Source organism: Protomyctophum bolini, assembly GCF_963924005.1.
Source record: "Protomyctophum bolini genome assembly, chromosome: 3".
In the NCBI taxonomy this organism is placed as follows: domain Eukaryota; kingdom Metazoa; phylum Chordata; class Actinopteri; order Myctophiformes; family Myctophidae; genus Protomyctophum; species Protomyctophum bolini.
The window spans coordinates 37,854,223-38,142,580 of NC_137864.1; the positions used below are offsets into that span (position 1 = coordinate 37,854,223).

Consider the following 288,358-nt stretch of genomic DNA (forward strand, 5'->3'; position numbering starts at 1 on the left):
TGTGTGTGTGTGTGTGTGTGTGTGTGTGTGTGTGCGTGTGTGCGTGTGCGCGTGTGCGCGCGTGTGTGTGTGTGTGTGTGTGTGTGTGTGTGTGTGTGTGTGTGTGTGTGTGCGTGTATGTACTGCGTAAGAATTGTGATGTGACTATAGTATTGATTGATTGATTGAAATCTTTATTAACAGTTTGCAGAATTACAGTACATTTCAAGCACAAACTCAATACAAAGACTGTTAACTGTGAGTGGACGACCCAATTAAGCCTTACACTTGTTTACAACAGGGTCCACATTGTTCAATTCATCAAAACATTTAGAGACAAACAAATAGACACTTCTATGTAGTTAAAGAACAGAACAGGAATTCATCATATAGGAAGCGAAAAGGGAAAAAAAAGTATATATACAGTGAGGGGAACAGGGGGATAAAAGAAAAGAAAACGAAAGACAGAGTGTAGGGCGCCTGCACACAACACCATGCGTTGATGCCATGTGTGCATATGTGCAGGCACCCAACACCACGTCCATACAAAAACATAGTACAATCCAGATACAAATTCAGCTTTTACAGAGGCCAGTTTCGAATTGCAGCCATCCGTAGGTGCCCTTTGAGAGCAGTTTTGAAGGAGCCAAGGGATTCACATGTCTTAATGACTGTTGGTAGGGCGTTCCACATTTTGGTCGCATAGGAGCGAAAAGAATTTAGTCCCTTGTTTGTGCCGAATCTGGGTTGTACATGGTTTGTTGCACTCCCTCTGGTGTTGTGGGTGTGGACTTCGTTTACATTAAGGAAGTATTTAGACAGGTACATGGGTATCTTGGTGGTGTATCTAATCTTGTGGACCAGACCCATTGCAAGATGCTGTACTCTGTCGTCGACCCTAAGCCATCCCAGCCTGTCAAAGTGGGCAGGGGTGAGGTGGGTTCGGGGGGTGAGGCCAAGTAGGAGCCTGACCAGTTTGTTTTGGGAGGTCTGGAGCCTTGTTTTAAGGGCCTTTGAGGTGCTGTGGTACCAGGAGGTGGATGCATAGTCAAAGAAACCTTGTACAAGGGCTCCTGTTAAGGTCTTCAAGGTGTTTTTGTCGACCAGTGAGGAGATCCTGTAGAGGAATCTTGTTCTTTGATTGACTTTTTTGATTACGTTGGTGGCCATCTTATCACCGGAAAGATTGGCCTCCAGGATGGAACCTAGGTAGGTAATTTGATCCTTCCGTGTGATAATATCATCACCAACTCTAACCAAGAAGCCATCTGCCTTTTTGAGATTACTATTTGATCCGAAGAGAATGGATTCAGTTTTTCCCAGGTGTAAGGATAGTTTGTTATCAGCGAGCCAGGTGCAGATTCTACCGAGTTCAGAGCTGAGGGTCTTTTCAACCTGCAGTTTGTTCCTGTCCGAGACCAGCAGTGCTGAGTCGTCTGCGAACAGGAACAAGTTGCAGTCACAAGCTGAAGTCATGTCGTTTACATATATTAGGAACAGTAAAGGCCCTAGTATGCTTCCTTGTGGGACGCCACAGCTCACTGGGAGGGGGGGGGACAGTGTTCCGTTCACTTCCACCATCTGTTCTCTCCCCTCCAGGTAGGATTGCATCCAGCTCACTGATGTGCTATCAAAACCAATAGCTTTAAGCTTGTTAACCAGTATGGAGTGGTTCACGGTGTCAAAAGCCTTTTGGAGGTCCAGCATGACCATGCCGCAGTATTTTCCAGCATCCACCTCGTGTTTGATGTGGTCGCTCAAATAGAGAAGGCATGTGTCAGTGGAGTGGGATGTTCTGAAACCAGATTGGAACTCGTACAACAATTTATTAGTGGCAAGATACTTTTCAACCTGTTCATAGACTATTTTTTCCATCACTTTCGAGATGGAGCTTAGAATAGAAATAGGGCGGTAGTTGCCGGGTTCTAATTTGCTCCCTTTTTTGTACAGGGGGGTTACTTTGGCCAGTTTAAAATCTCTGGGGACCTGTCCTTGTTTGATGGAGAGGTTAACTATGTGGGTGATGACTGGAGCTATGGAAATGGCTGAGTCTCTGAGAAATTTGGAGGGAATATTGTCATGGCCAGTGGCCTTGTGGGGTTGGAGGGCACTCAGTTTCTTAAGTACCTCCTCAGTTGTTACCATTGTCATTTTAAAATCATCTTTACAAACACCTAGGTTTTTGTAGAAGCCTTTGATGTGCTCTACACCAAAACGCCCAGAGTGGGAGGGCAGTTTGTTAACCAGCATTGTTGCAATGTTTGTAAAGAAGATGTTCAAGTGATTGGCTACATCAACCTTGTCAGTGATGAGGGTGTTATTTGATTTGATGTTTACGTTAGTAAACCTGGTTTTAAGTTTCTGACCACAGCCTAGTTGGTTGTTTAGTAGCTTCCAGAGCTCCCGAGGATTGTTTTTGATTTCCTCGGCTTTATCATTGATAAAGTTACGAGTAAGAGTTGAGTGAGCTTAAATTGAGTGAATTGTATTTTTCTCATTCTCGTATCAGTTGTAACCCTCTGCAGCCCTTGATCTATGCCATTGGAAATATGGCCCTATAGGCTATACTTGACCCAAGGCATAGCCTATAGCCCACCTTGAGATAAATACGGACTAGTCAAAATCACCCATGGCCAAGGATGCTACGACAGCTATGTGACTTCTCCCCAAAACAATCTGGAGACAGGCTGTCAGCTTTATGACAGCCCATTATGACACTTTAACCTATAGTCACCTGACTACCATGGAACGGCATCTGGAACAATTCCTCAGTAAGTAGGCTATATAATGTTTGTGCACTGTATTGTCTGTCTACTTCAAATTATTACTAAATAGAATTATATTCAAATCAAATCTAAAGTGTCCACATCTCACTTATTTCAGGTTTAAAGGCTTCCTACAACTGGAGTTTTTTTTAAAGGTTTTAAACGAAATTAAAAGGTCTTATATTTGGGCACTTTTTATTAGGCCTAGGCCTACCGGTACACTGGTGATAGTTAATATTCATCAACATTTAATGTTGATTATGTCTCACTGATTAAGAAAATGAAAACTTGGCATGTGTCAAAAAGGCTGCCGACCCCATGGTATATAAACTATACGTTTTTCTGTCAGCAATCAGTGTATGAGAGCCCCCATACTGTCTAACTCGTTGAGGTTTGCTGTTTCATAACCAAACAGTGTCTGTGTTTGGATGAAAACACGCATCTGTTGTTTGGAATAATAACCTTTTTAGAATTCGTGGAACAGAAGCTAATCTGGCATTTAGATTGTATGCATGAGGCCATTTCAGAGAAGCACCGGAAGAGATGTCTCACAGAACAACGTGCTTTATACTGAGACGGAGAGACATGATATTTATTATTTAATCAATGATGAACTCACACATGCACATGCATACGCACGCACTCGCACCCACACACACCCACACACACACACACACACACACACACACACACACACACACACACACACACACACACACACACACACACACACACACACACACACACACACACACACACACACACACACACACACACACACACACACACACACACACACACACACACACACACACACACAGAGAGAAAATAAATAAAACATATACATAGGCCTTACATATTAACCATTTATTTATGTCCACACAAAGGAGATGCATACAGCATCAGCAGAAAGGTTACATGTGCAAAACCATGGCACATAATTTCATATCATGGTACAATAGGCATGTCACTCAGTACTCTATTATATGTACAGCACACACACACGCGCACACACGCACGCACGCGCACACACACACACACACACACACACACACACACACACACACACACACACACACACACACACAGAACACACACACACACACACACACACACACACACACACAGAACACACACACACAGTACACATTGTCTGTACATATTCATCCGTACAGTACCTGCTGACCCTATTATGTTTTTTCTTGTTCCCCCATGCGCTATTGTCCCCCCCCCCTGCCTTATCTGCAATTCTGCATACATATTTTGTATACATTTCTACTACTGTGTATTTGACTATGTAAAGAGAGTACTGTAAATACCTCAGCACTCAGCACCATTCGTTTTAAGCACATTCTTAACTCTCATATGTATGTGTATATATATATATATATATATATATATATAATATATTATATATATATATATATATATATATATATATATATATATATATATATATATATATATATATATATATTATATAATCTAGACTCTGGACTAATAAGAGTTGAGTGAGCTTGAGTGACTTGGAGATATACAGGTATACCATATTAACAGAAGCAGACATAACGTCGCCACAGTAGGTGACAGGACAATAAGTGGAATTTTCCACTCGCAGCAGATAAAAAACACCACACAAACATTCAGTACCACCATATTCTTCACTCACATGACCTGCACGTCACACACACACACACACACACACACACACGTCTCATACTGTATAAACCCCTCCTATGGCATGTATGGCATGTAAACACAGCACCGCCTATAGGGGCTTGCTATATAATGTGTTCCTTCTCGTTTCCTCAAGAACACAAAGCTACCATGATTCAAATTGCAAGAATTCCAGAGTTTGCCAACTGTGGGACCACGGATCTAGACACAATGGACATAGCCACTCGCTCGGACGTGAGCTCTGTGACCGGAGGAGGAGGTAGAAGCAGGCAAAGATCTCATTCCTATTACAGCCCGGAGGATGTCAAGAAGACCACGACAGAGGAGACCTTCCTCAGGCCTCGCTCCAGGTGCGTGTTCACTCCCCACATGTTTCGTCTAAAAACCTTCAAGAACTGATTTAAGCTGATGATAATTTTATGTATCCATCGAATCTGACAAACATGTATTCTGGATAGTGCGAGAATAAGTAAAACAATAACTACAAGGTTCAAGGTACAAGGTTGTCTATTTTTGTCTTGGAGATAGAGACGAGTTACACATGCATACATATACACATTCACAAAAAAGAAAAACACCATGAAACACACCAACATAACAAACAGAGATATTGCACACATGCCCTTGATAAAGTGCAACTATAGTCAATAAAGTGCAAATGCAGTTATTGTTGCTGCCATTTAGCAATCTCTGATTCAAACTGTATAGAACCACACATTTTTCTTTTTTCAACACAACATAGGACTACTAATTGACAGAGAAACAAATTAACAAATACATATTAATCATTGACATTTTCTGCCTCCTTTTACTTCTATAATTTATGACTTAAAAATTGTTTATTTGTATTTAAATGTTTTTTATGCCTTCTGTAAAGCACTTTTGTGTATGACAAGATTCAAGATTCAAGACTTTATTGCCATGTCAACAGAGTTGATTGGAATTTGTTTCAGTGCACTAAAAACATACATACGATACATACACATATTCACATCATATAATCAGACAGAACACAATACAAAAGTACAGGCATCATATGAGGGGGACCAATAAATAAGAAGAATGCAAAACGTTACAATTCATGTTGAATAAATAAATAGCAAATTGATCACAGTTCATCGATTTACAAAGCAGCTTCACGCTGTAAAGTGCGAGTGAAAAGAGGGTCAGCATTCAGGAGGCGAATAGCCTCGGGATAAGTGCTGTTCTTGAAGCGGGAGGTATTGCACTTTAGAGACCGGAGTCTCTTACCTGAGGGCAGGGGTGCAAAAAGAGAGCAGGCAGGGTGGGAGGGGTCGGCGATCACCTTCTGCATTCTGCGCTTAGTGCGTGTGGTGTAGATAGAGGAGACGGATGGGAGGTCGAGGCCAATGATTTTTGACGCTGTGCGTACCACCCTTTCAAGCCGTTTCCTCTCTAAGTCAGTGGTGTTTCCATACCACACTGTGACTGAGAAGACGAGGACACTCTCCACAGTGGCTCTGTAGAAGTGAGCCAACGCCTCCCCAGTCACACCGAACTTCTTCAAGAGGCGAAGGAAGTGAAGCCTCTGGTGGGCTTTACTCAAGATGTTACTTGTGTTAACTTCCCATTTTAGGGAGCAGCAAATAGTGGTGCCAAGGAATTTAAAACTGTCGACCCTTTCGACAGGCTGGTCATTGATAACCAGGGATGGGGGCATAATCCCCTTTTTCCGGAAATCAAATATGATTTCTTTGGTCTTAGCCAGGTTTAGGATAAGGTTATTATCAGTGCACCAGTCTACGAGGGCTGCCACCTCGGCCCTGTAGGCTGATTCGTCACCATTTTTAATATAACCAACGACAGTTGTGTCATCTGCATATTTAAAAAAAGAAACAAATTGAGAATGTGAAATAAAGTCGTTAGTATAAAGTGCAAAGAGGAGGGCTGAGAGAACACAGCCCTGGGGGGCCCCAGTGTTAAGAGTCATAGATTGAGAGAACATGTTGCCAATCTTAACCACTTGTTTCCGATTTGACAGAAAGTCTAAAATCCAGAGACAGAGAGAGTGATTAATACCCATGGCCAAGAGCTTATCAAATAATTTGATGGGCAGGATCGTGTTAAATGCAGAACTGAAATCAATAAATAAAACTCTAACATATGTGGCAGCTAGTCACATAGTCACGTGCTATACAAATAAACTTGCAATGCATTGCCTTACCTTGCCTTATAGGTATAGGCTATAAACGAACCTTCGTAACAAGAATCATAACAAACATCTTTAGATATTGCTTGGGCTTTTCTGCCTTTATTTGGATAGTACAGTGAGAAATGCATCAGGCTCGGGAATTGAACCTGCGACTAGCTGTCAAGCTGCATTCAAGCCTGTTTGTGATATGCGCCTTAACCACTAGGCTGACTATAGGTCATCATCACCTCAGGAATCATACAGTAATAGCCTAATAGGTATACAGACTTTGATTTTGATTAGATTTATTTGAAAAGCATTAAAACCTGCATGGCAGCATGGCTACAGCATTTCGAGGTTTACACAAGAAAGTCCAGGGAGTTATTTTCAGATGCGCAGAGTTAGTCCGACTACCCAATATTCCGACCATAGAGCCCTCCAAACCCTATAACCTTAACCGCACACAGCTTAACCGGCCACGTAGCTGGACTAATGGGATGTCGGACTAACGCCTATATTCCATTGAGGTCGCCTCACATTTTTCAGATTAATACATTAATAATAGGCCTACATTACAATACAAAACACATGACAGTAACTACAGTACATACCGGTGCATAACACAAGTGCTCCCTTATCTATCCTAGACCCATGAATAATCCTCTAGGAAGCATTTTATAATAGACAAGCCTTTGTCTGTCGTTTTAAAAGACCTCAGATTGGTTGCCAGTTTGACTGGTTTCGGGCTCATGCCACGTGTGCCTCCTATGTAAGTAAAAGATCCCCTGCCTGCTTTACTTTTAAAAGCAGGATGGGCGGCTCACATTTGCTAGTTGCTACACTGGCTCTGCATGTTGAAAACGTTGTGTACCTCGTTTACCTGTCTTTACCTTGTTTACCGTCTTTAAAGATATCTACATCTACAAGCTCGGAATCCATACATTACCCACTTTAGCCCTATATATTTCATTAACTTTTTATACCAATACTTTGTTATTTTTGCTCAAGTACATTTTTAATTCCAGACTTTGACTTGTGACAGAGACACTTAAAAATCTGAGTACTTTTTCTACCACTGATAAATGACTGCTGCTCCACACACAGGTCCTTCTACAGTTATGAGACGTCAGAGGGATACTCCAGCTCTGCCTCGGAAACAGTGAGCACAGAAGACACCTATAGAGACAGGGGAGCGCTGAAGTCTTCTATGAAGTCCAAATCTAAAGGCAACAAGCACTCCAGAGATCTCAACGGTATTAACAACAATACAATGTGACATAACATCTGCTGGTTAAAATTGTGTGGGAGGAGCATATTTTCCATGCAAAAGAAAAATACATATATGTTTCTTTCTTTATATTTTTTTGCAATGGTTGAAACACACACATACACACACACACACACACACACACACACACACACACACACACACACACTCACACACACACACACACACACACACACACACACACACTACTAAGCACGTACTCTTACACAATGTTGGAAAAAATTGAGTGAAATAAGTCTTTCATTGTGTGTTGAACCACGCAGGCAGCAAAAGCAGCCTAAAGTCGGTCTCCATGATGACCATCTCTGAGTCAGACAACTGGGAGATAAGTTCCCACTGCGGGATGAAATATGGGCAGTTCGTGGACTGGGAGAAGATCGACCCGGAGGCTGCAGAGAGATACCAGCAGCTCCTGGAGAGTGACTACAAGACGTTGAAGACCATGGGCCGCGAAGGCTTCTGGGCCATGCCCCACACGCTGAGGGCTAAGGCCTACTACCACATTATCCATGGCATCCACTCCAGGTTAGGCACGGAGGTCAAGCAAAACAAAAGTAACCTATTCAACAGGAGCACTCATACAAGGTTTCTTTGACTATGCATGCACCTCATGGTACAACAGCATCCACATTTTTCACCGATTTTGCCCCCCCTGTGATAGGGCCCCCAATGCCCCCCACGATATCTGTTTTTTTATAAGTGTATGGGATAAGGTTAAGAAAAAAGTGTTATCGGGTTAAATGTTTTGATGAATTGAAAATGGAGGACTCTTATGCAAGTCTTAGTGATTTTTCTGGTTTTATACTCTTTATATGTACTACTCAAGTACTGTACTTGTAATCTTGAAGTATTTTCTTTTACTTTACTGAAGTATTTCCAATTTTCAATACTACTCCAACTCCAATACATCTCAAAGGCATATTGTACTTTTACTCCACTTCGATTATTATTACAAAGCATTAGACTTTTACTTGTAGCAGAGTATCTCTACATTGCAGAATTGATACTTTTACTTAAGTAACACATGTGAGTACTTCTTCCACCACTGCTTGTGCGGTAGTTTGATTATTTCTCCTAAAACCTTTTTTCAGTGTTGGAAATACTGACGTAAATCCAGTTGTTACTGTGCTGAATCTGGCTTTTATAGGTCTGTCTCTCCAGAAAAGGATGTGTACTATGATGTGGCCAAAAAGCTGTTTGGGGAACAGAAGATTAGCTCTCACCCTGTCCCTGAATACATGGAGGTGGGAGACATACCCAGGTACCAGATACACTATGTGACTGACTGTGTTAGCCTGAGATTTTAGACCCTCATAGATGCATTTTATTGAGTTTGACATTTTCAATCTACGAGAGTCTAAAGGCCTATTCATAATCCAGTTTTAGGTTATAACCACCGTTAGTAAAAACAGAGAGATGTGTTTGGTGAGCGGTGAAGCGCTTACCACCCCGGCGTGACGTCATGTTGTAGTTTTTGATGATCACCTTATCACCTAAAACTGGAGTATGAATAGGCCTTTAGTCCCCTTCCCCCAGTGGACACTCAGAGACACCAGGTGAGGTCCTTAGTCGTTACCCTCTTGCCCCAAATGTTAGAGAGACTGTGCTTGTGCAATGTATTAGTCTGTATAGTTTTAGTCTGTATAGTGTTTTAGTCCCGTAAGTGGCCGAATGCCATTCCAATTGAGAATATAGATCTTATATGTCACTTTGTCCACAATGACTCAATACACTGTGTGGTTGAATCACTACAAAACTTCATCTATACATTTCTAATATCATATTATGACACGCAAACTCATAGCCACGATGCAGGATAATGTATTAAAGGAATACCAACGATTCGACCTGGAAAGGTCCAAGTGTTGGTGGTCAAATATAACCGCCTTAAGTTTGCACCCTTCTACTATAGTTGTCCTTGCTACAGTGGAAAGGTTTTGTGGAGGACTCGAAGTAAGATTTCATTCAGTTTACATTGTTTTCTCTACTCGTATGTATTCAGGTACTGCCTCAACAAAGCGGGCCTAAATTCTGTCAAAAGGATCCTCCTTTGCCTCGGAAACTACTTCCCGGACATGAACTTCTGCCCCATCCTCCCCGCCCTGGTCGCACTCATCCTGCACTTCAGCGAGGACGAGGCCGAGTGCTTCTATGGTGTCAGCAGACTCATCTCCTACAAAGACCCCAACAAGCGCTACATCGACCAGACCTTCCTCACCTACCGGGCGTCCTGCATGACGTTTGGAGACGTGGCCAACAAGTACTGCCGTGGCATCCGCAAGCTGATCGCCAGCTCCCACCAGAACCTGTTTGAGTTCTACTCCGACTGGATCATGTGGATCTTCGCCGGCCTGCCGTTCACATATGCCATCCGAGTGCTCGACGTCTACCTCTTGGAAGGATACAAGGTCCTCTATAGGTGGGTGAATGACAGTGTGTGTGTGTGTGTGTGTGTGTGTGTGTGTGTGTGTGTGTGTGTGTGTGTGTGTGTGTGTGTGTGTGTGTGTGTGTGTGTGTGTGTGTGTGTGTGTGTGTGTGTGTGTGTGTGTGTGTGTGTGTGTGTGTGTGTGTGTGTGTGTGTGTGTGTGTGTGTGTGTGTGTGTGTGTGTGTGTGTGTGTGCGTGCGTGTGTGTGTGTGTGTGTGTGTGTGTGTGCGCGTGTGCGTGTACGTGTACGTGTGCGTGTACGGGTGCGTGTGTGCGTGTGTGTGAGAGAGAGAGATTCAGAAGAGAAAAGAGTCAGAAGAGGAAGAGAGAGAAAGTGACAAGTCAGAGACTTGTCATTGGTCTCTTTCTGTCCCAATTGGATTATGGTGATACCATTTATAGGTTTGCCTGCTCCTCATCCTTGACCAAATTGGATCCCCTATACCATGCTGCATTAAGATTCATAACAAATGCACCTTTCAGAACACATCACTGCACGTTGTATGCTGCAGTCGGTTGGTTCTCATTGGCAGCTCGCAGGCTTCAACATTGGCATATTTTCATTTATAAAGCCATTCTGGGTGACTTGCCGTCTTATATTACATCCATCCAAATTCGATCTGGTCCAAACGGCCTAAACCTCAGGTCAAATGCTTGGCTGCGGTGTGTAGTACCAGCATTCAAATCTGAGGGGGGCAAAAAATGTCTGGCCTTCTTTGGCCCTTGGTCGTGGAATGATCTACAGTCCAGACTAAAACTGGCTTTGAAAGTTCCCTTGAGAACTTTCAAAAGGATCATCTTTGATGTACAATCCAACACTTGCACATGTCTGGATATGTACTAGCCCATGTTTATGCCTATATATCTATTATATCGGCTAAAATCGTGGATATTCTGTATATTTGTGTATATGGTGTATTTTGCCCTGCTACTAAAAAGAAAAAAGTAGGACAGGTGACTTGTTGTATTTATGCATAGGTATTTTAAGGTGTATTATGGATGTTGTACTTGCTGGTTCAAAATGTAACATTGTTGATGTGGTATTGAAGTGTAATTTTTATTTCTGCCTCTTGGCCAGTTCCCACTTGTAAAAGAGACGCAGTCTCAATATGATTTCACTGGTTACATAAGAGAGAGAGTCAGAGTGAGATTCAGAGATACAGTAAATTAAGAGGGGGAGAGAGAGAGAGAGAGAGAGAGAGAGTCAGAGAGAGTTAAAGAGGGAGATAGTATTTGGCATGGAAACAATACCCCAAATCAGGTTTGCGTGGCTTCTTATATCATCATCATATTTAAACGGGATTCTACCAAACGTACTAAACAGCGACAATCCTCAGGGTGGCCCTGGCATTGCTTAGCCTCTACAAAGTGTCGGTGTCATCGCGGGTGGCAGACGTGGAGGACTTCAGGAGAGACATGGAGAGCTTCGTGCAGAACATAGCACGCCACTGCACTGTCGACAAGCTCCTCGAAAGGGCCTTCACCACCAAGATGGCCACCCGGAAAGAGCTCAATTGGCTTTTCAAAGCCAATAAGAACTCACTGATGCAGAAGGGAGTCAGCAGCCACCAGAGGAGGTGAGTGAGAAAAGTGGGGCTTTCTACCGCAGGTGAATATAAATGCTGGAAACATTCAGATGTCAGGCTATTATATTCTTCATTGTAGCTTTTGTTTAATGTTTCATCTGATTTTTGGCTATGTGTACTGTATAATTTGCACTCACTCAAACTACCTGTTGTGGTATATGTTCCCATAGGCAGTCGGTCCAGTTGGTGGACTTCAGCACCTTCAGCTCCAGTGTTGTGACGGGGACAGAGATGAGGGTGGTCTGGGCCTGGATACCAGAGCGTTTCGCCCTCTTCAGTCCCGTCAGACTGTTTAGTACCACTGAACACGAGAGAAGCCTGGCCTCGTAAGTGACTCACTCTAACGCCTTGAAAATAATTCATATCAACACTAACTCTGGGGGCAGGAGTGACTCGAGGGGTAGAGTAGCCGGTATAGATAAAAAGGTAGGCGCCTCCTTCGGCTCTGGGGTGTGTGTCTCTCTTGAAGGCAACATGGAGGCAAGCTTTCCCGAGATTCCTTGCGAAGCATAGCGGAAGCAAAGCGGAAGCTTGCCAAGCGTGCCTTCCGCATGGCCTTCTGCACTTCCTGCTTGACTTCCACGGCGCCTTCGTTGGAGACACAGCACTCCAATGAACTGCAGAGGCCTGGCCAATGAGGCATCTATTTTTTTTATATCTATGGGTAGAGCAGCCAGATGGGAACCATGAGGTTCCCAGTTCAATCCCAGGCTCCCCCAGGGTTAGTGTCGAAGTGATCCTTAGCAAGACCCTGAACCCCTAATTGCTTCTGATGTGTAGATTGGTGCCTTGCATGGTTTTCCCCCACCATCGGTGTACCATTTAATTTACCATTTATATCTACTTTCTTGTTATTTTTACATATTCCCATTCAATGGTTCAGTAACTTCTGAAAACCAATAAGTCAGCATAATCCAAGCAATGGAAAACTCACTCAGTTTCTGTTACATAACAAAAAGAGACTGTTTTCACTGTCAACATGTTGTTTTAGGTCTCACAGCCAAGTGACCTCCACAGGTCATCATGAAAAGTGGTGTTTTTGGGACAATGATGTCCTATATAGACATAGCATAATGTGTGCTTATAGTTTAATTGTACCAATATTCTAATTTTAGACAGATGTTATAGATTCTTAGTTATGGTCATAGATCATGCATGAGCAACTGGTGGCCGGGGCCGGGGGCCACATTCATGAATACTGAGATATTATTTCAGCTAATTACTAGTATTATTAAGTGTTATTGTCTTTTTTAATATCCAATGTATTTAGTTCATAAAGTTAACATAACTATAACTAAATGCATTTGAAAATAAATAAAAAAGGTTACTTTTCAGGATTCCAATTCAATAATATTAAAATATTATTCAGGATTTCAATTCAAATATAGCTGATCTACAAGTTCAAAACACGTCTTACTGCGATGCGTTTTGACCTTGTAGATCTTCTATTTTTGCTATGACAGCAATATGCAATGTGGCCCTCTGGAGGAAATGTGTGGAAATATAGTGGCCCTCTCCATCATCAAAGTTTCCCACCCCTGTCATAAATGACTATTTCTATGTATTTGATGTATTACCTTGTGTTGTTCTTGTTTACTGTAAAGTCGCCTCTGAATTAAGAGCATCTGCTAAATGCCTAAATTGTAATTGAAAATGATAGAAGTCCCAGGTAAGGGCGTTTGGCATGTGCAGAGGCATCAAATGAAAAACATTTCTTCTTCAAACAGAAAATACTGAGAATTCTGACCATTATTGCCAACATAATTGTTTTTTCTCAAGGATGATCAACATACAATGCAAGATTTTAATCAAATTATATGATACATACATTTCTTAAAATGTAAAATGTTTTTCATTAAGTTATTTATTAAATTGAATTTGGTTGCTTTTATTAGTATGACAATTTGATCTTTTTTCTCTCCCATATAGATTCTACTCTCATATGGAAGGACATGAACCAGTTGTCTTGATTCTCAAAACTGTGGATGAAGAGGTAAGTGGGACTGTTGACATTCAATTCAATTAAATAACTTTCTACAATATACAGTATAAGTTCTTATCAATGATGTATTATACATGCTTACAGATAATAATTGTCCTGAACTGTGAATACAACTTGTTACCATCAAACTACAGATATAGGGTTCTACGATTTAACAGGGTTACACTTACAGTAAGCTACTTTTGTGCGCGCCAGTCAATTCTAAAATAAATCATGGAGCTTAATCCCCTGATCACGGTGAAGGGATTTGAATAATGTTAAATGTACAGAATCTTTGTTTCTTGCACTATTTATGTTTTTTTATGACTAGAAAGTATTATCAATCATATGATACTGAAATGCTCCTGTTGGCATCCCACAGGTCTGCGGGGCATTCTTGTCAACAGATTTGATAGAAAGAAAAAAGGAAGAGTCTGAAGGACTCATGTATTTTGGAACTGGAGAGAGTTTTGTTTTCATGGTGAGCAATGTGTTACATTTTACATTAGCTGAAATGGTTTTAGTTATGTTAACTTTGTACTGTATACATTGTCATTATCATTAATAATTGTGCACTGATGAAAAACTGAGATGTGTTTTAATATTATTTTCCACATTTGGAACCAATTTTATCATTGCAAAGGCAGCTTAGATGACTAGTATTTAAATGACTTATTAAATGTAAACCGAGATGTCTGATTTGTTCTTCAGCTTCGTCCTAGCATGGAACGCTATCAGCGAACGATGGTCAACATCATGGCCAGGAGACATTACCCTCAACAGGTACTAGCGAGGTCCCAATCATCCAGTATTAGCCACTCTACCGATGACAGCGCTGCAGTGAGCACCACTGCCCTGACCTGTCCAGCTGGGACCCCTCAGGACCCCAGCTACCTGACCTGTCCAGCAGGGACCCCTCAGGACCCCAGCTACCTGACCATACCTTTCACTTCTCCCTCAGAGGAACCCCTGACCGCCAAAGACCCCAAGAGACCCAAAGCACAACAAGCATCCATGTTTATAGCAGGAGATGACAATAGCGTTGTTATTGGTAAGTTGAGTGAATATTGCAGTGCGTGATAACGGAAGACTTTGATTGATTGATTGATTGATTGATTGATTGATTGATTGATTGATTGATTGATTTCAATATTTATTAACAGTTTGCAGAATTACAGTACATTTCAAGCACAACACAATACAAAGACTGTTAACTGTGAGTGGACGACCCAATAAAGCATTTGTTTACAAGAGGGTCCACCTTGTTCAATTCATCAAAACATTTAGAGACGCACAAATAGACACTTCTATATAGCCAAAGAACAGAACAGGAATTCATCATAAAGGAGGTAAAAAGGGAAAAGAAACATATACAGTGAGGGGAAAAAGGGGTGGGTGGGCGGGCGGATTCAGACTTTTGAAAGAGTCATGGGATTTGCATGTCTTAATGACTGTAGGTAGGGCGTTCCACATTTTGGTGGCATAGGAGCGAATAGAATTGAGTCCCTTGTTTGTGCTGAATCTGGGTTGCACATGGTTTGTTGCACTCCCTCTGGTGTTGTGGGTGTGGACGTTAACATTAAGGAAGATTTAGACGGTACATGGGTATCTTGGTGGTGTATCGAATCTTGTGGACCAGACCCATTGCAAGATGCTGTCGTCGACCCTAAGCCATTCCAGCCTGTCAAAGTGGGCAGGGGTGAGGTGGGTTCGGGGGGTTCAAGTATAGGAGCCTGACCAGTTTGTTTTGGGAAGTCTGGAGCCTTGTTTTAAGGGCCTTTAAGGTGCTATGGTACCAAGAGGTGCATGCATAGTCGAAGAAACCTTGTACGAGGGCTCCTGTTAGGGTCTTCAAGGTGTTGACGTGATTCATTGTTCCAATAGACAGTGATGGAAAAAAGTACTCACATTTGTTACTTAAGTAAAAGACCAGTAAGACGCCCTGAGGGCGAGAAGCGACCTCGTCCTAAAGGGTTCTGTGCACGCATCCGCCTGGGTGACGGCAGATGGCAGACTGCTGAGTGAGCGCTGGCACTTTGGCATGGGGAGGTCAAATCAACACATGGAATGAATTCTGTACTGTCCATATGGCGCGTGCGTGTCTTGAGTGTACAGGGTTTGATGAGGTCAGTACAACATATGGAATGTCAGAACAGGAAGGACGGGTGGATCTCCATATGGAGATCTAAGAGTCTGAGGTTTGAGGTCAGATGTAGAGTTGCATGGTTGGCTCCATATATGCAGATCTAGGTGATGATCCAGTCTTCTCCATGTATGGTTATCCAGGGTTATATGAGGTCAGTGTTGTGATCTTCATATATGGACACCAGGAAATAATTCCCATTTTCCCATAGATGTTTCCAAAAGTATTTATTTAAAGACATTTAAGCCTCAGACAAAGCCAACAGCCGAGTTGACAAATCATGACAATAAACACATTGTTTTGGGTTGAACAAATAATTAGAAAAGAGAAAATAAGGGCAGGGTACAATACTTTTTTTTTAGTTTTTCTTCTTTCTAATTATTTGTTCATCCCCCCAAAATATGTTTAATATCATGAATTGTCAACTCGGCTGTTGGCTTTGTTCGAGGCTTAAATCCCTTTAAATGTCCTGGTGCCCTCATCGCTCTGAAAGGGGGCGTGGCTGCGACGCATGGTGGCGTGATGTGTCATGAATTTAGTCCCATGTTTGTGCTGAATCTGGGTTGCACATGGTTTGTTGAACTCCCTCTGGTGTTGTGGGTGTGAACTTCGTTGACATTGAGGAAGTATTTAGACAGGTAGGCTACATGTGTATCCTGGTGGTGTAGTGAATCTTGTGGACCAGACCTATTGCAAGATGCTGACCTTAGGCTCTGTACTTGGTCTGCTATTTTCCCGTCTACACCAAACCTCTTTGCTGAAAATAGCCAATCTACAAGCTCACAACACAGCAAACGGCAAGTTTTGGCTAATGTTCCCCTCAGAATTTATAGGATGCTAGTCTTCAAACGGTTAATTTAAATAAATTCACACAAAAGTATGGCTTGACGTGTGTATGGCTTTCCTCAGGTGGTGATGGGGGTCATGCTCTCTGTCTACAAGCAGATCTCCAGGCAGGATTCACTGAGCGATGTGACACGTTTGAGAGCATCCCACTCTGCCGGGGACATTTCAAGATCCACTCCCTGGAAGTATGGGGGATCCAGAACTGCATTTCCTTCTCTCGTTATTTCACAAATCGATGAGAGAGAAGAAGGACTTCCTTTGAACTCAGTGTTGAACCAGTTTTTTCCATATTATTTGTTTTTCCATATGGCTTTGATTTTTGTGTGTGTCATTTTCAAATATTTATTGTACAATTTGTATTTTATGCACAATTATGGATGGAGTGTGAGCTTGAGTATGGCCTTTCTTGAAATGTAAGGCAAACCCATTTTGTCTCGTATGAGGAAAGATTTTAACATAACATAAACATTTTCTATGCAGTAGCCTATTGTGCTTGTCATATTTTGTAACTCATTTGCAATTATTTTGCAACTATAGATATTAAAATGCATGCAGCAAATTTGTCAGCTATGCGGTTGCACACACACACACACACACACGCACGCACGCACGCACGCACGCACGCACGCACGCACACACACACACACACACACACACACACACACACACACACACACACACACACACACACACTATACACGTGGCCACACACACACACACACACACAAAATATCATGTCTTGTCATGAAGTGGATGATGTGCAGTGCAACACGCTTTGACCCAAATGAGACAATTTTGTCTTGCCCGGCTGTAACACAGTCCAACCAGAAATAGGTTTGACACAGTCTGGAATTTCTGGATTCTGACCCAATACTTCTGGGACTTTGCTCTCTGTTAGGTGGCAATACGTGCGCGCGTGTGTGTGTGTGTGTGTGTGTGTGTGTGTGTGTGTGTGTGTGTGTGTGTGTGTGTGTGCGCGTGTGCGTGTGTGTGTGTGTGTGTGTGTGTGTGTGTGTGTGTGTGTGTGTGTGTGTGATATAGTGTTTGTGTGTGTGTGTGTGTGTGTGTGTGTGTGTGTGTGTGTGTGTGTGTGTGTGTGTGTGTGATTGATTGATTGATTGAAATATTTATTAACAGTTTGTAGAATTACAGTACATTTCAAGCACAAACTCAATACAAAGACTGTTAACTGTGAGTGGACGACCCAATTAAGCGTTACACTTGTTTACAACAGGGTCCACATTGTTCAATTCATCAAAGTGTGTGTGTGTGTGTGTGTGTGTGTGTGTGTGTGTGTGTGTGTGTGTGTGTGTGTGTGTGTGTGTGTCGTGCCGGCTGCGTGCATGGGGGAGGCATTCGTGCTTGCGCGCGCGCACTGTTCACACTTCACACAGATACTGTCTGCACCAGTCCACCACACACAAAGCAAGGGGAAGGAGAGAGAGCTGAGCTGGCCATCGTCGTGACGCAGAGACCATTTGTCTTATTTCCAGGGCTAGCGTTACTTCTCTGACTTGACTTCTTGTGTGGCACTGCTGGCACATAAGGTAAGGTAACGTTCAACAACATGACGATATGATGCGATGGAATGACAACTTTACAGCGACGGATTAGCACGTAGCAGCAAAATGCAACTCCCATTACTTCCCTTGGTGGATGCATACTAGCATTGGAGCTAAACTAGCTAACGCTGCGTTAGCTTTGTTAGCTGGGTGTTATTACGTGTGTGAGTGTGATCGTACTATGTTCTTTTTTGTTTTGATCTCTCTGTGTTTGTGTGTGCATGCGCCCGTGGTATGAAACCAAATGTCTCCAGCTTTTGCTTTGACAAATGTTATTTTGTTGCGCATCGGACTGAAATGAATAGGCCGCATCATCAACTCGCTTGCTAGCCTCAACTTTACGTTAGCTTGGCAGTATTGCATGAAATAACGCGAGAAAGAAAATGTGGTTTATTAATATTAACGATGATATGACAATCTATGTCCTATCATATCAATTATGCAGCATTAGACAATTATTCGCGTGTGGCAGGCAGCATGGCATGTTGGCTACTCGTGGTTATTCTTTTACAGAATATTATGTAACTAACATTGCTTCAGAATAAACTTAAAAGCCCTGCTTGCTTCTCATCGGTAGCCCCCTTGAGGCGTAGGGACTGAGGGAACATATTGGCTATTGGGGCTAGTGGCCCCCATGTACTGTCTGGGCCACAGGTCACTTTTTCTCCACTCCAATCTGCATGTTTTGTTTAGTTTTTTGAGTGACAGACCCCTAAAAGCCCACTTGGTTCCTAACTATCAATCATTTAGCTGGAATCCCTTTGTTGTTTTACAATTCCTCTGACCTCCAGCCACACAGTTTATTGACATTATTTGGGTCTATGGTGGCTGGTGAGAATGTTGACATTATTTTGTGCAAGCTCCATTCAGTTTTCAGAAGATGGGTGGGGCACTGGGCAGAGAGAGGGAACCAGGTCCAAATTTAGGCATTTAGCAAATGCACTTTTCCACAGTGACATGATGTGAGATCGGTAATAGTTGGTGGGCACTAGGGACATCTGCTGCAAAATGTTTTTAAATGAAGTAAATTATACATGATTAAAATACTTAAACATTCGACAATTCTGACGAAGTCAGGTACATGCTGTATGCATGTACCGTGTATGTTCACATCACAGCCATCTTTCAAATATTAGATTTTGGACAGATAGCCAATTTTACATTGAGGTGCCCAGATGTCCCTAGCTAGCGCCCACCTATCCTGTATCCGTGAGATCAGAGCATGAACCCTAGCTAACAGACGGCAGGACAAATGGTCGTAGACTAGAGTGCAAAGAAAATCAACCCAGTGCTTCAAAGAATTTTGCCAGGTAAACATCAAACCCACCATGGCTGGCATGATCTGTCTAGGCACACAAATAGGCAAGCAAATTGTCTTGTCATGTCTCTGGCTATGGATGCCAGTATTCTGAATGACCAGAAATCTGATATTTCTTTCATTGATGGGACCTTCAGTGGCGCTACTAATTAGAAATCTCACTACACTAAAGCCTTCTTGACACATAAGACCATCATGGTATTTCTAATGTATTTATCTCTCTCTCTTTCTCTGTGTGTGTGTGTGTGTGTGTGCAAAACTAGGCTACAGCTGAACCATGGGTCCAGACACTGAACCAGCCCTTAAAATAGAAGCTTCGGATGAAAGTAGGTGTTGATGCTATGTTCTGTTTTCATAACTGGGTTAACACTGGTGGAACAAATAATTGATTTTACTTGACTCTTGTTGAACATAGGTAATGCAATGTTACCTATGTAAATCTTCAATGGTATATTAAGTAGTATTCTGGTGTTCCATTTTTGACTGTTTTTTGCGCTCTTGGTTTTCCTTAGGCAATGCTGAAGGTCCCTTGGACACTGTTGAAGGTTCATCTGGCACTGTTGAAGGTTCCTTAGCTGCTGATAAAGATTCCTTGGCTGCTGATAAAGGTTCCTTGGCTGCTGATAAGGATTCCTTAGTTGCTGATAAAGATTCCTTAGTTGCCGATAAAGGTTCCTTAAACACTAGTGGAATTCTGGTGAAAATTAAATCCGACTCGGACTCAGACTGCAGTCCCTCTGCGTCCAAGACCCCAGAGCCCGCCGTGGCCATTAGAAGCTACCCCTGCTCCGACTGTGGCAAGATATTTGACAGACCATCGAAGCTGGAGAGGCACAAATCGGTGCACGCGAGGAAGCCCAAGACTCTACATCAGTGTCAACACTGTGAAAAGAGTTTCACGCAGGAATTGAAACTTCTTCGGCACGAGAATAGCCATAACCGGTCAAACCAACACCCCTGTCCAGACTGCGGAAAGATTTTCAACAGGCCATCAAAGCTGGAGAGACACGTACGCACGCACGCCAAGAAACCCAAAGTCCCTCACACATGTTCATATTGCATGAAGACATTCAGTAAACACAACAAACTCGTTCGACACGAGCGGATGCACACAGGAGAGAAGCCGTTCCCCTGCTCGGTCTGCGGAAAATGCTTTTCCGACCCGGGACACTGCAAAGCCCACGAGAAGACGCACGAGGAGCAGCCGGAGAAACCCCATCAATGCTCAGACTGCGGCATGTGTTTCTTCAAAGCCTCAGAGCTTCGGCGACACTTCCGCTCGCACACCGGAGAGAAGCCTTTCAGTTGCACGCAGTGCACCAGCTGTTTCTCCCGCTCAGAGACGCTCAAGAGGCACATGCGTAGCCACACCGGCGACAGGCCATACCAATGCATCATCTGTGAGAAGAGCTTTTATTCTCGGCAGGACTTGAACATTCACGGTCTGACGCACTCGGGTGAGAAACCTCACCTTTGCCCCGTGTGCGGTAAGGGCTTCTCGCAACTGGGAAACATGAAGGAACACGAACAGAACGTGCACATCAAGTCTGAGAAGTTCATCTGCAATGAGTGCGGAGCAACCTTCACGCGCTACAAGTCCCTGTCCAAACATCAGCGAACCCATACCGGAGAGAAGCCCTACCTGTGCCTCACCTGTGGCCGTAGGTTTTCGTGGAGTCATTCTCTCAGCAGACACCGGCGGACGCACGCGCACAAACAAATGGTTCTCGAGTCCGCCAAAGAGCAGCTGAGTTTTGATGGCCCCTCTGCACTTCCCTCTGTACTTCGCCAATCAAAGGATCAGCTTAGTTTTGATGGCCCCTCTTTACTTCGCCAATCAAAGGATCAGCTGAGTTTTGATGGCCCCTCTGCACTTCCCTCTGTACTTCGCCAATCAAAGGATCAGCTTAGTTTTGATGGCCCCTCTTTACTCCGTCAATCAAAGGATCAGCTGAGTTTTGATGGCCCCTCTTTACTCCGTCAATCAAAGGATCAGCTTAGTTTTGATGGGCCCTCTGTACTTCCCTCTGTACTTCGTCAATCAAAGGATCAGCTGAGTTTTGATGGGCCCTCTCTAATTCGTCAGTCGAAGGATCAGCTTAGTTTTGATGGCCCCTCTGTACTTCCCAATATACTTCCTAATTTACTTCCCAATGTACTTCCCGCTGTACTTCGGCAATCCAAAGATCAGCTGAGCTTCGACGGCCCCTCTGTACTTCGGCAAAACTGTGCGACATCAAATAATAATCCAGTGTAAATATCAAGATAAGATTTTTATGTTGAATCCAAAACGTGAGTGTCACCTCTCGCCTCAGAGTCAGCTTTGCTTTGTTTATTTCTGAACAGGAAAATCTGTATAGAATTACTGCCATCGTGCTGTATAAATACCACCATTCCAAATTGTACGTATGTTATAAGTGAGCATATTTTTTTTTAATGAAATGCCTCTGTATGTGTGGTGTCCTTAAATAGTTCTTATCTTAATCTGCTGATACTGTCGGTCAAAAAAAACTTGAGGTACCAAGCTTTATGACTGTTTTTTGTGTTCCAGTTTAATAATGAAAATTGAAAGTTGTTGTTTTTATAGGTACTGAGAAATGTGTGTAACACAAAGATGTGACAAAAACAAAAGACAATTTTGCACGCCTGAAGTGTCTTGGTATATGAGCAGAATCCTGCACACTGTCTGTACTTGTACTGTAGGCCACTGGTTCCCAAACAGTGGGTCAGGACGCATTTGTGGGTCGCAGACAAATGTTTATGGGTCCCTTCATTTTTTTGTTAAATCATTACCCCCAAAAAGCAAAAAAGTTATAATAATGAAATAGTTTGTGAACCACTGATGTAGGCTAAGTTAATAGATCCTCATTTGATGGTTTGACTTGCAGCCAATACGCTTATCACAGTAGGCTAGAGATGGGATGATAATCGTTCATTACAGTGACTTAAATTTATCGTGAAATTGTCCTCTGTCATACGAGGATACAAGGATGAACTGGCTTTTGTTGAGCTGCAAATTCAGTCTCACTTAAACCCTCAAGGTTTGGACCTGTAAAGAGCACATTTAGTACACTCTTATTTCACTACACGAACTGATGTGAGTTTGTAGATCGAGTATTTTTTGACAAACGGTCCCTTTGAATAGGGATGCTGGGGGTTTAAGTCGTTAAACAAAAGTGCCATTTCAAGTTTTAAGCGTATTTTGATTATCGCTGTAATGTCGTTAATCACAATAATTTTTGCCACAATAATCTATACATGAAATGTTCTTATCGTCCCAGTAGCCTATAATACAAGTGAAGACTATATCTGGGATTTTGTTTTGTTTCATTCTTCTCTTTTTTTAATACAAAGATAGGCCTATCATGTGTAAATCCATTGCTTTTCCTTGTGATTAATATACACCAAATAGCCTGCTGTCAGTAAATAGCCATACAGTGTATTCTGCTTAATTTCAATTATATTTTGACATTTGCTCAAATTTGTTTGGTTAATGTATTGATTTCTACATGATAGAATAAATACTAGTGAGCACGCTATGAAGGTCTCATTGGATTAATATTTTGTAGAACATAAATTATGAATTACAGTTACTCAATGTTAAGTCACGAATAAATTGAGATTTAAGAAAGTTTGTCATTAGAGCTGTTTCTCAACTTGCATGGCTTGAATCTACCTGTATTTATTAATTGTGTCTTAAGACGGGGATCATCGCCATGCTGACTTAAAATGAGTGGACATATATATATCTCACCAGACCCCGTATGGGTCCATTTCGTTCCATTTGAGTGAAGGGGGTATTGAAAATAAAACATTTGAGAACTACCAGTGGACTCCTAATGTGCCATACAGTGTCGTAGTAAATAAGTGTATACATATTCTGAAGAAAACCTGGAGACTTGACATTCAGTAATTGGATCTTAAGAACACAAGTCTTTGCCATGGACACATTTGTCCATGTAGGGACCCCTGCTAAGAAAGTCGTGTACATTTCTTGGGGCTTATTATAAACGATTGCAGCTGACTTGCTTTTTATGCCTTTATTGATAGGTTGACTACATGAAATGGGGAGTGACATGCAGTATAGTCCGTCGGGATCGGGACTCGAACCCACACCGTGCTGTCGGGCTACACTGAGCTTAGCGGTCCCACCCAGCCACTAGTTTGCCCATTGATACGCAGCAACCACAAGTTCTACCAAACCGTGAGCATGACTACCTGGGAAAAGCCTTCCTGCCCTCAGTCTGAATATCTGATGCAAGTGCAGGGATTATATTACCGGTATGCAGTAAGAACAGCACTGTTCTACCTTACCGTGTCTTTGCTCATCAAATATATACGAGCTTACAATGTGTTGCGTAGATTTGTAGATATTCTGTTTTTGAAAGATTTGGAAATCGACGAAATTGTGCCTGTGAGTATGACATGCCAGAAAAAGGGACCACAGGTTCAAAGTGGTTAGAAAAATAACTCTAACCCTCAAACCCCTTCTGGTGAGAGGTGTGAACTTAAATATTTTCGACCATATATATAAATATATCAGGAATTACATGCCATACTGTTTGTTTAGATACAGTATGGTGTAACCAGTGTTACTAGTAATATATTACTGTAATATTACTTTACCCAGTAACGAGTAGTGTAAGGTATTACTCTGCCAAAACAGTATAGTATAGGCTACCTATTTACTTTGTAAAAATAGCACATATTACATATTACTCAGGATTTGTTGGCTACCGTTTTAAAACATTTTTATTTAAAAGGTCAAGAGAGATTGCCGCTTCATTTTATCACCAGGCTGATTGGCGGCAACTTATTCAAAACAATTGGATTCTGTTCTAAAAGAAGCTGACTAAACAGATTGTGTGTTGTTGTACACACCTTTTTATGCGGGTGGCCGGGGTGGTGGGCAAAAGTAATATGCAATATGTAGTATATACTCTTGATTCCAAGTAATACGTAATATATTATTATCTTTTTAAGGAGTCATATGTAATAAGTAGCATATTGCTCTCTTGAGTAATTTTGCAGACTGAATTTTACGGAATGCTAAATATTCTCCTTTTCAGTGACAATAATACTGTGTGACATTGCAAGCTATTAATGTTCCTCTATAAACTACTCTGTTTAATTCACTAGGGGGCAATGTATGCATGCTCAACATATCCCAGGTTTCAAATGGCTGTTGAGCAACAGATTATGAACTTGGCATGCACAACCATACATAAGACAATTCCACCTTATTTCAATTTGTATACTGTTGTAACATTACAGCTCCTTCTAAAAAAAATAGAATATTATGTAATAGAATATAATATAATTAAAAAGGTTGGATTCATTGTGCATGAAGTGAAATATTTATGGCATACAGCTTATGAAAATCAAAAGATCCTATCTCAAAATATTAGAATAGTTTACTAGACCACTAAAAAAATATTTTGTTAAATCAATGAGAACTGTTGACCATCTGAAAAGTATATGCAGTCAGTACTTGGTCTGGGCTATACATTTGAACAAAATATTTGAGGTGTATGGAAGCCCAAGTTTTCTTTGATAGCAGCTTTAAGGCATTTGTATTGTTGAATCTGGTGTCTCACACCTTCCTCTTGACAATAAAACCTAGATTCCCTGTGGTGTTCAGGTCAGGCAGGTTGACTGGTCAGGTTTAAAGCTGACTTTAGCCGATGATGATGAGGATGACATTAATATTCTTTTCAGATGGTCAGTTCTCGATTAAAATTATCTTTATTTAGTGGTCTCGTAAAATATTCTAATATTTTAGATTTTTAAGAGCTGTATGCCATAATCACCAAGATTCAAACACAAAAGGTTTTTTATGCACAATGAATCTAGAATATATGAAAGTTTAACTTTTAAAATTATATTACAAGGGAAAATTAACTTCAATTTTTAACTCAGATGATCAGAAAGTGTACAAATGTATGCCATGGTCCATGCATGACCGTGCAGTGATACTTATGGCATCTGCTTGGATGGGAAAAGGTAACAGCTAAAATGATTCAGAAAGGCACGGGAGTATATAGTCTCTACTGGTGGAATTACTTTTGCTTCACCCAGCAGTTGGCTCTGATGAGTTGCACAAAGGGGTGTCTTGAGCACACAGGCACTCTGTCTGGGAGAACAAACACCAACACCACACCGCCTCTCTATCTCTTCATCCCATCATTTACACGAGGGAATACTGTTAGACAGAGGGAGAGAGAGATCATTTGTCAGAATTTTATTGAGAGGATGGCCCCTTGAGATGCCATGCTCTTCATGCCATTATCAGAAACATCTTCATCACAAGTTACAGGTTCAACCACATAGTCCACTCCACATGGCTGGATGTAATTTAATTAATTAATTTCACGATGGCACAAACCATGGCTATCGGGCCGGGGAGGGTACAAAGATAATGCTTAAAACACCAAAAGGGGTTCCCGTCCTGAATAGGTTAAGCTGGCGATTAATTGTCATGCAAACTGTCATTAACGTTTTTGTAATTTGTATTTCTGTTTGCCTTTTAGGCTTCGTAACCACACATTGCACATGGCTGATATGACAAAATAACATGTATACAAAGAAATAATCACTGTATAGGTTTTATTTTATTCAGGCTTTTCTGCCTTTATTGATAGTATCAATTGAAGATAGACAGGAAAGAGGGAGAGAGTGAAGGGGAGAGACATGCAGCAAAGGTCGTCATGAACAGGACTCGAACACGCGACACACTGTCAGGCCAAAGCCTATATGTGGCATGTGCCTGGACCACTTGGCCAGTGGGCGACTGGGCGCCCCATCACTGTATACGTTTAATAATTTTTAATAATATTTCCTTTCCCAAAAATGAATAAAATAGCGGAAATAGTTGATCACGTTTTTGTCACGGCTTGTAGATCTGCTATTTCTTTTTTTTTTCAACTTTTGAGTTTCTTTGAAACATCCACAGTAAACTGCAACCAGCTCTCCAGTTTGTTCATGGAAGTTTGGGACAGGACGACTGTCCTCAAAATGGAATAGCGTGTGTCACATGTGCGTGCATGCGTGAGTGCGTGTGTGCGTGAGAGAGTGACATGTTCCATCCAAAGATATCTGCTTCATCTGCCATATACCAAGATTGATGTATAGGGGCCCCTATACATACACTTCAGCCCTATAATAGGGCAGAGACATAGTGCTGACATCATGCTAAAGTAAAACCCCACATATGGATAAAGCTGATTTATTGTGACATCAGTGAGATGTCACCATCCATCCAGCCAAGCACCTAAAGGGCGGCCATCACACTTTGAGAGGAGATCTCGCCCTTCTCCCAGGTGTGACTTTTTAAGACTATATTCACATTCAACCTTCAAGTACCGTGACCAGCTCTCACCAAAAGAGACTCCATCGCCATCCCTACAGGTCAGGATATCTGTAGACATCTCTGTTAAGTTCTTACCGGACACCACTGTGGCGGGCTCTACACTTGGACAACCAGTGTCCATTGAGTAGTATTCTATAATAATCATGACTGACGATTTGGAATTGGAGAGAGCCAAGCGGTGGGAGGAAGGCTATGAGAGGACCTGGGAAGTGCTGAAAGAAGATGAATCCGGTTCACTCAGAGCCACAGTGGAGGAAATCCTGTTCCAATCTAAACGCAAAACAGTATTAGAGCGCCATGGACGTGTGCAGCTCGGGATGATGCGTAACCTCTATGTTGTGATTGATTCTTCGAGAAGCATGGAAGACCGGTATTTGAAGCCAAACTGCTTCACAGCCACCATCAAGATGATGGAGTTTTTTGTGGAGGAGTATTTTGACCAAAACCCCATCAGTCAGGTGGGCATTATCACCACAAAGAACAAAAGGGCGGAGAAGCTCACCGAGCTGGCGGGGACCCCAAAGAAGCACATTGCTGCCTTAAAGAAAGCTGTGGGCTCTACGTGCATTGGGGAACCCTCGCTGTACAACTCTCTCAACCTGGCCATGCAGACCCTCAAACACATGCCTGGGCACACCAGCCGCGAGATCCTCATCATCCTCAATAGCCTCACTACATGTGACCCCGGTAGCATCTATGAGATCATCAAAACCCTGAAGACACTGAAGATCCGGGTGTCGGTGATCGGGCTGTCGGCGGAGGTGCACGTGTGCACCGTGCTGACCCGAGAGACGGGAGGCACCTACCACATCATCCTGGATGAGAGTCATTTCAAAGAGCTGCTCATGTTCCACATCAGGCCACCTCCGGTCAGCACGGCCTCTGAATCTTCTCTGATACGCATGGGTTTCCCCCGGCACACCGTCGCGTCTGAGCAGGACGCCAAGCCGTCCTTCAGCATGACTCACTTGGACGGCAGCAACAGTAAGCCCGCGCTGACTCTCGGAGGATACTTCTGTCCACAGTGCCGTGGCAAGTATACAGAACTGCCGGTGGAATGTAAAATCTGTGGGCTGACCCTCGTGTCGGCGCCACACCTCGCCCGCTCCTCCCACCACCTCTTCCCCCTAGAGGCCTTTTTGGAGAGTCTCCTGGAGCAACACCAAGGAGACGGGTTTTGTCAAGCTTGTCAAGGAGAACTAAAAGACAAAAGTGTGTTCACCTGCCCGTCATGCAGCAGCGTTGTCTGCATGGAGTGTGACCTCTTCCTACACGAAACACTTCACTGCTGCCCTTCCTGTATCCACGTCTTGAGATGAAGGCCTGGAAGAAAGAATTACAATTTAGCAGACCCTCTTAATCCAGAGCGATTTACAGTAAGCAAGAACAACACAAGGTAATGCATCAAATGCATAGATACAGCTTACTTAACCTAAGAACCTAACATCTGTCTAACAGTAGAATATCTGTACAATGGAACGAGAGGGAGGAGAGGCAGTGTCCCAGTGTGGTCCCTATTACTACACAACCGATCGACTATGTATGGTGGTATTGAGGATCCCTGATGTCGTCAACAACCGCTGACATCTTGTTACAATTTACAATTTAGGCATTGATTGAAGACCAATCGCACTGCCTGCGGCATTCTGGATCATTTGTGTGTGGTGCAACTCCCCTCTCCCCCTGCCCTTGCAAGCGTGGCGAGAACCGAGAGGTACTGCCCAGATAGACATGGTAACTTATAATTATGCCTATTATGCCAAAACGTAACCTTAACCCTAACCTCACAAACACTATGCCTAACCCTAACCTTAAACTCACAAAATCTATGCCTAACCTTAACCTCAAAACCACGCACACCTGGGCACAAGCTCTGCGAAAAGGATAGTCCTGTGGTTTTCATAAACCTGGTCATCTTGCCCTTGATAGCCTCCTTGCCTGGCTGATTTGTTTTTCAAAATGTAAATGTAAACAAAGTCATTATGTGAAGATCAATGATATCAGTAATCCATCTAAATGAGCCATTACGGGCAATAAACATATTTAAACTGTTACAGCTCCCACATAAATGTTTCTGTGGTCATTGGGAGGACTTACTGCTTTGAGTCATTATATAATCTTGAATCTATAAATGCTATGCATTTTTGCTGAGGCCGGATGTTTCTCTTCCATTCCCTCAAAATGAACTGCATTTGATATCTCTGTGAGATTACATTTCGCCTCCTATGATAGTCATTATAGTCTTGGTCTTGCTCTGAGAAATTAAATCAATTTTTAAAGGCCATTCTCATAAATGTTAAACCTATTTTGAGCAGCTCTCTCCATGTAATGGGAAACCTGTTTCTTTCTCGTCCATTCTCAAAAAGTCTATACTTAAATTAAATACAAATTGTTTTCTTTTCTTCAGTCAAATATAATATCCACAAAAGCCATATGACATACATGCTATGCCATGCTACATGTATGTTAGAGGAGAATGCATGTCTTAGAGTGAAAATATGCCCCTCATAATAGACAGACAGACAGACAGACAGGCAGACCACCAACAGACAGACTTGATTCATGGAATCTGATGACTTTGAAGCACAGCTGTTTTGGTATTTCGGTTCGGTGGCATTGAGAGGTCTGCGAGCTCCTTCATGCAGGACATCTCAGAAGCCAGAGTTTAATGGTGAATTCCTGACCGGACTGATAGATGTTATTCATTTTAGTCACATGAATAACAAGAAATGACCTACTCGATGCACATTAGGGTATTGTGGTGTTGCTGCTGCCTACACTATAAATAACTTCAACCAACAATTTGCCTTTTGAAAAGCTTTATACAGCTGCAAAGCCCCCGGGGACGATTAACTCTCACTCAGAGCTGTAAACAGACTTTTAAAAGTGGCGTATGGCAAGATGATATAGACCAAATAGATGCCTGTTCATTTCCATATGGAGAAATCATAATTATGGATAAAAAGGAGGCAGTGGTATTGGTTTGGGTCCATGAATGAACAACAACAACAACAACACAGCATAATTGTATCCAAATAGAAACAGCTCTAGACTGTCTGCTGTTATAGGCCTACATTATTTAACGCTGATATTGTGCTGTGTCTATTGAGGTACAGAGAACAGGGAGATGAAGAGGAGGAAAAAGAAGAGGAGGCCCAGATTCCTTTCCACTTTAGCACTTGGCTTCTGTCAGCTAATCTATCACCAGCAGTTCCCCCGAGGGACCCTGGCAAAGAAAGACTAGGAAATGATTCGATAGACGGAATCTCTGAATGCCTCTTCCTCAAACATGCCCCCCTCTACCACTCAGAAAGGCTAACGTCAAATATTAATAGCTCACCCCTGCTATCCCACCATGTAAAATAGCAAACTGACAGTAAGCTACAAACCAAAGTCAGCTAAAACATCCCTGGCTGGCTGGATAAATTAGGACAGCCCTCTTTCTGCCCCCTGCTGGGCTGTTTATGACCATTGGACTAGTTTTTTCCATCATAAGTAAAACCAGGCAGTTCACAGTTACTACAGTTAGTGATGTTTCAGAAATGTGTTTGTGTGATTGTGTATTTAAATGCATTACTTGTGATACAGTGCCCATTGCCATACAGCAGAGAGTGACTTTTCCCACAATGCTGGAATAATGACAGGGGATTTGTAAGTAGGGGAACTTGTTTTGTAATCTCTATAGCTCAATAAATCAGCCGATATGACCTACTATATCCAATCTATGGTCTTGGTGAGCTGTGAAATTAAACTTGAGCTGGTGATGATGAGTAGTATAATATAGAACCTGGTAAGCCCCACCTGCTTTTACTCAACTTGAAATGCTTGCATGTTATTGCAGTACTGCAGTAGTATAGTGGCAATATTCAATAATACAGTAGGTATATCTGAGTTATGCTAGAAGGAGACCAATTTGTATTTCCTAAGCTAAGTTTTAAGAATAATGTATTGCAGAGTAACGATGCCATAGAGTGAAAATATAATGAAGGCAGACCAGGAGACGGAATAAATCATCCAGTGACACGTTCTAGCATCCCTGTGCATAATATAACTCTTGCTGTGTCAAGAGACAACTACCTCATAATGAGTGTTATAATCATGAGTTGCCCATGTACATCTAAGGCTATGTACTTGAACTTGAGATACAGTGTACTTGATATGTATTGTGTACTGCCTGTACTAGTCTGTAGCCTACTTTATGGATTGGCTACGAGAGACATCTCAGAGCCAGCAAGGTCAGCCCTGTTGCATTAGTCATTATCATGTCACGTATCATATCTTATTGTCACGTCATTATGATCCAGCACTGTATGTTCCCTGTTTGTTGTGTAATAAACGTTGTGAACCTTTAGCGTGATACTGTCTCGTGTCACGTTATTGTTCTCCCGGGCCCGCCGCCGCAGTCACCGTACCGAAGGAATACTTCAACCGGATCATCACACACCACCCAGCCTGCACACACTACCTGTCTGTCTGAACCAGACGAGGGTCCAGTAATTAGAGTTTACAACAATGAGTATGGTGTTTTCTTTCTTTCTTTCTTTCTTTCTTTCTTTCTTTCTTTCTTTCTTTCCTGCAGCAACAAATGACCATGGTCAGGAACTGAGCATAATGACTTGTCAATTTGGTTACATTTGTAGCCACTTTAATTTAACTTGCCACACTGTCCAAATTCCATAGGGGTAAGAGGAAAGGTGGGCACCAAAACATTCTGGAAACTAGGGGAAACTGGACACTACGAGAACTGGGCACTATAGGGAATGTGGGCACCAACACAGAGCACACAGGGCACTAGGGGAAATCCAGGCACCAAAACTGGAAGTCGTATGTCTACAAAATGCACTTTGCACCTGTCTGGCATGTGTATTCCTGGAATGCAACTAGGCTACATTCAGATGATCCCCCCTTACCCTACCTGGGCCCCCATCAAACCCTGTACACTCAAGACCTTGCCCCCGCTGCCACCCTTAGATCTCCATGGAGCTGACCTGTTCTGACATTCCATGTTGATCTGACCTCATCAAAACCTGTACACTCAAGACACGCTCCATATATGGCCAGCCCAGTACAGAATTCATATGTAAAGAAGGAAAATATATATGCACATCCCAGTTTCAGAACACGGTGCTGGACCCAAAACCACGTAGGAGACTGGGAGTCTCTCCTGCTGAAAAATAAGCATTTTGGATATATGAATTGAGAACCCTTAAACCTTTGGTATATAAATTAGATATCAGACCATTCATTTAATATTCCTTTAATATTTATTATTATCTCTGTGTATTCCTGTTGTATTGTATATGTTTTGATGTATTTATTGTATTTTAAACCATATTGTTCGTGAGTGTATGGCCCCTTAATTGATGTATTTGTATTGCTCTGGAGTGGATCTTCACATACAGCCTATTGGCTTATCAATTGATTGAATGACGACACCCAGTCAGGCCATACCCATGTAAATTGAGAAAGTCCGGAGGGGCGAAAAGTTGTTATATTTAGGTTGAAATAAAAAAGACGGGGAGCAGAACTATATCGTGTGCGGACATTCCACACACGGGGGAGGGGAGGAGGAGGGGGGGGGGGGGGGGGGGGGGGGGGGGGAGACCGGGAGCGCTCAGCGCTGAGAGCGAGAGAGGAGGAAGTAGGCTGACTATCCCACTATTCCAACCAGTTTCACACACGATGCAACTCAGTCATCATCACCCAGTGTCACTGTCGTTACAGGTGAGTATCGAGCGACCCAGTGACCACTGCTCACCGACAGAATGACCGGAATGTCCATGGAATGAATGTCAGTCATGACGTGCCTTGGTGGCACCCCGGTGTCACATCATAATCAGCGGTGAAACAGAACGGAGTCCGACAAAAAGAAGACAGGACAGGTGCCACTTTTCGTCAGCGCGGCGCACGTTCTGTTTAATTTGTGTAGACAACTTTAACGAGCCACCATGGATACGACGAGCCACGGCGACAGTCACAAGACGAACAAGGTGCGAAAGCAACCGATGAAGCCCAAGCAGCGCAAGAAGGAAAAGAAATACAAAACCACGAGGCTTTTCCGGAGGAAATCGCTGCGGTCCGTAGGGAATTTCATGAGCAGAATCCTGAAAACTTTGGGAACTTTAGCGCGCTTCGGGGACGTTGGCGGCGAGCCACCTGACGCCGAGGACGACGATGGCGGCTTCAGGGAGAGCTCCACCACCTCAGGGAATAACCTCAAAGATGAACAGCACACGTCTTCTTCTTCTTCTCCGAGGGAGAAGAACGGCACCGCCGCGGTGCTGAAGAAAAGCTCCGCCGCCGCCGCCACCCTGTCGCGGTCGTCGTCGTCGACGTGCGGGTCCGTGAAAGACAGGCTGTCGTGGTGCTCCGGCGACAAGACCCCCGGCGTGCTGGGCTTGAAGAACCACGGCAACACCTGCTTCATGAACGCCGTGGTCCAGTGCCTCAGCAACACGGACCTGCTGGCCGAACACCTCGGCCTGGAGCAGTACAGGACGGATCTGTTGGGCCACGGGAAGCCGACGGGTAGGGTCAACGGGCTCGTTCAACATCATGGCGAGGCGGGGGACACCCACCAGCACGGCACCCGGGGCGAGGTGACCGAGCAGCTGGCATCACTGGTGCGAGCGCTCTGGACCCTCGAATACACGCCACCACTGTCTGTGGAATTCAAGGTACGGTCGTTCACACACATTAGTAGTAGTAAAAGATAACTTTTTGATTGATTGAATACTCTATAACAGTTTGCAAATAGTTTCTGAAACAGTGTTTCCCGACCCACTCTATCCCAAACATTGGGCCGGGACCCATTTATGGGCCACAGACAGACCAATTTTTATGGGTCATGACTCATGAGTCATGACTCATGACTCTATACTAAAAAATCAAATTTATTTTCCTCCATCGATACAAATAATACATAGGCTATATTTCATTTTTTTTAATAATTAAAAAAGGAAAATTTCAAACAAATCTAAGAAATTCCACAAATAAAAACATCAACATAGGCCTAGTGTCCTACCCAACTCTACGTTTCTTTCTATTAGGCTTTACGTTCCGGATTGCAGCTTTAATTGAGTGTAAGCCTACAATGGTCCATTTTGTATTAGTTGTAAATGAGTAAATTAAACTTAATTAAGATACTTTTACTGTGTAGCTACAAAGAGGGATAGTATAGAGAGATTATGAGGAAATGTGTAATTATATAGTTACAACCTCAATGACACAAGTAGACTATTATTAGTCACAAAAAACACAAACAATGACTGTATTGTATTGTAGCCTGTCAGTGAATTCCAGCGCAGGACTCACTCACTCACATAATGCGAGAGATTTGGGTTTATTCAAGCAAACTAGTGAGTCTGAAACAAGCTCAAACAACCATGAACAGTCTGAGTGTATTCTGATCTGTGTGGGACACACAATACCATAAATAGGATAGCAGGTTACAGAACAAAGCTTTGCTTTTGTCCCACTTCCGTGAACAAATGTAGACGACAGGCTATGTAGGTAGAATTTCAGGGGAGGAGTCGACCAATGGTCAAGGTGTGTAAATCAAGGTGTGCAAACGTTTTGACTATTACTATTGTAGGCAGTCCTGTCTCAGAGGGTTTCTATATGAATATTCTGGATATAAAACAGAATATTCGTATAGAAACACTCTGAGACAGGACTGCCTTTTACTGTCTTTACTGGTCAGCTTTCAGCCATCAAGTAAAATTGTTGCAATTTTATCACTTACACCTGTGTCTTACATCCTGGTACAATACAATGAATGGCACTGGACACCACAACTATTATAGGCTTTGGAGTTACATTTGGTTGTCTTTTAATTAGAACAACAACTTATTGGCTTACAAATCAGGTATTTCTTAGCAACGAATGAATACAATTGTTGGTTTACATCTAAATGCAGTTGCTGTTATACCTTCTTGGCGCACCTGCTCTGCCCTAAACAAGCAGAGTGACAATGTGGTTGGTCTGCATTCTCCCAATGCCTGCTGGTGTTATTTCACATGCAAGAGGGATGCACTCATTCATTCTCTCTGTGCCTGGGGCTTGAAGCATGCTGATGAGAGTCAGCAGCAGCCGGCAAACTGGTATGAGATGATTGCAAACGAGTCCTGGAATCATATATTCATGATCATTATAAAATCAATGACCAGGGGTGGAAATTAACTAGACATTTGAAATGAGACATTCTGTATAATGACTGAGTACTTTTAGTTTTGGTATTATAAGTACATTTTGTTGCCAATACTTTTGTACTTTTACTCAGGTAGCTAGTAGCTACATTATGAATTTGGGACTTTTACACGTAACATAGTATTTCTATATTGCAGTATTGATACTTTTATTAAAATGTGAGAGTACCTTTTTCACCACTGTCAATGACCCAATTGAATCAAGGACTCAAACCCTTGAATATATATTATTTGAGAATGATGATGCTTGCTCATAGGATTTCATTTCCACTCCTTTTGATACTTTTGTCTTGTATGGGGATGGCACACACATTTGGATACATGAGTTTGCACAGCCATGTAATATGCACAGTGCAGAGTGCAGACACACAAAACTAGTATTTTAAATTGTAGGTTGAGGAGAGTGTCAGGCAAGCCTCTCGATGAAACACATCTCTTCTCTGTTGTGAAGTTTGGTCACAGGGATACAATAATGCAACCGTCTTCCCTCATTCGGCTTATTGAACTGTTGGATGTTATTAAATCTAGTACAGATAGATGTACCCATAGGAGCTAAAGCTATTCAATAGCATTGTCATGTGGTGTCACACACAGTAACTCTTACTTAGAGCAAACTTAGTTCAAAGCCATGCCAGCCCTTGTGGGGACTGCATAAGTGGTTATGAATATGCAATGAACAAGGGAGATATTCCATATTTTATTTCTCTCTTTCTCATTGACAGCAAAGAGTTATTAAAGGTGCTGCACTATATTGTGATAGTGATCATCTTTACTATGTGTTTGTTCAGTATTCAGCTGGTTCTCTGCGTCTCTCCAGCAGCTCTAAAGTAAACAATATATTGGGATGCCAGTTTAATCCAAACAGATGAGAGAGCCCATTTATCAGCTTCAAATGTAAGTGTTCCAGTAACAAATTGTTCTGCTCATTTTTCTCCCATCACTTATTCAGTTTCAGTCATTTATTCAGTTCTCTCACAGGTAGGGATAAAATTGATGTCCCGGCTATACCTGATTTCTTTTCTGTGTGTTTTTGAGGGGCACCAACCCCTCCAATGCATAAAGATTACGTCATGTGGCAGCCAAGTCTATAGGATTTGTAATGTTTGTTTAGAGCACGTATGGCGTAAATTGGTTGCCTGTCAAGTCTATGGACTTTAATGTTTGTTTACGTTCCTGTTTGTTTACGTTCCTGTTTCGGAAGGCTTTTTCGTGTTGAACTGTTTGCACAGTTTTTTTAACCCTGTTTTTAACCTTCTATGATTGATTATATGTTTTTAACCATGTAGCACTCTGGGATTCCCTGTGAATGAAAAGTGCAATACAAATAACATTCATTATTATTATTATTATTATTAAGGCACTAAATGACAACATACTGGAAGATATCATCTGGCCGATATAAATACTTGGGTGCCATTCACTTCACACAAGTGTGATTTTTGAGGGGCGCTAGCCCTCCTATAAACAGCTATAGTGTAGATTCTGTCTTAACACAAGCATTAAATGCCATTGACAATGAATGGATAATTTACGTCATATGTGTCTGAGCAAATCAGCTGTCGGTATGTCTGTCGGTATGTCGGTGAAAACCCTTGGCCAATAAGGGAACACCATTCTTGGTGACGTAACTTAGGTATGTTTCAAGGTTGGTATAAGGTCAATAATTGATTAGAGCGCCCCCACTTCACACAGGTGTGATTTTTCTTTACTAAAGAGCTGTAGAGACAGGGGGACCCCTGTTACTGAACGAAACACTATAGCAATGACTATTACGAGAATATACACCTAACAAAAAGTATCACTTACGTTTACAGCAGAGATGAGAGAGAGAGAGAGGTCAGTCTCTCTCACTACTTGCAAACCTATTACAGGAAGTAAAGGAAGGCATTTTCCTTGCATGTGATATGTTACAGTACAATTGAGAAGGCAGTACAAGTGAGAAAAACGGAACGGGGGACGTCTGTTTTTCCGGTGCGGCTGTCTCCCGTTCGCCGTCATTTAAATATATTCACTTGGCCCGACCTCGTCTCTTCCCGTTCGGCAAGGCCAAGCGGACCCCATTTACTGATGAGTATGACAAGGATATGATTAATATGCTATGGCTTTCACAGTCAATAGACCTCAACCCAGCTAATTGAACTTCGAGAGATTTTGACAGACATGGTAGACAAGCAGCACTATCGTTAAAGCATCAATGGGAGAATATCTTCTATTCACTGTGTTCAGTGCCATGCCTCCAGTAGAGCTCCAGAGACACTTGTAGAATCTATGCCAAGGGAGATGGACGCATGGAACTGTTGTGGCAGCATGCTAGTTCAACACATTACTTGATTTTATTTTATCCTTTCATTTGTCACCTGTCTCTATACAGTATAACACAGTTACATTGTACCTGCACAGTAATGGCAGTAATGTGAACAGTGCACTCTTTTGAGTGTTTTGGACAAGGAAAGTATGGCTGCGTTATTAGACGATTGATTCATGTCTCTCTAAGGTGCATTGCATAACATGATTATCATATATATTCATACATACTGTAAGACCTCATATTTAAGAACAGAAAACAGCTATCATGCCTTCTGCTTCTAAACCACCCTCTGAAATAGTTTGTGCTATAGCCTACCCTTTTTAGTAGAATGCTATTTCTTACACTGAAGCAACAAAATCAGTGTTGCTTGAATGTAATTACTACGGTACTACAGTTAGAGTGTAATCCAATCAGTTTGTCTAGCCAAGGCCAAGTAAAACAGAAATGACATTCATATCGTGGTTGGGCTACAGATAAAAGCCAATTCAACTGCCCGACTTAGAACATAATGTCAGTTGAGCCCTTCAGGTTTTGTGTCTGAATGCTAATATTTGGCTTTACTAGACATAAACCATTATTGATTATCATTATTGTTCTCTTGTGATACCTGGCTCTCATCATAAATATTGTAGATTGTATTTAAAGACATTTTTTGAATTATTTATTTATTTGATCCCTTTTCACACTAGATTAAATCTTTGAGTAAAATAATTTCACTTCCTGCAATGTTGCGGCAGCTGTATTGAATGCGAGTGCAAACATGCCAGTAAAGCACCCTGAACCCTTGATAAGTATAGTAATTCCCCCAACTACCTCCTTTCATTCAGGCCATGTGTCCTCCAAAGAGCTTTAGTCCCAGCTGAAAACACAAGGCCAGAGTTGAAACTATTTCTATACTCTATGTGACCAGGTACAATGGCAGACGTGAACATGCAGCATAGAATAGATGCTCAGCGTCACACAGCCTGGTGAGTGAGTGAGTGCATGAGTGAGTGAGTGAGTGAGTGAGTGAGTGAGTGAGTGAGTGAGTGACAGATCAACTTCAAAGTCAGCATACTGCCGAGGACCTGAGGGAGTGATGGGTTGAGCGGGAGTGTCTGTCTGTCTGCTTTGGCCATGTTTGGCGACCCCCAGGTTGGTTCAGAACCCCTGTCATAGACAGGTTGGTTCAGAACCCCTGTCATAGACAGGTTGGTTCAGAACCCCTGTCATAGACTGCAGGTTGGTTCAGAACCCCTGTCATAGACAGGTTGGTTCAGAACCCCTGTCATAGACAGACCTCCAAGTACTATGTAAAGCACTTGAGTACGTTGCCAATTTGTCCCTAAATGATTTAATATAAAAATTAGACTAATTCTAAGAAGTTAAGTCCCAGTGCTTGAATTCCACTTTTGCTGGTCTTAGAAACCAGACTGAAGAAATTAGTCCCATCTCCCATGCGACCAGGAAGGAGAAGCCTGATGTTTTAACCCATTCAAGCTGGTAAAGCATCTCTGTCATTTTAGAGCAGTGGTTTTCAACCCTTTTCAAGTCTAGGTACATTATTTATTCCGAATTTGTCACAAAATGTTTTGAATGATTCCAAAATCTTCCCTTCCGTTCCGGACAAAAAGAAAATAAAATCAGACGAGGGCCGTGTCTGTGGTCAAATACAATGGAATCGATTTGGTGGTCCTTGGCACAAAAAAGTGTAAGAACTACTGATTTTCAAGGCATTTGTGGAATCAGCCTCAGGCCTCAGGGCAATTCCGGAATTACGGTCATTTTACGGTAAGAAATCGGCTAATCCGGAATTTGCCTCTAATGGGTTAAAATGTCTGGTTTGACTGAGGCGTGCAGGAAGTGTGTGACAGACAGCAGTGCAAGGCAGGGCAGTGAGACAGATGCTTTGTTTGTGTTCTTCCATCTCTGCTCTCTTTCAAGGACCATTCTCATTCACACTCAGTGGTGTAGATGTTCACACGCACGCACGCACTCACGCACGCACGCACGCGCACACGCCGTGATGGGAGACATGTACCACCTGGTCTGTGCAACACTTTGCTTGGCACATTTGTGCATCTAAATTTCATTTCAACCGGTCCTTAGTTTGGCATGACGTTTCTCAGAGAAACAGATGCAAGGATGAGACGTTCCGTCGCTTAACACTAAACAGTACTGTGTCTCTGACGCAAGCGAGGGTTTTAGATTAGATAAGCTTGTTGTGTGGCTATTTTTAATCGTAATCATACTCTGTATTGAATTAGCCTAAAAATGTTAATTTAATTCAGTGTAATACTTTCCTTGTCTCGTATCTGTTTTGGAAGCAGTGTCAAAACAGGAAACGGGAAGAAAAAAAAAAACCATTCAATCTGCACAGTTGCGTTTAACAGCAATAAAATAAAATGTAGGAGCAAGCATGTCTGTAATATGTCTATGTAAGCACAGCAATTTAAGTGTACTTCCCCACACGTTTATTATTCAGCCACATGATTTATGTCCTGAATGTGACATACTGTATGCAGGTATGGGAATAAATCAATCTTCACTCCTGGGCTGCAAGACAGACAACAAGATCTCCCAATCATGTATGGCAATGGGTCTGGGGAGGAATTCTGTACTTTGTCTTAGTGAAGGGAAGAGTATGTTATTTATTCGCTTGCCACGCACGCACGCTTCTCAGCTCTGCACACAACAGCATATTTACAGTCCTGTGTGTGAGTCCTCAAGAGTATCAACTGGCAGTTAACAATGTGTTGCACCTGCTGATCTGAACCTCGCTCTTGGAATATACCATTTGTTGAGATAGGGGCAATAATGTTGTGGGCAATATAATAATACCTTGTGAAAACGATAGTTTTGTTCAAATTTGCATTTGTAGCTATTTTACTGTAATTTAATACAGAATAATCAACACAGATAGGCAAAGAAACATTCATGGATGTATTTAAGTACATTACATTTTTCACCTGGAGCCAAGGTATGGCAGCTGCCATACGCCACTGCGACCAGGTCCCAACCCGACCCGTCGATAGTGTCGTGCCGACAATGAGTTGTCGGCAGAGTTGGATAGAGTTCAAATTCTTTCTGCGGTCGACGTCGGTGCCATGTGGAGCTACCTTTAATTGTGCTGCTTCTCAGGGAAACCACAACAGAGTGTGATTCCTATAGACACGGCAACCCGTCTGTCAGCCCATTACTCATGCTCCTGGAGGTGATTCCAGCATGGCCAGCCAGGGCTGGGATGCCGTGGAAAGAGTCGGCCTGAGGATTATTTTTTACATTAAATGGCGTAGTGTATTTGCCATCAAGTCAGGGTATATGAGGAGTTCAGGAGACAGGGAAGTGGAAGTAAGCAGTGTTGCATTCATTGGTGAATCTATCACTGGTGCGATGCTATACTTTAACGACGTCACACGCACATCGCATAACACCCACAAATCTGTGTTGCATTGTGATCTGACACACGCACCCACGCACGCACTCGCGCATGCACGCACGCACGCACTCGCGCATGCATGCACGCACCTTGCTTTTGGTTCGTTGCTATTGCATCACTAAAGAATCTTACCTGTAGTGGTCGGGCCACCGGGGTGACTGGAGTGTTGATTTTGACAGCAATTATTTTGTTTAGTTTTTGTCATAGTCTCTTGAATAGGTTTAATTAAGTTTTAGTTACATTTTAGTCACCTGGAATCTGGAATGTTTTTGTGTTAGTCTATTTTTAGTCGACTAAACATAAGATTTTAGTCGACTAAATCTACAGTTGACTTAGTCAACTAAAATGTATTTTGGCGGGCCTTGATGCCGCCCGTCATAATGACTGATTGTACACTTGAAATTAGCCGATCTACAAGCTCACAAGGCGATGCAGCGTGACGCGTTGTGAGTAGAATGTGAGTACTTTTTCTACCACTGAACATAAAGTATATGTGATAAGTGATCCATGTCTGCTTCATGTGGTCAGACCAGACGGCTGAAGGCATGCCAACGACACCAGACAGTTGAATAATGAAACGGCAAATGGGAACAGCCAGCGATGATAGATTCCATCCGGCCACACCTGTGGGAGGAATTGAGTGTCTGTGTGTGTGTGTGTGTGTGTGTGTGTGTGTGGGTGTGTGTGCACACACAGCATGTGCTTACACACTTGCATGTATCCACACTGTGTGTTATACTTTACCTCTAAAGGCTGTGCCCTCCCTATTAGTGCTGCACAATTTATCGAAAAAAGATTGAGATCTAGATTCAGACACCTATGCAATCTCATTTAAAAAGATTGAGCAAGAATCGTGCAGCACTTTGGCTGTCCAATTCATTTTGTTTTTACCACAAGAGAGAGACTTTAAGAGAGGTTTAAGTCAAGCACTTTGATGTTGTCTGTTTAAAGCCAGAGTAGTTTGCTCCAGGTGCAACATTTTGAATGTAGTAATATCAGCAACTAGAGACAGACAATATTTTCATGGAAAAAGATTTAATCGTGTGAAAATCGTGATCTCAATTCTCAAAATCGAGATTCACATTTGAGCAAGAATCGTGCAGCACTACTCCCTAATCTGTCCGTATTACCCTCCGGTCTGTCGTAGGTCCAAAAGCTGGCCCTTTTTCTTTAGGCAGGCTGGAGCGGCAGCGAGGTGAGGTGGTACAAATGGGATTTGGAGGAGGAAGCTGGAGGGTATTACGGTCATGGGGCTGATTTATGGTTTGTGGTGAATTCTTGCCCTGCCAGCTCCTTCTACACTGCTGTTATTTACAGAGGAGGATGGGGAGATGGTGGCAGAGGTGAAGCAAGGTTAGCATATCTGGGACACTAAAAGCAGACATGGGACGGTCACTGCTAGAGCGCAGCCCTTATACTACTGACAGGGGACGGGGGAGGTTCATGAACCCTCATGGCTGCCACGGAGGCTGAACAGGCTACGCCTTCTTTTTAATTTATGTCATTCTTGCCGTTTGCCTTTTGGTCGACCCTTACACTCCTCCTCCTTAATACTCATCCTCAGTGGTGGAAAAAAAGTACTCAGATATTTTACTTACTCTGTTACAAGTAAAAGTCCGTAATTCAGTCCGTAAGTACAAAAGTAAAAGTACTCATTATGCAGAATGTCCCATTTCACAATTTTATCAAAATCTTTTGACTAGCTGATTTACATGATCACAATGTGATAGGGCTGAAGTGGTTATCTGCAAAGTAACTAGTGACTATAAGTAAAGTAGGCTACAACATTGTACTTGCTTACTTTACTTAAGTAAATGTACTTAGTTACTTTCACCACTGCTTATCTTAACTAACTCTAGATGTTAAACAAAACCCCACCCAGGACCTTGGTCAGGTCAACCATGAACACATCAAGTGTTTGCAAGACAGCGTTTCACTTGACCTGTTAGTGCTCCCCCGTCGAGAAGGGTCTACTCCGGATGCTATTCTCTCTCTCTCTCTCTCTCTCTCTCTCTCTCTCTCTCTTCATTCTTCATTTCACAGATTGTTTTCTCTCTCCCCTTCTGTTGTTCTACCCCCCCCCCCTCCCCCATTGAGGCTGATGCTGAAGCTCTTCCATGCTGATTTGCTCCCATCACTTGAATCTGTCACTGAGACAATCTGGTGTATTTCACCATGGATACAGTCCCAAACACACAGCATACAGGAAGCGCAAACAAGATACGACGAAAGGATGAGCAAATATAGTCTTCTGTCTTAAGCTGTGGTGCACATACTACACACACATGACATGCGTGCCACACACACACACACACACACACACACACACACACACACACACACACACACACACACACACACACACACACACACACACACACACACACACACACACACGCGCACGCACACACACACACACAAGTACATACATCGCTGAATTGCAAAGAGAAGGAAAGTGCAGTGAGGGAGATAATATATGAGAAAGAGAGACAGAGAGAGAGAGAGAGAGGCAGAGAGAGAGACAGACAGACAGACAGAGAGACAGAGAGAGACAGAGAGAGAGAGTCAGAGAGAGACAGAGACAGAGAGACAGAGAGAGAGAGAGAGAACAGAGACAGAGGAGAGATGAGGACAGCAGGGTTAGGGCTAATTGTTAATTGTCACACAAATAATTGCGATTAATTGTGGTTTTTTTTGCATTGAACATCAGAACATTATAATTTGTATTTCTGTTTGCCTTTAAGGCTTCGTAATCACAAATTTCACAGGGCGGATTTGACAAATAACTTATATATAGGCCTACAAACAAATCACTGACATATTTATTAATAATTTGTTCTTAACAAAAATACAACATAGCGGGAATAGTTGAACTTTTAGATCTGCTATTTCTGCTATTTTTGAAAAATGTTTGAAATTTTCATTTTTTAACATGGAAACGATTGACGATTACGCAAAAATAATTGCGATTATCTCAAATTATTGCAATTAGGCGATTATGTAATTATTGCGACAGACAGGCCTATAAGCAGGGCATCTCTCTCTCTCTCTCTCTCTCTCTCTCATGCTAATGAAGTCGTAACCTCTTTGGCCTGTCAGTGATGTCATCAGGTTTCCTTTCCCACACAGCCGTGTCCATCGCAACCTTGGCAACTCTCTCTCTGTCTATCTCCACCTCTGTGTGTGTGTGTGTGTGCGTGTGCGTGTGCGTGTGTGTGCTTGTGTGTGTGTGTGTGTGTGTGCGTGCGTGCGTGCGTGTGTGCGTGCATGCCTGCATGTTTCTCTTACTCTGCTCGGTGGCTCCAAAAAAGCCCCGCTGCCTGGCTCGGTTTTCTCTCCTTTCCTTTCTGCCACCGCGTCCTTTGATAGGAAGACAGAGGAGTGTTTGAGGGTCAGTTGAAACTCAGCCAACATCTCTCTGTCTCGCTCCCTCCTCCCTCCCTGCATCCAATGCTCTTCCTCAGTACCCTGTGCAACCATCCTTCCTCTCTGTCGACTACCCTTTTTCACTGACAAAAACTAAACGAAAACTAAGCTATGAAGCATTGTCAATTTCGTAGACAAATAAAAACTAGACTAAAATGTTTGGGAGGGACTAGTGGGGAAGAGATCCAGTAGAACTAAAAGACAAGTCATTTTATTTTTGGTTGCGCTCAGGTGTATAGCTCTCTGAAAATAGAAGATCTACAATCTCTATTTTAAGCATGCAACCAAGGCATTACAAATCAAGGAACCGTTTAGGTGACTAAAATATCATGATATTTAGCCGCCTGAAATGAGACTGACACTGATACATTTCAGATGAGTAAAATATGACCTAAAAAGATTATGACTATTGGGGGCACGGTGGCACAGTCGGTAGTGCTATCACCTCACAGCTAGAAGGTCCTGGGTTCGATTCCCGCTGGGGACGTGGGGGGCGTGTTCCCTCCTCCGCCCATCAGTGCCCATACCCGAGGCGGGGTTGACGAAAGGGCCTTTCTGTGTGGAGTTTGCATGTTCTCCCCGTGTTCCCTAGGGTAGGTACCCTCACAAAACATGCAGTAATCCTGGTCTCTAAACGACCTCCCCCTGGCTGGAGGGGAAAGGAACTGGTCGGAAAAACGTGTTCCTTCCACGCGCTACGTCCTGCCGGGGAAACTCTCCTGTCAGGTGAAAAGAAGCAGCTTGGACTCCTCATGCATAGAAGGAAGCATGAGGTCAGTCCGCTGCCCCCCCCAGGTTGGCGTGTAGGTTGAACTGTCCAAATCAACACTGTGTCCATGTCTCTGTCCCTCCTCCATCACTAGTCTCTACTGTCCATGTCTCTGTCCCTCCTCCATCACTAGTCTCTACTGTCCATGTCTCTGTCCCTCCTCCATCACTAGTCTATACTGTCCATGTCTCTGTCCCTCCTCCATCACTAGTCTCTACTGTCCATGTCTCTGTCCCTCCTCCATCACTAGTCTCTACTGTCCATGTCTCTGTCCCTCCTCCATCACTAGTCTCTACTGTCCATGTCTCTGTCCCTCCTCCATCACTAGTCTCTACTGTCCATGTCTCTGTCCCTCCTCCATCACTAGTCTCTACTGTCCATGTCTCTCTCCCTCCTCCATCACTACTCTCCAAGTCCTTCACTCTCTCGCTCTCATTGTGATGGAGCTCATTAGTGGCTCAGTCAGGTGCAGGGAGGCCTCCCACCTGTGTTTATATTTAGATACGGGCGGTATGATGTGGTTGGGTGGCTGTCAGTCACAGCAGTACCCAGAGGAAGAGGGAGACCGAGGGAGATGATGACTATAGAGATTGACAAATTATTCATCCGTAGTGTAACGTGCATTGTTTATTTTGTGAACATTCTTTTTGTCATTGTCTCTACTCTGAGACACCGAAGTCCAGTTTTAAACTTTAAAGTGTTAGTTCCGACTTTTGGACTTAAAGCTGTAGGAAATACTTGCCATAAATATAGTGGTATTAATTGATTGCCTGAGTGGTGGGAGTCCTGGTCTGGTTTTGGTATATATTTTGTAATATTAAGTAGTTCCTGTCATTTGTTGTGCTGCTGCTACGTATTGACACTGGACACAAAAAAGATTGTTCCATATGACAGAGGGGTCAAAGTTGAACAAAAGTTCATGCGCTATCATATAAATTAGGTCAATATTACAAAACATGTTTTTGTTAAAAAGTTAAATCTCTGTCCATGTTCAGATAGTAATCATTGCAGAGTGTTTGTTCAGTAACAGGGGTCTCCCCGACTCAGCAGCTCTTTAATAAACAGAAAGTCCATTTTCAGGTCAAGCTGAGGACACAACGAGGAGACCCATGGATCAGCAGTGTTCCAGTTCCAATTTTGTCTGCTCATTGTTTTGTTTCATAACTTCCAATTTCCTCTATATATATATAACTTCCAATATCCTCTATCAGTTCTCTCTCTTGATTGGTTCATTTTAGTTTTTACTAAAGAGCTCAGAATATAGAATTATTTAACAAATAAAATATCACCACCAATGAGAGGTAATTACCTCTCATTAACCAATAATAATTGGCTTATATCAGATATATCAGCCTCCATGCTGTTGAAACATACGCTCCTAGTCTGATAGTGTCAAATTCCTTCTCATTTTCGGCTGACAAGATGAAAATACATTTTACATGATAAAAAAAACTAAAACAAATGTTCTCTAAACAAACATGAGGACATGTGATAAACCTGGATGCCCTGTACTTACTACTTAGATAAAAGGGTCCTCACCTCATAAAGGCCTTTTCACACGGGAGGCGATTGATGCACCTTGATTATTTTGGACACTTGGAGAAGTTGTGGCTTTTCAGTTTTCAGTCAGGTTTTTTTCACGCTACGTGGCTAGCGCCCCTCATGTGCAGACGCGTAGCTGATTCAAGCAATAACGCCCGCGTCACTCACTTCCAGTCTGAATCGGCCTTAACCCCTTATTTTCAAATAGGCGTTGAATCATCATTCTATAATCCTTCTATAACATATCTCTCTAACTATGATATTCCTAAAATTCAGATACCTTTTTATTAGCCATTGTGTGTACACACAGGATTTATTTTGGCATTGTCGTGTGTGCATTCAATTATTTTTTCAAGAATCGTATTCGTAATCATTCACATCCTGCATCCTATAGAGCAGTCTCCAAGTCAAGTGCACCAATTCAATTGAAAGTGTAAATAACTTTTCACATCAGTGATTCTCAGGCAGAGCTCCAGTCTTTGGCAGCCATGGGGCTCTCCTGCTTTTCCATCCATGTTGATTACATTAGTCCGGTGTCCTTGTAATTTTAACTGTCTAATACAAAACTAGTTAGAGTGGAATACCAGCAGTACTCAAGGTCCCATGTAGGCCTGTCACAACATAATAGATTAATCACAGTTATTTATTATTTCCATTTGCCATTTAGTGTTTGCAATTTGCAAAAGTGGAAATAGCCGATCTCTACGAGCTCAAAACGATCGACCACGTTTTCACTTTTCAGCTTGTAGACTATGTAAGTTATTTGTCATATCTGTTCACCTTTTGTTTACGAAGCACTAAAAGCCAAACAGAAATGTAATTATTAATATTCATAATGTTCCAATGTTCATCATGTACATCATGTATCACAACCCAATTTATATCCTAAATGATTTAATTCTTTTTTTTTTTCACTCCTCAGAGTATAGTTTCCAAGTATGGCTCTCAGTTCCGGGGCAATTCTCAGCATGATGCTCTGGAGTTTCTTCTTTGGCTCTTGGACAAGGTTCACGAAGACGCCAACCTCACTCCTAACGACAACAACAGCAGCAGCATCAAGACCAAAGCCACTGTCAAGGTTGGTCCTCCACAAATATTACATAATCTGACATTTAATTCACATCAAACTGGGTACAGTTTAATGGCAGCTATAAAGAGCAAACAAAAACAACCTTATACATGCTTAAGATTTTAACCCCAGCGTCCCTATTCTGGGTATTGCAGATCGACAAGCTCACAACACATTGCACGTTGTGAGCTTTAAGGTCAACTATTTTCAGCTAATAGATTTGTAGAATGAGGAAAGGGGAATGATGAGTCAATCAATACACTCACTGTCACTGACTGTTCCAACTGCTGTTCTCACAAGCCTCTGATGGGCATACTGCCCTTCCTGTACGGTTCATAGACCAGAAGAAAGGTACAAATGGAGACAAAGCTGAATCCACAGACTTTGCTGCTACTAAATGGCACACACAGTTTGTTTTACTTTACTACCAAATGGTACCCTCGCAGCCAGCAAGTTAGTGGGCTCATTTATACTTGGCACTGACTTTACTAGAGAATTATTTATCCCATTTCAACAACATGGATGAGAGCATGTTCTGGTGTAGCTATGCATAGGCGGGTGTTTCACCGTCTGACGTATGGTGGAGGGAGCATGTGGGGTGTGTACATTTTGTACAGGACTGTAGCGGCAGCAACGTGTGGCTAAGGCTGATGATGTAGAGTGTTGTACTGGCAGTGTCCTGGTCAACTCCAATTATTTCAAGGGCCTTCCTCTGAATATTGTCAAGTAGTGGAGCACTCATCTAGCTGAGTGAGGCGTACTCCATGACACTACAGACCTGTAGCTTGTAAACAGTTGCTCGGCTCTCTGTGGTGAGTTTACTGGCCACTCCTAGATTTTGGACAGGTGTTTTGACCAAGACAGCTTGTGGTCTATTTTGACGCCCAGGATGTCCAGCTCATTTGTGGTGGTCAGCCGGTGTCCATTGAATTGCAGGCCCAGCTGGGACTGAATCATCTTTATTCAGAGTGTCATGATCATGAACTTGCACGTTGATAGTTCAAAGGTGGTCTTCCATTGGTCTCCCCGGATGGTTATTTGTTGGAGATCCTGGTTCAGGCTGGGTACAGGCTTTAGTTTCGACATACTATTAGTCCGACTGTCATTAGAACGACAACCTACCTCAAACCCTAATCTAAACATAACCGCAAGCACAGAGCAGTGCATGTTCGGTTCGCCAACCTTAAAGCATGTTCGCCAACCTTAATCGTTGATCGTTGATCGTTGTTTCCACATGTCAGTCCTATGGTGGGTCGGATAAGCGTGAGCAACCCTCCAGGCTAGCCTCCACTTCAGCCCTATGTGTTGGAGATCTCATGCACGCATAGAGGGTTGAGTCGTCGGTGTACATGTACAGCTCGCACACTTCGAGCAGGTCATCGTCATTGATGAAGATGGACAATAGGAGGGGACAGAGGATTGAGCCTTGTAAGGCATTGATGGAACAACCAATGCCATTGATTGTATGTTGCTGTCATAGTCAGTTTATGACAAAACTAAACTAAAGAAAACAAGACAACCCAGAGAAGTGAAGTGGAATTATTCAGATATGCTAAATGGTTTCTTACAAAAGCTTCTCAAAGCTCTTGTGTTTTTATCACTTAAGGCTAATTAGGTATATGGGCTTTGCGGTGCTCACGTTGTGGGGCTCTGTGCCGCGAGTGTGGAGCTCCTCAGAGTCTATCTCTCCAATAACGACTCATACAGGTTGGCCTGTTGAGCACTGAGCGGAATTGTAGCTCCCAGTGAAAACCTTATTATAAGAAGGATTTCTTTTGCATCTTAAGTCAAGTTCAAGTATAGAAATATTTTTCTCTGTATCAACAAAGAGCCCTGATACTGTCTTGTTTGGATTCATTAACTGCCCAGCAGGCTTATAGCGATTCAAGGTCAGCCATCAATGTAACAGTCTTAATGAGCAGACCTCATTATCAGAGGATTCTGCTAACAGCTCAGGAATGCAGACCTAATACTAATGCTCCCTGTCTGGCCTTATTTAACCTGAATTGAATAAATAGCTTTGCACTCTATAGCCTATTTTGCTTCAGTCAAACAAACAGTGAATGTCTTCCCTTTCTCCATTATCTAAAAGTAGGTTCCATTAGGGTTTCAGAGTGGACTGAGCCACGAGTCACTGTTATGGCACGTGCCCAGTCACTGTAGGCCAGATATGAAGTAAAACCGTTTGTGCTTTGGAAGAGGTGGGCAGTCTGTCTGTTACTTGTCTCTCCCTCTCACTTTTGTCTGTCTTTCTGTCTTTTTCTACTGTTATCTTTCAAGTTAGCCAGTGATGCAGACAGACAGACAGACAGACAGACAGACAGACAGACAGACAGACAGACAGACAGACAGACAGACAGACAGACAGACAGACAGACAGACAGACAGACAGACAGACTGCAGTAAAAAACACATGACAGATACAGGTAAGAGAGATACAGATACATCTGCTTCAAAAGTGAGTGCACATAAAGAAAATAGGAGCAACCAATTAGTATCATACAATAGCAGAAATAAGATACCTGTGTATGACAACAATACTAATGGAGGTAGCCTTTAGCCACAGAAACAGCTTATGGTTGGGGCACTTTCATACTATAAGGATGCTGTTAAATCACAGCATCACCAAGGAGCCACACTGGCACTATTGCACACAAGCATAGAAGAAGAAGACAGATTTAAGCCTATACTAGCCTTTTGCCACCACGAACGAACAACTTTTCATTTCCTCTCCTGAAAATTGAATTCATCCCTGAAAGCACTCATGCATAAACATGTATATACCGGTAGGTGAATTCACAAACAGACACGCACGCCGTGTCACAGCGGTTTAGCTAAGAAAGGATCGGAAGTGCAGCCTAGTGATCGCCGGCGGGTTAAAAATTATGTAGCTTTCAGTCTCACAGAGGGAGGTCGTCGCCTAGGTTTCAGTCAAAGATCAGAGAGGAAAGATTCACTGAGGGATAGTTGGAGAGGCAGGAAGGGGAGCGCTTAAAGGACTTTTTTTCCTTTTTAAACCAAGGTTCATGTTTTGGGTTGTTATTACAGAGAAAGTAAAAGATGTGCTGCTTTCTTTCGTTATAGCGATTTTAGCGATTTCTTTTAAGGGGGCAGGGGGCATTCGGGCATGTGGCTAAATGTCTTTTTTAATGATTGTAATGATGGTAATTAGATGGTGAATGGCATGTTGCCTCACTGGAAAACCCTCTGCTACACCAGTGGGTCTCAAAGTGTCCTTGAGTGGGTTCCAAATGGCCCTGTAAGGGTGTGTAACTCTGAGAGTTTGTACACTCTCAGAGGTATAGGGGTCATTGAAATTAAAAAAGTTTGAGAACTACTGTCCACTAAATGGAACAGGGCCTGCCCTTAATTAGTATAATCAGTAAGGGAGTAGGGAAGGGGCCCGGAAGTAGGAAGAGTTGTGTGTGCATAGAGCCTATTGAAACTGAACTGTCTGCCCTGAATATTAATGTTTATTATTATTATTATCCTTAATTACAAAAAGTAAAAGTAATAGAAAGACTGCTACCAGATTTAATTACATTAAACTGTTGAGACAGTTTTATTGCTAAATTCCCTAGCAAATTCCCTTCCATCAACACAGCCTATAAGCGAAATACCAATAATTATCACTCCACCAAAGTGTCCTTGAGTGTGTTTGAAATGGCTCTGTATGTGTGTATGTGTAACTAGTGGTACTGTTCCTTTCCTTTGTTCCATTCTGGCTCCTTTCTTTCCTCTATGAATTATCCGGTCCTGTTTAACTTTTTGTTTCTTGTGAATCTTTTTCCACAGTTGTACTGTTTATTCTTTCTTTATTCTTGTTTTTGTATTTATATCAGCCACATGATGTCTTATGTCGTCATTTAGTGCTCTAAACAAACATTAAAGTCCATAGACTTGGCTGGCAAACGAATTGCATCACAAGTAACTAAACAAACAAATTTAAACCCATAGAGGTGGCTGCCATATGACGTAATCTTCAAATCGGATAATCAATTATCAGCCAGAAACACAGATCATTTTAAGGTGGGTTTACCAAAGGTGGGTTTACTAAAATATAGCTAAATCTGCTTTTCCAAAACATAACAAATGGCAGAACATGTTCAACAGTAATGCCAAGGAGACTGTGAGTTCCGTTGTAGTCAATGCTGGTCCTTATCCTTAAACAATAAATAAAATGCAAAGCTATTTAAGTGATAATTTTAATCATTTCTTTTAAAAAAAGAAAAAAGGATATGGGTGTGTTAAATATAGTTTCTCCTGGGCGCATGGTGGCACAGTCGGTAGCGCTGTCGTCCTGGGTTTGATTCCCGCTGGGGGCGCTAAGGGCATGTTCTCTCCTCCGCGTCATCACCGCCCATATAAGTGGGGTTGACAAAAGGACCTTTCTGTGTGGACTTTGCATGTTCTCCCCGTGTCCCTTAGGGGGAAAAAATCACACCCGTGTGAAGTGAGGGGCGCTATATATTCATCTTTTATGACATAATTATCAGACAAAACAAACATGGACAAAACAAATATTAAACTCTGTTTTCATTGTTAATGGTGATTTAATGTTTGTTGAGTTATAGACCCATAAGGGTCCATTTGGTTCCTAACTATCATTTAGCTGGGGACCCCCTGGAACTCCCTCAAGGACCCCTAGGGGTCCCTGGACCCCACTTTGGGAACCACTGCACTAGACAATTGACACTGGGTGACAAAAATCGTGTAATTTGGCTCCGGTTCATGTGCAATATAACTGTTCAGGAGGGAACCTGAGGCCATCAGGCAGGGTAGAGTCCACCTAAACACACCAGGAAACCCACCAAAACAACTCCACAGAACCCATGTTTGAACCTTGCACTGTTGTAAACTTGGTAGCTTAATGGGAATGAAAGGTAACAGCCTCTCTTCTACTTAGCACAAAAATGTGAGCTGCATGCCTTTATGTCGTCTATGTTTACACAAGATACCGTAAAGTTGTATTCTTAACTGACTGGGCAGTATTCATCTAGATAAACTATGTGTCTGAGCAGCATACCTTTGGTCAAAATCAGTGCAACCAGCCAAAGAACTTTAACCAAGGTATCGTATTATGTAACAGGAGCCTGTGAACACACACACCGGGGCAGTCCAGAAGCAAAGGAATTATCCTCTTCTAATGGGACCTTTGTCCACTTGCTTTATTCACCTCTTACTTAAGCCGTTAAGACCCGAGGCCGATTCTATAAATGTCTTCTGAATCCCAACAGTTTACTGAAAGACCTATGCTGAGCATCAGTGGTGCTCAAACTTTTTTGTCGACCCCCATCTCGCAATATTTTGTTCGAGTGGCCCCTTATATATATATATATATATATATATATATATATATATAAATATTCAAAGATTTGCACAAATGGCCATGTTCAAAAATAGCAAAGATATACAAGCTAAAGACATCTAAAAGGAGACAGATGCTTTTGTGATTTTTAAGGGTTAATTCATTAGCTGTGTTCCTGCTTGGATAACTGGAGAAAAACAGAAATGTCAGCGTAAACTATGGGTACCTCACGATACGATATATATCGCGATATTAGGCCCTCGATAACGATAATATCACGATATTTGATATATTGCGATATTTGCGATATATCGATATATTGTATGAAATTTCATCAACGATATATCACAATATCTGCAACTAAATACTTGGAACTGGGAAAAAACACTATTTTCGTGCTCCGACACAGGGAGGGACACACACATAGCTGTCTATAGGAGTGGTTGCAGCACTCAAACACTAAATATATACTCAATAAACTCCCCCTTTGACTCATACTCTCATCATAATACCACAAACACCACCAACTGACCATTATCACTGGTTTCATTATAATACCTCACAAACACCACCAACTGACCATTATCACTGGTATCATCATAATACCTCACAAACACCACCAACTGACCATTATCACTGGTGTCAGTGGACTGCATTTTGTATTCCCACAAAGCTGTTTGGACAAATCACCATCCAGTAATTCTTCCAGTAGTCTTTTTTCCCCTCCTTTTCTAAACATGTTGTTCATCACTTAAATTTTTTTTGCGGGAGGACGTATCAATATATATCGCAATATCTATATTTCAGCACATCCCTAGCGTAAACGTTTTATACAATTTTTTTATTTTTTTTGCTGGGGGAATCAAATAAGATACAAAAATATAGTAGCTGCAAGTACGAGAAAGTTTCTTTTGACCCAGTAATGTCAACCATAACCACATATACCAACAGGCCATGATACATTATACTGTACATAAAATATCAAAGACTGGATTTAAATAGTCAAATTGTAACATTTCATTGCTCCCTCAGGCTTCAGCAGTTCCACCCACAGTATTAGCTAAACTATTTTATATCTGTTATATCTGTTATGCACAAGCTGAAATAACACACCAAACCTTCCCTGCCTATTATCAAAGAACGGCATTCATTTCCCAGGTGGACGCATGGATTGAGTACACGGGGGGGCAGTTACATTTAGACGGCCTCCCACGGTTGAGCTTATGAGCCAAATGGTTCTAAAAGCCTCACCCCATGGACAGTAGTAAGTCTGCCAATGCAAAAACCAGTACGAGAGCATTATATATGCATTATTCTGTTTTAAATGTCGATAATGGTCGGCCTTTCTGCCCTGGGAGAGTTGGACAGAGAGAGGGAGAGAAAAAAAAAACATGGCCCTGAAGCAAACTGCTTAGACTAGGAAATTCGGTCTGTGGATGTGGTGAAGACGTGAGCGAGTCGTCTTATCGACGGGGGCAGAAATAGCGCAATTGATAGCTCCACGCGTGAGCTCGCCTGACACTCTCTGGGGGTGCGGGTGAATGAATGGGTGGGGGTGGATGGGGGCAGCGAGTAAATGTCAGTGAAGATGAATCCTGCTTTCAGGTGGCGTGGCAGGTGAAATGTGAGGGGTCCTTGATCTAAGATACTCCCCTGCCTTTGTCAGTCATCAGAGTGCTAATGCGTTGCTGCCACAGTCGGCCTCCCCAGTGGTATTATGCTAAAGAGATCATTGGCAGCACTCGTACGACGCGTGGTGTGTTTTTATGCGGCCTGAATGAAAGGAAATGGATGGGCTGTGGCATTCTGCTTTGTGGCCGCAACCGTTGGCTGTTTTCTTTGTGATTATTCTATCATTACGGTTGTTTATCCCCCAAAATCACAAAGGCTAATTTGACCTTTGGGATTCAGAAATTAGTCGGTGTGTCCAAAAACGTAGTTACTGCCCTTTGGCTTTAAGTATTCGTAATAGCTATACTGTACAACGATGAAACAATGAATGGATTGTACTGTGGATGAACCCTAAAAAGCCAATCATTGTGATCGTCACAACAATAAGGAATGAGTGTGAGCTATGTCGGGATGGACAAGTGCCATTTATCTGCCTCCCCTGCTCTCGCCCTCACACAGGTTACATCAAAGGACTCTTGTCACTGTCTGCACCACCAAACACTAGGCCATAAATCTGATTAAGTCACATTTCTAAGATGCCACAAATTCCGAGAGAGAGAGAGAGAGAGAGAGAGAGAGAGAGTGAGAAAGAGAGAGAGAGAGAGAGAGAGAGAGGGGCTTTTTAAAAAGCATTTAGAAAATGAAGTGAAATCTTTGATGCTGGGGGAGGGTGAAATAATGTCATTTTTGAGTTGGCTTGCATTGGAGTGGTCAATCCACAGTTCACATACGTGACACGTCCATGTACCCACATTCATAACCATTTTATACACATAATATTTGATAATGGTCCATGGAATAGAAGGTGTCTCTTAGAGTGGTGTTTCTGAAAATGAACATTTTAGATAAAACCCACAATCTGGGCAATGTAGACCAAGGCCAACTCATCCCCCTCTTTTACTACACTATCTGCTTTTTTTATTCAAGCTTTTGATATTCAGTGCCTTTTCCAAGCAAATAGAATACTCATTCTAAATTAATTAGCCAATAACTAAATTCAAGGCTCTTTGCGGTGAGATTATTATGGTAATTTGCGTCTCTAGAGTTAAAACCAGGGCATGCCAACTCGTTTAAGTTTCATTGTGGTACATGTCTAAAAATATATTTTTTTCTGCACATCTCTCTCTTAGTTAAGGAGGTAAGGTAGTTTTGCTCTAGTTAGTGAAGATTATAAAGACTAGAAGCACGACCTTCGGCCGGTCTCGCTCCACGCCAAAAAAAGAAAAGAAAAAGGCAGTGATTGTTTTGCATCACTATACTTCCGATTGAAATGTTGCACAATAACATAGTGTCATGGAGTTTTATATTAACTGTAGATCGTGCAAGTGCATTAACAAGGTGGGTTTCAGACCCATAGGAGCCGCCCTGCGTCCGAAACGGTTGAGAAATGACAGAGTTACCGTGTGGGGGTCCCTCTACTGTACCCTCTACTGTACTACTGTCACTGTACTGTACTGGCACACCTGAAATCATCATATATACAGTTAATATGTGCGTGTGTGTTTGTGTGTGTGTTAGGTTGCGCACAGGTGGTGAAAAACAACCATACTGTTTTCGTGCTCAGATGCATGCACCCAGCCAGTCAGCCAGCCAGCCACCCAGCCAGCCAGCCACCCACCCACACACATAGCTCCGTAAGGGAATAAGTGTAAAATATGTACAGTACATGTGCATGTTTTCCCTGTAGTAGCAAAGTTAGGTAAACTTTTTGTGAACAGCTTCACAAAAAGTTCCACAACACTATTTCGTTTTAAGAAGGTGCAATTGAGGCTATGCTCCATATATACAGCAAATTTAGATTAGAAAGGTGCAAAAATGTAACATGATAGTGCAAGAGGAGGGCGAGGGGTGGGCGGTGGGGCTAGCGTTTTCCTTTGCCTGGTTTTGCTTTGGTTCTTATCAGTTCGTTCAGGTATCTGATTGTTCGGGGGAAGAAGTCTGTTTGTCAGTCTGATAACAGCAGCTATCATCCTTTGCATAACACTTGGAGTCATTTGAGCTTGCGTGTGCCGTGGGACATGAGAACGAAGCTGTCTCGAACTCGATGGCCATCGTCTTGGATTAGTGTAGCTTGATGTTGTCTGTTTAGACCCAAGCCTACTGTAAATTGTCCATTGCCTTACGTTGTCCAAAAGAAAAATAATGCAATTAAAATGACACGCATAATTAGCAACTATACACATTGCACAGCATTGTGGTCTTGTCTCTATACAAGGAAATGAAAGCGAAAGCCATTACTGTAAGAGACTATGGTTGATGATTTAACAACGACATGTTCTGGGAGGAGAGGATGCCTGCCAGTAATGTGTAAGAGTTTGTGTATTTATATCGGCCACATGACGTCTTATGTAATCCTTTACTGTCCTAAACAAACATTAGTTTGTCCATAGACTTGGAGGCGTGATCAATGCTCTTTGGCCACTCAGAATAGCCAAATGGCATTGATCACGCCTCCAGGTCTTTAGTTTACTCAAGTTAGGGAATAAGACCTGGTACTTAAGACACGCAAAATACAGCCAAATGTCTCCATGTATATGTAGTCCGCTTGAGTACGGCAATACCGCTGGGTGACCTAAGGGGACACTGTTGAGCAACACACACACACACACACACACACCACACACACACACACACACACACACACACACACACACACATCTGTTGGAAAGATCTCTTACTTGACAAGCAAGTACCTATAGGTGCAATGCTCATTTACCTCGTTTACCTGCCCCAGATTTTATGCCCCAGAAAAACATGTTGACTCGACTACAGTCCACCTCCACTTCTGTTTTAACATCCATGTAGTATCCCTGTACGGAATTTACATGGTTTTATGATCATGAGATGATAGAATTAGGCCTCAAGTGAAATGGGGTTGTAAGCCTACCCCCCCCCCCCCCCTCTCTCTCTTTGCATCGTCTGTTTCCAACTGGTAATTGTTTGGTTTTATGTAATTAGTGTTCACCAGTGGTGGAAAGTAACTTTTGGTACTTTAAGTACATTTTGATGCCGATACTTTTGTACTTTAACTCAAGTCAATTTTTAATTCCTGACTTTTACAGAATAGTTCCATATTGCAGTACTGATACTTTTACTTAAGTAAAAAGAAATGTGAGTACTTTTTTCAGCACTGGTCTTTGTTTACTATTGAGAACCTAGCCTGTTCAACCGGTATGCAGGAGTGAAAATGTTCTCAAAACGGGCTCAATGTGTGACGCTTCCGTTCCACTAATTCTGGTAAAAAGAAAGAAAGAAAGAAAGAAAGGGCAGGCCTCTAGGGCCATTGTTCCGTATCTCCCCCTCAAAAGTGTACTTACTGTAAGTACAGTACTTGATAAATAAATACTTAGTTGCTTTCCACCACTGGTATATGCCTAAGGTCATGTGTTCCTGGTGTTGTAGACATGAGGGAGCGGCTTGATGACTGTCATGTGGTCTTACCTGTTCCACTCACCTGTTTGTCACTGTACCGTCATCCATTGTCACTTTCAACCGGGGCTGTTGTTATTGAGGCACAGAGATAGTTTGAACCCATTTAGGCCTGAGACCAGATTCTACAATTTACAATTTAGGCATTTAGCAGACGCTCTTAATCCAGAGCGACTTACATTAAGCAAGAACAAAAGCATGGGAATACATCACATAAAAGCATTTATCATGAAACATGCGTAAGCTAAGAAAGTAACAGTGGAATATCTATATAATGAAACTATACATATGAACTATACATATATACTATACTATGCTATACATATGTACTATGGCGTGCTATGACTATATACAATGTAATTATAGCGCTGTCTACATAACATGCTATAAGTCTGTATCAAATGCTATCTAAGTCTACAGAAATGCTATCTAAGGGGTAGGGTAAGTGCTATGGGCCATGATGGAGTCTGAAAAGGTGGGTTTTCAGACTACGGCGGAAGATTGTCTTCCAAATGTCTTCCAAATCATGACAGTTTTCTGAAAATACTATGTTTCTATATCAGTGGTTCTCAAACTCAAGGAACCCAAAACATGTAATTGGCCGCGGACCCCATCTGAAAATATGTTAAAGAATATACATTCAAAGATTTGCACCACGTTTTCTCGATCTTCTATTGCATTTTATTCCTTCATGCTCCTCACATGAGTGGGCCTCGTTTATTCTAAGAAGGGTTTTCAAATATATAGTATATTCTTTAAGTCTTTGAGTCAGGGTAGTTTATTTTCATGTACAATATGAGTTATTTGTCCGGGAACAAACATTGCCAGTTTGTGGATGAGAGAGAGAGCGAGATATAATTAATCTGTGTGTGTGTGTGTGTGTGTGTGTGTGTGTGTGTGTGTGAGAGAGAGAGAGAGAGAGAGAGAGAGAGAGAGAGAGAAAGAGAGAAAAGTCTAGAGGGTCCAGATCTATGCTGTCCAGACAGATTTGGTGGCCAGAGCCTCGCCAGGAACTCTGCTGCTTATTTTCCTCCTCCGTCTTTGTTTTGGCCCTGCTACCATCGCCATAGCAATTGCCAGATTGTGGCGGGTTTGGCTGAATCCTGAGATAGAGCGAGAGAGAGAGAGAGTACATTGGACAGTCCTAACTTCTAAGATGACTGATTTAGAGAGAGAGAGAGAGAGAGAGAGAGAGAGAGTGTCAGAAAGTGCATGTATAGCCTATGGCTATGCGTTCACAAGTCACGGATAAATGATATTGTATCATGGAGGGTGTCACGGGACAGCCCGTACCCCTAGACAATATAAAGGACTGTTCCCTGGAACAATATATTTTCTGATGGGGGTCGGCGGCCAATTACATAAAGTCTTGGGGTCTTTGACATGAAAAGGTTTCACTACCCTTGGCCACAGCATGCATGGTGATCGGGGAGGGGGATCGCTGCCAGGGTTTAAAATGCCTGTGGGCTTCCACCCTTATCTCCCAGACTGCCTTGTTACTGTAAGCCTGAGTTGAATAGGGCCGAATTAGAGGCGGTCGTCCACTGCTGAAAGAATAGGGGTGAGTCAGCCACTTTATACTGCACGCACAGCATTTACCCTTCTGACCTGGACCACTCCTCACGCACGCACGCATGCACGCACCTCTTTTGGCTCGCATTGAGGGGTCAATGCACTGTTGACGTCCATGTAGCCACGTCTCATCATAAGTAACTATCATTGCACTTACAATATCATGTTTTATAATGGTCCGAAAATAGTGGCCAGTCTGGGCAATGTAGACCACCATTATCCGTTATTAATAAATGTGCACATGAGACAGACGGATGCCAGGACGCACTTAGCCTCGGAAACCCAGACGTTTTTATTTCCAGGGAGAAATAAAAAGTCTGGGGTCAAGTCCACTTCAATTCGGCATAGAGTAGCGCAAACGTCGATCACTCTCTGCTGATTTCTGATCGTCTGCACCTTTGTTAAATTGACGCACACATGCACATCCGTACACACACACACACACACACACACACACACACACACACACACACACACACACACACACACACACACACACACACACACACACACACACACTCCTCTCTCTCTCTGTCGCTCTAATGAATTAGTCTCATGTCGCGCAGCTGCGTCTAGATTCTCCCGGCAGGATGGAGCTGCCTATGCCATAGAAAGCATAGGTGGACCCCAGGCTAGGACACACTAAACGTAGCCTGGCTCAGCCAGTGTGCTCAGTGAGCGCTCATAGAGCAAGCGCTGGAGAATATTGGTTCACCGATCAGAGTGTGTGCAGGTTCCTACTGCTGAATTGAATATCTAGAAGACACCCACACACTTGGAAGGTTCAGGCAGATTCAATGTTCACATTGTATGGAGCTTCCATAAAGTTAGGGTACCTTTTAGAAGTTGTGGTGTCAAAAACACAAATATCCGCACGCACACACGCACACACATACAGACACACACACTTTTAACCGCAAACCAAACCAAATCAGTCCTCTCCTCCGTAGTGCCTGCTGAGGAAAGGAATGCCTGCGTGTGCTCTCGCATGAAAGCACACTCCATTGTAACCTGCAGGGAATCAGCAGCGTTTGGATAACAACATATGTTTTCTTGTAGGGCTTATGAAGTGCAAAGCTCTCTGGAGGGAGCTGTGTCTCTGCTTTGTAGGACCATCGTGTCTTATAAATGGCGGCATTGAAGAGACGTTTCTTTCAAGGAATTAAATCTCAAACTAAAGTTACAGGTCTTCTAGTATACATCCAAATGTCCCTGTGGAAATCTACTAGGCTGGATGACAGGATGTTCCGTGGTAGTTGTTTGTTTAGAGCCTATAATTATAAATTCCCTGTGGCCAGCCAAGCCTATGGACTTTAATGTTTTGGGCAGTAAATGATGACGTAAGACATCAGCTCACTGATAATAATGCATCTTGTAATTTATATATAATGTACCGCCATGAGAAATCAACGTGCCCCCAAAAATCTGGGCGCCCCTCACTTCACATGAGTGTGACTTTTATTGTATTCACAAATGGAACATAAAGGCGTGTTTTCAGGTTGAGAAGGTGTATCAAAGCCATACAGCTCGTACAGTATGTCCTTTACTGTAGGGGGAAAGTTACTGTACTAATAGGCTGGCAAAGGCACGCACTCTTTCTTTCTTTCTTTCGCCCTGGTTGATGTGTCTGGTTTCCAGGCTACAGAGGTCCCGGGGCAACAAGAGAAACATCCTGTTCAAATAATGTTGGTTGGGTGTAAGGATAGCGTGAGCCTATTATAGCTCTGAGCGCACCACAAAGTGTGCATGCACTCCAACACACTTCCAGGCTTCACTAGGTACACAGGCTACACATACTGCACCTTTTGTATCGTTTTATAGGTTGTTGGTTGTGATTTTGGTTCTGGTGATGTCAGTGGTTTGCAGTGGTGTAATGTAACTACATTACATTAGTACATTTACTCTAGTACTGTGCTTACTGTAAGTAAAATTGTAGCGGTCCCCGCCGAAAGAAGGTCAAGACTTGTACTGATGGTAGTGAATTTATTAAGTCCATAAACCACCGTAAGAACTGACAAGAAATTTAAGAACACAAAACAAAATACTCTGTTAGTATTACACATACAAATTGCCGTAGCTCACATTAGCTTCAAATGTAACTATAGCATTTTCAAAACAGTACAATTCCATTTTAAATGGTTTTGAGCATCATTCAGAAATTAGAAATACTGTAAACACATTACAATTAATAGACTTTAACCTCACCAAGCACTTATTATAAAGAACTCGTCTTTCCTTTTTAACAGCTGTTTTTAACTCCAAAAGTAATGAAATGCCTCCTTTTAACCCTTTAAGTATAATATAATGACATGAAATAAAGACCCTTTTTATCCAAAATGTATGAAATGCAGTGATAGCAATCCTTCCTTTGCATGTACAATTATAACCTTTCATTTACAACACACTTTTACAGAAAGAGTAGCATTATTTATTATTAGCATTAGTGCATTATCCTTGTGTGCCTTTTCTGCAGAAATACGTTTCATTCCATATACCGGTAGCCTACCAGAACTGAACAGAATGTAAACAAATCAACAATGCATTTTTAGCAACAGTCCTTTAGCTCCAAAAACGTGTTGTATTGTAAGTTGCAAATACAGTCCATGTGTACCAACCTTATGCCTCTTCGGGGGGTGCTAAAACAATCATTGAATGTATCAATGGCAAACAGTAAAAAGGGCGCGATTTCCTTTGTAGCAGCAGCAAAAAGACGCGTCTCCTCTCTCTCTCATGTCTGGTTATAATGCAATATACTTCCTCTTTCCGGTGCTCAGGAAGCTATGTCCCACAAAACTCCCTTCAAAATAAAAGCATTTGGCTCAAAACTCAAAATCTAAGGAAAACGACTTGTTTCACAATAAGATCATAGTAACAATGTCTGTTCACCCAGAATATAGAAAAGTTCAGTAGAAAACGTGTTTGGGTTCTTTACAAAAATGTTGAGGTATTTGTACTTTACTTGAGTAAACTCCACTACAATTATTTAAAAACTTGAGTTACTAGTTATTTTGTAGATTTTGATTATTATTACAGAACATAGATTAAGCACTTCAGCTGTAGGCCTTATTACATTTCGGCCCTTTGAAAATAGCCGATCTACAACTTCGTGAAATTGTACTGTAGATGGGCTATTTTCAAATGATTTTTATACATTTGAAAACTTGAAATGGGACATTCTGCATAATGAGTACTTTTTGAATTCTGGACTTTTACTTGTAACAGAGTATTGATGCTTTTACATAAAACATTTGAGTACTTTTCCTACCACTGTTTAAAGCTACACTATGTATTTATGGCGGGAGCTTATCTTTGCATTTTACATACATATTCACATTATACTTTACATAACATTTGCTTTGATGTGTTGATGATACATGCACACTGCAGTAGAATCAAGCTCAAAACGCTAACCACCACTTCTTCTTATATTCCGGGGTATTATCATTGCACTGTCAGCACATTGTGGCTTACTGAAAGAACTGGTGTCACTGACTGGTCTGCAATATGCCAACACACAGTGGTTGCGGTGGTCCTTGAGGAGTACTTATACTCTACTTACTTGTTACTTTCTTCACCTCCTGCGATGGCTCACTACTGCTGATGGTAGTAATATGTAAATGTTTGACCTCATCTCTCATAGCAGGAGTAAACAGAATGTAAAGTTATATACAGGGTTCCTACGCAAGTATGAAAAAGTATGGCATTTCATTTCATACTTTTTTCAGGGCATAACGTGCTCCTCACGCAGGGTGATGATAGTGTTTTATAGTTGTTGATGACATGTATTATTGCTATGCTGAATAATTGAATACATACATACATCATTGGAAACAAGTCCCCGGGACTTTTTAATGTTTTTAGTATAAAGTATTTGTTTTTGGGACTGTTTCATCTCTGTTGTTTTAATCAATTTTCAATCAATCAATCAATCAATCAATCAATCAAATCAAAAGAATGGTTGCCCATTTCTTCAAGTTACATTGAGTATAGATTGCTCTCGCCATGTGGTTCTGCAACACCTGGCTATTCGGATTGACTTGGAATTTGGTTCCTAAAACCAAATAGCACAGACACATTCCATCAAACTCTGACTGCATAGACATCGTGGACAAGACCCATTCATCCATGCCCTTGGATTTAAGTTCAGTCTCCTCACCATTGTCTGCAGATGTCCGTTTATATAATCTCACTGTGACTTTACTCTGCTACGTTTGGGAAAGGGACCCTATAAGCCTTTCTCTGTGACACTGGAGTCACAGAACAATTAAGGTTGCTAAATCTTATTATTACACTACCTAAGCAACAGGAGCTGACTGAATACAAATTATATTTAATACAGATTATTTTCAAAATAACTTATTGCTTATAGAAATACAGTTTTTCTGTTATTGGTACAATAATGATTTTGGCTTTGTCACTGTATCCCATTACAGTGACAAAGCCAAAATCATTATTGTTTCTTTCTTTGGGTTAAGTACACTCATATCTTTCCCTCTCTTTTCCTTGGGCCACTTATCTGCCTTTCTATCTCAGTGCATTTCAGGCATCTTTGTTCTAAGGTCCAGCTGAGCCCAATGACCTACTTATGGTAGAATAAGGTGCTTTTTCAAGTGTGCAGTAATGTGCTGTCTGTCGCTTGGAATTGTTTTGTGATGCATATTGAATTGGGTAGCGCCATAAGGAGGAATTAGTGTGGCTCACAACCTCAGCCTGATGGCCTAAAAGTCTAATATATCCCCTGAGTCATGGGGATATAGTGGTTAAGATGTTGGCTTTCCATGTGGGAGACCCAGGTTTGATTCCTGGGTGTTACACAAGGATTGCACATGTACCCTCATCCTACTATAAATGTGCCACGTCTGTCTGCGTGCGTGCGTGTGTGAGTGTGTGTAATGCACGTAACTCGAGAACCGTTAGACCCACCGACTTCACATTCGACACACCTGATCCACACCCCCGCAGGGAGTGCAGTGCCCGGTATAGAGTCGGTCGGACCCACAGTTCTCCAGAACCACCACAAAAGGCTCTGGTCAGGCTCTGCCAATGGGCCTAATGAGGACAACTCCTTTCACCTGGGCCAGGCTCTGCCAGTGGGCCTAATGAGGCCAAATCCTTTCACCTGGGCCAGGCTCTGCCAGTGGGCCTATTTTATTACTTTTTCCCCCAGTAACTATTACTATTTTATTACTATTTTCCAAAAGTAACTTGTTTAATATTTTCACGAGCCTTGGTGGTACTATGGGCTTGCGTGTTTATGACTGGGTTGGGATGGAGTTGCTTTGCAGGCTGCTGATCCGGTCTACATGTAGGCCTACTTTCTAGAGTGAATACGGAAACGATACGCACTAATCTGTACGTGGGAATTATTGGATGCGGAATGGCGGGCCTTAAACAGTCCGGAACAAACTAGTGTGAGACTTTTGGGGACAAAAGATGCAATTACTGAGGGTGGGGAAAAAAGGTACTCCCATGCCACCACATTAACCCATTAAGACCTGAGGCCGATTCTACAAATGTCTTCTAAATCCTAACAGTTTGGCATTAATATATCAGATTTGCACAATGTTCACGATTCTTAAAAAAATAGCAGATCTCTGAGCTTTTATATCTGCTGTTTTTGAATAGCCAAACAATACTTTTCTAGCTAAAAATCGAAAATGGCACGGATGCTTTCCCCGGGTTTTAATAGGTTAATGTTATCACTCTGAAAAGAAATCCTCATTTCTTCCTTCACCTTGTCTCTTGCAGAACGTCGTAAACATCCTTACTCCCCAGACTGTGCCCTGCGAGCCTGTGTTTAAACAGTAATTGTGTTCACAGACGGAAATTGCTTTGGTGATTTCATGGCTTTAAAATAACATATAGTTAATTTGGCTCATCATCTTCTGTTGGCAAATATACAGTAGGCTCCCGCTGGTTGAGGAAGTTGCACAATAAATACGAAACAGAGCTGGCAGTTTGAGGTGGGATGGATTTTATATTGGGCCGCTTTGACTTAGAACCACCCTAAGGACATTCCCCAATCAAGCATTCTCACGGTTGTCGGGCGGTCTTAGTCGTGTTTCCAATTGCGCGTACGCCGTATTGCGTCTTGGCACACATGCCAAACTTTAGCTCTAATTTAAAACTTTAAAGCTAAACATGGAGAAGAAAGGAAAAACATCACTGAGGGACACTATAAAGCAGTTTTAGTCCCCGTTCACAATTTCTTTTAACTAACTTAATGAAAGCATGAGCAGCTGAAATGTGTTTAGTAAACTAATGCCCAGATTGTTTTATCACCTACATCTGATCATTAGACTTTCTCCCATGAGACTCACTCCCAGTCCCCAGTCAGAGTTAGGAGTTTGAATGAACATAGAATTATGTGCAGGATGTCATTTGTGTAATTATAGATGTGAGGGCAAGGACTTCATTTAACTGACTAAACCTTTTTTTGAATACTTCATAAAAAAATAAAAAATAAACTCTCTCTCACACTTATGCCAGTGTGCCTTTCTGATGGTTGACATTGGTAGTATCTTGACAATACTTCCTTCACATTGGTGTGGTTTAACCACAATAAACGCAGCCTCTGGGTATGCAGCAGACTCATGTTTATTGATAGGCCCCAGACAACTAAACAACGAAATAGGCCTATTCTCAAGAGACGCACAAAGAAAATTATCACATGCACTAATACTGGTACTGGTATGGTCTTCGTCTACAAAATTTAAAATAAATAAAAAAACTCAAACTCAATATATGCAGCAGCAGCAACTTAAACTTGAGGACATGACAAACCAAAGTTTGAGTTTCTGCATTATACCTTCTCTACTACATGATGCAACCCTCTGAAAGCCTTGCATTCGTTTGGACCTGGGAGAAGGGTTTTGCTCTGAACGTCAAAACAACGATGGTACATTGAACCCTGTTCACACACATATGTAATCGTGACTGGTTTTCGAGTGCCAAGACAGCTCTCCTTTTATTCATTTATTGTTTATTTTATTAGCTGACGTTCTTCTGTGTGTTACTCTGCACTACAAGTAGAATTGTCTAGAAGAGTATTATGAAACAGAATATACTGTAGTTACAGCACTGGGGAAAGTTCTACAATGGCTCCTTCTAAATCTAGAGTCACTTTCTTTCCATCCCTCTGTTTATTAGCTCATATGGCACACGTCACGTTGTGTCACCGTCCCCACAGGTAAACAACGTTGTTTATTAGCTCATATGGCACACGTCACGTTGTGTCACCGTCCCCACAGGTAAACAACGTTGTTTATTAGCTCATATGGCACACGTCACGTTGTGTCACCGTCCCCACAGGTAAACAACGTAACACCATGAAATTATGCCCCCACGTTGAGCTCAAGGACCAATTGCAGCACTTGCAGCTGCAGTCCTGCTGTGTGTGCCTGTGTGTGTGTGTGTGTGTGTGTGTGCCTGTATGTGTGTGTGTGTGTGTGTGCGTGTGTGTGTGTGTGTGTGTGTGTGTGTGTGTGTGTGTGTGTGTATGCTCCCAAACTGCAGCCTCCTGGAATGAATGACAGAATCAGTCACTCCCACTGGCATCAGTTGCCACCTGTCACACGAGAAGAAGCGGCATAATAAAACAGGAGATCAAATTACTTAAGTAATATAGTAATATATGGTTAAGATACATTTTTTGATGTTGTCAATGTTATATTATCGATGTGGAACATCGTTTACTGGAGCAAGGATGGTCCTCGCCTTAGCACGCTAACATTGGCACTATTGCTTTAGCATCCAAGATGGCGACAAAACCACATAGTGGAATTGCTTCTCATCACGTGGCAACCAAGCGCCACCACTTTTGTTAAGCAAGCATTTTGCTACTTATACCTTTTAAAACCACATTTTTACAAGCAGAATTTTCTGTGCTTATGCAATTAAAGACAGTATTGGGAATTGGGTCGCCTGTTTAAAAATAAATAAATTGGGGTTTTAAATTGATTTGAAAAGTCTAGCTGAAAATAGTCTGTGAACAAAAGATTGATTTACTTGGTTTACATTACTTTTTTATTAGTGTTAATATATACAATGGACGCATGAGGACAAGAGTATAGTATGGTCCTTTAAATCGCTGATTCCCAACCAGTGGGTTGGGACTAACAAAGTCTTATGCACATCTGTTGGGCTCAGAGACGGGTGCGTAAGTGACCCACACACCATCTGCACTTGCACAATAGGAACACTTTTATTCAAGCAACGTTTCGGTCAAAACTATAGACCTTCATGCATCTGGCATCATTTAAAAAGAAAATACATTTTTTCAAAAGATAACAAAATTAAAGTTTTAAAACAACAAAAATCTCAACTTTTCATCAATTAAAAGCAATTGACCCATTGTCAGCCTTCTGATTACAAAATTAAAGTTTTAAAACAACAAAAATCTCAACTTTTCATCAATTAAAAGCAATTGACCCATTGTCAGCCTTCTGATTGGTCCCTGACTAGTCTCTCGAGACAGACAGAATGCTCTTTCTCCTTTATTTGCCGATGGGTTCTCAGATTGGTCCCTGGCTGACTAACCAGCAGGCTCTGCTCCTTGTTCTGCCCTGGTTCCGCCTCATGGTTGTTTAACCAGCAGGCTCTGCTCCTTGTTCTGCCCTGGTTCCGCCTCATGGTTGTTTAACCAGCAGGCTCTGCTCCTTGTTCTGCCCTGGTTCCGCCTCATGGTTGTTTATGTGGAATTTGCTAAAACATTTAATAAAAACATAATTTATGCCCAGTCACTATACTGCACCTGATATGTTCCTTTTTGCTGAAACCAAGTTTAAAATAAGAATTGAATACGCATGCATATCAATACAGCAACCAATGGGTGCGAAGAGGGGCACAACCACGGGTGGGTTATTGAAAAGTATTTAATAAATACTTTTCAAAAATCGAATAATTGAAAAAGTCGAATTTCTCTTCTGGGTCTCCACTGTCTTGAGCTAAAAAGTTTTTGGAGCCATTGCTTTAAATGATTAAAAAAGAATGCACCCTTTGATTCACTCTCACCTGCCATACCTCAAAGAGCAAGCGATCTATGAGGGATTAAAGTAGGGGTGGAAAACAGATTCTTAAAAAACTTTAATAATGTGATATCTGTGTCTGAGTTTCTCTCTCCAACTCTCTGATCTGGCTCTGGCTCTCCAGGAGTCCTTTGATCACCTAGCAGCCTATTAAAAGCACAGAATTAAGATGCTGACAGAGAATTGGGCACACCTACGATAGAGACCACATACAGTATCTAGCGTATTTTAAGCATCCACTTTGCCCCGTGTTTTCAAATGTATACAAATGTTTTGAAAATATATATAGCAGGGCTATTTTCAAATGGCAGAAATGTATGGGCTGAAGTGGTTAATGTATGTTTTTTGATAATAATCCAAATCTACAAAACTAGTAACTAAAGCTGTCAAATCAATGTAGTGGCGTAAAAGTAAATTATTTAGATTTTTGTACTACTCAAGTAAAGTACAAATAATACATTAAAATTGTACATAAGTACCACTGTGTGTCAGTTCTCTTAGGTTAATCCTCCCCTCTCCTCTCCTCTCCTCTCCTCTCCTCTCCTCTCCTCTCCTCTCCTCTCCTCTCCTCTCCTCTCCTCTCCTCTCCTCTCCAGAGCCCATGCAGCTCAGTGGAGGAGCCCTCCAGCATCACGCAGGCAGGAGACTGCCACAGCTTTGTCCAGGAACACTTCCAGGCACAGTACAGGTGAGGGACACACACTCACAACCAGTGTCGGGCTAATCTCTGCAGTTATGTCCAACTATGTAACGCCCGGCAATCGTACCAGGGTGGAAAGGGATATATCCATGATCCGGGGAGAGATATTAGACTTTTAGGCCATCAGGCTGAAGTTGTGAGCCACTCTGCTACATTTTCAAGGCACACGGGATAAGTTTCTAGCTGGCTGTGTCAGTTGTTTGCATGTGCAGATCGTTCAGCTACTGTGTGACAGAGATTCAGAGAAGACAGAGAGCTCAGCCTGTACGTACATTTGTTTGGTGAAAGGGGGGTAAGGACATCAAATGTATATGATGCCTGGGTGACAATGTGTCAGGTTTTGAGATTGCACATACCGTAACTCCAGGCCTGCTGTAGATTAGGCTACAGTAGGCTACCCACGTTGGGACTCTCCACAACTGCAGCACTGCACTATACTCTCCAACGTCCCGTCATGGAAATATTTCAGCATAGACAGCCCAAATCCTCGCATGTATGCGCTCATGCAAAACACTGTTTAAATGGCTTAAGCATCTAACTTGCAACATTGTTTTTAATTGACACATCGATGATGTATTCCTTTACTTTTTATTTTTTACATGTAGCCCATATACATACCTATATACAGTTTTATATAAACATTTTAGGAGTGAATACATATATGTTTAGATGCCTGTGACAGCCTCTCAGCTGGTCAAACAATGCTGCTCCGCTGTTCTACGACAGAAAAACTGGTGAGGACAAAGCGCACGACAGCTCCCGACCAGACGTGACTTTTTGTCCTACTCAAGTTCAATTTCAAGCTTTGCCGGAAATGGTAAATGCCGAAAATGTCGGTAATTTCGGCGTGCACCCATATTTTGGCGTACGCACGGTTGATAAATGAGGGCCTAACTGTTGGTAAAAAAAAGATAAGAAAAGTAGAGCAAGAATAAAACTTCAGGACCATAAGCACCGGTATCCTATCAATTATGCAGTGTGAAACCTGAAAGGTACCGGCGCCAGAACTCGTGTCCTGAGGAGGTGTTCACAGGAATACAGTATATCACATAAGATACTGAGAATAGTTAAACAACAGCACAGGACGGGGAATAAGAGAGACCCTATGGCTGTGCCATTTGTAAATGAGCTACTGTAAGAGAGACCCCTACGAGTGTACTGTGTGTATGCGTGCGTGCCTGGTGCGTACGTGCCTGTGTGCGTGCGTGCGTGCGTGAGCGAGCTTAAAATGTTCTTGTTTATTTCTTGCCATGATCTCCTTCCCCCCCTCCCTCTCTTCTTCCCTTTCTTTGTTTCTTGGAAAAGAATAACACGATGGGAACTATGCACAACATTGAATTTCACCCACCTTTTTACTTGTAAAACGGTGATGTGACAAGAAAGATGATTCTGATTGTCTTGTTGTTGTTTGTCCTGCGGATAGGGATCAGTATAGCTGGAGAAAGTAGGCCAGATAGACCTGTGCAGTGCTAGCAGGGGATGGATCTTTAGGATGACCTCGCTTTGTTTCATGCACTCCAGAAAGATGGTGGGAGATGGAGCCTTTCACCAAACAGCAGCAGTACTCACAATTGTGGCTTTAATGTACTGTAGATATACTCTGTAGTAAAAGTCCCGTATTCAAAATGTAGTGAGTAAAAAAGTACAAAAGTATGGGCATCAAAATATACTTAAAGTACCAAAAGTAAAAAGTACTCATTGTACAGAATGTGTTGCATCGCGACGCATAGTGAGCTGTAGTAGAGTAAAAGTACAATATTTTCCTCTGAGATGTAGTGGGGCATTTCAAATTGTAAATACTGACAAAAGAAAAAAAGAAAAAAGAAACTCAAAATTGTACAGTACTTGAGTACTGTATATCTTTTCTCTCTTCTCGCCTTCAGCCATTCTTGTCTCACAACTGATTGACTCCAGATAGACATGAACTGGATATACGTTAAAAGATTATATGTTATATTCAGATATACCTTGGCAGTTGTCATGCATAATTCATTTTTAAAATCATTCTCGCTTTTTTCCCTTAATGCTGAAGACACACAATTATGCGTAGAGATTCCAGCCAATGCCTTAGTCAGTGCACCCATTCTGCTGCCTCAGAATTTCCGAGATGCTAATAGGAATAGTTAGAGGCAGTGGTGTAATGGGGAATATTTCTTTTCTCGGTGGTACAGCATTTTATAATGACGTTACATGCACCTAAATGTGCGCATGCGCACAGAACAGCTGATAGCCTATAGTGTATGAGAGTCAACTTGTGAGGAGACCATAGGACGAGACCAGCATATATCGATGATCGGGACCCATTTGTGGGTCACGGACACATATTTATGGGTCCCTTTATTTTTCTGTTTCCTACATTTTGTTTTTAATTATTTTTATCATTATTTCAAAACATTTCCCAAAAAGCAGGGGAAATATTTTCATCAATAAATGTTTTTTCCAGTGAATCGGTTTTCAGGAATTTCATGAAGAAATCAAAGAAAAATCTATGAAATTCCATAATAGGAAAAGAAAAAAATCTTTAAATAGTAGTGGAAAATAACCGATCTACAAGCTCACAACACGGCGGGAAGTGACGTGTTGCACGCTTGTAGATTGGCTATTTTTACTAGTTTGAGTCCCGGGAAAACGAATCTAATCTAGTCTAATTTCTTTTGTGGGTCTCGACTTTAGGAACCACTGGTCTAGTGTTGAGCTCCATGTTGTACTCAGCCTGGTAAGAAACACGACTCTTCTTCACTCAGTACACCGATAAAGCATGTGTGTCAATTTAGATTTTGGCGTGTGTTTTTGTCACAATTTAAAAAAAGCAGATCTACAAGCTCATGGCACAAAAGTGATATCTGCTCTGTGTGCATACCGGTATACGTATACATTTTTAACTAAAATCTTTACTTCTGCGGGTCCCTGGTAGATGGGGTCGACGGGCAAATACATGTCATTTTGGGGGTCCTTGACATGAAAGCTGTTTGAGTACCACTGATATAGGAACATACGTTCTTTTCAGAAAACTGTTCGGATTTAGAAGGCATTTTGTAGAACCGACCTCAGGTCTTAATGCGCTAATCCAAAATCTATCTTCCTGCACATGCACACATGCACACTCATGCACGCACGAATGTGCACACACGCACGCACGTATACACACATCCCATCTACTCTGTCCCTTTTTCCACCCTTTTTGAAATGACTGGCTATTTTTAGCGTTGTGTTCCTCCGTGGGTTTATTATGTGGCTTTGAATGCAGGCCAATGCTTTGTACTGGCATAAGAGGCCTATTTAACGGATGCAATTAGCCGTACGTACTATGCTGTACATTAGACACATGCACAAACTTGCACACCACTGAGTTTGTATAATTAGCTTATGTGTGCTATTACTCATGCACTGTGTAAATGTGACACGCAATTTAAATACAGTATGTACCGGTATCTTAATATACACTATGGTAGATAGATAGATAGATAGATAGATAGATAGATAGATAGATAGATAGATAGATAGATAGATAGATAGATAGATAGATAGATAATAATGTTGTTCATAATGAAGTGATGAACAACATGGAGGGGAAAAAAGACAGCTAAAATAAGGCAAATCCCACTCTCACATTCCACAGCAACCAGAAGTACTGAATTACTGGATGGTGATTTGTCCAAACAGCTTCATGGGAATACAAAATGCAGAATGCATTTCCCCAGCATTGGACAAGTCCACTGACACCAGTGATAATGGTCAGTTGGTGGTGTTTGTGAGGTATTATGATGATACCAGTGATTATGGTCAGTTGGTGGTGTTTGTGGTATTTTGATGAGAGTATGAGTCAAAGGGGGAGTTTATTGAGTATTCATTTAGTGTTTGAGTGGTGCAACCACTCCTATAGACAGCTATGTGTGTGTCCCTCCCTGTGTCCGAGCACGAAAATAGCGTTTTTTCCCCAGTTCCAAGTAGTTGCAGAAATTTCATACAATATATCGCAATATATCGAATATCGTGATATTATCATTATCGAGGGCCTAATATCGCGATATATATCGTATCGTGCGGTACCCATATCGTCCCATGCCTAGTAGGTAGGTAGACATTTACTGTGCACACAAACTATGTTATTACATTTGCTGAATATGCTACAGTACTGTGGGTAAGGAGTTTGTATTACTTGTGAGGGTGATAATCAGTAAGCAAGTTTGTAGAGGTAAGTTATACCTCTATAAATCCTAATTAGGGGTTTGTACGTGACAGCCTGCTGATGGAAGGTTGTGTTTATAGTGCACTGCAATTCCAGGATTGTGGCTGAATGGCAGACAAGTGTTTGAAGAACTCAGGTTTGTTCAATGAGAAAGAATGGAAGAAGAATGTTGTGAGGGTGTCATGTCATGTGACGTTTAGAGTTTAGAGTTTTATTAGGATCCCCATTAGCTAGTGCATAGCAGCAGCTAATCTTCCTGGGGTCCACACAGAACATAAAAACATGACATTCGACGAATGAATGACATTACAGGACATACTTTACAGGACATACTGTATACAACGTGGCATAGCAGGGTGCCTACTACTGGATCTCCTGAATTACAATTTAGGCATTTAGCAGACGCTCTTAATCCAGAGGGATTTTCAGAGCTGGTTTGTGTATAAAATAAAAAATATTTTGAAAATAGCAGATGTACAAGCTCACAATGCATTGTGAACGTGAGAAATTCTCAAGTAAAGTATATCTCAAAAAGAACACTTGAGTAATGATGTACTTGCTTTACACCAGCGGTAATTTTGCTACAGAACACACCTTCCACAGTAACACCATGCACACACCAAGAGCTCCTGAGGTCTTGTTTTCTTTCAAAACTCTCGAGGTAATACCTTGTTTCCCCACCTGTTAAATAAATGATGATGTAAGCTCCATGTTTGAAACACCAAGGGCTCTTCTACTACAGCATTGGAGATCCATTTCAGCAAATGTGTCCGTGGCCAAGACTTGGTCTTGTCCGAGGCAAGTCTCCAGCATCAAGAGCTTTAAGATTCAAGAGCATCATCAAATCAAATGTGCATGTGCAAATAGTTCTTCGTATATGTAAGCTATATATCAGCAGCATTATTCTTTCATTTTCTTCTTTTTCTTTCATTTTCTTCTCTCTCTCTCTCTGTCTCTTATTCTCGGTCTACCTCACTTTTCTCTCCGGTTCTTTTCACAACAACTCTGAGATGCCTTGGGGGCATTTTGTGGAGCTGTCTGATTTGAATAAATGTTTGATTAGAGCTCATGCTGTCTCGCGGTTTTGGGCTGTCGATCGGGGAGACATAGCGCTCTGGAGATGCTCTGATGTGGCCTAAATTGAGTCTTTGTCAACCCCCAGTGACTGTCTGTCACTCAAAGTTTCTTACTCAGATTTTATTTTTATTTTTTTGCGGCCTGGAGGATGTGCAGAGATCTACGCCCTGAAACTCCACCCAGAGTTCCAGACAAAAAAACGTGGCTCAGAAGATGTTTGTATTAAGATTAAGATTTTGTGTGCATTTGTATAATACCGATGCAAGTACTGTATAATACAGATGCAAATAACCGGCTTTTGTAGAAACGAGGGCCCTAGGCGGTCGACCCGTCATGAGCTCTTGGCAATGCCTTCGGTGGGTCAGTGCAGAGGACAGCACAAGACTACAGTACTTCCAGGACATCCGGTTCACAGAACAGATGTACTGTACCACTGCCTGGTTGTACCACCATCTCTCTGAGAGAAATATCTGCAAAGCAGATGGCCTGCAACACTCCAGACTAGATGAAAGTCTTTAAGGTGCACGGCTCAATAATATAATGGAAATGAGGAAATAGTCAGCACACAATGAATGTCCTTTTCACATGGTTTATTTCACCTCTAATAGGCAGTAGCAACAGATGCGTTTCGACCTGATAGGAAAAGGACTTTCATACCACCATGTCTCCCCTGGCATTCACCGTGGCAATGGAACTCATTATTAGAGCATGCCAGGGCGACATGATGGTGATTACAACATACTGTAAGCATGCACCAAACACCCGCTGACTAAACTGCAGGCGAAACGTAAAAAAAATGGAGATCAAACCCAGCAAATCCCACAGGGTTTCTTTAAGGTTTTCAATGATAAGCCAATGCCAACAGTCCTAGAGAAGCCCAGGGGTCGCGCATTAGTCCAATATCTTCTCGTTAGTCCGACTGCGTGGCCGGTTAAGACTCACCGTGGCTTCCGCGTGCGGTTAGGGTTAGGGTTTGGGGATATGGTTAGTATGGGGGCTCTATGGTCGGAATATTGGGTAGTCAGATTTATGGGTGTCGGATTATTGGGACGTCGGACTAACCCAAGAAGCCCATCAAGAGCCTTGGTTGCTGGTACACAGTGGTACAGGGCACACCTCAGATTCTGAGCAGGTGGAACAACTGACAGGATACAATCGGTGGCATCAAGCAAATTAACCAAACGCTTTCCCCAGGAAGCTGAAGTTGTTGGCGCTTTCAATTTGGACAGCTGTCCCATCTCACGTGGCCAATTACCGTCTACGAGGTCACTCAAATCCCATGCCAATCGGCTTGAGAGATTTTTGAATGTGCTTGTGAGGGAAGTGGCTTGATACAAGCTAAAGCTGTGATGGTTTCAATTTTGGACTGCTGCCTGGTCCCCCATGGCCAATTACCATCTACGAGGTCACTCTATCCCGTGCCAATCGACTGGAGAGAATGGTGAACATGCTTGTGAGGAAGTGGCTAGGAATACTGAGAGCAGCATATAGGCCTGTACAGGAGAGGAGTTCTCTCTCTTTCAATTTCTCTGCCAATCTCAAGCTCCTGGTGCAGGAGTACAACTGTGCCAAAGCATGGCTGGAGGTGCGGTTCTATAATTAAGCCTTTTTCGAAAATAGCTAAGCGAACCTTCAGAAATTCAAAAAAAGAAAAGCGCATTTTCCCCATTACCTATTACCTAATACCTATACTCTCTTTTGGGTCTCGACCTGAAAAGTTTGGTAACCACTGCCCTGGAAAAACCATGGATGGACCGGAGAGGATAATGACCCAAAGCTATTGTATCTATTCTAGAACCTGGAAGCGTGTTTGCATGCGAGTGAGTCCACATGCCCAATTGTGTATGCACTGGTTTCTGCAGAGATATGGGATAGGAATACTGAGTATTGTGTTCACACAGGCTGTGTTGCATGCATTGACCCGAGCAAAACGATTTCCCCTTGGATAATAAAGGACATCTATCCATCTTCCCGCAAGAAGATGTGCAGAAACTCTTCATTCTTGGAGACTTGATGAATCTGCAAGCTAACGCAACTGGCTGCTTTTGACAGCTTATCGCTTACATTGTCACAAATAAAGGCATGACAAAGGTGGAAAGAACAGCATTCTAAATGGACTATTATTGCCACATGGATGTTCCTCTGCGTGTGAATTTGCAGTTTTCAAACAATAGACACAGGTGGGTCATGACTTTTACTGTAGATGTCCACAACAAGCACGACAAGTCTATATCTATCACAGCACTGCCATCACTAGGCCACTTTTCTACCAAAATAACTTTGGTTCTAGAACAAGTAAAATACTTAAATGACATTCATGCCTTTCCTCCATGCCTTTCTCTATAAACTCCAGACACTAACTGGTCCAATTTCAGGTGATTCACAGACTGCATAATTCCGGTACTAAACTGCACTCATTTTATCCTTCTGTATCTCCATTTATGCCTGAAATGTAACCCAGCAAAGGGCACTTTGTGACATCTCCTTTGAAAGTATCCCAAACTATAACTTCATTCTGAAGTGATACTTTATGTTAAAAAGTATACTTTATGACTGTATCCAGACCCTTATTGTGCCATTCTGGGTTGGTCTCAATGTACAGAATGATCTGAGACAAAGTTAGCGGGCCTAGTCTTCACATAAGTTGCAAACTCTTGGAGTTTGAAATGAAGAATTTATTTCTGTCACTTTGAAATTTATGCTAATATCTACTGACAACTTTAGATTCCAAAATAGGACTATATGTAGATGTAATGCAAGAACTTGAGAAGAAATGTCTCTAGAACTGCTATAGGTTTGAGCTTTGAGTAGTTCAGATCTAACATTTTTGAATTGTTAAAATAGCCAATCTACACGATATGTTGTGAGCTTGTAGATTGGCTATTTTAACTCTTCAAAAATGTTTTTCAAAATAGTAAAAAAGTTAAAGTAGTTTAGGGATAAGGGATTTAGCATGTGTTTGAGATACAGTATGAGGGCAATGCCAAGTAAACCCTTGACCTACTGTTGACTGAATTGACGGATTGAATCAATAAATCCAAACCTTCTGTTGACGGAATTGACGGGTTTGTTTTATTCCCTATAATCGGGGGTTTAATGTAGCATAATGTAGCAACTTTTGGCTAGTTAAAACTGTCCGAAATCCTCCAGTGCACGGTCGATCACGCACGCGTGCGGCCTTTATGTGCATCGTTGCGTAAAATGCGATATTTGAGGCTTGATTAGAGCTTAATTTGACTTAGATATAAAAATATATGATGATCACTTAGCATCCCGGACATCTGACTGTGTGCAAAAAACTAGCGCATGTTATAACCAGAAGTGCTATCGCCAGATTCGCTCTATTTGGTCAAAATCGGCATAATGGTGAAGTTACCGCCACCATCAGGACTGGGTATAATACTATAGGATTGCCGTGTCAGAATGAGATGTAGTGTGTATATCACGGATTTTTCTATTGGCATTAAAATTATGAATTAAAAATATGAATAGAGCTGGCAGAAGGCACTGAAAAGCTGCTATTGGGCTGGCAGTCTGAGGGTTTTAATGTGAAAGTCCACCAGTGAGACAGTAGCACTTTGAGGGATCAATTTCCAGATCAAATCTGTGGACCTGGAGGATCATAAATTCATAACAAGTCATTGTTTATTCCAGGGAGAGTGTAGGCCGTACCAGATTGCATCGGGTTGTTTTAAACCATACATTTATATTCATCCTCACAGATGCTACCCTTTTCTAAGGCCTGTTTCAAGTTCATCGTGATTTCATCACCAAACTTTAAAGTGGCTTCTGAGAGTAAAGGAATAATACGTCTCTGTCACTTAGTTGTCTTTTATACAATGTTATCCTCAATGGTGTCACGTTCATCTGCACGGCATACGACAGTGTCTTCATTATTCATCAACTCAACTAGTGTGTTTCTTTACCAGTCTTAATCCATTAAGATCTGAGGCCGAAAAACCCTGTTTCTATGTCAGTGGTTCTCAAACATGTTCCTGTCAAAATGATATGTATTGGGGGCACGGTGGCATAGTCGGTAGTGCTGTCGCCTCACAGCTAGAAGGTCCTGGGTTCAATTCCCGCTCGGGACGCTGTGGGTGCTAGCGGTGTGTTTCCTCCTCCGCGTCATCAGTGCCCATACCCGAGGCGGGGTTGGCGAAAGGGCCTTTCTGTGTGGAGTTTGCATGTTCTCCCCGTGTCCCCTAGGGTAGGTACCCTCACAAAAAACATGCAGTAATCCTGGTCTCTAAACTGCCTCCCCAATCCCATGGCCAGCCGGGGCGCCTGATGGAGGGGAAAGGAACTGGTTGGAATAACGTGTTCCTTCCACGCGCTACGTCCAACCAGGGAAACAAGGAGGAGCAACTTGGACACTCATGCATGAAGGAAGCATGAGTTCAAGTCTGTTGCTCTCCCCAGGTTGGCGGAGGGTGTGTAGAGCCCAGGATCACATTAGATCATCGACACAGGGGTTAAAAATGGGTTACAAAATCGTGGGATAAAAATTATTAAAAAAAACTAAAATGACACAGATGCTTCCCCGGTTTTAACGGGTTAAGATAGAAGCCAAGGCAAAGTTGTTTTGTTTACAGTCTGAGCACACAAGTCCACCAGTTCTTTCCCTGTGGTGTAAACATACTTTAAGGTTTGAAAACTTTAGCTTAACTTTAGCCATAGAGTCTTTGACAGAATTCCTCATATTGAAAACCTTTAATCTCGTAACTCTAAGATTCTTTATTTGATTTTTTATAATTCCGCTCTCATAGTTAAACCATCTATCACTAGCTACCATTTTATAGTCTGATGTTGTATTGAATACAAATATCACCAGAGGCAATCAAGCTAGTTTGACTGAGGTTAGGTTTAGGAATAAGGTTAGGTTTAGGCATCGTTTTACTGAGGTTAGGTTTAGGAATAAGGTTTGGTTTAGGCATAGTTTTACTGAGGATAAGGTTAGTGGGTTTATTAGATGAAACAGTCAATGAATGTTGCCATTTTATTTAACTCCTGATTTGAATGCTTTTAAAAAAACGAATAAACAAAGTAATTTCTTTTAGAAGAAATATGTTCATTGTTATGCATAGTTTTACTGAGGTTACGTTTTAGAATGAGGTTCGTTTTAGGCACAGTTTTACTGAGGTTACGTTTAGGAATAAGGTTAGGTTTAGGCATTGCTGAGGTTACGTTTAGGAATAAGGTTAGGTTTAGGCATTACTGAGGTTACGTTTAGGAATAAGGTTAGGTTTAGGCATTACTGAGGTTACGTTTAGGAATAAGGTTAGGTTTAGACTTTTATGTTTTCTCCGAAGTAGAGTTCAGCGAGTCACAACATCTGGGAGTGCAGCTTTCAGAACAAAAATTCGGAGGAATGCGTTTCAGAAGTTGCGAGTGACGTCATGTTGTAGTTGTACCGGAGCTTTCCGACGAAAAGTTTGATGGTCGTAGACAGTATGGACTGCCCTTAACCGCAAGCACCGAGCATGCAACGCATGTCGGACCAAACGCACTGCCGCGGAAGCGAATTCCAGTTAAGTGTCATAATCCATCCACCTACTCCGGCAGCATGCCGCCCCTTCCCCTGGCAGGGAAGAGCCAGCGACACATTTGAAATTGTACCCTTTGCCAAAGAGTTTGTAGTTTGGATGGGTACTGTAGTTACACCCCTACTCTACATTTAATGCAATTACTTTCTCATATTTTCATTTCTATAAACAGAGATTTTTCCTAATCAGATGCATGCTATTTATCTTCATAATTAGTTCTGCACAGTTACTTTTGCCCTTACATTGTAAAAATGGATGCTGCTCAGCATTTTCTATTTCTGATTTTAGATCCCCAATGTCCTCAAATGGCTTGTTTTGTTTGCAGACTTCCTTACACTATTATTTTCTGCAACTCTGCACGCACTAAATCACATAATTCCTCGTCTAATTCATTATTTTCACTTTCACATTTTATATCCATCATCCATTGCTCCATCATAAACAGCAATTTGGGCAACAGTCAATAGGTGAAAGTCTAAACAAACCGTCAAAAGAAGTAACTAAATACTATTTTAACTTTATAATGAACTAGAGAGGTTCATGTACACAATGTGTGCATTGATCTCCACTGGGGCACGTCTGTGACAGGACTCCATGACTCCATATCTGAACACAGTTTCAGGCCAATCCGACAATTTATGTAAAAATTCAAGTACAACCCAGGTGTCACTCCGCAAGTTTAACTAAAGTTTACCACCTGTCTGAAAAATACATAGACCTAACCTTTTTAATCATACTGTCCATTTGATGAACTGACAGCTGGTCCGTGGTAATAGAAAGGTTGGGAACCCCTGGTTTAATAATCTCTGGACAAACAAACAAATTGAAAACTTAATCTCCGCCTTTGCATTAAGCCAGTCAGAGAGAACTACAGCCATTCTCTTAGATTACACAGGAGTTATCAATTATTAATGCCATCGGGGGTACATTCCATATGATGGCATGTTTGTTGTCGTCATATGTTCACCTAATTTTTATATTTATTATTGATCTCACAAAATTTGATTTAGGTTGAAAATCATAAAGTTCCTACATAATATGTAGGAACTTTAGGATGTTCAACCTTTTAAGATATATTATATCTTAAAAGCTCAAGCTACTTGCTTAGTTATTAATATAATCATCAATTGTGCTAAGTAATATTATTAATGTAAGGGTCCTGCAATCTTACATCTTCCCAAGTTGGGAATATAATTAGATCTGCTTCTGAAAATAAAAATATACGTCCGCCTTTAGCAACAAACGAAAGCGGATGTGTGTCTTCCCGAAGGAGACTGTTCAGGGGCAGGTAACAAGACAATAACAACAGCCTGATCTCTTATGCTCAAAGGAAAGTCCAACACATCAATTGCCTTTTGGTGTGCGCACGTGTGTGTGTGTGTGTGTGTGTGTGTGTGTGTGTGTGTGTGTGTGTGTGTGTGTGTGTGTGTGTGTTGTATGAAGGAATGACAGCAAAAGATGGAGACCAACAGTAGCCTGCCAGTCACTTTAGTGAGTAACAAATACACATCATTTGCAACCCTGTGACTGTACGAAGACATGTAAGTGTGAACATGCATGCATGCAAGCACACACAACTGTTTCTAGCTATCCCTATGAATATGAATAATGAAAAACCTGATCATACTACAAGCAATTCAATGCAATACCAGGCAGGAACACCCCAAGCACATGCATGCGTCCAAGCTGTTGGAATATGTAATGTACACCTATATATTTTTTTTGCTCATACACTTACGTTACATGTATAGGAGGAATATTACCTATTTTTTGTTTTCCATTTGACCACTGGGAAGTCTTGAAGCACACTGATATCTCTTCTGTTCTTGCTTAGATGTTTTATGGATGTAGCCTATGAATCTAGTCATATTTCACTTGGTTTGGTTTCCTCCATCCATTTCTCCTAAGACAGAAAATCTGTCTTTTTTTCATTTTCTTGTTTGTCGGTGACAAATAAAACTTCCTAAATCTTGAATGTTTGATGAAATAATAATAAGTCTTAGTCTCAGCTTTTCTGCTCTCAATCCACTCTCCCCCTCCATTTCTTTCATTTGTCTTCACCCATCTGCATCCCACAGCATCGCTCTTACTGTATTTATGCTTTGAACTCATTGCTTTTCTCTCGCTCCCTCGACCCGCTCCAAGTCCCGCTGGCCATACTGCCCTCATTTTGATCTGCACCCTGTATTCCTTTGCTTGCCTGTTTCTCGCTACCCTTTACCTGTTTCCTTACCTCCCTATGCCTTCTTCTTTCCTTCTCTCCCTCCCACTGTCCCTACTGTACTACTGTGACCCTCTGCCAGTTGTGAGCAATGTCACACTAATCATTTTAAATCACTGACGTTTTGTTTTGCAAACTTTATTATTATTATTATTTATTTATTTTTGCTTCCGTCTGTAGGAATGAATAAGTCCCATTAGCCTCCATCTCCACTTAATGCACTCCTTTCTGCCAACGTGGAAGTATTATTCGTATTATTCTTTGTTCAGCGTGAACCTGTACATTTCAGCCACTATTTTTTATTCCACCCCAAGAGGAATTGGGACCTTTTTTTCAATCTCTTTCGATCCATAATATCCTTTATTACAAATGAGAAGTGGTACCCATATTCAGAAGAAAAACCCAAAGCCACAACAGCTACGTCGCTATTGCAACACCCACAACACCATCTTACACACTACACCCACACACACTCACACGGCAGTGACGTCACACACTTACCCTTCGTAGGCCTTCGCAGTGTTGCTGACCTATCTCCTCAAAACGCGTCGTTCACCAACACTCAGCACCAGCCCACAAAGAATAGTCTTGGCATTGCCACTAATAATGCCTCACTTCCACACTCACGCCGCCAATGCATTTGTTTAATACACACATTCTCGGGCCAAACACCCAAACACCCACATCCCCGAGGCTTTCCTACACGGAACACGGAATCACTGCTGCCCCAACAGGGCCAGAAACAAGCCCAACAAGCCCACAAACAAGCCCTGTAAACCACGCTACTTACATACACTACAACTCGCTTACAATTCGCAAACCTGGCAACACTGCCCTGCCTCATACGTCACCAGCTCTGTTCTCTCCGTCCTTCTCCGTCGAGCTCACAATCTGTCGCAGCCATCTTGCTTTTCATTTTGATGGGCGAGTGGACATTTAATGCAAATTAATTAATTATAGGTCCAGCAAGCAAATCATGATGGTCTGTTTGTGCTCAATAGGTCACAATAACATTCCGAAATTAGGTGTTGTGTTTTGTATGACATTTTCCCCAGTAGTAGTTTCATATATATCTCAGCTTTTGCCTGATAGCACACATGCTAACGTTAGCAGCATTTGATGACAGGTTGCCATAGCAACGTACAGTGTGCGCAGACCTAACATGAGTTGTTTACAACAGAAACACACGGCCTTTTAACCACGCTACTTACACACAACAGCTCGGGAGTTATTAAACCGAACGTGGACGCTGTTTCAGTGTTACATTTGCTGCGCATATCGGATTAATTGTAACGGCATGCATGATAAATGTAACAACGCTAAAAAACACCATTAAACATATCGTTTTCAGCTTAAAGCAATTATATTTCATTGAAGCAACTCCTTAGCATTGTTTTCATACCATGGATGTGATAAGAAAATGTATCAAACATAAGGGAAATATTAAATAGTATCAGGTGTACCAGTTTGGGCATTTCTTTTTTTTCAATGGGGCAATACATTGATTAAACAAACGTTTGATTGATTGAGTTGTACAATGTTATACAACCCTAAACTAATTTTAGAATACACTACACAATACAATACAATTTTAGAACATATTTTGCACGTTTAATTTTTTTACTCAGAGATCCGTTTAGCTACACATGTAATATTTTCAGGCAACGGACCTACACATGTCAGCTACCATAAACCACTTCAAGTTATTAGGACGAAATAACTGACAGGAGTGACGGTGCTGTGCTGTGAGTAAACTAATAGGGGAGAGCCGCCAAGGATGTAACATTTTGCACGTTTCATTTTTTTACTCAGAGATCCGTTTAGCTACACATGTAATATTTTCAGGCAACGGACCTACACATGTCAGCTACCATAAACCACTTCAAGTTATTTTTTTGATAAAACAGGTCGGGAGTTATTAAACCGAACGTGGACGCTGTTTCAGTGTTACATTTGCTGCGCATATCGGATTAATTGTAACGGCATGCATGATAAATGTAACAACGCTAAAAAACACCATTAAACATATCGTTTTCAACTTCAAGCAATTATATTTCATTGAAGCAACTCCTTAGCATTGTTTTCACACCATGGATGTGATAAGAAAATGTATCAAACATAAGGGAAATATTAAATAGTATCGGGTGTACCAGTTTGGGCTTTTCTTTTTTTTCAATGGGGCAATACATTGATTAAACAAACGTTTGATTGATTGAGTTGTACAATGTTATACAACCCTAAACTAATTTTAGAATACACTACACAATACAATACAATTTTAGAACATATAATATTGGCCAATATGTCAAATATGTAAATATTACATATAATGGCATTGAATGGAAGCGGACCATTTGTAACACATGTTACAAATGACCTGCTTTTGCAAGTTTTCTTTGCCGTTGCTTACAGACCAGAATGAACGTGAATTCCGTCTAAACACGATGCAAACTAATGAAGAACATAAGCATGAAGACATCTATGTGGATTTTTATTCACCAACACCAAAGAAAAAAAATGTAGCACACATTATACTCCAGGTGTAAAATTATACGCATTTTGAAAAAAGTCAGATTTTCGCCAATAACTCCCCGTAGGACAAAGGTAAACACTTCAAACTTCCTGGGCACGTAGAGTACGTTGCTGTACACATACTGACGCGATGGCGTCATGGTGGCGTTGACCAATCAAGAGATAACGTCCATGTTACAACCGTGAAGCGTTACAACCTTGGCGGCTCTCCCCTACATTTGTTACTAACATTAGGTTGTGGCGAAGTAGAAACGTGGCGAGCAGATAGTGTGTTTTGGACAAACAGGCTAGGTATTGGTGTTGATTTGGGTCAACTGGACAAACAGCGTGGTGTTGTTTTGTGTCTGTGTTTGTGTTGGAGCGCCTCAGTGTGGCCGTACAGGTCATGTGCAACCTCTTCCACAGAGAGATGGAGACACTAAATCTCAGCTGGACAAACATGTTTGCATGCATGCATCGCTGCCTTGCATGCTGTGTGCTACTGTTGAGTCTGTCACTTACTTTGACTGATTTATGGCATTGTCTTTCTGTTAAAATCCAACTATGTTAATTTAAGAACTCTGGGCATATAGGTCATTGTTTATTCACTGTGCACACGTGTAGCCTATTGTATGTCAGACTGTATGTCTGTCCCACAGTCACAATCCTTTAGTAATTAGGCTGTGGAAATATTCAGGACAAAACAATGGTACATTTCCAATAACCCATCCGTTACTACATGTGGAGTCAACTCCCGGCATTTATTTCTTCCCATAGTGCGTGGCGAAGTAGCTCTGGGATGAGTGCGCGCGAAGCGCGCACGAAATTCTAGTATCTATATAAGCGACATGGTGACCAGTCGACTGAAAGGTAAAAGTACTTGTTGCAACAATAATGTATTGCATACCCCATGCCTTTACATGCCCTGGGTTTATTGTCGTTAATAGTTTATCAAGGATCCCCATTAAGCCCAAACCACACCAGTTGCAACTCCTTGCAACTCCTTGCATCTACTCTCAACTATTCGCAACTCCTTGCAACAAAACAGTTTTAAGGTCAACCGCACCAATGCAACTCCAACACATCAACCAGTACTGGACCTAGATATGATCTATATTCTATATTATTTAGCACTTGTTGTGCCGCTTGGCTTCAGCGGTGGCTGTCATGTTGCAGATTCATGTTCCAGAGAACGGGGACTTGGGGAGGCGGTGGGCGGGGGCGCGGGGGAGAGCACGGTAACTGGAAACAGTGCAACACTCTCTCTCTCTCTGTGTTTGTGTTTGTAGGCAACAGCGCCACTTTAGCACCTGTTGGTACCCTAAACATAGGGACAGACATAGGGATGGACATAGGGACAGACATTGCTGTTCCTTGGAGTGGCTGCACCACTCAAAAAATGAATATGCTCAATCGAAACACATTGATTAATTGATTTATTCATTATTTCTTCCACCACTGCCAATGTTTTTTCAGTGTGTTTACCTTATCTTGTCGATCCGCAGTGACCCACGATGTGTCCAGGATGTAAACAAAAGGCTGTCTGGAGTCTTTCTTTTCTTTCACCCGGAAAATAAATATTGTAAAGGCGATCATGGGTTCTTTAGTTATGGGCTGTTGAATACAACTTGTTTTGACCAGAAATGCAATTTGGGAAAAGAATCCGACATACATTTTTCTAAATCTGATTTCATGGAGGCGGATGGCAGACATCCAGTTCATTTCATGTATCTGTCTCCTAGCAACCTAGTATCATTCATGCATTGGCGAAGAGCGCCATCTATCGTAAACCATTGAAAATACCGTTGGACGTGATGTGCTTGGCAATGTGTTAAAAGCAAAGAATTTAAAAGCAATTCAGTTTCACTGCCATTGCCATGAGTTTGTGTGTGAGTAGCAACATTTCCGATGCCAACTACCTTGACCACTGGAGGTTTGTGTGTGTGTGCGTGCTTGAGTGTGTGCATGCATGCGAGGCAATACTATTTATGTTTGGGGATTATTTGAAGAATTTGTAAGATTTTGGACACCACTGTGTGACCTTACTTTGAACCAGAAATGGATTACTGCGGCAGAGTTGGACAAGCACGATGGAGATGATGTGAATTTCTCACTCTAGTGGTTTTTAATGGTACTTTCTCTTAATGATATCAAATGTCAACGTTTGAGTGCATACAGTAGATGGGATCACTATGGATGGATTGAACAGATTATTATTGCTTATAAGTAAAATGTATCTCCACGCTCTGTCTCATCTTCCTCTACCTCGCCCCTTAATTGTCCTCTCTCTCTCTCTCTCTCTCTCTCTCTCTCTCTCTCTCTCTCTCTCTCTCTCTCTCTCTCTCTCTCTCTAGGTCGTCCCTGACGTGCCCTCATTGCCTTAAGCAGAGCAACACCTTTGACCCCTTCTCGTGCATCTCTCTGCCCATCCCGCTGCGACAAACCAGGTAACAAACACAGCTTAAGCATTTCTCTGTTGCCGACTTGCCTTCAATACAATGTGTTGCTCACACGTATGCAAGCCAAATAGATTTTGTTCAGAAACCTTGCAAGATTATACCTTTTTGAGTTCATATTTGCTTACTCCAGCGGGACTGATTGTTTGAGGCTGGTTGTCAAAAAAAGCTAGTAGAGGTGTGTGTGTGTGTACATTGAATTGTTATTTGTTACAGTATATCACTAAACTGCTGCTCCTTTATATTTGCTAGGGTAGATTATCAAACCATGCCCCAGACCCCTGCAACAGTGGCTTTTAGGAACATATCACCTTCTTCAGCCCTAATGACTTTGCAGATATGTCTTCATTCCACAAAGAATGATTCTAATTAAGCAATATTACACAGTAATATCACAATATTACCTGAATAGAGATACTGGGGTTGAAGTGATTCAATGTGAAGTATGATGTTATTTTCAACCTGTCATGGAAATGTATGTAATGGAAACTACTACTTACTCTCAAGTTTTCTTCATGACATACTGTATCTAGGGGGAAATAAATGGTACATTTATGTAGCGCTTTTATCCAAAGCGCTTTACCTAGATTGACACATTGCATTCACCCATTCATACACACATTCACACACCATGCGAGACACCAACCTGCACGTCGGGAACAATTAGGGGTTCAGCGTCTTCACCGTCTTGCTCAATGACACTTCGACACTAACTCTGGGGGAGCCCGGGATCGATCTGAGGACCTCACAGTTCCTCTCCGGCAGCTCTACCAGCCACTCTACCCCTGATCCACTCCCGCCCCAATGATTTACATAGTTACGTACTGTAATATGACATAAATGTAAGGTTATATAAAGTTCTATACATGTAATAATTATTTACAGGGCTAATCTGAGAGACAAAATAGTTTCTAGGCTGAGACACAAACTTTTAGTAAGAAAGCTTTCAGACACGTTTTACGGATGGTGTGAATGTTACTCGGCTAAAAATAAGAAGTGCTTCATTGATTGAAGAGATACAGATGGTACACAGGTAACACCTCTGCTCACCTCCAAGCACCATGCAGAGGTCGTATGCCAGAAACATACAGTACGACAGTAAGACGATACAACCTTGTCTACCATGACACGTTAAATATAGCAGGGGTTGGCAACTTTGACGATGGAGAGGGCCACTATATTTCCACACTCACTCCAGAGGGCCACATTGCATATTACATGTCGTAGCAAAAATAGCCGATCTTCAGGCTCAAAACGCATTGCAATGCGGCACGTTTTGAACTTGTATATCAGCTATTTTGGATATATTTGAATTCAAATCCTGAATTTATGTTTTGCAATTTTTTAAATGGAAGCCGAAAAGTTAAAATTTGATTTAATTTCAAATGCATTTAGTTATAGTTATGTTAATTTTATGAGCAACAAAGTGGTGAGCTTGTAAAGAGTTTATAGTGTCTTTATCCAAGGCGCTTTACATAGATTGTGCATTACATTCACCCATTCACACACACATTCATACACCGATGGTGGCGGAAACCATGCAAGGCACCAACCAATCAGGAGCAATTAGGTGTCTTGCTCAAGGACACTTCGACACTAACTCTGTGGGAGCCCGGGTTCAAACTGGTAACCTTACGGTTACCATTCAGCCACTCTACCCCTGAGCCACCTCCGCCACCTTTAAGGATGGTTTTAAATGGTTAAACGCCAAGTATAAAAGTTATCTTCCTCCTGACATACTGTATCTTTGAGAAGATAGGGAAAGATTTACATATTTTACGTACCGTTAACACCCCGAGCGGCATAAACAAAGTTCTCCGTCCTATCAAATAGTAACCCCCAGCGCTCAGGACTGAGATTAATAAAAGGACGGAGATTTATTGATATCAAAACCGATCACATCGGTCCACAGGCTGGGAGTGCATGTTGCGCAACATTTGATGTCATTTCGGTTGGGACGTCATCGTAAACTTTAGCGGATGAGACCGAAAATCTTAAAACGTGAATAAATCTTGATCTAAATCATTCCGTCCAATTCTAAGCAAAGATTATGTTTTAGACGGCCCGTCGCGCTCCCGTCGCTAGTGGCGTTAGAATGAATCATACCTCCCGTTGTTGTCGTTTTGGCTACATCAAGCTACTTCAGCTACATCCGGGATAGCGCCTGGTGCGTCGCTAAATGTGCTCTGTTGCTGTAAATTGCTGGGTGCTCTGATTTAAGGGTCCTAAATACCCAGGCGTTCGTGGTGTTAATATGTCGTTGTAGGCGTATAAACAGTTTGTGGCTGGGGTGGGCCCTGCCTGCAGTCCCACGTTACATCTGCTTCACCGTAATGCCTACATTATTATACATTATTATAATAATGCCTACATTATTCCACTTCAATTTCCTGTAGATCGTAAAATAAAGTATAAATTAGGCTCCAGTGTGTGGTCTGTCCCTGAGTCCCAGCTTAGTGGGAGATATAATTAAGGCCTGACTTAAGAAACTGCCTCCCCCTGGCACCTGACGGAGGGGAAAGGAACTGGTTGGAATAATGTACACAAGCTACGTCCAACCAGGGAAACTTCCCCCTGTCAGGTGAAAAGAAACAGCTTGGACTAGTCCATATGCATTGAAGGAAGCATGAGTTTAGTCCGTTGCTCTGCCCAGGTTGGCAGAGTGAGTGTATAGAGCCCAGGATTACATTTGATAATTGAAAGATGTGTTACAAAATTGTGTGAAATGTAAAATAAAATAAAATACTGTACACACAAACATTTGTTTAGTTACACAAACACGCATACGCACACACACACACACACACACACACACACACACACACACACACACACACACACACACACACACACACACACACACACACACACACACACACACACACACACACACACACATGCACGCTTCCGTTGTTGGAGTGTCTTGCTGCATTGGCATCCCATCTGAATACCTGAAGCCCTGAGAGGCAGCCTGGATGCAGGTCATAAATACAACCAGAGGGAATCTGCATCTCTGAATATACTCAATTCTTCTACATTTACTTGAGTAAATGTGCAAAAGTATAGGAACAAAATAAATATACCAAAAGTAAAAGTAGTCATTATGCAGAATGTCCCAAATAATTGCAGTGGATTAAAAGTACAATGTTTGGATCTGAGATGTGGTGGAGTAGCCTGAATGTTAATGCCAGGCTGAGATGGAAATGTGTTGTTTCTTGTTTGCCTATCCAGCGTCAGTCAGTCAGTCAGTCAGTCAGTCAGTCAGTCAGTCAGTCAGTCAGTCAGTCAGTCAGTCAGTCGTGTCTATCCTATCTCCATGCAACTGTATACTTTCCCCATTTGTTTTTATTATATTTTATAGAAAAGGGCTGATGCACACAAACCTCAACAGGTTGGTGACAGGTGCGTAGGACAAGGACAAGTGAATATATAAAAAAGGACAAAGTCCGTCCTGATGAAGGTCTAACGACCGAACTTAATAAACAGCAACATTTTGGCAAATTTCCGACAGTGTGCGGGTTTTCTAAAGATAGCCTTTTTATAATATTTCGACATGACTTGATTTGGCAATGTAAATGTATGTTTTAATTCTCATGCCAATACATTTGAATTGAAAGAAAGCTGTACTTGCATTAAATATTAATTATTTACAGCAGAAAGTCTAGTAAGAACATAAGAAATTAAAAAGTGTTTACAGGGAATGTAGTCAATTACAGCAGACGAACGTGGGCTTCACAACAACAGATCAGATGCAATGTAGGCCACGGTTCATGATTTATACTTTGATATGTCAACCGGTCCCTTCGAGGGATGTAGGTTGCTGGCTCAAGATGGCTCTCAATGAACCTCTTATGTAACTTTGACAGTTGAAATCACCAAGAGAGTACGCTCTGCTTCCTCACAGGAACATACGGGGAGTTCTTCTTCCACTAGCAGTACAGATGCTGTAATATGGCTGAGGCAGTATCAGCATCTAGATCACTTGATGGCTTGGCAGACTACACAGAACCTGTCAGCGAAGATGGCAGGCAGCTCCCGCTTGCATCTCGCTCGTATGACGTCATCTCGCCCGCTCTCGTTCCTGGGTTCCATTCCACTACTCCTTGTCTCATCTCGCCACATCTAATAACACAAACCAAAGTGGAGCTCAGATCCCCTCGTGTCTGCCCTGTCAGACTCCACCACGCTACCCACACATTACTCGCCTGAATAATGCAACACGGGAAATCTCTCCTCTCCTCTCCTCTCCTCTCCTCTCCTCTCCTCTCCTCTCCTCTCCTCTCCTCTCCTCTCCTCTCCTCTCCTCTCCTCTAAAGGACCACTTGAGGGGGTTATAGTATAATAGTAATAATTATATAGTATAATTTAATAGTAATAATTATTAGCATACCGGTATTACCGGTCATCAAAATCAGATCCAATACATTAACTTGTGAAACTAAAGTAGATGTAATCCTTCTAATATCCAGTCAGAAACTTCATTTGCCTCCTTTGTTACTGTAAACACATTACCGTCTGTCTCTAGTAGCACCATAGGGTCCCCCTTTACTGAGAAGGCAGGCTGTTTGCTTCATCGCCATCCTTTTCCCCCCTTTGTCTCTCTCTCTCTCTCTCTCTCTCTCTCTCTCTCTCTCTCTCTCTATCTGTGGTAGGCCTCTGTGTGTGACCCTGGTATTCAGTGCTAAGGGTCTGAGGTATCTGCGGGTGGGCCTGGCCGTGCCTCTCTTTGGTTCCTTGTCCTGCCTGCGAGCTATGGTAGCACAGGAGGGCAACATCTCTCCAGAGCAGGTAAACACACACACACGCACGCTATAGGCCTGTCACAATTATTACATAATCGCCTAATTGCAATTGCAATTATGTGAGATAATCACAATTATTTTTGCATAATCGTCAATCGTTTCCATGTTCCATTTTTCAAAAATAGCATAAATAGTTGAGCTACAAGCTTACAACACGTCACAAAATGATGCTATTTTGTATTTTTTTTGTTGTTGGAAAGAAACAATTACAAAAGGACGGGAACCCCTTTGGTGTTTTTGAGTGGTGCAACTACTCCAAGGAAAAGCAATGTCCGTGTTCACCTACCTTTGTGTCCGCCTATGTGACGTTAACCCACCTATGTGACGTTAACCTACCTATGTGACGTTAACTTACCTATGTGGCCATGAGCACCAGTGGTATGACTATGAGTACCAGTAGGGGCGCTGTTTTGCCAGAAACAGAGAGAGATAGTATTAGTGCTGCACTGTTGCCTGCTAATGAGAGAGAGAGAGAGAGAGGGGAGAGGAGGGGGGCGGGGGGGGGGGGGGGGGGGGGGGGGAGGTGAGTTGCACCACTCAGTTCACACGGGTGTGATTTTTACCCTTCAAGACAGGAACCCCTTTTGGGGTTCTTGTTGCTATGTACGGTATTTTGCAGCATAACATTTTTGTAAAGAAGTTTTTCTGAGAACGTAGGTCAGGATTTAGAAGGCGTTTCTAGAATCGGCCTCCCTCATACTCCCTCCTTCTCTCTCTCTCTGTCTCTCTCTCTCTCTCTCCCCCTCCAGGTCGTTCTGTCAGAACTCTACACCACAGGCTTCCAGCGCTCCTTCTCGGACGAGGACGACCTCACGGCCATCGCCGATAGTGATGTGGTCTACGCCTTCCAGGCCCCGCCTCTCCCCGGCCGCGGAGGCTCGTCTACGCTCTCAGGTAACCACGGTCGCCGTGGCATGAAGTTGAACCTTGACCCCTGAACTCATAAACCGCCAATGACGTGTAACACGTCAAAACAGTGTTATCAGTCATGGCACTCTTCGCTAACATACAAGTCACCGTTTCACTCTCAGTGAAACAGCCTAACAGGAAATCACGTGATCGCAAAAAACAGCCACCATGGCATGAGAAAACAATGTTCACAATATAAGTGACAAAATATAATAAAAACTGTTGAAAATGGGCAAAGTATAGTTGGGAGGGGGTACAGCATTGTGTAAACAGAACTATGTCACATTGCGTTATATATGTACATGACACACAGACACACACACACACACACACACACACACACACACACCAATTATTAAAATTCACCAGCTGCTTGACACATCAGTGTCACCCACATACTGTATTAGTGTGTGCGTACATGTAAATCTTTGGAGTGTGCCTGAACTAGCTTGCAATCTGTGCATCATCAGTAGTTTATCCATTCAGATGACAACTATCAAGACAATTAGACAGCTTATTAAATAATTTTAACAATTAATTCATTCATTCATCAACGCTAGTGTTTTTCAGTGAAAACCCTTATTTTGAAGCCCCACGGTACCAAAGGTGTGGACAGGAAGTGTACAAACACTTGTGTTTGAGTGGCCGACAATCAAGATGATCTTTCACTCGGAAAATACATTTTGTAACCGCGATCATCGGTTCTTTAGTTATGGGCCAATCTGGGGAAAGAGTCAGAGATAAATGTATTTTTGTAAATCTGTTTACACTGAGGCGGATGGAGAGTTCATTTCCGGTTTCATTTATCCTGAGTTTGTGTCGAAGTGTCTTTGAGCAAGACTCTGAACCCCTAATTGCTCCCGATGAGCAGGTTTGTGCCTCCTCCACCTTCGGTGTATGAATGCGTGTGTGAATGGGTGAATGAAATCTAAGTAAAGCGCCTTGGATAAAAGCGCTATATATAAATGCACCATCTATCGTAAACCACTGACAACACCATTGATCGTCAGTGCCGGATTTATAGGAGTTGATGCCCCTGCGCTGGAGTAATGTTTAAGGCCCCGCCCTGGCCGAGAAATACTGGGGGAGTGGTCAAATCACCCTCATAAAACTAAATATACAAATAACTAAACACAAATCTCACTTTAATTGAATTGCAATACTTTTCATTTCATCATTATTATTATTATAATTTTTCGTATTTTTCGACTACCTTTTTTCACAGACAAAAACTAAATACAAACTAAGCTATGATGACTAAAACTATGACAAAATATAAACATTTTAAATGACTAAAATATGAATTATAACTAAATGGAGGAAGACAACGACTAATAGTAAATCAAGATTTGCTGTTAAAATACTTTTTCCGGGACATGGCTAACCACAGCTGGCCTACAGTATGTCGTGATCAAAAAGCTATGTCCTACTGAATTAAATGGCAACGCTTTGCAACGTTTGGTTCCCCCGTCAAAAGAAGACGCCTAAATAATTCAGTAATGTGTTCAAAGTGGTCATGAAAATTTAAAGCACCCTCAGTTCCTCAATAGACGCACTGTCTTTGTCACTTCAGACAAGTACACGTGAAAGCACCTGTGACACTGACGCACGCATGCACACACGCACGCACACACGCACGCACACGCACACACACACACACACACACACACACACACACACACACACACACACACACACACTTTACATAGTGTGATTCAAGCAGGCATTAAAATCCATCTGGTGATGTAGGTATTGAATCAGATTACCAAGGAAAACGTGGGAAACGCATAGTCCCGAGGGAAGGCCTATCTTATCTCACACAGCAACATGCACACACACACACGCACATCTTCACGCCTCCCCGAGTCTGGTCTACAAGGCAACCGAAGGCACGCTACACTGTTGTACCTTCGAGCCACGATCCAACCCTACAACTCTTCCTGCTCGCAATCTACTTATGTGACTATTTACCTTGCTGTTTGTTGACTAGGCCTCATGCTTACTCTGATTTTGCCCCTGTGATTAACTCTGGACAAGTGTCTGTTAAATGCCTAAATTTAAATTGTAATAATACTCAAGAGCCCATTTTTATTTAGTGTAGTCGTGGATGTCCGTAGAATAATTCTTCAGATAGTTAATGTCTCCGATCAGCAGCAATAGTCCCATGTATTGTGACGCACCATCAAACACGTTTATTAATTAATTTTTCCGCCACTGCCACAGTATTTTTAGTGAAGACCCTTATTTTGATATGTGAATGGGAAGTAAACAAAGAGCCATTCATGTGTTGGTGAAGAGCGCCACCTAACTTTACCCATTGAGACATGAGACCAGATTCTTCTAAATGTCTTCTAAATCCTAAAAGTTTTCTGAAAGTCCTATGTTTCTATGTCAGCGGTTCTCAAACTATTTCATGTCAAGGACCCCAGAAATTATCTGTAATTGGCCGCCAACCCCGTTCTGAAAATATGTTTTTCCAGGGACCCCCCAGAAGCAAAGATACTGTATGAGTTAAAACAGATTTGTTGTGAAAGAATATATATTCAAAGATTTGCACTCATTTTCACGATTTTTCAAAAATAGTAGATCTACAAGCTCGTTGTAGATCTGCTATTTTTCAACAGTTAAAGTTTAAAGTTATGGTTGGTTAAAAAAAGGTGACACAGATGCGTCCTCAGGTCTAAATGGGTTGGTTAATCAATAAAAACTTTTAAATTACGAGATTTCCCGTCAATGGCAGTCGATGTGTCAAATGCACTGCAGATAAACAGAAGCGCTCTCCTCCAACTAGAGGCCATTGTGTGTCTTATGTAACCTCGGCTCATCTTCAGAATAGTCACGATTCACATCTCAACTGATCTTGGCTTTCCCTTGTTTGTTTTTGCACGTCTGTCTCTTTGATTTGTACACACATGCACAAGAGACACATACAGTACACCCCTGACTCACCAGCATATGAATATTCACATCTGATATTATCCTCAACCTATGTATAGCTGGGCCTACACTTACAGTCATGCACACGCACGCACGCACACACACACGCACGCAGCTAATGAAAGTGGAAATTGAAAACTGAAAAGGCAAATTTGTTTCTGGAGAAAAGAATGCAATCTCTCCTGTGGGGCTTAGAGAGGTTAGCCTGGTATTATATGGGGCAGAGAATTACATGCCTCAATGCCTTTTCCTCATTGTCGGACTAAAACACAACACAAAGCAGTACAGCTTGGATTTTACTTTTTTCTTTAAAGCACTTGGCCTGGGCCGTGGCTCAGCGGTCCAGGCACCTTGGCTGGTAATCCAGTCTGGCAGTGTGCCGCGGGCTCGACTCCCGATCCAGACGGCCTTTACTGCATGTCATCCCGCCATCTCTCTCCCCATTTCCTGTCAGCCTACTGTCAGTCCATCCATAAAAACTATAAAATAAAGGCGAAAGCCACAAAAAAAAAGCACTTAAAAGCCAAAGACAAAGGTATGCTTTTTTAACAGAAGGTATGAAGATAGTGGAGCGATGTCATGAACAATTAATGTACCACACCCGAGTTTTCATGTCATTGTCTATTCACAGCTTCTGCCAGAATATCGTATATGGACATACAGTAGACTATTTATTTTCCCATTTCCCATCCCAAAAAAGTAAAAATAAAATATACCTGAATAATTGAGTCAATGTTGGCTCAACATCATTGCATCGTTTAGCAAATCACAGACATTTGAGTTTGTTTTTTGTAGTTTTTGTATTCAAATAAATCTGCCTTTTAAATTGCATTAAATTGCAACAATATATTTTTTTAAACATTGATCCATAAAATGCTGTGTCTAGGAATCCTCCACTGTGGTGATTTCTGTGAGCAAATGTGGGACGTGGATATCTTGTGCAATGGGTAAACATTGCAAGCTGTATTGAATGAATCAACACTTTACTCCCACATCCAATAACGAGGTTTAAAATGCAGAGAAAATTGTGTTTCTGTGAGAGCAGGCTCATGATAGCAAATGCTACAAAATCAATTAAAGCCCTAGCGACACGACTGTGTCCTATTTCACCCTCAATAAACCAACCAATTTGCACATAAATAGAGTAACAAAACTCGAAGATGCAGCACGACTTCCAACGGGTGCCTTACCCCTTATCCCTAAACTTCTTTGCCTTTTTCATTATTTTGAAAAACATTTGTTAAATGGTTCAAATAGCCGATCTACAAGCTCACAACGTGTTGATGTAGATGTAGCTATTTGAATATGTGGATAAGCTATTTGAAACTAGAGCATTGCTAGAGCGGCACGGTATGAACCACAACATGCTAACACCATGGAGCGGCACGGTGTGAACCACAACATGCTAACACCATGGAGCAGCACGGTGTGAACCACAACATGCTAACACCATGGAGCGGCACGGTATGAACCACAACATGCTCACACCATGGAGCAGCACGGTGTGAACCACAACATGCTCACACCATGGAGCGGCACGGTGTGAACCACAACATGCTAACACCATGGAGCGGCACGGTATGAACCACAACATGCTCACACCATGGAGCAGCACGGTGTGAACCACAACATGCTAACACCATGGAGCGGCACGGTATGAACCACAACATGCTCACACCATGGAGCAGCACGGTGTGAACCACAACATGCTAACACCATGGAGCGGCACGGTATGAACCACAACATGCTCACACCATGGAGCAGCACGGTGTGAACCACAACATGCTAACACCATGGAGCAGCACGGTGTGAACCACAACATGCTCACACCATGGAGCAGCACGGTGTGAACCACAACATGCTAACACCATGGAGCGGCACAGTGTGAACCACAACATGCTCACACCATGGAGCAGCACGGTGTGAACCACAACATGCTAACACCATGGAGCAGCACGGTGTGAACCACAACATGCTCACACCATGCAGCAGCACGGTATGAACCACAACATGCTCACACCATGGAGCAGCACGGTGTGAACCACAACATGCTCACACCATGGAGCAGCACGGTGTGAACCACAACATGCTAACACCATGGAGCAGCACGGTGTGAACCACAACATGCTCACACCATGCAGCAGCACGGTATGAACCACAACATGCTCACACCATGCAGCAGCACGGTGTGAACCACAACATGCTCACACCATGGAGCGGCACGGTATGAACCACAACATGCTCACACCATGCAGCAGCACGGTGTGAACCACAACATGCTCACACCATGGAGCGGCACGGTGTGAACCACAACATGCTCACACCATGGAGCAGCACGGTGAGAACCACAACATGCTAACACCATGGAGCGGCACAGTGTGAACCACAACATGCTCACACCATGGAGCGGCACGGTGTGAACCACAACATGCTCACACCATGGAGCAGCACGGTGTGAACCACAACATGCTCACACCATGGAGCGGCACGGTGAGAACCACAACATGCTAACACCATGGAGCGGCACGGTGTGAACCACAACATGCTCACACCATGGAGCAGCACGGTATGAACCACAACATGCTAACACCATGGAGCTGCACGGTATGAACCACAACATGCTAACACCATGGAGCAGCACGGTGTGAACCAGGCTTTAGCACGCTGAAAACGGCTGAATATTCCTGAAGGACTTATTTGTTTGTTCTTCGGCAAGAAAGGACACACCAAGCCAACCGTCTCAGGCAGTGGTTGAAAAAGTACTCGCATGTTTTACTTAGGTAAAAGTATCAATACTGCAATATAGAAATACGTCTGTTACAAGCAAAAGTCCAGAATTCAAAATGTACTTAAAGTACCAAAAGTAATGTCCCATTTTTGTCCCAAGTTTATTGTAACACAAAAACGTAACGTAAGAATCCCAAAATTCAAACGTCCTGAACATCTAACAAAAATCTCCAAAATCATCAATCAAAACAAAAAAATACTGCTAAAGTCATACAGATACTACCTTCGAAAGCCAAATGTGAATCAGTCCCAAACCTTGACATCCAAGCAGACAGGTTCATGGGAGCTGTAAAGAAAGTATGCAGAGAGATACATTGTGCGTGTGTGTGCGTGCGTGTGTGTTTGCGTGCGACACAAGAGATGTTCACCTGAGCATGGTGTTAAAACAGGGACATTTCAACTTCGATAAAAGGACGTAACATGATTCGACTCGTCCTCTCCGCAAAGAAATGCAGCGTTGTATGAACCTCGCCGTTTCTCTGTCTGATGCTGTATTGCTCTTTTTCTCGCTCTCTCCTCTCACTTCATGTGCTGTTTTTCCACACGCACAAAGGCAGTTCCCATCGCTTTATGTAATGCATGAAAAAATAAATTAAAGGAATGAAATGGCGCTGCACGAACAAACAATAATAATCTTCAGTCTATTTCTCTAAATCTAACACTATTTTTTTTAACTTAAAATTTTATTGTTTTACAAGACAAGACAGAAAAAACAAACTTACAATACATATAACATCACAGACGCACAAAAAATAAAAAACAGAAAAATAAAAAATACAACAGGCATCGACATTGCGTTTTTAAAAAGTTACTTTATCTTTCTAGACATTCACAGTTGTCTCTCATTCCCCTATACCCTTAAATATTGTCCATTTATACCATTTGTCCTCCATCTTTTCTTCTTAAATCTAACACTATTGCTGTGCCTCTCTCTTCTCTCACGGTGCACACCACGTACAGTACATTTACAGTACAATATATTTTACTCTTCCTCTCTCTGTCTCTTATTCTTCATCTCTCTGTAGTGCTACCTACATTCATCACGTACTGTAAGGGCAAGACAACCGCTACAAATTGCCCTTTTCAACTGTGCGTCGCTATTGAGCTTATGTCACCGCCACCAGGGAATGGAGAGAGATGGTTAACAGGTGGAGCGAGTGAAGTCTTTGTTTTTCCCGTCGAAATGCTAAGAGCTGTTGCATTGTTGTAACGGCAGAGCTTTAACTAGCTGTTTGTCAGGTCAGAGTTGAAACGAGTGGTTCTCGACCTTGAGAATCTCAAAAGTGCATGCTGCTACACGGCCCACTCATCTGACCACTTAACAGCAGATTAACCCCTGCAGAATACACCTCACTTTCAGTTCCATTAGGCCAGTGCATGGTGACACACACACGCACACAAACACGCAATAACAAATGCGTGTCAAATACATTTTGTACAGAAAAGTTCCAGCTTTATTTCAAGAAAGTGAGAACTGTCTTTCACCCCTGACCGTTTTGTTTTGTATTCTCAGATGAGAATCGGTTACCAGCACATTTCATGCCTGAATTTTCTTTCTTCCTTTTACTTAGTATTGATACAATTGTACTTAGTACTGATACAATTTAACTTAGTATTGATAAAACTGATTATTTGCATTGCAAAATGATATACCGATTATTTGCATTGCGATACGATGCGTCAATGTCAAATGATATGATATGTCTGTCTACCGAGCAATCTTTGTTCCTACTCTCACCTATGGTCAGGAAGTGTGGGTCATGACCGAAAGAATAAGGTCGCTAATACAAGCGAGAGATAGAGATAGGGTGAGAAGTTCAGTCACACGAGAGAGACTAGAACGGCTGCTCCTTCGCCTGGAAAGGAGCCAGCTTAGGTGGTTCGGGCATCTGGTTAGGATGCCTCTCGGGCGTCTCCCTAGGGAGGTCCTCGATGCACGTCCCACTGGGAGCAGACCCCCGGGCAGACCAAGGCGCTGTCTCTGTTCCTTGGCTCTCACCGCCTCGCTGATGCCATGTCTGTAATGGTGTTGTCCCCTGGCTGATATATTTTGACTGTGGTTTGTTTAGTCGTTAAGCTACCCATAAAGAACCCTTTATTTTATTTTTTGAAAGGTGGTAGCACCTCCAATACATGGCTTTTGAAGATTACGTCATATGGCAGCCAGTCTATGGTTATGTCTATGGTTATGGTTTGTTTAGAGCCCTTATGACGTAAATCGTTTGCCAGCCAAGTCTTTGGACTTTTGGGGCTGTATTTAGCGTGTCTTAAGTACCAGGTCTTATTACTTAACTTAAGACCTGGAGGCGTGGTCAATGCTCTTTGGCCACTCAGAATAGCCAAATGGCATTGATCACGCCTCCAGGTCTTATCGTGTGTTTAATAAATTTTGTTTCGTACAAGAAACAAGACGGATGGATAATGCCACCTGCAGCAATCAATGCCATGTCTATGGACCCCTCTGTCATGTACAGTACAAAAGAAAGAAAAAACGTTTTAAAGGTTTAGTGGAATTCTTCTACAGTATGTACAGTATGTATTAGGCCTATATGGAAATTAATCCACAAATCCTTGTGTAACGAAGTGGTCCTCCGTTACTGAGATTGGGCACATTTAAGTATGTATATTGGCATAAAGGAAGAGTCATGAGTCTAACTGGGTTATTGAAAGTATGATGAAATGAAAATACAATTATGTAATATCTGCTTCTGTTCTGTCTGTTCCAGTGTGTTCAGGGAACCAGGCTACCAGGGCACCATGTATTGGTCTGGACTGGACCACGGTGGAATAGCCACGGGGGTGTTTGAGTGAGGCATTGGGGCTGCTAAGGATAATGTGATGTGGGTTATGTGGGGGTTGCATGTTTAACCAGGTGAAATGGTACAGCCCACACTGATTGGTGCAGCTGCCTATAAAAGGCTGCCAGGAAGCTCACCAACTCAGTGTTGAATTCAGTGAGAGGACAGGGTGGAGCTGCACACCCACCTGCCCTGTTTGTTTGCTGCCTGCGTGCTGCCATTTCCCATGCTGTTCATCTCCTTTTTGGGAATAAACCACGGTGTGGCTGCTTTTGTACATCCTGACTCTGTGCTCATTTCCAGCCGCGTATCGGGCAAACACTACAATTATCCCACCACTGCCACCAATTGTAGTGTTTGCCCGATACGCGGCTGGAAATGAGCACAGAGTCAGGATGTACAAAAGCAGCCACACAAGCAGATCTACAAGCTCACAACGTGTCACAATGCTGTAGGTTGTGAGCTTATAGATCTGCTATTATCGCTATCTGTAGTAATGTATAGCGAATGCAGGGCTTAATTGCCTAATAGTGAAAAACTGGGTGTTTTTTCAAGAATCAGTATCAGTGTTTGTAATGTTGATGCTGCTTTGTACTGAACTTAGATCTTGTACGATTTTGAAAAACAAATACAAATTTGAAATATATCGCTGTCCGTTTCTGTCCTTTCCATTTTGTTTTGGTGAAAACATGTTACACAGAACGCTCTGATGGAACATGGTCTGGTGCAACAGAGTGTTTGTTCACTAGTGGTTTGTGTCTGATGGAACATGGTCTGGTGCAACAGAGTGTTTGTTCACTAGTGGTTTGTGTCTGATGGAACATGGTCTGGTGCAACAGAGTGTTTGTTCACTAGTGGTTTGTGTCTGATGGAACATGGTCTGGTGCAACAGAGTGTTTGTTCACTAGTGGTTTGTGTCTGATGGAACATGGTCTGGTGCAACAGAGTGTTTGTTCACTAGTGGTTTGTGTCTGATGAAACATGGTCTGGTGCAACAGAGTGTTTGTTCACTAGTGGTTTGTGTCTGTGCCATGCTGAGTGTGTTAATCCAACCTGCACTGTTTGAAGGTGGCAGTGATTAATTGCGTGGTGAGCTTTGAACAAGTATTAATTAAATCCTCTGATAATGTCAAAGTTTATGTTTCCTGGGAGACAGGAAGCTCAGCCTTCTGCATCCCCCCCCCAGCTATTGCACGCCATTAATCAAAAATGTGTGTGTGTGTGTGTGTGTGTGTGTGTGTGTGTGTGTGTGTGTGTGTGTGTGTGTGTGTGCGTGCGTGCGTGCGTGTGACGTGTGTGTGTGTGTGCGCGCGCGTGTTTGTCTGTCTGTAACAGATGTCACACATTTTACAGCTCCACAGGGTAAAACAACACTCCAGGGGTGACCATTCTGCCATATGGGAATTTTGAAGATATTTTAGAATCACGTTGCAAAACTGTCAGCATTGCGTGCTGTTTTTCACTACGCCAACTAAAGGTGTTTTACAAACCCTGGCCCATTCCATTCCTGCAAAGCAGCTCTGCATTACTGGCTGACTAGCCTGAAAGAATGATCCCTTTTCTGGTCATAGAGGGGAGGATCAAAGTAGCACTGGAAACTGAAGCTAGCTCCCTATTCTTTCACCAACCTATGCGCCCACCTATGTGAGAACACTGACGTCACCACATTTGGAGTGACATGGCGCCCCTCTGCACCAGTGTTGTTTTTTAGTTATTTTTTATAATTATTTTATCCCACAATTTTGTAACCCATTTTTCACCCCTGTGTCAATTATCTAATGTGATCCTGGGCTCTACACACCCTCCGCCAACCTGGGGAGAGGCAACGGACTTGAATTCATGCTTCCTTCATGCATTAGTGTCCAAGTTGCTCCTTTACACCTGACAGGGGGGAGTTTCCCTGGTTGGACGTAGCGCGTGGAAGGAACACGTTATTCCAACCAGTTCCTTTCCCCTCCATCAGGCGCCCCGGCTGGCCAGGGGGAGGCAGTGCACTTAGAGTTAGCGCTCCTACTGTATGCCACAATTCCTGGTGTGTTCACCCATGTTTTATTTTTCTATTGAGAACAAAGGGCCTGCGATCCCCGAGGCTAGAGCTCGAACAGTATATCAGTTTGAATGTTTGGTGACAGCGGTATTGGCAATTATGCAACTGATGTGTCCTGGTTGTAAAGGATTACAAAATGAATAAATAAAGTAGGCTGATGCCATTTGGAACACATGCCCCACATGCAATAACTGTTGTACCCATTCTCAGAAGACCCATTTTACCCGTTGTCAGTACCCATTATCATAGTGCTTGGATTTGTGTAATATCATGTTTATAATGTCAATCAATTTTTATTGTTACAGATGAACTTCAAATAGTAATATAATTCAGCAGTCTTACAGCAGACAGAGTAAGCGGTGCCTACTGCCTATGTCCTGTATCTGTAGTGTGAGGAAGCTTGATTATACAATTATACAACAGGTATTTCCAACAAAGCAATCTGATTGGTTGAAATAGCTATATCTACCCATGCTTCAAACGAGCATGACAGACATCACCTAGCCTTGGGCCAGTAGTATCCCGTTTAAATATGTCGCGGAAATAGACGATCTACAAGTGCCGGTTTTGAGAATAGAATGCAAGAATGTATTCATTAATACCTGGCAGTGAATGTGGTAGTACTGGTAAGTACACCCCCTGGACATGACGCTAGTATGTTGCAGGGACTTATGCCCCAAACCAACCCTTGATGCTGAGTACCAAGCAGAGTCAGAGTCTTTGCTATGACATGCTGGGGACCAGATTATCAGCATACCAAGCTGTTTAAATTAAATCAATACTCAGTTAGCTAACTGTGTAGCAGTGGTGGGGGAAAAGTATCAATACTGTCTGCAATGTAGAAATACTCGGTTACAAGTAAAAGTACGGAATTCAAAATAATATTCAATATAATAATACAGGTATTGGTATCAAAATGTAAAGTACCTAAAGTAAAAGTACTCACAATGCAGAATGTCCCATTTCAAGTTTTCTAATGTATGAAAATCTTTAGAAAATAGCCAATGTATAAGCCAAAATAGGGCTGAAGTGATTACTGTATGTTTCGTAATCCAAATCAAGATCCACAAAGTTACTATTAACTGATGTTTTCAAATAAACGTAGTAGAGTAAAAGTACAATATTTGGATCCCAGATGTAGTGGATTAAAAGTAAAAGTATTGGAAGTTGTACTTAAGTACAGTGCTTAAGTAAATGTACTTCCTGTCCACCACTGCTGCATGGCAGATTTAACAGAACTGATCCTCTCCTCTCTTGGCAGGGTACCACCACAGCCTCCCATCGTCTCCCTACACCTCTGCTGCTGCGCCCGAGGGCCAGAAGTTGTTGCCATCCGGAACCACCCTCTCCACGGACCTCCTCCACCAGGGCGGTGCCAGCTCTTCCAAGCTCCTCCTCCTCATCTGTAACACAGCAGGGTCCGGACAGCAGGCTGTCAGGTGAGCTGCAGGAAGCTAGCGGATCTCCTCACCGTTTCCATCGTTCCCATACTATCTGGCCACTGGCCAGATATTACTATGCAAATTGGTAGAGGTGTGCATTGGCACTGCCCTCACGATTCAATTTGATTACGATTCACCAGGTAACAATTTGATTTGATTCGAGTCATCATGAAGCATTGTTGATATAAAGCCCTGCTCTACCTGTTGAACATGATTGTTCACCCAATGAAGACCAGAGGCCGATTCTACAAATGCGTTCTAAATCAGTAGTTCTCACACTTTCAAGATATATATTTTTTAATTAAAAAATAGCAGATGAACAAGCTGGCATGTGAACTGCCTGCAATTTTTTTTAATAGCCAACGCAACAAATCTAAAATGATAATGATGCTTTCCCGGATTTAACGGGTTAACATTAGGAATTCCACAAGTACATTTTCAACATCCTCAACTTTCTGCACCTCCCAACCTCTTATACACTAAAAGCTGCACTGTGCCATGACCTGGACTAAAAAAAGAATAATAAATGGGTTTTGATTAATTAAACGGAACCCATTCTTATTAGGTTTTCTCATTTGGCTCATGAACCAAATTTCCATGTTCACATTAAATGCAGAAGAAATGGAAATGAATAATTCCCAAAAATGGCACTCTGTGGAAGTGACGTTGGTCATGCCTGAATTACTTTCTAATTTCAACACTGAAATGCTGCCAGGATGTCCTGGTTCTAGTGATTGCAAAATCATCTCCTTATTGAAACTGCTGCTATATCCGGGGTGTGTGCACGGCTGCACGCATGAGTGTGTGTGTGTGTGTGTGTGTGTGTGTGTGTGTGTGTGTGTGTGTGTGTGTGTGTGTGCGTACGTGCGTGCGTGTGCGCGTGTGTGCGTGTGTGTGTGTGTGTGTGTGGGGGGGGGGGGGGGGGGGGTTGCGTGGTTGTGAACTCATCTCAAATCCAGGGCAAATGAGGGAACACGACACAAGGACAGCTCAGTGAACAGTAGCTTTATTAGTACTCACATTTGTATCATATATAACTTTAAGATTAAGGGGGTTTAGTGTTTTCAAACCAGACATTAACCAGACAATAGTAGACCTACAATTGATTTTAAATATAATGTACTGTAGGTACTGTACATATCTCTGTAAGCATGAAATACACTTTTTATACTTTTTAATACCTATTTTCTAGAAACCACAGTAAACAGGAAAAAAAGGACATACGTATGTCATGATAGGAAAGCACAAATTGCAGTATCAGTATCAAACATCACTTCAAAAAGGACATACGTATGTCATGATAGGAAAACACAAATTGCAGTATCAGTATCAAACATCACTTCAAAAAGGACATACGTATGTCATGATAGGAAAACACAAATTGCAGTATCAGTATCAAACATCACTTCCAGCATTTGTAGAAAAAGATAGAGGAAGGGGGAATCCGATAAAAGGGGACCAGCCAGGCCTTTATATCTTTTTTGGCGAGATTTGTATCTGTTGCACCTGTGAGCTTTTCTAATGGGATAAAGGACAGCACATCCCTGACCCAGTTCGTGAATGTTGGAGGTTTATCTGATTTCCAATTGTGGAGAATAAGCCTCCGGGCTATAAGCGAAGAGAATGCCATGACGTTGGCCTGAGGAGAGCGAACTGGTGCATCATCGTTGGGAACTGTTTGTTATTGGGTTGTTATAGGACAAACGGATGGAAAGGCATTACTCTACCCCAGGGGTTTTCAACTGATTTTGACCCAGGGACCACCATCCTGACTAAGAGCAACCTGGGGACCACCACTATAGTGGTGGGGGGTTCATGCACCACAGGGAGCTGGAGAAAATAGCTATAATATCAATATAATATCTAATAAAATACAGTGATTTTGTTTGAATATGATGGAATATTCAAACAAAATGTAATATTAAGGATTACTGTGATTATGGTAAGCTCACATTTCATATCACACACACACCATACAGTAAGAACTCCTGTGAGTTATTAAAAGTTACTGTTACTGTACTGTACTCAGGTTTGGTCCTCCGTTCATGGTGCACGAGGACAGAGCGGTCTCGTGGGAGCAGCTGCAGCAGAGCATCCTCAGCAGGCTCTACTACCTGATGCTCAACGGATCCCAGGCTCAGGTACCGTAGGCCATACCGTACCGTAGGCCGTACCGTAGGCCATACCGTAGGCCGCCGCGTCCCAAACAGCGCCGTCGCTCGGGACCCATTTGTGGGTTGCTGACACATTTTCATGGGTCCCTTTCATTTTTTTGGTTTTAATTATTATTTATTTCAAAACATTTTCAAGAAGCATTCCCCCCAAAAAGCAACATTTTCATGAAAACTACAAAATGCAATGATTTTTCTAAGTAATCACGAATAAATAAATTCGTAAACAAATGTTTAAGAAGTAGGCTAGTAGTGAAAGTAGCCGATCTACAAACTTTGCGCCGCGTTGTGAGCTTGTCGATCTGGTCAGTGTCTAGATCTTGTAGTTAAAGATATAATACTGGGACAGTGAGTCAGGGTGTGTGGTCATGTAAAGATTGGCATGGCTCCTTACACTCCTTTATGATGCCTCACTAGCCTATGACATATTTTGTGTATGTCCCAGGCTATTATTTTCTCAGTACCAGATGAAATATTTGGCATTTTCTTCATTATTGTAATTAGTTTTTTTATCTGGTTTGTTCCCCATGTTTGTCCCGTCCCAATTATTAGGAGCAGTGGGCCACCTAGTGGCGCTCAGTCAGTCAGTTTGCTCAAGGACACGGTGACACAAAGCCAGAAGGAGCTGGGGATCTTCCGGCTCCCGGGTAGGGCTGTCACGAGTACAAATTTAAGTTGGCGATTAATTGTCACACAAATAATTGCGATTAACGATTTAATTGTGTTTTTGGCATTGAACATTGGAACTTTGATATGAATCAAAATGAAATTTCAGATTGCCTATAAGGCTTTGTAATAAAACATTTCACAGGGCTGATATGACAATAACTTCAATATACTGTACAAAGAAATTACTAAATTACTAATTTAACATTTTTAAAATATCAGCAATGGGACACTTCGTGACCCATTCTCCCATAGATCTGCTATTTTTGACTTTTTGACTTCGACGATTATGACAATTATGCAAAAATTAGTGGGATTATCTCAAATATTTGCGATTATAATTGTGTAATAATTGTGACAGGCCTACTCCCTGATGTCCACTCTACTTCCTCAGCCACTGCCACCCACTAGCACTAGCTTTGGACATCCTCTACTAATCCTTAGTTTAAACCAGTGGTTTTCAACCTTTTTCATTTCGAGGTCCATTATTTATTGGGCATTGGAGCCACAGACCATTTGATGAGATTCAGCCTCTTAGACCCATATTCTACCCACGTAGAATATGTTGTTGTTGTTGGATAAGTTTGTCCACAGTTCCATGCTTTACTGAGGTGGTATCAATAGGCACCAAGTAACAATTGTTCTACATTCTCTATTTGTGTAGACTTATTGTAAATTAAGCAATGCTCCATCACTCTCCATCATTTAGCTGGGGAACACCTGGAACCCCCTCAAGGACCACTGTTTGAGAACCACTGCTTTAAACAGTCAGTTTCAAAGTAGCAGTGCACAGAACTAAATGAAATAAGTACCTAAATGAAATGTAGTCAGTTGCCTGACTACATTAAAATCACAAAACACAAAATCTCCCTGGGAACGTGGTGAGAGCCGATTGGCTTTAATCAGCAAACCGATGGCATTTCATTAACAATAGGGGCCAAAGCAAGGCGGCTAATTAGATACTGTAAATGTTAATTAACAATAGGGGCCAAAGCAAGGCAGCTAATTAGATACTGTAAATGTTAAACCAACAGGGAGACATGGGGTGGTTGTGCATGTCATTATTGGATGTCTAGGCAACCCTACATACTCTCTTGCCATAGTAATTAACTATGGACTTGTGTGCCAGGTTTGTGACCATACTGAAACATCAACAGGCCGTGCTTTAATATTATGATGAATTGAACATGGTGGACCCTATTGTAAACAAGTGTAATGCTTTATGGTGTCGTCCACAGTTAACAGTTTTTTATTGAGTTGTGCTTTAAATGTACTGTAGTGCTCCAATCTTACTACTTACTACTACTTACTACTTTACTAAAGTAAAGGTATCAATTCTGCAATTTAGAAGTAATAGAACTACTCTATTACAAGTAAAAGTCCAGAATTCAAAATGTACCATGGGTTGTGGCTCTTTCGGAGTGAGAACTCTGGGGTGTGTGAGGGGTAAAATACTCCATTTTGTATGTTATTTTCTATTTGACTATGTCATTTGAAACTTTGATAAAAAATAAATACTTGAGTAAAACTACAAAAGTTTTGGCCTCAATGTGCTTCAAGTACCAAAAGTAAAAGTACTCAGTATGCACAATGTCCCATTTCAAGTTTTCAATAACTAAAGTGTTCAAATAATTGTAGTGGAATAAACAATATTTCCCTCTGAAATGTAGCGTAAAAGTACAAGTACTGCAAATTGGAAATTGTACCTAAGTAAATGTATTGTTGTTTTCCACCACTGCTGTTAATTGAGCAGTGGTGAAACCACCGTTATTCATTTTCTCAAATAAGACTCAGATTTTCCTTCAAAACCTTGCAAAACTCTTGAGTAATAACTCGTTTCATAACTCTGCTTCATTATAGTCCAGCCAAAGATAAGTCCTTTTACACGAACACGCTCGTCCAGGCTCCTAAAGAAGACAAAGGAAATCGCACAATTTTCATTTGGTGCTTTAGGCTCCTATTAACGAGCTAATGTATTACTCTGTATGCTCAGCTGCAGCTCCTATTCTCCGCCATGGGCCTGTTCAGAATGGACACGTTAGGAACCTAATTCTGCTCTCCTCTCCCTAATAAATGGATAAATGGACTGTATTCATTCACCACTCAAACCACACTCTTCCATGCCAGGGGAAGGTATTCTTTATTCATTCAGAATCCCCTTAGCATGGGAGTGGCTGCCGCCAAAGTGGCAGCTACTCTTCCTGGGGTCCACAACAAACATCAATGCATATCACTTATCACAACATAATAATAAAAACATTTACAGTCTTACTAAAACATTTTCAAGACAATACTGTCAAATAAATAAATAAAAACATGATGAATCCATCAAAGGTTATTCAGGTCAGTTCATTACTGACCTATGTAGAATCAAATATGATGCTTTCTGTGCCATGTCATTATAATGTATTTTAATGCAGGAAGCTCCTGCTCTGCATTAAGCGAACACCAGTCTAGGAATTATCACACTGAAATGCAGACAACAATAATGTCACTCATGTTGGGTTTTCATGTTTCATCTTTCTCCATGCTTGAAAGGCCCATCTGTGCCAGGCTGCCAATCTGCCAGAGAGAAAAGGCAGAAAGATGAAAAGAGTCGGGTCTCCTCATCACAAACGTGTCACAACTAATAATTCAACGTGACGTTTGCTACAACACGTGACAAGTTGTTCCACTGCCAAGTTTAAGCAGTTGTGGAAACAAACAGTACTCAGACTTTTTACTTACTTAGGTAAAAGTATCAATACTGCAATATAGAAGTGCTTGGCTCCTAACCAGGGGGCATGACTCCACAATGTATGTTCAAGCTCCACCGTCAGGCCCCATTTTAACCCTTCTACAACAGTGGCTCCAAAACCTTGCAGGTCGAGACCTAAAAGAGAGATCAGACGTTTGCCCGGGACACAAACTAGTAAAAATGGCAGATCTACAAGAACACAACTCTTCAATTTGTATTTTATTTTATTATTTCTTAGATTTGTTTGTTTGTTTGTTTTAAAATGTATAGATTTTGTAACTAAAATGTATCGTTTTAGTTGTGACCCACTGTTTAGGAAACGGCGCTCTAGAGAGAGTACAGGCCACTGAGGCCAGGGCTCTAGGGATGGCAATGCCAGTCGGTTGAAACGGCTTTAGTCCGTGTGGGTGTACGGAGCAGTACAGTACAGTAATTTCTAAAACAAATATATATATATATATATATAATGTACTAAAGTACAGATTATGCAACATTACAATATATTACAATATGTCTGGCACTGATGCTATAAGCAGCATTTATCAAATGCTTCAATAGTGCCAGGGGATTAAGCTGAACAATTTACAACCAGTAATAATTGTATTAATAACCCTATGAATTAATGAATGCCTTTATTGCAGAACAGTCCAAATGTTCAATTCAAGCGACACATGAATCTATGCATTAAGTTCCGGAGAACAGCTTGAAAAGTATTGACTTTTGCCGCCACAAACATTTCAGTCACACTGCACCATCTAGGCCTTTTGAGTAAAATTCTCATGGCATCACTATAGGCTACTTGGAAGTGTCTGAATGCTTTTTTGTAGCTTGACCACAAGTGGGCAGTGTAGAGTGGTGTACAGTAAGCTCTAAATAGAGGAATCTTAACTGCTTCTGAACACATACTGAACTTGCGTGCGAGGGTGTTCGCCAGTGCATACATCCTACGACACTGTCTGTGTATAAAAGATAGTTTTTACTTTTGTCTTCTTTTGTTCTACAACACTCTTACTGGCATTGTACTTGATATCATTTTCAATGCCATACTCAGTATGTCGAGCAGCTGGCCATAAAACAGAGAGCATGGAATCAGGAAGTACTGTATGTATACCATGAATCATAAGACCAGTAAAACACAATCCAAGGAGAGGAGATCAATTTACACTCGCATATTTAAGATGCTCAGCAGCAATGCCATCTAGGCCACCTGCTTTGTTATTAGAGAGCTTATTTATGGCTTTATACACCTCCTGTAGATTGTACTAGCTGGAGTAATTTGTATCAAAGTGAAACTGACAAGCATAACATAACCTCAACAAGTGTGTTGGTATAGCTTTGGAGACATCTATCTTGGTGCATTTCCACCAATGAAGTGGAGGTGCTCAGATCGGTGATCCAATAGGATTCACCGCCTGGTTTTGACTGGCACCCGCCCCTCTAGACCAGAAAACAGGCTGGGCCACCCGCCCCTCTAGACCAGAAAACAGGCTGGGCCACGCTAAACACCCGCCCCTCTAGACCAGAACACAGGCTGGGCCACGCTAAACACCTGCCCCTCTAGACCAGAACACAGGCTGGGCCACGCTAAACACCTGCCCCTCTAGACCAGAACACAGGCTGGGCCACGCTAAACACCCGCCCCTCTAGACCAGAACACAGGCTCGGCCACGCTAAACAAAATATATCAAAGGCAAATGCATTTACCATTGAGTGTGAATTTTAGCCTAATGCTTTTTCTTTTTTTTTAAGATATTTGTTTGGCTTCTTCTGCCTTTATTGATAGGATGAAAGTAATCTGAGTAATCCTGAGCCGTCAGGATCGGGAGTCACCCGTGGCACGCCGTCAGGCTGGCTCAGCAGCCTAGGTGCCCAGACGGTTGAGCCAGCCTAATGCTTTTTTAACAAACTTTTATTTACTTTTAGTGTGTTCTCTCAAGGTCTTAGTACATGTAGTACAGTATACACTATGATGCTGTCATAATAACAGTGTCTGTCTGTTACCCGCAGAATGCTGGCATGCTGTTTAAGATCAGAGTGGTGGGAGGATCAGCAGCCTACAGCTACCTGTCACCACAGGACAGTAAGCCACTTCACCATCCTGCAGTTGACAGGTAGGGCACGCACGCACGCACACATGCACGCACGCACGCACACACACGCACACACAGCAAGGAAGAGTCAGAAAAAATCTATGCACAAGTGATATTGAATTGATATTACTAGGCCGGTGCCCAGCTGAAGAGCACAGAGTCAGTAACGATGGAAGCTGGAGATCCATGCCCCACCCGGCTATACAATACCCGTTGTACCGGTGTCAGAGTACCCATGCTGAGTACCCGTTCCACCCATCTGTCTGTGTCTGTTTTATGCTCTTATATGGAGATTTCTGTATCTGTCACTTTGTGTCAAATTATATATGGAGTTCTGTGTAAGGCATGCCCAAATATGAATTGTGTTGCCTAATCTCAATGTGATGTCATGAAATCTACAGGTGAGGGGACTTAGGCTCATTAGGTCCACTGGTGGAGCCTGACCAGAGCCTTTTGTTGTGGTTCTGGCCGACTCGACACCGGGCACTGCACTCCCTGTGGTAGTGTGGAACGTGAGCGGTGCCCATGTTGTGATGTCAGAACAGGCCAGATTCAAACAGTATATGGAGATATAGGGGTGATCAGGTCCAGAGCCCGGGCAGACGCTTTGGTGCTGGTTAGGCCCATATATGGAGTTTTTTGTCAAGCATGCCAAATGAGGCTTTTGTGCTGGTTCTGGACAACCGGAAATGCCAAGTACCCGTTCCACCCATCTGTCTGTGCCCCTTTTATGCCCATATATGGAGATTTCTGTATGTGTCTCTCTGTGCAGGCCAGCTTATGGAGTTCTGTGTCAGGCATGCCCACATACAGTATGTGATGTCAGAACAGGCCAGCTCCATATATGGAACATGGGCAGGGGCCATGTCCAGAGCCTGGGCACAGGCCTTTTTGGGGTGGTTCTGGACAACTGTGGGTTAGACCAACTCGACACCGGGCACTGCACTGCACTCGCGGGGGTGTGGAATGCGTGTGTCAGCGGGGCGAACAGTTCTCAAGTTACGTGGATTACTGTACACACGTACAGACAGATAGAGACATGGTGCATTTATCTACAGAAGAAGATAAGATAAGATAAGATAACTAATCATTATCATACATAGAGTATATATTATCGTAGAGTCTTGCAGTCCAGAGCTGTGTCGGTCGACGGAAGCAACCAGGAAGCTGTAATAGAGTTTCTATACCACATATGGTTCATTTATCACATTTGTGGTGCCCCTATGGGCACTCAATACCAAACAATGCACTCAATATCAAACAATGAAGGTGCATTGGATGATTAAGGTGGACCCAATCTTCCGCCGTAGTCTGAAAACCCACCTTTTCAGACTCCATCATGGCCCATAGCACTTACCCTACCGTACAGTAGATAGCACTTTTTAGACTTCGATAGCATTTGAAACAGACTTATAGCATGTCATGTAGACAGTACAATAATTGCATTGTATGTAGTCATAGCACTTGGTCATACTAAAACAGACTCTGACCCAAGCGCTTCCAATTGTGTCCACCAAGTGTTTAAAGCTGGCTTTTAAACCCAGCTTGAGATTTGTACAAACTATGTATGTTTTTAATTGTGTTTCTATTGTGTTATGCTTTTTAACCTACTGTACAAGCACCAGGGGGCACCAGAGAGAACACACGGTCACACACTAAGGATATTTACCTTGTGACAAAAAAATAATGATTAAAAATAATAAAACATGAATGGAAAATGCTAATTCGTTTTCTTTCCCTGTTGGTTTGTAGAGCACTGAAGTTCTGTGGTACAGGGGGACCTCCCCATGTGAAGCTTGTCATCGAGTGGGACAACAAGATTAAGGAGTGGTGAGCATCTCTCTCTCTCTGTGTGTCTCTCTCTCTCTCTCACACACACACACACACACACACACACACGCATGTGCGCGCAAACGCGTCATGTTCTAGCACAAACACACCAGTGTTAGCTCTACTCTACAGCATTTGTAACAATGAGAGCGTGTGGTGTGTGATGACAACGGTTGGTATTGGTCTATCGATGGACTGCTGCGTGGCTTCACAGTGGTCAGAGTAATACTGTAGCTACATGGGCTCGGTCAAATGGTGGGTGGTTCACGGTAAAGAAGCAAATGGGGGACAATAATTACCCACACCATTTACAGTAGTCACAGATAGTAGTTAATGGCCATAAGACATATATACTGTAATTTATTGAACGCTCAAAATAAAGTCTAGGAGGCTAATCTATCCTTCTCCCCCTCTCTGTGTGTGTGTGTGTGTGTGTGTGTGTGTGTGTGTGTGTGTGTGTGTGTGTGTGTGTGTGTGTGTGTGTGTGTGTGTGTGTGTGTGTGTGTGTGTGTGTGTGTGTGTGTGTGTGTGTGTGTGTGTGTGTGTGTGTGTGTGTGTGTGTGTGTGAGTATCCAGCCTCTTTGGGAGCATTCAAGAAGAGGTGGTGAAGGATGCAGAGAGCGTGAGGAACCAACAGCAGCAGCACCTGCAGCAGCACACTTGTACTTTAGACGAGTGTTTCCAGCTTTATACCAAAGAAGAACAGGTAAGGTTGAACATCGCAAGATTCGCAACACAAAGCCATCTGGCCTGCTAACATTCAAGACTGTTCATAGACTCCCATAGCCAGATTGTCGAAGTTTTATGCCTGTCGACCGGCCCGGATTAACAATGGAATTTAGTGGCCCACAGCCTGCGGGCCACTTATTGGAATTCCCTTATTGAAATTGGAGTCATCGCTATAAATGCATCTGGTCCAATTGTGGTTTTTAAGCTTTTTTGTATTGAGCCATCACAAAGATGCCATAGAGAACATAACCTTTTTTTTTTTTATGTTTCCTTGTGGCTTTCGCCTTTTCTTTTTAAATATTTTTTATGGAGGGACAGACAGTAGGCTAACAGGAATTGGGGTGAGAGTTGGGGGGTGGGTGACATGCAGTGAGGGCCGTCGGGATCGACTGTCGAACCCGTGGCACACTGCCAGACTGGATTACCAGCCAAGGTGCCTGGACCGCTGAGCCACGGCCCAGCATAGAGAACATTACTGATGCAAATACATGCCATTCATTCCTTCCAGCTTGCACCAGATGATGCTTGGAAGTGCCCTCACTGTAAGCAGCTTCAGCAGGGCATGGTGAAGATGAGTCTGTGGACTCTGCCTGACATCCTCATCCTTCATCTCAAGCGCTTCCGACAGGTACAAGAAGCATTGTCTTTCCTTTCATCATTGTTAAGCCATAATTTATGCTTGGCGTGTTGAACTCAGTGGTGGATGTTTGTTTGTTGATGTCTGTTTTTGAATAATAATCAAAACCTACTAAATAACCAGTAACTACATTTTCAAATAAATGTAGTGGAGTAAAAGTACAATATTTGGATCCGAGATGTATTGGAAGTAAACGTACTGGAAATTGGAAATACTCAAGTAAAGTACAAATACTGTACCTCAAACAGTACTTAAGTAAATGTACTTAGTTACTTTCCACCACTGGTTGAACGCAACATTCATCGAGCAGTCATACTGTCTGCAACTCCCCGACAGCCTCGGCAGAAAGTGCAAACTAAAGGGAAGTGAATGTGGTCTCATGCTTCACCGCGGCATCGGAGCTTACCTCGTCTTCCCAACCAATCAGGCTTTATGAAGTGTCTGCGACATATGTCTTATATACTGTATGTTGTGTTCTGTTATGTTGAAACAGGTGGGCGAGCGGAGGAACAAGCTCTCCACTCTGGTGCGTTTCCCGCTGGCGGGACTGGATATGGCGCCCCATGTGGTGAAGAGGAGCCAGAGCATGAGGAACCTGAGCCTGGGGGCGTGGCCTCCCGCCTGGAGGCAGCCCTCAGGCCAGCCCCACGACATGAGCCTTCCTCTGGACTACCTGTACGACCTCTACGCCGTGTGTAACCACCATGGTGGCATGCACGGAGGACACTACACCGGTACCAACTATTGTTTTATACCAGAGGGTGTGCTTTACCGTGGCTATAGAGCGTCGCAGTCCCTTCTCTTTAAGTATTTATTTAAAGACGGATACGCCGCGGACAAAGCCATCTCGGATCGTGACAAATCATGACAATGAACACAATATTTTGGGCCGATCAAATCATTAGAAAGAAGAAATTAAAGGCAGGAGACAACACTATTTGTTTTGTTTTTCTTCTTATACATTATTTGATCGGCCCAAAACATTGTGTTCATTGTCATGATTTGTCACGATCCGAGTTGGCTTTGTCCGCGGCGTAACCGTCTTTAAATAAATACTTAAAGAAAATCCTATGGGAGAAATGCATTGCATTTCATTTCCTGGGCCACTCGTCGTTCTGAAAGGGGGAGGGACTGCGACGCTCTATTGGCTCGACAGCGTCGCTTCAGGAACGAGGCTTTAGCCGAGTTCCGTAAGAAGCGCTGAAGTGGCAATAATCTAGGTAAAGCACACCCTGCAGTGTAATATTGAGAACAGTTACTATTAAAAAACGAAACAAAAATAGTTGTCATTGTCATTGTAAGAAAGATATTCGATAGCAATGTTTTAGAAAGGTTTTCCACTTCGACCACAATTGTCCCATGCAAACTGCACCCCCCTAATTTTGTACTTCCTAACTGTTATAGTACAGTATGTGATGCTGTACAATGATTTGCACAGTGCACATGTGCTACGGTATATACTGTAGTTACTAACTTATTTACTTACATGAGGTCAAACTATTTGGAAACTGCTTTCTACCACTCTTATAATGACATGCCCAAAAATACAGATGCCAGGTTTAAAATTATATGAAACTATATGAACATGCTATGTTGTACTCCAGCTTATTGCAGGAACTCGGTGGACGGCCAGTGGTACAGCTATGATGACAGCAGTGTTGACCTGGTGCCTGAGGAGGAGGTCTGTACCAAGGGGGCTTACATCCTGTTCTACCAGAGACGCAACACCATCCCCCCATGGTCCGCCAGCAGCTCCCTCAGAGGTCTGATATGTTCACTACTACACTTACTGTATGCCTGAGGAGAAATAGACTTTAGACTTTTATTTTATATTAGTCCTTCCGATTTTATATAAATAGCACTTTTTCTAGTCTTTGTTATCCTTAGCCAAAATGTCTGACTGTGCCTCGTGCTGATTACATTTCTATGTCTAATACAGTATTCAGTCAATCAATTCATGTTTGTATAGAATACTCTGCCACATTTACATTTATTTTTAATAAATGAAACAATATTACTGATGAGGATAATTTATATTCTTCCCTATATCATAAGTTCACCTTCCGTCTAACCGATGCATCCATCCCTCTTTCTCCTTCCTTCCTTCCTTCCTTCCTTCCTTCCTTCCTTCCTTCCTTCCTTCCTTCCTTCCTTCCTTCCTTCCTTCCTTCCCTTCCCTGTGGTTCAGGGTCCACCAGTTCATCCATGTCAGACCACTGGCTCATCCGGCTGACAGGGGACAGCAAGAGAGGCAGCCTGGTGTCTCGCTCTTCCACCACCTGCCCATCCTCCTTACCCGACTCCCCCGAGTCTCCAGTCTTTCGTGACAACTCCCCTAAAGAGGAGAAGGGTAAATTACAAATACTTGGCCTGGGCTGTCGTTATTTTAAAGCAGTGGTTTTCAACCCTTTTCATATCAAGGTCTATTATTTATTCAGTATTTGAACCACAGACCATCATTTGATTCAGCCTCTCAGACCAAAGACTTTTGTTGTCGTTGGATGAGTGACTTAAAGGAGGGCATATTTTCTCTAAGCAAAAACCAATGTGCAATTCACAAAGGTGTGTGTAAATCCAATTCACAAAGGTGTGTAAATCAATTCACAAAGGTGTGTGTAAATCCAATTCACAAAGGTGTGTAAATCAATTCACAAAGGTGTGTGTAAATCCAATTCACAAAGGTGTGTAAATCAATTCACAAAGGTGTGTGTAAATCCAATTCACAAAGGTGTGTAAATCAATTCACAAAGGTGTGTGTAAATCCAATTCACAAAGGTGTGTAAATCAATTCACAAAGGTGTGTAAATCAATTCACAAAGGTGTGTAAATCAATTCACAAAGGTGTGTGTAAATCCAATTCACAAAGGTGTGTAAATCAATTCACAAAGGTGTGTAAATCAATTCACAAAGGTGTGTGTAAATCCAATTCACAAAGGTGTGTGTAAATCCAATTCACAAAGGTGTGTAAATCAATTCACAAAGGTGTGTGTAAATCCAATTCACAAAGGTGTGTAAATCAATTCACAAAGGTGTGTAAATCAATTCACAAAGGTGTGTGTAAATCCAATTCACAAAGGTGTGTAAATCAATTCACAAAGGTGTGTGTAAATCCAATTCACAAAGGTGTGTAAATCAATTCACAAAGGTGTGTGTAAATCCAATTCACAAAGGTGTGTGTAAATCCAATTCACAAAGGTGTGTGTGTAAATCCAATTCACAAAGGTGTGTGTAAATCCCTGAAATGTGCGGATCACAGGTGTATGTCACTGACGCCTGCCAGCTGTCGTAAAATCACAAGCACGTTACGAGAAGTCCTTCACCCCATTTAAGGCGAGACACCCCAGGTGAATAGGGAAAAAAAGTTAAATAATAGCTATCACAATGAAACTTCTCCAGTTGATTACTTATATTAAAACTAAGATTTTTTGTATTACAAGTTTTCTGAAATTATATGTTTAAATATGCAAATTAGGCATTATATGCGCTAATTTGCATACATTTCGGGACAATAAATCTGAAGATCGGATAAAGCCAGGTTCAAAATTATCATTTCATTTTGTTGACACATTAGAGACAAAGAAAATTACACATGGGATTTTTGATATCTCTAATTATCACTCCACAAATCAGAAAATAGTGTCAACAGGCATAAAAAACCCAATTTTCGACATTTTTTTGGTATAAAATGTGATGTAAATCAGGCTGTGAATGATATATCAACAAATCCATGTGTAAATGTCTGCGGAATATAGTTAGGAATAAGACTGGAAAGTTTGGTGTATGTGAGTTCAACTGAAGTGGAGATTCTTTGTCCCAAGTATGAGGAAAACTCATTTTGAGAAAACGGCCTTTAAAGATTTGTATTGTAAAATTCCAAAACGTTTTATTTGAAGCCACTATTTTGAGACAAAATATCTCATCCAAACCTTGGCAACAACATATAATGGCATATATCATTGGAAAGGTCTGGACCTCAAGCTGACTGTGGTCTTATCCAAATATGGTCACTTCCTTTGTACCAACAACCAATCATGAAAATAGAGATGGTGGCTTTTCACCCCGAAAAACGAGCTGTCATTGGCTAAAATAAACTATCCAACTAAACATCTAAATCTGTATTTTTAATGTGTATTTTGCTTTAGTTTGAAAGAAAACATGTTTAGGAAGCAAAATAGCAAAAAAAAAAAAAAAAGAAAAATCATGATTTCACCTGGGGTGTCTCACCTTAACACCATAAAAGACAACCGGGAATTCTAACGTGTTGATGTTTATGGTGTCACGTTACTAACGCAAGACCATCATCACGGTTCAAAATGGACAGATCTACAAGCTAACTAGATAAAGTGCCCCTCGGGTCCACCAAGGCAGGTCAGGTTGTGGCCTCCTGGTGGCGCTATAATAGGGTGCAATTTCTTCTCACGCCTTGGATTGCAATTGGATGATTTGAGGCATTTTGTTCCAAAAACGTGTTTTGCAAAAATCCACCTGTTGGTGGCCCTATAATAGGCCAATGTGAAAAGGGTGGGATATATTCCTCAGCCTAGTATGAAAGTCCATGAAAGATTTCACGTAAATAGCACGCTGCGTTCATGATTTGAGGCTTTTGTTCAAAACTGGCCAATCCTGCCAACTTTAAAAGACAATGTTAGCCAATTAGGATGGAATATGAAATATCAGAGAGATATCTTGAACACATGACTATAGACGATAGTGTAACGATTTGCGGGATTTTTGGACAGAATCTGGAGGAGTAATATAAAATAAATGTTATGCGCTATAACAGGTTGTTCACTAGTAGGAATAAACACGCCATTGGGGAGGTTTAAGGAATTTATTGACAGTGAAGAAATGGAAGGATGAAGGAGGGATGAATGAATGCGGATGTGTAGGTTCCGGGGGGGTCGCCGACCCTGGAGTCTTTGGGGAGGAGGTCGAATGGCACTCGTCGTGTGGCGTTCGTCATAAGGCGTTCGTCTTACGGTGCGCATGGACGATATCCCCCTGCAGGAACCTGATAAGGAGGGGAGAGAGTTTTGTTTTAATCGTTTGATCCACTTTTGGCGAGGTGGATGTAGCAGCTCCTTTGGGGGGAGCGGGGAGAGGAGCTGCTATGGAGGTGAAGGGGTGGGGGTGGGTTGCGAGAAGCCTGTAGGAAGGCGGCTAGTGTGCGACGCAGCGAGGCGGGCGAAGCAAGGAGGATTCTGGGTGGTATTGGGCAGGTATAAAAGGGGACAGGTAGATTGACGTGGAGGGAGGAGAGTGGCATGAAGGGCAGGGCCAATGCGCGTTTCTCCTCCTCCTGAACATCAGTTGTTCCAACTCCATTTCTGGAAAATTAGCTGGAAAAATAGCATCAACCGGGTTAACGGTGCAGGAGATTAGTTGGTAACAGACGGACGGACGGACGCACACACACACGGACGGAGTGCAAAACATACTTTCTAAAACGGGTAGTCCCAATACTTCATTCTGATTGGCTGGTTACCGTCACGTGACCGGTGTAAACTCACCGATAACCCACTCCTTCAATCACTTTGTATCAAACTGCAGCCTTGTAGCTGAACTGGGGAAGGGGAGCGCTTCATTGCTTTACAAACACATGCCGTGCGGGCGTCTAAGCACCGCCCGCCTCATATGACTGTGAATGTGTGGCTCCAGGCAGCCCCGTAAAGATATCAAGCGCAATTCTCCCGTCACAGTCTACTTGCGGAGCAAAACAAGGAAGTGTTGTGGCTCTGGCTCGCTCGCTCTGGTGGCGCAAAGCGTAGATACTTTTGTGAATGTAATAGTTTTATTAGGTTAATATTGCTATAATGTTTGTAACCGTTTTAGAAAAGCAATAAGCCACTTGAGGCCCCAGCTTACCGGGTATTTTACACTGGCTGCGGGGTAGAAGACCCTCCGCTGCGCGTCGGGTCTGCCTACGCCCCCAGCCAGTGTAAAATACCCGGTAACCTGAGACCTCTCGTGGCTTATTGCTTAACTCTCCCCATGCCTTCGGTCTGGTGGAGACAACAACGCGTCAGTACCGAGTCGGAACATACCGCATGACAATCTGTGCCATTTTAGATTTTAGCGTGTGTGAAAGTGTGAGAGAACTACTAGAAGGTATTTGTACAATCGGCCTCGGGTCGACAATAGATGACAATGAAAACCGCTATTTCCAGTACTGAGTAACATAAATGACATCTTTCTCTCTTCTCTCTAACTATAAGGTGGTTTTGAGAGCCGGCCCTTCATCAGGGGCCTCCAGGGCCGGAGTGTAAGCATGAGGACCCCGACCAAGACCAAGGACACGCTGAGCAAAGTGCTTCCGCTGCGCTGGTCCTTTGGCTCCAAGGGCAGACGAAAACCAGACCCAGCAGCGCCTCGCGTGGATCCACCTCCTGCTCCCGTGGAGCTCGTGGAGTACTTGGAGTCTGGACGCCGGCCACGTTGCACCAAGGACCCCATCGCGACACTGATGACCGGACCGACAGGTGCCAAGGAGGGCTCTGAGGGCCAGGCCGGGGTAAAGGGCCGATCCCCGAGTCGCGGCAGTCTGAGTTGCATGGGCAGGGGAGCAGAGGAGCTGTCGCCGGAATCTCCACAGATGCCAGAGGGCCAGAGACGGTCGTCGGAGAAAACGGCCAGCCTGAGACGAAACGCCAAGGGGAGCCAAGCGAGAGAGGAGGGCGTTGTTGCCACTGTGACCAGTAGCTCTAGCAGTAGCACCCTGACCAGGAGGAAGGACAACAACAGGACACAGGGATCTAACAAAAGCTCCCAGGAGACCAAGCTGAGACGGAGTTCCAGCACCGGAGTTCAGTCCAGCACCAGCGTTCCTAGCCTCCGCGACGGAACACTTCGAAGGGGAAAGGCGGCGGGCAGGGGGGAGAAGGACGACAACGTCGACGCGCAAAGAGGAGAACATAAAGGAGATCCGAGGTCCAAGAAAGCCGAGGAGCCCAAGAGCCACGAGGGGCTTCTCTCCTTCTTCAGAGGCAGCTTCTTGAAGAAGGAAAGGGACTCGACGAGGAGGTCCAAGGATGGGGAATCGGGGAGGGGAGGAGGCGAGCCGGGAGCCACGAGGAGCTCGGCAAGGTCCTCCCTGTCGAACGGCGGCGTGGCGGCGGGAGCCGGGAAGGAAGGAGGCAGGTCCAGGGGATCGGGCCGTTGCCCGGGTGACGAACAAGCGAATGGGAAGGTGGGTCACAGTGCCGCCACCGACATCAAGCGCTCTCAAAGCTCCTCGAACATACCCACCAAGGCGGAGCAGAGCATGCGCAGGACGGCGTCCCTGCATCGCAACGGGACGTCTGCGGTGGCGCCGCCGGCACGCAGCCTCGCGGCGGACACCCTGCAGAGGACTCGCTACAGCACGACCTCCCTGGGACGCAAGAGGACAGTCCCTGAGTCCAGCTTCTAACACACGCACGCACACACACACACACACAATACCACAGTAACATAATTACAGGACTCAAATTAATCGCCATACATGGGATTTAGACCTTTGCAACTGACTGATGCACTGATCATAGCAATAGTCAAAGTGATGCACCTTTCCGTTCACAGAACATACAGTACTCGTGTCAAGTGGTTTGCGCCATGACGTTTAGAGATATAATGAAGGATATTTTATTTCTGGTATGACCAGAAAGAAACAACGTGACATACTATGTCAGCTGTTAGAAGGACAATTTTTTTATTATTCTGTTTTGTATTTGACTTTCAAGTGCCTGAGCAAAACAATATGCAGTGTACTGTGTAGACACTCAAAATAAGTGTTTGTGTTATGTCTGTTAACTACTGGAGAGCGTGCCTCTCATTCATTCTCTGACTGACTGACTGACTGACTGACTGACTGACTGACTAGCGCACACTCTCGTACATCCACACACTACTACTACTACTAGATCTAGTTTTCTAGTGGGTCGGGACCCATTTGTGGGTCACAAGACAAATTTGTATGGGTTCCTTTATTTTTCATACATATTGTTTTTTTAATTCATATTATTTGAAAGAAAACTTTGAAAGAAATAAACATTCTCAAAAGAGCAATAAATGAATGAAAAACAAATTCAATTATTTTTTTCAAAGTAATGAATACATGAAAGAAAAATCCAATGAATTCCATTAGAAAACAAATGTTTAAGTAGTGAACATAGCCGATATATAAGCTCACAACGTGGCACAAAGCAACGCGTTGTGAACTTGTAGATCTGCTATTTTCACTAGTTCCCGGTCCCGGGCTAAAAGGTTTGGGAACCACTGACATAGAGTCACTTCAGGAGAGTCAAGAGTTCATCTCGCTGTCTGGAATGCGCTGCTGCGTTTTGTTTTTACACTCAAGACATACTTGAGCCATTTTTTCCTCCTTACAAAGTTTACCATTCCATGTTGGAGCACAAATCATAGCTGCTTGTCACGTACATACATCCATTGGTTTTCGGCAAAGAGTGATAACGATCCTCTTCGTTTGCAGGGAATGTTTTCTCTATTAATAATTGTCACGTAAATAACAACAACAGTACCCCTAGTTATGGTATACTTTTACCCATAATGTCCACCAGGGCATGCTACTTAAAAAGGTTGTCCGTGTGAAGTTGCCCCCGTGTTGTGTTAGCATGGGATTGAACTGTGCTTTGTACCTTTCACAAAAAACTGCCTGTCTAAATTCCAATTCAAGCCAGTCATGATGTTGACAAGCTGTTGCTTGCTGTGGACCTTCAGCTGTACAGTCTTTTATACAAAGATAATTATAACACTGGCTCCAGCACAATCGGGTGGATATCACCAGGGGAACATACAGTACCCTAAGCCTACAATAACTGACTGCTATATTATATACTGTTAACTTGTTACACTAAATGTGCAAGCTTCAAATGTAATTGAGTTTCAGGGACAGCAGACATATTTTGGTAGGGCAGACTTATGCATTACTAAGACCAATGCATATATCATAGCTGTTTTCATTGCAAAATGTATCTCAGTTTTTCTGTTTTTTGTTTTTTAGCTCCACTAGCGGTGGATGGCAAAACTGGTCAAGCTTTTTGTCTTAAATTATCCCCAAAGCTATTGGATGGGATTTGTTAGATTAGCTGTACACAAGGGCATTTTTGTGGCCTGATGTAATTCCTTGGGTCTAGTAGAACTATAGTAAATAATAATAAATAAATCCCTTTTCTTTTCTTATTTTTGTAAAAAAATAAATAATAGATATTTAGCCACTTACCCACTTGCCCCTGCCCCCTGTCAAACAAATCGTTAAAAAGAAAGCAGCAAATGAAACAAATTGTAACACTCATCTTTAACAGCCTACAACATGAACCTTGGTTGGAAAAAACAAAGTTGTCCTTTAATGCTCCTCAGAGGATGAACCGATTCTGGTGACCTCCATGGCCTTTCCTCTAGCCAGTGCCACCATTCTGCCAGGTTGTAAAGGAGAAGAATGGCATCCAGCCTGCTGCCCATGGTGGTCAGATACAGTTTTTGCCATGAATTGTTTAAATATTATGTACAATTTTGCAGACTGTGTAGTGTAGTGTATCGTGTCAATTCCACCTCATGAAGGTTGACCATTGGTTGTGTTTCAGCTGACACAGCCCCTAAAACCAAATACATCGAATAATGTGTCCGTTTTTAAACACTGTAAGCAACATGTCTATTATTTCAATTTCAAATGTTGTTTTTTGTTTCAAATGTTTAAAAGTAATAATTGAATGTCTTGGTGACGGTGTAGGCATTTTTTGCACACGTATATTGTAAGTGCTATTAATTGTTCATTATGCACAGAAATGGGAAAAATGGACAGTGAAGGAATTAATTGCGGCAGCCGTCTTCTTAACTAAATAAGAATACATTCAAGTCCAATAGCCAGTTTTAAAAATAATACAAATAATTGATAATGCCTTTACTTTAAGGGATCCTGATTGATTTATAATACTGTATTATGTTGCTTGTGTTTAAAAGAAACAGAAAGTCAGCCGATGTACTGACTTTATTTAGGCCTAATTCAATATAATCACAGACAAGCATGAACAAAACCCCAGCTCTTATGTTCAGAATGCTAACAAACTCAGTGATTCTCAAATGTTTGAATTTCAAGGACACCCAGTTTGACATACATCATGCTACAGACCACCGTTTGAGATTTTTGGAACCCTGCTGCATTCTACACTGTAATATCCTTTGCGTTCATTTAACTTTGGTCCCTAACTATCAATCATTTAGCTGCCCCACCCCCCTACTACGACTGCTCATATACTGTACACATGTAGGCCTTAAAGATGGGGACCACTCAGTACATGGTATTTAGTGAATATTTCCCACAATTAAATGTTTAGATATTAAATTACCTTTATAATAGTTCTTATCGTTATGATTCAGAATACGCACTCCTGGCTACCGGAGAGTTTCCATCTCTTTCGATTTGTTCTGAAGACAGAACTGCAGTCCAGCATGCATCGATGTGAAATCCAAGATAAGGGCACAAGCTCTTTCTTGGCTATGGGACATTTTAGGAGTTCATTAATGTGGTCAGAACTGTTCAGGGTATAGGAGTAAAAGAATAAGTATGTCAACCAATTTGCAATTTGTATTGTCCTTATGTCTTATGACAAAGAGGTTAAAAACAAACCAATAGAGATTTATTTGTATGTGACGGACTAACAGTTTTCTTCAGACAGGGATAACGAATCTGCATTGCTCATGATCAATATGTATGAGTTTTTATTTCCATGGCTCAATATGTCCAAATAAGCACTGTACTAATCTAAGCAGGTGTATTGGGAAATATAATGAAAGGTGTATTTCTAGCGAATTACTTTTTTACAAATGTGGGTTGAAATGTTTTCTATACAGCTTTTATACATTTTATAAATTCTTTGTAAATATATGGATTATGCTGTAGGCTTGTGTGCATGTGGTTTTGTATGCACTAGCATCTGTGTGTGTGTGTGTGTGTGTGTGTGTGTGTGTGTGTGTGTGTGTGTGTGTGTGTGTGTGTGTGTGTGTGTGTGTGTGTGTGTGTGTGTGTGTGTGTGTGTGTGTGTCTGAATTTGTATGTACTAAAGACAATTTGAAGGAATCGCCCCATGGTTGATAACCATGGGCCATTATAATCATGGGTTGGGAAATGAAGTGAAGGGAAATGCAGCAGTATCCGGTTGAGTGCAATATGATCTCTGCACAAGGGTGTGGCAAGTCTGCTATACAATAATAATACAAAGAACGTTTTCCTTAATGTGTGTGCTACTGTGATCACATGATCATTCAATAGAATAAAACAAATATGAATCACTATTCTGCTTGACTGGTTCATTTTAGCACATTTTCTTAAGTACAATTTTGAGGTTTTTTTTTTTTTTACTTGTAAAACATTCCACTACATTCATTTGAAAACTTTAGTTACTAATTACTTTTTGACTTTTACTTGTAACATAGTATTGCAGTATTTTATATCTTTACTAAAGTAAAACATTTGAGTACAGTTTTCCACCACTGGCTACAGTATACAGTGGATTGTATTGACTACTGACTGTAAAACAAAACAAACTAAACTACAGTAGTACTAGTTCCACTGTCTCTGCCAAGCATTCATTCAGCAGTTTACATACTGTACAGTAAGACATTATGAACGTCATCAATAATGATTTAAAAATTAATACAGAGGCTACACTAACAATGTTTGATGGCAGTTGGAGACTGAAAGAATATACTTAACATTGGTAGGAAAGATTTATTTAGAACATATTTTTGCCCTTGCTGTTTTACTGTCATTATCTGCATCAGGGGATCACGGTTTTTGTGTGTGTGTGTGTGTGTGTGTGTGTGTGTGTGTGTGTGAGTGAGAGAGTGCAGAGGAGCCACATTATCTGGCAATCATGGCTGTAACTACAGTGGAGGCATCAAGGAGCCATCAAACCTTTTTTTGTCTGACTGAGACTTGTCTGCAAATGTAGAAGAATTAAGGCAACACTGCCACCCAGTGGTAATAGAGGCCCACTCAGAATGTTTGTGTAGTTCTCTTACTTTCTTCCAGCATGGATGCCTGCAAGTAGGCTATTGGGTAAAGTAAAGCAAAACATTTGGAGAATCATGAAATTACTGTTTTTTTGATTGATTGATTTCACCAAACCGTATTGGTGAAATACGGTTTCAAACCATTTCACCAAACCGTATTCTGAATACTGTTTGTCAAATACGAAATTAGAATTCAAATGGCCGTAAAATACACCCTGACAATCACCTGGCTGTTCTCCATCCTGCAATCACCTGGCTGGCTACTTAAACCTGGCTGTGACAACACTCTGTGCTCAGTGATATCAGCTAGTACTAGGTCAGTTCTACAGCTCTTAGTTTAGTTTAAGACCAAGTTTCTTCTTGACTTTTAGTAACTCCTGATCTCTTCCACAGTCAGCCTGGCAGCCTCCCATGCAGCTTCAACCTGGACAGAAGAGATCAGCAGATCTACAAGCTCTTCGACAACTCATGTTCCTTGCTTCTTTGGACTTTGTGCATTCTCCTGCTTTGGTGAAATTCTATTTAAGTTATTATTCGGCTCTTGTACCTCAGTTTAATGGTGAATAAATACACTTTGGTTCACTTTATCTACATCTCCTTGTCTGTGTTCTGCATTTGGGTTCACTCACTGTCGACCGTGACAGTATGTTTGTATGTTATGGTGATATACTATAAGTTTATGTCCAAGATATGCTTGTTTCCAATTTTAGTATGTATTTAGTGTATGTATAGACAAATCCAGATGTTAACTGGGCACAGCACAGCCAGTACTGAGATGTACCAGGTCCATTAAGGGCAGCTTTACACCCCAGCACTGATTAGTTACACCTGGCTTTACAGGGCACTGAATCCAGAGCCATTGAAGGAGAGTTATGCCAATGAGGGTGCAGAAAACAGCCGGGTCACTCATGCGAGCCCATAGACTCAATGCATTCCGTAAACTTCCGGTTCAGTCTCTTCGCCTATAGAAGGCTATGTTAAAGGTAAAGGAGTTGCCATTGGACTGGCCCCTTGAAGTGAACAGATGTCGTAACTCCATTAATGGCTCTGACTGAATCCACTTAGCAGTTCCCTGTAGGCCAGGTGTAGCTAATCAGTGCTGAGGTGTAAACCTCAGTAATGGCTACGCCCAGGGCTACCCTTTACAGGACCAATCTGAACAGAGAATATGCATTTAAAACAATCAGTGCAGTGATTGCATACAATGTGCAGAAGATGCAGCTAACACAATACATTCTTTATACAATAACTTACTTAACAGTTAACTTTAAAAACTGCATTTTAAGTTACAGTATTATAAGAATTAAGATACAAAATATGTAGTATATGCTAAATGTCAAAATAACTAAGATCTACAAGCGCACAACACATTGAGCTTTTAGATCAGCTATTTTTTATTTAAAATCTTTTGAAATATACAGTATAAGATTTTTTTTTTTTTATGTAGTAAAAAGAAATGGGATTTTGTCGTGAGCTGTGACCCATAAAAATTGGGTCTGTGACCCACAAATGCGTGCCGACTCCAAACCCACTGTTTGGGAAACAGTGCGTTATGGAACTGGAAGCAGTGGAAGGTTCAATTGACGATATTCAGACCGTGGCCATCTTGCCAGTAAGGTGCTAACTAGGTGCAACTTCCCATTGACAGCCCATTCACAAAAAAAGAAAAGTCCTATCTGATTAAACGACGTCAAACTCGCCTACATTGCAGCTGTGAAAAAAGCTTGAATTAAGTGTTTGTTTCATAAAAATCCACTGTAGACTTGAGTATTGGAGTTTGGAAGCACTCGTTATCCCTAGTAAAGCAATCTCCTGCTGCCTCCTGCATTATGTGCAAATTCAAAACAGGTGGTACGCAGGGCTGTTGAGTGATATCCAACGAGCACTCCCAAACTCTGACACAAAAAAATAACCTGCACAGAATTACTTGACAGGAAGTAGCTCATAACATGTCTATGGTGGATTTTTATGAAACAAAAACTTTACAGAATGAAAGAGGATCATTCAAGCTTTCCGTAGGCCTACAGCTGCAATGTTGGTGAGTTTGACGTTTAATACAATTAGATAGGACTTTTCTGTTTGGATGAATGTTAAGTTGCACCTAGTTAGCACCTTGCTGGCAAGATGGCCGCAGTCTGAATATCGTCAATGGCTTAGTGTGTCGGTGTCCTTGAGCAAGACGGTAAGACACTGAACCCGCAACTGCTCAGTTGAAGTTCCCAGGAGTGGAGATGTGTCAACAACTGAAGGGGACACATGTATTATTATTATATTATTGCATCTGCTAAAAAACACAAACTTGTACAGTCCCTGAAGTTTTCAAGTTATCTTGCTGAGTACATGACAGTCTGCAAATATAATATATTTGTGTCCGTAATAACGGACATAACAGACATGTTATACCATCTGCAAGATGAAGTGCACCATTCAAAGCTGTAACTTTGTCATCTACTGTATCACCCAAGGACACTTTTACTGCAACTAAAATGACCAGAAAACCACGCCTTCATACAGCTGAGGTCATGTCAGTATACTTTTCAGATAAGGCCCGGTTTTGACAACACAGAGGCGCTCTATTCTCAGTCTCTCTTCTTTTCTCCATTGATTCCATCAACACTGAATCTGCTGCATACAGTACGTACACTGTAGATATAAAACAGTAGTTTTAGGCACACATAATGAGTACTTGGCATTGGACTGGCACAATCCTATCCTGTGCCACAGAATTAACTTAAGGCATGTTTAGGCAGCTGTGAAAAGAGCTGAATTGTGTTGACAACCATTTAACACCTCCCGGTCTCAACAAGTACACAGCAGCAATGTTCATTTTGAAAAGTACGCAGATAACAAATCTTCCCCTTCTCCTGGTGAGAAGTGTGTCACCGACATGTGTGTAACAATCTTTGGTCAATGGTCATGTCCACAATTTACTGACAGCTTGTATAGATAGACTGACCACCAGGTGAGAGCCATGAGAAGACGGTCAACCATCCATTTGTGCTCTGACTCGACAGGTATCTCAGCAGTGTCATTAGGTTAGAATGCTAATTATTATGTGACGTGGTTTTCGTCTTCCTTCACACTACATGCTGACCCCTCCATCCCACTCTTCTCGTCCGTCGTTGGCGTCTTTGTGTATTCTGCGGACGGGGCGGCATCTGCAGCACCTTCCGTTCGTCCGACCTGTCTCTTCTTAATGAGGAGGTCGGTGAGGAGGACAAACAGTGCCGAGCAGACGAGGCAGATACCGGAGAAGTAGAAGGCGGCTCCGTAATCCGCCGTCTGGTCCACCAGCCAGCCTGCGCCATGCGGAGAGAACACAGGGAAATAGGAGATAGCGTATTAATGTGGTCCACCAGCCAGCCTGCGCTATGCGGAGAGAACACAGGGAAATAGGAGATAGCATATTAATATGGTCCACCAGCCAGCCTGCGCCATGCGGAGAGAACACAGGGAAATAGGAGAGAACGCGGTCTGCCAGCCTGGGCTGATGAATAAATAAATATCCCTTTATCTATTCATTCAGTAAACGTGCAGTGAAAAGTGGCCCTGAAAATGTGCAAATGAGGTGCAAACCCTCCAACATCTTATAAGTCTTTTGACCTAGATTGTGACCATGAACTTTGAGCCTTTCATCCCAAAAGTGAACAATTTATTTTGTTTTCCTAGCACTTTATGCACTTCACTCCTTATCCTGTTGTGTGTTGACTAGAGCGCATGCTGCTTATACTGATCTTTAAGTCACTCTGTCTGAACTGAATGAGCGCTAAATGCCTTATATACTGTAAATTGTAATGAATATCCGCCCATTTGTGGTCAAGTTATTTCTCCGACGGACGGAGAGGCAAAAAAAAGCTTTTTGTTAAACATTTGTTGACCTCTTATTTAAGTAATTTTATGCCATTTCGGAACCGAATCGGTACCGGACTCATAACAATCCTAACGATACCCATCCCAAGTCAGAAGCTCAGCTCACCAGCAGCAGGTGGTCCGACGAAGCCCCCGATGCTCCTGAAGAGCATGAAGAGCCCCAGGCCGCTGTCGAAGCGCTCCAGCCCCACGATGTCCACGATGGCGGTCACGTGCACGGCCACCACGCAGCCGAACAGGAAGCCGTAGAGCGAGGAGAACGCCAGCAGGTACCAGGCGCTGCGGCCCACCGGCAGCAGGAGCAGCACCACCCCCTGCATGGTGACCACCATGGTCAGCAGCTGTAGGTTCCTCATCAGCCTCATGTTGGCCAGCCAGCCGCACGCCAGCCTGCCCACCAGGTCAGCGAACGCCAACGCGGAGAGGACGGAGGCCGCGCCATAATGCCCCATATCCAGGCTGGCGGCGAAAGGCACCAGGAAGAGAGGCGGGATGAAAAACCCTGCGGCCGCGAGGATGGCGAACGCGATGTAGAGGAGGAGCTCGCGCTTTCTCAGCAAGGACCAGTGGAAGATGACCGTCTCCTCGGGAGCGGCCCCGGGAGCGTGGTGGTCTAGAAGATCGTCTTTGGTTTCGAGGTCCTCTCCGCGGGCGGGCGCTTCCAGGGGTCTCATGAGGGCTCCGCAGACACACAGGTGGAGCTGTAAACCTCCGATGAAGAGCAGGGCGCCCTGCCAGGTGTATGTGTCGATAAGCCACTGGAAGAAGGGGCTGAACATGATGGCAAAGACACATTCCCCTGAGCTGGCCAGGGCATAGGCGAAGGGACGCCAGTGTAAGAAGTAGTGGCTCACCATGCTGTTGGCTGGGATCCATGAGAAGGCGATCCCCGTTCCTAGAGATAGCACACGGTAAAATCCTCAGTGTTAATTGTACCAGTAAATAAACTACACACATCTCTCATTTGCAAAAGCATCTACTACAGATAAGGCTGTCACGATTACATGTTTAATTTGATGATTAATTGTCAAACTAATAATTGCGATTAAGGATTTAATTGTGTTTTGAGCATTGAACATTGGAACATATGAATAAAGAATGCATTTCTGTTTGCCTTCTCATTATGTTCTGGTGACATCAGATTCATCATGTGTCCACTGTCTTGTCTTGTACTGTGTATTCTGTGGAGTCTTGCTGGAGAACCACCAGACAGCGAGCACTCCACCACTCCAGCACTACAGAGACAGAGTTCAGCACCGCAGACGGTATTGAGCCCTAGGACAGCTCAGATATTTGCCAATGGGCTCTATGCACACACAGCATTTTGGAAAGAACTCAGGCGCTACTTATTTCATAGGTGTTACCACTGATACTAGTGTAAGTGTCATTCTCCAATCTCCGACATGTAGTATTTGTTGCTTTTCTCATTCTCATTGCACTGACTTACCCCTAGAGGTCATCTGGCCCCGCGTTCAGAACCTGTGCTTTAAGGTGTGTTGCAGTAGCAGTGTGACACTGCTTAAATAAAATAATATTCAAAAGAACTGCAGCATCTTCTGGGGGATAAAAGAACACCCTTGAGGTTGTCACCTTGCAGAATGCCCACACTGAGGTACATCCAGGGCAGACTGAGGTCCAGAGATGCCAGCAGCATACCCGAGGCTGCCAGGAGTCCTCCGGCCATGATCACCACTCTCTGGGAAAACCTCATGCTCAGAGCACTTGCCACAGGAGCTGCAAGGAAAACAAAATATGATAGTAGCTTATAAGGTCTGCAACTGTCTAACGTCATAGTAATTATTCTACAGATGCGTTGTGAACTTAGATCAGCAATTTTCACTGTTTTGTTTCCTTCTCTTTTATTTATATATACAGTATATATTTGGAAACCTTTTGAAAACTAAAATTACTCAAAAAGGGAGTTGGGTGGTTTCTTCCGGACGGCAACGAATCCTGATCACAAACAATCCTGATTACCTGAAGGTACCGGTCTCACCCACAAGTTCTGCCAGATTACTACATTCTTTACCTGCTAAGTGAAACATGGCTATGGTGGTGGAGGTGATCCAAGAGGTGGTGCTGGTCAGGACTCCGAAATGCTGTTGGATGTCCAGGAAGAACAGGCCGATGTTCTTCATGACGCCAGCAGTGAGACCCATGGTGAGGAAGGCGGAGGCGACCACCACCCAGCCATAGCCCCCATCAGGGGGGGACACCTTTCTGGATCTCATCACATCAAGCTGTTCCCCCAACAGATGGAGCTATCAGGACACCACCAAACCAACACATCATTATATCAGTGCATCATTATAACCCCTGGCTATAGGCTGTGTGTGTGTGGTTGATAACCATCGGCCATTATAATCATGGGTTGGAACTTGGGAGATGAAGTGAAGAGAAATGCAGTATATCCAGTTGAACACAAGTGCAATATGATCTCTGCACAAGGTGTGGCAAGTCTACTACAAAAATACAAAGACCTTTCCTTATGTAGCCTACACATGTGCTACTGTGATCATTGAATACAATAAGAAAACCCCTGGCTATGTGTGTGTGTGTGTGTGTGTGTGTGTGTGTGTGTGTGTGTGTGTGTGTGTGTGTGTGTGTGTGTGTGTGTGTGTGTGAGTGTGAGTGTGAGTGTGTGTGTGTGTGTGTGTGTGTGTGTGTGTGTGTGTGTGTGTGTGTGTGTGTGTGTGTGTAGGCCTATAAAGTATTGTGTTTGGAAATATTGAAAGTTTTCTATTTTTACTTGCATCATCTTTCTTGTATTTATATTTATTTAGGCCTACTTCTAATGTTGTAGGCTACTAGGCCTATAGGGTTTATTATATTGTAAGAAGAGAGATTGACTTGTTTCTTTTCGATATGAATGAATGGCTATGTCTATGTGTACAGTTGTATATACATAGGCAGGCAGCAGGCTACGCATCTATATTTGTAAAGAAAATGTTAATGACAAAAATAAAACTAAACTAAAAACATGAGCCTAATCGTCAATGAGATAATAAGACGATAACAAACATATGGCTGCTGCCGTCCAACTATGCATATGACGCAACGCAACATCTATTTCCGTTTAGTGCTTATAATAGATTCAACTCCGACAGACTTCTGTGCCATATGTCTTTGTCTTCATTCATAACTGCCAACTAAACTAATGGTGCCAGGCTATAGCTGCCGCCTCCCAGCCTGGCAGGTCAGGTATCCCCGACAGAACTTCACTGTCGATAATGAATGAGTCGAGTAGGTTTCGTGTCAGGGTCGAACCGTCGAACAAAATTGATTCGCAACATTTAAACATTATTTTACAGTTTGATAATCCAAACAAACCAAACGCAAACTAAATCTATTAAAATAGGTTAATTGACCGGCAACCTTCATACACTTACCCGTGAGAGCGTTTCTTCGGCAATTGCCAGCGGTCAGCTGATAAATGTTTCCATTGAGTGATACTGTAGGTGACATTCTGGTCCAGCAGCAAGGACCAGTACAGCGAGAGGAGGAAGGACACGCCTCCGCCCACCCGGCTAACGTCTATGGTGTCATGGAATGATATGTGACCCATAGAATTGTGATTTGTGTTTGTGGTTGGTAAATTCGTTTTTGCGATACAGTGACCTCTGGAGTAACATAAATCGTTGGGTCACCAATTTTGGCACATCCCTCCTCCAACTCCACTGTTATGACATGACAAGATCGACCGAGGGGCCGTGGAGAAGAACTATATTGGTCATGTCAAGCATGATGTCAAGGTCGTGAATGGTCCTTTATTTTTTACCAGTCCAGTCCAGAGCCTGAGAGCAGAGGACACATTTGTTTTGCAGAAGAACACAACAAACAAAAAGCAAGACAAGTAATCTCAGCAAGACATGCCTAAATTGAATGAAAAATGTTTTTCCCTGGTCTTTCCAAATGTTTTGCATACCGGTATATCTGTGTCTGTAATGTATATCTGTGTCTGTATATCTGTGTCTGTGGTAATAATGGAGATATAACTGTAAACGATACCGGTATATCTGTGTTTGTGGTAATAATGGAGATATAACTGTAGAACTTAATCTGTGTTGTCGTGATTACACCAACAAGCTTTTAGCCTAATAATAATAATAATAAATGTTATAGCTGCAACCACTGCAGCTATAAGATGGGGTCAATGCATAAACAAAAAAAGCTATATGCAAAATGAGCTATATAAACATTGATAACTGGAATTATTTGGCAAGTAAAAATCACACCTGTGTGAAGTGAGCAGTGCAACTGTACCGTGTGGGGGTTGCCGGGGGCCCCCGCAACATCCAGACTCCCAGGAACGCGTCCAGGGGGGGCGGCCTGGTTCGGCGAGCCTTCTCTCGTCCAAAATGGTCGAGAAATGACGGAGTTATCTTGTTGCAGCTTTCCGTGCTGAGACACGTACGTGGACGCATACACATTCATAGGGACACACATAGCTCCGTAATGGAGCGGAGGCACCGCTCAAAAATCACACTTTGTGTTAAGTGAGGGGCGCTTTTATCATCACATTGCATGCTCAACCAATGAAATCATCATAAATGGGCTTGCCCATGTGGGCTTTAATTAGATTCTACCCAGGCCCTAGGTCAGCCCGAACCTGCTCATTTTTCTGTGGTTGACATGGCATAGCCGTAGGTAAACTGGAGATGACGTCAGTTTTTTTTGTTACGCTGATTGGCTTTCATACATTCACATGTATGAAAATGCAATTCGTGACGTGGCCAAAAAAGGCCAAAAAGTGGATTGAACAAATCATAATAATTTACTCATTGAGAGATCTAAAGATCAAAGGTCTTCAGTTCCTGTGGGATCCTCGGCCCTCTACCATATTGCAGAATTTTGTGAAAAACAATAGCACAGAACTGCCAAAACTGCTAAAATGGCGGAATTGTCATGAAAACAAAAAACATAATGATAATAATAATAATTATTATTATAATAATTAATAATAATTATTATTATTAGGCTATTAAAAGATTGTTGGCGTAATCACGACAACACCGATTAAGTTCTACAGTTATATCTCCATTATTACCACAGACACAGATATACCGGTATTAATAATTATTATTATTATATGGTGCCTTTCTACTCAAAGTTTCTTTACTTGGGGCAACAGCACACCGTTCCCCCTATACATTTTACATTTCAAAACAATAACACATACTGATTGTAACTGCCGGTGTCAGTTGGTTCCTTTAACTTCAGTCATGTCTTTACTTTGAAGTTTGTTATTTTTCTTTGTTTATTTGTGTTGTCTTATTTTGACACTTCCTGTAGACTTAGGGAACCTTTATTGTGAAACTTCCTGTTAGAGTGCATATATAGCTGAAGCATGTTGGCTTCACTCACCTCAGAGACACTCAGTCAGGGTGACACAGTGAGACACAGCATGTTGAAGCAGCAGAGCCACATGGTATGATACTTGTTCGTTTGCAACTTCATGTTTAACCCAGTTGATTTGATATTGTTGAAATGTTTTGTAGATTCAGTATGTAGTTTTGTAGATTCAGTATACAGTTTGTAGATTCAGTATTAATGTAAAGCCGTTTATACTGTTTACAGTGCCTGTCTTTGCTGTGTCCGATGTGCCAAGTATCGTTATCCCGAGATCGTTTGGTGATGTTTTGAAGTCTAAGGTGGCGTCCTACTCAGCCTTTAGCCCCTCAGTTAACGGAGCGAGGTACATGATTTGTTTTGTTTTGGGTTCACTCTTGTATTGTGGGTTAATGGTTCTGTTGCTATATTTCTGTTATGGACTTGTGGTACTTTATTGGTCTGTTATTGAAAGTGATATGTAATTTACAGATTTTATTGTTGGTGAAGACTATGAGAAAATGTCATGATTGTAACAGTATTTATATTTATATTGTAGTTTTCACGGTGTTCCATGATCTTCACCTGTACCGGAAGAGAAATAAAAGACACCCGTTGAGACCATCCACGTTCTAATTCTTTCATAAACCGAGGGCGCTAACACTGATACTATATTCACATTATAAATAACAATGCATTTTTCACACATAGTGACCACTGACCATTGGAACAGACAGCTGCTTGACAACGTCTGTCTCGGTTGAGGTTGCTGAGGCAATCAAGTTTCCACATAAGAGTCATCGGCTTCCTTGATTGGCCAACCCAACCACCGGCTTCATGGATTGGTCAAGGGTCACGTGACATTTGTGCCACTGTTCCAATATAAGTTGTAGTGTGCACTTTAGAACACCATTCTTGTACAGTGCGACATTTGATGAATTGAGTTTTAACCACCGTGGTGCGGGTGTTTAAAATGATCCGCTGGTCCTTGCATCTGAAAGGGCCAAAGAGAACACGTCATGCTGCTGTGACAGTCGGGCACAAGGTTTACTCGTTTGGAGGCTACGGCGATGGTGAAAACATCATTTGCGACATGGGTCAGATCGGGGTGCACGTCTTCAACACTGTGTCTTTGCGCTGGATGAAGTTGCCCCCGGTTACAACTGGAAGAGAGCATCCCCTTGAGGTTCCGTCCCGGCGCTGGGGTCACACAGCTGTGCTGATAGATGATATAATCTACATCTGGGGGGGTGAGTACTGCAATGTGCTTTATGCATTCGACGTCAACACCCATAAATGGTTCAAGCCAAAGATTTCCGGGACTGTTCCAGGGGCGAGGTGGGGCCACTCGGCCTGTGTCTTGGGGAAGGTCATGTATATCTTGGGAGGATTTAATGAGCTGACTGGATGCACTAATGATATTTATAAGCTGGACACCGACACCATGGTATGGTCTTTAATTAATACCACAGGCACGCCACAGGCTTTAGCATGTCATTCTGCCACCATCATTGGGACAAAGATGTTTGTATTTGCGTGCCAAGGGGACCAGCCGGGACCAGACTACAATAGCATCCGAGTGTTTGACACAGAGACCAACAGCTGGCTGAGTACGCCTTCTGCCCAGCTTCTTCCGGAAGGACGCTGGTGTCATTCAGCCTTTGCCTACAATGGAGAACTTTACATTTTTGGTGGGCACAACTTTCTTCTGGACCGTTTCTTTAATGATCTGTGGAAATTAAATCCAAAGACCTTCTCGTGGAAGAAGGTTGAGCCCAAGGGGAAAGGCCCTTGTCCATTGATGTCTAGGATGTGCTGTTGCATGATGGGCGATCGTATCATCATCTTTGGAGGATATAGATTCACCATTCCAACTGTGCCAGCTTTGCGTGATGTTGGAAATCTTAATGAAGATGATACAGAGCTGTCTGACCTGTACATCTTAGACTTTAGTCCTAGTCTGAAAACGCTATGCAAGCTAGCAGTTATTCAACACAGTCTGGAGAAGTCTGGTCTCCCACACGACATCACATGGGAACTGGAAGCTATGACTACTACCAGCAACAGCAAACGTGATGAAAAGATCCATGTTCCATGCAATGGAATAGAGGTTATAGAAAGTAGAGCTCAGGAATGTGCTCATGCAGCAATACCCATACAGAACTACATACAGAAGTAGAATCTACAGTATAAACTCTACTATGAATGAACTGTGCCAGGGGAGACATGGCTATAAAGATCTCAGAATAGAAACTTCGACACCCAGTTGAACTCCGTCAGGAATGAATGTGGAAACAAAGACATGCTTTGGGCACAGGAACAGACACTTATGGAAGAGGACTTCAGGAGGGATAACTGGGAGTGGGAGACGAAAATGACCGCAAAGATGGAGACCTTTGTGTTTTTTGTCATGTTTTTTTTTATTCACTCTATGAATAAATTACTCAGTTTATTTAAGGCAATATTAAAGCCAACGTCTCTCTGACACTGACATGAGTGTGACTGCATGCTGCCCAACATACTATAGAGATTGCATAGTGGGAGTAATATTTTACACAATCTTCACCTGACCCCCAATAGATATCCCATAGACAGATCATCATGACCGTGCTCGTATGTAATAAGTATATAAGCAATATAAGATATCAGTCCTATTGTAGCAAGGAACTCTCCCAACCCAAGAAGAAAGTAGGCACTGTGTCAAACTAGAAATGCTCTCCGTCGAGGTGCCAACTTGCACCTTGTACACAAGTAGGCCATACATGGTAATGACCAAGGAGCACCTCTATACGTGTCTTCCTACAAATTACGAGAAAATGAAGTACCAATATATTAGAAACTAGCACTGCACTCTGTCGAGTGCCTATACTTGCTTGTTGCACACAAGTAGGCCTAGTGCGCAAGCAGAGTGTGCAAGTATTGTAGACCACTACAAACTTTCAAATCTCAGCCTCTCTGTGAAAGAACGTTTGCAATATTGAATTATTAGGTTTAGCTATTTGCTATACATACCTTGCTTTTGGAGGAAAGAAAGTAGTATTTTTAAGTATGGTAATGCTGATTACTTATGCCTGTTATGGCAGTGGTGTCAGATTGCATACATGTATACATAGGGGCATTACCTTTAGTCCACCCGACACTGAAACATCATTATGTCACCATCGATAACCAATTATACCCTGGCATTGGTACATATATTCATCACGTCATATGTCTATATATATGTGTATGTCTATATGTATTTAATTTCTGAGTTGATTAGTGGTATACTGTGGTTACTCGGGTGGTTTGATGTGTATGTCCCTTTAATCCACCCGACACTGAAACATATCATCATTACGTCACCATCGTAAACCAATTATACCCTGACCCTGGCATTGGTGCATATCTTCATCACGTCATGGGACATACGCTTCATAGCATGACGGAAAACATACCTGCACGGTCTGCTTTCGCATGTACCGTGCCAGCATATGACGTTACTGTATATCATATACTGCTAAGGGACATACGCATCGTAGCACCTGACTGTTAACATTACTTGCACGCTCTGCGTGCGCAAGTAACTAGAACTGCACTCTGTCGAGTGCCACTTGCTTGTTGCACCCAAGTAGGCCATAAATGGCTAATGGCTAATAGTGTGCAAGCAGAGCGTGCAAGTACTGTCGATCGCTACAAACTTTCAAATCTCAGCCTCTCTGTGAAAGAACGTTTGCAATATTGAATTATTAGGTTTAGATTTTTCCTACGTACCTAGTGTTTGGAGGTAAAAAAGTATGATTTTGAAGTATTGTAAAAGCTTCTACCTAAAAGAAATACAGTCCCATTGATTTAGAAGTGTCCAGGATCATATGACGTAATGCTTACTTATGCCTGTTATGGCAGTGGTGTTGGATTACAAACATGTTATAATTATATCCTGGCATTGGTACATATCTTCAACACGTCATGTGCTCATATGTCTATGTATATATGTATATGTAATTTGTGAGTTGATTAGTGGTATACTGTGGTTACTCGGGTGGTTTCAGTCCTGCCTTCAACCTAGAAGAGATTAAAAAATCACACCCGTGTGAAGTAAGTGGTGCAACTCCGTGTGGGGTTCCCCGGGGGGGAGTTCCAGACCCACAGGAACACAGCCAGGGTGCCGGCCCGATTCCGGCGAGCCGCCCCGCGTCCGAAACGGTTGAGAAATGACAGAGTTACCTTGTGGGGGTTCCTCTACTGTACCCTCTACAGTAGAGCCTACAGTAGAGGGACCCCCACAAGTAAAATGTAATCTCAGATTACATTTTGTAGTGCACGTGTGTGTGTGTGTGTGTGTGTGTGTGTGTGTGTGTGTGTGTGTGTGTGTGTGTGTGTGTGTGTGTGTGTGTTAAAACATTTCTCTTTTCATCAGTATGTCTTGTGTGTAATATATGGAATATATGATTTGGCACATATGACTGCAGTCAGATTGCTGTCAGGAGTTTCCCAGATTAAAGTGTTCTCACCCCCTTGGAACCAGGGGGCCCAAAAGGACCTTCTGGGCATAAACATCCAGAAGTTGCCCTGTTGATATATCAGTAGGGCTTGAGAAAGAATTCCCCCAAACCACAAACAGATCTATTCGCCTATTGAACCACTAGATGGCCTTACTTCCCCTTATTTGAGTCCTAACCTAACAATATGTGTCAACTTGTCAAGTAAATCTGATCTATTGTAGCATCTACTTCTACTGTATGTGCTAGAGGGATATCATACAGTTTGACTTTATGTGAAATATTTCACAATAAAGTCAAACTGTGCTTAATGAAAAAGATTATTTTATATAATACCTGCACACATGACAGCCACACATACATGACTGTCATGATCATGACAGTCATGGCGCAATTGCAGCCTGTTTTAAGCAATCGCTACATTTACAGTCCAAACATATAAACATTCCGATTTCAAATATAAAGTACTCGCCACATGTGCCACGGGTGTTAGACATTTGCTGGTACAGCAATTAGCATAGCTGCATCCCGCGTTGTTTAATAAAAAGCATTTTTATCCGAGCGCCCCGGCTACTTTTCTCAAACGGGGTTCGTTTGGGAAATACACAGTTGCACAACGGGAGCGCACTCGCCTATTAGTCTGTATTGGCAGTGTTGTCAGCGTGCCTATATCGAACACACCGAGTGCCACACTCCTCCCGACCGATAGGGGCGCGTAGTTGAAAGCCAATGGCAAAAAAATAGCTCGGATAAATCGGATAATACAAGTTTCTAACACCCGTGGCACATGTGGCGTTCCTACACGTTCGGACTGTAAATGTAGCGATCGCGTAAAACAGGAGGCAGTTGCGCCATGACGCTCGTGAAGTACGAGTGTCATGTGAACCATGGCTAGGTTTGTTAGTTCTGGTCCATAGCTAGGTTTGTTATAAACATGTAGTAAGTAAATCACCTAAACACATCTGGATAGGTTGTCAATGTTCTTCACACTACCGGTTGATAGATAGGCCTTTTCCTGATCGGTGCTACTATTGGCTAATTGTCATAGACTGTTCTCTAATTGGCCCTGCGTGGCGTCAATCATATTGTTTTCTTCCTCCGTTGGCCACAGACAGTACTCGCCTCAAAATGCATTGTGTGGGTGCGGCAGGCAGCACATCACAGCAGACTCCTCTTCGTGGTGCTGTTGCGTTATTGTGTCTCTGAAGTGTGGCGCGCCGTTACCATTAGGCTGTGTGTTACATTGTATCCGATAGAAGCATAGAGGATACAACAAGTCTATTCTTCTCGAAGACGCGGCGATAGAAGACGTCTCGTCAGACAGTGCGAGCTCAGGGGAGGGGAAACGTGAGATGTTGCCGACTCGACCGTGTCATTGAATGTAGCTACTTGAAGGAATATAAAACTGTGCTGGAAAGTGGAAACTTTAAACCGGGGGTTTTCTCTCTCTCTCCCTCTCTCTCTCTCTGGGCTTTTTGACATCCTGAAGTGTTAGTACGCCGCGCTGACGCTATGGAGGCCATAGCCAAATTCGACTTCACAGCTACAGCGGATGACGAGATGAGTTTTAAACGTGGAACTATATTGAAGGTATGCTATCCTTTGTTTCTCTATTATACAGCTGGCCTACACTACACGATAGGCAAGAAAATAATATATCAGTTTAGTGGAACTGTAAACTGTTTCTTGTTAGCAGCCTTATATCTTATCAGGCTAATTTGCGTGGAGATAGTTTGTTAATGTCCAGTATTTCCGTCTTAGTCAAGACTACAAAGCCCATTCGTGTTGTACTGTATGCCATATTCATACAAGGGATGGTACTATATTGCCATTTGCGTCTATGGCTATATGTACTCCATGGTCTTGTATTTGTTCTATAGCTACACCTATATAATAGGCTATATCTGTGGTTCCAAACATATCTAAATTGGACAATTAGTTAACAGTTTTGCCACTATATAGCATTAGCAAATATCTGGAAAGGCTATGGCATAATGTATTCTGTACTTGTATGAGGCTTTAAGCATATTACTCATAATATTAGCCTTGGTACAAGACCATATCACCCTTTAAAAGTACACATAAGCCTCATGGTGGGGCATGAGGGTGGTGTGGGTAAATGTGGCGCTAGTGTTTACAACCACACCCCTTCCCTGGGAATTTGACAGCTCTGTAATTTCAGGGTCTGTCAGAGGGAAAAAGCCAACCTCACATTGACCATGGTCAGTAAGAGTGGCCTGGGGAACCCCTTTTGGAGTTTTTACATTTACACCCGGGAATCGAACCCAGGAAAACCAACATCTTAACCAATAAGTCAAAGGGATATCCCTATATGACTCTGGGAGATAGGTTGTGAGCCACGTACAGCAACATCATTTTTGAGGGACGCTAGCCCCACCTTTGCCCAGCTTTGTGTGTGTGACGTGTGTGTAGTAGTGTACCACTCAATGTGATGATTTGATTGGGTGAGAACGGAATGTGATGATGTATGATGATAATAGCGCCCCTCACTTTGCACAAGTGTGATTTTTAAGTTTTTAATAAATATTAGTTTTCCAGAAAACGTAGGTCTTAGAATCGGCCTTAGATCTAAAACCATCGTGAGCCCAGTGTTACTACATCTGAGACATAACACTGCAGGCAGCCAACATGTGGTTACTTTGCAATTGTACCAGCTTCTTAATTCAGACCCATAGGAGGTCTCCTGCATGAGAAAGCCAGACCGGACCACCGCTCATCCAAAGGCCAAAGGGCATTTGGGGGCATCTGGGCTACTGGACTACAGACTACTGTGTTGCTACACTTTTGTCTCTGTATATTTGTGCACAATGCATTTACTGCATTTATGCATATTAGCAGCAGTGGTTAGGCACAGCAACCAGGAGGCAGCTGATCTATGGGTTACCCCGTGAAAACCGAGGACGCATCTGTGCCATTTGAGATTTTAACCACTTTAATGATACATTATTTTACACTTTGGCTACTCAAAAGCAGCAGATATACAAACTGATATAGCAACATAGGTTTTTCAAAAAACTGTTAGGATTTAGAAGACATTTTTAGAATCTGCCTCAGTTCCTAATGGGCTAAGTGTCTCGCTCAGGGACTCTTGGCACTCTGATCTTCATCTTTGCAATGAAAGCTTGTTTCTGAGCAGTGATGCTTTTCCACTGTCTACACAGGGTGGCCTGTATGTGTGGATATTGTCTCGGACCACTTGTTTTTCACAACAGTTACTTAATCGGTTACGGTACAGTGTAAAATAAAATCTGTGGCCTGTATCGGAGTAAACATAGCCTATTCTGAGATGTAAGCCAATTCTGAGCTTTTAAAAAATCTCCTGTTACCGTAATTTTGTCAATAATGTTACAGTATTTTTCCGTTGGTCCTGATGCCATTAATATACTAAAAAAATATGTGCCACATGCCAAATGTGTCGGTATGGCTCCAAACAAGATTACAGAATATAAACAACAGAACTATTATTTTGATTCAAGTTTTATTTAAACAGGACTGTGTGTGTGTGTGTGTGTGTGTGTGTGTGTGTGTGTGTGTGTGTGTGCGCGTGCGTGCACACGGAAACAGTTGGCATGGATCTCAGCAGTCTACTCTGCTGTGTTGGGCAAGTCTTAACCCATTCTGACCTGAGATCAGATTCATACGAGGTTTCCACTGGACACACACTGGTCTGATGAACCCATTCTGACCTGAGATCAGATTCTAAAAATGTCAGTCGTTCTTCGAATTTTTCAAAAATAGCAGACCTACAAGCTCGTATCGCGCCACTCGGTGGCGCGATATGAGCTTGTAGATCTGCTATTTTTCAATAGGTAAAGCATAACATGATGCTAACACCAAAATGGGTGCCCGGTCAGAATGGGTTAATGCAATCTCTCTGGAAAGCTTTGTCGCAAACTGCCTCAGCCCTAGCTGCTAGATTCTGAGAACGAAGGGAGGAAGAAAAAGAGTCAAAAAGAGAATGTTCTGGAGCTGATTCAGGAACATTGGCTAACCCCCATTCCTAATTGAATAATAGACTACAGAGGAGGGGGCTGATTGGTTGGGTTTGGGTTTCCTAGAGTCAGCAGAACCCTCGGTCTCAATTTCTGTCTTTCTCTCTCTGTTCCTCTTTCTCACTCTGTCTCATTCTTGCTCTCTAGCCATACACTTTAAAGCTGCCTGCTTTGGTTTTGGTTACTGGGTTTCCTCTTGTCATTTGTACTCTGTTAGTTCAACCACAACAAGCCCTATTTTACCATGATATTGTGCAAAAAGAAAAAAAAGCCAATATACAAGCTCACAACCCGTTGCATTGCAATTCGTTGTCAGCTTGTAGATCTGGTATTTCCATGCTCAAAATAGGATGCCAGGTTGAACGTTGTTCTTTCAAGAGATAGGATTTATCTCTGCACGTGATTCACTTGCACCGTAATCAAATTGTCGAGAGGACCTCTGTACACTGTGCGATGCACTTCCATATTACCTTTGGTTCCTCTGTGAATTTCCCATCGAATCGGATGTAATCGAGGGTTGTGCGTCTGTCAGTCTTGCTGCAAGGACTGCAAAACTGGGGCAATGTTTACTCTTGAGATTAATTAAAACTGACAATTTTACTGTGTGCCAAGTACAGTCACTTGTATGCTACAACTCTCCCTTCCACCAAGGGGCCAATTAGGGGCCAGTTAATTAAGATTCATTTCACAGAGCTAAAAAGAGTGCTTACATTAAAGCTCTGTTTATTTTTGACAGTTTCATACCCAACACGGTTTTGTTATGAAACCTTTTGACATTATTGGCTTGTACGGTCTGCACATTTAAAATTAAGCGTCATCAGCCTCAATTAAGACTCTTTGGCTCCTCCAATGTTACTATTCAATAACAGGACAATATCACATTTATGCAGACTATTGATTGATTAGTAGGTGAGAAACCGACTTATCGACGGGGCTCAGTAGGTGTTTTGTCGCTATTCTGTGGGTCGATGATGGCTTAGCAGTCGGGGCAAACCCCCAAAACATGATTTACTGTTCTGTGATAATAATGTCCCGTTCAGTGCGTTGACAGCATGTGAAATGGGTGCAACACACCTGTAGGACTCACTATAGTGCAGTGAGTGACAGAGGTCAACCTTCCCACCTCGCTTACAACTCATGAACATGGCCAGTTATGTTCGTTGGAGCACCTGGCCAAGCCAGGAGGCACTGTGGAGGGGGCAATGAAACCCCCGGCCGTCTCCATACGTCTGCACCACCTAGATGCCGTGACTCTTTCCAAATGGCACCAGTGTGCAGAAAAAGAATGATCGCTGCTTTTCTATAGCCCTCAAATGACAAGGAGGTGTTACATTCTACATTCTACACTACATTTCAGCTAACTGTACACATTTCTTTGCTTATTTGATTGACTCCATTCGACAGACCTCAAATAGTTCTCAGAAACTTTCATTTGATTCTGCCACCGAGTGGCGCGCTACGAGCTTGTAGGTCTGCTATTTTTGAAAAATCGTGAAAATATCTATTTCAGAAAAAAGATTTAGAAGATTATTTTTAAAAATTTGAGGTCAGGCCTAAATGGGTTAAAAATCTCTGCGGGGTGGGCTAATCCACACAGAGCACATTTGACATTTAGGAACAGTCAGCATGAATGTCATAAATTAATGTCTTCTAACTAGATCCAAGAGTTCCTCAATGTCCCTTTTTATGAAGTGTGATGGGCCATCACCATCACAGTTTATAGTATACCATTATCAGTATTGCATTCACCCCTCAGATACCAACGTTATCAGGTCTCCCCTTACCGTCCCTCCACCCGTAGCTGTGGATATTGAGAGCCCTGACAGGAAGGTGGAAGGATGTAAGGGAGGAAATACACCCAAATCAATTGTGGCCATTTATAGAGCAGCTCCAGAACACGGTAATCTATCCCATCACACTCTTCTCTTGACAGCCACAGTGCTGCTACTGGCTCTCCACCTGGAAGAAATGCCAGGGAGATTAGAGAGAGATATTACTCTCTCCTCTCTCCTTTATATGAAGACTGTCAATCATGTGTGTATTCCTGAACTATCTGCATGGTGCTGATGTTGGTACATAGACATCAGACCTGTGTATACAAACAGAACAGATGATAGGCTATAGCCTACTTTTAAATAATATTTAAACACTGTTTAAACACTGTTACGTGTTAGGCCTATATGTTTGTTTGTATTGCCGTGTTTGTTGCAATAGCAAAAAGACAAACAAACATGTTTATATTACTCCTACACATTTGGTCCAAACATCACAAACACTATTATCCTGGTGGAGACAGGGGGGGGGGGAAGAGAGGGGGGAGGGGGGGGGGGGGGGGGGGGGGGGGGGAGAGAGGAGATAGAGAGAGATTTAGGGGAGGGGGGGAGAGAACAGGAAGTGTGAAGCTCTGAGGAAATTGTCTTGTTTATGTTCTTTCTCCCCTCCTGTAGGTTACTGGCAGAGACACACACACACACACACACACACACACACACACACACACACACACACACACACACACACACACACACACACACACACACACACACACACACACATACAAATAATGAAGAACTGGGGGGGAATCTGCCCCACCCCACCCATTTCTCTGTTAAACAATTACCTTTCCCCACGACTTTAGTCTCCGTCTTCAATTCCCACTTTCATCTGTCACTTCCATCAGTTTGTGTTGTCACAACGGGCTCATGGTGGTAGTGATAGACGTGGGGTCAGAATTGCTCAATGGGCTCTATGCACACACGCCATTTTGGAAAGAACTTTGGCCCCTTCTCTACTTCCTTCACAGGTGTTACCGATGATACTAGAAGGCTCGTTTCCATTCTGGTCAAAGAGGGCACTGCTAATATTGTGCATGTTGGCTCACTGGAAACATGTTGCTACACCAGTGGGTCTCAAAGTGTCCTTGAGTGGGTTCCAAATGGCCCTGTACGGGTCTGGGTCCATTTGGTTCCATTTGTACACTGACTACACTCTCAGAGTTATGGGGGTCCTTGAAATTACCGCTGTACACTAAATGGAACAGAGCCTTTTAATTAGGATCATCGGTAACACCTGTGAAGGAAGTAGGGAAGCGGCCCGGAAGTAGGAAGAGTTATTCTGCGTGCTTCTGCATAGAGCCTCCATTCCAGGCCTGAGTGAGGTGGAGCAGGAAGCCAGTTGTACAGGGCTAAACATAAAAGGTCCTATCGGGATCTTTGTTGTACTCAGCGTTGTCATATCTGTCTCAGTGGATGAGGGAACAGCGGCAAAGCCTAAACAATTAAGCTGAAAGCTTCGGCTAAAAGTTTCAGCGGATTTCCTCGAGCTTATTATTCCACAATCGGTTTTCATTTCACATCTCCCTTCAGGCTTTCCCCCCACAGGGGTGTGTGTGTGTGTGTGTGTGTGTGTGCGTGCGTGCGTGCGTGCATGTGTGCTTAAGCTGAAGAGACAAGTGTGGGGGCTGAACAGAGAGACATCCGAGAGTGAACGGATGAGTTTGAAAGAAAGTGTTGTAATGAAAATTAATGTACAACGAACACAGCTCGAAGCTACAAATCATATATCATTATTCATAATTCTTTAAACATATTGTAAAATAATAGAGAATAATAATAATCTTTATTGTCACGAAGGATATTCATCTTCACTATTCAACACACACACAACAAAACAATATATTGTACAGAAAAAGGCTACACACCAAGGCAAAACAAAAACATGAGGTTTGTGTACAGAACCATCCTATCGGCGGGGCAGTTTGTTTAATGCCGTGATGGCTGAGGGGACAAAGCTCCTACTGAAACCGACCTTTTTCCATAGTAAAGTTCTGTATCTTTGTCCAGATGGCATGAGGTTGAAGAAGCGATACAGGGGATGATCAGTGTCATGTGATATTGAAAGTGCTCGCCGTGTGATGGCCTTATTGTTCATATCAGAAAGTGTTGGTGTGGAAAGTCCGATAATCTTGGAAGCAATACGGGTAATACTGAACAGTTTGTTTCTGTTAGGCATGGGCAGTATGTTGTAGAAACATGTTGTAGAACAGTACAACAGAACAGCTTGAATAATGCTTTAGTACAATAATAACAAGATGAGGGGATTACATGTCTGTAATGATACATTACAAGTCTTTGCTGAAAGCTTGAGTGGATAGATATAGTAATATGTTGATCAAACCTAAATCTATTGTCCAGAGTGAGTCCAAGATATGTGAAACTGGCAAATTGTTCTACTGTTTTACCATTAATGATCATGAAATGACATGCTTTGGGCAACAAACTACTGATTATGTTGTGTTGTGTCACCCCTTCGCCCACAGTGGTACAGTATACTTATTAGCATTGAAATCATGTCTGACCCAATTAGAGGATCACTTGGCTTGCACACCGTTCCACAGATGTCTGCTTCTGTCTGCTACTAGTCTGCTACTCATGCTGTCATCACTTTGAACACGGCTGGTGTTATTTTGTGGAGAGACCCTCCTATAAGAGCTTCATATATTTACCATACGTTCTGGGACTGCTCTCTTTGAAGCCTGTTTTCCTGCTTCCCTGCCACTGCCAGTGTGCTTTAGTTTGGAACCCATTAGTGACTCCTCACCGGGAAACATCCTGGGGCTCTGCTACTCAACCTGAAGAAAGGGTGAATCACACCAGGGGAGAATAGGGCTGTGTTAAGTATAGGCTACCATACAATTATGTATAGTTTTTATTTCTAATGCATTTTTGTTCACTCCTGGTTTCAGTAATTTGGTATGTGTTAAGTAGGCTACCTTACAATTATGTTATATTGTATGGAAGTAAAGGACACACACACACACACACACACACACACACACACACACACACACACACACACACACACACACACACACACTAACACAAAGTTTAGTTTGTATTTGTAATGCATTTTTGTTCACTCCTGGTTTCAGTTAGTAAAGTAATTTGGTATTTTAATGGTTTTCAGAGGAACACAATGGAAATGAGTCTCAGGGCTTCATTGTGTTTCTATCCTCTGTGATGTTGTTTCTTCTGCTATACGTTGTGGAAGTGCCGATGTGCTCTTTCCTCTTATCAGCAAATAAATAAAATTCATTAATTCATTCATTCATTCATTCATTCACACTTATACTACTACCACTCAGCTCTTTGCGTCTTTCTGTCTCCTGAGTCAGTGCCTCGACACCCAGGGTTTTTAGGAGATATTTATTTGTTTGACAGTGTGGAAATGGAGACATGGTTTCTTGTCAAATTAAATGTCTTCACACACTGGTAGTGCTGTCACTGCTGTGCACACACTCATTGCAGTACGTACACACGCACGCACGCAAGCACACACACACACACACACACACACACACACACACACAAAACGCTGACCCCTAATTGCTCCCGATGAGCAGCTTGGAGCCTTGCATGGCTTCCTCTGCCATCGGTGTATGAATGTGTGAGTGTAAATGGTGAAAGTAATGCACACTCCATGTAAGGTGCCTTGGATAAAGGTGCTTTATAAATGCACCACACAAACACACACACACACACACACACACACACACACACACACACACACTGCGTGATTTTGTCCATCTTGTAGAGACAAATTTTTCTTTTGGGGTCACGGGCTAAAACGTTTGGGAACCAATGGACTATAGGATTCGAGCCATTTACTCCGATTTTGCTGATGATGAACAGCTGCTGAGTCACAGTGATTCATCCTATTTTGCTAACGTCACACACAACCCATCTTCTATTCATGCACAAACGCAGGTGCACACACGCATAGTGTGGACTAGTGGATGAATCACTTAGGGATGACATCAGGACTAACATGGCCCATATGGCTGGTTTGCACGCTATATGCTTGTTTGGAGAAGGGTATGATGTTAGTGACTGTTGATGAAATCCGACTGTCTCAATCTATGGGCCATTACATTAGAGGTGTTGTGTGCACGTGTGTCCCTCACACTGTTATTAGGGTTGTCACAATTATTACATATTTATATAATTATTTTGTCATAATCGTGTCAATGTTGCTTGGCTTTGTGTGTGTATGTCTATATTTATTCACCCCCTTTGGATGTCTGACTTTCTGTTTGTCTTATTCATGCCCCCCGTTTTCAGCATGCCCTTTCCCGTGACGTCATGTGACAGCAAAGTCTATGGACTTTAAGCACCCCCCCCCCCCTTCATCATGCCCCCCTCTGTGACGTCTTATGGCAGCCACAGTGGCCCTTTTTTGTGTAATGATGTCATTTCCGGTGTGTCCTTTTTATGCCCATCTTTGTGTGTTTGTATTACAGACATTTGATTGGCTGAGCATGGAATGTGATGTATGATGATAAGAGCGCCCCTCACGCACATCACACGAATGAGATTATTTTTGTATTTTCTTACAAAATAAATAAGGGACATCATTGTACTTCACTGAAAGAAGAAGAGAAAAAGAGTTGATTCCAGACAGTAAAATATTGTCTGTGTGCAATACAAACAGCCACGCACTAGTGCACAGTAAATGTGCAGCTTGAGTTGGACAATACACCACACCCATACCTTTACACAAAACATTGTGTGCATGCATACACACGTTGAAGCTCTTGTCATTCAAATTCACGTGTCTTTTTAATATAGCGCCTCACTTCACACAAGTGTGATTTTTGAGGGGTGCTAGCCCCTCCTATATACAGGATTGTCTTTAGTTCAATGTTTGTTTTATAGACGCCATTGACAATGAAGGGAAAATTTACGTCATAATGTGCCTCATTACGTCATATTGTCTCTTTATTGTTAATGGCGTTTAATGTTTGTGTTGGCACCGTTTGTTTTACATCACCATTACATCACCTAATCAACATGAGTTAGCCTTTAATCACTTCACACGGGTGTGATTTGTATTTATTAAAAGGTCTTAAATTGTCACGTCACTGTCATCTGACGTGACCCCCCGAGGGTCCGGACCCACAGGTTGAGAACCACAGTCCTAGATGGGGAGAGGCACGCTAGCGGGGCCTTTAGGCACTTTTTGTCTTACTCATTTATTTTTATTTTTTACATTTCATAATGATGTAATGTTCATAACTCAGGCCTAAAGGCTAGTTTAGACCAAAGATATGTAATGAGCCGAGTTGAAACTTGCAATATATTGCAACAGAATATCCCCAAACTGTGGTTTGCAACAGTCAAACTGAACACCAAGGCCAGCAATGGATCTTATCTTGTCACGTCAACCTTCTTCCTTGAAGCGCAGACTAGAGCACATGATGGCAAAACCCTTTCTCTAAAAAAAATTGAGGGGCGCAGAACAAACATTACAAATCACACCCGTGTGAAGTGAGGGGCGCTCTTATCATCTTACAGCATGATGATGTAAAACAAACATTGAGACAAAACAAACATCAAATTATCTTTATTGTCAATGGCGTGTTTAAAACAAACATTGAACTAAAGACAAACATTAAACCTATAGGAGGGGCTAGCGCCCCTCAAAAATTGACAAACAATGAATGGAGAATTTACATCATAATATGTGTTTGTCTGAGCAAATCGGCTGGGCAGTACCCAGCGGTGGGAACCCTTGGCCAATAACAAGGGACCACCATTCTTGATGATGTACGATGATTAGAGCGCCTCTCACTTCACACTTTGCCATCGACAGTGAAAGGAGAAATTGTCAAAAGGTCAAATGTCCGCCAAATATGACGTACATTTGTGGCAACAGGCATTCTGATTGGCCAGTATGAGTTGATTCATGATGATGTATGATGATAAGAGCGCCCCTCACTTCACACATGTGTGATTTCTATTATATAATATAATGTATTTTTACTTTTTGTCCTTTCCTACATTTAAAAAGGTCAGACCTGTCTCTGAAGTACTGTACTGTACTGTACTGTACTGTACTGTACTGTACAAGCCCTCCTCCTTGGTGTGTGTGTGCGTGTGTGTCAATAACATATCTACAAGCTCACAGCGCGTCGCTTAGAGCGCCACATTGTGTAGATCTGCTATTTTCACAGATCTGTGCTGGGAGTGACAGATAAACAGAGAAATCATATGATCTGAAACTTGTTGCTTGTGATCTGACAAGTTGAATCTCATGAGACTAAAATCAGTCAGTTTCAGCTGACCTGCAACAGGGCAATCCAGACCGCTGTGATTTATCTCTGCAACATTCTAAAACGGTTTCTTTGGGTTGAGCTTCTTCTAAGATTTTGTGCCAGGGACCCCATTTGTCCACATTTTTTCGCATATTTATTATTTAAAAAAAACAATCACACCCGTGTGAAGTGAGGGGCGCTCTTATCATCATACATCACAATTTGCGTCCTCACTTTTTTATCCTCACTTTTCCTGTTAATGAAGGGAAAATGTACGCCATATTGTCCCTCATTACGTCATCATTTATTGTTAATGTCATTTAGCGCCCCCTCACAATCAAATCATCTCGCTATGGCGTGTTCAGCCATCGCTATGGGGTGCTCAGCCAATCAAATCATCGCTATGGGGTGCTCAGCCAATCAAATCATCGCTAAAAAACAAAAAACAAAAACACACAAAGCTGCATAGAAGGGGCTAACATCGATCCTGGGCTCCCCTAGAGTTAGTGTCAAAGTGTCTTTGAGCAAGAACCCCTAATTGCTCCAGATGTGCAGGTTGGTCCCTTGCATGGTTTCCTCTGCCATCGGTGTGGAAATGGGTGAATGTAATGCACAATCTATGTAAAGCGCTTTGGATAAAAGCGCTATATAAATGCACCATTTACCATTTACAGTACAAATGTTACCACCAGACTAGCGGTATGGCCTCTTAAACCTGACACGTGTCTGTCGTGTCCGTGTCATTTGAGCCAAACATGTCATTCAAGTTCACAGCACGTTACGGCTAATTAACCAGTCTGCTGGCCCTGGCATCTGTGTACTTTCACTTGTGTACTTTACTTTCTCTGGCGATGAACGTTCACCCACGCTGTGTAGTTTCAAGAGCCCTCTTCATTTCCTTCTCTTTCTTGTTTCAACACTGCTGCCTTTTTTTCTCCTTCTGCTTTATGTTCTAACAACTTCCCTCTGATGGTGTGCATCTCATGTAGGCCTGTCATGTCACCATTCCATAATCTGATGATGTGCATCTCTGCCATCTCATGTAGGCCTGTCATGTCACCAATCTCCATAATCGTCAATTGTTTCCATGTTGAAAAAGGTCCATTCATTATCGTTTTTCAACAATTTCCGCTATTTTGCAATTTTTGGGGGAAAGAAAATTTAAACATCAGTGATATATCTGATACATCAGTGTTATATCTCCGCTGTGCAATTTGTGATTATTAAATCTAAGAGGCAATCAGAAATATAAATTGTAACGTTCCAATGTTCAATTATTTTGTGACGATTAATCGTCTTCTTACTTTCATGCAGTAGCTGTATGATTATTTGCCTATGAAGTCAGAAATGTTTATGTAACCTCACTTTGAGATACGTGCTTAGCCACAATTTCAAATTGTGTTTGTTTTATTTAAAAAAAGTCAAAGTAAATCGCAAAAATGGCTATTCTCATAATACAAGCTCATAATAACATCCATTTCCGCTATCCATAAAATAAAGTACTGTATTTAGGGCTTAAGTCTTTACGATGTCTGCTGCTCAGCCTTCGGCATGCACAGAACCCCTCTGAATAATACAGTGCATGAGATTAAACCCCCTTTGGCACGCGAGAGGCGTGAAACTGTACCCCCCCACTTTCCCTTTTATCCTCCTTTCCCTCTTCTCGTCTTGAGCCCGATTCATTCGTACTGTATTTCATCACACGACGGTGTCACGCCTTGGAAAACACCAACCTACAAGCTCACGACGTGTCATGGATACGGCACGTTGTGATCTTGTAGGTCTACTGCTCATTTGGGCATGCGACACCATCGTGCAACGGCGCATAATTTAGACTTTACTCTGCCCCTACCCCCCGTCCTCCAACCACACGCACACAGAAGTAATCTTTTCCCCCTCTCTTTGAGGCAAGAGGAAGTCAGGGATTGAAGGAAAATTGAGGGGGAAAAAAACAAGACAGTGCATGCCTAATCATCGTTGCCCTGTATTTAGATGTACAATTTCACAGACATAGCCTTGTGGGTAGTGCTGCACGATTCTTGCTCAAACGTGAATCTCGACTTTCCTTTATTTCTCCATGAAAATATTTATTGTCATTAGTCTGTAGTTGCTGAACCTTACTACGTTCAAAATGTGGCACCTAGATCGAACGGTGGCTTTAAAGAGACAACTTGACTTTAACCTCTCTTAAATTCTCTCTCTTGTAGCAAAAACGTAAGAGTAACTAAAACGAATTGGACAACCAACTGCTGCAACATTCCTGCTCAAATTTAGAAAAGGGATCGCATATAGGTGTTTGAATCTAGATCGCAATCTTTTTCCGATTAATCGTAAAACCTGTGTCTGTGACCCGTGTCTCTCTCACTCGTCTCTCTCTCTCATCCTGGTGTCACTCCCCCCTCCCCCTCTTTGTAGTGTATCTACAGTATCTTCCTCTTCCTGCTTCTCTTTTCCATCTCTCTCTCTGTCTCTCTCTCTGTCTCTCTCTCTCAGCCGCCCACTTTCTGTCTCTCTCTTCCTCCTCCGGTTGCCAGATTGTTCCTTTGTTCCATTCATCAGTACAAAGACTTTTATCAGTCGGGGGCCGTTTGCCTGGTCATTATCCCCTCTCATATCCTACACACACACACACACACACACACACACACACACACACACACACACACACGCAGCCATACAGGAGAACAACAAAGAGTGGTGCATGAGGTCATGTCCAACAGGCTGTCATTGTGTGAGTCATACAGTACGTGTGTGCGCGTCAGCTGAAACCAGTGGCCCCTTCAATTAAGCACCTCATTAATTTTCTCCCGGAGTCTGTCTGCTCTGTGGATTGCTATCATCACTTCGGAGCCATGCCCAGGTAATTAGATCTCCTACGCTGGTTGAGTCACCGCTTTCAAAGGTGCACGTGTGTGCGTGTGTGTGTGTGCAAGTAGTGAAGAAACATGTACTGATACGTTTATACTGCAATGAATGCACACTGAGTTAATCGCAGTCCCCTAGATGTTCATTTTAATTTGAATTAGAACAGTTATATTTAATTGATATTGTCGCATGCTGTCATGTGCTGACAATAGACAATCTAGATCCATAAGCTCGGGCTCGTCAATCGGTTATTTCCGGAAGTAGACACACACACACACACACACACACACACACACACACGCGCAGGGCTCTCCACTCTGCCCCATGCCGTGCTGGGAAGAGAGAGGCACAGCTGTTAGCCAGTAGCCACGGTAGCAGGTTGTAGAATTGGCAGCATCCGGGCCAGAACGGAACAGATGGCACAGGGCAGCTGTGGAAGAGGGAAGAGAGGTGGAGAACAGCCCAATCTGCTCGACCCATTTGACTGAGATTGGCAATTACAATACACATGGGGATTTAGGGACCCCAAAGAGAAGAGACACTCACTCATGCACAGATGTGCTCCAACAAAAGGGAATAGAGATTATGCTAAATGACACCCAGTGATGAATGCGTACCATAGGTAGTTCAGTTGCAGATTACCAGTCATTAACAGAACCCATTTTTTATGTTTTACATTAATTTGTTTATTTAGAGTAGACGCATATCAATGATGCAACGTAAATACACCGGATTTAGCAAAGATGCTAATTTACATCTGCAGCTCCCACACAACTGGCAGGCAGTAGAGTACATTACATTATATTACACAGGGAAAACAAAGAGCATAAAATATAAATACAGGACAACGGGTGCAAAAGGTTCAAAGTCTATCTATTTGAGGCTAAGATTAAAACAATTTCCGCTTGGCTGGTGTAGTATTGCACTAAGAAGATAGCAGCGTTTTAGAGGAAACTGCATGCCTCAGCCTGTGAGTGATAATAGAAAAGGTAGCAGCTGGACAGAATGAAAGATGAATACACAGAAATAAACAATGATTATTTTTAGTATCTGCTCTCTGCGTCGATGTAAACCTGTCCATGCTTCTCCCCCTGTAGATATTTACTGTATCTGTTGCTGTTGGTCCACATTCTTTGTGGCATAGGAACAGTGGTACCACCACGCAGTTGATTTTTTTTTAAATTAAAAGAACAAGGATCCATAAAAAAATATATTATATATATATTAAAAATAAAGTAATAAAGTAATTGAAAAAACACTGGCACCTCATTATTAGAAGGACAATATCAGTCACCAGAACCAATACAAGGACAGGTGTTTTAGATTAATATCAAAATACTGAATCGAGCAACTTAAAAACTGTCCTGGTGTTCTCAATAACGATAAAATGACCAAATGTTCTTATTTATTTATGTAAATATTCCTTTAGGGAACACAAACTGGGGAGCAGTGGTTGACAGTATGTGCGTGCAGCGTGCATGCCTTCCCAATTAAGCCCATACACAGTAAACAAAATGTTAATTTAACTCTAAAAGTGTACAAATGTAGCCAAAGGGGCTCCTTGGATGTGGTTTCATTTGTACACTAGGAGTTACAAACACTGAGGATTTTACTGCGTAGGCTGCATAAGATCTGCCCCATTTTCTGCATCAGCAATTTGAAGATACATTTTTAAATGAATTCGATTCCATAAAGTTTCACAATACCTCCTTTTTTTAGCCTATCACTGCACATTTCTACCACCTTCAGAGTTTCAATGGTTCTCTTTGATATTTAGTGCATTATTAATGACTTTCATTTCTCCTGCATGGAAATTCCTTTCTTCATTATGGATGCATGATAAATGATACATTACCGTATCATACTGTACATGTCATGTCATTATAATTTCAAAGCATTGAAAGTGTGATGATGTCTATATGGAAGACATGGGGATCCAGAAAAAAATGGTTTCTGGAAAGGGGGATAGATAATTGACGGAAATGATATAGTGATGCCTACAGTTTAAAAGAATAGCAGAAGTACAAGCTCACAACGTGTCACTTCGTGCCGAGATGCAAGCTTGTACATATCTGCTATTTTTAAGTGTTGAGTAATTTTGAATTACGAAATAGATTGAGAACGACGAAGGATTTAGAATCGGCCTCAGGTCTTAATGGATTATGAATATTTTGATGCCAATACTTTTACTGAAGTAAAACTTTGAATACCGGACTTCCATTTGTAAGAGAGTATTTTCTACATTGCAGTAACGATGCTTTTAAGTAAAACACGCAAGTACTTTTTTCCACAACTGCTTAAAAGCCACGCATATAAGCCACCAGTATAAGGGTGTTTAATGTGTTTCTATAGCATGTGTTGGTGTTGTGAGAGTCCTTGTCCTGCTGGGAGGGCATCAGTGACACTACTGAGCTGATGCATGGTGACAACTAAGGACAGATGGGATATCACTGGAGGTCCACTGAGGACTGTGGGCGTCTGGCAGAATAGCCACTGTATAGTGTATACTACATACTGTGTGTACTATAGACGCACACACACTCACACTCACACTCACACTCACACACACACACACACACACACACACACACACACACACACACACACTAGATTAGTTGTTCTCAACATGTGCGGGTCAGGAGTCGGACCCCCAGGCCTAGGCGGGTCCCCACATTATTTTGTAAAATGGAAATTTAAGGACTTTTAAGACCCTTGAAAATTGACATTATATTAGAAAGAGGCAAAAAGCTAATTGGTGATCGGCTATTGCTGATGAGCTATTTTCACAATATTCTTCTGTGGAACAGATTCAAACTAAATGCCTCAACCCCTGCTCTTCCGAATGCTTGTCAGGTTTAAATATGATTATTTTGGGGGGGTGGGCTGAAAAGGTTGAGAACCTCAGGTTGATTGGCTTGTGTATGTTGAATTATAAAGTTTAAAATGTTTTCCTGTTCATTTTCTCCAGGTTCTGAATGAGGATTGTGACCAGAACTGGTACAAAGCGGAACAGAATGGGAAGGAAGGTCTTATTCCCAAGAACTACATTGAAGTTAAACCTCGTGGGTAAGACATCAATTTTAAAAAAGTGTAATTCTGATATGTATTTACCACTGAATGGTACATATTATAAATAAAATTTCCATGGAAAAATGTGATTTCCCCAGAATCCCCACACATAACAGCTCTACGTTGATTTATCGAGGGCCTTAGAAAGGTCCTTGTGACTGACCTTTTATGTGCGGGAATTCACTTTTTTCATTGAGTATCGTAGCTTTGGGGGATTTGATTCCCTGCACCATGGAAGAGACAAAGTGTGTGTGTGTGTGTGTGTGTGTGTGTGTGTGTGTGTGTGTGTGTGTGGGGGGGGGGGGGGTGGTCATTGGACAAGTGACGTCATTTCTGCTCAGATGAAGCCTGCAGAATTACATTTCAACAAAACATATTACTGTAGATGGAGATCTCACAAAACGAGCAAAGTCGATGCTATTCATCTGGCCAATAGACTGAGACCGTTGACAACATTGTTGATTTTGCTTTTTGTGCAAAGATAAAGGATGGTTTGTTATTCCAGCGCGGCCTGGAACAGGGATATGATCTGAGTTTGTGGCTATGTGTCAGATCCCTGCGGTCTCGCTTGTCTCTGGTTTGGCTGCTCTGGGGCCCTCTATCTGTATGAAAGGTCTTCATCATCTGGCGCCGAGATGATTTCTGCTGAGTCGGCTGCGTCTCAGTATTCCCCTCAGCCTCGTTCCATAAAGCCAGTAGACAACCCACTGTAATTAATGTTTGAGAGATGGTGTCCTTTTCTTCTGGACATCTCCCAGAGAGGATCAGAAGTTTACTGTTCTGTGCATCCACATCCATTCTGCCTGCCAGAGAGGGAAAATATTGTAATATCCAGAGTGCCAGAGATAACTAGAAAATATGAAGTTATGGTTTGGGCCCTATTTTCGCCAGTACTTTATCCCTTATCCAGGGCTGGACTGAGAATTTACTGAGACATTTTCGCAGAATTTGGCCAAGACTGGCCCACCACAGCCAGCGCGCAGATACTCTACTGACTTTTACAAATAGTTGCAATACAAGCCCTTAACACCACCACATTTACAGTACAACATAAATGATACACAACCAACAGACAACTAATGTAACATTTGGCCCAGACCGGCCCACCAGAGGGTCGGCCCACTGGGCATATGCCTGGTACGTCCTGTGGCCAGTCCACCCCTGCCCTTATCCCTAAACTTCTTTGCCTTTTTCTTATTTAAAAAAAAAATAGTGTGTGGCCCTGTCTTTCCCTAATGGGACTGATCGTGGTATAGCTACTGGGACGTAAGTCAGGAATTGATCATCCCGGCTTTGTCACCTGAGTGAGGGGTATGATGTTGCGAGACCCGAAACCCCGATGACCTTGGGATACATCACTGAGGATACGTCTCAGGTGCGTCCATGCAGTGTTTTTTCGTTCTGAAAAACATTTTAAAATTGTTCCACTAGCCGATCTACATCGACACAGATTGTAGATTGCCTATTTGAACTGCTGGTATTCAAAAATATTTTTCAAAATGGTAAAGAAAAAAAGAAAGGCAAAGAAGTTTAGGGATAAGGCACTGGCAAAAATAGGGCTTGAATAATGTACCTACAGTGCAAAAGCACGCACACACAGGCCAACCTCTGTCCATTACCTGTGGCTATAGAAGATTTGTTCTTAAAGCGCACACACAAGGTTTCGGCGGTGATGTCCTAACCTAAGACCTAAAAGTGACAGCGGGTTGTTTGTGGTGTCACTCCTGTTGACAGCTGGTTCCATGGGAAGATCCCGCGGGCCAAGGCCGAGGAGGTGCTGAACAAACAGAGACTGGATGGAGCCTTCCTCATCCGAGAGAGCGAGAGCACGCCGGGGGACTTCTCACTTTCTGTCAAGTAGGTTGACAACCCACAGGTCAACAGCCCCACGGGGCAAGCGGGGAACAAACAAACACAATACTGTATATATAGCACTGTTTACCAACAGTGGGTCTTGGGTGGCGGACACTTTTTTTTATGGGTCCAATTATTTTCTGTATCCTTTTTTTTTCATGAATTAAAAACAAATTCAATTATTTTTCCAGTAATTTCATGAAGAAATCAAAGAAAAATCGAAGAAATTCCATGAATTAGAAAAAATTGTTTAAGTAGTAGACAAGTAGTACGTTCCTTTTTCCCTTTGATATCTAAAGTTTCTCTCTCTCTCTGTCAGCCAATACTGTTCTGAAATGCTAAGACAGTTAATGTTTAGTTGACAGCTGCTTTAAATCAAGAAAAGACCAATGAGGGTTCTCTGGTATTCAACAGGCCTGTTCCCTCTGTGCAGATTCTTATCCGCTAAATAGCCTGAATAGTCCCAATACAGGCCCAATACAGTGACGTATAGCTCTCATTGAAAACACATCCAAGAAGGCCTGCTAACAGGATCATGTACCACAACAAACATTCAGTGGCTCGCCCGGTTTGGTGACAGGGGTCTCTCTCAGACACCTGATTAGAGCTACTATATACTTTGTTTACACAAGACGTGGGCCAGTTCTTCCCCCGCTGAAATGGCCAATCTAGTGCTATTTTCAGCAGATTTGCTGTTGCACGCGTGGATGCAAGTAAACAAACTTTAAGGTCCATAGACTTGGCTGGCGACGGAATTTATAATTAGGCTTTGAACAAATATTAAAACTCAATAGACTTGGCTAAGGGGTGTCCTGTAAATTTAAAAAAAATCACACCCATGTGATGGTGTAAAACAAATGGTCGTAAAACAAACAAACAAACAAACACAAACAATAAACGCCATTAACAATAAAGAGACAATATGACTAATGAGTTACAATATGACGTAAATTATCACTTCATTGCCAATGGTGTTTACAAAACAAACATTGAACTAAAGACTCATTAAACCACACAGGTTTAATGTTTGTCATATAGGAGCGCCCCTCAAAAAACTGAGAACTACCGGTGCAACATTTAGGTCCATAGTCAACTAGTGACCTGTATTCTGACTGGAAAAACTGCTTGAAAAACCACAATCCGTGTCAGCATGACTGGAATAATTTAATTGACCTTGTGCAATTTTACAAATCCTTCAAATGATTGATGCTGCAGCTTTCTACTCTGAGGTAAACTGGCACACTCCGCCAATACCTACACAGTGCAGTTTCATTCTGAGTGAGCGGGTTGCACACAGCAGGCGCTAAAGAAATATCCTGTCAGTGCAGACGTTGCCAAGTACTGTGAGTGACTGAGGCTAAACGGTCTCTGTTGGTGGGTGTGTCGGCAATATTCTGCTGACAATGTGCAAGTTTGACTGACGACAGACCTAACAGGCAAAACAATATCACATCCCTCTTCCGCTTTATTTGGGAAACCATGCTGACTGGATAGAGATAGGACTGATAATGAAATAATGAAATAAAGTTCTGTAAGAGGCGATGTTCTTGTGGTGGGTTGTCCCTATGGCCCACTTTAATTGTAACTTCTGAACTCATCAGTCGTGCTGCCGATAAACATTCACATTACTGCACTCTCAAACTAGAGGCCTTATGAAACAAACTTGACCTCTTCTTGTACCCACGTCTCCACGGGAGTAACTGATAAAGATGATTAATATATATTTGTTCAGGTTAGCTATGCATTCCATACAGTAGATTCCATACGTTTTTCAGAACACCTAGATCAGGATTTCGAGGGCTTTCTTAGAATTTGGACCTCTGGTCTAAACGGGTTCAAACGTGTGAGGACCACTGGTCTATAAAGCAACCCGAAAATTGCAGATTATTATCTGGCTTTTTAAGAGCTCATATTATCGTTAGTTTCACGGTTTCCCTTCGTTCGTTCACAGGTTCGGCAACGACGTCCAGCACTTCAAGGTGCTGCGCGACGGCTCGGGGAAGTACTTCCTGTGGGTGGTGAAGTTCAACTCGCTGAACGAGCTGGTGGAGTACCACCGCACGTCGTCGGTGTCCCGCAGCCAGACCATCCTGCTGCGGGACATGGAGGAGGTCCAGCTGCAGCAGGTCCGAGGCAACACAAACAACACAGGGGTGGAAGAAGTATATACTCACATTTTGTACCCGATACACCACACATGTAGAAATTACAAATCACAAATAAAAGGTCTGGTATTAAAAATGTACATAAGTGCAAAAGTGTTCGCAAAACAAAATATGGAAAGCAAAAGTACTATTGTGCAGAATGTAATGCAAGTTTCAGAATGTATAGAAATGTTTTGATTTGTGACCCGTTGTGAGCTTGTACTGTAGATCTACTACTATTTTCAAATAGCCTAGTATGCAAAGGGCTGAAGTGACTAGAAGTTTTCAATAATTGTAGTGGAGTAAAAGTACAATATAGAGTAGACAAAGTATTGGGAAAAGTGTACCTAAGTACAGTACTTGAGTAAATGTACTTAGTTACTTTCCACCACTGCGCAAACATACCTTCATCCATCTAATAATAATACACTTTGCTGTATCAAACTTTCTGAATCTGGATTTTCATTCTTTGAAAAGGCCTCTATATTGCCATCTGTTGGACAACTGGTTAAGGTTTGAGAACCACTGTCGCTGTCCGGCAGAAACCACCTAACATAAATCGGTGCTATTGAACACCCTTTATGTCTGTGTGTTGGTTAAACAAATATTGAACCAATGAAAAGTATTTAAATGCGCTTCGCCCAAAACCTCCTAACTACTTGAGCTGGATGTATTTCCTGACAATTTAACAGTTTGGAGTTAGGTGGTTTCTGCCCGACAGCAGAGATATGGTGCATGCATGAGTATTAATCTCAAATGATGAGTGTGTGTGCATAAGTCTTTTTGGTTTTGTGTGAACCAGGGTCTTCTCCTAAGCACCTGTCTACCTATACTCAGTTGTGCATAAGCTTTATTGTTGACAAAAAATATATTTGTGACAATTTCAGAGAGATAAAAGGCTGCACATGATCTGTGTTAAGCATTTGCTGTTTTACCTCTTGCTGTTATACACTACATGTATTTTATTTAGTTCTTAACGTGTATTTTCTCTGTGTTTCCCCTCCAGCATCTGTATGTCCAGGCGCTGTTTGACTTTGAGCCTCAGGAGGAGGGTGAGCTGGGCTTCAGACGTGGAGAGATCATCCATGTTCTGGACAACTCTCACGCCAACTGGTGGAAAGGTATGTGCCACGGCCAGATGGGAACCTTTCCCCGCAACTACGTCACGCCAGTCAACCATCACATGTAACCACGCTCGCCCTGACACGCGGAGGGACTCGATGGAGGACACGGCAAAATGCACCTTTCATGCTTCAGCCATCACATCCAACTGTAACAAACGGCACGTGGTGAGAATCTCTGTCGAGGAAATAAGAGGCAGAGCTCCGATTCATTCCTTTCGCCCCCGAATGAAGAGAGGGATGAAGAATGGCGATTGTGCGCATAAAGGAGGGAGACAAAGAGTCGAGCAGAGCATTTTGGCAAACTGTGATTCTTAAACACTGAGACATTGTTCAGCTGCCCGTACAGCGGACAACACGTGATGCTCAGAAGCAGAGATTCAGAGAGCAGAGCCCTCTGCATGGATACACTTTAATTATTAGCTAGCGAGTGACTTACAGTAGAGGGTGTGTATTTGTACACACATAGGACATAAGAGCCGTTAATGGCTCATGGCTGTATTGACTGCAATGTTGACTCGCACCTGTAACCTTTAGCTTGTCGTCGGCTAGTCTCTCTAACCACTAGCGCGCTCTGCCACCCTTAAATCCTACTGTGGAATAAATTGGGGAAGGTAATTCTTCAAGTTCTTCCTCATTCTTTCAAGCGACGATGCACTATGTCCAACGTCCCCCCTCGTGTTCTCGTTTTGTGTCTTTCGTCATGAATTAATTACCATTTTGTTGAAAGCGTCTGTGGAAAATTGGATTAATGAAAACGTTTTGGTTGCAGAAACCAAAGACTGGTGTTTTGATGTCAGCCCAGTTTTAGATTTATTTTATTTTTTCATTTTTTATTGCCTGAATTCTGTGTAATGTACAGTATTGTATCTGTTTGATCGATGGACTCTTTGCTGTTTTGGTTGTTGCCATTCTATTTTGAATGGAACTATTAGGCCCAAATCACACCAGTTGCAACTCCTTGCAACTGCCATTGGGTTTAATGGTCGCAAAATGTTGCAAGGAGTTGTCTCGAATCATTGGTGTGGTTTGGGCCTTAGTCTGTCTTCAGCAATTTCACTGGTGTCAAGATGCCAAGCAAATATTAATTCAGGAAGAAATCAATTATTATTGATCAAAAAAACAAACAATAATGTTAGCATGCCATATACTAGTATTCTGTGTGGACCAGCAGTACCGACATAAATACAACTTATTCATATCTTCAAGTAGCTTCAATACCATCATGCATTACTGAAATATGTTCGTATAATTTATCCAAATAGGCATGTGAAAGTCTCATGGTATGCCTTTTGTCATTGTTTACATTTCTTTGGTATCCTGATAAAAAAAAACAGTTATTAGTGTGGTTATGACGTAAAGACTTTCATTTTAAAATGTCATATTTATTAAAGCACACGAATGTAGCCATCTTGGTCTCTAGGGTTATTGGCATCAGGGAGTATATGACTGGATTCATTAAAAATTACAACAATTTCTTGTAAAAAAAAAAATACAATTATAAATATTTTATGAGTTAGTTTTATCATCTGATAAAACAAATGTGCATTGGAGGTGACTTGAGGACATTTTAACATCTCAATCAATCAGTAGTGCCTTCTCTATTGCATGTCATTTCTGCTTCTTATGTCCAACTTTTTAGTAAACGAGGTCAGGAGGAAATACTGACCTGTAACCTCATACAACGCAGGACGCAAACCATTCTTTAAATGCATTTAAAATGAGTTTGAACCCATCTCAACTCTGCAATCTATTTGGTCTTGCTGTGAAATAATCAAGATGTGCGGTGTGTTGTGCCTGTCCGTCCAACTCTGTTACAATGAACAGTGGACTGAATTTTTAACTGGACAGTGGCGGATAATCAGAAGGGCTTCTTTTAACTCTGTGTACTTGTTAAATGCAATTTGCTGTTAAAGCAAGAGATTGATAACAGTAGATGGTTGGTTCAAAATGTAACGAGCTGGATATCGGGATGGTAAATTGTTTTACCGCACACATTTCATGACCACCATCCTAAGTATTACTGAGGAGATATGCCTCACAGGATATTCGGTCTAATTTGGTGCAATGTAGATGCAGGCTAGAAATTCATGTTTGGTGGGTGAAAATACAGTACACATTTTCAAAAGGTGATACAAGGATTTGTGTTTTGCATTGCATGTGATCCCCTTTACTATTATACAGAATATGGTTGCCATTTTCTGATGATGTTATATTGGACTTCAGCCTATTTCCCTCATGTCTCTACAATGTGTGATATAAGGACATGCTTTAGTGAACGTGGAATCAGTCCACACATAGGCCTACTTAAAATTCCACAAGGCTTCTGTTATAGTTTCATTTCCTCCCGCACGGCCTGCAGCTTATAGCTGTATTTTCATTCACCTAAATAATGTCATCATTTCATCGCCCCTCAGTAACAACCTGTGGTTATTTACAATGGAGATTTATTAAAAAAAAAGAATGAAAGAAAAAAAAGATGTGTGTGTGTCTATGTATTCATCCGTGTGTGGATGCAAAAGCATTTCTCCGTCGGTGTTGAACTCTGGATGTGATTATGTATCATCTTTGGATGAAGACGTACAGCATAATAAAATAACTCCTGTTGTATGTGTGACTGCGACCTTAATTATTTATTTAGTTTAGGGGATCCTAACAAACAAGAGTTTTTATATATTCTTCCATTAAGATCAATTCATTACATTTGTAGCCACTAACCCAAAGTACATCTTTACTTTACATGCCTCTAGTGATGTTGCGAGGTGTTATTTTGATTATGCAAATATAGTCATAATTGAGATCATGGAAATGTTTTGGTGACCTTTGGGCGAATAGTTAGAGCTTGGCTGGCATGTTGTCGTCATGTTTGTTGATCATTTTACTGCAAGTTATGTTGCGTTTCTGCAGGGTAATACAATTGCCATACACATTTAATGGAGTAAAAGTAGGCTATATTCGCCTTGTCTTGCCTGGCTCACTTTCCGTTCAAGCTATGCCCTCTCCCTTCAGTCAGCCAGTCAGGTTCTCAGTAGTAGAACACAGCAGGCAGGACATACAACGTTTCGACCAGTAGGTCTTTCTCAACTTGAGAAAGACCTATCGGCTATTTTTTATCTGCTATTTTCAAAATATATCTTTGTATACATTTTGAACATAAAAAGAACATAGAAGTAACTTTTGTACTTTTAGTCAAGTAAATTTTAAATCCCAGACTTTTAACTGCATGGCAGTATTGATAATTTAACTGTTTCCACCACTGCAGTTTATTTATATTGGCAGGCTAATATTGTTATAAGTAGACCAATGTGTACGATCGATACAGTCTCTGACCACACGAGGGCAGAGTTTTCACAATCACATCCACACACAGTCACGGGTTGTTTGCCTCAGACCATAGACTGTAAAGCCTCAGACAGACAGAGACAGAGAGAGAAAACATGGCGGGTGATGGGGAGTCTTTGGAGTCTTGGCTCAGTAAGTACTCCTTCAAATGATCTATTTTCACGTCATTTACACATATAATAATAATGTGCTAATAACGTGCGATGTAGCCGGCAGTGTTTGACATGTTGCGTATATACATATGACAATGCTTTCCCCGTAGAATGTGCTGCTTTACGAGTGTTGTCAAAACAGCACTGATCAGTGCTGCTGCTGCTGGCCATGGAGTGTTTTGCCATGCTATTCCTCGATGTTTTGTTTTGAATATTAGGCTACTTAAAATGAGTTACACCGAGTTGGGTACAACTTGCTATCGCGTGCAATTAAAAAAATATATATATATTTTTACTGTTTTAGCTTGTAGCCTGTTTTTAGCATCATGTCACCTGCAGGCTGTCACTGTCACACAACACCTGTTTTAATTCTTTGTTGTTATCCCGACTGCATTATAACATAGCTGGCTTTATTAGAGAATCATGTATGTCTTCAGCAGATTTTTGTTTAATATGTTGCAACACCAACCACTGACATCCAAACAGAAAAGTCCTAATCTAGCTGATTCAACATATTAAAATAATAACAACAATAATAATACATCAGATATGGTGTTGGAAATTGCGGCTGAAGTCAACTCACCAACATTGCTGTACGGAATTGCTGTACGGAAATCTTGAACTATCTGTAAAGTTTTTGTTTAATACAAATCCACCATAGACATGTTATATTATCTGTCAATAAATTCCATGCAGGTGATAACTTAAGTGTTCTAATTTCACTCAATGGTCCTCCTACATACCACCAGTTTTTAAATTGCACATGGAGGAGGCAGCAGGACATTACACGTTCGATATCACTTTTTTCTTGACAGAAAGTAGCTCAGCTCAACCTACATTTTATTTATATAGCACATTTAACATGACCAAGTCAACAAAAGTGCTGTACAGGTTAACAGAAAACAAAGAGCAAACAATGCAATAAACAGACATTAGCAGACAATAAACAAACAAGAAAACATTTGCCCCAGTGAGGGGAAGACAGGGCTGCCTCAGCTCACTAAAAGCCAAGGAGAAGAAATAAGCTCATAACATGTATATGGTGGATTTTTATGAAACAAACACTTTGCAGATAGAAAGAGGACACGCTTTTCAATACAACTGCAATGTTGGTGAGTGTCTTTTCTGTTTGGATATATGGGCTGTCAATGGCTGGTGTTGCAACTCTAGATTCAACATAAAAAATATATATATAGTGTTGCAAAATGCGGCTAGATGAGCTGTGACTGGTCAGTATTTATTGAGAGGATAGATAGCAGCATCTCATTGTAGAGGCGGTCCTATACACAATAACATAAGTAAGACATTACATTTATTTAAATACAAATACACAATACACACACATACAGATACAGTTAGCTTGCTCACTCTCTCACCCACACCCCCAGCCCTCAACTCATTTTAAACAAGGAAATGGAGAATAACCTGAATCAAAGTAAAAAAAAAAAACATATTTATGAGCAGTATTAAAAGCATGAACAGGTTGTATTGAGTTGTGAAGACAATTAAGGCCTGAAGCTGTTTATTATCTTTGACAGACAAAGCCACCAGTTCCTCCAACCGACAAGAGGAATGGGAGTACATCATGGGATTCTGTGATCAAATCAATAAGGAGCTGGAGGGGTCTGTCTGTCTGTCTGTCTGTCTGTCTGTCTGTCTGTCTGTCTGTCCCGTCCGTCCGTCCGTCCGTCCGTCCGTGTGTGTGTGTGTGTGTGTGTGTGTGTGTGTGTGTGCTAGTATATAGCTCCTACCAAGTATTACTACTCCTGTGACCTGTCCCTGTCATAATGAAATGAAACAAGCCTACTACATCCTGTTTCTAATATTGCTGTTACAGTAAACATTGTAATGCAATATTTACTTATATGTTTTTGTTTTTCTCAGCCCACAGATCTCTGTGAGATTATTAGCTCATAAGATCCAGTCTCCACAAGAATGGGAGGCTTTACAAGCCTTGACGGTATGTTTTCTTTCATAAAGCCTAGGCCCTAAACGTATGCTAGAGCAGTGGTTCCCAAAGTGGGGTCCGGGGACCCCCAGGGGTACCTGAGGGAGTTCCAGGGGGGACCCATCTATTTTGTTCATGTTCATAAAGTGCTAAAGTGTTTAAAGCAGTGGTTCCCAAACTTTTTCATGTCAAGGACCCCCAAATTGACACTACTTAGTGTGGACCCCCATTTGAAAAGATATGCCAGGGACCCCCATAAGAGAAGACGTACACATTTAGACGTCTGTATACATTTAGACGTCCGTATACATTTAGACGTCTACATTTAGACGTCTACATTTAGACGTATACATTTAGACAGTGTTCCCCCGAGTGCCTCCCCAGTGTCCCCCCGAGTGCCTCCCCAATGCCTCCCCAGTGTGCCCCCCGAGTGCCTTCCCAGTGCCTCCCCAGTGTGCCCCTGAGTGCCTCCCCAGTGTGCCCCTGAGTGCCTCCTCAGTGCCTGCCCAGTGTCCCCCAGTGTCCCCCCAGTATCTCCAATAGCAATACAAGAGCAATAATACAAATTAATCTTAATTAATTAATCAAATTAATTAATTAATCAAAATTGCGGCCTGTGCCCAGCACCATGCCAAAGCTTTTTCCTGCAGGAAACACTGCTTGTGGTTGTAAATATATTGTTATCCGTGTTGCGAGGATGAGGGGGTACCTGGAAAAATATCTACCCCAAAAGGGGTACCTGGTCCAAAAAGGTTTGGGAACACCTGTGCTAGAGGGTAAATAACTTCTTCTTAATATGATATGACATGGACATTGAACTTGGGCATATTGTGTCTTTTCACAGGTTCTAGAAGCTTGCATGAAGAATTGCGAGAGAAGATTTCACAGAGAAGTTGGAAGATTCCGATTTTTGAATGAACTTATCAAAGTAGTTTCCCCCAAAGTAAGTTGGCAAAGGTTTCTGCCATCAGGTGCCCGAAGTAGCGTCACTCTATTAGGCAACCCAGTTACACAAAGACCCACCCCCGCCTGCCTCTGATTGGCGATAGCTCGTCGCTCGGAACTGCCTCTCACATGTATGGACGGACCGTGTTAAATATCTCCCCAAACTGTTACAATATCAGATATCTCTGTGGCATGCACAGTTAAGCACGAAACTTCCAATCCTAGTGCCTCGGTATCGAATCCCTCTCCGTCTCACATTTATTTTATTTGGATTAACTTTAGTTAGGTTTTAGGCATAGTTTTTAGCCCCAGTGCCGACTTGGTGAGAAAAGAAAACTGTTATGACGACAGAGTTGCACCATCTCTGGTGGCCTTGAGCAATGAGAGGCACTGCCGAGCGTGCCATTAGGCGAGCTAGTCACAGTGCTGAACGTTGTGATGGCCACTAGCACTGTACCGAGTCATAGGGACAGAATCGTTAATGGGAGGGGGGAGGCAGGCGGGGGCATAACTTTGCATCTTTGCATAACTGGGTTGCTTAATAGATACACACCCCAAGACGCACTGATCCCCATTGATATACAATGCAAAGAATGTTATTTTTTCACTGCCAGTACCTGTGTCTCCAGTACCTAGGAGACAGAGTATCTGAGAAAGTGAAGACGAAGGTGATTGAGATGCTGTACAGTTGGACTGTCTCTCTACCGTATGAGGGGAAGATCTCTGGAGCATATTTGATGCTGAAGAAGCAGGGTGAGATGAATCTCTTCGAGAACAGATTCCGAGCTGCGCTACTGAATCTGTTGGCAGGGGCATTCAGAACGAGATGTACAACATTGGGGTTTATTGGAATTAAATCATAAGCTCCACACCGGAAGAGGAAGGTTGAGGGCGGACCAAGCGGGCCAACATCCTGTTATCCACATTGGGCGGCACCCCCAGATACACCATATAATAAAGACTGACAGAGCAGCGAGGCTACACATACTACTGTTGTGGGGCACACCATCAAAGAAAAAGCACTCACATGTTAATCATATTCACATGCATTCCTCCCACATTTGTGAATTTAAACAACTGTGCTCTGTATTTGCACTCCCCAAGCCTACAAACCTGACTATAGTTGGTTTTGTGTTTTATGTTGCAGGTATCGTTTCAGTTGACCCAGATATCTCCCTTGATAGCACACTAATACCATCGCCTTCCTTAAATCCCAAGAATCCTGTGTTTGAAAATGAAGAGAAAAGCAAGGTACTTTTTTTTGTTTACTGTATCTATAAAACATTCATAGAACATTGACTATGGGGATAACTTAAATTAGCAAATTTATAAATTATTTCACCAGAAAATATCCCAATGTTGGGTTAGATTTCATTTCAGTCTGTTCTGAGATTTCTTCAAGTGGACATTTTTTCCACCACTGCTAGTCTTGGCCCATCATGCTGTACATCTTGATAACTATGTTAAAAGTCTAATCTGAGTTCCCAGAAGTTTCCATTTCTTTCGCCACTAGGGGGGCCATTTTTTACTATTTTAAAATAAGTTCAACTAGCCGATCTACATCTACACGTTCTACACGAGCTTGTAGATCTGCTATTTCAACTATTTTAATCGTTTTTTTTTTAAATAGTAAATAATGGCAAATTAGTTTAGGGATAAGGGTTAAGATATAGCCCCTTGTATCCCAATAAGATTTTACCTTTATAAATTAAGGTGAAAGGAAAAATAAATTCATATCAGCAACCAAGCATTCTGTATCACAGCTGAAACCTTGAAACTGCTTTCATAGTTTCTACGTCATTTGTTTAGTTTTGTTGTGCTTTATCAAACTAATGATGGTGTGCTATGACCTTTCAATGTACGTCTTGACATATGCAGGATGATTAATGATTGAAGTTTGCTTTTTCAAGGCCTGGGAGCTGACTTTAGCTATGCTGCTTTGGCCGTTTTGGTTTCCCGCAGATGTCCATTTTGTGGGAAACCAGCTTTTATGCTGATTATTTTGTTTTTCTTGCTGCAGAGATTAGCAGAGCTACTGAAGAGCAAAAAGCCGGAAGATCTGCAGGAGGCCAACCGGCTCATCAAGAACATGGTGAAAGAGGCAAGTTGTGGAATGTTGCTAGAGGTTGCCGGATCTTCCAAGGCCGATAGCAGATATTTTAGAGAACGTGAAAGGTGATATTGTGTTCTGTATCACTCAAGTTAAAGAGTTAATCTCTAATCAATACAGCGAACACGGTTACTGTTTTAAAAGGTGTCTGATACCACTGCTTGTGCAGTTTGTGCACATGCCTTTGGTTCTAGGCAGGCCATGTTTATTGTTGACCCAAGCTTTACTGACTATTTATAGTAGTGCTTGACACTCAAAACATGTGAAACACCAGATAACAGATAACAGATACCAGATAACATCTTTATCAGAAATGTCTATGGTAATCTATTTTGTGAAAATGTGTTTTATAAAATAATCTATCATATCGCCATCCTTAGCCTAGGGCGACAATGTCGATGATAATAGCAGACATTGCCTGCACCAATCACTCCCACTTTTCACACAGGCATTGACCATATGAATATGGAGGTCTTTTTTTGATTTGACACATTAATGATTATTAATGAATTTATTAGTGAATTAAAACGCACCGGGCAAGGGTTAGTAGGTCAAATTGCCCTGTTATAGCACCACCGTGAGGCTGATTTGGAGAAAAATATAGTGGCATGTCGTCCTCAGCCTAGTGGAAATGTGCGTGTATAATTTCACGGAAATTGAACACTGTGTTCGTGATTTGTGGCATTTTGTTCGAATCGGACCAATCATATGAGCTTTGGAAGCCAATCTTAATCAATCAGGATGGAAGATGGGAAATGGTGCAGATCCGTGTTGATCACATGACTATGGAGATAGTGTATACCGAATTCTGTGATGTATGGATAAAATGTGTACGAGTAATGTACGTGTTGCCTAAATCGGCCTCATGGTGGCGCTATAACAGGCCGTTGAGGAATATTTGGGGCAGAGGTTCGTCTTTGGCATCCAGGGAGTGTGTGCAAAGTTTGGGCTAATGGTGCCGGAGATTAGCTGGTAACGGACGGACGGACGGACGGACGGACGGACGCACGAACGCACACACACACACACGGACAGAGTGCAAAACATACTCTCTCCCCATGCCTTCGGCCTGGTGGAGACAAAAATGTGCTCCGTGTGTACTACACACTATAATCAGTCGGTTCTTTTTTTTTTAACAGCAAGCCTGTGCTTGCTTATTGACAATCAAGTTTGACCAGAATTGTCATAGAAACCACAATTCTTCTATGTCGCCTCGGGGTGTAAATGTCAGGTGCTCTTTGTTTTCTCCTCAGGATGAGTTGAGAGCAAAGAGAGACATTAAGCGAAACAACACCCTGAAGGAAGTCGACAACAGTGTCAAACTGCTCAATGAAATGCTGGCCCATTTCAACACAGAAGACTCCACAGATGGAGACAAGGAGCTAATTAGGGTTTGTCTCCATCCATTATGTCTCAAATTACCCACCGAAATTTGATTCAAATGCATTAATTTGTCTTTGGCGGTGCAGCACAGTCAACAGTCAGTTTTGCTAGGACTGCAAATGAGGCTGACAGGGACGCAAGATGTGTACAAATTGTACACATCTTGCGTCCCTGTCAGCCTCATTCAAAATGCTACTGTTGGGATTGTTGTTACAGTATGTACAGTATATTAACACCCATACAGTTTGAAATTATGTACATTAGTTTTGAATAGTTTTCTGCATAGGTTCTAAAAGATTTAATTCAGCCAAGTGCCAGGACTCTTTTGTCCAACTGTATCGTCATTTCTATACATTTATAAATCACTAATTCAGTTCTGCCACAGTTAAGTTCATCAAGTTGGATGACTCATAAATGCATTTAGATGACCGTGGTACCGTTAATGTTTGAACGAATTGCAGATGTCATTTTAGTGTTGTGTGCTTATTATTTTTCAACCTTTCTTCTGTCTAAAGGAGTTGTACGGTGACTGTGACAAACTCAGAAGGACTGTATTCCAGCTCGCCACTGAGACCGAAGACAATGACGGCAGCTTAGGTGAGGGGAATATATATATACATGTTTTTTTTTAAATTATTATTGTTCATACCAGCAGCAGTTGGTCCCAAAATACAGTATCTCGCCTATAAGGGAGAAAAGAAAAAAGAGTGGGTACAGACTTTTTTTTTTTTTTTCCTAGAGGACAACCTCCTAATTTTTCGGAAAGAAAAATATGAAATGTGTCAGTCAGTGATTTCTTTGTATATTTAAAGTTATCGTATTTGTCCTGTGCAATTTGTGATTAAGAAGTCTAAAAGGCAAACAGAAATACAAATTGTAACGTTCCAATGTTAAATGCAAAGAACACAATTAAATTGTTGTACACAATGAATCGTCAACTTAAATGTGTAATCGTGACAGCCCTAACCGCAGCACCAGTGTCCCAACTCCACACTTGGAACAGGGACTGTGATTGTTGTCATCGTGCAGGCCTGAATACCCCTTTTCCAGTGTAATCTTTTAACTGTGTTACTGACCGTCACCAGGAGATATCCTGCAGGCCAGTGATGACCTCTCCCGTGTCATCAACTCTTATAAGATGATTGTGGAGGGACAGACCATCAATGGAGAGACAGAGGAGCCACACACAATGTCACCATCTTCACAGGGTGGGTAGATATGGATGCTATTTCTAACCTTTTTCTTTTTAAGTGACATGTAGGATCATGGGGTGGCAGTAGCTCAGGGGTAGAGTGGCCGGTAGAGCAGCCGGATTCGATCCCTCAGCAGTTAGTGTCCTTGAGTAAGACTCTGAACCCCTAATTGTTCCTGATGTGCAGGTTGGTGCCTTGCATGGTTTCCTCCGCCATCTGTGTATGAATGTGTGTGTGGATGCCTGGATGAATGTAATGCACAATCTATAATTATGTAAAGCACTTTGGACAAAAAGCGCTATATAAATGCACCATTTACCATTTAGGATCAGAATTTATCACACAGATGTATGCTTTATTTACCTACTCTATATGATTTCCCCCCCTCCATTCATTCAAGCCTTTATTAATTCTCAAAAGACATTGAGGTTTCCCTCATTTGCAGTGTCATCAACAATGATGATAAAACGATACAGAAACTTTCCCATATTGTGTGCTACAACACAAGTTTAAAAGCAGCTGCACTTGTGGGTAGGTCTGCAATCAAAGATTTAAATTGAATATCTTATGGGAGAACAGATCTTTAATTTAAGCTGTTGGTCATTCCAAGTGGTGAAAAGGCTGTTTTCCCCAGCTCTGTGTTTACGTTGACCTTTAGTGTGAGCCAGTCACTGGAGCGTGTCCTTATATACAGTATGTTACAGGATTCCAACCCAGTAGAGATTCAATATACAATGGTAAAGTGAAAGTCCCATCAATTGCCTTGAAACTAAATAAATACCAGTGTTTGTTTTGCCTGCCATATTTTCATGTCATGTGTATCACAAATACTACAGATTCTTCGAAAAGATAATACTATTTTATCTTTGTTATCTCTGTCTCCCAACCACTCTGTGTTCCTCGTTCCATTTCACTCACCTTCCCTGGGCAGGCGTCAACCCCTCCAGCACTAGCAGCATGGAATCAGAGATCCTGATTGACCTGGCGGGTCTCGGTCTCCAGAGCCCTTCTTTGTCGTCAGACCAGCAGCCGAGCCAAGCCCCCCCGCTCTCCATCCCTGCCGACCTGCTCTATGGGTGTACTCCCACTGCTCCCCTCCAAGGCCCGGTCCCCAACTCGCCTTCTGCAGCCGTCTCCCTACTCGATGGAGATCTGTTATCTTTAGGTATCGCCATAATGTACAGTTCTGGTAGTTCTGTATTGTTATTTGCCCATTAAGACATGGAAAACCTACATTATATATATGGTGTTAAACATTTCAAGCCGGGAACACGTTTTGAGCTTGTCAATCTGCTATTTTTGTAGTTGAATCTCGTTTTTCAGAAAACCTAAGCCCAAACCACACCAATGATACGCCCATGCTGCAAGTTGCAACATGCAACTACTTGGAACCATTATCCCCTATGGCAGTTGCATTGGTGCCCTTAACAGAACTGATTTGTTGAAAAAGTTGCAACTACCGGTAGTTGCATTGGTGCAGTTTGGCCTTTACAAGTCTTTTTTTATGTTTTCACATTTATTTTAATGACAGTGTTGTAACTTATTCACTAATAGCCTTCAAGTTTATTTGATATTTTGTTTAGATAAAGACAAAGATGCTTGTTTCTGATTTAAGGAGAGAAGGAATGCATATATATATATTTTTTTCTTTTGTTTGTTTGTTTTGCAGCTGACCCTGTTACCATTTCATCGAACTCAAATGTACCTAAAGATGAAAAGTGGAGCAGTCAGCTGACGTCTTCACAGGTTTTTACATTTTTGTCAAAGATTTAAATCAAAACTGTTGTAGCTGAGACTGTGCTCGACGAATAATAGTTTTTTCACATTATCTGTTCCAGGAAACCAGCCAAGATTTAGACCTTTTCAGCATCGCTTCCCTTCCGAACCGTGCCTTTTCTACATTGTCCTTCCATACAGACATGCTTTTTTCTTCGACCGTGGCCCCGGCTGGTTTGCCCCAGCAGTCTTCGGCAACAGACTCAACCTTATCCTTCCCTGCCACGGCATCATTCCCTGCCCCTCCCTTTCCCACGGAATCGCCTTCGGCGCCAATCATTCTCCCACAGCCGTCGCTCGGTGCGGTCACCTCTACCTCTCCCCCTTCTGCTGTGCTGTCTAGCAACGTGGCCATCCTACCTCAGGCGCCCTCCTCTCCCTGCAGCGTTGCCCCACCTGTGTCAGCCTCGGCCTCACTTCACCACAGTTTGCAGGACCTCGCTATGCTAGACCTGGACTGCCCTAAAAAGTGAGCAATGGGTTCGGTTTTAACTTAAGTTTTTAAGTTCCACATTTGCGTATTCAGGTGTTGGATGTCCTTCCATTGTGTTACGTATTGGTGTTTGTTAAATCTGTCTTTAAATGTTGTTCTCAACATAGTGTCATGGACCCTGGCAGCTTACTGGATTTGAGCGAGGATGTTGGCGCTCTCGCAGGCTCATCCTCCAGTAACAGTGTTCCGTCCTCCAGATGTAGTCCTCTGCTCCTGGCGGGGGTTCCAGGCTCATCCTCCAGTAACGGTGTTCCGTCCTCCAGATGTAGTCCTCTGCTCCTGGCGGGGGTTCCAGGCTCATCCTCCAGTAACGGTGTTCCGTCCTCCAGATGTAGTCCTCTGCTCCTGGCGGGGGTTCCAGGCTCATCCTCCAGTAACAGTGTTCCGTCCTCCAGATGTAGTCCTCTGCTCCTGGCGGGGGTTCCAGGTGAACCCATCAATGCGCATCCACAGCCGGTTGGGAGTCAGACGAATGCTAGTCCTCTGCTGTGCTCTCTGTCTCCAGCCCTACCTCTGAGCCAGGCCAGTCCAGTCAGAGGCCAGGAGATCTCCCTGGCCAAGGTTTTTGTTCCACTGGATGCCATCACACCAAGTGAGTTGCGTAAAAATGCCCTTTATTTTAATAATATAATTAAGTAAACTTTAAGTAAATGGTTGACGTGACAACAATCTAGAGGTCCAGGTTTCTAGGTAATATTATGTTTTTGTACTTTTGTTATTTAAAGTTAAATATTGGTTCGATTTATTTAATTGATTCTTGTGAAAATTAGCATGAGCTCCATCTTTTACATTTGTGTCTACACAGTGAAAGCTCTAAAAGACAAGAGCAATTATTATGTGTAGAATAGCCATTGAGGTACACTGCATGTGTGACCTGCCCATAATGCAAAATGTACTACTTCCACAACACACGTCCAGAAAGATCCACTTGTGGTCTTGTGGTCCTATATAATACCAGGTGCACACACATACTGTATGAGTACAGTACATATTACATACTAAGGCTGCAACGATGAATCATAATCGAATCGATTATTCAATTAGTTGTCAACTGATCGATTAATCGAATCGGCAACTAATCGCTGGAGTTTTTTGCAATTAATCATGGGTGTTTTTCCATAGTTTTTCCAGTGTTAAGTGTACTGTAAGTAAAGAGGAGTGAGCCAACTCTCTTCCCTTACAATCTGATGATAGTTGCACATGCACATAGTGACTGCAAAGCTAAATATGACACATGATAATGCAGAATCACATGGTATTCAAAAACATCTAATTTATGAGGAGATTTTACCCTCAACATCAACTTATTTATAAAAAACGGCCATAGCCATCATCACAAATGTGATGAGGTCATCACATTTGGGCACATTTGGGCAAGAGTCTATGGCCGAAATTAGCCCAGGGAGTGTTTTTCGTTCAAAACTAATGCTTGTATTGGGTTCAGAATCATGAAAATCCCCTAGTTTGACATGTCACATACATTTTTGCCTTATATAGGTTGTTAATGGTACCCCAACTTTCAACCCTGAATTTACCATTATCCACTAAATATTTAATTCACCATTTTAATGTTATTTGGATGACCATAAGGATAATAAAAAACCTTGAACGATTACTATTGCAATTTATTTTTGGTCTTTTTAGCTTAGATTGTCTGGCCTAATGGCCCATGCTGCTTTTCAGAAAAAGTAGTTTTCCTTCAATCTGAAAAGCGCACCACTGCCACCTACAGGTTGTTGTGTGTGTGTTGTTTTAACTGGTCGTTTGTAAATGAGCAACAATCGGTGTGTCACCGCCCAGTGCACTCAAAGAACTGAGCACATTCCACGTGCACATTTCCAAACGCACCCTATGTTGACAGTGACAGTGCAGAGAGAGCAGCTGGCATGATGGGGGTGAAAACAGTCGTAATGTTAATTTAAATTGAGATATTACTCTAATTTGGCCTTTAAACGTACATTTTTAGACTATAAATTGACGTTAAAAAAGGCCAAACAAATTCACGTTGCCGCAGTTCGGCCCCCCACATAAAGTCCTGGAGAGATGATGGCCCAAGGTAGAGGAGCCATTCCGCTGTTCTTGTCAATGTAATTGGTTTGAGAGAAGAAAAAAAAAGCTTCACTGAGAGGTGATTTTCCACAAGAAATTGCAGGTCCTATTCCTGAGTTAATTTATGGCATAACAGTGTTGACTTCTGTCTTTAGTAAATTATATGTCCTGAATAATGGATTAAAATAACATTTCTTTCTCTGTCTCTGTTATTAGGCAAAGTGTGTCCAGTGACGGTATATGACAAGGAAGGCATCCGCGTTCTGTTGCACTTTGCCACAGATTGCCCGTCGGGCAGACCGGATGTTCTCGTCATGGTGGCGTCCATGCTTAACACAGCCCCACTGCCTGTCACCAATGTCATTTTGCAGGCAGCTGTGCCTAAGGTAAATTCAGTACCTCCATGCTTTCACCTTCCACTTCCTACCATTTCGTTTTGATGTGTGAAGATAAAAACAAATGTACTATCGCAAATGTACTATCGCTTATGTATGTAGGGCTGTCACGATTACATATTTAAGTTGATAATTGTGATTGTGATTTTGGCAATGGTAATTGGAACATTTAATATAGAAATTACATTCCTGTTTGCTTTTAGGCTTCGTAATGAAAAAGTGCACAGGACAGACATGACAAATATCTGAAATATACCAAGAAATTAGGGACTTTTATACATTTTATACTTTAAAAAAGGTAATAATAGCAAAAATGGCTGATCTACGAGCTTGTACGCTACTAAAAAAACATTCAGGTCATCTGAAATCATTAACCCCTTCTTTCCCTGCTTTGCAGTCAATGAAGGTGAGGCTTCAACCGCCCTCAGGAACAGACCTGGCTCCATTTAACCCTATCCTTTCCCCTGCTGCAATCACCCAGGTCATGTTAATGGCCAATCCTCTCAAGGTAGCTCTGCATTTTATTTAAACATTCTAGTACATTCCCTCTCTAAAGCTGAAATCCATAACTTTCATTTACTACCCGGGGTTCAAATCTGGGTCCCGTGTGGGCACCAAATCTATTACAGCCGTAAGGGAGTGCTCCTTGTTAACCAAAAGTAGGTCCTACCAGCCTGATGGAGGGGAACGGAACTGGTTGGAATAACGTGTTCCTTCCATGCACTACGTCCAACCGGGGGTCCTACTTGACCACATGTTTCAACTGAAGAGCAGGGAGACCACCTCAAGCCACTTCACCTAGTGAAATGAATAATACGTTTTTTCACACATTTAGACCATATCTGTGGTCACCATATGGGATTGGGCATACCTAACAATGAATGCCAAAACAATGGGAAGTTTTTCATGTTTGTGTATTTTTATATCAAAAGTCCATAAAAAGACAATTTGACTTACTTCCTTTGAACGAAAACATGCTGCGTGATGACGTGTAGAGACTCATGCTATAATATGAATCTTGATATAATTCAGCTGTTTGATTCCCATTGCTGCGTTGTCCTCCAAATACAGCTGGTTTTGATTACATAACTGCTCCGTATTTAGGGTGCGTTCGGAAATGCGCACCGCCTATTCGTTTGCATTGCACAGTGTGCTCAGTGTGCTATTTCCGAACGTACCCTTAATCTCATTCAAGATGACATCCATACAGTGTCAACTTGTTGTTTTGTTTTTTTTCCACTTAATTTTTATTGAAGGAAGAAAGGACAATAAAAACACAACTAACAAGACTATACGGAAAGTAAAAGAAAAAAGGCTGCATTTTTCATATTACAACAAACATTCAATGAAATCCTATTGCAATATCGCTAGGCTGAGAGAAGAGATTCCACTTTTTATAGAATTTATCCTCTTGTAGTCTCAGTATGAATGTTAGTTTTTCCATAAGATACAGTTCCTCAATAATGTCCATCCATTGATGTTTCAATAATGTCCATCCATTGATCTTTAGTGTCAACTTGTTTTAAACTTAATCATCACCTTAAAATATGTATCTGAAAACATTATAGGTTAGAAATAAGCCATGAACTTTGCTGCCCGTCTCTCTGTCACTTTGTAAACAAAGTTTACACTCTGCATGTGCGTGCATACGTGCATGAGACGGAGTTATGTCCCAAAGCCTGGAGGGATGCAACGTTCTGATTGGTTCAAAAACACACAGCTTTCCTTTTCAGAGTGAAACTTCAAATTAAAATGTCCGTATTTTTCATTTCACTAGGTCTTTAATTACTGTATTCACATACTCTACAATACATATTGGTTCAAGTAAAGGTGTTTTCAGTTCATGTACTACATTAGGCACGTTCCAATTTCAAATGCATGCAATTAATTAGCCAGATTTAAACATTGGCTGGTATTATGAGGAAGCATTACTGGCTGGCTAGAGGCTTTAAAGCTAAGCCTTGTGTGTGTGTGCACATGTGTGTGTCTTGCAGGAGAAAGTTCGGATGAGATACAAGTTGACATTCACTCTGGGAGAAGAGCTCCGCACAGAATTGGGAGAAGTAGACCAGTTTCCACCTGCTGAGTGTTGGGGGTCTCTATAGCCCAGCCTGTGCTTTTTGAGACTGGACACCCACTACAGGATTTCTTGATCTAAATTATCAAAGTTAACATCACACCATAATGCATGGCATTAGATGTTAAGAAATCTGACATGGGGTTTTCGTCACTGTCCATTGGTGTAAAAGGTGTCCTTGTTTAGGCTGTATCTGGTCAAAACCCCATAGTGTACAGTCCAATCAGTCAGTGTCGGGCTAACAGCCTGGAGTATTTACCTGGTTTCAACAATTTGAGCACAACAGGTCAAAAGACGGTTAACTAAATAAGGTCAAATTTTACTTTTCTGTGAAAGTTTTAAGTTATTAAGTGCTATTTCCATTAAGGAACTTTTTTCTTTTTTGTATTACAAAACAAATTACTTTTATTTATTTGCACTTTAAATATGCCATAGTCCTGAAAGCATTTGGTTTTAGTAATACAAACAACAACCATTTACGGTTCCAATATGTTACACTCAATAGTTATAATACATTGGTTACACTCAACACATTTTACTGGACTAGACCATAGCTTTTCTGGTTTTAAATTGGTACATGAAGAATGAGTTACTTCCTAGTTCCTACCAACATTTGCTGACTGCAGAACGTTTCAACTTACGACTTCATATACAGTACCAAGCTTTTTAGTATTCTACTTTCTTTTCTTTCTTTTTTTAGATTAGTAATCTTGTGTGTTATTTATATTTTATGTTGAGATTTTGTTTATTTCTGGATTTCTTGTGACACTAATCTATCAGGACAAGTGGGTGACCACTGTCTTTATTTATTTACTCATACGAGTACTCTATGAGACTCATTTACTCATTACTCATTATTTATTTACTCATATGAATGTATTATTTGATTTGGGTGAAGGGGAGGTCTCAGCTAGTTCTGTTCACAGTACGGTATTCAAGTTTACCATGACCAACCTTCAGGCGGGTGTTTTCAGGGCCATGATGACCAACTCAACACCATTATTAACACAATATGGAAAAGTGCTTTTTCTTATTAAAAATGTGGTATGCATCTTTGCAAGGTAGGAGATGCAGGAAGCAAGCACAGCAATGTTTAGGTTAGGGACTGATTGCTAGTCCTGCTACAATTTGTAATATAAACCAGGTTAGGGACTGATTGCTAGTCCTGCTACAACTTGTAATTTAAACCAGGGCTAATGTGACAAGTGAAGCATACCTAGAATGGTGACTACAATTGTGGGAGTTTTCTGTACAAAGCAGTTGTTACTTAAGTCATGAAGTATTGAATAACGATCAAAACATGGTGGTTTCTCCAATGCAGTAAGCAACCCAAAAACTGTGACACCATATATTGATTATTATATTGTGATAATGTTTATTTGTCATATTGTCAAATGCAATATGTGTAATGCATATTGAGGTATATTTTTGAAGAGAAAAAACAGCATGATGAATAAATAAATAAAAAGTTTTGCAAATTCTAACATTTTTTCTCCTCAGTGTTCACTGAAGTGGATGCAGTACCAGATTTTACCCTGAACAATGATTGGAATCATGCAGTCTTTTATATTCACACTGGCACCCCTAATCAAAATTAAAATCTAAATCAAATTGGCTTTCAAGTTTCAAGTTTCAAGTCTGTTATAAAGGGAGAGACATGCGTGCACAAACTGCACATCCACAGCGAAAACGCTCGCACACTGTAGGATTTCCCTTATAAGGGCGAGAGCCCGAAGTGTCACAGCAGCACTCGGGTGCAATAAAAACAACTGGAGTGAACAGTCTTTACTGTTTGAGCTTTCTCTTTCAGTTCTCTTTCATCAACAGCAGGGGGGGGGAAATGGAAACAGATTTTTTCTGATTAAGATTTTAATGTCATCCCTTAGCATAAAATCAATCCAACTCCAATCTGGATCGGCCTGGTTAAGTTAACCATTCCCCCTTAGTTGTAATCACACTGCATTCCCAGAAATGAATGACATGTAATTTCAAGGTGGGTGTGGTAGGCTTCTGCAGGTCTACAGGTGTATATCCTTCAAAATCCTGCATGCTGGAGCAGTGGTGTATGGCAAAGCATAAACAAAGACTAAAGCATTGAGGTCACACACTTGTGTGGCTTCCTGGCAGTGGCACTTGGTAACTAATCATGAGAAACTAGACAGAATAACCAACAAGCCGTTTGCTGTCATTTTGGGCATGCATGTCATAGGAAATTTTTCACAAAAAGACAATTGCACAACGTGATATGTTCTAGTGTAAAATGAAACCAAATGGACCTTTTCATTTAACACTTTCAAGAGTTAAAGATCTATAGGCCTATGGTCCATTTGGTTACCAATTCTACATCATTGGTTGAAAACCACTAATGTAGACTGTATATTTCACCCATGGGTCACCACTGTGAACTACCTACATCACAATTACGCATAACTTGAATGTGATTGATTGATTGATTGAAAATTGTAATCACAGTTTGTAAAATGCGTACAGAGACTCCTCATAATATTATACTCCAGTAAATATGGCTACATCAGTTACAGTACATTAAGACATGATGGACTGAATGGAAGGAGCTAGCAGGAGCAGACGGGACTGTGGTGGAATTGGGTACATAGGCCTATGGTCAGTTCAGTTCTCAAGAGAAACATTCTGTAGGACAGTCAGTGGTTCTCAAAATAGGGTATGGGAACCCCCAGGTGTCCTTGGGGGGATTGCAATAGTTGTTGTTCACCCATGTATGTGACGTTCATGTATGTGACGTTAATGAGCACCAGTATATGACTATTATTACCAGTAGGGGGCGCCAGAAACAGAGAGAGGGATAGTGCTGCTGATGAGAGAGAGGGGGGGGGGGGAGGAGTTGTACCACTCGGTTCACACGGGTGTGATTTTTAGAAACCAAATGGAACTCTAACTCTGAATGTGGTTCCATTTTTACACTCCTGTCATAATCATTAGATTGGCTGACAAAACTGGACACTGGTCAGGGTGCAACTAACTCCAGAATATGGCACTAATACAACTGCTGTTGTGTTTTGTGTTTTAATCATAGACTGTAGAAAAAATAGGCTACTACAATAACAATACCATACCATGCCATCATCAAAACAGGTCGGGATTAGCCATGCTCGAGCCACTGCGCATGCGCACTTACTAGCGCAGTTGTTGTCCCACCACGACACAGCGGCATACAGGCAGTCATGGCAGACGAGAAACCAAAGGTGATGTGCTATCTATAATTCTATATCCATCTTTTTGGAAATCAAACAACGCCTCACATCATCGTTAATGTGTCTCTGCTGAGCATGTATAATTAACCATTCGCTTACTTACCAAGTAATTTTTTATTAACAGCAACACCCACCAGAAATAACGTTAGCTAGCAGCAAGTAAAGTTAGCCTACTAAGCTAACCTAGCTTAGCTAGGGCAACAGCAAATGAAAACAACCGAGACTTCTTTATTTCCTATTCCAGGTTTGAATCGACCATAGCATCATTGATATCGTTTAGTTTCAGGTATAGTCCGATGATGGGTTGTGGAAGCATTCAAATCGCCTAGGATTATTATACACCGGTCCGGCAACGTTGACATTTAAGGCCATAATGGCATCAATGGAGGAGGCACATACAGAATTATCGTAAGGCTAACGTTACTTCATCCAAACGCCAATTCCCTGCGCTTCACGTGGAAAACCTAGCAATTATTGGCTTTTTTATTGGCGTTATTAGAATCATTGCCTCATCCCAACGACCTCCCATGCTTTGGGTATCTGACAATACAACTATAGCACAATGGTTCTCAAACTTTTTAATTTCAAACACCCCAATAAAACTTGAGTGTACAAATATTGGCCCAGCTCTATTTGTATGCATTTGTACGCTGCCTCTGGGTTCCAGCGTACAAATGCAAGTTGAGAAGGTTCTACATTTTACTTCTAATTTTGCTTCTCAAGGAACCCAGAGGTTCCCTAGCCCAGTGTCCCAAAAGAGACATTTGATGTTTGCCCGGGACGCCCAAACTAGTGAAAATAGCAACTCTACAAGCTCACAATGCGTTGTGAGCTTGTCTATTTTATGAAATTTCCCTTTCTTTTCTTTATTCTTGAAATTACTTTGAAATCAACTCGACTCAGTGTTTAAGAACCACTGCCCTAGCTAGCCTGTGGAAAACCATTAAACCTCCTATATATAAATGTGTTTTACTTTATTTTGGTATCTTTATTTAGGAGGGTGTGAAGACTGAGAACAATGAGCACATCAACTTGAAGGTGGCTGGTCAGGATGGTTCTGTGGTGCAGTTCAAGATCAAAAGGCACACGCCTCTTAGCAAACTGATGAAGGCGTATTGTGAACGACAGGTATGACAACCAACAACTTGGATGAACTCATCCAAGTTGAAATTGTACACAATAACAAACTCATGTTTTCTATCCATGTTTTTTGCTTTTATTGCAGCTGTGACAGATTAAGTAGTAACTATGCACTGCGCACACCTCACATGCATTTACAGCCCTGATAAGTTGATATACTAGTGCCAATGTAATTACAGTATTCCCTTCCAGCTATATTTGCAATAGTTAACAATATGTTTCCTCAGGGAATCTTGGATTTATGCATTCATGCATTTCCTCAAATAACTTTCATGGAAGGACGACTTAGTCATTTTCTGAATTCTAACTTTGTCATTGTTCTGTGTGCCTAGGGGCTGTCAATGAGGCAAATACGTTTTCGGTTTGACGGTCAGCCTATCAATGAGACGGACACCCCCTCACAGGTAAGATTGCAGTACAGGGCCTTTTCCCTTTGGTCAGTTAAATTGAGTAACTGGTTGTGATTGTTGACTAGCCTAATTCTAAATACAGACTTCCAAATCTCAACCGCTCGCATTACACCAACCTTTATCTGTTTGCTAGTACAGACGACGGTGCACAAATTACTAGTTTTTTCACCAGGAGAGATCCCAGACAAAGAAAAAACGACCAAATTAGTTAAACATTTGATAGCTTCTGAAACATTTTGCTTGTGATTGAACAGTGGTACAATGATACGGCATGTGTTGACCTGCAACGAGGTAATTCAGTCAGACTACGGAGGTGTGAGTATGGTGGTCACACCGGTAAATTGGACTGGATTATGGTTGGGGAAATGAACTGCTGTTTTGCAACAAACACTGCCTGGGCTCTGGACAGGGCCCCTGCCCAGGCTCTACGTACGTAGGTAATTCAGTGTTTCCCCTAGAAGACCGGTCTGCTGATTTCTGCGACCGGGGTGGTTTACCAGTCTAGGTTTCCCCTAGCCAGACTTTTGAATCCCATCTGTTGAGTTGACTGCACAGGACGGAGAAGCTTTTTAATTGTTTGATATCGACGAGTGATACACTACAGTCTGAGCGCATCCACTGTGCAACTGTCAAAACCACTTCCGGTTGGTCGTCATCAAAAGTGTTCACCCTCCATTTTAGCAGACGGGAGGAAAAATCTTCTAACGCTGATATCTCTGAATGATCCTCCCGCTATGCTATCTGCACAACAAGATGGAGTTACTGTGTCTCCTTGAAAAGCGCTCTGAGCTTACCCCAAATAGCTGGGCACACCAATTTACTGGTTCCTCCAACTGACACAGATCTGCTATTTTTCAATAGCTAAAGCATAACATAATGCTAACACCAAAAGGGGTTCCCGCCCAAAATGTGTTAATCCCATGTTTTTTTCCTTTGCTCATTGTAACATACGGTCTTACTCTTTTTGCACTGTACACATCTAACTTATGATAAGAGCAGCAAGATATATATATATATGGTGAAATAGAAATGGTTAACAATTTCCTAGACGGTCCAAATGTACATCAGACTCACTGTAAATTCAACACAATACACACATTAAGATTCTAAGTGACTTTTTTCATTTTTTCATTTTTTCTTAACAGCTTGAAATGGAGGATGAAGATACAATCGATGTGTTCCAACAACAAACTGGAGGTTTTTTTATGTAAAGACTATTTTCCGACCAACACCCCTACCTCCCTTCTCACCCTTGAACCTTTCAGTTATTGTTGATACCATCCAGTGGAATTATTAAAATGCTCAGCAGCGCAGTTGTTGTAGATACATTTATCATCCCGCCATTTGTACGTAAACTTTTGTTAGAACTGTGGAGCGTGCACAACTTGTGAGCTGCACATTTTGTAAGCTGTGGAAAATATCCCAGATCCTTAGTCTTTAGTCAACTTTTTATAATTCGGTCATTGAGGGATTTTTCTTTTCTTTTGTGTCAAGTAAGCCTGCCTGAGTTTTAATTCACTGGCATCTGTTATTATGGATAATGTATTATTGGAATAAATTGAATCTTTTATATTAATATCTGTGTTTTAATTTGTCAGGACATGGCAGATGTAAACATTAAGCCATATTATATACATTGTCACATCATGATAGTTTTATTTGTATTTTATTTTTTTTGTTTTTTACAATTTGTCTATAATAAACAGGAGAAGGGCGCACACCAGTATTGGTGACTTGAGGTGCTAATGGCTTTTGGCAGTAAACATAAAAAATAAAGGAAACTATATAATGAAATGCCCAAAAATGGGGACACTCAGCTAAAAGTCCATTGAAATCCTATAAATTAAATTAATTTTGACAGCCGATTCAGATTTTTGTCTTAGTCTTTTTAACACACCCTTTAGTTTTAGTCTTATGTTAATATTATATATTATTTAGTAATCTGAAATCTTTAGTCTAGTCTTAGTTGACTAAATATCAAAAACCTTGGGCTTTTAGTCTTAGTCAACAAAATTAACACTGCTATAAAGGTTGTAGAAGTGTGAGATGATGAGATTTGCCTTGTTCTGCTGTTCCTCATAGATTCAGGTAGAAGAGGCCCTTCTCCTGTAGGCTCCATTCTCCCATGCTCGGGGTGACCATTATTTCCAAAAACCCAAACCAGGACCGTTGCTCACTAAAATACGCTGATCTACAAGTTCGCAACACACTGCGGCTTGTATATCTATTTTTCTTAACATTTATTTGACCTTTTTATTCACCTGGTGTTTTCTTCATGTCTGGGGTCAAATTAGTTTAGCATTAGTTTAGCAAGTGCCACTTAGCACACCAGAACAAGAGCAAGTGCCACTTAGCACACCAGAACACCTTGAAAATTTACACCTACTGTATGAAGCACTCAAAACAAGTATAGGATTACCTAATTAAGTGAAAACCGGGACTATTTGGTAGTGCATGTTAAAAACCGGGACATGTTTTTATTTAGAGATACAAGTATGTTCATGTGTTGGTGTTGTCGCGATTAACCTTAACCCAGTTTGGAACCGGGACATCAAGCCATAACCACGCTCCATCCTGGATGCTGTGTTTGTGGTACCAAGTCTCCCTTCCGGGGGTCACACGGCACCACTAATGTGTCCGTGGGAAAGATGAGGTCTTGTCTGTGGCGAATGTTTGATTTGCTTTTTTACACCGTTATAATGTTCTTATTTTGATCATAATACCCAAATTGTCTTATTTTCTACGACAGTATGGCATATGTGGTTCTCAAACGTGTTATTTGCAAACACCCATTTAACTCAGTACAGGTTGTACACAGAGTTACAGACCTGTTATGGTCATTCAGGGCTTGCTCTTAGTTAATGTTATTTGCACATAAAAAAATGCTTTTATATGGAAATGAACAAAAATGTCAAAACAATGTGACGGAAAGGCCAAAAAAACAAAACCCAGAAGGGCTATTGTCTTATTAGGCTTAAATTAAGTTTTCAATCAAATATATTAAACAAGCTTGTGTGTTTCTGGTAATATGTATGCTCATTTTGTGTGTCTGTGGCAAAAATTGAATTTTGACAAAAATGACCATCGCTTGGCGATGATGACCCAGTCCCTTCTGGATGCTGAGGTACCAAGTCTCCCCGTCTGGAATGGATGCTGTGTGGTACCAACCAAGTTCCCTTTTCTGAGCATGATTGCGCCAGACCCGGCCGACTCTCCAATCATAAAATGTGATTGATCTCAATGGGGCCAATGGGATGCACGAAACACCGACTTGTAGGCGGGACATTGACTGGAAAAAAGACGCCTTCAAGTTAGTTTTCACCATTCACCAGACGGCATAGCAGGTTGATGAATTTTCGGGCGCCACTGGCTACAGACAAGTGATGAGGCGGTGGTGAAATATACTGCTTAAAATTATTAGCTAGTGGCAATTATTCTAACTGATCAGATTTTCTACATCGTTTACAAGTCCGCAAACTAAAAAATGACAACGACAACGATCTATCAAGGGATGGAGGCCGGTGCCAAAAGCAGTAGCAGGTAAATCACGCCAATACGGCTTAGTATATAGTTCGCCACCCTTTTAGCTGGACAACATTTTTCAGTTACAGAAAGCATCGACACTTTTTAAAATGAAAACATGTAGGCTATATTATTTTGTTGCGCTTGCCTTTATACGCGCGCTATTGCGACGATCAAATCAAATAAATAACTGCGAGCCTTTGAGCTATAGAATCATCATCGGTATAGTTTAACTTGATATTAAAATAACGCATTCGTTTTTAAAACCTATCATCTGGTCGACGCGTCTCGAGGGCATGATCTAACCGTTGCTAACGTTATAGCGTGGTCAAAGAATAGACCACTACACTACCACACCTTAGAATGGAGTGGATGGATGCTTATTCTAACGCTAGCTAGTAGCAGCAGCAGTGTCTTGCCTTCCTTTGTGGAGGTATAGACGTGTGTGTGTGTGTGTGTGTGTGTGTGTGTGTGTGTAGCTGCTGACTCGAACTCCATTGGTATACCCAGTTGTAACAATCATGATATATATGACCAGAGATTGCGCGATCTTACACAAGACTTAATTTTCAAACTATAACTATCGTGTGGGAATTAGATTTCCACTATCCATCCGATAGAATGAATGATGCTGATGCTGAGACACTATTGTATTTTCTGCTGCCAGTAGCATGATCTGGGTTTATGGCTGGGTGGGGTCCCCCCACATTTCAAACAGTGGTCGAAATGATCATTCGTGTTGTTGTAGCCTACTGCACAGATTTTATATTATGGTCCAGATTCCAGACCCACCTGCTATCGATCTGGCTTTGGTGTGGTGATTGTAATTATTGTATTAGCCTGAACTGTCTGGGTCTTACCGTTGTCGTTGGCCACACCTGACTATACGGTATAGGGAATCTGGATGCCATGCCAGGAGAGCTGTGGGAGAGTCACATAGGCCTAATCAGACCTCATACAATGACAGTAGTATTCTGAATATTTGAATATAGTATAGAACTCAACCTTATAGTGAGCTGTAATTTATTAAAAAATAAAAATAATTTTCTCATAAACTCATAAGTCGAAATTACAACTACGACAAGTTGTAGCATAAAGTCAGTGACCATGTGAGACTACTACAATTTCATACACTACAGAATAGGCTATAATAAATAATAATACAATGATAGGCTGTGTTGCAATACTAGGTCAAATGTTACCCCAATTATTATGAATACTGATAGGCTACTGTACATAACTCAGAAAAGCAAAGAGCCATAGCCAGATTTAATTACATTAATGTTGGTAATGATGAATTGTGTATTCTGTCACTTCTGTGTGACACATTTTCTGTTGATATAGAGAGAGGGTATAAGGATCAACTCCAAGCTAGCGTAGCCTACATAGGAGACAAACTCATGCTGCTCATATTAGAAATGTCTGATGCATGAGGCAAAACAAGAAGAGCTGTCAGGGAAATTGAAACGCACACCTGTTCAACTTCAAACACTGCTCATTAGATCAATCAAAGTAGTTGCAATGTGTCTAGCCTTCATATTACTTGATGGAGTAACAATGGTACAGCAGCACTAGGTAATTTCATAGCCTAGTACTAACTAATACATATACCACTGGTTTGCTGCTGCTGCCCCCTAGTGTGAACTTTACTTAAGAACAGCTGGTGCAAAAATGCATATTTCTGTACATCATTCAGTTCAGAAAGAGAACGGTTGACAACTAAGTAAGCAACCTCATTTTCTAGACATTGATAACTTGATACAGGTAATGCTGTGTACAAAAGGGTCAGAACATATTTCCCACAATGAACATAAAGCAGAAGTCACCTGTTCTAAGTACATACATGTGTAGGGAGGGAGGGCTGGTGGCAGTTCAGAAACCTGTGTCCACCTGACACCATCGTTAGGCAGATTTAAAAAACAATAATAAGGAAAAGGAAATAGAAAGCCTGACGTTTCTATTGGGTTGGATTCCCCATCGATGATGATTGGTGGACGGGTTTCTGAACTGCCCACAGCCCTCCTATGAGAGTAATGAGACACAGACACATTTATATGAAGATAGGTTGAAAAGTGGTGAAGTGGTCCTTTTAACAATCAACTAAATACAATCTTACTTTGTTCTCTCAGGATTTTGCGCCCTCCGGGAGGTGCCTCTAACATCTCTTTTGGCACAGACGAGGAGAAGCCCCCCGTCCGAAAAGACAAGATGGCGTCCACTGTCTTCGCTGAGGACGAAGACCTTTACGCTCATCGAAGGAACAACCCACCTGGTACAGCCTGCTTCTTCCCAGACAGCATGACCTAGGCCTTCACATGTTTATGTCAATTACAATTTAACATCGTCCTGTGGTTCTCAAATGATGTGCCACTATTGTAACAACAAAAAGTCATGATTTATTATTAGTATTTTTGTTTTTAATTTACCGTATCAGCACTTTGTGGGTTCACTTAATTTCCTTTCATTTATTATTTACACAAAATATAATGAAAATAGAAGATCTCACCACACGACGATGTTGTGAGCTTGTAAATCGGATATTTGAAAAAAGATTGTGAAAGTATAAAATAGGACTTAAGTGGTTAAAAGTAAATAATAGTGTCTAAAGGCTATGCATGGATATGAATACAGGTGTGCCTTGAGATTTTGATTTGCTCATAGGCATGCCTAGGGCACAAAGTGTTTGACAACCACAGCTTTAAGGTATGTGTAGGCTGTACTTAATTATCGCAGTTCTAAAATTATTCTAAAATGTTTTGAGGGTATCTATCAGCTGTCTCTATTTGTTAGACATGCAAACTTGTCACCTTTCGGAACTTCTCAGTTTTGAATCAGAAATAGATACCTACGTGACTCGTTCAGATGCAATTACAATTTGCTTCTTGGTCTAAAGGGCTTTTCAGACGCGTATCGGCACAACGCCTGCGTTCTCGCTTGGATCAGCAGGATCACACTGAGTTTCTCACGTAGATGCCAGGCGTTGTACACATTGTAACCAAGGGAGATTAGCTCTGGTCCAGAGCAAGATATGGTCATTTATTCAAAAACCCAAAAGGGACTCCCGGATTGAAAGGTATAGTTACGTGTCAGGGTTCCCGGTCTAAATGGGTTGACCTGCTTGTTTAACGCATTTTAGACCTTTTGGTGTTAGCATTATGTTATGCTTTAGCTATTGAAAAATAGCAGATCTACAAGCTCATAGCGCGCCACCGAGTGGTGTGACTTCTGAAAAATCGAAGAACGACTGACATAGAAACATAGCTTTTTCAGAAAACTGTCAGGAGTTTTTAGAATCTGATCTCAGGTCAAAATGGGTTAAATGGAAGAGAGGTTGACACTCTCTATGTACAGTAGGTTACACAGAAAAAGACCATCCTTCACTGCTTTGACATTGTGACTGTCATACAAAACGTCCCCTGGCCACCAGAAATACCATGCTGAAACGTCTTTCTACCAGTCAGCTGGTTGGTGGTCTGCCATTCTTCTAGGTCGTCCTCAGACAAGCCTTCCATCATCGTTTCCAGTCATCCCGGTTCTCATGCTTTTCTGTGTCTTTGGCAGTGTCCTGCAAGTCTCATTCTCCTGGCTGCTATTTTGTCGCTCACCCTGAATATTCCAGCATACAGGTTCTCATTGGTAACATGTGTACTCTTGCTGAAGTTGAGCACTACACGTAACATTCTGTTGTAGCACCTGTCTAGAGCCTTCTGCAGAGTTGGCTTCAGGGTCCAGCATTCACTGCCATATATAGGATAACAGATTATACCGTTGCGTAGAAGAAGTCTACCATGCCTTGCAGCTAGAGTGGGTGAAATCGACTGACTCGACGACTGTCCATCTGTTCTTACTGGTGGTGTCTATCTTTTGGAGAAGTACTCCGTTGCATCCTCGTCTTCCCTGGGGCACTATGGGACTTGTACCTCATTCACTGCCAAGCTGCCAATTCAAGCAAATGTCTAATTTATCTTTTGGGTCACAGGCTAAAAACGTTGGGAACCACTGATCTATAGTGAGGGGGTCTGAGAGAAAACACAGGACAACAAGATCTTCAGACAAGATCTAGGGCGCGTTCGGAAATGCGCCCTGAACGCACTGGTGTGCTCTCTTGTCGTTCGTTTATTCAGTGCACTCAGTGCGTTGTCGTTCGAAGATCCAGTGTGCGGCGCACCGGGAGTGCCGAGTGCCCGCACTGAGCGACCCTACCCTGAAGCTGGGGTTGTCCGGTGTGATTCATGTGAATGCGTCACAGCTGTGGTCGTTCGTAAATTAGGCACACTGAACGCACTTTGTGACGTCACCGCCGGGCGCCCACCACACTCAACAAACTGACCACATTCCCGGTGCGCATTTCCGAACGCGCCCCTAATCTGATCAATTCTACAACTGTGCTGGTCAAGGCAAGCAGCAAATACCTGCCCTGAAGATTGAGATGTAGATCTCACAGACTGCTTATGGAGAGAGGATTATATAGTATAGCATATTTTGAGTTCATATGCTCACATCTCAGAATCACTTTTTGATCCATAAAACTAGTATTGTTCATCAGACCTGAATGACAACTCTGACTGACACTTTGCAACCTCAGCCTGACTCCCATTGAGATTCCATTCTGTGCGTGCATGCGTGCCTGCGTGTGTGCGTGCGTGTGTGTGTGTGTGTGTGTGTGTGTGTTTTGCTTTAAAGAAGCAAACACAGCACCCGAGGAAACTTTACAATCATTGTAAAAAGGAGCCAATACATAATACAAGCTAGCAGAAAATGCAATAAACTGAAGAGTGTGGATAACAATGACAATGACAAATACTCATTTAACACAAAGCGTGCTACGATATCCTATCCACTTGTTTAGCCCTCTTCTAGACAGCCTGCCTCTGAGGAGTCACCCATTCTAATTCGAATCATTATGTAAACCATTAATCAATTCCCTCAAGGTGTTCCTGAGATACCCCTTTCACAAAGTTGACATGGATGGACATAATTGATAGATAAGGACTTGCAGAGGCATACTCTAGTCTAAATGGAGTTAAACCGTCCCTTAACTAGTGTATATGTTTCCTCATTCTTCCAGGTGGCAAGGCTGTGGGCGTCCTGGTTGGCGAGTCCTCTGCTCCTCCGAGGAGAGGAAACCAGTCCTCCAACCACCCAGAGGACAATGGGATGGTGAGATAATGGCTCAGTTGTTGTTGTCTTTTTAATGTTTTTGTTTTGTGGCTTTTGCCTTTATTATATTTATATTTTTAAAGAGGGATAGAGATAGTAGGTTGACAGGAAATGGGGGGGGGTGACCTGTAGTAAACGCCAGCCGCCCGGGCCAGTTAGTTTAATTTTTATTTGAAACAGTGTAACTACCTAAACCGGTGTCCCTCAGGGCTCTATACTGGTGTGTTCTGTACTATAGGCAATCGACAAGCCATCTGTATAGCCGATGGACATGTCGTCTGTATAGTCGATCTGCTTTCAGAAACCAATTGTAGCCAATCCGGATGGTCATGTGATCAAATTGTCAGATTTGTATCTGACAATTTGATCACATGATCAAAAGACAGATGAAATGAAAAGTGTGCCGATTTGTGAATTGTTGACAAAATGTCTACGCTTCATGTCTTTAATCTTACTAAGACACCCCACTAATAGGTCAATGAAACCAATATGAAGAGAGACAGAGCTTGCACTCCGCAAATCTGGAATGTATATTCTTAAAGAGCGAACGTTTTTAACTAAAATCTTTGCTTCTTGGGGGTCCCTGGAACAACATTGAGATAGGAGTCGGTGGCCAATTACATATATTTTTGAGGGTCCTTGACATGAAAATGTTTGAGAACGACTGACAGAAACATAGGTTTTTCAAAAAACTGTCAGGATTTAGAAGACATTTGTAGAATCGTCTAAATAGGCTAAGGACGGTTAATACCTTCAATGTCCCTTTCTTAGCTCAGCACCTGTGCTGCATGTCGGCCATCCCCTCTGCCATCACTTCATCTTTTACATTTTCCCATCACAATGAAACTAATGGCAATTAAACTGTTAAACTTAATTCAAAGTAAAAAAATATATAAAATATCTAAACACTTTAGGTGTGACTTATTCTGTGGTTGCTGTTAACCTTCCATAGAATTGCCCTCATGTCTTAAAAAAGGGATAGAACAGTGACAGTAATTTACTAATATTTCACTTAGCTTTCCTCTCACAATATTCTGATTGTCACCTCTTTATTGTTGTTGATTTCTTTAGGATGCAAACGGTGATGCCGGTGATGTTGGTATTGGTAAGTATTGCTATTCGGGGGGGGGGGGGTAATCTAGCGACAGAGAGAGAGAGGAGTGTGTGTGTGTGTGTGTGTGTGTGTGTGTGTGTGTGTGTGTGTGTGTGTGTGTGTGTGTGCGTCAATTTAACAAAGCTGCAGACGATCAGAAATCAGCAGAGAGTGATCGTAGAGATACTCTACGCCGAATTGAAGTGGACTCGGTCCCAGACTTTTTTTCTTTCTCCCTGGAAATAAAAACGTCTGGGTTTCCGAGGCTACGACATATTTAACTTGGCTCGAATCATACTTGTGTCTGGTGTATGACTGTCTCACAGTTGTCAATGTGAGACAGTTGTATACAAACTACACAAAATACAGCAGGTGTCTTTGTGTCTCAGAAATTGCCATAACTCTGGGACAGACACAGGGAATTCATCTGCCAATCTGCTAGTTTATGTTCAGAAACTGTCTGAACATTTCTTTCTGTTTCTTTTTTAGTTTTGCTTTCATGAGGTCAAACATTTCCCCAGCGTAGGTCGACAAATGTGAAAACAAGCACCTTAGGAGATGCAATTGCAACATGCGGTTGCGTCCAGTTTGGGCATGTATCAAACATTCCGAAGTATCTCCTCTCCCAGCTGGACCTTGTTGTTATAATGTGCTATGCGAATAAACTTGCCTTTCCTATTACGTTTTTATTTTTATTATTATTGGTATAATATAATTTATACAAATTGACAATACAAATACACACATCATCAGAATACAGTTAGCTTGCTCATCCTCTCTCACCCACTCTCACTCCACTCCGCCAGCCCTCAACTCATTTTAAACAAAGAAATTGAGAATACAGTACAATGGAATTAACGAATACAATATAATGTATACAAGCTCACAACGCGTCACACTGCAACTCTGCTTTGTAAATTAGAGATTGTCTATTTTCAAGACACTGGTGGCACAACCAAGTATGAATCAGGTTTTGGCATATGTGGCAATAGTTTGATGTGTGTTTCTCCTCCTGCTGGTGTTCAGACAACAGCGCTGAGCCCGAGCACGTTCCAGAACCAAAAGAGGAGGGCAACCAGGGCACCCCCGCTGAGCAACCTGCTGCAGGTCTTCTTCCCTCAGGCCGTAGGAACCCGCCCGGCGGCAAGTCCAGTCTCATTCTGGGCTGAGTGCTGGCTAACCATGCCTCCTTAACAGTACTTCTCTGAACTCATCGATTTCTTTCCACTTTTTTGATAAGAAGGACACGTCATTCTGTACGCCCTGGAATCCTATCTTGAACCCGGCCTATACACCCATCTCTCCACCCTGTGCCGGATTGCATTGCTTTGATACCTTAATTTTTTTTAAATGTTTTCTAAGCTTTTTGACCGAAGCACTTTATGTATTTGAGTCAGAGCCTCTACCTATCCCACCGTGTCTGCAGTTCATCAGATCGGCTGGGGAGGCTAGCGAGGTTCCTGTTGTTTTTTTCTCTCACAACTGCCCCTCAAATCAATCTTTTCTTAACATTGTTATAATGGCACAAAGATCCCATTGATGCGTGACCACCACTCTCTAAGAATGCAAAGGAAAATGGATGCGAAGTGAGTTGGTCCTTTTGCGCCGTGTTCAGTTATGGTTATGGCCAAGTCTGCATGCATGTCTGGTCTGTAATGTATGAATGTGAACAGGGGAAAAAAATATTTTAATTATTTTCTTTTATTTAAGCTGGTTATGCTGGACTAAATAATGACTTTTCAAAATTGTTGGATACAGGTGTTATTGTTGCATGAAGTTGGAAAATTTCTCTTGATTACAGTATCATTATTGTATACATAGAAGGGTCAAATTAATTAGTTGGTACACTGAAGGATAAAAAAACCCTCAAAAATATGTTCTCAGAAGTATAATTAAAGCAGAATTGGAATTAACCATTTTGTATTGTATCAGTTGCCCTTACAATAATGGTAATCCCAATCATGAATGCAATGTGTTTTTTTTTATAAGTCAAATGTTACTCAAGAACAAAGTGTGCCTGTTTGTGTGTTAGGCTACATCAAATGGGGTTGGGTTTCTCACAAACTGCACAGTAAATCGACTGCTATTCGTCACACGACGGGTTTAATTGGTTCAATTCTTGGTTCAGTTTTTGGCGCCATGTTGTTTTGGACAGACCCAGCCCAGATTTGACAAGTGACCTTATGACAGCTCAGCCTATGCCTATGTTTTTCATCCATGCATTCACGTTGTGTGTACTTATGTTTCTGTTCAGTGGAAATATATATTGTATCAAAAAGGCACATTCTTTTGTACATTGTGTTATGCAAGGATTCCAGTCTAGAGTTCATTATCTCTCTCACCTTTCGTCTTGGTGTCGCAGGTCTGATACCGTGTCAGACAGCTGTCATGCAAAATCGCCAGCAGGTCAGTCTATTGAACAAACCACCGGTACATGAAATGAAAACTCTAGGGTTAGTTACACAGGAGAGTCGTTTTCATCGTATATTGACTTGATGCTGGATGTAAGTCACAGTATGAAAATTGAATCCCAAGAATCTGTGCAAATTAAAATGAGTATTAAAAGTCATTTTCATGGACCATTGTTGTAGCTTTTTTTTTTTTTACTGGGATCATTTGGCAGAGAGTATTACATATAATATATTCTCTAGACTAGAAAATATTCACATGAACTTATCAGTGTATTTTATATTGACAAACAAGCAAGTGAGCATCAGCATACACCGTCATTTCTTTTTTAAATGGGTTGTACATGTTTCGTTGCACTCCCTCTGGTGTTGTGGGTGTGGACTTCGTTAACATTAAGGAAGTATCTATCTGCAATTTCCATTTCCGCAATTTCCGCAATTCCGCAATTAAAAAAAATGAAAAAATGAAGAAAAAAAAATCCGCAATTACCATTTCCGCAATTTCCGCAATTCCGCAATTGAAAAAAATGAAAAAATGGAAAAATAAATCCGCAATTTCCGCAATTTCCATTTCCACAATTTCCGCAATTACCATTTCCGCAATTTCCGCAATTCCGCAATTCCGCAATTTGACAAAAACGATGGGTTATAGCCCATGATTTTTGAAATTTGGAAAAAAAAAGTTATCCTCGTTTCTCATCATTTTGGACCATGGGCTATAGCCCATATCGTACGGCATACTATAGCGCGCCGTTTTTCATCATTTTTGAGGATTTGAAAAAAATGACGAAATGACAAAAACGATGGGTTATAGCCCATGTTTTTTGAAATTTTGAAAAAAAAAGTTATCCTCGTTTCTCAGCATTTTGGACCACGGGCTATAGCCCATATCGTACGGCATACTATAGCGCGCCGTTTTTCATCATTTTTGAGGATTTGAAAAAAATGACGAAATGACAAAAACGATGAGTTATAGCCCATGTTTTTTGAAATTTTGAAAAAAAAAGTTAGCCTCGTTTCTCATCATTTTGGACCGTGGGCTATAGCCCATATCGTACGGCATACTATAGCGCGCAGTTTTTCATCATTTTTGAAGATTTGAAAAAAATGACGAAATGACTAAAACGATGGGTTATAGCCCATGTTTTTTGAAATTTTGAAAAAAAAAGTTATCCTCGTTTCTCATCATTTTGGACCATGGGCTATAGCCCATATCGTACGGCATACTCTAGCGCGCCGTTTTTCATCATTTTTGAGGATTTGAAAAAAATGAAAAAAACGATGGGTTATAGCCCATGTTTTTTGAAATTTTGAAAAAAAAAGTTATCCTCGTTTCTCATCATTTTGGACCATGGGCTATAGCCCATATCGTACGGCATACTATAGCGCGCCGTTTTTCATCATTTTTGAGGATTTGAAAAAAAAGACGAAATGACAAAAACGATGGGTTATAGCCCATGTTTTTTGAAATTTTGAAAAAAAAAGTTAGCCTCGTTTCTCATCATTTTGGACCGTGGGCTATAGCCCATATCGTACGGCATACTATAGCGCGCAGTTTTTCATCATTTTTGAAGATTTGAAAAAAATGACGAAATGACAAAAACGATGGGTTATAGCCCATGTTTTTTGAAATTTTGAAAAAAAAAGTTATCCTCGTTTCTCATCACTTTGGACCATGGGCTATAGCCCATATCGTACGGCATACTATAGCGCGCCGTTTTTCATCATTTTTGAGGATTTGAAAAAAATGACGAAATGACAAAAACGATGGGTTATAGCCCATGTTTTTTGAAATTTTGAAAAAAAAAGTTATCCTCGTTTCTCATCATTTTGGACCATGGGCTATAGCCCATATCGTACGGCATACTATAGCGCGCCGTTTTTCATCATTTTTGAGGATTTGAAAAAAAAGACGAAATGACAAAAACGATGGGTTATAGCCCATGTTTTTTGAAATTTTGAAAAAAAAAGTTAGCCTCGTTTCTCATCATTTTGGACCGTGGGCTATAGCCCATATCGTACGGCATACTATTGCGCGCAGTTTTTCATCATTTTTGAAGATTTAAAAAAAATGACGAAATGACAAAAACGATGGGTTATAGCCCATGTATTTTGAAATTTTGAAAAAAGAAGTTAGCCTCGTTTCTCATCATTTTGGACCGTGGGCTATAGCCCACATCGTACGGCATACTATAGCGCGCCGTTTTTCATCATTTTTGAGGAATTGAAAAAAATGACAAAATGACAAAAACGATGGGTTATAGCCCATGTTTTTTTGAAATTTTGAAAAAAAAGGTTATCCTCGTTTCTCATCATTTTGGACCATGGGCTATAGCCCATATCGTACGGCATACTATAGCGCGCAGTTTTTCATCATTTTTGAAGATTTGAAAAAAATGACGAAATGACAAAAACGATGGGTTATAGCCCATGTTTTTTGAAATTTTGAAAAAAAAAGTTATCCTCGTTTCTCATCATTTTGGACCATGGGCTATAGCCCATATCGTACGGCATACTATAGCGCGCCGTTTTTCATCATTTTTGAGGATTTGAAAAAAAAGACGAAATGACAAAAACGATGGGTTATAGCCCATGTTTTTTGAAATTTTGAAAAAAAAAGTTAGCCTCGTTTCTCATCATTTTGGACCGTGGGCTATAGCCCATATCGTACGGCATACTATAGCGCGCAGTTTTTCATCATTTTTGAAGATTTGAAAAAAATGACGAAATGACAAAAACGATGGGTTATAGCCCATGTTTTTTAAAATTTTGAAAAAAAAAGTTATCCTCGTTTCTCATCATTTTGGACCATGGGCTATAGCCCATATCGTACGGCATACTATAGCGCGCCGTTTTTCATCATTTTTGAGGATTTGAAAAAAATGAAAAAATGAAAAAAACGATGGGTTATATCCCATGTTTTTTGAAATTTTGAAAAAAAAAGTTATCCTCGTTTCTCATCATTTTGGACCGTGGGCTATAGCCCATATCGTACGGCATACTATAGCGCGCAGTTTTTCATCATTTTTGAAGATTTGAAAAAAAGACGAAATGACAAAAACGATGGGTTATAGCCCATGTTTTTTTAAAGTTTGAAAAAAAAAGTTAGCCTCGTTTCTCATCATTTTGGACCGTGGGCTATAGCCCATATCGTACGGCATACTATAGCGCGCAGTTTTTCATCATTTTTGAAGATTTGAAAAAAATGACGAAATGACAAAAACGATAGGTTATAGCCCATGTTTTTTGAAATTTTGAAAAAAAAAGTTAGCCTCGTTTCTCATCATTTTGGACCGTGGGCTATAGCCCATATCGTACGGCATACTATAGCGCGCCGTTTTTCATCATTTTTGAGGATTTGAAAAAAAAGACGAAATGACAAAAACGATGGGTTATAGCCCATGTTTTTTGAAATTTTGAAAAAAAAAGTTATCCTCGTTTCTCATCATTTTGGACCATGGGCTATAGCCCATATCGTACGGCATACTATAGCGCGCCGTTTTTCATCATTTTTGAGGATTTGAAAAAAAAGAAAAAATGAAAAAAACGATGGGTTATAGCCCATGTTTTTTGAAATTTTGAAAAAAAAAGTTATCCTCGTTTCTCATCATTTTGGACCATGGGTTATAGCCCATATCGTACGGCATACTATAGCGCGCCGTTTTTCATCATTTTTGAGGATTTGAAAAAAATGAAAAAATGAAAAAAACGATGGGTTATATCCCATGTTTTTTGAAATTTTGAAAAAAAAAGTTATCCTCGTTTCTCATCATTTTGGACCATGGGCTATAGCCCATATCGTACGGCATACTATAGCGCGCAGTTTTTCATCATTTTTGAAGATTTGAAAAAAAGACGAAATGACAAAAACGATGGGTTATAGCCCATGTTTTTTTTAAGTTTGAAAAAAAAAGTTATCCTCGTTTCTCATCATTTTGGACCGTGGGCTATAGCCCATATCGTACGGCATACTATAGCGCGCAGTTTTTCATCATTTTTGAAGATTTGAAAAAAATGACGAAATGACAAAAACGATAGGTTATAGCCCATGTTTTTTGAAATTTTGAAAAAAAAAGTTAGCCTCGTTTCTCATCATTTTGGACCGTGGGCTATAGCCCATATCGTACGGCATACTATAGCGCGCCGTTTTTCATCATTTTTGAGGATTTGAAAAAAAAGACGAAATGACAAAAACGATGGGTTATAGCCCATGTTTTTTGAAATTTTGAAAAAAAAAGTTATCCTCGTTTCTCATCATTTTGGACCATGGGCTATAGCCCATATCGTACGGCATACTATAGCGCGCAGTTTTTCATCATTTTTGAAGATTTGAAAAAAATGACAAAATGACAAAAACGATGGGTTATAGCCCATGTTTTTTGAAATTTTGAAAAAAAAAGTTATCCTCGTTTCTCATCATTTTGGACCATGGGCTATAGCCCATATCGTACGGCATACTATAGCGCGCCGTTTTTCATCATTTTTGAGGATTTGAAACAAAAGACGAAATGACAAAAACGATGGGTTATAGCCCATGTTTTTTGAAATTTTGAAAAAAAAAAGTTAGCCTCGTTTCTCATCATTTTGGACCGTGGGCTATAGCCCATATCGTACGGCATACTATAGCGCGCAGTTTTTCATCATTTTTGAGGATTTGAAAAAAATGAAAAAATGAAAAAAACGATGGGTTATAGCCCATGTTTTTTGAAATTTTGAAAAAAAAGGTTATACTCGTTTCTCATCATTTTGGACCATGGGCTATAGCCCATATCGTACGGCATACTATAGCGCGCCGTTTTTCATCATTTTTGAGGATTTGAAAAAAAAGACGAAATGACAAAAACGATGGGTTATAGCCCATGTTTTTTGAAATTTTGAAAAAAAAAGTTAGCCTCGTTTCTCATCATTTTGGACCATGGGCTATAGCCCATATCGTACGGCATACTATAGCGCGCAGTTTTTCATCATTTTTGAAGATTTGAAAAAAATGACGAAATGACAAAAACGATAGGTTATAGCCCATGTTTTTTGAAATTTTGAAAAAAAAAGTTAGCCTCGTTTCTCATCATTTTGGACCGTGGGCTATAGCCCATATCGTACGGCATACTATAGCGCGCCGTTTTTCATCATTTTTGAGGATTTGAAAAAAAAGACGAAATGACAAAAACGATGGGTTATAGCCCATGTTTTTTGAAATTTTGAAAAAAAAAGTTATCCTCGTTTCTCATCATTTTGGACCATGGGCTATAGCCCATATCGTACGGCATACTATAGCGCGCAGTTTTTCATCATTTTTGAAGATTTGAAAAAAATGACAAAATGACAAAAACGATGGGTTATAGCCCATGTTTTTTGAAATTTTGAAAAAAAAAGTTATCCTCGTTTCTCATCATTTTGGACCATGGGCTATAGCCCATATCGTACGGCATACTATAGCGCGCCGTTTTTCATCATTTTTGAGGATTTGAAACAAAAGACGAAATGACAAAAACGATGGGTTATAGCCCATGTTTTTTGAAATTTTGAAAAAAAAAAGTTAGCCTCGTTTCTCATCATTTTGGACCGTGGGCTATAGCCCATATCGTACGGCATACTATAGCGCGCAGTTTTTCATCATTTTTGAGGATTTGAAAAAAATGAAAAAATGAAAAAAACGATGGGTTATAGCCCATGTTTTTTGAAATTTTGAAAAAAAAGGTTATACTCGTTTCTCATCATTTTGGACCATGGGCTATAGCCCATATCGTACGGCATACTATAGCGCGCCGTTTTTCATCATTTTTGAGGATTTGAAAAAAAAGACGAAATGACAAAAACGATGGGTTATAGCCCATGTTTTTTGAAATTTTGAAAAAAAAAGTTAGCCTCGTTTCTCATCATTTTGGACCATGGGCTATAGCCCATATCGTACGGCATACTATAGCGCGCCGTTTTTCATCTTTTTTGAGGATTTGAAAAAAAGACGAAATGACAAAAACGATGGGTTATAGCCCATGTTTTTTGAAATTTTGAAAAAAAAAGTTAGCCTCGTTTCTCATCATTTTGGACCGTGGGCTATAGCCCATATCGTACGGCATACTATAGCGCGCAGTTTTTCATCATTTTTGAAGATTGGAAAAAAATGACGAAATGACAAAAACGATGGGTTATAGCCCATGTTTTTTGAAATTTTGAAAAAAAAAGTTAGCCTCGTTTCTCATCATTTTGGACCGTGGGCTATAGCCCATATCGTACGGCATACTATAGCGCGCAGTTTTTCATCATTTTTTAAGATTTGAAAAAAATGACAAAATGACAAAAACGATGGGTTATAGCCCATGTTTTTTGAAATTTTGAAAAAAAAAGTTATCCTCGTTTCTCATCATTTTGGACCATGGGCTATAGCCCATATCGTACGGCATACTATAGCGCGCCGTTTTTCATCATTTTTGAGGATTTGAAACAAAAGACGAAATGACAAAAACGATGGGTTATAGCCCATGTTTTTTGAAATTTTGAAAAAAAAAGTTATCCTCGTTTCTCATCATTTTGGACCATGGGCTATAGCCCATATCGTACGGCATACTATAGCGCGCCGTTTTTCATAATTTTTGAGGATTTGAAAAAAATGACGAAATGACAAAAACGATGGGTTATAGCCCATGTTTTTTGAAATTTTGAAAAAAAAGGTTATCCTCGTTTCTCATCATTTTGGACCATGGGCTATAGCCCATATCGTACGGCATACTATAGCGCGCCGTTTTTCATCATTTTTGAGGATTTGAAAAAAAAGACGAAATGACAAAAACGATGGGTTATAGCCCATGTTTTTTGAAATTTTGAAAAAAAAAGTTAGCCTCGTTTCTCATCATTTTGGACCATGGGCTATAGCCCATATCGTACGGCATACTATAGCGCGCAGTTTTTCATCATTTTTGAAGATTTGAAAAAAATGACGAAATGACAAAAACGATGGGTTATAGCCCATGTTTTTTGAAATTTTGAAAAAAAAAGTTATCCTCGTTTCTCATCATTTTGGACCATGGGCTATAGCCCATATCGTACGGCATACTATAGCGCGCCGTTTTTCATCATTTTTGAGGATTTGAAAAAAATGACGAAATGACAAAAACGATGGGTTATAGCCCATGTTTTTTGAAATTTTGAAAAAAAAAGTTATCCTCGTTTCTCATCATTTTGGACCATGGGTTATAGCCCATATCGTCCGGCATACTATAGCGCGCCGTTTTTCATCATTTTTGAGGATTTGAAAAAAAGACGAAATGACAAAAACGATGGGTTATAGCCCATGTTTTTTGAAATTTTGAAAAAAAAGGTTATCCTCGTTTCTCATCATTTTGGACCATGGGCTATAGCCCATATCGTACGGCATACTATAGCGCGCCGTTTTTCATCATTTTTGAGGATTTGAAAAAAAAGACGAAATGACAAAAACGATGGGTTATAGCCCATGTTTTTTGAAATTTTGAAAAAAAAAGTTAGCCTCGTTTCTCATCATTTTGGACCGTGGGCTATAGCCCATATCGTACGGCATACTACTATAGCTTGCCGTTTTTCATAATTTTTGAGGATTTGAAAAAAATGACGAAATGACAAAAACGATGGGTTATAGCCCATGTTTTTTGAAATTTTGAAAAAAAAAGTTATCCTCGTTTCTCATCATTTTGGACCATGGGCTATAGCCCATATCGTACGGCATACTATAGCGCGCCGTTTTTCATAATTTTTGAGGATTTGAAAAAAATGACGAAATGACAAAAACGATGGGTTATAGCCCATGTTTTTTGAAATTTTGAAAAAAAAGGTTATCCTCGTTTCTCATCATTTTGGACCATGGGCTATAGCCCATATCGTACGGCATACTATAGCGCGCCGTTTTTCATCATTTTTGAGGATTTGAAAAAAAAGACGAAATGACAAAAACGATGGGTTATAGCCCATGTTTTTTGAAATTTTGAAAAAAAAAGTTATCCTCGTTTCTCATCATTTTGGACCATGGGCTATAGCCCATATCGTACGGCATACTATAGCGCGCCGTTTTTCATCATTTTTGAGGATTTAAAAAAAAAGACGAAATGACAAAAACGATGGGTTATAGCCCATGTTTTTTGAAATTTTGAAAAAAAAAGTTAGCCTCGTTTCTCATCATTTTGGACCGTGGGCTATAGCCCATATCGTACGGCATACTATAGCGCGCAGTTTTTCATCATTTTTGAAGATTTGAAAAAAATGACAAAATGACAAAAACGATGGGTTATAGCCCATGTTTTTTGAAATTTAGAAAAAAAAATTATCCTCGTTTCTCATCATTTTGGACCATGGGCTATAGCCCATATCGTACGGCATACTATAGCGCGCCGTTTTTCATCATTTTTGAGGATTTGAAAAAAAAGACGAAATGACAAAAACGATGGGTTATAGCCCATGTTTTTTGAAATTTAGAAAAAAAAAGTTAGCCTCGTTTCTCATCATTTTGGACCGTGGGCTATAGCCCATATCGTACGGCATACTATAGCGCGCAGTTTTTCATCATTTTTGAAGATTTGAAAGAAATGACGAAATGACAAAAACGATGGGTTATAGCCCATGTATTTTGAAATTTTGAAAAAAAAAGTTAGCCTCGTTTCTCATCATTTTGGACCGTGGGCTATAGCCCATATCGTACGGCATACTATAGCGCGCAGTTTTTCATCATTTTTGAAGATTTGAAAAAAATGACGAAATGACAAAAACGATGGGTTATAGCCCATGTTTTTTGAAATTTTGAAAAAAAAAGTTAGCCTCGTTTCTCATCATTTTGGACCGTGGGCTATAGCCCATATCGTATGGCATACTATAGCGCGCCGTTTTTCATCATTTTTGAGGATTTGAAACAAAAGACGAAATGACAAAAACGATGGGTTATAGCCCATGTTTTTTGAAATTTTGAAAAAAAAAGTTAGCCTCGTTTCTCATCATTTTGGACCGTGGGCTATAGCCCATATCGTACGGCATACTATAGCGCGCAGTTTTTCATCATTTTTGAAGATTTGAAAAAAATGACGAAATGACAAAAACGATGGGTTATAGCCCATGTTTTTTGAAATTTTGAAAAAAAAAGTTATCCTCGTTTCTCATCATTTTGGACCATGGGCTATAGCCCATATCGTACGGCATACTATAGCGCGCCGTTTTTCATCATTTTTGAGGATTTGAAAAAAATGACGAAATGACAAAAACGATGGGTTATAGCCCATGTTTTTTGAAATTTTGAAAAAAAAAGTTATCCTCGTTTCTCATCATTTTGGACCATGGGTTATAGCCCATATCGTCCGGCATACTATAGCGCGCCGTTTTTCATCATTTTTGAGGATTTGAAAAAAAAGACGAAATGACAAAAACGATGGGTTATAGCCCATGTTTTTTGAAATTTAGGAAAAAAAAAGTTAGCCTCGTTTCTCATCATTTTGGACCGTGGGCTATAGCCCATATCGTACGGCATACTATAGCTTGCCGTTTTTCATAATTTTTGAGGATTTGAAAAAAATGACGAAATGACAAAAACGATGGGTTATAGCCCATGTTTTTTGAAATTTTGAAAAAAAAAGTTATCCTCGTTTCTCATCATTTTGGACCATGGGCTATAGCCCATATCGTACGGCATACTATATAGCGCGCCGTTTTTTCATAATTTTTGAGGATTTGAAAAAAATGACGAAATGACAAAAACGATGGGTTATAGCCCATGTTTTTTGAAATTTTGAAAAAAAAGGTTATCCTCGTTTCTCATCATTTTGGACCATGGGCTATAGCCCATATCGTACGGCATACTATAGCGCGCCGTTTTTCATCATTTTTGAGGATTTGAAAAAAAAGACGAAATGACAAAAACGATGGGTTATAGCCCATGTTTTTTGAAATTTTGAAAAAAAAAGTTAGCCTCGTTTCTCATCATTTTGGACCATGGGCTATAGCCCATATCGTACGGCATACTATAGCGCGCAGTTTTTCATCATTTTTGAAGATTTGAAAAAAATGACGAAATGACAAAAACGATGGGTTATAGCCCATGTTTTTTGAAATTTTGAAAAAAAAAGTTAGCCTCGTTTCTCATCATTTTGGACCATGGGCTATAGCCCATATCGTACGGCATACTATAGCGCGCAGTTTTTCATCATTTTTGAAGATTTGAAAAAAATGACGAAATGACAAAAACGATGGGTTATAGCCCATGTTTTTTGAAATTTAGAAAAAAAAATTATCCTCGTTTCTCATCATTTTGGACCATGGGCTATAGCCCATATCGTACGGCATACTATAGCGCGCCGTTTTTCATCATTTTTGAGGATTTGAAAAAAAAGACGAAATGACAAAAACGATGGGTTATAGCCCATGTTTTTTGAAATTTAGAAAAAAAAAGTTAGCCTCGTTTCTCATCATTTTGGACCGTGGGCTATAGCCCATATCGTACGGCATACTATAGCGCGCAGTTTTTCATCATTTTTGAAGATTTGAAAGAAATGACGAAATGACAAAAACGATGGGTTATAGCCCATGTATTTTGAAATTTTGAAAAAAAAAGTTAGCCTCGTTTCTCATCATTTTGGACCGTGGGCTATAGCCCATATCGTACGGCATACTATAGCGCGCAGTTTTTCATCATTTTTGAAGATTTGAAAAAAATGACGAAATGACAAAAACGATGGGTTATAGCCCATGTTTTTTGAAATTTTGAAAAAAAAAGTTAGCCTCGTTTCTCATCATTTTGGACCGTGGGCTATAGCCCATATCGTATGGCATACTATAGCGCGCCGTTTTTCATCATTTTTGAGGATTTGAAACAAAAGACGAAATGACAAAAACGATGGGTTATAGCCCATGTTTTTTGAAATTTTGAAAAAAAAAGTTAGCCTCGTTTCTCATCATTTTGGACCGTGGGCTATAGCCCATATCGTACGGCATACTATAGCGCGCAGTTTTTCATCATTTTTGAAGATTTGAAAAAAATGACGAAATGACAAAAACGATGGGTTATAGCCCATGTTTTTTGAAATTTTGAAAAAAAAAGTTATCCTCGTTTCTCATCATTTTGGACCATGGGCTATAGCCCATATCGTACGGCATACTATAGCGCGCCGTTTTTCATCATTTTTGAGGATTTGAAAAAAATGACGAAATGACAAAAACGATGGGTTATAGCCCATGTTTTTTGAAATTTTGAAAAAAAAAGTTATCCTCGTTTCTCATCATTTTGGACCATGGGTTATAGCCCATATCGTCCGGCATACTATAGCGCGCCGTTTTTCATCATTTTTGAGGATTTGAAAAAAAAGACGAAATGACAAAAACGATGGGTTATAGCCCATGTTTTTTGAAATTTAGGAAAAAAAAAGTTAGCCTCGTTTCTCATCATTTTGGACCGTGGGCTATAGCCCATATCGTACGGCATACTATAGCTTGCCGTTTTTCATAATTTTTGAGGATTTGAAAAAAATGACGAAATGACAAAAACGATGGGTTATAGCCCATGTTTTTTGAAATTTTGAAAAAAAAAGTTATCCTCGTTTCTCATCATTTTGGACCATGGGCTATAGCCCATATCGTACGGCATACTATATAGCGCGCCGTTTTTTCATAATTTTTGAGGATTTGAAAAAAATGACGAAATGACAAAAACGATGGGTTATAGCCCATGTTTTTTGAAATTTTGAAAAAAAAGGTTATCCTCGTTTCTCATCATTTTGGACCATGGGCTATAGCCCATATCGTACGGCATACTATAGCGCGCCGTTTTTCATCATTTTTGAGGATTTGAAAAAAAAGACGAAATGACAAAAACGATGGGTTATAGCCCATGTTTTTTGAAATTTTGAAAAAAAAAGTTAGCCTCGTTTCTCATCATTTTGGACCATGGGCTATAGCCCATATCGTACGGCATACTATAGCGCGCAGTTTTTCATCATTTTTGAAGATTTGAAAAAAATGACGAAATGACAAAAACGATGGGTTATAGCCCATGTTTTTTGAAATTTTGAAAAAAAAAGTTATCCTCGTTTCTCATCATTTTGGACCATGGGCTATAGCCCATATCGTACGGCATACTATAGCGCGCAGTTTTTCATCATTTTTGAAGATTTGAAAAAAATGACGAAATGACAAAAACGATGGGTTATAGCCCATGTTTTTTGAAATTTAGAAAAAAAAATTATCCTCGTTTCTCATCATTTTGGACCATGGGTTATAGCCCATATCGTCCGGCATACTATAGCGCGCCGTTTTTCATCATTTTTGAGGATTTGAAAAAAAAGACGAAATGACAAAAACGATGGGTTATAGCCCATGTTTTTTGAAATTTTGAAAAAAAAAGTTAGCCTCGTTTCTCATCATTTTGGACCGTGGGCTATAGCCCATATCGTACGGCATACTATAGCTTGCCGTTTTTCATAATTTTTGAGGATTTGAAAAAAATGACGAAATGACAAAAACGATGGGTTATAGCCCATGTTTTTTGAAATTTTGAAAAAAAAAGTTATCCTCGTTTCTCATCATTTTGGACCATGGGCTATAGCCCATATCGTACGGCATACTATAGCGCGCCGTTTTTCATCATTTTTGAGGATTTGAAAAAAATGACGAAATGACAAAAACGATGGGTTATAGCCCATGTTTTTTGAAATTTTGAAAAAAAAGGTTATCCTCGTTTCTCATCATTTTGGACCATGGGCTATAGCCCATATCGTACGGCATACTATAGCGCGCCGTTTTTCATCATTTTTGAGGATTTGAAAAAAAAGACGAAATGACAAAAACGATGGGTTATAGCCCATGTTTTTTGAAATTTTGAAAAAAAAAGTTAGCCTCGTTTCTCATCATTTTGGACCGTGGGCTATAGCCCATATCGTACGGCATACTATAGCTTGCCGTTTTTCATAATTTTTGAGGATTTGAAAAAAATGACGAAATGACAAAAACGATGGGTTATAGCCCATGTTTTTTGAAATTTTGAAAAAAAAAGTTATCCTCGTTTCTCATCATTTTGGACCATGGGCTATAGCCCATATCGTACGGCATACTATAGCGCGCCGTTTTTCATAATTTTTGAGGATTTGAAAAAAATGACGAAATGACAAAAACGATGGGTTATAGCCCATGTTTTTTGAAATTTTGAAAAAAAAGGTTATCCTCGTTTCTCATCATTTTGGACCATGGGCTATAGCCCATATCGTACGGCATACTATAGCGCGCCGTTTTTCATCATTTTTGAGGATTTGAAAAAAAAGACGAAATGACAAAAACGATGGGTTATAGCCCATGTTTTTTGAAATTTTGAAAAAAAAAGTTATCCTCGTTTCTCATCATTTTGGACCATGGGCTATAGCCCATATCGTACGGCATACTATAGCGCGCCGTTTTTCATCATTTTTGAGGATTTAAAAAAAAAGACGAAATGACAAAAACGATGGGTTATAGCCCATGTTTTTTGAAATTTTGAAAAAAAAAGTTAGCCTCGTTTCTCATCATTTTGGACCGTGGGCTATAGCCCATATCGTACGGCATACTATAGCGCGCAGTTTTTCATCATTTTTGAAGATTTGAAAAAAATGACAAAATGACAAAAACGATGGGTTATAGCCCATGTTTTTTGAAATTTAGAAAAAAAAATTATCCTCGTTTCTCATCATTTTGGACCATGGGCTATAGCCCATATCGTACGGCATACTATAGCGCGCCGTTTTTCATCATTTTTGAGGATTTGAAAAAAAAGACGAAATGACAAAAACGATGGGTTATAGCCCATGTTTTTTGAAATTTAGGAAAAAAAAGTTAGCCTCGTTTCTCATCATTTTGGACCGTGGGCTATAGCCCATATCGTACGGCATACTATAGCGCGCAGTTTTTCATCATTTTTGAAGATTTGAAAAAAATGACGAAATGACAAAAACGATGGGTTATAGCCCATGTTTTTTGAAATTTTGAAAAAAAAAGTTAGCCTCGTTTCTCATCATTTTGGACCGTGGGCTATAGCCCATATCGTACGGCATACTATAGCGCGCAGTTTTTCATCATTTTTGAAGATTTGAAAAAAATTACGAAATGACAAAAACGATGGGTTATAGCCCATGTTTTTTGAAATTTTGAAAAAAAAAGTTATCCTCGTTTCTCATCATTTTGGACCATGGGCTATAGCCCATATCGTACGGCATACTATAGCGCGCCGCTTTTCATCATTTTTGAGGATTTGAAAAAAAAGACGAAATGACAAAAACGATGGGTTATAGCCCATGTTTTTTGAAATTTAGGAAAAAAAAGTTAGCCTCGTTTCTCATCATTTTGGACCGTGGGCTATAGCCCATATCGTACGGCATACTATAGCGCGCAGTTTTTCATCATTTTTGAAGATTTGAAAAAAATTACGAAATGACAAAAACGATGGGTTATAGCCCATGTTTTTTGAAATTTTGAAAAAAAAAGTTATCCTCGTTTCTCATCATTTTGGACCATGGGCTATAGCCCATATCGTACGGCATACTATAGCGCGCCGCTTTTCATCATTTTTGAGGATTTGAAAAAAAAGACGAAATGACAAAAACGATGGGTTATAGCCCATGTTTTTTGAAATTTAGGAAAAAAAAGTTAGCCTCGTTTCTCATCATTTTGGACCGTGGGCTATAGCCCATATCGTACGGCATACTATAGCGCGCAGTTTTTCATCATTTTTGAAGATTTGAAAAAAATGACGAAATGACAAAAACGATGGGTTATAGCCCATGTTTTTTGAAATTTTGAAAAAAAAAGTTATCCTCGTTTCTCATCATTTTGGACCATGGGCTATAGCCCATATCGTACGGCATACTATAGCGCGCCGTTTTTCATCATTTTTGAGGATTTGAAAAAAAAGACGAAATGACAAAAACGATGGGTTATAGCCCATGTTTTTTGAAATTTAGAAAAAAAAAGTTAGCCTCGTTTCTCATCATTTTGGACCGTGGGCTATAGCCCATATCGTACGGCATACTATAGCGCGCAGTTTTTCATCATTTTTGAAGATTTGAAAAAAATGACGAAATGACAAAAACGATGGGTTATAGCCCATGTTTTTTGAAATTTTGAAAAAAAAAGTTAGCCTCGTTTCTCATCATTTTGGACCGTGGGCTATAGCCCATATCGTACGGCATACTATAGCGCGCAGTTTTTCATCATTTTTGAAGATTTGAAAAAAATGACGAAATGACAAAAACGATGGGTTATAGCCCATGTTTTTTGAAATTTTGAAAAAAAAAGTTATCCTCGTTTCTCATCATTTTGGACCATGGGCTATAGCCCATATCGTACGGCATACTATAGCGCGCCGCTTTTCATCATTTTTGAGGATTTGAAAAAAAAGACGAAATGACAAAAACGATGGGTTATAGCCCATGTTTTTTGAAATTTTGAAAAAAAAAGTTAGCCTCGTTTCTCATCATTTTGGACCGTGGGCTATAGCCCATATCGTACGGCATACTATAGCGCGCAGTTTTTCATCATTTTTGAAGATTTGAAAAAAATGACGAAATGACAAAAACGATGGGTTATAGCCCATGTTTTTTGAAATTTTGGAAAAAAAAATTATCCTCGTTTCTCATCATTTTGGACCATGGGCTATAGCCCATATCGTAAGGCATACTATAGCGCGCCGTTTTTCATCATTTTTGAGGATTTGAAAAAAAAGACGAAATGACAAAAACGATGGGTTATAGCCCATGTTTTTTGAAATTTTGAAAAAAAAAATTATCCTCGTTTCTCATCATTTTGGACCATGGGCTATAGCCCATATCGTACGGCATACTATAGCGCGCAGTTTTTCATCATTTTTGAGGATTTGAAAAAAATGAAAAAATGAAAAAAACGATGGGTTATAGCCCATGTTTTTTGAAATTTTGAAAAAAAAAGTTATCCTCGTTTCTCATCATTTTGGACCATGGGCTAGAGCCCATATCGTACGGCATACTATAGCGCACCGTTTTTCATCATTTTTGAGGATTTGAAAAAAAAAGACGAAATGACAAAAACGATGGGTTATAGCCCATGTTTTTTGAAATTTTGAAAAAAAAAGTTAGCCTCGTTTCTCATCATTTTGGACCGTGGGCTATAGCCCATATCGTACGGCATACTATAGCGCGCAGTTTTTCATCATTTTTGAAGATTTGAAAAAATGACGAAATGACAAAAACGATGGGTTATAGCCCATGTTTTTTGAAATGTAGAAAAAAAAATTATCCTCGTTTCTCATCATTTTGGACCATGGGCTATAGCCCATATCGTACGGCATACTATAGCGCGCCGTTTTTCATCATTTTTGAGGATTTGAAAAAAAAGACGAAATGACAAAAACGATGGGTTATAGCCCATGTTTTTTGAAATTTTGAAAAAAAAAGTTAGCCTCGTTTCTCATCATTTTGGACCGTGGGCTATAGCCCATATCGTACGGCATACTATAGCGCGCAGTTTTTCATCATTTTTGAATATTTGAAAAAAATGACGAAATGACAAAAACGATGGGTTATAGCCCATGTTTTTTGAAATTTTGAAAAAAAAAGTTAGCCTCGTTTCTCATCATTTTGGACCGTGGGCTATAGCCCATATCGTACGGCATACTATAGCGCGCAGTTTTTCATCATTTTTGAAGATTTGAAAAAAATGACGAAATGACAAAAACGATGGGTTATAGCCCATGTTTTTTGAAATTTTGAAAAAAAAAGTTATCCTCGTTTCTCATCATTTTGGACCGTGGGCTATAGCCCATATCGTACGGCATACTATAGCGCGCAGTTTTTCATCATTTTTGAAGATTTGAAAAAAATGACGAAATGACAAAAACGATGGGTTATAGCCCATGTTTTTTGAAATTTTGAAAAAAAAAATTATCCTCGTTTCTCATCATTTTGGACCATGGGCTATAGCCCATATCGTACGGCATACTATAGCGCGCCGTTTTTCATCATTTTTGAGGATTTGAAAAAAATGAAAAAATGAAAAAAACGATGGGTTATAGCCCATGTTTTTTGAAATTTTGGAAAAAAAAGTTATCCTCGTTTCTCATCATTTTGGACCATGGGCTATAGCCCATATCGTACGGCATACTATAGCGCGCCGTTTTTCATCATTTTTGAGGATTTGAAAAAAAAGACGAAATGACAAAAACGATGGGTTATAGCCCATGTTTTTTGAAATTTTGAAAAAAAAAGTTAGCCTCGTTTCTAATCATTTTGGACCGTGGGCTATAGCCCATATCGTACGGCATACTATAGCGCGCAGTTTTTCATCATTTTTGAAGATTTGAAAAAAATGACGAAATGACAAAAACGATGGGTTATAGCCCATGTTTTTTGAAATTTTGAAAAAAAAAGTTATCCTCGTTTCTCATCATTTTGGACCATGGGCTATAGCCCATATCGTACGGCATACTATAGCGCGCAGTTTTTCATCATTTTTGAGGATTTGAAAAAAATGACGAAATGACAAAAACGATGGGTTATAGCCCATGTTTTTTGAAATTTTGAAAAAAAAAATTATCCTCGTTTCTCATCATTTTGGACCATGGGCTATAGCCCATATCGTACGGCATACTATAGCGCGCCGTTTTTCATCATTTTTGAGGATTTGAAAAAAATGAAAAAATGAAAAAAACGATGGGTTATAGCCCATGTTTTTGGAAATTTTGAAAAAAAAAGTTATCCTCGTTTCTCATCATTTTGGAATATGGGCTAGAGCCCATATCGTACGGCATACTATAGCGCGCCGTTTTTCATCATTTTTGAGGATTTGAAAAAAAAGACGAAATGACAAAAACGATGGGTTATAGCCCATGTTTTTTGAAATTTTGAAAAAAAAAGTTAGCCTCGTTTCTCATCATTTTGGACCGTGGGCTATAGCCCATATCGTACGGCATACTATAGCGCGCAGTTTTTCATCATTTTTGAAGATTTGAAAAAAATGACGAAATGACAAAAACGATGGGTTATAGCCCATGTTTTTTGAAATTTTGAAAAAAAAAATTATCCTCGTTTCTCATCATTTTGGACCATGGGCTATAGCCCATATCGTACGGCATACTATAGCGCGCCGTTTTTCATCATTTTTGAGGATTTGAAAAAAATGAAAAAATGAAAAAAACGATGGGTTATAGCCCATGTTTTTGGAAATTTTGAAAAAAAAAGTTATCCTCGTTTCTCATCATTTTGGAATATGGGCTAGAGCCCATATCGTACGGCATACTATAGCGCGCCGTTTTTCATCATTTTTGAGGATTTGAAAAAAAAGACGAAATGACAAAAACGATGGGTTATAGCCCATGTTTTTTGAAATTTTGAAAAAAAAAGTTAGCCTCGTTTCTCATCATTTTGGACCGTGGGCTATAGCCCATATCGTACGGCATACTATAGCGCGCAGTTTTTCATCATTTTTGAAGATTTGAAAAAAATGACGAAATGACAAAAACGATGGGTTATAGCCCATGTTTTTTGAAATTTTGAAAAAAAAATTAGCCTCGTTTCTCATCATTTTGGACCGTGGGCTATAGCCCATATCGTACGGCATACTATAGCGCGCAGTTTTTCATCATTTTTTAAGATTTGAAAAAAATGACGAAATGACAAAAACGATGGGTTATAGCCCATGTTTTTTTGAAAAAAAAAGTTATCCTCGTTTCTCATCATTTTGGACCATGGGCTATAGCCCATATCGTACGGCATACTATAGCGCGCCGTTTTTCATCATTTTTGAGGATTTGAAAAAAAAGACGAAATGACAAAAACGATGGGTTATAGCCCATGTTTTTTGAAATTTTGAAAAAAAAAGTTATCCTCGTTTCTCATCATTTTGGACCGTGGGTTATAGCCCATATCGTACGGCATACTATAGCGCGCAGTTTTTCATCATTTTTGAAGATTTGAAAAAAATGACGAAATGACAAAAACGATGGGTTATAGCCCATGTTTTTTGAAATTTTGAAAAAAAAAGTTATCCTCGTTTCTCATCATTTTGGACCATGGGCTATAGCCCATATCGTACGGCATACTATAGCGCGCCGTTTTTCATCATTTTTGAGGATTTGAAAAAAAAGACGAAATGACAAAAACGATGGGTTATAGCCCATGTTTTTTTAAATTTTGAAAAAAAAAGTTAGCCTCGTTTCTCATCATTTTGGACCGTGGGCTATAGCCCATATCGTACGGCATACTATAGCGCGCAGTTTTTCATCATTTTTGAAGATTTGAAAAAAATGACGAAATGACAAAAACGATGGGTTATAGCCCATGTTTTTTGAAATTTTGAAAAAAAAAATTATCCTCGTTTCTCATCATTTTGGACCATGGGCTATAGCCCATATCGTACGGCATACTATAGCGCGCCGTTTTTCATCATTTTTGAGGATTTGAAAAAAATGAAAAAATGAAAAAAACGATGGGTTATAGCCCATGTTTTTTTAAATTTTGAAAAAAAAAGTTAGCCTCGTTTCTCATCATTTTGGACCGTGGGCTATAGCCCATATCGTACGGCATACTATAGCGCGCAGTTTTTCATCATTTTTGAAGATTTGAAAAAAATGACGAAATGACAAAAACGATGGGTTATAGCCCATGTTTTTTGAAATTTTGAAAAAAAAAGTTATCCTCGTTTCTCATCATTTTGGACCATGGGCTATAGCCCATATCGTACGGCATACTATAGCGCGCCGTTTTTCATCATTTTTGAAGATTTGAAAAAAATGACGAAATGACAAAAACGATGGGTTATAGCCCATGTTTTTTGAAATTTAAAAAAAAAAATTAGCCTCGTTTCTCATCATTTTGGACCGTGGGCTATAGCCCATATCGTACGGCATACTATAGCGCGCAGTTTTTCATCATTTTTTAAGATTTGAAAAAAATGACGAAATGACAAAAACGATGGGTTATAGCCCATGTTTTTTGAAATTTTGAAAAAAAAAGTTATCCTCGTTTCTCATCATTTTGGACCATGGGCTATAGCCCATATCGTACGGCATACTATAGCGCGCCGTTCTTCATCATTTTTGAAGATTTGAAAAAAATGACGAAATGACAAAAACGATGGGTTATAGCCCAAGTTTTTTGAAATTTTGAAAAAAAAAGTTATCCTCGTTTCTCATCATTTTGGACCATGGGCTATAGCCCATATCGTACGGCATACTATAGCGCGCCGTTTTTCATCATTTTTGAGGATTTGAAAAAAATGAAAAAATGAAAAAAACGATGGGTTATAGCCCATGTTTTTTGAAATTTTGAAAAAAAAAGTTATCCTCGTTTCTCATCATTTTGGACCATGGGCTATAGCCCATATCGTACGGCATACTATAGCGCGCCGTTTTTCATCATTTTTGAGGATTTGAAAAAAAAGACGAAATGACAAAAACGATGGGTTATAGCCCATGTTTTTTGAAATTTTGAAAAAAAAAGTTATCCTCGTTTCTCATCATTTTGGACCGTGGGTTATAGCCCATATCGTACGGCATACTATAGCGCGCAGTTTTTCATCATTTTTGAAGATTTGAAAAAAATGACGAAATGACAAAAACGATGGGTTATAGCCCATGTTTTTTGAAATTTTGAAAAAAAAAGTTATCCTCGTTTCTCATCATTTTGGACCGTGGGCTATAGCCCATATCGTACGGCATACTATAGCGCGCCGTTTTTCATCATTTTTGAGGATTTGAAAAAAATGAAAAAATGAAAAAAACGATGGGTTATAGCCCATGTTTTTTGAAATTTTGAAAAAAAAAATTATCCTCGTTTCTCATCATTTTGGACCATGGGCTATAGCCCATATCGTACGGCATACTATAGCGCGCCGTTTTTCATCATTTTTGAGGATTTGAAAAAAATGAAAAAATGAAAAAAACGATGGGTTATAGCCCATGTTTTTTTTAATTTTGAAAAAAAAAGTTAGCCTCGTTTCTCATCATTTTGGACGTGGGCTATAGCCCATATCGTACGGCATACTATAGCGCGCAGTTTTTCATCATTTTTGAAGATTTGAAAAAAATGACGAAATGACAAAAACTATGGGTTATAGACCATGTTTTTTGAAATTTTGAAAAAAAAATTAGCCTCGTTTCTCATCATTTTGGACCGTGGGCTATAGCCCATATCGTACGGCATACTATAGCGCGCAGTTTTTCATCATTTTTGAAGATTTGAAAAAAATGACGAAATGACAAAAACGATGGGTTATAGCCCATGTTTTTTTAAATTTTGAAAAAAAAAGTTAGCCTCGTTTCTCATCATTTTGGACCGTGGGCTATAGCCCATATCGTACGGCATACTATAGCGCGCAGTTTTTCATCATTTTTGAAGATTTGAAAAAAATGACGAAATGACAAAAACGATGGGTTATAGCCCATGTTTTTTGAAATTTTGAAAAAAAAAGTTATCCTCGTTTCTCATCATTTTGGACCATGGGATATAGCCCATATCGTACGGCATACTATAGCGCGCAGTTTTTCATCATTTTTGAGGATTTGAAAAAAATGACGAAATGACAAAAACGATGGGTTATAGCCCATGTTTTTTGAAATTTTGAAAAAAAAAATTATCCTCGTTTCTCATCATTTTGGACCATGGGCTATAGCCCATATCGTACGGCATACTATAGCGCGCCGTTTTTCATCATTTTTGAGGATTTGAAAAAAATGAAAAAATGAAAAAAACGATGGGTTATAGCCCATGTTTTTTGAAATTTTGAAAAAAAAAGTTATCCTCGTTTCTCATCATTTTGGACCATGGGCTAGAGCCCATATCGTACGGCATACTATAGCGCGCCGTTTTTCATCATTTTTGAGGATTTGAAAAAAAAGACGAAATGACAAAAACGATGGGTTATAGCCCATGTTTTTTGAAATTTAAAAAAAAAAAGTTAGCCTCGTTTCTCATCATTTTGGACCGTGGGCTATAGCCCATATCGTACGGCATACTATAGCGCGCAGTTTTTCATCATTTTTGAAGATTTGAAAAAAATGACGAAATGACAAAAACGATGGGTTATAGCCCATGTTTTTTGAAATTTTGAAAAAAAAAGTTAGCCTCGTTTCTCATCATGTTGGACCGTGGGCTATAGCCCATATCGTACGGCATACTATAGCGCGCAGTTTTTCATCATTTTTGAAGATTTGAAAAAAATGACGAAATGACAAAAACGATGGGTTATAGCCCATGTTTTTTGAAATTTTGAAAAAAAAGGTTATCCTCGTTTCTCATCATTTTGGACCATGGGCTATAGCCCATATCGTACGGCATACTATAGCGCGCAGTTTTTCATCATTTTTGAAGATTTGAAAAAAATGACGAAATGACAAAAACGATGGGTTATAGCCCATGTTTTTTGAAATTTTGAAAAAAAAAGTTATCCTCGTTTCTCATCATTTTGGACCATGGGCTATAGCCCATACCGTACGGCATACTATAGCGCGCCGTTTTTCATCATTTTTAAGGATTTGGAAAAAATGAAAAAAACGATGGGTTATAGCCCATGTTTTTTGAAATTTTGAAAAAAAAAGTTATCCTCGTTTCTCATCATTTTGGACCATGGGCTATAGCCCATATCGTACGGCATACTATAGCGCGCAGTTTTTCATCATTTTTGAAGATTTGAAAAAAATGACGAAATGACAAAAACGATGGGTTATAGCCCATGTTTTTTGAAATTTTGAAAAAAAAAGTTATCCTCGTTTCTCATCATTTTGGACCATGGGCTATAGCCCATATCGTACGGCATACTATAGCGCGCAGTTTTTCATCATTTTTGAAGATTTGAAAAAAATGACAAAATGACAAAAACGATGGGTTATAGCCCATGTTTTTTGAAATGTAGAAAAAAAAATTATCCTCGTTTCTAATCATTTTGGACCATGGGCTATAGCCCATATCGTACGGCATACTATAGCGCGCCGTTTTTCATCATTTTTGAGGATTTGAAAAAAATGAAAAAATGAAAAAAACGATGGGTTATAGCCCATGTTTTTTGAAATTTTGAAAAAAAAAGTTAGCCTCGTTTCTCATCATTTTGGACCGTGGGCTATAGCCCATATCGTACGGCATACTATAGCGCGCAGTTTTTCATCATTTTTGAAGATTTGAAAAAAATGACGAAATGACAAAAACGATGGGTTATAGCCCATGTTTTTTGAAATTTTGAAAAAAAAATTAGCCTCGTTTCTCATCATTTTGGACCGTGGGCTATAGCCCATATCGTACGGCATACTATAGCGCGCAGTTTTTCATCATTTTTGAAAATTTGAAAAAAATGACGAAATGACAAAAACGATGGGTTATAGCCCATGTTTTTTGAAATTTTGAAAAAAAACATTGCCTCGTTTCTCATCATTTTGGACCGTGGGCTATAGCCCATATCGTACGGCATACTATAGCGCGCAGTTTTCATCATTTTTGAAGATTTGAAAAAAATGACGAAATGACAAAAACGATGGGTTATAGCCCATGTTTTTTGAAATTTTGAAAAAAAAAGTTATCCTCGTTTCTCATCATTTTGGACCATGGGCTATAGCCCATATCGTACGGCATACTATAGCGCGCCGTTTTTCATCATTTTTGAGGATTTGAAAAAAATGAAAAAATGAAAAAAACGATGGGTTATAGCCCATGTTTTTTGAAATTTTGAAAAAAAAAGTTAGCCTCGTTTCTCATCATTTTGGACTGTGGGCTCTAGCCCATATCGTACGGCATACTATAGCGCGCAGTTTTTCATCATTTTTGAAGATTTGAAAAAAATGACGAAATGACAAAAACGATGGGTTATAGCCCATGTTTTTTGAAATTTTGAAAAAAAAATTAGCCTCGTTTCTCATCATTTTGGACCGTGGGCTTTAGCCCATATCGTACGGCATACTATAGCGCGCAGTTTTTCATCATTTTTGAAAATTTGAAAAAAAGACGAAATGACAAAAACGATGGGTTATAGCCCATGTTTTTTGAAATTTTGAAAAAAAAAATTGCCTCGTTTCTCATCATTTTGGACCGTGGGCTATAGCCCATATCGTACGGCATACTATAGCGCGCAGTTTTCATCATTTTTGAAGATTTGAAAAAAATGACGAAATGACAAAAACGATGGGTTATAGCCCATGTTTTTTGAAATTTTGAAAAAAAAAGTTATCCTCGTTTCTCATCATTTTGGACCATGGGCTATAGCCCATATCGTACGGCATACTATAGCGCGCCGTTTTTCATCATTTTTGAGGATTTGAAAAAAATGAAAAAATGAAAAAAACGATGGGTTATAGCCCATGTTTTTTGAAATTTTGAAAAAAAAAGTTAGCCTCGTTTCTCATCATTTTGGACTGTGGGCTATAGCCCATATCGTACGGCATACTATAGCGCGCAGTTTTTCATCATTTTTGAAGATTTGAAAAAAATGACGAAATGACAAAAACGATGGGTTATAGCCCATGTTTTTTGAAATTTTGAAAAAAAAATTAGCCTCGTTTCTCATCATTTTGGACCGTGGGCTTTAGCCCATATCGTACGGCATACTATAGCGCGCAGTTTTTCATCATTTTTGAAAATTTGAAAAAAATGACGAAATGACAAAAACGATGGGTTATAGCCCATGTTTTTTGAAATTTTGAAAAAAAAAGTTATCCTCGTTTCTCATCATTTTGGACCATGGGCTATAGCCCATATCGTACGGCATACTATAGCGCGCAGTTTTTCATCATTTTTGAAGATTTGAAAAAAATGACGAAATGACAAAAACGATGGGTTATAGCCCATGTTTTTTGAAATTTTGAAAAAAGAATTAGCCTCGTTTCTCATCATTTTGGACCGTGGGCTATAGCCCATATCGTACGGCATACTATAGCGCGCAGTTTTCATCATTTTTGAAGATTTGAAAAAAATGACGAAATGACAAAAACGATGGGTTATAGCCCATGTTTTTTGAAATTTTGAAAAAAAAAGTTATCCTCGTTTCTCATCATTTTGGACCATGGGCTATAGCCCATATCGTACGGCATACTATAGCGCGCAGTTTTTCATCATTTTTGAGGATTTGAAAAAAATGACGAAATGACAAAAACGATGGGTTATAGCCCATGTTTTTTGAAATTTTGAAAAAAAAAGTTATCCTCGTTTCTCATCATTTTGGACCATGGGCTATAGCCCATATCGTACGGCATACTATAGCGCGCCGTTTTTCATCATTTTTAAGGATTTGGAAAAAATGAAAAAAACGATGGGTTATAGCCCATGTTTTTTGAAATTTTGAAAAAAAAAGTTATCCTCGTTTCTCATCATTTTGGACCATGGGCTATAGCCCATATCGTACGGCATACTATAGCGCGCAGTTTTTCATCATTTTTGAAGATTTGAAAAAAATGACGAAATGACAAAAACGATGGGTTATAGCCCATGTTTTTTGAAATTTTGAAAAAAAAAGTTATCCTCGTTTCTCATCATTTTGGACCATGGGCTATAGCCCATATCGTACGGCATACTATAGCGCGCAGTTTTTCATCATTTTTGAAGATTTGAAAAAAATGACAAAATGACAAAAACGATGGGTTATAGCCCATGTTTTTTGAAATGTAGAAAAAAAATTTATCCTCGTTTCTAATCATTTTGGACCATGGGCTATAGCCCATATCGTACGGCATACTATAGCGCGCCGTTTTTCATCATTTTTGAGGATTTGAAAAAAATGAAAAAATGAAAAAAACGATGGGTTATAGCCCATGTTTTTTGAAATTTTGAAAAAAAAAGTTAGCCTCGTTTCTCATCATTTTGGACCGTGGGCTATAGCCCATATCGTACGGCATACTATAGCGCGCAGTTTTTCATCATTTTTGAAGATTTGAAAAAAATGACGAAATGACAAAAACGATGGGTTATAGCCCATGTTTTTTGAAATTTTGAAAAAAACATTAGCCTCGTTTCTCATCATTTTGGACCGTGGGCTATAGCCCATATCGTACGGCATACTATAGCGCGCAGTTTTTCATCATTTTTGAAAATTTGAAAAAAATGACGAAATGACAAAAACGATGGGTTATAGCCCATGTTTTTTTAAATTTTGAAAAAAAAAGTTATCCTCGTTTCTCATCATTTTGGACCATGGGCTATAGCCCATATCGTACGGCATACTATAGCGCGCAGTTTTTCATCATTTTTGAAGATTTGAAAAAAATGACGAAATGACAAAAACGATGGGTTATAGCCCATGTTTTTTGAGATTTTGAAAAAAAAATTAGCCTCGTTTCTCATCATTTTGGACCGTGGGCTATAGCCCATATCGTACGGCATACTATAGCGCGCAGTTTTCATCATTTTTGAAGATTTGAAAAAAATGACGAAATGACAAAAACGATGGGTTATAGCCCATGTTTTTTGAAATTTTGAAAAAAAAATTAGCCTCGTTTCTCATCATTTTGGACCGTGGGCTTTAGCCCATATCGTACGGCATACTATAGCGCGCAGTTTTTCATCATTTTTGAAAATTTGAAAAAAATGACGAAATGACAAAAACGATGGGTTATAGCCCATGTTTTTTGAAATTTTGAAAAAAAAAGTTATCCTCGTTTCTCATCATTTTGGACCATGGGCTATAGCCCATATCGTACGGCATACTATAGCGCGCAGTTTTTCATCATTTTTGAAGATTTGAAAAAAATGACGAAATGACAAAAACGATGGGTTATAGCCCATGTTTTTTGAAATTTTGAAAAAAAAATTAGCCTCGTTTCTCATCATTTTGGACCGTGGGCTATAGCCAATATCGTACGGCATACTATAGCGCGCAGTTTTCATCATTTTTGAAGATTTGAAAAAAATGACGAAATGACAAAAACGATGGGTTATAGCCCATGTTTTTTGAAATTTTGAAAAAAAAAGTTATCCTCGTTTCTCATCATTTTGGACCATGGGCTATAGCCCATATCGTACGGCATACTATAGCGCGCAGTTTTTCATCATTTTTGAGGATTTGAAAAAAAAGACGAAATGACAAAAACGATGGGTTATAGCCCATGTTTTTTGAAATTTTGAAAAAAAAAGTTATCCTCGTTTCTCATCATTTTGGACCATGGGCTATAGCCCATATCGTACGGCATACTATAGCGCGCCGTTTTTCATCATTTTTAAGGATTTGGAAAAAATGAAAAAAACGATGGGTTATAGCCCATGTTTTTTGAAATTTTGAAAAAAAAAGTTATCCTCGTTTCTCATCATTTTGGACCATGGGCTATAGCCCATATCGTACGGCATACTATAGCGCGCAGTTTTTCATCATTTTTGAAGATTTGAAAAAAATGACGAAATGACAAAAACGATGGGTTATAGCCCATGTTTTTTGAAATTTTGAAAAAAAAAGTTATCCTCGTTTCTCATCATTTTGGACCATGGGCTATAGCCCATATCGTACGGCATACTATAGCGCGCAGTTTTTCATCATTTTTGAAGATTTGAAAAAAATGACAAAATGACAAAAACGATGGGTTATAGCCCATGTTTTTTGAAATGTAGAAAAAAAAATTATCCTCGTTTCTAATCATTTTGGACCATGGGCTATAGCCCATATCGTACGGCATACTATAGCGCGCCGTTTTTCATCATTTTTGAGGATTTGAAAAAAATGAAAAAATGAAAAAAACGATGGGTTATAGCCCATGTTTTTTGAAATTTTGAAAAAAAAAGTTAGCCTCGTTTCTCATCATTTTGGACCGTGGGCTATAGCCCATATCGTACGGCATACTATAGCGCGCAGTTTTTCATCATTTTTGAAGATTTGAAAAAAATGACGAAATGACAAAAACGATGGGTTATAGCCCATGTTTTTTGAAATTTTGAAAAAAAAATTAGCCTCGTTTCTCATCATTTTGGACCGTGGGCTATAGCCCATATCGTACGGCATACTATAGCGCGCAGTTTTTCATCATTTTTGAAAATTTGAAAAAAATGACGAAATGACAAAAACGATGGGTTATAGCCCATGTTTTTTGAAATTTTGAAAAAAAAAGTTATCCTCGTTTCTCATCATTTTGGACCATGGGCTATAGCCCATATCGTACGGCATACTATAGCGCGCAGTTTTTCATCATTTTTGAAGATTTGAAAAAAATGACGAAATGACAAAAACGATGGGTTATAGCCCGTGTTTTTTGAAATTTTGAAAAAAAAAGTTATCCTCGTTTCTCATCATTTTGGACCATGGGCTATAGCCCATATCGTACGGCATACTATAGCGCGCCGTTTTTCATCATTTTTGAGGATTTGAAAAAAATGAAAAAATGAAAAAAACGATGGGTTATAGCCCATGTTTTTTGAAATTTTGAAAAAAAAAGTTAGCCTCGTTTCTCATCATTTTGGACTGTGGGCTATAGCCCATATCGTACGGCATACTATAGCGCGCAGTTTTTCATCATTTTTGAAGATTTGAAAAAAATGACGAAATGACAAAAACGATGGGTTATAGCCCATGTTTTTTGAAATTTAGAAAAAAAAATTAGCCTCGTTTCTCATCATTTTGGACCGTGGGCTATAGCCCATATCGTACGGCATACTATAGCGCGCAGTTTTTCATCATTTTTGAAAATTTGAAAAAAATGACGAAATGACAAAAACGATGGGTTATAGCCCATGTTTTTTGAAATTTTGAAAAAAAAAGTTATCCTGGTTTCTCATCATTTTGGACCATGGGCTATAGCCCATATCGTACGGCATACTATAGCGCGCAGTTTTTCATCATTTTTGAAGATTTGAAAAAAATGACGAAATGACAAAAACGATGGGTTATAGCCCATGTTTTTTGAAATTTTGAAAAAAAAATTAGCCTCGTTTCTCATCATTTTGGACCGTGGGCTATAGCCCATATCGTACGGCATACTATAGCGCGCAGTTTTCATCATTTTTGAAGATTTGAAAAAAATGACGAAATGACAAAAACGATGGGTTATAGCCCATGTTTTTTGAAATTTTGAAAAAAAAAGTTATCCTCGTTTCTCATCATTTTGGACCATGGGCTATAGCCCATATCGTACGGCATACTATAGCGCGCAGTTTTTCATCATTTTTGAGGATTTGAAAAAAATGACGAAATGACAAAAACGATGGGTTATAGCCCATGTTTTTTGAAATTTTGAAAAAAAAAGTTATCCTCGTTTCTCATCATTTTGGACCATGGGCTATAGCCCATATCGTACGGCATACTATAGCGCGCCGTTTTTCATCATTTTTAAGGATTTGGAAAAAATGAAAAAAACGATGGGTTATAGCCCATGTTTTTTGAAATTTTGAAAAAAAAAGTTATCCTCGTTTCTCATCATTTTGGACCATGGGCTATAGCCCATATCGTACGGCATACTATAGCGCGCAGTTTTTCATCATTTTTGAAGATTTGAAAAAAATGACGAAATGACAAAAACGATGGGTTATAGCCCATGTTTTTTGAAATTTTGAAAAAAAAAGTTATCCTCGTTTCTCATCATTTTGGACCATGGGCTATAGCCCATATCGTACGGCATACTATAGCGCGCAGTTTTTCATCATTTTTGAAGATTTGAAAAAAATGACAAAATGACAAAAACGATGGGTTATAGCCCATGTTTTTTGAAATGTAGAAAAAAAATTTATCCTCGTTTCTAATCATTTTGGACCATGGGCTATAGCCCATATCGTACGGCATACTATAGCGCGCCGTTTTTCATCATTTTTGAGGATTTGAAAAAAATGAAAAAATGAAAAAAACGATGGGTTATAGCCCATGTTTTTTGAAATTTTGAAAAAAAAAAGTTAGCCTCGTTTCTCATCATTTTGGACCGTGGGCTATAGCCCATATCGTACGGCATACTATAGCGCGCAGTTTTTCATCATTTTTGAAGATTTGAAAAAAATGACGAAATGACAAAAACGATGGGTTATAGCCCATGTTTTTTGAAATTTTGAAAAAAACATTAGCCTCGTTTCTCATCATTTTGGACCGTGGGCTATAGCCCATATCGTACGGCATACTATAGCGCGCAGTTTTTCATCATTTTTGAAAATTTGAAAAAAATGACGAAATGACAAAAACGATGGGTTATAGCCCATGTTTTTTTAAATTTTGAAAAAAAAAGTTATCCTCGTTTCTCATCATTTTGGACCATGGGCTATAGCCCATATCGTACGGCATACTATAGCGCGCAGTTTTTCATCATTTTTGAAGATTTGAAAAAAATGACGAAATGACAAAAACGATGGGTTATAGCCCATGTTTTTTGAGATTTTGAAAAAAAAATTAGCCTCGTTTCTCATCATTTTGGACCGTGGGCTATAGCCCATATCGTACGGCATACTATAGCGCGCAGTTTTCATCATTTTTGAAGATTTGAAAAAAATGACGAAATGACAAAAACGATGGGTTATAGCCCATGTTTTTTGAAATTTTGAAAAAAAAATTAGCCTCGTTTCTCATCATTTTGGACCGTGGGCTTTAGCCCATATCGTACGGCATACTATAGCGCGCAGTTTTTCATCATTTTTGAAAATTTGAAAAAAATGACGAAATGACAAAAACGATGGGTTATAGCCCATGTTTTTTGAAATTTTGAAAAAAAAAGTTATCCTCGTTTCTCATCATTTTGGACCATGGGCTATAGCCCATATCGTACGGCATACTATAGCGCGCAGTTTTTCATCATTTTTGAAGATTTGAAAAAAATGACGAAATGACAAAAACGATGGGTTATAGCCCATGTTTTTTGAAATTTTGAAAAAAAAATTAGCCTCGTTTCTCATCATTTTGGACCGTGGGCTATAGCCAATATCGTACGGCATACTATAGCGCGCAGTTTTCATCATTTTTGAAGATTTGAAAAAAATGACGAAATGACAAAAACGATGGGTTATAGCCCATGTTTTTTGAAATTTTGAAAAAAAAAGTTATCCTCGTTTCTCATCATTTTGGACCATGGGCTATAGCCCATATCGTACGGCATACTATAGCGCGCAGTTTTTCATCATTTTTGAGGATTTGAAAAAAATGACGAAATGACAAAAACGATGGGTTATAGCCCATGTTTTTTGAAATTTTGAAAAAAAAAGTTATCCTCGTTTCTCATCATTTTGGACCATGGGCTATAGCCCATATCGTACGGCATACTATAGCGCGCCGTTTTTCATCATTTTTAAGGATTTGGAAAAAATGAAAAAAACGATGGGTTATAGCCCATGTTTTTTGAAATTTTGAAAAAAAAAGTTATCCTCGTTTCTCATCATTTTGGACCATGGGCTATAGCCCATATCGTACGGCATACTATAGCGCGCAGTTTTTCATCATTTTTGAAGATTTGAAAAAAATGACGAAATGACAAAAACGATGGGTTATAGCCCATGTTTTTTGAAATTTTGAAAAAAAAAGTTATCCTCGTTTCTCATCATTTTGGACCATGGGCTATAGCCCATATCGTACGGCATACTATAGCGCGCAGTTTTTCATCATTTTTGAAGATTTGAAAAAAATGACAAAATGACAAAAACGATGGGTTATAGCCCATGTTTTTTGAAATGTAGAAAAAAAAATTATCCTCGTTTCTAATCATTTTGGACCATGGGCTATAGCCCATATCGTACGGCATACTATAGCGCGCCGTTTTTCATCATTTTTGAGGATTTGAAAAAAATGAAAAAATGAAAAAAACGATGGGTTATAGCCCATGTTTTTTGAAATTTTGAAAAAAAAAGTTAGCCTCGTTTCTCATCATTTTGGACCGTGGGCTATAGCCCATATCGTACGGCATACTATAGCGCGCAGTTTTTCATCATTTTTGAAGATTTGAAAAAAATGACGAAATGACAAAAACGATGGGTTATAGCCCATGTTTTTTGAAATTTTGAAAAAAAAATTAGCCTCGTTTCTCATCATTTTGGACCGTGGGCTATAGCCCATATCGTACGGCATACTATAGCGCGCAGTTTTTCATCATTTTTGAAAATTTGAAAAAAATGACGAAATGACAAAAACGATGGGTTATAGCCCATGTTTTTTGAAATTTTGAAAAAAAAAGTTATCCTCGTTTCTCATCATTTTGGACCATGGGCTATAGCCCATATCGTACGGCATACTATAGCGCGCAGTTTTTCATCATTTTTGAAGATTTGAAAAAAATGACGAAATGGCAAAAACGATGGGTTATAGCCCGTGTTTTTTGAAATTTTGAAAAAAAAATTAGCCTCGTTTCTCATCATTTTGGACCGTGGGCTATAGCCCATATCGTACGGCATACTATAGCGCGCAGTTTTCATCATTTTTGAAGATTTGAAAAAAATGACGAAATGACAAAAACGATGGGTTATAGCCCATGTTTTTTGAAATTTTGAAAAAAAAAGTTATCCTCGTTTCTCATCATTTTGGACCATGGGCTATAGCCCATATCGTACGGCATACTATAGCGCGCCGTTTTTCATCATTTTTGAGGATTTGAAAAAAATGAAAAAATGAAAAAAACGATGGGTTATAGCCCATGTTTTTTGAAATTTTGAAAAAAAAAGTTAGCCTCGTTTCTCATCATTTTGGACTGTGGGCTATAGCCCATATCGTACGGCATACTATAGCGCGCAGTTTTTCATCATTTTTGAAGATTTGAAAAAAATGACGAAATGACAAAAACGATGGGTTATAGCCCATGTTTTTTGAAATTTAGAAAAAAAAATTAGCCTCGTTTCTCATCATTTTGGACCGTGGGCTATAGCCCATATCGTACGGCATACTATAGCGCGCAGTTTTTCATCATTTTTGAAAATTTGAAAAAAATGACGAAATGACAAAAACGATGGGTTATAGCCCATGTTTTTTGAAATTTTGAAAAAAAAAGTTATCCTCGTTTCTCATCATTTTGGACCATGGGCTATAGCCCATATCGTACGGCATACTATAGCGCGCAGTTTTTCATCATTTTTGAAGATTTGAAAAAAATGACGAAATGACAAAAACGATGGGTTATAGCCCATGTTTTTTGAAATTTTGAAAAAAAAATTAGCCTCGTTTCTCATCATTTTGGACCGTGGGCTATAGCCCATATCGTACGGCATACTATAGCGCGCAGTTTTCATCATTTTTGAAGATTTGAAAAAAATGACGAAATGACAAAAACGATGGGTTATAGCCCATGTTTTTTGAAATTTTGAAAAAAAAAGTTATCCTCGTTTCTCATCATTTTGGACCATGGGCTATAGCCCATATCGTACGGCATACTATAGCGCGCAGTTTTTCATCATTTTTGAGGATTTGAAAAAAATGACGAAATGACAAAAACGATGGGTTATAGCCCATGTTTTTTGAAATTTTGAAAAAAAAAATTAGCCTCGTTTCTCATCATTTTGGACCGTGGGCTATAGCCCATATCGTACGGCATACTATAGCGCGCAGTTTTTCATCATTTTTGAAGATTTGAAAAAAATGACGAAATGACAAAAACGATGGGTTATAGCCCATGTTTTTTGAAATTTTGAAAAAAAAATTAGCCTCGTTTCTCATCATTTTGGACCGTGGGCTATAGCCCATATCGTACGGCATACTATAGCGCGCAGTTTTTCATCATTTTTGAAAATTTGAAAAAAATGACGAAATGACAAAAACGATGGGTTATAGCCCATGTTTTTTGAAATTTTGAAAAAAAAAGTTATCCTCGTTTCTCATCATTTTGGACCATGGGCTATAGCCCATATCGTACGGCATACTATAGCGCGCAGTTTTTCATCATTTTTGAAGATTTGAAAAAAATGACGAAATGACAAAAACGATGGGTTATAGCCCATGTTTTTTGAAATTTTGAAAAAAAAATTAGCCTCGTTTCTCATCATTTTGGACCGTGAGCTATAGCCCATATCGTACGGCATACTATAGCGCGCAGTTTTCATCATTTTTGAAGATTTGAAAAAAATGACGAAATGACAAAAACGATGGGTTATAGCCCATGTTTTTTGAAATTTTGAAAAAAAAAGTTATCCTCGTTTCTCATCATTTTGGACCATGGGCTATAGCCCATATCGTACGGCATACTATAGCGCGCAGTTTTTCATCATTTTTGAGGATTTGAAAAAAATGACGAAATGACAAAAACGATGGGTTATAGCCCATGTTTTTTGAAATTTTGAAAAAAAAAATTATCCTCGTTTCTCATCATTTTGGACCATGGGCTATAGCCCATATCGTACGGCATACTATAGCGCGCCGTTTTTCATCATTTTTGAGGATTTGAAAAAAATGAAAAAATGAAAAAAACGATGGGTTATAGCCCATGTTTTTTGAAATTTTGAAAAAAAAAGTTATCCTCGTTTCTCATCATTTTGGACCATGGGCTAGAGCCCATATCGTACGGCATACTATAGCGCGCCGTTTTTCATCATTTTTGAGGATTTGAAAAAAAAGACGAAATGACAAAAACGATGGGTTATAGCCCATGTTTTTTGAAATTTTGAAAAAAAAAGTTAGCCTCGTTTCTCATCATTTTGGACCGTGGGCTATAGCCCATATCGTACGGCATACTATAGCGCGCAGTTTTTCATCATTTTTGAAGATTTGAAAAAAATGACGAAATGACAAAAACGATGGGTTATAGCCCATGTTTTTTGAAATTTTGAAAAAAAAAGTTAGCCTCGTTTCTCATCATTTTGGACCGTGGGCTATAGCCCATATCGTACGGCATACTATAGCGCGCAGTTTTTCATCATTTTTGAAGATTTGAAAAAAATGAAGAAATGACAAAAACGATGGGTTATAGCCCATGTTTTTTGAAATTTTGAAAAAAAAAGTTATCCTCGTTTCTCATCATTTTGGACCATGGGCTATAGCCCATATCGTACGGCATACTATAGCGTGCCGTTTTTCATCATTTTTAAGGATTTGAAAAAAATGAAAAAATGAAAAAAACGATGGGTTATAGCCCATGTTTTTTGAAATTTTGAAAAAAAAAGTTAGCCTCGTTTCTCATCATTTTGGACCGTGGGCTATAGCCCATATCGTACGGCATACTATAGCGCGCAGTTTTTCATCATTTTTGAAGATTTGAAAAAAATGACGAAATGACAAAAACGATGGGTTATAGCCCATGTTTTTTGAAATTTTGAAAAAAAAAGTTAGCCTCGTTTCTCATCATTTTGGACCGTGGGCTATAGCCCATATCGTACGGCATACTATAGCGCGCAGTTTTTCATCATTTTTGAAGATTTGAAAAAAATGACGAAATGACAAAAACGATGGGTTATAGCCCATGTTTTTTGAAATTTTGAAAAAAAAAGTTATCCTCGTTTCTCATCATTTTGGACCATGGGCTATAGCCCATATCGTACGGCATACTATAGCGCGCAGTTTTTCATCATTTTTGAAGATTTGAAAAAAATGACGAAATGACAAAAACGATGGGTTATAGCCCATGTTTTTTGAAATTTTGAAAAAAAAAGTTAGCCTCGTTTCTCATCATTTTGGACCGTGGGCTATAGCCCATATCGTACGGCATACTATAGCGCGCAGTTTTTCATCATTTTTGAAGATTTGAAAAAAATGAAGAAATGACAAAAACGATGGGTTATAGCCCATGTTTTTTGAAATTTTGAAAAAAAAAGTTATCCTCGTTTCTCATCATTTTGGACCATGGGCTAGAGCCCATATCGTACGGCATACTATAGCGCGCCGTTTTTCATCATTTTTGAGGATTTGAAAAAAAAGACGAAATGACAAAAACGATGGGTTATAGCCCATGTTTTTTGAAATTTTGAAAAAAAAAGTTAGCCTCGTTTCTCATCATTTTGGACCGTGGGCTATAGCCCATATCGTACGGCATACTATAGCGCGCAGTTTTTCATCATTTTTGAAGATTTGAAAAAAATGACGAAATGACAAAAACGATGGGTTATAGCCCATGTTTTTTGAAATTTTGAAAAAAAAAGTTAGCCTCGTTTCTCATCATTTTGGACCGTGGGCTATAGCCCATATCGTACGGCATACTATAGCGCGCAGTTTTTCATCATTTTTGAAGATTTGAAAAAAATGAAGAAATGACAAAAACGATGGGTTATAGCCCATGTTTTTTGAAATTTTGAAAAAAAAAGTTATCCTCGTTTCTCATCATTTTGGACCATGGGCTATAGCCCATATCGTACGGCATACTATAGCGTGCCGTTTTTCATCATTTTTAAGGATTTGAAAAAAATGAAAAAATGAAAAAAACGATGGGTTATAGCCCATGTTTTTTGAAATTTTGAAAAAAAAAGTTAGCCTCGTTTCTCATCATTTTGGACCGTGGGCTATAGCCCATATCGTACGGCATACTATAGCGCGCAGTTTTTCATCATTTTTGAAGATTTGAAAAAAATGACGAAATGACAAAAACGATGGGTTATAGCCCATGTTTTTTGAAATTTTGAAAAAAAAAGTTAGCCTCGTTTCTCATCATTTTGGACCGTGGGCTATAGCCCATATCGTACGGCATACTATAGCGCGCAGTTTTTCATCATTTTTGAAGATTTGAAAAAAATGACGAAATGACAAAAACGATGGGTTATAGCCCATGTTTTTTGAAATTTTGAAAAAAAAAGTTATCCTCGTTTCTCATCATTTTGGACCATGGGCTATAGCCCATATCGTACGGCATACTATAGCGCGCAGTTTTTCATCATTTTTGAAGATTTGAAAAAAATGACGAAATGACAAAAACGATGGGTTATAGCCCATGTTTTTTGAAATTTTGAAAAAAAAAGTTAGCCTCGTTTCTCATCATTTTGGACCGTGGGCTATAGCCCATATCGTACGGCATACTATAGCGCGCAGTTTTTCATCATTTTTGAAGATTTGAAAAAAATGAAGAAATGACAAAAACGATGGGTTATAGCCCATGTTTTTTGAAATTTTGAAAAAAAAAGTTATCCTCGTTTCTCATCATTTTGGACCATGGGCTATAGCCCATATCGTACGGCATACTATAGCGTGCCGTTTTTCATCATTTTTAAGGATTTGAAAAAAATGAAAAAATGAAAAAAACGATGGGTTATAGCCCATGTTTTTTGAAATTTTGAAAAAAAAAGTTATCCTCGTTTCTCATCATTTTGGACCATGGGCTATAGCCCATATCGTACGGCATACTATAGCACGCAGTTTTTCATCATTTTTGAAGATTTGAAAAAAATGACGAAATGACAAAAACGATGGGTTATAGCCCATGTTTTTTGAAATTTTGAAAAAAAAATTAGCCTCGTTTCTCATCATTTTGGACCGTGGGCTATAGCCCATATCGTACGGCATACTATAGCGCGCAGTTTTTCATCATTTTTGAAGATTTGAAAAAAATGACGAAATGACAAAAACGATGGGTTATAGCCCATGTTTTTTGAAATTTTGAAAAAAAATGTTATCCTCGTTTCTCATCATTTTGGACCATGGGCTATAGCCCATATCGTACGGCATACTATAGCGCGCCGTTTTTCAACATTTTTGAGGATTTGAAAAAAAAGACGAAATGACAAAAACGATGGGTTATAGCCCATGTTTTTTGAAATTTTGAAAAAAAAAGTTAGCCTCGTTTCTCATCATTTTGGACCGTGGGCTATAGCCCATATCGTACGGCATACTATAGCGCGCAGTTTTTCATCATTTTTGAAGATTTGAAAAAAATGACAAAATGACAAAAACGATGGGTTATAGCCCATGTTTTTTGAAATTTTGAAAAAAAAAGTTATCCTCGTTTCTCATTATTTTGGACCATGGGCTATAGCCCATATCGTACGGCATACTATAGCGCGCCGTTTTTCATCATTTTTGAGGATTTGAAAAAAATGAAAAAATGAAAAAAACGATGGGTTATAGCCCATGTTTTTTTAAATTTTGAAAAAAAAAGTTATCCTCGTTTCTCATCATTTTGGACCATGGGCTATAGCCCATATCGTACGGCATACTATAGCGCGCCGTTTTTCATCATTTTTGAGGATTTGAAAAAAAAGACGAAATGACAAAAACGATGGGTTATAGCCCATGTTTTTTGAAATTTTGAAAAAAAAAAGTTAGCCTCGTTTCTCATCATTTTGGACCGTGGGTTATAGCCCATATCGTACGGCATACTATAGCGCGCAGTTTTTCATCATTTTTGAAGATTTGAAAAAAATGACAAAATGACAAAAACGATGGGTTATAGCCCATGTTTTTTGAAATTTTGAAAAAAAAAGTTATCCTCGTTTCTCATCATTTTGGACCATGGGCTATAGCCCATATCGTACGGCATACTATAGCGCGCCGTTTTTCATCATTTTTGAAGATTTGAAATAAAAGACGAAATGACAAAAACGATGGGTTATAGCCCATGTTTTTTGAAATTTTGAAAAAAAAAGTTAGCCTCGTTTCTCATCATTTTGGACCGTGGGCTATAGCCCATATCGTACGGCATACTATAGCGCGCAGTTTTTCATCATTTTTGAAGATTTGAAAAAAATGACAAAATGACAAAAACGATGGGTTATAGCCCATGTTTTTTGAAATTTTGAAAAAAAAAGTTATCCTCGTTTCTCATTATTTTGGACCATGGGCTATAGCCCATATCGTACGGCATACTATAGCGCGCCGTTTTTCATCATTTTTGAGGATTTGAAAAAAATGAAAAAATGAAAAAAACGATGGGTTATAGCCCATGTTTTTTTAAATTTTGAAAAAAAAAGTTATCCTCGTTTCTCATCATTTTGGACCATGGGCTATAGCCCATATCGTACGGCATACTATAGCGCGCCGTTTTTCATCATTTTTGAGGATTTGAAAAAAAAGACGAAATGACAAAAACGATGGGTTATAGCCCATGTTTTTTGAAATTTTGAAAAAAAAAGTTAGCCTCGTTTCTCATCATTTTGGACCGTGGGTTATAGCCCATATCGTACGGCATACTATAGCGCGCAGTTTTTCATCATTTTTGAAGATTTGAAAAAAATGACAAAATGACAAAAACGATGGGTTATAGCCCATGTTTTTTGAAATTTTGAAAAAAAAAGTTATCCTCGTTTCTCATCATTTTGGACCATGGGCTATAGCCCATATCGTACGGCATACTATAGCGCGCCGTTTTTCATCATTTTTGAAGATTTGAAATAAAAGACGAAATGACAAAAACGATGGGTTATAGCCCATGTTTTTTGAAATTTTGAAAAAAAAAGTTAGCCTCGTTTCTCATCATTTTGGACCGTGGGCTATAGCCCATATCGTACGGCATACTATAGCGCGCAGTTTTTCATCATTTTTGAAGATTTAAAAAAAATGACGAAATGACAAAAACGATGGGTTATAGCCCATGTTTTTTGAAATTTTGGAAAAAAAAATTATCCTCGTTTCTCATCATTTTGGACCATGGGCTATAGCCCATATCGTACGGCATACTATAGCGCGCCGTTTTTCATCATTTTTGAGGATTTGAAAAAAATGAAAAAATGAAAAAAACGATGGGTTATAGCCCATGTTTTTTTAAATTTTGAAAAAAAAAGTTATCCTCGTTTCTCATCATTTTGGACCATGGGCTATAGCCCATATCGTACGGCATACTATAGCGCGCCGTTTTTCATCATTTTTGAGGATTTGAAAAAAAAGACGAAATGACAAAAACGATGGGTTATAGCCCATGTTTTTTGAAATTTTGAAAAAAAAAGTTAGCCTCGTTTCTCATCATTTTGGACCGTGGGTTATAGCCCATATCGTACGGCATACTATAGCGCGCCGTTTTTCATCATTTTTGAAGATTTGAAATAAAAGACGAAATGACAAAAACGATGGGTTATAGCCCATGTTTTTTGAAATTTTGAAAAAAAAAGTTAGCCTCGTTTCTCATCATTTTGGACCGTGGGCTATAGCCCATATCGTACGGCATACTATAGCGCGCAGTTTTTCATCATTTTTGAAGATTTGAAAAAAATGACAAAATGACAAAAACGATGGGTTATAGCCCATGTTTTTTGAAATTTTGAAAAAAAAAGTTATCCTCGTTTCTCATTATTTTGGACCATGGGCTATAGCCCATATCGTACGGCATACTATAGCGCGCCGTTTTTCATCATTTTTGAGGATTTGAAAAAAATGAAAAAATGAAAAAAACGATGGGTTATAGCCCATGTTTTTTTAAATTTTGAAAAAAAAAGTTATCCTCGTTTCTCATCATTTTGGACCATGGGCTATAGCCCATATCGTACGGCATACTATAGCGCGCCGTTTTTCATCATTTTTGAGGATTTGAAAAAAAAGACGAAATGACAAAAACGATGGGTTATAGCCCATGTTTTTTGAAATTTTGAAAAAAAAAGTTAGCCTCGTTTCTCATCATTTTGGACCGTGGGTTATAGCCCATATCGTACGGCATACTATAGCGCGCAGTTTTTCATCATTTTTGAAGATTTGAAAAAAATGACAAAATGACAAAAACGATGGGTTATAGCCCATGTTTTTTGAAATTTTGAAAAAAAAAGTTATCCTCGTTTCTCATCATTTTGGACCATGGGCTATAGCCCATATCGTACGGCATACTATAGCGCGCCGTTTTTCATCATTTTTGAAGATTTGAAATAAAAGACGAAATGACAAAAACGATGGGTTATAGCCCATGTTTTTTGAAATTTTGAAAAAAAAAGTTAGCCTCGTTTCTCATCATTTTGGACCGTGGGCTATAGCCCATATCGTACGGCATACTATAGCGCGCAGTTTTTCATCATTTTTGAAGATTTAAAAAAAATGACGAAATGACAAAAACGATGGGTTATAGCCCATGTTTTTTGAAATTTTGGAAAAAAAAATTATCCTCGTTTCTCATCATTTTGGACCATGGGCTATAGCCCATATCGTACGGCATACTATAGCGCGCCGTTTTTCATCATTTTTGAGGATTTGAAAAAAATGAAAAAATGAAAAAAACGATGGGTTATAGCCCATGTTTTTTTAAATTTTGAAAAAAAAAGTTATCCTCGTTTCTCATCATTTTGGACCATGGGCTATAGCCCATATCGTACGGCATACTATAGCGCGCCGTTTTTCATCATTTTTGAGGATTTGAAAAAAAAGACGAAATGACAAAAACGATGGGTTATAGCCCATGTTTTTTGAAATTTTGAAAAAAAAAGTTAGCCTCGTTTCTCATCATTTTGGACCGTGGGTTATAGCCCATATCGTACGGCATACTATAGCGCGCAGTTTTTCATCATTTTTGAAGATTTGAAAAAAATGACAAAATGACAAAAACGATGGGTTATAGCCCATGTTTTTTGAAATTTTGAAAAAAAAAGTTATCCTCGTTTCTCATCATTTTGGACCATGGGCTATAGCCCATATCGTACGGCATACTATAGCGCGCCGTTTTTCATCATTTTTGAAGATTTGAAATAAAAGACGAAATGACAAAAACGATGGGTTATAGCCCATGTTTTTTGAAATTTTGAAAAAAAAAGTTAGCCTCGTTTCTCATCATTTTGGACCGTGGGCTATAGCCCATATCGTACGGCATACTATAGCGCGCAGTTTTTCATCATTTTTGAAGATTTGAAAAAAATGACAAAATGACAAAAACGATGGGTTATAGCCTATGTTTTTTGAAATTTTGGAAAAAAAAATTATCCTCGTTTCTCATCATTTTGGACCATGGGCTATAGCCCATATCGTACGGCATACTATAGCGCGCCGTTTTTCATCATTTTTGAGGATTTCAAAAAAATGAAAAAATGAAAAAAACGATGGGTTATAGCCCATGTTTTTTGAAATTTTGAAAAAAAAAGTTAGCCTCGTTTCTCATCATTTTGGACCGTGGGTTATAGCCCATATCGTACGGCATACTATAGCGCGCAGTTTTTCATCATTTTTGAAGATTTGAAAAAAATGACAAAATGACAAAAACGATGGGTTATAGCCCATGTTTTTTGAAATTTTGAAAAAAAAAGTTATCCTCGTTTCTCATCATTTTGGACCATGGGCTATAGCCCATATCGTATGGCATACTATAGCGCGCCGTTTTTCATCATTTTTGAAGATTTGAAATAAAAGACGAAATGACAAAAACGATGGGTTATAGCCCATGTTTTTTGAAATTTTGAAAAAAAAAGTTAGCCTCGTTTCTCATCATTTTGGACCGTGGGCTATAGCCCATATCGTACGGCATACTATAGCGCGCAGTTTTTCATCATTTTTGAAGATTTGAAAAAAATGACAAAATGACAAAAACGATGGGTTATAGCCTATGTTTTTTGAAATTTTGGAAAAAAAAATTATCCTCGTTTCTCATCATTTTGGACCATGGGCTATAGCCCATATCGTACGGCATACTATAGCGCGCCGTTTTTCATCATTTTTGAGGATTTGAAAAAAATGAAAAAATGAAAAAAACGATGGGTTATAGCCCATGTTTTTTGAAATTTTGAAAAAAAAAGTTATCCTCGTTTCTCATCATTTTGGACCATGGGCTAGAGCCCATATCGTACGGCATACTATAGCGCGCAGTTTTTCATCATTTTTGAAAATTTGAAAAAAATGACGAAATGACAAAAACGATGGGTTATAGCCCATGTTTTTTGAAATTTTGAAAAAAAAAGTTATCCTCGTTTCTCATCATTTTGGACCATGGGCTATAGCCCATATCGTACGGCATACTATAGCGCGCAGTTTTTCATCATTTTTGAAGATTTGAAAAAAATGACGAAATGACAAAAACGATGGGTTATAGCCCATGTTTTTTGAAATTTTGAAAAAAAAATTAGCCTCGTTTCTCATCATTTTGGACCGTGGGCTATAGCCCATATCGTACGGCATACTATAGCGCGCAGTTTTCATCATTTTTGAAGATTTGAAAAAAATGACGAAATGACAAAAACGATGGGTTATAGCCCATGTTTTTTGAAATTTTGAAAAAAAAAGTTATCCTCGTTTCTCATCATTTTGGACCATGGGCTATAGCCCATATCGTACGGCATACTATAGCGCGCAGTTTTTCATCATTTTTGAGGATTTGAAAAAAATGACGAAATGACAAAAACGATGGGTTATAGCCCATGTTTTTTGAAATTTTGAAAAAAAAAGTTATCCTCGTTTCTCATCATTTTGGACCATGGGCTATAGCCCATATCGTACGGCATACTATAGCGCGCCGTTTTTCATCATTTTTAAGGATTTGGAAAAAATGAAAAAAACGATGGGTTATAGCCCATGTTTTTTGAAATTTTGAAAAAAAAAGTTATCCTCGTTTCTCATCATTTTGGACCATGGGCTATAGCCCATATCGTACGGCATACTATAGCGCGCAGTTTTTCATCATTTTTGAAGATTTGAAAAAAATGACGAAATGACAAAAACGATGGGTTATAGCCCATGTTTTTTGAAATTTTGAAAAAAAAAGTTATCCTCGTTTCTCATCATTTTGGACCATGGGCTATAGCCCATATCGTACGGCATACTATAGCGCGCAGTTTTTCATCATTTTTGAAGATTTGAAAAAAATGACAAAATGACAAAAACGATGGGTTATAGCCCATGTTTTTTGAAATGTAGAAAAAAAATTTATCCTCGTTTCTAATCATTTTGGACCATGGGCTATAGCCCATATCGTACGGCATACTATAGCGCGCCGTTTTTCATCATTTTTGAGGATTTGAAAAAAATGAAAAAATGAAAAAAACGATGGGTTATAGCCCATGTTTTTTGAAATTTTGAAAAAAAAAGTTAGCCTCGTTTCTCATCATTTTGGACCGTGGGCTATAGCCCATATCGTACGGCATACTATAGCGCGCAGTTTTTCATCATTTTTGAAGATTTGAAAAAAATGACGAAATGACAAAAACGATGGGTTATAGCCCATGTTTTTTGAAATTTTGAAAAAAAAAGTTAGCCTCGTTTCTCATCATTTTGGACCGTGGGCTATAGCCCATATCGTACGGCATACTATAGCGCGCAGTTTTTCATCATTTTTGAAAATTTGAAAAAAATGACGAAATGACAAAAACGATGGGTTATAGCCCATGTTTTTTGAAATTTTGAAAAAAAAAGTTATCCTCGTTTCTCATCATTTTGGACCATGGGCTATAGCCCATATCGTACGGCATACTATAGCGCGCAGTTTTTCATCATTTTTGAAGATTTGAAAAAAATGACGAAATGACAAAAACGATGGGTTATAGCCCATGTTTTTTGAGATTTTGAAAAAAAAATTAGCCTCGTTTCTCATCATTTTGGACCGTGGGCTATAGCCCATATCGTACGGCATACTATAGCGCGCAGTTTTCATCATTTTTGAAGATTTGAAAAAAATGACGAAATGACAAAAACGATGGGTTATAGCCCATGTTTTTTGAAATTTTGAAAAAAAAATTAGCCTCGTTTCTCATCATTTTGGACCATGGGCTATAGCCCATATCGTACGGCATACTATAGCGCGCAGTTTTTCATCATTTTTGAAGATTTGAAAAAAATGACAAAATGACAAAAACGATGGGTTATAGCCCATGTTTTTTGAAATGTAGAAAAAAAAATTATCCTCGTTTCTAATCATTTTGGACCATGGGCTATAGCCCATATCGTACGGCATACTATAGCGCGCCGTTTTTCATCATTTTTGAGGATTTGAAAAAAATGAAAAAATGAAAAAAACGATGGGTTATAGCCCATGTTTTTTGAAATTTTGAAAAAAAAAGTTAGCCTCGTTTCTCATCATTTTGGACCGTGGGCTATAGCCCATATCGTACGGCATACTATAGCGCGCAGTTTTTCATCATTTTTGAAGATTTGAAAAAAATGACGAAATGACAAAAACGATGGGTTATAGCCCATGTTTTTTGAAATTTTGAAAAAAAAAGTTAGCCTCGTTTCTCATCATTTTGGACCGTGGGCTATAGCCCATATCGTACGGCATACTATAGCGCGCAGTTTTTCATCATTTTTGAAAATTTGAAAAAAATGACGAAATGACAAAAACGATGGGTTATAGCCCATGTTTTTTGAAATTTTGAAAAAAAAAGTTATCCTCGTTTCTCATCATTTTGGACCATGGGCTATAGCCCATATCGTACGGCATACTATAGCGCGCAGTTTTTCATCATTTTTGAAGATTTGAAAAAAATGACGAAATGACAAAAACGATGGGTTATAGCCCATGTTTTTTGAGATTTTGAAAAAAAAATTAGCCTCGTTTCTCATCATTTTGGACCGTGGGCTATAGCCCATATCGTACGGCATACTATAGCGCGCGATTTTCATCATTTTTGAAGATTTGAAAAAAATGACGAAATGACAAAAACGATGGGTTATAGCCCATGTTTTTTGAAATTTTGAAAAAAAAATTAGCCTCGTTTCTCATCATTTTGGACCGTGGGCTTTAGCCCATATCGTACGGCATACTATAGCGCGCAGTTTTTCATCATTTTTGAAAATTTGAAAAAAATGACGAAATGACAAAAACGATGGGTTATAGCCCATGTTTTTTGAAATTTTGAAAAAAAAAGTTATCCTCGTTTCTCATCATTTTGGACCATGGGCTATAGCCCATATCGTACGGCATACTATAGCGCGCAGTTTTTCATCATTTTTGAAGATTTGAAAAAAATGACGAAATGACAAAAACGATGGGTTATAGCCCATGTTTTTTGAAATTTTGAAAAAAAAATTAGCCTCGTTTCTCATCATTTTGGACCGTGGGCTATAGCCCATATCGTACGGCATACTATAGCGCGCAGTTTTCATCATTTTTGAAGATTTGAAAAAAATGACGAAATGACAAAAACGATGGGTTATAGCCCATGTTTTTTGAAATTTTGAAAAAAAAAGTTATCCTCGTTTCTCATCATTTTGGACCATGGGCTATAGCCCATATCGTACGGCATACTATAGCGCGCAGTTTTTCATCATTTTTGAGGATTTGAAAAAAATGACGAAATGACAAAAACGATGGGTTATAGCCCATGTTTTTTGAAATTTTGAAAAAAAAAGTTATCCTCGTTTCTCATCATTTTGGACCATGGGCTATAGCCCATATCGTACGGCATACTATAGCGCGCCGTTTTTCATCATTTTTAAGGATTTGGAAAAAATGAAAAAAACGATGGGTTATAGCCCATGTTTTTTGAAATTTTGAAAAAAAAAGTTATCCTCGTTTCTCATCATTTTGGACCATGGGCTATAGCCCATATCGTACGGCATACTATAGCGCGCAGTTTTTCATCATTTTTGAAGATTTGAAAAAAATGACGAAATGACAAAAACGATGGGTTATAGCCCATGTTTTTTGAAATTTTGAAAAAAAAAGTTATCCTCGTTTCTCATCATTTTGGACCATGGGCTATAGCCCATATCGTACGGCATACTATAGCGCGCAGTTTTTCATCATTTTTGAAGATTTGAAAAAAATGACAAAATGACAAAAACGATGGGTTATAGCCCATGTTTTTTGAAATGTAGAAAAAAAAATTATCCTCGTTTCTAATCATTTTGGACCATGGGCTATAGCCCATATCGTACGGCATACTATAGCGCGCCGTTTTTCATCATTTTTGAGGATTTGAAAAAAATGAAAAAATGAAAAAAACGATGGGTTATAGCCCATGTTTTTTGAAATTTTGAAAAAAAAAGTTAGCCTCGTTTCTCATCATTTTGGACTGTGGGCTATAGCCCATATCGTACGGCATACTATAGCGCGCAGTTTTTCATCATTTTTGAAGATTTGAAAAAAATGACGAAATGACAAAAACGATGGGTTATAGCCCATGTTTTTTGAAATTTTGAAAAAAAAATTAGCCTCGTTTCTCATCATTTTGGACCGTGGGCTATAGCCCATATCGTACGGCATACTATAGCGCGCAGTTTTTCATCATTTTTGAAGATTTGAAAAAAATGACGAAATGACAAAAACGATGGGTTATAGCCCATGTTTTTTGAAATTTTGAAAAAAAAATTAGCCTCGTTTCTCATCATTTTGGACCGTGGGCTATAGCCCATATCGTACGGCATACTATAGCGCGCAGTTTTCATCATTTTTGAAGATTTGAAAAAAATGACGAAATGACAAAAACGATGGGTTATAGCCCATGTTTTTTGAAATTTTGAAAAAAAAAGTTATCCTCGTTTCTCATCATTTTGGACCATGGGCTATAGCCCATATCGTACGGCATACTATAGCGCGCAGTTTTTCATCATTTTTGAGGATTTGAAAAAAATGACGAAATGACAAAAACGATGGGTTATAGCCCATGTTTTTTGAAATTTTGAAAAAAAAAGTTATCCTCGTTTCTCATCATTTTGGACCATGGGCTATAGCCCATATCGTACGGCATACTATAGCGCGCCGTTTTTCATCATTTTTAAGGATTTGGAAAAAATGAAAAAAACGATGGGTTATAGCCCATGTTTTTTGAAATTTTGAAAAAAAAAGTTATCCTCGTTTCTCATCATTTTGGACCATGGGCTATAGCCCATATCGTACGGCATACTATAGCGCGCAGTTTTTCATCATTTTTGAAGATTTGAAAAAAATGACGAAATGACAAAAACGATGGGTTATAGCCCATGTTTTTTGAAATTTTGAAAAAAAAAGTTATCCTCGTTTCTCATCATTTTGGACCATGGGCTATAGCCCATATCGTACGGCATACTATAGCGCGCAGTTTTTCATCATTTTTGAAGATTTGAAAAAAATGACAAAATGACAAAAACGATGGGTTATAGCCCATGTTTTTTGAAATGTAGAAAAAAAAATTATCCTCGTTTCTAATCATTTTGGACCATGGGCTATAGCCCATATCGTACGGCATACTATAGCGCGCCGTTTTTCATCATTTTTGAGGATTTGAAAAAAATGAAAAATTGAAAAAAACGATGGGTTATAGCCCATGTTTTTTGAAATTTTGAAAAAAAAAGTTAGCCTCGTTTCTCATCATTTTGGACTGTGGGCTATAGCCCATATCGTACGGCATACTATAGCGCGCAGTTTTTCATCATTTTTGAAGATTTGAAAAAAATGACGAAATGACAAAAACGATGGGTTATAGCCCATGTTTTTTGAAATTTTGAAAAAAAAATTAGCCTCGTTTCTCATCATTTTGGACCGTGGGCTATAGCCCATATCGTACGGCATACTATAGCGCGCAGTTTTTCATCATTTTTGAAAATTTGAAAAAAATGACGAAATGACAAAAACGATGGGTTATAGCCCATGTTTTTTGAAATTTTGAAAAAAAAAGTTATCCTCGTTTCTCATCATTTTGGACCATGGGCTATAGCCCATATCGTACGGCATACTATAGCGCGCAGTTTTTCATCATTTTTGAAGATTTGAAAAAAATGACGAAATGACAAAAACGATGGGTTATAGCCCATGTTTTTTGAAATTTTGAAAAAAAAATTAGCCTCGTTTCTCATCATTTTGGACCGTGGGCTATAGCCCATATCGTACGGCATACTATAGCGCGCAGTTTTCATCATTTTTGAAGATTTTAAAAAAATGACGAAATGACAAAAACGATGGGTTATAGCCCATGTTTTTTGAAATTTTGAAAAAAAAAGTTATCCTCGTTTCTCATCATTTTGGACCATGGGCTATAGCCCATATCGTACGGCATACTATAGCGCGCAGTTTTTCATCATTTTTGAGGATTTGAAAAAAATGACGAAATGACAAAAACGATGGGTTATAGCCCATGTTTTTTGAAATTTTGAAAAAAAAAATTAGCCTCGTTTCTCATCATTTTGGACCGTGGGCTATAGCCCATATCGTACGGCATACTATAGCGCGCAGTTTTTCATCATTTTTGAAGATTTGAAAAAAATGACGAAATGACAAAAACGATGGGTTATAGCCCATGTTTTTTGAAATTTTGAAAAAATAATTAGCCTCGTTTCTCATCATTTTGGACCGTGGGCTATAGCCCATATCGTACGGCATACTATAGCGCGCAGATTTTCATCATTTTTGAAAATTTGAAAAAATGACGAAATGACAAAAACGATGGGTTATAGCCCATGTTTTTTGAAATTTTGAAAAAAAAAGTTATCCTCGTTTCTCATCATTTTGGACCATGGGCTATAGCCCATATCGTACGGCATACTATAGCGCGCAGTTTTTCATCATTTTTGAAGATTTGAAAAAAATGACGAAATGACAAAAACGATGGGTTATAGCCCATGTTTTTTGAAATTTTGAAAAAAAAATTAGCCTCGTTTCTCATCATTTTGGACCGTGAGCTATAGCCCATATCGTACGGCATACTATAGCGCGCAGTTTTCATCATTTTTGAAGATTTGAAAAAAATGACGAAATGACAAAAACGATGGGTTATAGCCCATGTTTTTTGAAATTTTGAAAAAAAAAGTTATCCTCGTTTCTCATCATTTTGGACCATGGGCTATAGCCCATATCGTACGGCATACTATAGCGCGCAGTTTTTCATCATTTTTGAGGATTTGAAAAAAATGACGAAATGACAAAAACGATGGGTTATAGCCCATGTTTTTTGAAATTTTGAAAAAAAAAATTATCCTCGTTTCTCATCATTTTGGACCATGGGCTATAGCCCATATCGTACGGCATACTATAGCGCGCCGTTTTTCATCATTTTTGAGGATTTGAAAAAAATGAAAAAATGAAAAAAACGATGGGTTATAGCCCATGTTTTTTGAAATTTTGAAAAAAAAAGTTATCCTCGTTTCTCATCATTTTGGACCATGGGCTAGAGCCCATATCGTACGGCATACTATAGCGCGCCGTTTTTCATCATTTTTGAGGATTTGAAAAAAAAGACGAAATGACAAAAACGATGGGTTATAGCCCATGTTTTTTGAAATTTTGAAAAAAAAAGTTAGCCTCGTTTCTCATCATTTTGGACCGTGGGCTATAGCCCATATCGTACGGCATACTATAGCGCGCAGTTTTTCATCATTTTTGAAGATTTGAAAAAAATGACGAAATGACAAAAACGATGGGTTATAGCCCATGTTTTTTGAAATTTTGAAAAAAAAAGTTAGCCTCGTTTCTCATCATTTTGGACCGTGGGCTATAGCCCATATCGTACGGCATACTATAGCGCGCAGTTTTTCATCATTTTTGAAGATTTGAAAAAAATGACGAAATGACAAAAACGATGGGTTATAGCCCATGTTTTTTGAAATTTTGAAAAAAAAAGTTATCCTCGTTTCTCATCATTTTGGACCATGGGCTATAGCCCATATCGTACGGCATACTATAGCGCGCAGTTTTTCATCATTTTTGAAGATTTGAAAAAAATGACGAAATGACAAAAACGATGGGTTATAGCCCATGTTTTTTGAAATTTTGAAAAAAAAAGTTAGCCTCGTTTCTCATCATTTTGGACCGTGGGCTATAGCCCATATCGTACGGCATACTATAGCGCGCAGTTTTTCATCATTTTTGAAGATTTGAAAAAAATGAAGAAATGACAAAAACGATGGGTTATAGCCCATGTTTTTTGAAATTTTGAAAAAAAAAGTTATCCTCGTTTCTCATCATTTTGGACCATGGGCTATAGCCCATATCGTACGGCATACTATAGCGTGCCGTTTTTCATCATTTTTAAGGATTTGAAAAAAATTAAAAAATGAAAAAAACGATGGGTTATAGCCCATGTTTTTTGAAATTTTGAAAAAAAAAGTTATCCTCGTTTCTCATCATTTTGGACCATGGGCTATAGCCCATATCGTACGGCATACTATAGCGCGCAGTTTTTCATCATTTTTGAAGATTTGAAAAAAATGACGAAATGACAAAAACGATGGGTTATAGCCCATGTTTTTTGAAATTTTGAAAAAAAAATTAGCCTCGTTTCTCATCATTTTGGACCGTGGGCTATAGCCCATATCGTACGGCATACTATAGCGCGCAGTTTTTCATCATTTTTGAAGATTTGAAAAAAATGACGAAATGACAAAAACGATGGGTTATAGCCCATGTTTTTTGAAATTTTGAAAAAAAATGTTATCCTCGTTTCTCATCATTTTGGACCATGGGCTATAGCCCATATCGTACGGCATACTATAGCGCGCCGTTTTTCATCATTTTTGAGGATTTGAAAAAAAAGACGAAATGACAAAAACGATGGGTTATAGCCCATGTTTTTTGAAATTTTGAAAAAAAAAGTTAGCCTCGTTTCTCATCATTTTGGACCGTGGGCTATAGCCCATATCGTACGGCATACTATAGCGCGCAGTTTTTCATCATTTTTGAAGATTTGAAAAAAATGACAAAATGACAAAAACGATGGGTTATAGCCCATGTTTTTTGAAATTTTGAAAAAAAAAGTTATCCTCGTTTCTCATTATTTTGGACCATGGGCTATAGCCCATATCGTACGGCATACTATAGCGCGCCGTTTTTCATCATTTTTGAGGATTTGAAAAAAATGAAAAAATGAAAAAAACGATGGGTTATAGCCCATGTTTTTTTAAATTTTGAAAAAAAAAGTTATCCTCGTTTCTCATCATTTTGGACCATGGGCTATAGCCCATATCGTACGGCATACTATAGCGCGCCGTTTTTCATCATTTTTGAGGATTTGAAAAAAAAGACGAAATGACAAAAACGATGGGTTATAGCCCATGTTTTTTGAAATTTTGAAAAAAAAAGTTAGCCTCGTTTCTCATCATTTTGGACCGTGGGTTATAGCCCATATCGTACGGCATACTATAGCGCGCAGTTTTTCATCATTTTTGAAGATTTGAAAAAAATGACAAAATGACAAAAACGATGGGTTATAGCCCATGTTTTTTGAAATTTTGAAAAAAAAAGTTATCCTCGTTTCTCATCATTTTGGACCATGGGCTATAGCCCATATCGTACGGCATACTATAGCGCGCCGTTTTTCATCATTTTTGAAGATTTGAAATAAAAGACGAAATGACAAAAACGATGGGTTATAGCCCATGTTTTTTGAAATTTTGAAAAAAAAAGTTAGCCTCGTTTCTCATCATTTTGGACCGTGGGCTATAGCCCATATCGTACGGCATACTATAGCGCGCAGTTTTTCATCATTTTTGAAGATTTGAAAAAAATGACAAAATGACAAAAACGATGGGTTATAGCCTATGTTTTTTGAAATTTTGGAAAAAAAAATTATCCTCGTTTCTCATCATTTTGGACCATGGGCTATAGCCCATATCGTACGGCATACTATAGCGCGCCGTTTTTCATCATTTTTGAGGATTTGAAAAAAATGAAAAAATGAAAAAAACGATGGGTTATAGCCCATGTTTTTTGAAATTTTGAAAAAAAAAGTTATCCTCGTTTCTCATCATTTTGGACCATGGGCTAGAGCCCATATCGTACGGCATACTATAGCGCGCAGTTTTTCATCATTTTTGAAAATTTGAAAAAAATGACGAAATGACAAAAACGATGGGTTATAGCCCATGTTTTTTGAAATTTTGAAAAAAAAAGTTATTCTCGTTTCTCATCATTTTGGACCATGGGCTATAGCCCATATCGTACGGCATACTATAGCGCGCAGTTTTTCATCATTTTTGAAGATTTGAAAAAAATGACGAAATGACAAAAACGATGGGTTATAGCCCATTTTTTTTGAAATTTTGAAAAAATAATTAGCCTCGTTTCTCATCATTTTGGACCGTGGGCTATAGCCCATATCGTACGGCATACTATAGCGCGCAGTTTTCATCATTTTTGAAGATTTGAAAAAAATGACGAAATGACAAAAACGATGGGTTATAGCCCATGTTTTTTGAAATTTTGAAAAAAAAAATTATCCTCGTTTCTCATCATTTTGGACCGTGGGCTATAGCCCATATCGTACGGCATACTATAGCGCGCAGTTTTTCATCATTTTTGAAGATTTGAAAAAAATGACGAAATGACAAAAACGATGGGTTATATCCCATGTTTTTTGAAATTTTGAAAAAAAAAGTTATCCTCGTTTCTCATCATTTTGGACCATGGGCTATAGCCCATATCGTACGGCATACTATAGCGCGCCGTTTTTCATCATTTTTGAGGATTTGAAAAAAATGAAAAAATGAAAAAAACGATGGGATATAGCCCATGTTTTTTGAAATTTTGAAAAAAAAAGTTATCCTCGTTTCTCATCATTTTGGACCATGGGCTATAGCCCATATCGTACGGCATACTATAGTGCGCCGTTTTTCATCATTTTTGAGGATTTGAAAAAAAAGACGAAATGACAAAAACGATGGGTTATAGCCCATGTTTTTTGAAATTTTGAAAAAAAAAGTTAGCCTCGTTTCTCATCATTTTGGACCGTGGGTTATAGCCCATATCGTACGGCATACTATAGCGCGCAGTTTTTCATCATTTTTGAAGATTTGAAAAAAATGACGAAATGACAAAAACGATGGGTTATAGCCCATGTTTTTTGAAATTTTGAAAAAAAAAGTTATCCTCGTTTCTCATCATTTTGGACCATGGGCTATAGCCCATATCGTACGGCATACTATAGCGCGCCGTTTTTCATCATTTTTGAGGATTTGAAAAAAAAGACGAAATGACAAAAACGATGGGTTATATCCCATGTTTTTTGAAATTTTGAAAAAAAAAGTTAGCCTCGTTTCTCATCATTTTGGACCGTGGGCTATAGCCCATATCGTACGGCATACTATAGCGCGCAGTTTTTCATCATTTTTGAAGATTTGAAAAAAATGACAAAATGACAAAAACGATGGGTTATAGCCCATGTTTTTTGAAATGTAGAAAAAAAAATTATCCTCGTTTCTCATCATTTTGGACCATGGGCTATAGCCCATATCGTACGGCATACTATAGCGCGCCGTTTTTCATCATTTTTGAGGATTTGAAAAAAATGAAAAAATGAAAAAAACGATGGGTTATAGCCCATGTTTTTTGAAATTTTGAAAGAAAAAGTTATCCTCGTTTCTCATCATTTTGGACCATGGGCTATAGCCCATATCGTACGGCATACTATAGCGCGCCGTTTTTCATCATTTTTGAGGATTTGAAAAAAAAGGCGAAATGACAAAAACGATGGGTTATAGCCCATGTTTTTTGAAATTTAGAAAAAAAAAGTTATCCTCGTTTCTCATCATTTTGGACCGTGGGCTATAGCCCATATCGTACGGCATACTATAGCGCGCCGTTTTTCATCATTTTTGAGGATTTGAAAAAAAAGACGAAATGACAAAAACGATGGGTTATAGCCCATGTTTTTTGAAATTTAGAAAAAAAAAGTTAGCCTCGTTTCTCATCATTTTGGACCGTGGGCTATAGCCCATATCGTACGGCATACTATAGCGCGCAGTTTTTCATCATTTTTGAATATTTGAAAAAAATGACGAAATGACAAAAACGATGGGTTATAGCCCATGTTTTTTGAAATTTTGAAAAAAAAAGTTAGCCTCGTTTCTCATCATTTTGGACCGTGGGCTATAGCCCATATCGTACGGCATACTATAGCGCGCAGTTTTTCATCATTTTTGAAGATTTGAAAAAAATGACGAAATGACAAAAACGATGGGTTATAGCCCATGTTTTTTGAAATTTTGAAAAAAAAAGTTATCCTCGTTTCTCATCATTTTGGACCATGGGCTATAGCCCATATCGTACGGCATACTATAGCGCGCAGTTTTTCATCATTTTTGAAGATTTGAAAAAAATGACAAAATGACAAAAACGATGGGTTATAGCCCATGTTTTTTGAAATGTAGAAAAAAAAATTATCCTCGTTTCTCATCATTTTGGACCATGGGCTATAGCCCATATCGTACGGCATACTATAGCGCGCCGTTTTTCATCATTTTTGAGGATTTGAAAAAAATGAAAAAATGAAAAAAACGATGGGTTATAGCCCATGTTTTTTGAAATTTTGAAAAAAAAAGTTATCCTCGTTTCTCATCATTTTGGACCATGGGCTATAGCCCATATCGTACGGCATACTATAGCGCGCCGTTTTTCATCATTTTTGAGGATTTGAAAAAAAAGGCGAAATGACAAAAACGATGGGTTATAGCCCATGTTTTTTGAAATTTAGAAAAAAAAAGTTATCCTCGTTTCTCATCATTTTGGACCGTGGGCTATAGCCCATATCGTACGGCATACTATAGCGCGCCGTTTTTCATCATTTTTGAGGATTTGAAAAAAAAGACGAAATGACAAAAACGATGGGTTATAGCCCATGTTTTTTGAAATTTAGAAAAAAAAAGTTAGCCTCGTTTCTCATCATTTTGGACCGTGGGCTATAGCCCATATCGTACGGCATACTATAGCGCGCAGTCTTTCATCATTTTTGAATATTTGAAAAAAATGACGAAATGACAAAAACGATGGGTTATAGCCCATGTTTTTTGAAATTTTGAAAAAAAAAGTTAGCCTCGTTTCTCATCATTTTGGACCGTGGGCTATAGCCCATATCGTACGGCATACTATAGCGCGCAGTTTTTCATCATTTTTGAAGATTTGAAAAAAATGACGAAATGACAAAAACGATGGGTTATAGCCCATGTTTTTTGAAATTTTGAAAAAAAAAGTTAGCCTCGTTTCTCATCATTTTGGACCGTGGGCTATAGCCCATATCGTACGGCATACTATAGCGCGCAGTTTTTCATCATTTTTGAAGATTTGAAAAAAATGACAAAATGACAAAAACGATGGGTTATAGCCCATGTTTTTTGAAATGTAGAAAAAAAAAAGATCCTCGTTTCTCATCATTTTGGACCATGGGCTATAGCCCATATCGTACGGCATACTATAGCGCGCCGTTTTTCATCATTTTTGAGGATTTGAAAAAAATGAAAAAATGAAAAAAACGATGGGTTATAGCCCATGTTTTTTGAAATTTTGAAAAAAAAAGTTATCCTCATTTCTCATCATTTTGGACCATGGGCTATAGCCCATATCGTACGGCATACTATAGCGCGCCGTTTTTCATCATTTTTGAGGATTTGAAAAAAAAGGCGAAATGACAAAAACGATGGGTTATAGCCCATGTTTTTTGAAATTTAGAAAAAAAAAGTTATCCTCGTTTCTCATCATTTTGGACCGTGGGCTATAGCCCATATCGTACGGCATACTATAGCGCGCCGTTTTTCATCATTTTTGAGGATTTGAAAAAAAAGACGAAATGACAAAAACGATGGGTTATAGCCCATGTTTTTTGAAATTTAGAAAAAAAAAGTTAGCCTCGTTTCTCATCATTTTGGACCGTGGGCTATAGCCCATATCGTACGGCATACTATAGCGCGCAGTTTTTCATCATTTTTGAATATTTGAAAAAAATGACGAAATGACAAAAACGATGGGTTATAGCCCATGTTTTTTGAAATTTTGAAAAAAAAAGTTAGCCTCGTTTCTCATCATTTTGGACCGTGGGCTATAGCCCATATCGTACGGCATACTATAGCGCGCAGTTTTTCATCATTTTTGAAGATTTGAAAAAAATGACGAAATGACAAAAACTATGGGTTATAGCCCATGTTTTTTGAAATTTTGAAAAAAAAAGTTATCCTCGTTTCTCATCATTTTGGACCATGGGCTATAGCCCATATCGTACGGCATACTATAGCGCGCCGTTTTTCATCATTTTTGAGGATTTGAAAAAAAAGACGAAATGACAAAAACGATGGGTTATAGCCCATGTTTTTTGAAATTTTGAAAAAAAAAGTTAGCCTCGTTTCTCATCATTTTGGACCGTGGGCTATAGCCCATATCGTACGGCATACTATAGCGCGCAGTTTTTCATCATTTTTGAAGATTTGAAAAAAATGACGAAATGACAAAAAACATGGGTTATAGCCCATGTTTTTTGAAATTTTGAAAAAAAAAGTTATCCTCGTTTCTCATCATATTGGACCATGGGCTATAGCCCATATCGTACGGCATACTATAGCGCACAGTTTTTCATCATTTTTGAGGATTTGAAAAAAATGAAAAAATGAAAAAAACGATGGGTTATAGCCCATGTTTTTTGAATTTTTGAAAAAAAAAGTTAGCCTCGTTTCTCATCATTTTGGACCGTGGGCTATAGCCCATATCGTACGGCATACTATAGCGTGCAGTTTTTCATCATTTTTGAAGATTTGAAAAAAATGACGAAATGACAAAAACGATGGGTTATAGCCCATGTTTTTTGAAATTTTGAAAAAAAAAGTTAGCCTCGTTTCTCATCATTTTGGACCGTGGGCTATAGCCCATATCGTACGGCATACTATAGCGCGCAGTTTTTCATCATTTTTGAAGATGTGAAAAAAATGACGAAATGACAAAAACGATGGGTTATAGCCCATGTTTTTTGAAATTTTGAAAAAAAAAGTTATCCTCGTTTCTCATCATTTTGGACCATGGGCTATATAGCCCATATCGTACGGCATACTATAGCGCGCCGTTTTTCATCATTTTTGAGGATTTGAAAAAAAAGACGAAATGACAAAAACGATGGGTTATAGCCCATGTTTTTTGAAATTTTGAAAAAAAAAGTTAGCCTCGTTTCTCATCATTTTGGACCGTGGGCTATAGCCCATATCGTACGGCATACTATAGCGCGCAGTTTTTCATCATTTTTGAAGATTTGAAAAAAATGACGAAATGAAAAAAACGATGGGTTATAGCCCATGTTTTTTGAAATTTTGAAAAAAAAAGTTATCCTCGTTTCTCATCATTTTGGACCATGGGCTGTAGCCCATATCGTACGGCATACTATAGCGCGCCGTTTTTCATCATTTTTGAGGATTTGAAAAAAAAGACGAAATGACAAAAACGATGGGTTATAGCCCATGTTTTTTGAAATTTTGAAAAAAAAAGTTAGCCTCGTTTCTCATCATTTTGGACCGTGGGCTATAGCCCATATCATACGGCATACTATAGCGCGCCGTTTTTCATCATTTTTGAGGATTTGAAAAAAAAGACGAAATGACAAAAACGATGGGTTATAGCCCATGTTTTTTGAAATTTAGAAAAAAAAAGTTAGCCTCGTTTCTCATCATTTTGGACCGTGGGCTATAGCCCATATCGTACGGCATACTATAGCGCGCAGTTTTTCATCATTTTTGAAGATTTGAAAAAAATGACGAAATGACAAAAACGATGGGTTATAGCCCATGTTTTTTGAAATTTTGAAAAAAAAAGTTAGCCTCGTTTCTCATCATTTTGGACCGTGGGCTATAGCCCATATCGTACGGCATACTATAGCGCGCAGTTTTTCATCATTTTTGAAGATGTGAAAAAAATGACGAAATGACAAAAACGATGGGTTATAGCCCATGTTTTTTGAAATTTTGAAAAAAAAAGTTATCCTCGTTTCTCATCATTTTGGACCATGGGCTATATAGCCCATATCGTACGGCATACTATAGCGCGCCGTTTTTCATCATTTTTGAGGATTTGAAAAAAAAGACGAAATGACAAAAACGATGGGTTATAGCCCATGTTTTTTGAAATTTTGAAAAAAAAAGTTAGCCTCGTTTCTCATCATTTTGGACCGTGGGCTATAGCCCATATCGTACGGCATACTATAGCGCGCAGTTTTTCATCATTTTTGAAGATTTGAAAAAAATGACGAAATGAAAAAAACGATGGGTTATAGCCCATGTTTTTTGAAATTTTGAAAAAAAAAGTTATCCTCGTTTCTCATCATTTTGGACCATGGGCTGTAGCCCATATCGTACGGCATACTATAGCGCGCCGTTTTTCATCATTTTTGAGGATTTGGAAAAAAAGACGAAATGACAAAAACGATGGGTTATAGCCCATGTTTTTTGAAATTTTGAAAAAAAAAGTTAGCCTCGTTTCTCATCATTTTGGACCGTGGGCTATAGCCCATATCGTACGGCATACTATAGCGCGCCGTTTTTCATCATTTTTGAGGATTTGAAAAAAAAGACGAAATGACAAAAACGATGGGTTATAGCCCATGTTTTTTGAAATTTAGAAAAAAAAAGTTAGCCTCGTTTCTCATCATTTTGGACCGTGGGCTATAGCCCATATCGTACGGCATACTATAGCGCGCAGTTTTTCATCATTTTTGAAGATTTGAAAAAAATGACGAAATGACAAAAACGATGGGTTATAGCCCATGTTTTTTGAAATTTTGAAAAAAAAAGTTATCCTCGTTTCTCATCATTTTGGACCATGGGCTATAGCCCATATCGTACGGCATACTATAGCGCGCCGTTTTTCATCATTTTTGAGGATTTGAAAAAAAAGACGAAATGACAAAAACGATGGGTTATAGCCCATGTTTTTTGAAATTTTGAAAAAAAAAGTTAGCCTCGTTTCTCATCATTTTGGACCGTGGGCTATAGCCCATATCGTACGGCATACTATAGCGCGCAGTTTTTCATCATTTTTGAAGATTTGAAAAAAATGACGAAATGAAAAAAACGATGGGTTATAGCCCATGTTTTTTGAAATTTTGAAAAAAAAAGTTATCCTCGTTTCTCATCATTTTGGACCATGGGCTGTAGCCCATATCGTACGGCATACTATAGCGCGCCGTTTTTCATCATTTTTGAGGATTTGAAAAAAAAGACGAAATGACAAAAACGATGGGTTATAGCCCATGTTTTTTGAAATTTTGAAAAAAAAAGTTAGCCTCGTTTCTCATCATTTTGGACCGTGGGCTATAGCCCATATCGTACGGCATACTATAGCGCGCAGTTTTTCATCATTTTTGAAGATTTGAAAAAAATGACGAAATGACAAAAACGATGGGTTATAGCCCATGTTTTTTGAAATTTTGAAAAAAAAAGTTAGCCTCGTTTCTCATCATTTTGGACCGTGGGCTATAGCCCATATCGTACGGCATACTATAGCGCGCCGTTTTTCATCATTTTTGAGGATTTGAAAAAAAAGACGAAATGACAAAAACGATGGGTTATAGCCCATGTTTTTTGAAATTTAGAAAAAAAAAGTTAGCCTCGTTTCTCATCATTTTGGACCGTGGGCTATAGCCCATATCGTACGGCATACTATAGCGCGCAGTTTTTCATCATTTTTGAAGATTTGAAAAAAATGACGAAATGACAAAAACGATGGGTTATAGCCCATGTTTTTTGAAATTTTGAAAAAAAAAGTTATCCTCGTTTCTCATCATTTTGGACCATGGGCTATAGCCCATATCGTACGGCATACTATAGCGCGCCGTTTTTCATCATTTTTGAGGATTTGAAAAAAAAGACGAAATGACAAAAACGATGGGTTATAGCCCATGTTTTTTGAAATTTTGAAAAAAAAAGTTAGCCTCGTTTCTCATCATTTTGGACCGTGGGCTATAGCCCATATCGTACGGCATACTATAGCGCGCAGTTTTTCATCATTTTTGAAGATTTGAAAAAAATGACGAAATGAAAAAAACGATGGGTTATAGCCCATGTTTTTTGAAATTTTGAAAAAAAAAGTTATCCTCGTTTCTCATCATTTTGGACCATGGGCTGTAGCCCATATCGTACGGCATACTATAGCGCGCCGTTTTTCATCATTTTTGAGGATTTGAAAAAAAAGACGAAATGACAAAAACGATGGGTTATAGCCCATGTTTTTTGAAATTTTGAAAAAAAAAGTTAGCCTCGTTTCTCATCATTTTGGACCGTGGGCTATAGCCCATATCGTACGGCATACTATAGCGCGCAGTTTTTCATCATTTTTGAAGATTTGAAAAAAATGACGAAATGACAAAAACGATGGGTTATAGCCCATGTTTTTTGAAATTTTGAAAAAAAAAGTTATCCTCGTTTCTCATCATTTTGGACCATGGGCTATAGCCCATATCGTACGGCATACTATAGCGCGCAGTTTTTCATCATTTTTGAAGATTTGAAAAAAATGACGAAATGACAAAAACGATGGGTTATAGCACATGTTTTTTGAAATTTTGAAAAAAAAAGTTATCCTCGTTTCTCATCATTTTGGACCATGGGCTATAGCCCATATCGTACGGCATACTATAGCGCGGCGTTTTTCATCATTTTTGAGGATTTGAAAAAAAAGACGAAATGACAAAAACGATGGGTTATAGCCCATGTTTTTTGAAATTTTGAAAAAAAAAGTTAGCCTCGTTTCTCATCATTTTGGACCGTGGGCTATAGCCCATATCGTACGGCATACTATAGCGCGCAGTTTTTCATCATTTTTGAAGATTTGAAAAAAATGACGAAATGACAAAAACGATGGGTTATAGCCCATGTTTTTTGAAATTTTGAAAAAAAAAATTATCCTCGTTTCTCATCATTTTGGACCATGGGCTATAGCCCATATCGTACGGCATACTATAGCGCGCCGTTTTTCATCATTTTTGAGGATTTGAAAAAAATGAAAAAATGAAAAAAACGATGGGTTATAGCCCATGTTTTTTGAAATTTTGAAAAAAAAAGTTATCCTCGTTTCTCATCATTTTGGACCATGGGCTATAGCCCATATCGTACGGCATACTATAGCGCGCCGTTTTTCATCATTTTTGAGGATTTGAAAAAAATGAAAAAATGAAAAAAACGATGGGTTATAGCCCATGTTTTTTGAAATTTTGAAAAAAAAAGTTATCCTCGTTTCTCATCATTTTGGACCATGGGCTATAGCCCATATCGTACGGCATACTATAGCGCGCCGTTTTTCATCATTTTTGAGGATTTGAAAAAAAAGACGAAATGACAAAAACGATGGGTTATAGCCCATGTTTTTTGAAATTTTGAATAAAAAAGTTAGCCTCGTTTCTCATCATTTTGGACCATGGGCTATAGCCCATATCGTACGGCATACTATAGCGCGCAGTTTTTCATCATTTTTGAGGATTTGAAAAAAATGACGAAATGACAAAAACGATGGGTTATAGCCCATGTTTTTTGAAATTTTGGAAAAAAAAATTATCCTCGTTTCTCATCATTTTGGACCATGGGTTATAGCCCATATCGTACGGCATACTATAGCGCGCCGTTTTTCATAATGTTTGAGGATTTGAAAAAAATGACGAAATGACAAAAACGATGGGTTATAGCCCATGTTTTTTGAAATTTTGAAAAAAAAAGTTATCCTCGTTTCTCATCATTTTGGACCATGGGCTATAGCCCATATCGTACGGCATACTATAGCGCGCCGTTTTTCATAATTTTTGAGGATTTGAAAAAAATGACGAAATGAAAAAAACGATGGGTTATAGCCCATGTTTTTTGAAATTTTGAAAAAAAAAGTTAGCCTCGTTTCTCATCATTTTGGACCATGGGCTATAGCCCATATCGTACGGCATACTATAGCGCGCCGTTTTTCATCATTTTTGAGGATTTGAAAAAAAAGACGAAATGACAAAAACGATGGGTTATAGCCCATGTTTTTTGAAATTTAGAAAAAAAAAGTTAGCCTCGTTTCTCATCATTTTGGACCGTGGGCTATAGCCCATATCGTACGGCATACTATAGCGCGCAGTTTTTCATCATTTTTGAAGATTTGAAAAAAATGACGAAATGACAAAAACGATGGGTTATAGCCCATGTTTTTTGAAATTTTGAAAAAAAAAGTTAGCCTCGTTTCTCATCATTTTGGACCGTGGGCTATAGCCCATATCGTACGGCATACTATAGCGCGCAGTTTTTCATCATTTTTGAAGATTTGAAAAAAATGACGAAATGACAAAAACGATGGGTTATAGCCCATGTTTTTTGAAATTTTGAAAAAAAAAGTTATCCTCGTTTCTCATCATTTTGGACCATGGGCTATAGCCCATATCGTACGGCATACTATAGCGCGCCGTTTTTCATCATTTTTGAGGATTTGAAAAAAAAGACGAAATGACAAAAACGATGGGTTATAGCCCATGTTTTTTGAAATTTTGAAAAAAAAAGTTAGCCTCGTTTCTCATCATTTTGGACCGTGGGCTATAGCCCATATCGTACGGCATACTATAGCGCGCAGTTTTTCATCATTTTTGAAGATTTAAAAAAAATGACGAAATGAAAAAAACGATGGGTTATAGCCCATGTTTTTTTAAATTTTGAAAAAAAAAGTTATCCTCGTTTCTCATCATTTTGGACCATGGGCTATAGCCCATATCGTACGGCATACTATAGCGCGCCGTTTTTCATCATTTTTGAGGATTTGAAAAAAAAGACGAAATGACAAAAACGATGGGTTATAGCCCATGTTTTTTGAAATTTTGAAAAAAAAAGTTAGCCTCGTTTCTCATCATTTTGGACCGTGGGCTATAGCCCATATCGTACGGCATACTATAGCGCGCAGTTTTTCATCATTTTTGAAGATTTGAAAAAAATGTCGAAATGACAAAAACGACCGTAATTCCTCCGCAATACTCTGCAATAAAAAAATAAAATAAAAATACATTGGCTATAACCCATCGTTTTTTCCGCAATTTTCCGCAAAACTACGCAATTCCTCCGAAATACTCCGCAACACTCCGCAATTTTCCTCGATTTTCACCTTTTTTAAATCCTCAAAAATGATGAAGACTATAACGATGACCTCTGAGACCATGGACCAATGAACCATGTAAATACAACAAATTGAGCAGGGCACTGCAGGGAGTTGCACCCCGTTTCGGTAAACCAGAAGTACGACACCAGTGCCTTAGTTTTTGTGTTGTCATTTACAGGTCCTTTGGTTAAAATGTAAATTTTACATTTCAACAGTAAAGTAATATATAAAGGAGAGAAACAAAAAAGTACAAAAAAAACATTTTCGAATTACCTGTATTTGCTTTGATTTTTTAAACTTTCTCTAACCATTATTTGACACTTTTGGTTGTTGAAAAACAGCTTCTAACCATTATTTGACACTTTTGGCTGTTGAAAAAAAGCTTCTAACCATTATTTGACACTTTTGGTTGTTTCAAATTTAAAAAAAACATGGGCTATAACCCATCGTTTTTTTCATTTTTTCAAATCCTCAAAAATGATGAAATGACAAAAACGATGGGTTATAGCCCATGTTTTTTTTAATTTTGAAAAAAAGAAGTTATCCTCGTTTCTCATCATTTTGGACCATGGGCTATAGCCCATATCGTACGGCGTACGGCATACTATAGCGCGCCGTTTTTCATCATTTTTGAGGATTTGAAAAAAAAGACGAAATGACAAAAACGATGGGTTATAGCCCATGTTTTTTGAAATTTTGAAAAAAAAAGTTAGCCTCGTTTCTCATCATTTTGGACCGTGGGCTATAGCCCATATCGTACGGCATACTATAGCGCGCAGTTTTTCATCATTTTTGAAGATTTGAAAAAAATGACGAAATGACAAAAACGATGGGTTATAGCCCATGGTTTTTTAATTTTGAAAAAAAGAAGTTATCCTCGTTTCTCATCATTTTGGACCATGGGCTATAGCCCATATCGTACGGCATACTATAGCGCGCAGTTTTTCATCATTTTTGAAGATTTGAAAAAAAAGACGAAATGACAAAAACGATGGGTTATAGCCCATGTTTTTTGAAATTTTGAAAAAAAAAGTTAGCCTCGTTTCTCATCATTTTGGACCGTGGGCTATAGCCCATATCGTACGGCATACTATAGCGCGCAGTTTTTCATCATTTTTGAAGATTTGAAAAAAATGACGAAATGCTAAAAACGATGGGTTATAGCCCATGTTTTTTGAAATTTTGAAAAAAAAAGTTAGCCTCGTTTCTCATCATTTTGGACCGTGGGCTATAGCCCATATCGTACGGCATACTATAGCGCGCAGTTTTTCATCATTTTTGAAGATTTGAAAAAAATGACGAAATGACAAAAACGATGGGTTATAGCCCATGTTTTTTGAAATTTTGAAAAAAAAAGTTAGCCTCGTTTCTCATCATTTTGGACCGTGGGCTATAGCCCATATCGTACGGCATACTATAGCGCGCAGTTTTTCATCATTTTTGAAGATTTGAAAAAAATGACGAAATGACAAAAACGATGGGTTATAGCCCATGTTTTTTGAAATTTTGAAAAAAAAAGTTAGCCTCGTTTCTCATCATTTTGGACCGTGGGCTATAGCCCATATCGTACGGCATACTATAGCGCGCAGTTTTTCATCATTTTTGAAGATTTGAAAAAAATGTCGAAATGACAAAAACGACCGTAATTCCTCCGCAATACTCTGCAATAAAAAAATAAAATAAAAATACATTGGCTATAACCCATCGTTTTTTCCGCAATTTTCCGCAAAACTACGCAATTCCTCCGAAATACTCCGCAACACTCCGCAATTTTCCTCGATTTTCACCTTTTTTAAATCCTCAAAAATGATGAAGACTATAACGATGACCTCTGAGACCATGGACCAATGAACCATGTAAATACAACAAATTGAGCAGGGCACTGCAGGGAGTTGCACCCCGTTTCGGTAAACCAGAAGTACGACACCAGTGCCTTAGTTTTTTGTTGTCATTTACAGGTCCTTTGGTTAAAATGTAAATTTTACATTTCAACAGTAAAGTAATATATAAAGGAGAGAAACAAAAAAGTACAAAAAAAACATTTTCGAATTACCTGTATTTGCTTTGATTTTTTAAACTTTCTCTAACCATTATTTGACACTTTTGGTTGTTGAAAAAAAGCTTCTAACCATTATTTGACACTTTTGGTTGTTTCAAATTAAAAAAAAACATGGGCTATAACCCATCGTTTTTTTCATTTTTTCAAATCCTCAAAAATGATGAAATGACAAAAACGATGGGTTATAGCCCATGTTTTTTTTAATTTTGAAAAAAAGAAGTTATCCTCGTTTCTCATCATTTTGGACCATGGGCTATAGCCCATATCGTACGGCGTACGGCATACTATAGCGCGCCGTTTTTCATCATTTTTGAGGATTTGAAAAAAAAGACTAAATGACAAAAACGATGGGTTATAGCCCATGTTTTTTGAAATTTTGAAAAAAAAAGTTAGCCTCGTTTCTCATCATTTTGGACCGTGGGCTATAGCCCATATCGTACGGCATACTATAGCGCGCCGTTTTTCATCATTTTTGAGGATTTGAAAAAAAAGACGAAATGACAAAAACGATGGGTTATAGCCCATGTTTTTTGAAATTTTGAAAAAAAAAGTTAGCCTCGTTTCTCATCATTTTGGACCGTGGGCTATAGCCCATATCGTACGGCATACTATAGCGCGCAGTTTTTCATCATTTTTGAAGATTTGAAAAAAATGACGAAATGACAAAAACGATGGGTTATAGCCCATGGTTTTTTAATTTTGAAAAAAAGAAGTTATCCTCGTTTCTCATCATTTTGGACCATGGGCTATAGCCCATATCGTACGGCATACTATAGCGCGCAGTTTTTCATCATTTTTGAAGATTTGAAAAAAAAGACGAAATGACAAAAACGATGGGTTATAGCCCATGTTTTTTGAAATTTTGAAAAAAAAAGTTAGCCTCGTTTCTCATCATTTTGGACCGTGGGCTATAGCCAATATCGTACGGCATACTATAGCGCGCAGTTTTTCATCATTTTTGAAGATTTGAAAAAAATGACGAAATGCTAAAAACGATGGGTTATAGCCCATGTTTTTTGAAATTTTGAAAAAAAAAGTTATCCTCGTTTCTCATAATTTTGGACCATGGGCTATAGCCCATATCGTACGGCATACTATAGCGCGCAGTTTTTCATCATTTTTTAAGATTTGAAAAAAATGACGAAATGACAAAAACGATGGGTTATAGCCCATGTTTTTTGAAATTTTGAAAAAAAAGTTAGCCTCGTTTCTCATCATTTTGGACCGTGGGCTATAGCCCATATCGTACGGCATACTATAGCGCGCAGTTTTTCATCATTTTTGAAGATTTGAAAAAAATGACGAAATGACAAAAACGATGGGTTATAGCCCATGTTTTTTTTAATTTTGAAAAAAAGAAGTTATCCTCGTTTCTCATCATTTTGGACCATGGGCTATAGCCCATATCGTACGGCATACTATAGCGCGCAGTTTTTCATCATTTTTGAAGATTTGAAAAAAAAGACGAAATGACAAAAACGATGGGTTATAGCCCATGTTTTTTGAAATTTTGAAAAAAAAAGTTAGCCTCGTTTCTCATCATTTTGGACCGTGGGCTATAGCCCATATCGTACGGCATACTATAGCGCGCAGTTTTTCATCATTTTTGAAGATTTGAAAAAAATGACGAAATGCTAAAAACGATGGGTTATAGCCCATGTTTTTTGAAATTTTGAAAAAAAAAGTTATCCTCGTTTCTCATAATTTTGGACCATGGGCTATAGCCCATATCGTACGGCATACTATAGCGCGCAGTTTTTCATCATTTTTTAAGATTTGAAAAAAATGACGAAATGACAAAAACGATGGGTTATAGCCCATGTTTTTTGAAATTTTGAAAAAAAAAAGTTAGCCTCGTTTCTCATCATTTTGGACCGTGGGCTATAGCCCATATCGTACGGCATACTATAGCGCGCCGTTTTTCATCATTTTTGAGGATTTGAAAAAAAAGACGAAATGACAAAAACGATGGGTTATAGCCCATGTTTTTTGAAATTTTGAAAAAAAAAGTTAGCCTCGTTTCTCATCATTTTGGACCGTGGGCTATAGCCCATATCGTACGGCATACTATAGCGCGCAGTTTTTCATCATTTTTGAAGATTTGAAAAAAATGACGAAATGCTAAAAACGATGGGTTATAGCCCATGTTTTTTGAAATTTTGAAAAAAAAATTATCCTCGTTTCTCATCATTTTGGACCATGGGCTATAGCCCATATCGTACGGCATACTATAGCGCGCCGTTTTTCATCATTTTTGAGGATTTGAAAAAAATGAAAAAATGAAAAAAACGATGGGTTATAGCCCATGTTTTTTGAAATTTTGAAAAAAAAAGTTATCCTCGTTTCTCATCATTTTGGACCATGGGCTATAGCCCATATCGTACGGCATACTATAGCGCGCCGTTTTTCATCATTTTTGAGGATTTGAAAAAAAAGACGAAATGACAAAAACGATGGGTTATAGCCCATGTTTTTTGAAATTTTGAAAAAAAAAGTTATCCTCGTTTCTCATCATTTTGGACCATGGGCTATAGCCCATATCGTACGGCGTACGGCATACTATAGCGCGCCGTTTTTCATCATTTTTGAGGATTTGAAAAAAAAAGACGAAATGACAAAAACGATGGGTTATAGCCCATGTTTTTTGAAATTTTGAAAAAAAAAGTTATCCTCGTTTCTCATCATTTTGGACCATGGGCTATAGCCCATATCGTACGGCATACTATAGCGCGCCGTTTTTCATCATTTTTGAGGATTTGAAAAAAAAGACGAAATGACAAAAACGATGGGTTATAGCCCATGTTTTTTGAAATTTTGAAAAAAAAAGTTAGCCTCGTCTCTCATCATTTTGGACCGTGGGCTATAGCCCATATCGTACGGCATACTATAGCGCGCAGTTTTTCATCATTTTTGAAGATTTGAAAAAAATGACGAAATGACAAAAACGATGGGTTATAGCCCATGTTTTTTTTAATTTTGAAAAAAAGAAGTTATCCTCGTTTCTCATCATTTTGGACCATGGGCTATAGCCCATATCGTACGGCGTACGGCATACTATAGCGCGCCGTTTTTCATCATTTTTGAGGATTTGAAAAAAAAGACGAAATGACAAAAACGATGGGTTATAGCCCATGTTTTTTGAAATTTTGAAAAAAAAAGTTAGCCTCGTTTCTCATCATTTTGGACCGTGGGCTATAGCCCATATCGTACGGCATACTATAGCGCGCAGTTTTTCATCATTTTTGAAGATTTGAAAAAAATGACGAAATGCTAAAAACGATGGGTTATAGCCCATGTTTTTTGAAATTTTGAAAAAAAAAGTTATCCTCGTTTCTCATAATTTTGGACCATGGGCTATAGCCCATATCGTACGGCATACTATAGCGCGCCGTTTTTCATCATTTTTGAGGATTTGAAAAAAAAGACGAAATGACAAAAACGATGGGTTATAGCCCATGTTTTTTGAAATTTTGAAAAAAAAAGTTAGCCTCGTTTCTCATCATTTTGGACCGTGGGCTATAGCCCATATCGTACGGCATACTATAGCGCGCAGTTTTTCATCATTTTTGAAGATTTGAAAAAAATGACGAAATGCTAAAAACGATGGGTTATAGCCCATGTTTTTTGAAATTTTGAAAAAAAAAGTTATCCTCGTTTCTCATAATTTTGGACCATGGGCTATAGCCCATATCGTACGGCATACTATAGCGCGCCGTTTTTCATCATTTTTGAGGATTTGAAAAAAAAGATGAAATGACAAAAACGATGGGTTATAGCCCATGTTTTTTGAAATTTTGAAAAAAAAAGTTAGCCTCGTTTCTCATCATTTTGGACCGTGGGCTATAGCCCATATCGTACGGCATACTATAGCGCGCAGTTTTTCATCATTTTTGAGGATTTGAAAAAAATGAAAAAATGAAAAAAACGATGGGTTATTGCCCATGTTTTTTGAAATTTTGAAAAAAAAAGTTATCCTCGTTTCTCATCATTTTGGACCGTGGGCTATAGCCCATATCGTACGGCATACTATAGAGCGCAGTTTTTCATCATTTTTGAAGATTAAAAAAAAAGACGAAATGACAAAAACGATGGGTTATAGCCCATGTTTTTTGAAATTTTGAAAAAAAAAGTTAGCCTCGCTTCTCATCATTTTGGACCGTGGGCTATAGCCCATATCGTACGGCATACTATAGCGCGCAGTTTTCATCATTTTTGAAGATTTGAAAAAAATGACGAAATGACAAAAACGATGGGTTATAGCCCATGTTTTTTGAAATTTTGAAAAAAAAAGTTATCCTCGTTTCTCATCATTTTGGACCATGGGCTATAGCCCATATCGTACGGCATACTATAGCGCGCCGTTTTTCATCATTTTTGAGGATTTGAAAAAAAATGAAAAAATGAAAAAAACGATGGGTTATAGCCCATGTTTTTTGAAATTTTGAAAAAAAAAGTTATCCTCGTTTCTCATCATTTTGGACCGTGGGCTACAGCCCATATCGTACGGCATAATATAGCGCGCAGTTTTTCATCATTTTTGAAGATTTGAAAAAAATGACAAAATGACAAAAACGATGGGTTATAGCCCATGTTTTTTGAAATTTTGAAAAAAAAAGTTATCCTCGTTTCTCATCATTTTGGACCATGGGCTATAGCCCATATCGTACGGCATACTATAGCGCGCCGTTTTTCATCATTTTTGAGGATTTGAAAAAAAAGACGAAATGACAAAAACGATGGGTTATAGCCCATGTTTTTTGAAATTTTGAAAAAAAAAGTTAGCCTCGTTTCTCATCATTTTGGACCATGGGCTATAGCCCATATCGTACGGCATACTATAGCGCGCAGTTTTTCATCATTTTTGAAGATTTGAAAAAAATGACGAAATGACAAAAACGATGGGTTATAGCCCATGTTTTTTGAAATTTTGAAAAAAAAAGTTAGCCTCGTTTCTCATCATTTTGGACCGTGGGCTATAGCCCATATCGTACGGCATACTATAGCGCGCAGTTTTTCATCATTTTTGAAGATTTGAAAAAAATGACGAAATGACAAAAACGATGGGTTATAGCCCATGTTTTTTGAAATTTTGAAAAAAAAATTATCCTCGTTTCTCATCATTTTGGACCATGGGCTATAGCCTATATCGTACGGCATACTATAGCGCGCCGTTTTTCATCATTTTTGAGGATTTGAAAAAAATGACGAAATGACAAAAACGATGGGTTATAGCCCATGTTTTTTGAAATTTTGAAAAAAAAATTATCCTCGTTTCTCATCATTTTGGACCATGGGCTATAGCCCATATCGTACGGCATACTATAGCGCGCCGTTTTTCATCATTTTTGAGGATTTGAAAAAAAAGACGAAATGACAAAAACGATGGGTTATAGGCTATAGCCCATGTTTTTTGAAATTTTGAAAAAAAAAGTTAGCCTCGTTTCTCATCATTTTGGACCGTGGGCTATAGCCCATATCGTACGGCATACTATAGCGCGCAGTTTTTCATCATTTTTGAAGATTAAAAAAAAATGACGAAATGACAAAAACGATGGGTTATAGCCCATGTTTTTTGAAATTTTGAAAAAAAAAGTTAGCCTCGTTTATCATCATTTTGGACCGTGGGCTATAGCCCATATCGTACGGCATACTATAGCGCGCAGTTTTTCATCATTTTTGAAGATTTGAAAAAAATGACGAAATGAAAAAAAAGATGGGTTATAGCCCATGTTTTTTGAAATTTTGAAAAAAAAAGTTAGCCTCGTTTCTCATCATTTTGGACCATGGGCTATAGCCTATATCGTACGGCATACTATAGCACACCGTTTTTCATCATTTTGGAGGATTTGAAAAAAATGAAAAAATAAAAAAACGATGGGTTATAGCCCATGTTTTTTGAAATTTTGAAAAAAAAAAGTTAGCCTCGTTTCTCATCATTTTGGACCATGGGCTATAGCCCATATCGTACGGCATACTATAGCACGCCGTTTTTCATCATTCTGGAGGATTTGAAAAAAATGAAAAAATAAAAAAACGATGGGTTATAGCCCATGTTTTTTGAAATTTTGAAAAAAAGAGTTAGCCTCGTTTCTCATCATTTTGGACCATGGGCTATAGCCCATATCGTACGGCATACTATAGCACGCCGTTTTTCATCATTTTGGAGGATTTGAAAAAAAATGAAAAAATAAAAAAACGATGGGTTATAGCCCATGTTTTTTGAAATTTTGAAAAAAAAAGTTAGCCTCGTTTCTCATCATTTTGGACCATATCGTACGGCATACTATAGCACGCCGTTTTTCATCATTTTGAAAGATTTGAAAAAAATGAAAAAATAAAAAAAGCGATGGGTTATAGCCCATGTTTTTTGAAATTTTGAAAAAAAAGGTTAGCCTCGTTTCTCATCATTTTGGACCATGGGCTATAGCCCATATCGTACGGCATACTATAGCACGCCGTTTTTCATCATTTTGGATGATTTGAAAAAAATGAAAAAATAAAAAAAGCGATGGGTTATAGCCCATGTTTTTTGAAATTTTGAAAAAAAAGGTTAGCCTCGTTTCTCATCATTTTGGACCATGGGCTATAGCCCATATCGTACGGCATACTATAGCACGCCGTTTTTCATCATTTTGGAGGATTTGAAAAAAATGAAAAAATAAAAAAACGATGGGTTATAGCCCATGTTTTTTGAAATTTTGAAAAAAAAAGTTAGCCTCGTTTCTCATCATTTTGGACCATGGGCTATAGCCCATATCGTACGGCATACTATAGCACGCCGTTTTTCATCATTTTGGAGGATTTGAAAAAAATGAAAAAATAAAAAAACGATGGGTTATAGCCCATGTTTTTTGAAATTTTGAAAAAAAAAAGTTAGCCTCGTTTCTCATCATTTTGGACCATGGGCTATAGCCCATATCGTACGGCATACTATAGCACGCCGTTTTTCATCATTTTGGAGGATTTGAAAAAAATGAAAAAATAAAAAAACGATGGGTTATAGCCCATGTTTTTTGAAATTTTGAAAAAAAAAAGTTAGCCTCGTTTCTCATCATTTTGGACCATGGGCTATAGCCCATATCGTACGGCATACTATAGCACGCCGTTTTTCATCATTTTGGATGATTTGAAAAAAATGAAAAAATAAAAAAAGCGATGGGTTATAGCCCATGTTTTTTGAAATTTTGAAAAAAAAGGTTAGCCTCGTTTCTCATCATTTTGGACCATGGGCTATAGCCCATATCGTACGGCATACTATAGCACGCCGTTTTTCATCATTTTGGAGGATTTGAAAAAAATGAAAAAATAAAAAACGATGGGTTATAGCCCATGTTTTTTGAAATTTTGAAAAAAAAAGTTAGCCTCGTTTCTCATCATTTTGGACCATGGGCTATAGCCCATATCGTACGGCATACTATAGCACGCCGTTTTTCATCATTTTGGAGGATTTGAAAAAAATGAAAAAATAAAAAAACGATGGGTTATAGCCCATGTTTTTTGAAATTTTGAAAAAAAAAAGTTAGCCTCGTTTCTCATCATTTTGGACCATGGGCTATAGCCCATATCGTACGGCATACTATAGCACGCCGTTTTTCATCATTTTGGAGGATTTGAAAAAAATGAAAAAATAAAAAAACGATGGGTTATAGCCCATGTTTTTTGAAATTTTGAAAAAAAAAGTTAGCCTCGTTTCTCATCATTTTGGACCGTGGGCTATAGCCCATATCGTACGGCATACTATAGCGCGCAGTTTTTCATCATTTTTGAAGATTTGAAAAAAATGACGAAATGAAAAAAAAGATGGGTTATAGCCCATGTTTTTTGAAATTTTGAAAAAAAAAGTTAGCCTCGTTTCTCATCATTTTGGACCATGGGCTATAGCCTATATCGTACGGCATACTATAGCACACCGTTTTTCATCATTTTGGAGGATTTGAAAAAAATGAAAAAATAAAAAAACGATGGGTTATAGCCCATGTTTTTTGAAATTTTGAAAAAAAAAAGTTAGCCTCGTTTCTCATCATTTTGGACCATGGGCTATAGCCCATATCGTACGGCATACTATAGCACGCCGTTTTTCATCATTCTGGAGGATTTGAAAAAAATGAAAAAATAAAAAAACGATGGGTTATAGCCCATGTTTTTTGAAATTTTGAAAAAAAGAGTTAGCCTCGTTTCTCATCATTTTGGACCATGGGCTATAGCCCATATCGTACGGCATACTATAGCACGCCGTTTTTCATCATTTTGGAGGATTTGAAAAAAAATGAAAAAATAAAAAAACGATGGGTTATAGCCCATGTTTTTTGAAATTTTGAAAAAAAAAGTTAGCCTCGTTTCTCATCATTTTGGACCATGGGCTATAGCCCATATCGTACGGCATACTATAGCACGCCGTTTTTCATCATTTTGAAAGATTTGAAAAAAATGAAAAAATAAAAAAAGCGATGGGTTATAGCCCATGTTTTTTGAAATTTTGAAAAAAAAGGTTAGCCTCGTTTCTCATCATTTTGGACCATGGGCTATAGCCCATATCGTACGGCATACTATAGCACGCCGTTTTTCATCATTTTGGATGATTTGAAAAAAATGAAAAAATAAAAAAAGCGATGGGTTATAGCCCATGTTTTTTGAAATTTTGAAAAAAAAGGTTAGCCTCGTTTCTCATCATTTTGGACCATGGGCTATAGCCCATATCGTACGGCATACTATAGCGCGCAGTTTTTCATCATTTTTGAAGATTTGAAAAAAATGACGAAATGAAAAAAAAGATGGGTTATAGCCCATGTTTTTTGAAATTTTGAAAAAAAAAGTTAGCCTCGTTTCTCATCATTTTGGACCATGGGCTATAGCCTATATCGTACGGCATACTATAGCACACCGTTTTTCATCATTTTGGAGGATTTGAAAAAAATGAAAAAATAAAAAAACGATGGGTTATAGCCCATGTTTTTTGAAATTTTGAAAAAAAAAAGTTAGCCTCGTTTCTCATCATTTTGGACCATGGGCTATAGCCCATATCGTACGGCATACTATAGCACGCCGTTTTTCATCATTCTGGAGGATTTGAAAAAAATGAAAAAATAAAAAAACGATGGGTTATAGCCCATGTTTTTTGAAATTTTGAAAAAAAGAGTTAGCCTCGTTTCTCATCATTTTGGACCATGGGCTATAGCCCATATCGTACGGCATACTATAGCACGCCGTTTTTCATCATTTTGGAGGATTTGAAAAAAAATGAAAAAATAAAAAAACGATGGGTTATAGCCCATGTTTTTTGAAATTTTGAAAAAAAAAGTTAGCCTCGTTTCTCATCATTTTGGACCATGGGCTATAGCCCATATCGTACGGCATACTATAGCACGCCGTTTTTCATCATTTTGAAAGATTTGAAAAAAATGAAAAAATAAAAAAAGCGATGGGTTATAGCCCATGTTTTTTGAAATTTTGAAAAAAAAGGTTAGCCTCGTTTCTCATCATTTTGGACCATGGGCTATAGCCCATATCGTACGGCATACTATAGCACGCCGTTTTTCATCATTTTGGATGATTTGAAAAAAATGAAAAAATAAAAAAAGCGATGGGTTATAGCCCATGTTTTTTGAAATTTTGAAAAAAAAGGTTAGCCTCGTTTCTCATCATTTTGGACCATGGGCTATAGCCCATATCGTACGGCATACTATAGCACGCCGTTTTTCATCATTTTGGAGGATTTGAAAAAAATGAAAAAATAAAAAAACGATGGGTTATAGCCCATGTTTTTTGAAAATTTGAAAAAAAAAGTTAGCCTCGTTTCTCATCATTTTGGACCATGGGCTATAGCCCATATCGTACGGCATACTATAGCACGCCGTTTTTCATCATTTTGGAGGATTTGAAAAAAATGAAAAAATAAAAAAACGATGGGTTATAGCCCATGTTTTTTGAAATTTTGAAAAAAAAAAGTTAGCCTCGTTTCTCATCATTTTGGACCATGGGCTATAGCCCATATCGTACGGCATACTATAGCACGCCGTTTTTCATCATTTTGGAGGATTTGAAAAAAATGAAAAAATAAAAAAACGATGGGTTATAGCCCATGTTTTTTGAAATTTTGAAAAAAAAAGTTAGCCTCGTTTCTCATCATTTTGGACCATGGGCTATAGCCCATATCGTACGGCATACTATAGCACGCCGTTTTTCATCATTTTGGAGGATTTGAAAAAAATGAAAAAATAAAAAAACGATGGGTTATAGCCCATGTTTTTTGAAATTTTGAAAAAAAAAAGTTAGCCTCGTTTCTCATCATTTTGGACCATGGGCTATAGCCCATATCGTACGGCAATACTATAGCACGCCGTTTTTCATCATTCTGGAGGATTTGAAAAAAATGAAAAAATAAAAAAACGATGGGTTATAGCCCATGTTTTTTGAAATTTTGAAAAAAAGAGTTAGCCTCGTTTCTTATCATTTTGGACCATGGGCTATAGCCCATATCGTACGGCATACTATAGCACGCCGTTTTTCATCATTTTGGAGGATTTGAAAAAAATGAAAAAATAAAAAAACGATGGGTTATAGCCCATGTTTTTTGAAATTTTGAAAAAAAAAGTTATCCTCGTTTCTCATCATTTTGGACCATGGGCTATAGCCCATATCGTACGGCATACTATAGCACGCCGTTTTTCATCATTTTGGAGGATTTGAAAAAAATGAAAAAATAAAAAAACGATGGGTTATAGCCCATGTTTTTTGAAATTTTGAAAAAAAAAGTTAGCCTCGTTTCTCATCATTTTGGACCATGGGCTATAGCCCATATCGTACGGCATACTATAGCACGCCGTTTTTCATCATTTTGGAGGATTTGAAAAAAATGAAAAAATAAAAAAACGATGGGTTATAGCCCATGTTTTTTGAAATTTTGAAAAAAAAAGTTACTCTCGTTTCTCATCATTTTGGACCATGGGCTATAGCCCATATCGTACGGCATACTATAGCACGCCGTTTTTCATCATTTTTGAGGATTTGAAAAAAAAGACGAAATGACAAAAACGATGGGTTATAGCCCATGTTTTTTGAAATTTTGAAAAAAAAAGTTAGCCTCGTTTCTCATCATTTTGGACCGTGGGCTATAGCCCATATCGTACGGCATACTATAGCGCGCAGTTTTTCATCATTTTTGAAGATTTGAAAAAAATGACGAAATGACAAAAACGATGGGTTATAGCCCATGTTTTTTGAAATTTTGAAAAAAAAAGTTATCCTCGTTTCTCATCATTTTGGACCATGGGCTATAGCCCATATCGTACGGCAAGGGAATACCACTCAGCCTGTGTCTTTGTGAAGGTCGTGGTGGTGTGGAGGGGGGGGGGGCTGACTGGAGGACGATATGAATTACATGAGTGGCATCTACAACTTGGACACCGCCATAATGGTGTGGTCTTTAATTAACCCGTTCTGGACTGAGGTTGATAAAAAAAGGCTTCAAAATCCTAACATTTTTCTAAAAAACCCATGTTTCTATATGTCAGTGGTGCTCAACCTTTTTCATGTCAAGGACCCCCAGAATTATCTCTATTGGGCCACGGACCCCCATCTCAAAATATGTAGTTTCAGGGACCCCCCAGAAGCCAATACTTTAGTTAAAAATGTTCGCTCCGAAATATATATTCAAATATTTGTGCCACATTTTCACGACTTTTCAAAAATAGCAGACCTACAAGCTCGTAGCGCGCCACTCGGTGGCGGCTCGCTATGAGCTTGTAGATCTGCTATTTTTCAATAGCTAAAGCATAACATGATGCTTGAAACACCAAAAGGGGTTCCCGCCCAAAATGGATTAACACCAGAGGCGTTAGCACTAGCCCTTCCTACACAGCTTTTGTCCACACACACGTCTCAATATTTGCCATTGACAATGAAAGGAGAAATTAGGTTAAAAATGTCTGCCGAATATGACGTACATTTGTACGATGACAAGAGCGCCCCTCACTTCACACAGGTGTGATTTTCACTCTGCCACCATCATTCAGGACAAAGACGTTCACATTTGAACCAGACCATTGGCTGAGCATGCCTTCTATACTGTAATTCTCACATTCAGTCTTTGCCTGTAATGGAGAGCTACAGTATACATGTATATTTTGTGGACAAGACCTTCAATGATCTGTGAAAAGTCTATCCGTTAAGACCGTTAATTAACAGGATCTTCAATGATCGATCTGTGAACATGCCATAATTATGTCTTTTTGAGTGGTGCAACCACTCCTACAACCAGCAATGTCCGTGTAGACCTATGTGTTCACCTATGTATGTGTTCACCTATGTATGCATGTGTTAATGAGCACCAGTAGGGGCGCTGTTGTGCCATGCAGCGAGACAGAGACAGAGAGAGACAGAGACAGAGAGAGACACACAGACAGAGAGAGAGAGAGACAGAGCGAGAGAGAGAGAGAGGAGAGTTGCACCACTCTGTTCACACAGGTGTGATTTTTAACAGTAGTATAGTGCATTTGGTTTTATTTGCCATAGTATAGCATGTGAGCGTGTAAATTGGCCATTTTCACATGCCCAGGAAGTAGGGTTAATTTGGTTCAGTTTCACATTACAGACCACCTGTGTGTATCAGTCACTCATCACTTTCTCCTGTCACTTCTACCCTGATATCTGGTCTGGAAAAGACAACCTGTGACCATGAGTCATTTTCCTGCCGAGCATCAGCAGCGACATCATAATGGCATTCGGAGATTAGAAAAGGGCTCCTCATGACCTTGTGGCTCGTTTTGTAATCTTTGTGGAAATTACACTCACTTTATGAATATATTGTAATTAGGCATATGTATTTGAGCAGTTCAGTAAAGATACTTTTTGCCTAATCTCTCATTTATATGCAAAGGAGTACCGGTTAAAGAGCTTAGATTTTCTTCAGTCTTAATGCTTACTAACCCCCCAATCAAGTTTTGCCCCCATCACACACACTATTGGCATGAGAAAACATACATGCAAATATACTGTAAAATTGCGATGTATGCATGTGCACGTTTGTAATTGTATATCCATCCATCTATCTAATCACACTTAGTTATCTTATCACTCTGTGTATCTATCTAAAATGACGCTAAAGCATTTTTCTGCATGTGCACATGCCACACAGTATATGTAACAGTTTGTTTCTGATTTTGTCTTTTGATTTGTGATCCATGTCCATTATACCATGATGCATTAAGCCCCTTATTCTCTGGGTGATTAGGTGGAGTGGGAGCGGCCAACTTGGGTTTGATGAATTTAGAATTATATCTTCACATACAGTCACATATTTTTAACCAATAACTGGTTGAATACAAAATAAGTATTAAACTGCTTCAGTTTAACCATTATATCAACATAAAATACCTCTTATTAATCATGAACTAAAAATAAATTTAAACATGTGGAATGCACCTTTAAAATGCATTTGCACCATAAGGAGTAATTGTAACATTTCCCATTTGAAAGGGCATCCTATAACTCAAACCCCATTTTTGTGCAGTTAGTACAATAATATATTTCCCAGCACACTAGTAAGTTACAACAACATTTCAACAGCCACAGATCTCACCGAATCACATCTAATGTTCCAGTACTGAGCGACGTCAGGAATCAAGTCTCACAACAGGGATTTGCCTGTATAAAACAAGGTAAACTGGGTTTTCCACCTGGACATTACTCTATAAGCCATATCTCCAAAACTGGTGGGTCAAACTGAACAACAGATACATCAATTTGAAGCTATGATTCATACAACTTGAAAAAGCAAAAAAATCCAATGGCAGTCTCAGACAAATTAGGTAACATATCTTTTCGCGAAAACCCGACGGTTCAGCCAGAACTGGCATTTTTGGTGGAAGGAGAAGAGAAAAATAAGGGACCAAGAGTCCATTTGGTCTTGGTCCCTAAATGGACTTGTAACCCAACTGTAGGGAGTACAAACACAGCAAAGAACCTGGGGGTTATCATCTATGAAAATGAACCATGTAAATACAACAAATTGAGGGCACCGCAGGGAGTTGAACCCCATTCTGGTAAACCAGTAGTACCACACCAGTGCCTTAGTTGGTTTTGTTGTAATTTACATGTCCAAAAGCAATCATTCATAACAATTTGATTCATAACAGACTATAAATGATAGCCATGATTATGTCTTTATACAATTGAAAGAGAGAAGAAGAAGACTCACTCCACAAATACCTTAAAGAAAACTCCTGACATAAACTAAGAACATCTTTATTTTTCCGTACTCATAAAGTGCTCCAAAGTGCTAAGTGCAGCAGAAAACCTTTGGGTCATAGGACCATCATCAATGCCTCGCCTACTGACCGGCATGAATGAAGTTTTAGCTGCAAATGGCAGCATAAATAAATCACATCAATACACACCACATAATGTGATGTGTATTGACACGATGAAGCTTCACTCGCACATTATAAAAGACATACATCACATCAATCCACATCACATACCTAACCCTACCCTAACCCTATGTTCATTATGTGATGTGGGGATGACGTGATGAAGCCTTACTCACCAATGTGAAATGATACGAGACATAAACACACATCACATACCGGGCCTGTGTGCATATGTGATGTGGGCTTAGATGAAGCTTTACTCAAAATTAGATCTGATAATATAGCACCAACAATGGTCTTATGACTCCTAGAGGTTTGCTGCTGGACTTCTCACTTGAAGCGCTTTATGAACATGAACAAAACAAAAAGATTCTTGGTCTCTGCCCAAGCAGTTGGCCTTAGGTTTTCGTGGTGCAAGATTTTCTAGCCAGTTGTCCCTGGTCTTCTACATTTTTATTTTAAAATTGACATTTAGTGTTTTCAAAATAATTGCCTACATTTAAAAATATATATATTACAATTTATGCCATTTGTGGACGATTGACATAAATTATACGAGGTGCAAATTATGCAATGGCAGCAGCATTCTTTGGACCCCAGTATTTGTCAGCAACACTATGAACATGAGAAAACACTACAAATGACATTAGAACACAACAGCAATGAACAAAATTCGTATGGCGTGCGACGACACAGACGAGCTATCCGCAATTACTGTGAAAATAAATCACAAAAATATCACATAAATGCACATCACATACAGGGTGTGTTCATATCTGATGTGAACTGACGTGATAGCGCTTTACCGGCAAATGACTCAACGCAAATGACGTGAAACGACATACAGCTCCAATCAAATGATTAGAAACTGTACGCGAGACACGACCCGACACACGCACCACATACACTAGTGAAGAACTAGTGATAGGAAAGATCATAGGAAAGAAAGAAATTACTTTAAAATATGAAGCAAAATGCGATTAAAAACTCTGAGACCAGAAAAACCAATACGTTTATTAAAGCAAAGAATAGAAGAGGAGATGAAAGGTCGGGTAGAAACCGTGCACGTCCAAAACAGTTACTTTTCTGGACCAAAAAATATATAATCTGTGATACGATGATATTTATTATTAATATAATAATCTGTGTTCCAATGTTTAGTCACAAACTCTTGTTTATACTTAAATGGTTCGATACATACTACAAAAATAGGTTATATTCAATAATGGATGATCTTTGCATCCTGAGCTTGTAGATCAGCCATTTGCTACTTTAGTATGTGACACTGTAGCATGACCAAGTAAATAAATTAAATTATAAAACTATGGAGATACAAGGTTTCTGCCCGACAGCCAAAGATAATAAACTACGCCCACTTACCTTAAATATCAGCACTAAACAAAACACACTAACGAAGGAAGAAAATCTGCCATAATTTTCTTCCTGTTAGTGTGGACAGATCTACAGCATAGAAGGCTGTAAACAGTGTTAAGCAGGCTACATGCTACCATAATGATACCGGACATAAGTCACATCACATTTGTACACAGTCCACTAGTGAAGAACTAGGGCGATAGATAGGCAAGGAGAAAGAAATAAAAGTGTTATTTTTTTCCTGAGACAACCAAAACAAATAACTTTATTAAAAGCAAAGAAGAGAAAGGAGACACTAGAACAGAACATACATATGTGATGTGACGTGAAAGCTTTACCCGTAAATTATGTTAAACGATAAATAAATCACATGCCTACACAAACATCACATAGCCCATAGTGGCATGTGATGTAGAGTGGCATTATACACAAATGTGAAACGATACACTGTGAAAATGACAACCTACGGGTAGCCTACGGTAGCATGTAGCCCACTTACACAAGCAGCAGAAATCAAAAGGTTAATTACCAACCTCCACTGCTAACAGCACCCAGCAGCGGCAACAGCATAGAGTTTGTACCTTCAATACAGACGTCGCCTTGTCAGCTTCAAGTTCTGAAATGACAGGGAAAATAGGAAACATTAGTTGTCGGCCTACAGGATGACATTTTGGAAGTCATAACAGTCAGTCTTTTTACTGCATTAACAACAGTCACTGACAGGGCTGTGCCAGCTTATTTTAATTATGTTTGGGAGACAAGAAACACTTTCCTGGGTTTTTTATGTGTGGGTTGTTTTTAGATATGTACGGTAGCATTTCAAAAGTGTCCATGGGCTCCATGATGTCATGGACACTGGGCTCACTTCCTTCCTGGACTACATGTTATCTCAGTAAGACAGCCCTCCCCCTATCCACAAGGATCAGTGTACCAAAGCATTATGGGAATTGTAGTCTGGGTAGGAAGTGTCCATGACATCATGGACACTTTGAAATACTAAAGACGCATTAAAAACCTCAGTAAAGTGTTTATCTCCCAAAAATAATTAAAATAAGATTTGGTTGCAAAAGGGGTATAAAAGTAATAAAATGCATATAATTAGTCATATCTGCCTCGTGTAACTTTTTTTTATGAAACCTAAAAGCCATAAAGAAATGTAAATTTTATATTCATGTGTTAATCACAATCATATGTTGACCATTCCTTGTCATACAAAACATGTAATGTGACACAGCCCTAGTTTCTACTACAGCCACATGCAATCATGGTACGTACCGTGGTGGGGCTTCCGTCGCTCGGTTGAAGATAGCCGGTATTAATAGAGCCGCGAAGGTTGTATGGCACAATACGTCCCGATCGTCACCGTTCGCCTCGTAATCTCAGGAAGAGCGTTCGTTGACACCGTTAGAAGTTTCAGCTCAACCGAGTAGACACTCCATTAGCAATACCAGCCATCTCCTGATGACCCCATCCAAGGTCACACATGACACCAAGGTCACATGATTAACCTGTAAGACACATAAAAAAACAACAACATTACACTTTATCCAGATTTCATACATTGTAAAATTCATATAATAAAGGGATATTTCACTTTATCCTCTACTGAGGCCTTTTGAAAATAACAGATCTAAAAGCTCACAATGTGTCACATCAAAATGCATTGTGAGCTTGTAGATCAGCCAAAATATGGCTGTAGTGGTAAATGAGCAATGTAGGCTAGTACGTTTAGTAATAATACAAATCTACAAAGTAACTAGTAGTTAAACGTTTCCAAATAGAGTATATTTTCTACACTATACTAAAGGTAATGATTTAATTCCCACCACTGTTGGGAACCACGGTTTGTTTATTTGTGATTGTTCCTTCTCTAAGGCCTCGATCATACCTAAAAACACCCCTTCACCCCTCTTGTGTCTGTTTGATGGCCACCTCAATGCTTTTCACATGGTTTGAGCAAACATTTGTTTGATGGCTGTGTCTGTCCCCCTCCCCTCCAGCAAACAAATGTTTGGTCAAACCATGTGACTTCCATTGGAAAAGCATTGAGGCGGCCATTAAACACAGACGAGACAAATGTTTCACACAAACGTATGTTCTGTGCTCTGCCTGTGTTTGATGGCCGCCTCAATGCTTTTCCAATGAGAGTCACATGGTTTGACCAAACATTTGTGTTTCATGGAGGAGAGGGGGTTCAGAACACGGCTATCAAACACAAATGTTTGGTCAAACCATGTGCCTCCCATTGGAAATGCATTGGGGCGGCCATTAAACAGACAAGACAAATGTTTTTTTTTGTGAGATAGAGGCCCAAGGCCTCATTAACACAAACATGTTCTGTGCTCTGCCTGTGTTTGATGGACGCCTCAATGCCTTTCCAATGGGAGGCACATGGTTTGACCAAACATTTGTGTTTGATGGAGGGGGGCAAACAAACACAAGTGTTTGGACAAACCATGTGCCTCCCATTGGAAAAGCATTGAGGTGGCCAGCAAACACAGGCAGGGCAAAAGAACATGTTTGTATGAAAAAGGACAAACATTCCTGACATTGTCCATTTAGTGTCACAATAAAGTCCTATAAATCCTCTAATGTCTATACAACAGTGTTCAATTCTCTAATGTTTATACAACAGTGTTCAAGGATAAAACCGTGTTTCTCAAACAAACGCTCCTTACCTTGGAACAAACTGCATGCAGTCAGTGAACCAGCCTGGCTCAGTGGCTCCCAAACCAAACTGCATTCTGGGAAACAACATGGCCACTCCTATTTAAATCCAAAGCCACGCCCACTGGATCCGGTCACCTGTTCAACTAGTCCGTCCGTCATTGGTCCGTTGGTCAGAGTGATAAGTGATTGGATCATCCACTGTTGATCATCACAGCTGTGTGCACCACACACACACACACACACACACACACACACACACACACACACACACACACACACACACTGTGGTAGTCTATTAATAGTTGTGGAGAGGGATGTAGATGGAAAGTCTAGAGATATAGGAGTCATTTTAATTAACATTATCCTATGGAATATGCAATGAAATGTTGGTATAGCGAAGAGGGATAAGGTAACTGATATACTTCCAGTAATAAAACAATCTAATGGCCCATAATAGCCTTATATGTAACCTGGCAAATAGGGCACAGGACACAGACATATATTGGGGTTCTTTATTTCCCAAGAAGTTGGTGTTGGTGTATCTTATTTGTGTAAAGAATGCCACAGTTTGGCAAATATGGCATGCAAGCCTGTAACATAAAATAAACCTAAACTAAATACGGTAGTGGCTCTATCACAAACAGTGTGAGAAACGGCCAACTCACACACTGAGCAAACACTGGTCCCCCAAGCTTCACCCCTTTCCAAGACAGTACAAAGACACAGAAACTCAACCAAGTTGAGACTTGAGTTACTAGTTACTAGTTCAGCTTTCACCTCTTGTTTACAATCATCAAGATCTTCTCAAAGAAACCCAACAAACGCAGGTTGCTTCTTATTATTAAAAAAAAGTTATCCTCGTTTCTCATCATTTTGGACCATGGGCTATAGCCCATATCGTACGGCATACTATAACGCGCCGTTTTTCATCATTTTTGAGGATTTGAAAAAAATGACGAAATGACAAAAACGATGGGTTATAGCCCATATTTTTTGAAATTTTGAAAAAAAAAGTTATCCTCGTTTCTCATCATTTTGGACCATGGGCTATAGCCCATATCGTACGGCATACTATAGCGCGCCGTTTTTCATCATTTTTGAGGATTTGAAAAAAAGACGAAATGACAAAAACGATGGGTTATATCCCATGTTTTTTGAAATTAAAAAAAAAAAGTTAGCCTCGTTTCTCATCATTTTGGACCGTGGGCTATAGCCCATATCGTACGGCATACTATAGCGCGCCGTTTTTCATCATTTTTGAGGATTTGAAAAAAATGAAAAAATGAAAAAAACGATGGGTTATAGCCCATGTTTTTTGAAATTTTGAAAAAAAAGTTATCCTCGTTTCTCATCATTTTGGACCATGGGCTATAGCCCATATCGTACGGCATACTATAGCGCGCCGTTTTTCATCATTTTTGAGGATTTGAAAAAAAAGACGAAATGACAAAAACGATGGGTTATAGCCCATGTTTTTTGAAATTTTGAAAAAAAAAGTTAGCCTCGTTTCTCATCATTTTGGACCGTGGGCTATAGCCCATATCGTACGGCATACTATAGCGCGCAGTTTTTCATCATTTTTGAAGATTTGAAAAAAATGACGAAATGACAAAAACGATGGGTTATAGCCCATGTTTTTTGAAATTTTGAAAAAAAAAGTTATCCTCGTTTCTCATCATTTTGGACCATGGGCTATAGCCCATTTCGTACGGCATACTATAGCGCGCCGTTTTTCATCATTTTTGAGGATTTGAAAAAAAAGACGAAATGACAAAAACGATGGGTTATAGACCATGTTTTTTGAAATTTTGAAAAAAAAAGTTAGCCTCGTTTCTCATCATTTTGGACCGTGGGCTATAGCCCATATCGTACGGCATACTATAGCGCGCAGTTTTTCATCATTTTTGAAGATTTGAAAAAAATGACGAAATGACAAAAACGATGGGTTATAGCCCATGTTTTTTGAAATTTTGAAAAAAAAAGTTATCCTCGTTTCTCATCATTTTGGACCATGGGCTATAGCCCATATCGTACGGCATACTATAGCGCGCCGTTTTTCATCATTTTTGAGGATTTGAAAAAAAAGACGAAATGACAAAAACGATTGGTTATAGCCCATGTTTTTTGAAATTTTGAAAAAAAAAGTTATCCTCGTTTCTCATCATTTTGGACCATGGGCTATAGCCCATATCGTACGGCATACTATAGCGCGCCGTTTTTCATCATTTTTGAGGATTTGAAAAAAATGAAAAAATGAAAAAAACGATGGGTTATAGCCCATGTTTTTTGAAATTTTGAAAAAAAAGTTATCCTCGTTTCTCATCATTTTGGACCATGGGCTGTAGCCCATATCGTACGGCATACTATAGCGCGCCGTTTTTCATCATTTTTGAGGATTTGAAAAAAAAGACGAAATGACAAAAACGATGGGTTATAGCCCATGTTTTTTGAAATTTTGAAAAAAAAAGTTAGCCTCGTTTCTCATCATTTTGGACCGTGGGCTATAGCCCATATCGTACGGCATACTATAGCGCGCAGTTTTTCATCATTTTTGAAGATTTGAAAAAAATTACGAAATGACAAAAACGATGGGTTATAGCCCATGTTTTTTGAAATTTTGAAAAAAAAAGTTAGCCTCGTTTCTCATCATTTTGGACCGTGGGCTATAGCCCATATCGTACGGCATACTATAGCGCGCAGTTTTTCATCATTTTTGAAGATTTGAAAAAAATGACGAAATGACAAAAACGATGGGTTATAGCCCATGTTTTTTGAAATTTTGAAAAAAAAAGTTATCCTCGTTTCTCATCATTTTGGACCATGGGCTATAGCCCATATCGTACGGCATACTATAGCGCGCCGTTTTTCATCATTTTTGAGGATTTGAAAAAAATGACGAAATGACAAAAACGATGGGTTATAGCCCATGTTTTTTGAAATTTTGAAAAAAAAAGTTATCCTCGTTTCTCATCATTTTGGACCATGGGCTATAGCCCATATCGTACGGCATACTATAGCGCGCTGTTTTTCATCATTTTTGAGGATTTGAAAAAAATGAAAAAATGAAAAAAACGATGGGTTATAGCCCATGTTTTTTGAAATTTTGAAAAAAAAAGTTATCCTCGTTTCTCATCATTTTGGACCATGGGCTATAGCCCATATCGTACGGCATACTATAGCGCGCCGTTTTTCATCATTTTTGAGGATTTGAAAAAAATGAAAAAATGAAAAAAACGATGGGTTATAGCCCATGTTTTTTGAAATTTTGAAAAAAAAGTTATCCTCGTTTCTCATCATTTTGGACCATGGGCTATAGCCCATATCGTACGGCATACTATAGCGCGCCGTTTTTCATCATTTTTGAGGATTTGAAAAAAAAGACGAAATGACAAAAATGATGGGTTATAGCCCATGTTTTTTGAAATTTTGAAAAAAAAAGTTAGCCTCGTTTCTCATCATTTTGGACCGTGGGCTATAGCCCATATCGTACGGCATACTATAGCGCGCAGTTTTTCATCATTTTTTAAGATTTGAAAAAAATGACGAAATGACAAAAATGATGGGTTATAGCCCATGTTTTTTGAAATTTTGAAAAAAAAAGTTAGCCTCGTTTCTCATCATTTTGGACCGTGGGCTATAGCCCATATCGTACGGCATACTATAGCGCGCAGTTTTTCATCATTTTTGAAATTTTGAAAAAAAAAGTTATCCTCGTTTCTCATCATTTTGGACCAGAAAGAAAGGCTTTGCTTGCAGGGATCATTTCAAAAATGACATTTGAACAAAAGACAATTGATTGACAATTGCAATGCAGTATACATGTGAAAAAGAAAGGCTGACATGTTTTGTATTTTGTTTTGTTCACAGCATAGATGAGCCAACAAAAGGTTATTGCTATTACACTGTAGTTAAATGGAATTGTTTAATGCGATGTATTTCTGTGACTTTGTTATGATCCAAAGTTACAGTATGACAAGGAAATGCAGTCGAAGGTATTTTCAAATATAGGGTTCACCTCTGATACATAAACAGTGTCCTGGACCCCATTGGCCCCAAAACTGTTTAAAAATGAGTGGTATTGGTTTGAAAATGTTGCACTTTTTGACAAAACATTGTTCAAAACATCATTAGGACTCTCCGAGACCGGAATCAGACTCGGAAATCATCAATTGGTCGGACTCTCCACTTCTGCTAACATGATTCCCGTTAGTGGCTGATCAGTTCTATGGGAGACAATAAACATGATTACAATGTTATCAACTTAAATTAGCAATGATTAGAACAGCTTTCATCTCAACTGACCAAATGTATGATTACTGTACCTATGGTTCTGTCAAAAGGCAGGATTTGGCGAATTGTTCAGATGTTATCAAGTTAGGTCAGAAAACAGATTCAGCCCCAGTAAGAAAATACAAAAGAAAATAATTGTTAGAATATTACACAGCTAATGCAAATTTTAGTGGGACTTCATGTCTCAGTACTTATAATACTTAGATATACAGTAGATAGATATAATACAATGGAATGTCGAGGTTAAGTGTCATAACTTGCCATAGCCTATAGTCATACTTACAAAACAAAACTGAACTTAAGTGATCAAAGCTACCTGGTTCAGGAGCACCATCACATCTGGAGACCTGGCAGTATTCCCAGCGTGTCTCTGAGTCAGTGGTGTAGCACCATGGCTTCTTCCCATTGTCTGGATTACGGCAGTAGTTGCTGTCCAGGCCTCTGACAAAAATATGTAGGTAGGTACATTAGATAGACAGA

The 288,358-nt window shown here is 40.1% G+C and overlaps 11 protein-coding genes across 18 annotated transcripts in view; 9 read left to right on the forward strand and 2 right to left on the reverse strand.

The window, feature by feature from the left end:
* Positions 1 to 4,530: 4,530 nt before the first annotated feature.
* On the forward strand, positions 4,531 to 17,325 carry LOC308312768 (TBC1 domain family member 24-like). Of its 2 annotated transcripts, XR_013963807.1 has the most exons (12): positions 4,531 to 4,771; positions 7,678 to 7,826; positions 8,125 to 8,386; positions 9,009 to 9,122; positions 9,864 to 10,280; positions 11,625 to 11,864; positions 12,044 to 12,199; positions 13,803 to 13,866; positions 14,237 to 14,335; positions 14,566 to 14,637; positions 14,816 to 14,905; positions 16,907 to 16,926. XR_013963807.1 is itself a non-coding variant. In XM_080759479.1 (11 exons), the coding sequence occupies exons 1-11, from the start codon at positions 4,533 to 4,535 to the stop codon at positions 17,080 to 17,082; spliced, it is 2,256 nt and encodes a 751-aa protein (XP_080615605.1). In that variant the 5' UTR covers positions 4,531 to 4,532; the 3' UTR covers positions 17,083 to 17,325. The 2 variants fall into 2 exon arrangements, 1 of the variants encoding a protein (XP_080615605.1); XM_080759479.1 differs by having other exon boundaries at positions 14,566 to 14,905; positions 16,907 to 17,325.
* A 933-nt stretch (positions 17,326 to 18,258) lies between these two features.
* On the forward strand, positions 18,259 to 23,365 carry LOC308313275 (uncharacterized protein). Of its 2 annotated transcripts, none has more exons than XM_080760314.1 (3): positions 18,259 to 18,390; positions 19,987 to 20,049; positions 20,236 to 23,365. In XM_080760314.1, exons 2-3 carry the CDS (start codon positions 20,001 to 20,003, stop codon positions 21,978 to 21,980), a joined length of 1,794 nt encoding a protein of 597 aa, XP_080616440.1. In that variant the 5' UTR covers positions 18,259 to 18,390; positions 19,987 to 20,000; the 3' UTR covers positions 21,981 to 23,365. The 2 variants fall into 2 exon arrangements, with proteins under 2 accessions (XP_080616440.1, XP_080616441.1); XM_080760315.1 differs by having other exon boundaries at positions 18,278 to 18,395.
* A 3,897-nt stretch (positions 23,366 to 27,262) lies between these two features.
* On the forward strand, positions 27,263 to 28,411 carry LOC308312406 (general transcription factor IIH subunit 2-like; the record flags this gene model as incomplete). Its single annotated transcript, XM_080759012.1, has 1 exon — positions 27,263 to 28,411. Exon 1 carries the CDS (start codon positions 27,410 to 27,412, stop codon positions 28,409 to 28,411), a length of 1,002 nt encoding a protein of 333 aa, XP_080615138.1. The 5' UTR covers positions 27,263 to 27,409.
* A 4,377-nt stretch (positions 28,412 to 32,788) lies between these two features.
* usp43a (ubiquitin specific peptidase 43a) lies at positions 32,789 to 123,742 on the forward strand. The gene is made up of 16 exons (XM_080760008.1): positions 32,789 to 33,769; positions 47,685 to 47,840; positions 69,434 to 69,525; positions 87,433 to 87,525; positions 92,187 to 92,322; positions 93,086 to 93,230; positions 105,076 to 105,253; positions 107,286 to 107,397; positions 112,838 to 112,941; positions 114,673 to 114,750; positions 115,327 to 115,456; positions 115,988 to 116,107; positions 116,610 to 116,850; positions 117,721 to 117,879; positions 118,305 to 118,466; positions 122,332 to 123,742. The coding sequence occupies exons 1-16, from the start codon at positions 33,041 to 33,043 to the stop codon at positions 123,522 to 123,524; spliced, it is 3,828 nt and encodes a 1,275-aa protein (XP_080616134.1). The 5' UTR covers positions 32,789 to 33,040; the 3' UTR covers positions 123,525 to 123,742.
* Positions 123,743 to 127,604: 3,862 nt separating this feature from the next.
* LOC308313055 (monocarboxylate transporter 13) lies at positions 127,605 to 135,483 on the reverse strand. The gene is made up of 5 exons (XM_080759938.1): positions 135,382 to 135,483; positions 134,022 to 134,253; positions 133,583 to 133,726; positions 132,099 to 132,887; positions 127,605 to 131,421 (listed from the first exon to the last, which is right to left on the reverse strand). The coding sequence occupies exons 2-5, from the start codon at positions 134,221 to 134,223 to the stop codon at positions 131,174 to 131,176; spliced, it is 1,383 nt and encodes a 460-aa protein (XP_080616064.1). The 5' UTR covers positions 134,224 to 134,253; positions 135,382 to 135,483; the 3' UTR covers positions 127,605 to 131,173.
* A 1,885-nt stretch (positions 135,484 to 137,368) lies between these two features.
* Positions 137,369 to 167,569, forward strand: LOC308313188 (growth factor receptor-bound protein 2-like). Of its 4 annotated transcripts, XM_080760156.1 has the most exons (7): positions 137,369 to 137,420; positions 137,570 to 137,687; positions 143,291 to 143,391; positions 159,740 to 159,837; positions 161,575 to 161,697; positions 163,646 to 163,856; positions 164,845 to 167,569. In XM_080760156.1, the coding sequence occupies exons 3-7, from the start codon at positions 143,314 to 143,316 to the stop codon at positions 165,025 to 165,027; spliced, it is 693 nt and encodes a 230-aa protein (XP_080616282.1). In that variant the 5' UTR covers positions 137,369 to 137,420; positions 137,570 to 137,687; positions 143,291 to 143,313; the 3' UTR covers positions 165,028 to 167,569. The 4 variants fall into 4 exon arrangements, with proteins under 4 accessions (XP_080616282.1, XP_080616281.1, XP_080616280.1 ...); XM_080760155.1 differs by lacking the exons at positions 137,369 to 137,420; positions 137,570 to 137,687 and adding an exon at positions 142,943 to 143,148; XM_080760154.1 differs by lacking the exons at positions 137,369 to 137,420; positions 137,570 to 137,687 and having other exon boundaries at positions 142,943 to 143,391.
* On the forward strand, positions 138,294 to 139,499 carry LOC308312407 (kelch domain-containing protein 3-like; the record flags this gene model as incomplete). Its single annotated transcript, XM_080759013.1, has 1 exon — positions 138,294 to 139,499. One exon carries the CDS (start codon positions 138,294 to 138,296, stop codon positions 139,497 to 139,499), a length of 1,206 nt encoding a protein of 401 aa, XP_080615139.1.
* Positions 167,570 to 168,395: 826 nt separating the features above from the next.
* On the forward strand, positions 168,396 to 184,438 carry LOC308310231 (ADP-ribosylation factor-binding protein GGA3-like). Of its 2 annotated transcripts, XM_080756452.1 has the most exons (17): positions 168,396 to 168,433; positions 169,992 to 170,076; positions 170,338 to 170,413; positions 171,246 to 171,344; positions 171,976 to 172,099; positions 172,494 to 172,597; positions 173,367 to 173,447; positions 174,710 to 174,847; positions 175,355 to 175,436; positions 175,925 to 176,047; positions 176,964 to 177,197; positions 177,702 to 177,778; positions 177,871 to 178,277; positions 178,409 to 178,893; positions 180,567 to 180,736; positions 181,143 to 181,253; positions 182,740 to 184,438. In XM_080756452.1, exons 1-17 carry the CDS (start codon positions 168,397 to 168,399, stop codon positions 182,848 to 182,850), a joined length of 2,544 nt encoding a protein of 847 aa, XP_080612578.1. In that variant the 5' UTR covers position 168,396; the 3' UTR covers positions 182,851 to 184,438. The 2 variants fall into 2 exon arrangements, with proteins under 2 accessions (XP_080612578.1, XP_080612579.1); XM_080756453.1 differs by lacking the exon at positions 181,143 to 181,253 and having other exon boundaries at positions 180,567 to 180,745.
* Positions 184,439 to 185,990: 1,552 nt separating this feature from the next.
* On the forward strand, positions 185,991 to 189,320 carry LOC308310658 (small ubiquitin-related modifier 2-like). Its single transcript, XM_080757039.1, has 4 exons — positions 185,991 to 186,043; positions 187,049 to 187,180; positions 187,525 to 187,596; positions 188,748 to 189,320. The coding sequence occupies exons 1-4, from the start codon at positions 186,023 to 186,025 to the stop codon at positions 188,811 to 188,813; spliced, it is 291 nt and encodes a 96-aa protein (XP_080613165.1). The 5' UTR covers positions 185,991 to 186,022; the 3' UTR covers positions 188,814 to 189,320.
* On the forward strand, positions 189,316 to 199,894 carry jpt1a (Jupiter microtubule associated homolog 1a). Of its 2 annotated transcripts, XM_080757021.1 has the most exons (6): positions 189,316 to 189,360; positions 189,685 to 189,736; positions 193,254 to 193,396; positions 196,193 to 196,284; positions 197,356 to 197,389; positions 198,404 to 199,894. In XM_080757021.1, exons 1-6 carry the CDS (start codon positions 189,348 to 189,350, stop codon positions 198,544 to 198,546), a joined length of 477 nt encoding a protein of 158 aa, XP_080613147.1. In that variant the 5' UTR covers positions 189,316 to 189,347; the 3' UTR covers positions 198,547 to 199,894. The 2 variants fall into 2 exon arrangements, with proteins under 2 accessions (XP_080613147.1, XP_080613148.1); XM_080757022.1 differs by lacking the exons at positions 189,316 to 189,360; positions 189,685 to 189,736 and adding an exon at positions 191,005 to 191,142.
* Positions 199,895 to 287,491: 87,597 nt separating this feature from the next.
* Positions 287,492 to 288,358, reverse strand: part of LOC308312819 (apolipoprotein(a)-like) — a 15,983-nt gene continuing 15,116 nt past the window's right edge. Inside the window, exons 19-20 of the mRNA XM_080759545.1 lie at positions 288,195 to 288,319; positions 287,492 to 287,811 (exon numbers count right to left, since the gene is read on the reverse strand). Coding sequence (XP_080615671.1) covers positions 287,795 to 287,811; positions 288,195 to 288,319 — 142 coding nt within the window. The 3' untranslated portion in view covers positions 287,492 to 287,794. The remainder of the gene's footprint in view (positions 287,812 to 288,194; positions 288,320 to 288,358) is intronic.

Excerpts from the sequence above, each read along its gene's own strand:
- LOC308312768 (XM_080759479.1), top strand. The coding sequence starts at position 4,533 with ATGTGTTCCTTCTCGTTTCCTCAAGAACACAAAGCTACCATGATTCAA. Across the intron at positions 10,281-11,624 it reads GGATACAAGGTCCTCTATAG|GGTGGCCCTGGCATTGCTTA; the intron begins GTGGGTGAATGA and ends GACAATCCTCAG. Across the intron at positions 14,906-16,906 it reads TGACAATAGCGTTGTTATTG|GTGGTGATGGGGGTCATGCT; the intron begins GTAAGTTGAGTG and ends GGCTTTCCTCAG.
- LOC308313275 (XM_080760314.1), top strand. The coding sequence starts at position 20,001 with ATGGGTCCAGACACTGAACCAGCCCTTAAAATAGAAGCTTCGGATGAA. Across the intron at positions 20,050-20,235 it reads AATAGAAGCTTCGGATGAAA|GCAATGCTGAAGGTCCCTTG; the intron begins GTAGGTGTTGAT and ends GGTTTTCCTTAG.
- usp43a (XM_080760008.1), top strand. The coding sequence starts at position 33,041 with ATGGATACGACGAGCCACGGCGACAGTCACAAGACGAACAAGGTGCGA. Across the intron at positions 33,770-47,684 it reads CACTGTCTGTGGAATTCAAG|AGTATAGTTTCCAAGTATGG; the intron begins GTACGGTCGTTC and ends TTCACTCCTCAG. Across the intron at positions 92,323-93,085 it reads GCAACATCTCTCCAGAGCAG|GTCGTTCTGTCAGAACTCTA; the intron begins GTAAACACACAC and ends CTCCCCCTCCAG.
- LOC308313055 (XM_080759938.1), bottom strand. The coding sequence starts at position 134,223 with ATGAGATCCAGAAAGGTGTCCCCCCCTGATGGGGGCTATGGCTGGGTG. Across the intron at positions 132,888-133,582 it reads CAGTGTGGGCATTCTGCAAG|GAACGGGGATCGCCTTCTCA; the intron begins GTGACAACCTCA and ends TGCTATCTCTAG. Across the intron at positions 131,422-132,098 it reads CGTCGGACCACCTGCTGCTG|GCTGGCTGGTGGACCAGACG; the intron begins GTGAGCTGAGCT and ends CGCATGGCGCAG.
- LOC308313188 (XM_080760156.1), top strand. The coding sequence starts at position 143,314 with ATGGAGGCCATAGCCAAATTCGACTTCACAGCTACAGCGGATGACGAG. Across the intron at positions 143,392-159,739 it reads AACGTGGAACTATATTGAAG|GTTCTGAATGAGGATTGTGA; the intron begins GTATGCTATCCT and ends CATTTTCTCCAG. Across the intron at positions 161,698-163,645 it reads GACTTCTCACTTTCTGTCAA|GTTCGGCAACGACGTCCAGC; the intron begins GTAGGTTGACAA and ends GTTCGTTCACAG.
- LOC308310231 (XM_080756452.1), top strand. The coding sequence starts at position 168,397 with ATGGCGGGTGATGGGGAGTCTTTGGAGTCTTGGCTCA. Across the intron at positions 178,278-178,408 it reads GACCTGGACTGCCCTAAAAA|TGTCATGGACCCTGGCAGCT; the intron begins GTGAGCAATGGG and ends TTCTCAACATAG. Across the intron at positions 181,254-182,739 it reads TAATGGCCAATCCTCTCAAG|GAGAAAGTTCGGATGAGATA; the intron begins GTAGCTCTGCAT and ends TGTGTCTTGCAG.
- LOC308310658 (XM_080757039.1), top strand. The coding sequence starts at position 186,023 with ATGGCAGACGAGAAACCAAAG. Across the intron at positions 187,181-187,524 it reads AGGCGTATTGTGAACGACAG|GGGCTGTCAATGAGGCAAAT; the intron begins GTATGACAACCA and ends CTGTGTGCCTAG. Across the intron at positions 187,597-188,747 it reads AGACGGACACCCCCTCACAG|CTTGAAATGGAGGATGAAGA; the intron begins GTAAGATTGCAG and ends TTTTCTTAACAG.
- jpt1a (XM_080757021.1), top strand. Across the intron at positions 189,737-193,253 it reads TCCATTCTCCCATGCTCGGG|GATTTTGCGCCCTCCGGGAG; the intron begins GTGACCATTATT and ends TTGTTCTCTCAG. Across the intron at positions 193,397-196,192 it reads TCGAAGGAACAACCCACCTG|GTGGCAAGGCTGTGGGCGTC; the intron begins GTACAGCCTGCT and ends TCATTCTTCCAG.